Genomic DNA, 254,822 nt, shown 5'->3' with positions numbered 1-254,822 from the left:
TGCAGTCAGACTGCCTGGGTTCAAATCCCAGCTCTGCCTCTTAAACCCTACGATCTTGAAAAGTTATTCCACCTCTCTGAGGTTCCGTTTCCCTGTGTGTGAGACAGCAGTCGTAGCAGTAGTTACCTGTTCCATTGGATTGATGTGCAGATTATGTGACCTCCCAGTAGGAGGTTCAGCACGGTGCCTGGCACGCAATACTCACCAGAAGAAACACTGGGCAACCACTGCCGGTACCCTCATGTCACAGGAGAACCCCGGATGCCGATCACACTGCTGGTCAGTGGGGGAGCCACAGGCAGGTCGGCTGACTCACCACACTGTGCCACCTCTCAGGGGGTGAGGTTGTGCCTTTGTCCCCCAACTCCAGAGATGGCAGAAGCTACCCCATGTCAGTATCCTTGGATAGCCAGTGGGGAGGGAACTTGAAAAGGAGCTCAGAACAGTGGGCTAGGAAAGACTGATTTCTTTTTTTTTTTTTCAGTCTTTTTTAAAATATTTTTTTATTTTGGGAGGAGGTAATTAGGGTTTTTTTTTCAATGGAGGTAGTGTGGATTGAACCCAGGACCTCATGCCTGCTAAGCATGCACTTTTCCACTGAGCTATACCCTCCCCCTAATTTGTTTCTGAAAAATCCCCTCCTTTCAGCTCTGGAAAGCACTGGCTCCCACCTGTTCTCAGGACGTTTGTGGAATTTCATTCATTCACTCGATAAACATTCGTTGAGCACCTACTCTGTTAGGCACCCTATTAAGCAATGGCGACACAACTCTGAGCAAAACAGACCACAGTCCCTGCTCTGACAGCATTTATATTCCAGGGAGACGGAGGATGAGTAAAGTTGCATAAGTCAAGTACGGGTAACATCAGACAGAGTCAGGATGCTCGTCCCCCTCATCCAGGCGAGAAATGACGGTGGCTTGGTCCTGGGGTAACAGTGAAGGTGGTGAGAAGTGGTTGGATTCAGAATGTATCTTGAAGACAGAGTTGAGGTTTGCTGATGGATTGGATGTGGGTGTGATAGAAAGAGAGGGGTCAAGGATGACTGGAGTGGTTGAACCCCAGCAACTAGAAGGATGGAGTTGCCCTCAGAAAGATGGGGAAAGCGGGGGGTGGGCAGGTTGGGCAGGGGGTCCAGACATTCTATTTTGGACCTGTCAGGCGTGAAATGTCTATTGGGCCCCTGGGTAGAGACCAGTAATTACAGGGGACATGCTTCCTCTATATTGGGCACCAGTGGGTGACAAGGAGGAGAGTTCCCTCAGGAATCCCAGGATGGCCCTTCTCAGCCATGCAGTCACTGCACAGAGTGGATGCACAACCAGAACACCCACATCCACAGGTCTGGGGTAGAAGGATGGCAAAGAGAGAGAGGGAGAGAGAGAGAGAGAGAGAGAGAGAGGAGAAACACCCCTTGCCTAGGGGAACTGTCAATCTGATGGGGCAGGAGAGGACACAGTCCCTACCTCCAGAAATGCCCAGCCTGGTCAGGGAGAAGGGAAACATAAAAATGGGATAAACATTTATCTGGTTATTTTTGATTTGGAAGACTTTCCTGGAATGATCTTTCTTACTGCCAATGTACCTGATTACGCATGTTCCTGATCTGCAAAGTTTGTTACACCCAAAGGCACCAAGGCAGAGTCTAGATTTGCCCCATGGATACAGAACCCAGCAAAACAGCATGGGATGCACGATGGTTTCATTTCCACCACCCACACCCCTCTGCATTAACCAGGACCTGAGCCATTTAGTTTATATGTAATGTAATGTGGAGTGTAAAAAGCAGGTTCCTGAAGAGCACATGGGTATGTTCCCATTACAGAAGGATGGATGGATGGATGGATGGATGGATGGATGGATGGATGGACAGATGGATAGGTGAATGAACAGATGAGAAAGAAGGAGGAATGCAGGTTGGTGTATAAACGGCTATCTGCAAAGATGATGATGATAACCATGATGATGATGGCAGTGATGACGATGGTGAAGATGATGTCAAATGATGGTGAGATGCTAGCAAACACATACACAGCCTTCACCATGTATGTACCAGGCACTGTTCTAAGCCCCTTCCATGGATTCACTCATCTAATCCTTACAACAATACTGAGTGACAGGTACCGATTAAACCTAGAATCCCAAGTTCAAACAGACCATAGCCTGGGCGTGCAGAATGTACTCTTTGTGGGCTGTGGGCAGGGCAAGGGCCCTTTTAGGTCATGGTGTCCTAGAAAGAAATATTCTCAGAGCTGGAGGAAAGAAGGAGGAAATAGCAGGGAGTGGGCAGAGAGGCTAAGAGGAACACCAGAGCATCCCCATTTCACAGATGAAGAAATCAAGGCACCAAGAAGTTAGGGTCTGTCACTGGAAAGTGGTCAAGCCAGGATTTGAGCCCTGGCCATCTGATTCTAGCCAGGCTCGTGTTGTGGACTAGATTTCCGGGAGGTAGAATGTCGTGTCCTTTTTACATTCTTCCTCATGCTTCTGTGGCGTGTTGACACAGTTTGTGGCCAAATATTTTTATTGTTGAAAAAAAGAAAGTCTCTCTTGGAGGAAAAAAAATAAGAAGAGTTTCCTGCTCTCGGCCTCCCTGCCCACCCTTGGCAGATTGCAGCCTTCCTCTTTGCTTCGTTTCTGAGAACACCTAAGACACCATGACCTGCCCGGGCCCCTGCCCTGCCCACAACCCGCAAAAGGTACATCCTGCACATCTAGGCTGTGGTCTGTTTGAACTTGGGATTCCAGACCGGACTGGGGAGCAGGGGTGGGGAGGAGCAGGGGTGGGGAGGAGCAGGGATTGGGGAGCTGGAAGACATCCCAGCCCCTCTCCCCTCTGGCACGTAGAACACGGATGGGTGAGCCTCAAACACAGCAGCCATGCAGGGGGAGAGAGCTGCCAGCCACTGGGTGACCATGGGACTCTAGCGTGACTCCAGGATGTCCAGGAACAACCCAGGGAAACTGTAGCTGCGAGAGGTTCTGGGCTGGCGCTACCATGTCCAGATACCTCATTCTCCTCATTCTTCAACAATTTTTTTGAGCACCTACCTTTCACCAGCCATTGTTCTTGGCACTGGGGATGTAGCAGTGAAATAAGACAAACCAAGTCGCTGCCCTCTTGGGGCACAGACAGTAGCCGGGGGGACAGGGAATAGACTGGGAGGCTAGAGACTGGGGTGTCAGGAAGTGATGACGACAGAGCAGGGTAAGGGGCAGAGCAGACGGGGTGCTGTTTTGAGTAGGCTGGTCAGGGAAGGCCCCTCTGAAGAAATGATATTGGGGCAGGTCTGAAAATGAGCCCTTCATGATTTCAAGGCCGCTTCCAACCTCAGATCATCCAGGGTTCCATCCTCCCCACTCATCTCCCTGCTCACAGGTTGCTGAACTAGCTCAGTTTCCAAACTCAGATGACTTCGGGGGTCAGAGGATAACATAAATGTGTGACACTACCAAGTACAAGACCACAGGGAGGAGTGGCAGCTGTGACAAAGGGAAGGCAGCCTGCTTTGGCAGATGCATTAAAATGCAATATTCCTTAAAAACAGAACACCATGGGTCAAGCCAAACTAACTCACTTGGAAGTCAGATCTGACCCTTGGGCCTTTAGTTGGAGACCCCAGCATGGACTATTTATGAATTGGTGGGTAAGCAGGGCGGTGGAGGGAATGACTTTGGTCGGGGGAGTCATTTGATGCCTGTGAGGATAAGCTATCTGGGCCCAGGTGAGTCTTGGCACCATCGGGACATGGAACCCGCCTGCGTCGGGCCTTGTAACCTGTGGGAGTGGCTTCTGGGCTGTCCCCATCATTGCTGACACCAGCTGTGGGCCCTTCCACTCTGGGGGAACACCCCCCCAACATACACACACAGTTAGTGCCTGAGCTTACCTGGGGCAGCCAGGGAGGGAGGGTGGGAGGACCTGCAGAGCTCAGCTCTCTGGACTCTCCGCTGTGGCCTTTCTCCACTGCCTAGCACCCCTGAGCACCACAGGGCCAGTCCCATCTGCTCTCTAGAATCCTGAACTTTAAGCTGGAAGGGTCCCTGGGGGCCATTCATCCAGCCCCTCCACTTTCCAGTTAAGTTAAGTCAGGCTCAGAGAAGAGTAATGACATTTCTGAGATGAAACAGCGATCACACTGAATCCAAGGTTTTCATGCATTCCTTCCTTCATTTCTTCCTTCCTTCCTTCACTGAAAAACAGCTACTGGGCACTTTTTGTATATAGATGCTATTCTAGAAATCAGGGCTTTCACTCCCTGTTGAGTCTTCTCAGCTTCTTACATGGAGTCATCCCCTCCAGGATCTCCCAGGTCACCGCCAAACTCTCCCTGTGCCCCTGACACCCAGAGCAGGATCCTGGACCCCCAAGTGGGTGGGGCCTCGTGGGCTCTGACTCAGCCATCGTGAGGAAGCAGGAGACCCACTGACGCCTGGGGCTAGTGGCTGTAATGGCAGGAAGTAGTGAGGGCCGTGAATCACCCAACTCAATCCACACTGTCCCCTCGGAGTCTGACACCCCAGCCCCGGTCTCCACTGGGCACCAGGGACCTGCAGGAATCACCGACTCCCTCCTCTGCTCTGGGACGGCCAAGGCTCCATGTGGCAATGTCAGCAGAGCTAATGACACCACAGGAGGGGCTGGGCTGGGCACAGTCCAGGCCTGGGGGTGGTTGCGGCCAGGTGGAATCAGCCCCGCCCCCACGGGTGGCCGACTCAGCAGGCTCCTGAGCACATCTCCTCTTTCCCTGCCCTCAGCTGGCTTTTTTCCATCTCAGCAAACAGTGCTGCCTCTACCCCAAGGTGCCCACGCCAGAGACCTAGGCAACCTCTCTGGTCACTCCCAGCACCAAAAGTCACCTCATCTGACCTGTCAGCTCTACCTTCCAAATCTCTCTTGGCCCCACCCTTTCCTCTCTGACCCTACTGTCACCCCCATTGCTGGTCCCAGCCACCACTGACTCTCAGCAGAGATCTGAGCAGCCTCCTGGTCCCCCAGGCCCCAGACTAACCCCATTCCCTGCCACAGGCAGCAGTGATCTGTAGGAAACATGCATCTGATCGTGTCATTCCCTTGAAAAGCCTTCAGCTTCCTACGGTCCCCAGGATAAAGGAAAGTGGGCAAAGCCTAGATTGGGGTGCCGTTCTGTCTGAAGTTCTAGTCTGGGCTCTGACATTTCTTAGATTTCAGCACCCTAGGCAAACGATTTACCTTCTCTGAGGCCGTCTCCTAATTCACAAAAACCTGGAATAATGGAGAAGTTATAAATGACATGCATAAAGTGCCTGGGGTATAGCTGATCCTCAAAAAATAGAAATTCAGTCTAGCATTAAAGATCCTCGGACCAGGCCCCTGATGACCCCTCCTTCACTCAGTACCTGACCCACATTTTGATCATTTACCTCTGGGCTGCCCTCCTGCCCCTACTGGGGGCTTACTCACTGACCTGGGCTTTTCCGTGAACCTCTGCCCATTACCAGCCTTCCTTCCCTCCCCTTCCCTTCCCCACTCTCTTCCTCCAGCACCCACTCCATGGGAAGACTCAACGCTTCTACTTCTTTCATGGATTTACAGCCTGCACTGTAATAACAAAGATTTGAGACAGCTTACAAAATGCAACCTGGAGAAGATTGCTATTTTAAGCGAGAAAATGGAGTCAAACAGCGGGGAAAGAAGGAAAAAGACAGGGAGAGACATCCTGTCTGGTTTGGTAGATTTCACTGTGAGTTTCCTGGTGGCCCAGGAAAAAAGGGAAACATCATCAAGTCCATGAATCATGATGCTCATGAGATAAAACTAAAACAGTTGAGGAAGAGAAGCCCAGCTCTTCAGGCCCTGAGAATTGAGGGAAATACCCCTGCCCCCACCCCTGGGAGAGGCGTTTAATAAATGGGGCAAGGGTGGGATATTAAACTAAGTGATCCACGACATTCTTATGGTTGGGTCTGGCTTGATCCACAGGTAATTGCGGAGGGGACTGTCTATAGAAATATGGGCTTTGTATCCTTCCAACTCTCCTCCATGAGCATTCTTCATTTATTCAAGCCTTTAATTGAATAGGGAGGGAATGGCGGAGGATTTGGGGGTGACCTCTCTGATGGCTCTTCCTGGTGCTGAGAAGGCAGAGATCCAGTATCTTCCAATGTTGGCCAATCTGGCTGCAGTTGACATTCACTGTGAGAATCATCCCGGGTCCAGCACCTTCCACCCACTTACTCAGAAATGGAGAATCATTCGTGGAAAGGGGGTTGGGGAGATGCTTCAAGTCTCAGCAGACCCCTACAGAAAACTTGGTCCACCTGCCTCATCAGACACACACAGACAGAGAGGCCCAGAGAAGAGTAGTGACTTGCCTCAAAACACACAGCCGGGTGGAGGCAATGTGGGGTAAAAGAGGGAGAATCGACCCCAGAGTTAGAACCTTGGATTCTCAGGCCAGCTGATGCCCCACCTACATCTGACCCGTCCAGCTGCTACTCTCACCATCTATGTTACTGATGAAGCATCATCTGCCAAGACCCCCAGTAGAGAAACCATCACACAGAGGGTTCAGCATCTTTCCCCAAATCGCTCACTCATTCAATCAAATATTTCTTGGGCATCTACTGGGGGCCAGTCCATAAGCAGATGAACAAGACCTGGTTTCAACTTGCCTTATAGGAGAGCGTAGTTTATGGAGTACGCGGTCTGTGAACATGCTGTCACTGAGAAGTTTTGTAAGAGCCACAATGGGGATGTTCTGAGGACCAGGAATGCGTGCACGGCGGGGAGGGATGGTAATGCCAGGAGCCAGCGCTGACTGAACACTGACACTGAGCCAGCTCTGCTAAGCGCTTTGCAGGCATTATCTTGTATTCTTGCATCTAACCCAGGAGATGAGCACTGCTGCTGCCTCTGATTGGCAGGGGAGGAAATCTAGTCTCAGAGTTTCAGCAACATGTCCAAGGTGTCCTGCTACTGAGGATGGGAGCAGAGTTGCAACCCCATCCAGGGGACTCAGATTGTGTGTTAATTGCTACGTTCTACTGCCCCCAAGGAGGGTGAAGCCAGGGTAGCTCTTGTGCTGTTGGCACTTATAGGCTTTGGGGGCCACTGGCCTCAGCCTCTCCTGTTGCATCCGTGTACCCCTTACCTACTTCTGCCCTGGGAAGGGTGAGGCTGTCCTGGGTCTGGCCTGCTGGTCCCAGAGCAACCCCTTTTCTGACCCCCACACAGAGGCCTGATGGCAGAAGAACTCAAGAGATACCCAGTTCCCAGCTGCCTCACACCATTAAGGTCCTATGGACATCAGCCTAGGTCACTCCATCACTCTGGAAACCCTTCAGGCCCTGGGGCCTCCCAGGGCAGGGCCAGGACATCCTGTCCCCACTGGCCTTGGCCTGGCCTGAGTCCTGGGGTTGGGGGCTAGCCTGGGCAGAGAGGGCCCTGATGGCTGGAGTAAGGGCGTGGGAACACGTGCCCTCCTAGGAAGTCAGGGCAAGGGGAGGCTTTAGAGATAACCTGGAAGTCCAGGAGGTCACACTGAAAACTGATTAAAGAGTAGACACTCAGGCCCAAGCCGGCTGGGGGCTCAAATCCCACATGATCACCCCTTCCCCCTCCAGCAGTCCCTGAAACCCTACAGCAGGAGCCTGGGGCTCACAGATCCGCTCAGAAAGCTACCTGCCTGATTTGCCACTGGTCGTAAGCCCACAGTGGGCCAGCCACAGACCCGAGGTCACTTGGGGAGGGAGGAAGGGCCCCTAGGGGTGTGTAGGGGGTCAGCAGTTGGGCAGGCAGTACCAACACTGCACAGAGCATGGGTCCAGCCCTGGCCCATCATTCACTGGCCACATGACCATGAGCAGCCACCTGACCCCTCTGGGGCTGCTTTAGCTTCATCTGCCTAAAGGGACTTGTTACGTGCACACCTGGCCCAGGTGCTGGGCTTTACAACAACCCCCCGGACATCTCCCAGGTAGTTCCTTCACCTGCAGTTTCTAAAGCACCTAGCATAGGTCAGGGCCCTGGACATGCTAGGCTCCCTCCTGGTCCCTCATAGACTGCTTCCTCCAGGAAGCCCTTCCAGATGGCTCTGGCTCCCAGGAGTGTTCTGTTCTCTAAGTGACCCCTATAGGCGCTGCCCTGGGAAACTACCTGCTTCAATCCCATGTCACTCTGGCAAAACTGCACATTTCAGAGGACAGAGAGTGGCCATGTCTTTGACTCTGGTGGCGGTGGGGGCAGGGGCTGAGAAAACTGGCTTAAATGAAAAGATCCAGACTCACAGAGGTACAAGAGTTCACGGCCACCCATCCCACAGCCAATCAGCAGCCCCCATGTTCCCCAGGCAGAGGTTCTGGCCATCCCTTGACACAGCTCTTGGGCTGTCTGGCCTTTATCTCCTTGACCCTGGCACTAAGCTGAGCATCCTCAGGGGCCCTGAGGTCACCTGGGAGCAGAGCTGCATCCTTCTCCCTACCCAGCCTGGCCTGGCAGTTCCATGAAGCCAGAGGGCCTCCAGAGAGGAGAGAGAATGGGAAAAGGGGACGGAAAAACAGACAGAAACAGACTGAAAAACAGAGACAGACAAAGAAGGCCCGAAAAGAGAGAACAAAGGGAGAGAGTGAGGAGGAGGAGGGGCACAGAGAAGAGCGGGGACCAAGACAGCAAGATGCATAGAGAGGCTGAGATGGAGACAGAGGGAGGGACCGAAACAGAGAATGAAAGGCACAGAGACACTGAGGGAGGAGCAGGAGGGAGTCCTAGAGCCCACAAGATCCTCTCTCGCCTTCCTGCTTCCCGCGGGGTCTCTTCCCCAAGTCTTCTGCTCCCTGTACCCAGGCATGTGCTGATTACTTACTTTGCCCCTGGCCTGGGAGCTGAGGACAACCCCTCCCCCCGCCACACCTCTCAGGTGGTAGCTGTGTTTATCCCCACTCTGCAGATGAAGAAAATGAGGCTGGGAGCCATAGATGACTCATCTAAATAAACTGCTGCTAGGGTGCTGGCAGGAAGGTCATGGACAGGGAGACTGAGGCCCAGAGATGGGTGGTGACTGGCTCTGGGTAACGAAGCAGCTAGCCACAGAGCCCAGGCTGGAACCCAGCTCGCCTGGCACCTTGCCTGGCTCCAAAGAAAACAGATAAATCTCATGAAGTCTTTGGCAAGGAGGCTCTAGGTTTATCAGAAGGGCTGTGGAAACTGTCACCACCCACCTACCAAGATCCGTCTTGCCCACCCACCTCAAAGATAAGAGGACTGAGGCCTCGAGACGGGAGTTGGTTGGCACATGGCAGGCCGGGAGCAGGGCCCAGGCTAGAACCCAGGCCTCTCGCACCCTGCCCAGCATCCTCTGCCCTCCTCTGCCTGCTATCACACTTCTAAACACACTGCCCCCAGCCTGCCAAGGCCCCACTATCCGCGCACTGATGGGCCATGGATTTCTCTGTGGCCTCGGCCCCCCTTCCATGCCAGACCCATTCGAAAAGCCTCCACTTGGCCCCTTTGCTCCAAGGGTTGGCCTCTGTCCCTCGTCTGGGTCACAGCTTCCCAAGTCCCCTTCAGATGGGAGGGGGAGTCTGGCTTTGCCTGACATGGGATGCACTGACCCCAGGACAGATGAGGAGTTCTAAACTGGACCCAGCTTTGCAGAACATTCATGGGGCCTGACCCTACCCCTGCTCCCCATCCTCCCAGCCATTAACACACAAAACCAGGGCAGAACCCAGGGGACAGGTCAGCGGGTGAGGTTCAGCCAATGGGGCTTGGGGAGTCAAGGAAGTACCTGTAAGCAGGGCTTACTGATTTAAAGACCCAGCCCAGAAAACAAACAAGAGGAAACCTTGCTTTTCACTCTACCTGGGTTCTAAAGAAAGTGTTGATAGATCTTTTGTAAAGAAAATCATGTTAACCTGGGAAGAAGTGGCCTTTCTTTCTTCCTCATTCTAAATGTCCGTCTCATCCCCTAGAGGTGTGCTCTCTGTGAGGACGGGGTCACATCACACGCACCTGGGAACCCCGGTGCCCAGCATAAACAGGGCTTGGCCCATTCGTTACTGATGCTCCCAGAGTGAGCTGATGACAAATGATTTCATTTTCCATGTAGGAGAGAAGATACTCGTAATCCGTACATCTGACAAAGGGCCCCCATCCAGACTTTGTAAGGGGCGTCTGCAAATCAGCGTGAAAAAGAGAAGCCACCAGTCCTGCACGGTAGAGCGGAGCTCACAGGCTGCAGGTATTAAGCAGGAACCTTCCAGGAGATCCTGTGCTCACAGCTGGCTTCCCAGGCTGCGACCCCAGAACCCCTCCAGGGCATGTCTCTGGCTGTGCCTTTACTCAGGGGTAGATATTGGCAAGTGTCAGGTGACGTGTCCTTGGTAAGAGGGCCTGGGAAGTCTCGCAGACAGCGCCCAGACTCTTGCCCAGGTTGTCGGGGCTCAGTGTTAACTGTGGGGTGCGGATAGGGGGCTCCATCCACCCTCAGATGGGAGGCAGTGCTCGGGTTCTGTCTCCCACAAAATAGGCAGGCAGAGTGGAAGGGGCACTGGGCCAGGAGTCGGAGCCTAGGGCTCCATGTCTAATGCCCTGCAGACTGGCAGTGTAAACTTGGGCACCCTCTTCACGATCTGGGTCTTTACATCTGTACAAGGAGAAGACTGGGTGGCTGATCCCAGAGCGCTGACCAGCGTGGACTCAGTGCAACTAGGCGAGGCCCACACCTCCTGGTACCCCCCTACTTCTCCTTCCTAAGAGCATCCCAGTGCCCCCAGCCTCAGTGACCACCCCCCCTCCACTCCAAATAACCCACAGTGACGCCAGTCAGGGTTGGGTTGAGTCTGAGAGCCAACCAGCCCCAGGGCAGGCCTGAGTCACCCAGCCTGACCCTGACCCTCTGCCTGAGCTCTCGGTGCCAGCGTGGCCTGGCAGGGCGGGCACCTCATTCCGAGCCACAGCTCTGCTTTAATCCGTGCTTCCTGCTCCACTTCCCCGAGTCCACGTGTGGCCTCCTTTCTCCCTGACGTCCAGCGCTGGTCCCCAAGGGCCAGCCCCGCGGACAGCAGCTGCCCACAACATGCCTCCTAGGTGCTGGCTTTGACGGAGATGGACAAAGAAGGACAACAGGGGTCCCCAGTCTGAAGGAGGAGGCACAGGCCATGCTCTGCGGAACCTGTTTGACAAATGGAGAAACTGAGGCCCAGAAGGAGAAGTGGCAGGGCCAAGGCCACAGGAAGGCAGGACCAGAGCCCAAGTTTATCTCTGGAGGCAAAGAGGGAAGGAGAGAGGTAGGGAAGAGGGGTGGATGACTAAGGGAGCTGGTTCCCCACTCCCTTGGCCTGGGAGGGCTGGGCAGCCAGCTGGAAGCCCTCTGCCCCACTGCCCCGCAACAGCTGACTCAGGGCTGCCCAGAGCTGACCTTTCTCAAATCTGTTTGGAAAACACTTTATCTGAAGGAGTCCTGCTGCCCTGCCAGGCATTTATGAGCTCAGTTTATTGGTCTGGCCCAGGGAGCCTGGGGCACAGCTCTTGCGTGAGCCAAGGAAAACACCTGCTAGGGTGCAGCCTTGGCCAAGGCCACTTCTCTGAGAGCCATAGCTGGGTGGAGGCTTAAAATCTCCAACGATCAGAGCCAGAGGGACCCCAGGGCTGAGTTGGCCCAACCCCTGCCTTTTACAGAAGGGAACAGTGAGGACCAGAGAAGGGCAATGATTTGCCCAAGGTCACACAGCACATCAGCAGCAGAGCTCGGACCTGCCACTGGCCCCCTGACCCTTGACCAAGGCTCTTGCCAGCACTGGGGCCACGGGGAGCAGCTCTTCATCTCAAGCTGCCCTTGTGGGAATAGCTCAGGGGTCAGAAAGATCTTCTGTACTTGGGGTATTCAAGGATTGCCTTGGGGTTGGACCTGCAACTCCTGGCTCTGCACACCACCCCTCCTTAGCATGCCTTGAGGGGACTGACCCAGGTCCTGGCCATGGTAGGAATTTGCCAAGATAGGGGTTGTGAGGCTTAGAGACTCATATCACCCGCCTGCCCATCGCCACGCGGTCAGCCGGCAGGATCCCCTGCACAGGGGAAAGGCCCTGCTGAGATAGCGGGCAAGGAGCGGTACTTGCTGTGTACTGGGCACCTCCTGTATACGGACCCAGAGAGAGCCCTTGAGCATGACCTCATGCGAGCCTCACACCGTTGTGAGACAGGCACCTTTATGAGAGGAAACAGAGGTTCAAAGATGTTGAGACGCTTTGCCCAAGGTCACGCAGCACCCCCGTGGGGAGCTGGGCTGCCAGCCCAGCTCTGTCTGCCTCCAAAGCCCATGCTTTATTTCCCCATTGTACGCGCAGACTCCGAAAGGGCCCCAGGGGATGCCTGCCTCCTCTGGAAAGTGTCTAGAGCCTTCTGTCAACCTTAGTCTGATGACTTGGTCCTGGGGAGGTGGACTCTCCCCATGGCTCAAAGCTGGCCTTGCTGACCGCCCTCTAGCCATAGACCTGCTCTTGGAGACCCCTAAGCTTCCTGAGGAGGAGCAATAAAGACAGTCAGACCTGGCCTTGGTGTATGAGCGATCCATTGGGATCCCCAGTTCAGCACAGGGCAACATGAGAGGCCCAGGGGCCTAGCTAAAGGAGTTCACCAGCCAGACTCAAACTTGCACAGTCCCAAGACTGGAGTGGGAGGCTTGGGTTCCAGCTGAACTCTGCCATATGCTTGCTGTGTGACCTTGGACATGTTGCTGGCCCTCTCTGAGCCAGAGTTGGTCATTAACATCCTGTGATGCATACTTCTACACATGCCTGGTTAGGTTCAAAGGTTCAGACAGGACCATTGCTTAGTATCAGTCCTTAGAAAGAGAGCCAGGCTAGGAGTGGTTGTGAACTCCTGAGCTGCCCCTCTCTGGTGGGACTCTGTCAAGGTCATCCCTCACTAACTGCAACATCAGTGACTACCAGAGTGGAGGGCGGCTTGCTGGGGCGTCCTTTGCAGGAAGACATGACAGATTTCCAATTCTCATGTTAGAACTCAGAGGTGCGCTAGCAGCTGCCTCTACACGCAGTGATGTCAGATTGGTAGCTTGAAACTGGCCAGAGTGGTATTATTTACACAATAGAAATTGGTAAATGCTACAAATGAGGGGATTTGTGTGTGTGCGTGTGCGTGTGTGTGTGTTTGGTTGGTCTGGAAGGCCAAATGTTAAGCATTTACCAGCACACCACTGGTTGTATGGAAAAGTTACATTTTTCTAGACATTTGTCCAGTTTCCTCTAGGTTTTCACATTTGTTGGTATATATTTTCTTTTCATTTACATTTAATTTTAGCAACTAAAGAAAAAAATAGATAAATTGGACTTCACTTAAATTTAAACCTTTTGTGATCCAAAGGACAAGATCAAGAAAGTGAAAAGACAGTCTGCAGAATGGGAGGCAATGCTTACAAGTCTTATCTGAGGAGGGTCTAATATTCAGAATATATGAAGAGCTCTTACAACTCAACATTAAAAAGACAACCCAATTACAAAATGGACACAGGATTTGAACAGACATTTCTCCAAGAAAGAGGTACCAATGGTCAGCAGCACATGAAAAGATGCTCAACATCATTGGTCAGTAGGGAAATGCAAATCAAAACCACAATGAGGTGCCACTTCAAATCCACCAGGATGGCTACTATCAAAAATTAAAAAAACAGATGATGGCAAGTGTTGGTAAGGATGTGGAGAAACTGGAACTCTCATATGCAGCTGGTAGGGATGTAAAATGGTGTCGCTGCTTGGAAATGCAGCTCGGTGCAGCTTTGTGCTAGTTTGATAGTTCTTTTACCTCTCAGCAAGAGGAGAGTGAGGCAGGAGGTGTAAGAGGAAGGGAATGCTACGCCAGGGGCTTTCTTCTGAGGAAGCAGGCACCTCTCTGGAGGCCTGGAGGCCTGGAGTCCTGCGTATTTGTAAGTAGGAGTGTGAAATTTGGCTTCATAAGCTTGGCTTTCCCCAAAGATCACAGGACACGGATGTCTCCCCTCCTGGGGTCATTCAAAGGCCGGTAGATCTGAGATGGTACCCATTTCTCCACTGCAGGCACCAAGGTGGCTCCCTTGGGTTTCCTATGTACATCTTCATCCTCTCCTGTGAATCTCTCATTAAATCCCTTTATTTATACTTTTCTCTTTCTCCTCAATGAATCTTGTCAGAAGCTTACCAATTTAGCTAATCTTTTCCAAGAACCAATTTTTGGATTTTTTAAAAATCCTATTTCTTTTTACCAACTCCTACTTTTATATTTATCTTTCCTCTCCTTGGGTTAATCTTATTTTTCAAACTTCCCAAGTTGAGTGCTTAATTCATTCATTTCCTGCCTTTCTTGTTTCCTTCCGCAACCATTTAAGATTTGTTCTAAGAGCCATTTCAGCTAAGTCCCTGGGTTTTCATAAGTTGTCTTTTTGCTATTGTTCAGTTCAGAATTTCCATCCCCGTCTCTTTTGATCAGTGAGTTCTTTAAATGACTTTTTAAATTTTTCAGACAAATGGGATTTTCTTATTATCCTGACTGAGTTTTAAGTTAATCGCTTCTGAGTCAGAGGATGTGGTCAGGATGGTCCGATTTATTTCGATTTTGTTGAGACTTGCTTTACGGCCAGGATTCACAGTCAGTTTTTACATATGTTCACAGTGCTTGAGTGGAATGTGTTTGTCCATGGTTGATGCAGGTTGCACCAATGTTGGTTGGATGGAGCTCATTATTGGTGTTTGTCAAATCTTCTACTGACTACTGATTTGGGGGCAGGGGGCTGGTTTATCCATCAGTTTATCCATAATATCTTCCACTCTAAGAGTAGATTTTTCCAGCTCTTAGATGTCAATCCATTTTGGTTGCCTGTATGTTGATATTAGCACTAGCTTCACAAAATGAACTGAGGAAGGACCTCTCCTCTTCTGTTTTCTGGAAGAGATTGTATAGAATTGGTGTTCATTATTCAACAATTTGGTAGGATCCAGTGAAACCATCTGAGCCTGGAAATGTCTTTTTCAGGAATTTCTAAATTGTGAATTCCATGTCTTTAATAGATACAGGGCTATTCAAATTGCCTATTGCATATTGGGTGAATTTCTGTTATTAGTGTTTTTCAAGAAAGTGATCCATTTCATTCAAGTTTTCCAATTTAAGTGTGTGGAGTTGTTTGTGGTGTTCCCTTATCATTCTTTGATGTCTGCAGATCTCGTATCACTGGTTTCATTCCTCATATTGATCATTTGTGTCTTTCTCACTCACTCTCTCTGTCATTTGATCTTTTCAAAGAATCAGGTTTTTGTCTAATTGCTTTTCCCTCTTGTTCTTCTGTTTTCAATTGCTTTGATTTTGCTCCTCTCCTTATTTTTTTTTCCTTCCTTCTGCTTGCTTTGTGGGTTTTGCTTTTTTGTTGTTGTTGTTTTATTTTGTTTTTGTTCTTCTTTTTCTAATTTCTTAAGGTGGGTGCCTAGAATATTGATTTGAGACTTTTTCCCTTTTTTAATGTCAGCATTTAGAGCTATAGATTTCCTTCTCATCATGTATTTTGATATGATGCATTTCCATTTTCATTCAGTTTAATGTATTTTTTAATTTCCCTGAGAGCTCCTCTTTGTCCCATGTATCATTTAGGAGCATATCATTTAATTTCTAAGCATTTGGAGATTTTCCTATTATCTTTCTGTTACTGATTTTTGTGTAGTCAGTTTACAATGTGTCAGTTTCTGGTGTACAGCATAATAGTTCAGTCATACATACATGTACATATATTCGTTTTCATATTCTTTTTCATAATAGGTTACTACAAGATATTGAATATAGTTCCCTGTGCTGTACAGTATAAACTTGTTGTTTATCTATTTTAATCTATCTTATATATGATAGTATCTGCAAATCTCAAACTCCCAATTTATCCTTTCCCAACCCCTTCCCCCAACCCTGCCTCCAGTAATCATAAGTTTGTTCTCTATGTCTGTGAGTCTGTTTCTGTTTTGTAAATAAGTTCATTTGTGTCTTTTTTTTTTTAGATTCCACATATAAGTGATATCATATGGTATTTTTCTTTCACTTTCTGACTTACTTCACTTAGAATGATGATCCCCAGGTCCATCCATGTTGCTGCAAATGGCATTATTTTATTCTTTTTTATGGCCGAGTAGTATTCCATTGTATTTATATACCACAACTTTCTTTTTAAGGAGTTATTTTGCTGGTGCTAGGAGAATGTTGTTCTTTATAGTCGAGCAGGTATTTCTGCTGCTGGGGAGGCCTGTTTGATGTGTAACGCAGATACACACGCACAGTAAAGGGGAGAGGAGGCCAAAAGGCAGAGAAAATTTTTTATATTTAAATTTTTCTTGACTTGCTTTAGAATATGAATTTTTATTTCATCAATACATGTATAATGTATATATACATTATATATGAAATCATGTAATTATTAATTAACCTCATAGTTAATATTAATATACATAATTCTCTATAAGTATATAAATAAATATATTATCAGTAAATATATAATGTACGTTATTAATAAATGTAATAATAAAGGGGTTACTACATAATGTTACAATGTTCAACACATTGGAAAGCTGGAACAATTCTGAACTTGTATGGTTTAACAACGTAAGTTCAAAATATACAAAGCTGAGTTCCCTGAGTTTTCTTTATGACTGTATATCCCAGACTGAGCACTGGAGAAGCCAGCAACCCAGAAACATGAGACCAAAAAGCCCCACAAAACCCTGCACTCTTTGGCCAAGTGACCAGGAAAGGGGTAGCTGAGTAAGACAGGAAACTTTGAGACAATAACCACCTATTCCAGCCAAACAGCATAGAAAAAACTGTGACCCCAGGCTTACCGTGCCAGCAAAGGGTGAGTAGGGGACCTTGACCCCCATCTCTGTCAGACTGTAATAAGGTGCCCCAACGGCTCCGCTGTGCCACTGTCAGAGGAATCAGAGGAGCCAGGACTTGCATTTTCACTGGGAGTTAACGACGTGCCTCCCTGATGCTGCGATACCAGAGGAGACCGTGTGAGGGGGCCTGGTCTCCCAGCACCCGGCAGGAACAGGGGGCTCCTCCTTATGGGGCAGTGTCAGGGGAAGTCTAGAAGAGGGTCAGGACTTCCACTACCATTCAGGGTAATGAGGCCAACCCCCATTCCCAGGGTGTAAGTAGAGACCATATAGGGAGCACCCCTAAACCTCCCAGCCTAGTGAGGAGCCTAAGGTGCCAGTCACACACAGCCAGGTGATCCAGGCCAATATCAATGCTAAGATGTGGTCATCAACGCCATAGAACAGGGCAAGGTCATTGTATTATCCAGGGGCCCAGAAGCCCCTCTAGCAGAGTGACACTTGAGTGGGGACCTGAAGGAAGCGAGGGAACAAGCAATGTGGACATGTGGAGGGTCCAAGTGTCAGGAAGGGGAACAGAATGTGCAAAAGCCCCAAGACAGGAGCTTGGTTGGTATGCTCAGGGACCTGCTGGGAGACCCATGTGGCCAAGGGGTGGGGGGAAGGGGCCAAGGTACTAGGAGATGAGGTCAGAAAAGTACAAGGTAGAATCGTGTTGACCTTGAAGGCCAAAGGAAGGGTCTCACTCATGTGAGTGAGATGAGGCATCATTGGGAGAATTTAAGCAGAGAAGAGTCATGATTTGCTCCACGTTTCAACAGAATTCCTCCGGATGCTTTTCTGACCACAGATTACAGGGAGGCAGCAGTGGAAGCAGAGAGACCAGCTGGAGACAGCGCTAATAATCTCAGCCAGAAACAAGCAGTGGAGCAGGTAAAAAGTGGTCAGCTTGAAACTTTTTTTTGGAGGCAGATCCAACAGAGGTCACCGATGGAGTAAATGTGGGGTATGAGTGAAAGCGAGGAACCAAAGATGACGCCACGTTTGTGATGTAAGCAATCAGCAGCGTGGAGCTGCCGCTGATTGGGATGGGGACTCTAGGGGGAGGCGCAGGGTTGTGGGACTGCAAACCAGGAGGATGGGTTCACAGGAGTTGAGACTGAAGTGCCAATTAGACCCTCAAGAGGTGACACGTGGAGGGGACTGGACGATCCCACTGGAGTTCAGAGATGAGGGCTGGGCCGGAGATACAAATGTGGGAGTTGTAGGGCAGTTTTGAAGCCAGAGTCTGGGTGAGAGTGCTAGGGGCTGTGGACTGGAGAGAGACGAGGCCCAGGGACCACATCCTGGAGTCCTCCAACCATTAGAGGTTGGGGAGAAGGAAGGAGATGAGAAGGAGCAGCCAGGGAGGTAAGAGGAAAACCAAGAAAAGGTGGGCACGACCCAGAAGAGAAAGGGTCCCCAAAAGAGGCATGATCAGCTGCGGAAGGCTGCAGATGAGTCTAAGGAAAGGACTGAAGACAGACCTAACCAAGCCTCCCAGCGTTTTCCATGTGATGGGATACACAGAAAACACCAATATTTGTGTGCCTCCCAGGGAAACAGACAAGGCTGTCAAGGATGCAGGTGACCGACTTGAGACTTCCAGCCACCCCTGGCCCTGCCCAATGCCCCAAGAGCAGAGAGAACCCACATCTGGGCATCTGAGACCCTTCCACACATGGGACTCCAGTTGGAAAACTCTCGACAATTGGGCTTACTAATGTGGAAATTATTGGTACCCTTGACCAGAGCTGAGACAGTAGGTCATGGGAACAAGCACTTCACTGCAGTGTTTTGAGAAAAGAGAGGAGAGGCGAGGTGTGGAGACTATGCATGAAGCCACCTCGGCAGGGCTTTGCTGAAATGGAAGCAGAGAATCGGGCAGTGACTAGAAGCATTTGGACTTACTTCTGCCGTCTTTGTACTTTCTATTATCTTGATCTCCTTTAAAATTTTTCTTTTTTTCATTTCTTTTGGATTGAGTTTTCTCCTCATGCTTTTGTCCCCCTCAGTTTGTTTAAATGTTATATCCTCTATTTCTGTATTTTCAGTAGTTAAAAACCTAAAAGCAGGCATCTGCAAACATTTGCTACAAAGTGCCCAGCAGTAAATGTTTTAGGCTCTGTGAGCCATACTGTCTCTGCGGCAACCACTCATGGAAACAGCCACAGACAATACATAAAGGAATGGGCATGGCTGTGTGCCAATAAAACTTTATTTATAAAAACAAGCACTGGGCCTAATTTAGCCCTAGAGTCATAGTCTGCAGACCTCTGTCCTAAAAAGCATATGTAATAATCACTGCATTCACTCTCCTCCAAAATAATCCAGCAGCCTTAGAAAGCTTTAAATCTGATCACCCCTCTTGACTTAACATGCTATTGCTGCCTGGCATTTTCATTCTCTTGTATTATTTTATGCTCTGAAAAAAGATATTACCATCACTAATTATAGATTTGGTATTTAGTTGGATTTAGCCACATGTTTGGCATGTTTATTATGCACATTTCCATCTGTGTCTCAGACATTCCTTTTAAAATCATTTTCTTTCTTTTTGAAGCACATCCTTTTTGATTTCCTCTCATGTGTCTCCTTTGGAGTTAAACTCTCAGCTTTTCTTGATCCAAAACTGCCTGAAACTCCCACTCACTCCTCAGAGATAGTTTCACTAAGTATCTGGTTCTGGTCAGTAGCTGTTTTCTCAGCACTTTGAAGGTATCATTCTAGTGCCTCTGGCTTGCACTGTCTCCGATGAAATGTCAGTTATCAGCCTAATTGTTATTCCTCTGTAGGTGACCTGACTTTTCTAACTGCTTTTAAAAGTCTTCTCTTCATCCTCGATATCCTGAAATTTCTGTATAACTGTCAAGATGTATTTCTTGTTAGTTTTCCTGGCTGAGTTTCTGAATTTGAGGATTCATCTCTCATTAATTCTGGAAATTTCTCAGCCTTTAGCCTTTTGAAAAATGTTTTCCTTTTATTTTCCCTATGGTCCCTGTCTAGAATTCTGAGTTGGCTTGTTTTAGACCTTTTCGCGTCATTCTCTTAACCTCCTTTCATGATTTCCATCTCTTTGTCTCCCGATGCTGCAATCTGGAGATTTATTCAGCAATCTTTCAGTTCACGAATCCTCTTTTCAGCTGTGTCTAGTCTACTTCTCAACCTATCTCTTGTATTTTCTATTTTGATTTTATATATTTCACCTCCAGAACTTCAGTCTAAGTCTTTTTCAAACTTCCTGATAACCGACTCTTTAGTTTTGAAATTAACTTTACTGAAATATAATTTACTGAGGTGTAATTATATTGCCTAAAATTTGCATACCATAAGTGCATCTGTTTTAAGTGTACAGGTTTGACCAATGTATACACTTAGATAACCACCAATACAATCAAAACATAAAGCATTTCCAGGGGGAGGGATAGATTATGTGTTTGGGATTCGCAGATACAAACTACTATATATAAAACAGACCAACAACGAGGACCTACAGTATAGCACAGGGAACTATATTCAGTTTCTTGTAATGAGCCATAGTGGAAAAAATATGTATGTATGTGTGTGTGTATATGTATAATTGAATCCCTTTGCAATTTACACCTAAAACTAACATTGCAAATAAGCCACACTTCAATAAAAACTAAGAAAAACGAGCATTTCCATTATCCCAGAAAGCTCTCCTGTGTCCTTTTGCCCAATGCCAACCATTAATCTATGTTCTGTCACTATAGCTCAGATTTTGACAGTTCAAAGAGTTCATACAAATTATACAGTTTGTACTCTTTTGTGTCTACCTTCTCTCTCTCTGCATAATGTTTTTGAGATTAATTCAGATAGTTCAAAGTATCCATAGTTCATTCCTTTTTATTGCTAAGTGGAATTCCATTATATACCAAAATTTGTTCCTCCATCTATATGTTGATGGACATTCGTGTCATTTCTAGTTTGGGGGTATTATAAACTGTTACAAACATTCATATACAAATCTTTTCCAAGACATATGCTTTGATCCCTCTTTGGCAAATACCTAGGTGGGGAGTTGCTGGCTCATACAGTAAATAGATGTTTAATTTTATGAGAGTCTGTGCCTGGTTATGTTTAGTAGTTTCCTGATCCGTGTTCATACTTTCGGTACTTCCTTTTATTTGTTGAAATTGTTTAGCACCCTTATTTCCTAATATGAATGCTCTAACTCCAACACCTGAGGTGTTTGCAGGTCTGATTCTGCTGTTTCTTGTTTCTATTAAAACTTGCTCCTGGAATCTTGGGTTTTGTGTGTTTTTTAAATTTTTCATTGTAAGCTCATGATCATTAGGACTCTATCTGGAAATTGTATAAGGCTTTGACTATCATGTTTTCCTCCAAAAAGGATTTTAGTTTGTTTTTCATTGGACACCTGGGAGCATTACTCACTAGAAACTACTTCAAACTAATTCTCAGCCTGAAGTTTCCAGACTAAACAAAAAGTAGAAATTTGGGCTCTGACCTCACCTGAGGGCTAGCTCAGGGAAGAGTTTATTTCCCCTTCCATCCTCAGTCAAAGTCAAGACCAATCATTTTTCTCACCATCTACCTTTGGAAAATAGGTATTTTTCAAGTTTGCCCTTTCTTTAATGATGTTGTCTGCAGAGGTTCTGACTTTACGGGGGAGTCTCAGATCCCACCTTCTGTCCGGTGAGGTCTCGGGTTTTGTCTCCTGCCTCATGCACATCTGTTAAAAGCAAAGGTCTACATGCTGGTCAGGAAGGGGGATGCAAAATGGCACAACCCTTTGGAAAACAGTTTGGCAGATTCTTATAAAGTCAAGCTTGTACTTACTATCCCACCCAATAATCCCACCCCAAACTCTTTACTCAAGTGAAATAAAAACCTGCATTTATACCACTACCTGTACACAAATGTTTTTAACAGCTTTATTCATACTCACTAAAAACTGCAAACAACACAAATGTCCTTCAACAAGCAAATGGTTAATCACCCTGTGGTACATCCATACAGTGGCGTAAACTGCTGACACACACAACACCAAGGAATCTCAAATGCACTATGTTAAGTAAAAAAGAGCCAGACACAAAAGGTGACCTAGTATATGATTCCATGTATATGACATCCTAAAAAAAGGCAAAACTAGAGGCATAGAAAACAGATCAATGTTTGCCAGGGATGAGGAAAGAGATTAGAGGGACATGGGGAGATTTGAGGGCAGATGAAACCATTCTACATCTTGATTGTAGTGAATGGTACACAACTATATGCATTTGTCAAAACTCAAAGAACTTTATACTGAAAAGGGTGAATTTTACTCTGTGTAAAGTTGGCCTTAATTTGAAAACAAGCAAAGCTCTAGTTTACAGGACTCTTATAGGGGAGGTGCCAGTTCAGAGCTCACAGACCTCTCTCGGCTTGTGCACACATTCTTTTCTATTTATAATTTGTTACTGTTTAAAACTTATTTATCTATGTTTTGCTTTGGAGTGCTTCAACTTTCTTGCCAGCTGAATCATGCATTTTAAAACATTCTTTTAGATCTTTGGTCCAGAATACCTGCCCAGTGAGGGAGATACCATCTTTATCCTCAAAGGGCTGCTAGTGCAATGGAGGAAGAGGGAACAGGCCAGCAAGGAAAAGCCTCGTCCCCACATCCATGGAGAGCAGCTTCAGGGCTGTTTCAGGGCTTCCTGGACCTGCGAGATCACATAACTTTTTCATGATGACAGTAATGGCTGTAATTAACTGACATAAAAATGTGACGCACAGCAGACAGCTGGCCTGGCTCACGGGCAGGGAGGCAGCGCTGCATGACTCACATCACTGCCCTGGGTACCAGTGGGGCAGGCCAGAGGGACAGGTGACCCGACCAAGCTCCAGAGAGAGGCCTGGAGAAGGGCAGAAGTCCTCTCGTGCGGGCAGGCATCAAGGTACAGCCTGAGGATGGGCTTGACTCAGTCCCAGTCAGCATCCAGCAGGTTCCCGGGCTCCCTCTGCAGGGGAAATAAGTGCCCACAGCCTCGATTTCACTGGTGACCCTTAGTACTGAGTGCGCACCAGGGCCAGCCGTGGAGACTAGCCCTTCACCAGCAAGACTGTGCGGAATCCCTCTGTGCCTGTTTCAGTAGCACCTGCCACATGCGGTGGCTGTGAGGATCCAGTTGGCTGCATTTGTAAAGCACTTAGCACCAGGGCTGCCGCTTATTGAATACTGGCCTTGTTAGCACCACTCCCATTAAACAGATGGGGTAACTGAGGCCCAGTACTATTAAGGGACTTTCCCATGACCACACAGCTTGCACTGTCCACAGGTTGCAGAGTTGGGTGTTCCTGGCTCTAAAGCCTCCCAGGATGGCCCTCCTGGAGCAAGGTCACACCTAGACAGAAGTTTTCCAGCCTCAGGTGGGGGCGATCGTTAAACTATTCCAAAGAGGGAAAAATGGCTCCCCTGGGCCTTCTCCACCCATCTTCTTTGTATCTCTAACTTATCCTCCCTGTCCACCACCCATACCAGCCCTGCATTTGTTTCCCAGCTCTGAACACCTCCTCCAGGGAGCCTTCCTCGATTCCCCCAACCTTCCTAATCTCAAAGCACAGTATGGATTCTGTACCATTTAATGAGGGTCTATTTGATGCCGGGCACTGCGTGAGGTTCTGGGGATGTGGCAATAAGAGACAGACAAGTTCCCTGCCCTTGTGGAGCTGACATTCTAGTGGAGAGAAGGAATAATAAATTTTAGAACAGAACAGGGAATTGCAGATTGTGATTCAGTCTATGAAGGAATCAAATAAGGAAGTCTGAGAAAACCTTAGACAAGGAAACACTTAAGCTAAAACCTCCAGAATGAGAGGGCCCCAGGCATTGTCAGGAATAGAGTGTTCCAAGCAGCTGGGAAAGCTTGTGCAAAAGCCCTGGGGTAGAAAACAGCCTGGAGGGTTTTAGGAAATTGCAAGGAGACCTCTGTGGCTGGAAAGGTGAGAGACAGAAGGGGTGAGGAAGATAGAAGCCACAGGCAGGGGCCGGGTCATGCCAGAGCCTCTGGCAGCTTTGACTTTGAATGAGACGGGAATCACTGCAAGGTTCTGAGCAGAGGATGCCAGGCAGGGAGTGGAATCTAAGGAGGCAAGACAGGAAGAAGAGGGATGTAGCGATCCAGGTAGGGGAGATGGGGGCCTGGACCAGAGCAGGGTCAATGAGGTGGGGAGAGGTGGGTAGGTTGAGCCCTGAGAACCCAGGGCTTACTCCTCTCTCTCTGCTGACCACTGGTACCACCTATCCCTTCTCTGGATTTATTTCCCAACTGCAAACACCTCTTCCAGGAAGCCCACCCTAATTCTCACACTCCCTCAGCTTGTATCCCAGGGACCCCCTTCTCCATCCATATTGCTGGTTGTTGAGAAGACTATCCTGGAGCCACATGCACCGTCCTCGCCCAGGGCCACCCCATACATCTATGAGGTCAACAGCTTCAGCTCAGGGTGGAGTCCAAGACTGGAGACAGTTCCTGAGGCTGGAAGTTTAGGATGAGCTATCTTCAGAGGGGATCTGCTTTCTCCAAATCCCTCTTAGTACCCTTCTGCTCCAACAGAGGCTGCAGCTTGGATCCAAAGGGCTTTGGAAAGACTTTGCGGAGGACAGAGCCTCCCAGTGCTGGTTGGTTTCATGTTAATGCCCACCCAGCACTTTCCCCTATAGCCACCCCCACCCCTACTGCTGTAGTCCAAACTCTCCCTCCAAAACCTCGCTTACATCTTTGCCCTCCTCATCACCCCCATGCCAGAGCCCTCTCTCCTCATTCTCCCAAGAAACACTTACTGAGCACCTATTGTGTGCCTGGTTCTGGGATCAGAGATAGCCAGGGCATAGCTGTGCCTCGCAGTCTAGGGGAGGCAGATGGGCAGACTGATGATGATGACGATGGTGGTGACGGTGATGACAATGGGGATGATCGGTCCAAATTGTTAAGGGCTCACTGTGTGCCCAGCATGGTGCAAAGCACTTGACATGTGTTAACTCATCTAATCCTCATAACAGCCCTATGAGGTAACAGTAATTATTTTAATAATGGATAACATTTACTACTTACTAAGTGCCAGGCACTGTTCTGAATGCTTTACAAGTGTTAGCCCATTCAAGGCCGTACCATTATTATCTCTATTTTACAGATGAGGAAACTGAGGCACAGAGATGTTTAATAACTTGCCCAAGGTCACATAGCCAGCTATTGGCACAGCAAAATGCATTTGCTACAATGGATGAATGTGTGGGGCACACAGGAGAAAGGAGCCCACTCCTCTTGGGCAGATCAAAGAAGACTTCACAGAGGAGGTGACTTTTAAGTCTTAAGGGATTAGCAGGGGTTTTCCAGGTGGGTGTGAGGGAAAGATCATTCCAGGAGGAAGGTCAGCAGAGCAAAGGCCAGAAGCATGTTGAGGGACACGGCATGGTTCAGCTTGGCTAGGGGGTCAGGTGGGGCTGCTTGGGTCAGAGAGATGGGGAGAGGCCAGGTCACAAAGGGCCCTGGGTAGGGGAGGTCATGCTGAGGGGCTTGGACTGGTCCTGAAGGTCATGGGAGGCTGCAGCCCCCTCATCTCTTCCCTGAACTGCTAAAACTAACTCCCAACCCAGCTTAGTGCAGAAGAGATGATAAACCTTCCTTAAATCAGGCCCACTCAGCGACCTCCACCTGCCCCCAGAAGGCTGTGGGCCCTGCCTCCCACCCTGTTCTTGTGACATCCCCCAAAGTGTCCCTGGCAGCCCTCCGGCCACATCACTGCCACCCCCTAACACTGTCTCCAGGTTCAGTGTATGGATATCACCCCTCCTCCATGCTTCCCTGCACCTCATTCCCCTGCCTGAATGCCCTCCATTCTCCCATCCACCTGTCCACAGCCTGTTCCTCCCCTGGGCAAGGTTGAGGGATACCCCTCCTCCTCCAGAAAGCCCTCCTGGATCACTCTAACCCAGGTGAGTTTCTGTCTTAACTCTTCCCAGTTGCACATCACTTGGGACCCACATCATGGCTGGAACTATGGGCTCTCAGCTTGTTTCTTATCAGTCCATCTCCTTACCTGGAATGTGAGATCCTTAAGAGTCTAAACCCTACCGTATAATTAAGTGTAAGAGGTAGGTGCTGTTTCCTGAATGCTGCACACTGTGCCCGGCAGCGTGACCATATGAGGCTGTGCTCCATCCTCACTGAGTCCTCACAGTCCCCCTGCATCTTGAGGAAACTGAGGCTCAGAGAGATGAAGGGGTTCCTCCCAAGTCACCCTATATTCTGTCTGACTCCAAACCCCACATAAGCAACCGCCTCTCACATCTTACCCACACCCCACTGTCCCAGGTGGAGGCCCCCAGCAGATGCTCAGTAGAGAGTCAGAGACTGATCCAAAGGCTGGTCCAACCCAAGGAGTCACCTTCTGTGCAGGTCCTGCTTCAGCTCTGTTCTTTCAGATGGCATCCTCCTGAAGGGCTCCCTCCCTCCCCGTTACTGCTATGGGAACTGGCCAACAAGAACACTGGGGTCTGGGTGGCCCACAAGTCCCCAGGAGCTGGAGGCTGAGACTCGGAGGTTCCAAGGTCTTCCATCAGATACCGACCTGGACTCATTCTGAAAGGCCATGGGCAGGAATCTGAATCAAGGCCCAAAAGAAACCAGCAGAGTGACAGGTGCAAGCTCTCATCACTTCACCCTGTCAAACTGCAGCCAGCTAACAACGATCCCCGTTGCAGCGACGGGGCACTTACTGTGTGCCAGGCGCTGTGCTAAGCTACTCACAGGCATTTCTCATTTCTCCTCCCAACAACCTTGAGAAGTCAGTACTGTGACCCTCCCCATCGCACAGATGCCAACGCTGCATGCACTTACTCCTCCATCCGGTCACCCATCGAGTCCACAAATATTTATGGAGCACCTACCACATGCCAGGTGTGGAACCTAGACTGGGGGGTACCAAAATGTGCGAGATACACACAGTCCCAGCTCCACAGAGCATACTGTCTGAAGGGCGCCTGGCTTTGGGTCCCAGGCACATCCTGGGAGCAAGGGATGCAAAGACCTCACTGATTACTGAGGATGGGGAGGGGAAATAACTTAGCATCTCCAGAATGGGGCATGAGGAATTGCAGTGAGCATGGAAACCGTGTATCCTGTCGGGCCGCACGGGGGACACCCCAGAGGGAAGGCCCCGCGAGCAGCTGGACACGCACCTGGGAGTTGCTCTCACAGAGGGACATCTGAGTCTTGCAGAGTGTCCCCCCACCCCCTGCACCCTGCCAAGGGTGAGGGAAAGGAGGTGATGGGGCAGCAGGAGGGAAACCAGGAACCTGCCATGTCACTCAACCCAGGAGGGACAGCTGATGAAATCAAAGCTGCTGTGTGCAGTCTAGGACCGACCTTTGGCTTTGGCGGCAAGGACTTCCTCAGAAGGGGGTCTTTTAGCGGGCACTGAGGGCTGAGAAGGAGCGGGGAATGGAACAGGACAGGAACCAGAGGCCGAGGGGACTTCAGGACCACATTTCCCAGACTGAGGGCTCCTATGGGTCAGTGGCCTGAGGCAACTGAGCCACAGAAGGAGAAAGGCTATTCAGGGCTATTCCCCCCATTGGCAGATGCGGAGACTGAGGCCCACAGAGGAGAAGGATGGTCCAGGGCCTCGAAGTGAGTTGGGGAGGGGAGCAGCCTGGGCAGATGGTGGAGCCAGCCACACACCACCCTAGAGGGTAGCTCCTGAGTCACCAGGTCCCACACACCGGGCCGTGTGGCTTCCTCATGAGGCCCCATCACTGTCCTTGTGACTGGCCTCCCAGCCCCCAGGCAGGTACTCACAGGCTTGTTACAGAAACCCGAACAGACAGGGAGGGGCGAGGCAGGAGACACTGGCCTTGACCTTGGCCTCTGGCCGATTCCCTGCTCCAGCTTCTCCCCTTCCTCGGCCCCTTCTCACCACTGTTTCCTCCTTCCTAGGGCCTCTGTTGGCACCCGAGCTCCCCACCGCAGGGAGCAAGGGCCGGGACAGAGTTTCCCTTACTAGATTGCGGTCTCCTCCAAGGCAGGGCCGGTGTTTCTCCAGCCACACCGGGAGCTCCCCTCAGGACTTCCCGCTTCAGACTGGTGGTTCTGCTGGGACAGAGGCTGAGCCTGCCCATCAAACTGCACAGAAGAAGTTTCTCCAGCGTGGACCTGTGTCTCCCCGACGCCCTGGGAACTCCCTGGATCCCCTGCTCAGGAAGCCCTGGTAAAGTTATCTTCTCTGTTTGGGATCAGTAACTAGAATCCGAGAAGTGGCTGTTTGAGGGCAGCTGCTGCAGGGCCTCCTCCTGCTGCTGGCCTCGGGGTCAGGGTCACCCTCCAGACTCACACTGACCTGGGTTTGCGTCCCACACAGCCACCTCCTGGCCCTGGGACCTAAGGCAATTTACTTAACCTCCCTGAGCCTCTGTGGCCTCATCTATAAAACACAGACAGCAACAGCTGCCTGCCTCATGGGGTTGGTGAGAATAAATGACATAATGTTTGTCAAGTGTTTAACGTGGGGCCAGCACACCACCAATGGGTGCTATTATCATCATTGTAAAGAGAATCACGAGCAGCACTAATTATCAGAGAAACGCAAAGCCAAACTCCACCGAGGTACCACCTCGCACCGGTCAGAATGGACTTCATCATTTGTAGACATTAAAAGGTCTACAAATAATAAACGCTGGAGAAGATGTGGAGAAAAGGGAGCCCTCCTACACTCTTGGTGGGAATGTAAATTGGTGCAGCCACTATGGAGGACAGTATGGACATTCCTCAAAAAACTAAAAACAGACTTACCATATGATCCAGCAATCCCACTCCTGGGTATGTATCTGGAAAAGAGGAAAACTCCTATTTGAAAAGGTACATGCACCCCAGTGTTCACAGCAGCACTGTTTACAATAGCCAAGACGTGGAAGCAACCTAAATGCCCACTGACAGATGACTGGGTAAAGAAGATGTGTTGTGTATATATAGAGAACCATATTCAATATCTGGGAGTAACCAATGGTGAAAAAGAATATGAAAATCAATGTATTTATGTTCCTATATGACTGAAGTATTGTGCTGTACACCAGAAACTGACACAACATTGTAAACTGACTGTACTTCAATAAAAATATATATTTTATTTAAATAAAATTGTATTTAAATTAAAAAAATTTAATAAAAAAGTAAAAGTAAATCCTAAGCGTTCTCATTGCAAGGAAAAGGAAGGAAGGAAAGAAGGAAGGAAGGAAGGAAAAGTCATGAGAGATGACCACGCTGCAGAGGTGCCCAGCACACTACAGTTTACAAAGCACTTCCTTCTGTGGTCGCATGGGAGCCTTGAAGGAGCCAGTGTGGTGGCTTGGATGGAAGTTCTCAGCAGAGGTTCCTAAGGTCCAGGCTCCTTGCCTGGAGTCACGGAGCCCATCCTCCTGGCTCTGGCCTCATAATCCTGATCCACCAGTTGACACGTATCTGTACTGCATCTTCATATTTACAAGCTGGTGCCTGGAGCACATTACTTAACCTCTCTGAGCCTCAGTTTTCTCTTTTGTAAAATGGGGACAATGGTAGTGCTTTTCTCATAGACTTGTTTTGAAGAATAAATGATGTTATGCAGGTAAAGGGTACAGAACAGGGTGTGGCAGAGTCAGTGCTATCTATTTAAGTGTTCACTAATATTATTTACTAAGCACCTGCTAGGTGCTGGATATTTCACTTAAAATATTACATTTAACCCTTATAACAGTTTGTTTCAATTTTACAAATTGAGGGAACTGGCTTAGAGTGTGGGTGAGGTTAGGTTCCCTGGAAACAGACTCTGTGATGGAGATCTGCATGCAAGCAGTGACTGAGAAGTGCTCCCAGAGTGGACACCTGGGCGGGGAGTAGGGCGGGAAGCTGGCCAGGGTGAAGGGAGAAGCTGGGCTACGGAACATTCATAACAGGGGCCTCAACTAACCCCTGGGAAGGCTCTGGAGTTGGAATGTCCTTCTGAGATGTCCTACATGGAGGCAAGGGGTGGGGCTTTGCACCCCCACATTGATGAATCACTAGATACGGGCTGCCCCAGGAAAGAGGCATGGCCTTGGCCGAGGGCGGCTCCCTTTGGTTAAGGGCAATTCCTGGAGAGGGATTCATCTGACAGCCGTCAGCCACCAATATTCCCCAAAGCCAGGGCACGTGTACTTCAGGGATTTTCTCTTTTGCTGGGGGCGGGGGAGCATCTGGGCAACACACAGCAACATCTACCACAGAGAGTTTAAATGACTTGCCCTATGTTTCTCAGCTAGAAAGTGGCAAATCTAGAATTTAAACTCGGGACAGATCTTCATTCTTCTACATCACACTGCCTCCCATTAAACAGGGGAAGAAAAAACATTTAAAAATGAATCAACATTGCAGGGCAGGATGATTTCACTAAGTATGAAAGTATGAAAAAGAATGCTGAAAACCATCCATGTGACAGACTGCTAGATGCACCTCCCCCAGATCCACTCTCCCCTTCTTTAAGAGTAAAAGCTTCAATTATCAGAGAAATGCAAATCAAAACTACCATGAGGTATCACCTCACACCAGTCAGAATGGCCATCATTCAAAAGTCCACAAATGACAAATGCTGGACAGGCTGTGGAGAAAAGGGAACCCTCCTACGCTGCTGGTGGGAATGCAGTTTGGTGCAGCCCCTGAGGAAAACAGTATGGAGATTCCTCAAAAGACTAGGAATAGACTTACCATAGGACCCAGGAATCCTGCTCCTGGGCATATATCCAGAAGGAACCCTACTTCAAAATGACACCTGCACCCCAATATTCATAGCAGCACTATTTACAATAGCCAAGACATGGAAACAGCCTAAATTTCCATCAACAGATGACTGGATAAAGAAGAGGTGGTATATTTATACAATGGAATACTATTCAGCCATAAAAACCGACAACATAATGCCATTTGCAGCAACATGGATGTTCCTGGAGAATGTCATTCTAAGTGAAGTAAGCCAGAAAGAGAAAGAAAAATACCATATAAGATCACTCATATGTGGAATCTAAAAACAAAAAAAACAAACAAACAAACAAAGCATAAATACAAAACAGAAACAGACTCATAGACATAGAATACAAACTTGTGGTTGCCAAGGGGGCAGAGGATGGGAAGGGATAGATGGGATTTCAAAATGTAGAACAGATAAACAAGATTGTACTGTATAGCACAGGGAAATATATACAAGATCTTATGGTAGCTCACAGAGAAAAAAATGTGACAATGAATATATATATGTTCATGTATAACTGAAAAATTGTGCTCTACACTGGAATTTGACACAACATTGTAAAATGATTATAAATCAATAAAAAATGTTTAAAAAAAAAAGAGTAAAAGCTTCAGCTGAGCACACAACCGTCTGGCTGAAGACGCCCTTGCAGCTGATGTGATCATGTGACCAAGATAGGTCCAAGTCATGTGATAGGAAGTGATGAGTGCAACTTTTGGATGGTGCCCTTAAAAAACAAAAGAAACAAAGAAGCCTGCCCTCCCTTTCCCCTTTCTCCCTTCTCAGCAGATGGAATACAGATGTAATGGAGGGACCAGGGACAGCCAGATTAGATCATGAGGCAGAAGTCAAGTATTGAAGAAGGCAGAGCAACAAGACAGAAGGAGTCTGGGACCCAACCTGTCAGTCAGCCTCTATATCACTCCTAGACTGTGTGTGTTCTGCCCATGCCTCTCCTCTCTTGTGAAAGCCACTGCTTTTCCGGCCTTTGTTACAGCTACAAAACCCAGGAGCCAACTGACACAAACCAGGGTAGCCCCATCCAAAGGGAATCTGTGTTAACATTTGATGTCTCTCCTTTGATTCTTTTCCCTCATGTATCAATATATACATGAATATTCATCTATGTATGTGGGCACATGTATTTGAATATGCAGTGGGTATGGATTTCCCAGGCTACAAACTCAGGTATACAAGAAATATAACTTTATTTTCCTGCAACTGAATGTAGTTTATGCCTCAAGCTCCTTTCCTGCTAGTAGAAACCTAAACTGGCTAATGGATAACCTTGGTCATTTCAGATTAATCTCAGTTAAGGAGTTGTTTGCCTTGAGCAAATCAGGGTGAGTTCCATCAATTTAGGGTTCTTCCTCCCCATCCCTCACCCCTTCCTCCTTCCTCAGTAGCATTTAAGTCCACTTAATAACTTAAATAGCGCATCAGAATATCACTGACCAGAGTGGGCCATCTGGCATTTGGGCAGAATCAGAGGTGGACATAATGCTATGGAGTTCGTGGCCATTCTAAGTAACCTGCATCCCTGCCTGGTTTCCAGCTGTGGGGTCTCAGCTGCCTTGGCCCAGTGTCATCTTATCACGATCCCACAGCATCACCACACACCTTCCTTGGAAGTTTCACCTGCTCTATACCCTACCTGAGGTCAGAGAACTTAGGCCACTGCTGGGCCATCCCCCAAACCCCCGATCATCACAGCTTCCTGGGTTAAAGAATCATGCCTTCTCTCTTCTGGGATCCCCAAATTTCTGTGGCCTCATCCCCTGCCCTCTGAGCTCCTTTCAAGGAGGTGGCAGCAGGGTACAGTCTGTCAATTTTCTACTGAATCTCTCTGCCTTATACAGACGCAGCTTTTTTGATGCTTTTGCTCTTAATTCCCAGGGCCAACTCTCCTCCCTTGGCCAAAAGAGGCCTCATGTCTAGGACCGAATGCAGGAGGGTCAGGGGTTGAAAGGAAGTACAGTGTAGGACAAGCTCCCTTTTAAGAGATGCTGCCCACCGCACCTCCACACTCCTGCAGGCACAGAGAACACAATCAGGGGAAACATGGTCCCCAGCAAGTATGAGTTGAAAAGTGATTCAGAAAAGTTGGATTCTGAATGTGAAGATGTTTATGGAATATCTTAACTAATACATTTTACTTATATTTTCCTTTTAATATATGTGTAAGACTGATTAATAATAAAGCACATTGCCTGAAAGGGCTCTTTGAGTGAGAATAAAATAAAATCCAAGTGATAAGGAAGCATCACGTCCTAGCTTAAGTGGTAGCCTTTTTTCTTTATTTATAATACATAACATATTGATGTTGGATAATTGAAGGGAGTCTTAGACTTGATGAACTTTGGTTGTTTCTAATGCTCTCCCCATTTTGCAGATGAGGAAACTGAGGCCCAGAGAGGTGAAGTCAAGGTCATGCAGCTAGAAGACAGGGGAGCTGGGACTTGGAACAGAGGCAGTCCGCATTCTAACCATGAGGCATTCTGCCTCTATAGGATGTCCTTCTTTTCCCCCTGTCCAGTTTTGTCCTCATGGTCTTATTTGTTTTTCACGAACATCTCATAAGGAAGGCAAGGACCAAGGCAGAGATGGCCCCTGTTTTACAGTTAGGGGAACTGAGGCCAACTGGAGAAACGTGACTTGGCCCCAGTGATGCAGCTAAGGAAGAGTAGAGCCAGGTCTAGACCCAGGTCTACTCTGGGGAGGGCCCTACCCCTGCCCAGTGATACTCCCAACACTTGCAGACCCTCCCCCGCCACACACACACACACACACACACACACACACACACACACACACACACACACACACAGAGCACACCACACATACCCAAATGTGCAAACACACCCAGACATACATACACACAGAGCAGAACAGGCTTGACCTCCACTCGGTGGCTTCAGCCCAGAACACAAAAATCACGACCCACCACTCGTGTTCTACCTCCCTCTCTGGGTTGCAGTGCCGGATGCCGGCAGGGAAAGTGGAACCACAAAGCTGTGATTAATTCTCCACCCCAATTACCAGCAATAGTTTGGGAAGGGCCTGTTGGCTCCCAGAGCCAGGAAGAACAACATCAAACACAGCTCTTAAGTGCACCAGAAGGAAGTCTGGTGCATCAACCAGTGGGTGGCTACTGGGTGGGGAGGGAAGAGGCCACGGATCTCAGCAGCAAAGGCTGGAGGCTCAGAGTTCAAGTCCAAGCTCCACCAATGTGTAGCACTGGGAACGTCACTACTCACTCAGGCCTGGCTGGGGAGACCCCCCAGCATCACCATCTTTTAATAATAACAACAACTTCTATGCTTGGGCAATTCTGGGTCCTCTGAGTAAGGAATCACATCTGTCTTGCCCATCATTAGCGCCCCAGCACGGGGCCTGGTACATGTTAGGTGCTTAATAAATGACTGTTGAATGATGGGATGGCCACCATTTTCTATTCACACAAACTTTTATAAACTTCCTCTCATTTGATTTCATGATCCAGGGTTAGTATCCACATTTTATAGATGAGGAAACTAAGACTCAGAGAGGCTGAGACAAAGTAGAAGCTTGTGACATTAATCTCTGTGTGCTATTTCTCCTTGGCTTTACCCTACTTGACCTTCATTTTCTCTTCCTCCTAACTGCTTTTTCATTTGAGCACCCCTTCCCGCCTCCCCCACACACGAAAGTCATGGTGTCCATAGGTACAAACATGCCCATTGCCCAGATTGTCACACATAGCAAAGCTGTGTGTCTTTACAAGGGGGGACATGATGATGACTAGGAGGGTGATGCCTTAGCCACCACAGCATCCATTCTCCCTTTCTAATGGGACTCTGAATTTGCCAACCTGATGCTTTGAGAGGAATTAACCCCACCCTCAGCTTCAGAGGCAAGTGCCAATTAACTTAAGTCAGTTAGCATGGCCCATTCTTCTGGCCATAGTTACTGACTGGGAGATAGACAGATGGCCCACAGCAGGTCAACTGAGGCCAACAAGACCCCATTCCAGGCAACTTTCTCTTTTCTACTGCATTTGAATCTAGAAACAGAGAATCACAGAAACTTCTTGAGTCATCTATAAGAACACAAGGGAAGAGTCTGACTGTGAATGGAGCTAATGTTGAGGCTACAGAATTGAGCATGTATGAGCTGCTGGATCAAGCTATGCCTGAAGGTTAACTTACCTCTGGCTTTTCAGTACCATGAGCCAATAAATTCCCTTTATTAGTTGAGCTGGGTTTTCTACACCTTGTAGCTGATGAAGAGTATTCTAACAACTATAAACAGTTTAGTTTAGTCAGTAATATCCCTACAATAAACACAGTGACTGTTTTTATAGGTTCTCATAGCCCCACTTGTTACTAAGGCAGGTTGTAGGAAAGTCAGAAAGTGGGCCCGACTATTCATTCTCCAGCTCCATCCATATTGCCACTTCTTTTTGCACTTTTGCTAAATAATGACCTCAAAGTTATGCCCCCAAATGCAAATCTAGGATGCAGCCTTGGTAGAAAGATCAACTTTCCATGGGCAGCAGTGACATGGGCAGTCCAGTTCCTCCATCCCATCTTTGACATTTCTGTCCTCCATCTAATCATATCTACTGGGCAAGTACCCACTGAGACATCTTAGTTTCATTTGTTTGTTTGGGGGGGAAGTAATTAGGTTTTTTTGTTTGTTTCACATGGCGGTACTGGGGATTGAACCCAGGACCTCGTGCATGCTAAGCATGAGCTCTACAGCTGATCTATATCCCTCCCCGAGACATCTTAGTTTCTAAAAGATTTATTAATTTAGAAATTTCCTGAAACCTTCGAGTGAACCTCATCCAGTCAATAGACATTAGAACCAGAGCAGCAGAAGGACACGGGGAGAGACATCACTGTGGAATTTGGTGCTTGGGGTATGGGGTTTGAAATTCAAGTCTTGGCTCTGCCACTTCTGGGATGTGTGACTTCAGGCAGATCATTTCACCACTCTGTGCGAGGCAAAATAATGCTCCCTCATAGACATCCACATCCTAACCCCCGGAACCTGTGAGGATGGCAAAAGCTACTTTGCAAATGTGATTAAAGTTAAGAATTTTAAGATAATATTATCCTGGATTATCTAGGAGGGCCCAATCTAACCACAAGTCCTTAAAAGTGGAGAACCTTGCCCCAGCTGTGGTCTGAGGGAGATGTGACTACAGAGGAAGAGTCGGAAAGACACAGCATCGCTGACTTTGAAGTTAGAGGAAGGAGTCTGTGAGCCAACAGAAGTGGGCGGCCTCAAGAAGCTGGACAAGACAAGGAAACAGATTCTCCCCTAGAGCCTCCTGAAAGGAATGCAGCCCAGTTGACGCTTTGATTTTAGCCCAGCTCAGGTCGGAATTCTGATCTCCAGAACTCTACGATGATAAACTTGCATTGTTCAGCCACCGAGTCTGTGGTCATTTGCTACGGCAGTTGTAGGAAGCTAATACAGACACAGCTTCGGTTTGCTTATTTGGGAAATAAGTAACTGCACCAACCTCCGCGGATTCCTGGCAGAACTAGAGGTTGAGAGCTCAGCCCTGACATCCCAAAGTCCAGGGTTCCAATCCAGACCTATGTGGGGGTCTCACTCCTCTCTAGCCAAGTGGGGCATCCCTGGGAAGCCTGTCCCCCACCTCAGTGAGGCACCACCCCAACACTCTTAGACCTTGGATCTTGAGCTGCCTCACCTGGCCAGGCCAGAGCAGCAGGATTAAGGGAGAGTCTTGGGAGGGGCCGGAAGAAACAGGGGCAGGGCCCAGGTTCTGGCCCCGATGCCAGGTGCAGCTCTCAGAGCCTCAGTTCCTCCCTCCTTCTATCCCAGCCCATGGCTTTCTCCAGGGAGCAAGCAAAAGAGAACCTCTGACCCCATGTCATTTCAGATCCAGCTTAGATTCCCTTCTCCCCAGTGTCTTCATGGACTGTTTTCCCCAGAGACTTAATAAAGAGGAGACAGGGTCACACAGCGGGGCAGAAAGACAACCAAATCCAAAGTTGGCCACCTACCCGCTGTGGGGACTTGAACCAATGACCTGATCTTTCTGAGCCTCCGCATTTTTCCTCATCAGAAAAATGGCAGTAACTGGAGTACCTACCTCACTCCCATGAATAATCATGTCACATATTTAGCAAGGATTAGAAACACAGTAAGCGTTTAATAAAGGCGATCATTAAATTCCCTTTAAGCACCCCCCCCAAACACGCACACAGATAAAGGCACAATGGCGGGGGCAGCCCAGTCCTGTTGGACAAACGCTTAGTAACGACCTACTGTGGGTAAGACCCAGCAAAACGTGTCCCCTCCTTGGTGGGGGGACTCGGCCTTTGGGAGAAAGGGACGCCGGGCTGCCGTGAAGGTGGGAGGGGATTCACAGCCCCAAGGCACGGGGCTAGGGCCGAGCAGCCTCCCAGGACAGGAGAGCGGACCGCAGCCGGCAGCCGGAGAAGCAGCAAAGGTGGGATGTGGGAGCCCCTCCGTGCTTGGCTGTCATTTACAGAGTCCTTATTCTGTCCCAGGCGGTGTTCAGTTTTTTTAATTTTTAGTTTGTTTAATCCTCACTACATCTCTCTAAGGCACGCTATCCCCATTTTATAGAAGAGGAAATTGCACCCCAGAGTAACCTGTCTTAACTTAGCAGCTGGTAGGAGGCAGACAGGGGTCGGCAGGCAGGTCCTGGCACTCCAGTGTGTCTCAGACTGCACCACGTGCTCGAATCTGCTGGGCATCTTGTGAAAATGTGGTCTGGCTCAGCAGGTCTGGCTGGAGCTTTCTAACAAGCTCCCAGGAGAGGACGGTGCTCCTGGTCCACAGACCATACTCAGAGCTTCCAGGCTCTATAATGCCTCTTAATAAGTGTTCACTATTGTTGTTATTATTAATAATGAGTTTTGCCACAGTCCTGTAAGGAATGTGGGGGCTTGGAGAGCTTAATTTGTCAAGGTCATGGAGCAGGCAAGCAGCAAAGGTGGGATTTGAACCCATGGCCGGGGATCGCACCGGTACACCAGGCTAACAGGAAACGGTAGGATGCCTGGACAAAGGATGCCTGGAACCACTGACAAAGAGGTGCTTCACTTGGGGCCACAAGACCATGCTTTGGGAAGCACAGATACCTGCAGAGTAAGGCTTGACCCGGGGTCTTTGTGGAGCGCCCTCTGCATGCCCCAGGCTCACTCTAGCGAGTCCTGGGGAGATGGAGGCGCCTGGTTTGCCAAATGGCAACGCGGCTGCCACCAGCCATTGGGCTCTGGCATTTCTTCAGCATCTGGGCCTAACGACATCTCCCGTCCTTCAGAGCTCGGATGCCCCAGGCAGTGGCTCAGGCCTCGAACACAGGCTTAGTCACTAATGCGCTTGCTGCCCGTCCTAATCCCTGGCTAATGCCATGCTAAGCCTCACTGCGAGCTCACTCCCAGGCCGGGCTGGGCCGTCATGGGTCAGTGCCTGGCCAGGCGCATCTCTCTCGCCCTGCTCACACCACGCGGTCCACCATTCCCCAACCCCAGCCCCTTAATAGCACCAGACACCCCCCCACCCTCTCAGGGAGATCAGAGGAAGGGCTCCTGCAATTCTGGTCCAGGCCGACATCCCCATATCACAGATGGGAAAACTGAGGCCCAGCAAGAAGGAACTTACCCAGGACCAGCAGAGCTGGACTTCCCTGTGGAATCACTGATCCTCTGACAGTCATTGCCTGTACCTGTGTGGACTAAACTTGTGCCCTAGTGCTTAAGCCAGGTCCTGGCACATAATGGGTGTTGAGTGAAACTGGGTCTTTGAGGTCATCCCAGAACTCCACATTGTACAGGTGCAGAAGACAAGACTGTGGCCCAAAGACTTAGTGGAAGAAGTGAGGAGATGGAATATTCTGGAAGGTGCAGAATAGCAGTAAAATGTGCCTCTTTTATATGTGTATCTGCTAGAAATACCAACACTATTGTCTTTGGAACCAGAATCTGCCCGTTTTTCTTTTGTTTCCACTTTGTAAAATGTGAGCTCCTATTTTCAGTGTCAAGCACTTGCATGTTTCATTTAAACCTTTTAGCTGGAGATGATATTATCTTTGTTTTACAGATGTGGAAACTAAATAGAATCAGAGAGTTCAGGTCACTTGCTCAAGATCACGTAGGTAGAAAGAGAACTGAGATTTAAACCCAGGTCTGTGTTTTTTTTCCAACTAAATTGAACTAAAGTCTGCTGAGGGCTTTCAGACTTGAAATTCTGTGGCTCTGCTGGGATATTTTATATACTTGAATTGATCTTTTTGAAAAGGGCAAAGTCAGCCCTTCTGCAGCCTGGTGCCTGACCCTTTTCCCAGGCTCTCTGCCCAGGTCAGCCCACAGCTGCCGGGAGGAGGCACCACTCTGACTCCCCAGCCTCCTCTGGGGGCTGTTCCTTGGCGGAAAATCTCCCAGGAAATGTGCAAGCGTTTGTGCACCAGACAGCCATTTGTCCAGTTTTAGCAGAGAGAACATGAAACTGAGACTTGGGAAAACTGGGCTTTTAGTCTCATACAAGTCAGTTGCATAGACTTTTCCTGGCGCTGCGTGACAGATACTGTCCTGGGACTGGAGATAGAACCACTAGGAGGCACTCTGACTCTTTGCTCCTCAGTCTCCCCATCTGTGAAATGAGAGCATTTGACTAGGTCAGAAATGGCAAGATACTAGCACACAGGCCACTTTTGCCCCTTCCAACAGTCATGGCAGACATTGCTAATTGATCCCAGCACACTTTCCTGCTGAAACATATCTCAGCCTCAGCTACCTAACTCCCAATAGCCACCAAACACCAAGGATACAAGTGCCAGAGAAGATGAAATATTTTGCCCTCCCAGGACTAAGGCAGCTCAGGTTCTGCCCAGTTCTGCCATTCAGTCAGCATCTTCCAGTTCTCCCAGAGTTCCAGCCCTGTGGTTTCTCTGCTCCTGGAAAGGGTCCTCCGCCATGATGGATGAGACTGTTGGGCCAAGGGCAGAGAGGAAGGAGACTTAGCAGGTCTCCTAAAGACCTACCCCACCTCCAGGGAGCACCTCCTTGCAGGGCTGTTGCCCAGCCTTACCCAAGGAGGCTCAGCACCCCTGCCAACACATCGTCCACCTCCCCTGCTTCAAGAACACACTGGCTCAGGCCAAAGTCAGGAAAGGAAAGAGGTAATGGAAGTTGGGGTGAGACAGAGAAGAATCCCACAGAATTGTCATTTTCCCATATCTACTGTGTTGTTGCATGCCTCCAAGCCTTTGCACATGCAGTTCCCTCTGCTCTGATTGTTCTGTCCCCTTGTCTGTCTGACGAACTCATATTCATTCCTTCAAACCCTATTCAGATGTCACCTCCTTTGGGAAGCTTTCCTTGCTCTCCTTCTAGGCCATTACCCATTTCTTCTTGGGTTTGATGTCTGTGCTTTGTGCACATACTTATTTCTCATAGCCCCTCTAATGATATACATACATGTCTCTCTCTCTGGACTGTAAACTCCTTAAAGGCAGAACTATGTCTTATTCCTTCAGGGCCTTGGCACAGAAAGGGAACTCACTAAATAAATATTTGTGGACCTGTTGATCCAACCCCAAAACCTACCATCTAAAAAGTTTAAAATACCCCAAGCTGATGAACCAGGGACAAGCATCATTATCCCCAATTTGCAAGTGACTCAGCTCAGGCAAAGAGACATGCCAAAAAGTCACCTGCTCACGCCACTAGCTAAGTCAGGGCAAGGATCTGGGTCTCCAAGCTCCCCAGCATTCCATGGAGGGGAAGTGGTCCCACCCTTTGATGCTGCCAAAGAGTTGGCCAACCCTGGGTATTCATGCATGTTTTTTCACTGTTCATATTCCGAGGCTGGAGCACTTAATCCAAATGGTAGGAGCTAGGTACTCACACTACTGTAGCCCAAAGTTTGCACCATTTGTTTCAGGAAGCACCTCTCAAGAAATCAGAAAACAAAGTGCTAATATCCTTAATAAACAAAGAGCTCTTACAAATAAATAAAAATAATAACTCAATACAAAAAATAGGTAAAAGTTACAAAGAGGCAAGCCACATAATTTTAAATCAATTCAATGATTACTCATTGAGCAACTACTGGATGCCAGGCACTGTTCTAGACATTGGAGGTGCACAGTGAGCAAGACAAGGTCCCTGCTTTCTTGAAACGGCCTAGTGAGGGGACGCAGCAGTAATGAACAAATAAACATATATATCTCACATGGCAGCTAATGATAAGTACTATACAGCAAAGTAAAATTGAGCGATATGATAGAGGTGACAGAGCTACTCTAGGTGAGTGGTCAGGAAAGACCTCTCAAGAAGGTGCTGATACAGCACAGGGAACTATATTCAATATCTTGCGGTAACCTATAATGAAAAAGAATATGAAAATGAATACATGTATGTAAATGTATGACTGAAACATTATGCTGTACACCAGAAACTGACACGTTGTAACTGACTATATACTCAATAAAATAAAATAAAAATAAAAATTAAAGAAAGAAGGTGTGATATCCAAATGATAAGAACAGGCCAGCCATTCTCTGGGGAAAGCACTCCAGAGATGGGACCAGCAAGGAAGCACAAGGTCTCTAAGTAGGAATGAGCTCTAATGTTCAAGAAGACAAAAGAAGGCCAGTGTGGCCAGAGAGAAGTGGGCAAGGAGGGGAGTGTGGAGTATGGGAGGGGTCAAACGTGCAGGGCTCTGTAAGCTGGGGAGAGGGCTGAGGTCTGAGTGAGGTGGGAAGCCATCGGAAGGTTTTAAGCAGGAGAATGACATGATGTGGTTGCATTTTTTTAAAGACCTCACTTTGGCTGCTGTGAGTTGACAAAAGTAGGGCCAGAAGGGAAGCAGGGAATTGAGTTAGGAGGTGCGTACATGGGACCAGTGGAGAAGTGATGAGGACTTGAAATGAGGTGAATGCGTCGGGGTGGGGGTGAAGGATTCAGGATGTAAGGGTAGTAACTGACAGGATTTACTAATAATGGACTGGATTTGGGGATGAGTGGAAAAGGGAAGTTAAGGATACTGCATGTATTTTGCCCTGGGTAGATGGCGGTACTTTTTCTTGGATGGGAAAAATGACAGAAGACAGGGTGGGAGGTGGTGGGCAGGAGATGGTTTGGACAGAAGTTTTCAAATAACAGTATAATATGTACAACTGAATCACTTTGCTCTATATCTGAAACTAACATTGTAAATCAACTACACTTCAATTAAGAATAATTAAATAAATAAATAAAATAAAAATAATAAAATAAAATAATAGTATTACCTAACATTTGCTGAGCTTTTCCTCTGTGCCCGGCACGCTTTACATCAGGGGTTTGTGGGGCTGTCTTGAACACTGTAGGATGTTTAGCAACATCCCTGGCCTCTGCCCACTAGATGTCAGTAGCACATGTGTACACACACACACACACACACACACACACACTCAGCTGGACAACCAAAAATGTCTCCAGATATTGCCTAATAGCCTCCTGGGGTAAAATCATTACTGGTTCGGAACACTGCTCTGCATAGGTTCTCTCATATAATCCTCACTAGCACTCTGAGTTCGGCTATCATCCCCAATTTACAGATGAGGAAAACTAAGGCCCAGAGTAGTTAAGTTCTTCTGGGGCCAGATTGGGCTCAAGTGCCTGCTGACCATCCATGGAGAGATACCGAGCAGGCAGGTGTATGGATGTGACTGGGGTTCGGGCAGGCAGTTGGGGTGAAGAGAGAGCCTGCAACTGGGAGTCACTGGTGTCTAGATAGGATTTAGACCGTGGGACTGGGGGAGGTCACCTGAGGAGAAGAAAATGGCCCCTCTCTTCTTTTGAAGGACTTCATTCCTCCTGTTATCTCCACTGTCTCCTGCGTCATCAGTTTCTCTCTCTTTGCTGAATCACCCCCATAAGCAAACACAAGGAGTGTCACCCTTCCTTGGTCTCACTTCCCCCTCCAGTCCTGCCCCAGTTCACAGCAGCATTCCTGAAATAGCTGGGATGGTCCATATCTTCGAAACATCATCTCCCATTCTCCCCTCCACCCACTGTGATTGGGCCACCATCCAACATGCCACGAAGACTGGCCTCTTTGCCAGTAAACCCACTGGTCACTCCTCTGCCCTCATCTTACTGGCTCTCTCAGCAGCCTTGGACACAACTGGCCTCCCTCCTTCTTGAAGCACCTTCTTTCCTTGGCATCCATGATACCATGCTGTCTCAGCTTTCCTCGACTCCTCTGCTCCTCCTCCCAATGTTGAAGGGTCCCAGCATGTGGTCTTGGCCCCCTTCACCTCCTATTTACACAGAAGAAAATATATAGATGGACAGCGCACACAGAAAAATGTGCTCGGCCCCAATTATAGCAAAAGAAATGCCCAAGGAAACAAATGAGATATATATTTAACTTATCACAATGTCAAAAATTCAAAAGATTGATAATGCTCAGTGTTAGTATAGATATGGAGAAACTGGCACTTTCCTTCACTGTTGGTGTGGAAGATAAATGGTATCATCTTTTTTGGAAGGAAATTTGCCAATATCAATAGATACATAAAATAGAATGATCAATCCTCTACTTGTCTTCAAATTTCTCTGTTGATATAATTTCAGATTTACAGAGACGTTGCAAGAATAAAACAAGGAATCTGCAGATGCCCTGCATCTAGGTCACCCAGAGTCCCCAAATAGTAACATCTTACTACATCCGTGTTCTCTCTCTCCCACTGCATATATTTATTTATAGTTTATATATATTTATATACTGTATATTTATTTGTGGTTTATATATTATGTATTTGTCGATTTTCCAAAACTTAGTAGTAAGTTGCAGGCATGATGTCCTTTTACCATAAATACTTAAGTATGTATTTCCTAAAAGCATGGAATTCTCCTACATAACCAGAGCACAGTTAGCCAGACCAGGACATTAACACTGACACAGCACTATGACCTAACCCACGGATCTCACTGGATTTCACCCAATGCGTATCTCTTTCATGCCCTTTACTCTGGAGCAGTTCCTCAGACTTTCTTTGCATTTTGTGACTTTGACATTCTTGAAGAGTCCAGGCAATTTTTTCATAGACTGTCCCTCAGTCTGGGTTTGTCTGATGCTCCCAGGCGACAGCAAACTACAGCTCATGGGCCAAACCTTGTCCACCGCTAATTTTTCTGCAACACCCGAGCTAAGAATGGTTTGAATGTTTTTAACAGGTAGGGGGAGAAAAATCAAAAGAATGTTCCGTGACATGTGAAAATTAAATGAAATTCAGTCCCAATGTCCATAAGTAAAGCTTCGTTGGAACACACTCACGCCCATTCGTTACGTCCTGTCTGTGGCACTTTCGCCCCGCAACGCAGAGTTGAGTAGCTATGACACAGACTTGTCCTCTCACCCCTGTGCGTGGCTGCTCAGAGCATGACAAGCCACAGTGGTACAGCTGTGCCTTGACAGCATGCATATCACCGTAGTGCAAAGTTTTATTCTTTTATTACCTGTGCACATCCATCATGTCAAAACAAGAAAAGTGAACACTGAATGCCACACTTTTTTTTATTGTGGTAAAACACACAATGCATGAAATTTATCATCGTAACCATTTTTAAGTTATGGTTCAGTGGTGTTAAGTACGTTTCCACTGTTGTGCAGCCATCACTCCATCCATCTCCAGAACACTTCACCTTCCAGAACTGAAACTCTGCCCCTATTAAACAGTAACTCCCCATTCCCCCCTCCCCCTAGCCCCTGGCAACTACCATTCTACTTTCTGTCTCTATGCATTTGACAACTCTAAGCCCTTTTTATGACTGGTTTCTTTCACTTAATATTCCCAAGGTCCAACCATGTTATAGCATGTATCAGAATCCCCTTCCTTTTTTAAGACTGAATAATATTCCACTGTATGTATATATCACATTTAGTTTATCAACTTACCGTCAAATGTTGCACTTTTAAGGTACAGTGGAGTGTGTGTTATTTTTTTATCTGATTAGATGGCAAAGCATTGTGCGTATTAGGCAATGACACTATATCTGTGCTAAAAGAATACAAGATATGTCATGGTCCACAGCACCTAAAATATTTACTGTCTGGCCATCTACACAAAGATTGGATGATATCCCCTGTTTGGGTTTTTCCTGGCTTCACAGCACCTTGGGGTTGGACTGTTAGTCTGAATTCATTGCATGTCAATGTTGGCATGGTTCCCGTTTCAAATATAGGCTCAAGTGCTCAAACTTTTATCTGCAGTTTCGTGTGGGCTTCCCACAAATGCACCTGACCCTTTCCTCTTAACTGTGCCAACTCGAGCCCTGCACCTGGCCCAGAACCACCCCCAGCCCCCACCCCAAAGCCCCAGCTGGCCCTGTCCTTTCTTACCCAAACATCAATCATTCTGTAAGTATTTCCTGATTCCTCTTCTGGACCCAGCCCTGGGGAAGTTGACACCTGAGGAAGGCTGGGAGCGGGGAGGGGGTGATGCTTATGTACCAGACCAGTCCCTGCCTTCCCCACCCACACATTTAGCATCTTCCTGAAATTAATCATAGAATCTTCAAATTACAGGATCTGAGACACAAAGGCTTTTCAGCAAGTGTGAATTATAGAACCTCGGAGCTTTTAAGCTCTTGGTTTAATAGAAGTTTAGAACATACAGGACCTTACACTAGTGAAATGTTGGGATGAGGAAATCTTAGGGTGCCAAGTTGTTAAAAATAAAAAACATTAAAATGGTCAAGCCTCAATCACAAGGTCTCCTCTGACCAGCTTGACTGTCCCCTCTCTCCTCACCTCCTACCTCTCCCTGTTGACAGGCAATCCACTCAAGGGTCTCCCCAAATGTCACCTCCACCAGGATGTGCCCCTTTGCTCCCCTGGGCAGAGGTCACAGCCCCCACTCTATCCTCAGGTTCACCTCAAGCCTACAAATCACTTTAATTCTCAGAGTCTCAGTCTCCCATCTGCAAAATGGGAAGAAAAAAAGTGCACCCCTCTCAAAGGATTCTTGTGGAAATGAAATTAGAGAACATAGGAAACATGAGCCCAGTGCCAGACACAGAATATTAGCTGAAGAGCTCAGGGAGGGGCTCTGAATGCAGAGTCCTTGTTCCAGGCACACAGCCTCTATGGGCACATGCAGAACCAATTGAACACGGTGTTGAACCTGAGCCCAGGGAGAAGGGGAGTGCATGCCAGGCAGGGAGGTGCCCAACCGGGAAGACTCCCTAAAAGAGGGTGGATTACCTTTGCCAGGATCCATTTAGATGATGGTGGAAGATGAGGGTCAAATGTGGGGTGAGGCCAGCACCTGATTTGGAGTGAATGACTGCCCAGAGTTGGAGTGAAAGACAGGTCAGGGGGAGGGGCTGGGGAGGAGTGGGGGGACTCCATCATCTAGCCTGGTGGAGGGGTTCAGGTTTCAGCTCTGAGAGAAGTCACCCCAGCAAGCAAGGAAAGGAATGGTGCATTTATTGAGCACTTACTGTGTTGAGCCTTGAGATCAAAAGTGCAGCAGAAGAGCCAGGTGGATCTGGGTCCAAATTCCAGCTCTGAGACTTCCTGGCTGTGTGATGCTGGGCAGATCACATCCTCTCCAAGCCTCAGTTTCCTCATCTGTAACACAGAGACAAAAATATTAGACTAAACTAAATAAATTTGTCAACATCTGACTATTTGGACCTATAAAAATGGCAATTTCATGTGGTTCAGATGAAAATCTACCCTGGCAGGTTGCTGGGAGGATTAAATAAATGAATCCAACTAATGTCGTTGGCCCAGTGTCTGACACATAGTAAATAGTCAATAAACAGTAGCTTGTCTTTTTAATTGTCTTCCTTGTCCTCACGCAGCAGGTGAAAACACTGAAGCTCAGAGAAGTTAAGCAATGTGTCCAAGGCCACACAGTTGGCAGGCTGCAGAAAGAAGATTCAAGCCCAGAGGCAAACCCAGACCCCTCTGGAGCGGGTGGGACAGAGCCATGCCTGAGTCTGTGCAGCTCAAGACGGGCCTTACTTCCACACTGCCAGCTGGAACTGGGGGTACCAGGGGGCTGGAACCCACATTCCATTAACCACCTCCCTCCGGCTCCCTCCCTGCCAGGGCCTGAATCACAACTGGGTGAGAGGCAAGGGACCACTGCAGCCTGGTAGGTGCCCTAGGACAGCATAGGGGTGGGGGATCAGAAGCCCCTCACAGGCAGTGATGGGATGACAGGAGAGTGGGGTCGCGCTCAGAGCCGGCCACAAGCTTTTACTCACACTCAGCCTCCTTCCCAGGCGCAAAGAACCTGCTTTGCGTGGGAGACTAGGAGCGTGAGCGATCGTGTGCGCATACGCACGTGGGTGGGTGGGGGTGGGGCGTGAGCGGGTACACAGCTCGTGGTGATGGAGATGCAAGTTCCTTATGCGTGTTTCCTGTGTGTTTGCCGGTAGCTGTGGCGGTGTGCAGGGTGCACGCGGCTACAACAGGCAGACGAGCAGAGGGTCTCAGCCCGGACTCTGCCACTTGCTACCTGTGCGACTTTGGATAAGCTATGCCAAATCAAATCCAACAGATCCAGACCGAGTAAGGACAGACTTTATTCAAAAGGATTATCGTGGGGGAGGCACTATTGCCAAGGGGGCAAGAGGCGACTGTGGCACCAGGAAGACGTTCTGACTGTAAATTCTGCAAGTATCTCAAGAATTGGGCAAAAGGGAGTTTTCTTTTACGGAAAGGAGGAAACAAGGCTAGAAAGATCTGGTGTGGGAAAGTGGGATGAAAGGGTGGGTGATGGAAAGATAGATCAGAGAATGTTCGATCCTGAGGCCGGCCTGTTCTGGGGATGGCGGAGCTGTCTGCCGGCTCCGGCTGAGGGTGGGCCTGGAGGAAGGAGAGAAACCTAAGTTTGGTTAACAAGCGTTTTTTCTGCGTGATCAGTAAGCACAGGCAGTCCGTTTATCGGGCAAAGGATGGGAGTTGGGAGGGTCTGTGTCTGGCTTTGCCCTGGGGAAGCCAGCCGGGCTTCTGTGAGTCTTAGTTACTAAGGCATCCGGCCCAGGGGGCTCCACGCAGTAAACCATTTTCTGAAACCCAAGGGTTGGGGTGTTTCTTAACCTTCACGGTTTGGCGGGCTCCCAGGGCTCAGGTCATTTCACCATGGTCACCACTTAAGCTCTCTGTGCCTCAGTGTCCTCCTCAGGAACGCAGGGGTAATAGTAGTAGCCACTCCGTAGGCTTCTGGAGAACACTCAGTGAATTCATACCTGTAAAGAGCTTAAAGCGGTGCCGGGCCTGAAGCAGGTGCCCAGGACTTAATCTCGCTGCTTGGTGGGGACAAGGTCTCTGATCTCACCCTCATTTAGTGGTTACTGAGCATTTCTAAGCCCTGAGCCAGACACTGGGGACAAAGAGAAATTGGAGGTCCCTGACCACCAGGAGCTCACCTTCAGGGTGATGTGTGCCCTCCAAGAAGGGGTGCTGAGTCCCGGGGAGGGGTTCAGGGAGGGGCCCAGGAGGCTTCTGGGAGCTGATACTTATGGGGTTAACAGGACTGAGGCAGGGTCAGCTCATGTGTGAGAACTCGGGGTGGGAATGAGAGAGACTGTGTGTGCACGTGTGTGTACGTGTGTGGAGCACACACGTGCCTCTCTGGGCTGGCCTGTGAGGGTCAGCACATCTGTGCACATGGAGTTTGGTTCATGCATGCAGAGGCCGAGGCTGCCACCTCTCACAGGCCTGACCACCCCAGCAGGGAGCCATGCAGCCCAGCCCCATGGGGACCCCAGGACCCAGCCTCAGAGCCCACAATGGCCTGTGAGGGTAGGAGGGTCACCCGCCTGGCCCCAGGAAAGAGCACATTCCTGCAGGCCACACGTGTGACCCCTGTTTTCTCTCTTGGGCACCCAGAGTGGGACTAGCAGCTGACTCAGCCGGTCCACGGGGCCCAGGATGCACCCAGCCCTGCTCTGGGTGGCCATCTCTGGCCTCAGGGTGGTGGAGCAGACGGAATGTCAGGGCTCCTCACCACACCCTGAGGTGTGGAACTCTTGGGAAAAGTCGGACCTGCCCTGTTGCGGCACTCACCCACCACTGGCCCTGGCTCTGCCCACCCAGCCAGCCCAAACTGACACCATTACAGAACCAAACCTGGGTCCCTCGCCTGCATGCAGTAAAGCCAATCTACTGACCCCGGGTTGTGGTGAAGGAAAGTGCCACGTTTATTGCAGGCACCAAGCAAGGAGTCCAGGCAGCTGGTGCTCCAAAGACTCAAACTCTCTGATGCATTTTAGGGAAGGGTTTTTAAAGACACGGTGAGGGGTTGGGGGTTGTGGGGGGCGTGACCAGCTCATGGACACTCTTCTGATTGGCTGGTGGTGAGCTAATCAGGAGTCAACCTCATCAGCCTTCTTGTTCCAACCCTTCCAGGGTCTACTTGCCTGTGGGCAGCATACAGTTAACTTCTTCCACCTCGTGGGGGTTTCAGCACGTGCAAAACAGCTCTAGGATATGGCTCAATATATTATCTATAGCCCATGCGGAGGAACTAAAGGTCCTTGACTTTGTTTTATGGCTAAACTATTATTTTGTCTTGTTTGACTGTTTTCCTTTGTTCCTGCATTTTTCGCATTTCTCTGATCAAATTTGCTCTTTGGAACTCAGGGAAAGCCTAGGAGGCTAACGCTTGTCTACCAACAAGACGCAGGGGACACAGCAGAGTCCTGCTCAGTTACAATGCCTGTCTCAGCTCCTTTATTCACTCATTCATTCATTCAGCACCTTCCATGAGGTGGGTCCTGTGCTGGGACCAAGAGCAGAGCGGTGAAAGACAGAGGGGCTGAGCCCTCCAGGCTCACAGCAGAGTTGAGGGGAGGGTGCAGGACAGGCAGTTCTCAACACAGATAAGTAGGGCTGCCAGATAAACTACAGGACATCCAGCTGAACTTGAATTTTAGATAAACAGTGAATAATTGTCCATGTCCTGAGTAATATTTGGGATCTGGGATAATTATTCATTGTTTATCTGAAATTCAAATGTAACTGGGGATCTTATGTTTTTATTTGTCTACATAAAATGTTTTCAGCTGGTAACAAACAATCTGAGGAAACTAAGCTAGGGTGATTTTTGCAATAGTATGGGGTGGGGGTGGGGGGGCCAGGGGAGCTGAGGCCTGAATAAGGAGGAAGACCCCACCCCAGACACCATCTCTAACCCCACCCACCTCTGATTTCTTCAGGTATATTCTGGCTTCTTAGGATTAGACTCATCATCACTGTAAAAACCTTAGAATTGTCCCCAGGAGCCAGGCAAAAGCAGAGAAATTCAGTTGTGTGTCATTTCAGTGTCTGTAACAGGGAGGGCCCCAGAAGAAGTCTTAGAATCAAGCAGTAAATCCATCAGTTAAACCCAAACCCAAACACAGACAGTTAGCCTCAAATCTGACGTGAGAAGTGGGGGAAGACATAAATGGAATTCACAGGAGCCAGGCTATGTACCCGCGCCCTTTTTACATGGTGGGAAATCCTGTTTGAGTGGAACTTGAAGTGGGACTCATGTCTTATCAAGGTTATGGGGCAAAAACCTACGACTAAGCCTGGGGCGTCTGTGGACATTAAGGAATCTTAGAGGAGATGATTACTCCACAATGGCTTGGGAAGTCAACCCCAAGAATTGGGATGGCAAACCCTTAGTGAGCCCACGTCTCTTAAGCATGATAAGAATTGAGCAAGAAAAAATAAGAGAATCGAACATAGAGTATTTACCTATTTGTGTTAAGAAATAATGGGTGCATGTTTGGAATTTTAAGTGTTTGTAATATTTAAAAGAATATTCTCTATGGGAATAACAGATCAGCCTTGAATTTCTAATTTAAAGTACATAAATGAATCATTGATTGATTTAGACTTGTGATTTTTAAGTCAAAATCTTACTAAATTTATCAACAGTATTAAAATAGTTGTAAGAATTTAAATTCACCATATCTTTTTTCTTAACATTTTTTATTGAGTTATAGTCATTTTATAATGTTGTGTCAAATTCCAGTAGAGCACAATTTTTCAGTTATACATGAACATACATATATTCATTGTCACTTTTTTTTCACTATGAGCTACCAAGATCTTGTACACACTTCCCTGTGCTACACAGTATAATCTTGTTTATCTATTCTACATATGCCTGTCAGTATCTACAAATTTTGAACTCCCAGTCTATCCCTTCCCACCCCCCACCCCCTTGGCAACCACAAGTTTGTATTCTATGTCTATGAGTCTGTTTCTGTTTTACATTTATGTTCTTTTTTTTTTTTTTTTTTAGATTTCACATATGAGCGATCTCATGTGGTATTTTTCTTTCTCTTTCTGGCTTACTTCACTTAGAATGACATTCTCCAGGGACATCCATGTTGCTGCAAATGGCATTATGTTGTCATTTTTATGGCTGAATAGTATTCCATTATATAAATACACCACAGCTTCTTTATCCAGTCATCTGTTGATGGACATTTAGGCTGTCTCCATGTCTTGGCTATTGTAAATAGTGCTGCTATGAACATTGGGGTGCAGGTGTCATCCTGAAGTAGGGTTCCTTCTGGATATATGCCCAGGAGCAGGATTCCTGGGTCCTATGGTAAGTCTATTCCTAGTCTTTTGAGGAATCTCCATACTGTTTTCCACAGTGGCTGCACCAAACTGCATTCCCACCAGCAGTCTAGGAGGGGTCCCTTTTCTTCACAGCCTCTCCCACATTTGTCATTTGTGGACTTTTGAATGATGGCCATTCTGACTGGTGTGAGGTGATACCTCATTGTAGTTTTGATTTGCATTTCTCTGATAATTAGTGATATTGAGCATTTTTTCGTGTGCCTATTGATCATTTGTATTTTTTCCTTGGAGAATTGCTTGTTTAGGTCTTCTGCCCATTTTTGGATTGGACTGTTTGTTTTTTTCTTAATAAGTCCTATGAGCTGCTTATATATTCTGGTGATCAAGCCTTTGTCTGTTTCAGTTGCAAAAGCTTTCTCCCATTCCATAGGTTGTCGTTTTGTTTTACTTCTGGTTTCCTTTGCTGTGCAGAAGTTTGTAAGTTTCATTAGGTCCCATTTGTTTATTCTTGCTTTTATTTCTATTGCTTGGGTAGACTGCCCTAGGAGAACATTTTTGAGATGTATGTCAGATAATGTTTTGCCTATATTTTCTTCTAGGAGGCTTATTGTATCTTGTCTTATATTTAAGTCTTTGATCCACTTTGAGTTTATTTTTGTGTATGGTGTAAGGGAGTGTTCTAGCTTCACTGATTTACATGCTGCTGTCCAGTTTTCCCAGCACCGTTTGCTGAAGAGACTGTCTTTATTCCATTGTATATTAAAATAGTTATAAGAATTCAAATTCACCACATCTTTTTAAAAATTTTTTTGAATTGAAGTATAATTGGTTTAGGCGGTGTTAATTTCTGGTGTACAGCATAGTGTTTCAGTTATACATATATATTCTTTTTCATATTATTTTTCATTATAGGTTATTACAAGATATTGAATATAGTTCCTTGAGCCATATAGTAGAACCTTGTTGTTTATCAATTTTGTATATAGTAGTGTATATCTGCTAATCCCAAACTCCCTATTTATCCCTCCACCCTCCACCCCCTCCCTTTGGGGGAATTCACCATATTTATAAACATAAATTATTAGATTTCTAAGAAGTATTTAAGTTCTTGAGAAAGCTTTGTTTGTCATTAAAGCAAGCAAAGCATTTAAAAAATAAACTGAATATATTAAATTTATAAATGTAGTTTAAAATATTTCAGCATGTTTAATTAACCAACATTAGAAGCATTCATCCAATGTCCCCTTAAAGTTATTTTTTAAATTGCTATATTCATAAAAGAAGATATTTAAGCTTACTCAGACTGAAGTGGGGTTGTTGAATTTATAAATATAATAAACTGAATATCATAAATTAGCAATTTTTGAAAACCAAAGGAGAATCTGAATAATCTCTTCCAGGCGGAAAAGCCACCCAAAAACTCACATTGATGCTCATGTAACAACAGCTGTGGAAATTAAAAGCAGGTCACCCACTCCCACTTTCCCAGTGACTTGAGATCCCCCCAGGGGTCACTGGACTGTCCAGGTGCACTGGGCACCCTCAGACAAGGCCCCGAGTCTCTGGACGGCTCAAGTCACCTTCTCCAGATGACCAGCCCCTTGGTCAGCCTCTTGGCTTCAGCCCTCGTGGGACGTGCCCACCAGTAACAGCAACAGCACCTGCTATGAACCGGGGGCTTTATGTGCTGTAGCTCATTTCATTCTTAGAACAATCATGTGAAGAAGATACTTTCATCACCCGCATTTTACAAGTGGGAACACGGAAAGGTAAAGCAGTACTAGGATTCAAATCCAGAGATCTCCTGGCTGTGTCTTGGCAAGCTCCCCTCCTAAAGCATGGAATCCATCTAATTAACTTGCTCAGAGCAGCCCCTCCTTTCTTCCGGCTTTGAGCTCTAAGAGGCTGAGATCCTTGCTGTCGTTGGCGCCCCCTGCTGGAAGATGGGCATACGGCACAGCCTTTCACAGCCGCTCAGAAAGAACCTCGTCTGAGGCTTCTGCCCTGGGGGAGGGACAGAAAGGGCTCCAAGCTCCGAGATGGGACCGCCACCCACCCCCGGAAGTTTTTTAACCTCCAGTTTGCCTCTAAGGTCAATTCCACTGTCCAGTCTGGGCTTTCATCACTTGCCATTTGGAGCGCAGCCATCCACCTCCTCCTCTAGGGAGTCCTTCCCACCTACCCTCACCTGCAGCAGAGAAAGATCCTGCTTTCCCTGGCTCCCTACTGCCCAAAGAATCCAACCAAAAGGCTCTCTGGCCCAGCACTCAAGGCCTCCGTGGCCTAGCCCCAGACTGTTTTCTTGGCCTTGCCCACACCCCCAGATATTCCGCCCACAACTTACCTGCACTCCCTGAGCTGTCACATTGTCCTCCCTTGGCTGTGCTCTGCCTCCTGCCAGGAACACCCTTCCCCTATCTCTGCGTGTCAAACTCCTACACATCCTTCAAAGGGGAGCTCCAAGTCCCCCTCTTCCATGAGGCCTTCTTTCCTTGGCTTGAATGAACTTTTCCCTTCTCTGCTGAAGTACAGGCTTTGCCTACCAGCCAGACCTCCAGCAGCAACTGGACCTCTGCCTGAAGGCTTTCTCTTTGAGCAGACAACAGACCAGGAGTTCTGGGGAATTACCCCAGCCCCCACCCAGGCACAGCCCTCCCCCGTGATTCAGCTGGAGGATGGAGGATGAACACCCAGCTCCCTCTCCCCTGGCTGGGGTAGCTCTGAGTTAATGCTCCACACTGCCCCCCAGAGACCCCAGTAGGACCCAGCTGCAATTGCCCACCAAGGCAAATCACTTTATACTACTCTCCTTATTAACTCCCTAACCTTAACTGCCTCAGTTTCTCACTCCCTTCCAGGTGTTTCCTGGAACTGACTCTCAAGTAAACAGCTCGTCCTGAATTCCTGCCACAGGATCTGCTTCCAGGGCAACCCTCAATAAGCTGTCAGGGCATTCTCTTCGTGGTACTTGGCTGGTGCCTTTGCCGTAGCACTGGTCAGCAGAGGCCTTGAGGGATGACCATGAAAACCACAGGCAAGATGAATCAAGCACTTTCTATGTGCCTGGCCCTTTATATGCGTCGTCTGGTTTAAACTTCATGACAACCTGGGACATAGGTGCCATGGTTACCCCCATTTCACAGATGAGAACATCAAGACTCAAGTAAAATGACTTGGTCAAGTTCTCAAAAGCCAGCAAGTGTCAGGGCTGGGGGTTTAAATTCGAGAGGACTGCTTCTAAAGCTGGAGAATTTCACCACCTTGTGGGGCGTGGCAGGAATGATTATAGCACCTGTGTCCAGGTGTAAATGCCTAAGAAGAACTCTTATAAAAGGGGATGTGTGCCTACACACGTGTTTGCATAGAGCCATGCACCTCCTCCTGCCCAGCCCAGTGCCTGAGCACTCAGTGGTTGTTTATTAAGTGCTTGTTAGAATGAATCAACAACCCAGGCTCACAGGACCAAGGCACTAAGGCAACAGGGCAGGCATAAAAGATGAAGCTCGAGAGACCTGGCTTTGCTGCCAATAGGCTTGGGCAGGTCACTGCCCTCTTTGGGCCTCACTCCATCTTCTCTGGGCCTCAGTTGCCCCTCTGTCCAGGGAGAGAGTTCCAGTCTAAGGGAGTGGACTTCACAAAGAGTCCCTGAGCCCTGACTCCAACCACCTATTCAGGAGAGAGTCCCAAAAGCTAAAGGAAGGGGCTGAGTGAGGTTGGAAAGAACCAGGAGGCATCCTTGATCTCTCAGTTTCATGCTGGCTCGTTCCTTCTCTCCGGTCAGAAAAACCTCCCTCCTCCCTGCTTCTAAAATGGGGATCTGGCGCCACCTTGTGGTCACCACCTCTTCCATTGTCCACTACGTTTTCTCTTCCTCCTCTCTTCTCGTCATTGACACCGCTGATGGACATTTCTGGAAACTCCAGAGTAATTCCACCCTCTTCACGAAATATGTATTTACTATGCCCAGGCACCAAGGCTCAACCCAAGAGAGACGATCATGAACAAGGTAGCCACAGTTCCTGCCTAACAGTTTAGAAGAATCTGGACAAGCACGTCCAATGGAAATATGATGCAAGCCACAATTGCACACCTCACATGTACTTTTGAATTTTTCAGTAGCCACATTTTTTAAAGTAAAATAAATAGGTGAAATTAATTTGAATAATATTTTTATGTAACCCAATATATCGCAAACATTATCATTTCAACATGTAATCAATATATTTTTAAAAATTGTTTCCCCTTTTTTTGCAAACAAAGTCTTCAAATACCTGTGTATTTACACTCACAGTGCACCTCAATTTGGACTAGCCACATTTCAAGGGCTCAGTAGCTCCAGGGGGCAGCAGCTACCTACCATGCTGGACAGCACAAGGCTAGACAGTCAGGTCAACCTACTCTGGCTCCTTGACAGTTGTTGAGAGATTCAACCCATCCCATCTTCTTCAGGGTCCACATTTGTAGCTTTGCTTTACAGGTGTGGAGGGATTAAGAATCCAAGCTCTGTCCTCCCACTGAGCTGGGACTGAATCTCAGGGTCTAGGGATAGGACCACGGGCAAGTCATGTTACCCTTTGAAATGCAAAATGAGGGGCCCTCTGGGGTTGCAGCAGGAACACCTGGCAAGAAGTGAATACTGCATAAATGGTGACCTCATGTATCAGAGCCATAGCCTCCTTTTGGCACTGTGGTAGTTAATTTTCCACAGCAACATCTCAGCTCTGGCTCCCTGGTTGTTTTAGTGAGACGCCAGACTAGGTGTTGCAGTGAAGTTATTTTTTATTGAGATGTTATTAACATTTAAATCAATAGACTTTGTGTAAAGCATGTCACCCCTCCTGCCCCCACCCCATACTGTGGATGGGCCTCAACCAATCAGTTGAAGGTCTTAAGAGCAAAGACTGAGGTTTCCGGAAGAAAAAGAAATTCTGCCTCAAGACTGCATTATAGAAACCCTGCTTGAGTTTCCAAGCCTGCAGATTTCAGACTCAAGACCGTAGCATCAACTCTTTGTAAATTGCCACCCAGCCTGCTGGTCTACTCTACAAACTTCAAAATTCCCAGCCCCTACAATTGCATGAAGCAGTTCCTTAAATTCCTTTCGGTGATGGTAGCCCCTGGAAGTCTTTGAAGGCTGAGTATAGAGCAGGACACCTGTCCCTCATTCTGAATACCTCTGGTATTAGAGGTTGAATAACTGCCTTGCTCCAGCCACTGCATGAATACAACAATGTAACACCCCAGCCCTGCCCTCCTTCTCAGTGAAATACCTTGCAGGACCAAGGGCTGAATAAGAAGCAGAAGTAATACCCCCTGAAGGGGGAGCAGGACTCTGTGGGCACCCCCAACCCCTGCATCTTATTTATAGAAGAGCTGGCCTCTCCCAGGCCTCCCTGAGTCATAGAAGAGCAGGCGCAGGCAGTTGATCAGGACAAGCCTGCAGGCACTGGGGGATGGCGACAACTCTGACCACCTATCTCAACGATTAACTGAGAGTATTCCTTCATTTCCCTTTAAAACTTTCATGGCTGAACAGAATCTTTGGAGATGGTTTTTGTTTTTTGTTTTTTGTTTTTTTCCAGGGATGCTGGGTCCACCAGATTGCGTGCATTCTGGTTAAAAGCAACATTCTTTTTTTTTGTCGCCAAGGCTGTTGCCTCCAGGAACGTACCCCTGCTCCTCCCTCAACTAGAAACCAGTTTCTCTTATCTAAGTCTCAGGAGGCAGCTGCAAAGAGAAGAAACAAGAACTGGTTAGAACCAACACCTGAGAAGGTGGAGAATTTGACTTCCAGTGGACCTTAGGCCTCAGCATACACTCATTGATTACATGTATTAGTAGCAGGCGAGGTGACACTCCCACCAGCGCCAAGACGTTGACAGTTGCCATGACAACTGGAAAAGCCCATGCAAGGACTGAAGAGCCCCTCCAAGGACTGACTGGCTCCATCACACCCAGAAGGAGGACAGGATGACAGAGATGCCCATCAAAGCCCATGTGACCCAGCCTGGCTGGAGCTGTCTTACCACCCTTCTTGGCTGCCAGCTCCCTGCTCCAGCGGCTCCCCGCCCCGCTCCCCGCTCCCGCTTTCCTTCTCCCTGCTCGACCATTTTCCTTCCTTTTCTTCTTTTGAGAAGTAAAAGCAGTTTTTCCTCTGTCCCTCTGCCTCAGCTGTGAATTCTTTCTGGCCGCCAGGCAGACTCCTGATTTAGGGGTCTTACTGTTGGTTTAACATCACCACTCTGGCTTCCTACCAGACCCTGTTGAATTCAGCTCCACAGGGCAGTCGGAGTGATTTTCCTAAAGCACGCATCATGCCATTGCCATGTTTCAAGGTCCTCCCCAGGCTTTCCTGTGACCTTAAGATAAAGCCAAAATATTTACGAGGCACTGTGTGATGTGGCTATGGCCAGCCCGGCCTCCGCCACCGCCATCCCCCAAATCCTGGCCAGATGTAACTCACCAGGCCCTTGCACATGTACTTCCCTCTGTCTGGAACACTCTTCTCATCCCCCGTCCCGCGCGCAGCCCACCTTCCCGGTCTCACCTTGGACACCTAGGTCTACCCCTTTATTCTGTGTGGCAGCCCTGCTCCCCTCCTCCAGGCCCCCCAAAACCCTGGCTCCATTGCCCCTCCAGAATTTCTGTATCTGAGGATCTTAGATGCAACCATCTGCTTGGGGTGGCTTTGGAGGGGCTGGGAGTGATCACAGGGCACTACCCTGCTCCGGCCCTCCCCTTCCCTCTCCCTCCCACAGCTGTACTGCAACTGCCTGCTTTCACATCTCAGACCGCCTGGTACTTAGTACAGCCTGGCACATAACTGTGCTCACTCCTTGCTCTGGATTCCTCCATTTGCTGTCTGACTGGGTGACTTGCACAAATTCATTCCCCCTAGACTGTTTCCGTAGTGTAGTGGTTATCACGTTCGCCTGACACAAATTCCTTCCCTTCTCTGAGTTTCCTTGTCTAATTAGAACCTGGCTTTGATTTGCAAACTCTGAAATTCTGGACATGAAGGGAGAGGAATGCATGCTTGTGACACACTGCAGACGTTTTTTAAGTGTGTTATCAAATACTACGTACAAGGTGAGGGATATAGCTCAGTGGTAGAGCACATGCTTAGCACGCATGAGGTCTTGGGTTCGATCCCTAGTGCCTCCAATTTAAAAAAAAAAAAGGAGCCAAATAGCAACATACAGTCAGAAGCCTGTTTTTACAAAAACTTAACCATATACACGCGTAGGAAATAATTACCATCTACTAGGACTTGAGTCTGTGCCAGGCCTAAGCACTAAGCACTGTGTCTCATTATTCCTTACAACCCTGTGCGCTGGGCACCGCTAGTATCTCTTATACAGAGAAAGAAACCGAGGTCCAGAGAGGTCCCCAAGCTAGAGAGGGGCTGAGCTGGACTTGACCTCAGGTTTGCCAAGCCCAAAGGCTATGCATGCTCTTCACCGCCAGGCTGGTCAGTGCCTCTGTGCAAATTGGGGATAATAATAGCTCCCACCTCACAGGATTGTTAGGAGGATTAAATGAGCTAAGAGGTGTGAAGCCCTTAGAGCTGCTCTTGGCACAGGTTGAGGGCTCAGTAACTCATTGAGCGCAAGCAGTACCGGACTGCCCCTAAGCAAGCGCTGTGAGATCATACACAGAAATATTAACAGTGGTCGTCTCTAGTCATGGCTCATGAGTGACCTTTTTTAAAAATTATTTTTCCAAAATGATCAAGGATTACTTGTGTATTTCTTTCTTTTTAAATTCTTGCACGTATGAGGCCCAAAGTGAACTTGAGGACAAAGCAGGCCCATGAGATATCCGGGTCACCTCCCAAGGTTCCCCCAAGACCTGGCATAGAGAGAGACACACACACTCCCCCACCCACCCAGGAAAGGATCAGAACAGCTCAGATGAGCTTCTCCCAGGCCAGCTTTTCTGTCCACGTGCTTGACAGGAGCCAGAGCGAGTTGGGGGTGTGGGGTGCGGGTCAGTGCCAGAGCTGGCCTGACCTAAGCCTGCCCTTTGTTGGCATCCCCCGAAAGGCACAATGAGATGTCTCGTGGCTCTTCCAGGCCCCAGGGGAGCAGCCGTCATGCGTGAGACCTCCGGCCCTGAATCCACCAACAGCTGTGACCACTTCAGTTATTTTAAACCCTTGGGCACCCGGAGGCTCCCATCCCACCAACCATGCACTGTGACCCAACACCGCAGGCCCAGAGCCAGGGACAGGAGCCCTGAGTGTAGGTCAGCCAGGTCAGGGTAGGATTTTTTTTTTTAATGGAGGTAATGGGGATAGAATCTAGGGCCTCGTGTATGCTAAGCATGCCATCTACCACTGAGCTATACCCTGAACCCCAGGGGATTTTGTGTGTGTTTGTGTATGTGTGTGTGTGTGTGTGTGTGTGTGTGTGTGTGTGTGTGTTTTAAGAAGAGGGAGTCTGATTTCTTGATCAATCACTATATGTCAGAGACCGTGCTAGTGTCTTCCACACATGGTCTCATCTACTGTCATCCTTACATCTGTGCTGAGAGATCAGCTGATTCACAGATAAGAAAATGAGGCCCCAAAGAGCAGGCAGGGTGAATTGTCCAAGGGTCTACAAAGGCAGGGCTGCACTAGAACTTGGGTTCTGGGACAACATTCCTTCTCTGCTTCTATTTGCTTTGCCCAGCCCCGCCCCTCCCCTTCCCACTGCAGCCATGCAAATTCCTCTCCTGGCTCTGCTGCTCTTAGGAGCTATGAGATCAGAGGCAGGGCAAATTCTTTAACCTTTCTGCATCTCGCTTTCTTCATCTGTAAAGTGGTGGGGTTGGTGGGAGGGTATAATGATCTAACACATGAAAAGTGCCGCTGGGCCAGCGCCTGGCTCACAGAAAGAACACATTAAGGGCCGGCTGTTACTCCTTCTCTGCCGGCAATCACCGCCTTTGTCTGACGTTATCACTCCCTGGCTCCTGTTAAGACCTGCCCAGGCCTCAGTTGCGGGGGGGGGGGGGGGGGGGTGCACCACCCCTCCCCTCACTCTGGACCCCGGTTTCCCAGCAGGTGAAATGAGGGTGCTGTGCACTATGATCCCCATGATAATGGGCACCCTGGCCCACGCCCAGTATCTGCCACATAGTAGGAGCTCAAATGTAGTTTCGGATAAACAACAAGGTCCTGGTGTTGTTTATAGCTCAGGGAATTATATTCAATACCTCGTAATGGCCTATGATGAAAAAGAGTGTGAAAAGGAATATATGCATGTGTAAATGAATTAGCGTGCTGTACACCAGAAATTAACACATCATGAATCGATTATACTTCAATTAAGAAAAGAAAAGGAAAAAAAAGTAATTCTGGTCGAAGGATGCCCAGACAAGAGCCCACATCAGGGGCCTCGAAATCAGCTCCAGGCTGCACAAGTTTTTACCTCTTTGACAGAAGGCCACCTTGCCTCCCAATTACAGGATACACTCAGTGACCACCAGGAGCCTATCAAAAGTTACCAGCATCTCCCTGGGTCTGTGTGTCAGAACACAGGCCTTCCCTCTTCTCCACCCACATTCCTTCCAAGTTCCCACTACCCAGGAGCAGCTGGGCTCTTGGCCATTTCCTAATTTGGGCTGCCTCAAGGAGGCCGCTGGGGTCAGGAGTCTAGGTGTGTCTCAGCTCTGGGCACTTGTGAGCCTCAACCTTCTTACTCAGAGGTGCACCCCGTCCCAGGGCTCTCATCTCCGCAGCAGACCACCTACTACCCAAATATGCATCCCCTCCAGCCTGTCACGTCCTTCTTATAACCTCTGCCTTCTCACACCTCTGTTCCTGTCTCTTCTACCAAGGACAACTCAGTCATACATGCTGAATTATCTGAACAGGCCCTGTCCTGGCTTCAGAGCTGGAAGGGTCTGGAATGGGATAGGGGCTGGCTGCTTCAGGCCCCCACTGGGTGTCATCCTGCACCTCAGCCTCCACAAGCCACAAACTGACCCCTGTGGCGGCACCTTCCTGTGCCCAGTGGCCAAGGCCAACATGGTGCCCCTCATTGTCAATATTTCAGTCCACAAACATTAGTCAGCTCAATCCCTTTCTCTCCAGCGCTCTGGGCAGCCCCAGCAGGGGTCTTCATCCACCCTCCCCAGGGGCACCTCCATCCAATGAGCCAGGATGGCCTCCTTCACTCCCACTCCTGACCACTCCTCACTGAGGCATCCGTGCCAAGGCTCCCATCACCCACCCACCAATGCCTTGCCATTCTGGCCCGGCAGGCAGCCAGGTCCCCCATCCCACTCCCTCAGCATCTTCGCACTGTAATACTGATCCGATTGTTGGGAAGTTGAGATGGATGTCAGGCTGTATCTGGTTTCCCGGTTTGCTCAGGAAGCTCCCTCTCCCCCCTTTTCCCTTGCTTCGAAAACCCCTCCTTTAAGAAGGCTCTGGTCTGGGACCCTGGGCTGGGTTAGGGCACCCACTGGTCCTGGGCTCCCGCCACCTCCCGCCCCCGCCCCTATGATAGCTCCACATTTGTATGATCTGCCCCGCAGGGCTAGGGGTTCCCAGCGGGGAGACGGGCCCCGTGTCCTGGCGCCGGGCAGCTGGGGGCCCACTGAAAGTATGTTGAATGAAAGAACGAGCAAATCAACCATGGAAAGGCGGAAACTGGCAACTCCTGACCTCATCCCGACCACTGGGCGGGGGGCGGAAAATAGCTGGGGGCGTGGCCACGTTTGACGGACTGGCCCACAGCCCACTGCGAGAGGAGGCCGAAGGGCCGCCCCGCCCACCGGCGGCAGGATAAAGGCAGAGCGTGGGGCCGTGGCCTGTGCGGCCAGCGGGGGGGGCTCTTTTGCGGCAGGTGCTTCGGCCGAACCCCGAAGAGCGAGGTCGTGCACGGGACCGGACACAGGGAAGATGCTGCGCGAGCGGACCGTGCGGCTGCAGTACGGGAGCCGCGTCGAGGCGGTGTACGTGCTGGGCACTCACCTCTGGACCGATGTCTACAGGTGAGCCAGGTCGCTGCGCCGCCCTGAGACCCCCTTCGACCCCCTGGGCTTTTCCCGAAATCCGAGCCACAGAAATCCTGAGACCTTCCCCGGATCGGGGACACGCACAGCCCGAGTTGTCCCTCATCTGAGCCCCCGCGCCCAGAAATCCTAAGAACCTCTCCCAGAAATCTGACAGCCCCCAAACCCTGTGTCAGACTCCCGGAAATCCAGAGACCCTCCCAGACACCCTGACACAGCCCCAGCTCCCTCGCTACTCCTTTCTCAGACCCCTGCCCCTTCACCACACTCTTCCGACTGCCTGACCCTCTCCATCCCCTCAGGACGACCTCAGCACCCCAGCAGCTTCCTGGCCATCCTCTCCTCTTTCCCTTCCCCGCTCTCCCCTCAGCACCTGCCTAATGCGGTCCCTTCCCTCAGACCCTACTGGCTCACCACTCACCTCAGCCTAGCCCCTCGCCCCACCCCCCAGATCAGCTGAGCTTTCCTTCAGGACTTGCTGAGGACTGGGGCAGGGCCAGAGGGGAGCTGCCCTGGGGCAGAGCCTGGCCCTGGGGGTTGCTCACTGGCCGTGAGTTCCATGTCCCCAGATGCCTTCCCCGACTTCACCCTGGGGTCAGGGAGGGACCTTGTTACACCAAATGGAGGGTGTGGAGGTAGGGTCTTTTATCAGAAGAGCTCTCTTGATTCAGGACCCTTTCCCACCCACCCTTTTCTCCTGTCCATGAACTTTGGTGGGGTGCAGGATTTCTGGGACAGCAGACATAGGGTGGGGGAATTGAAGTCAGAGCGCCACCACTATCCCCAGCCCCCAGGAAGCAGCCAAGTCTAACGATCCACCTCCCTATGGTGCGGGGGGGGGGGGGGGGGAGAGGCCTGGCAAAGGTGTGGCTTGTGTGAGTGAACAGTTGGAGAGTCCAGGGTGGGATCCTGCAACCCTCTATTCCAAGCATCTGAAATGTTCCCCACTGCCAGCGTGGGAGGGGTCAGTGCTGAGAGGAGGGAGCATGCTTGACTCAAGGGTGGGACCCCATGCTGTTACCTTTGAGCAGGTCCCCTAGACCGCTCTGTGCCTTGAGCTAAGCTGGAGGTGCCAAAGTGGCTTATTGTCCCCAAATCGTTTTGTCATCTGGAGCACCCTGCTCTCCCAGGCCCCCACCAAACCGCATCCCTGTGTCTTCCCATACACCCTCCCCAGCGCATTCTCTCTGTCACCTCCAGCGGCCCTGGCAATCCTGCTAGGCTGGTCCCTTGCCACCTCCTTAGCAGGCACTGGCCTTCCCCGAGAGCAAAGGGTCGGTTACTGTGCAGACCAGGGACCTTCTCCACTCATTGGCTCCTGGCCTCAGTTGTCCACATGTAAACCTCAGGGCTGGTTTCTGAGGGTCATAACACAGAAGAGGAGTGTGGTCCAGGCCTCAGTGGCCCGGGAGAGCTCCCCTCCCTTCCCCACCCCCAGTCCTAGACTGGGCACTGCCAGGAAGTGGGCCAGAAGCCAGGACGGTCAGGTCTCTAAGCCTCAGCTGTCAACATACCCGCCTGTTTGTTCACTGGGGCACTTTTAGTGCAGCCTAAAAGGCTGGCGTGGTGCCTCCAGTAGGGGGTGATGAGTAAAGAAAGGGTTCAGACCCGGGCCCCCTCCCCATCCTCTGTCCTGGCAGAGAGGCCCAGCCCCCGTGGGGGCGGTGTGGACTCATCTCCCCTCTGGCAGGGGCAGAGGTGTGATGATCCATTTCGTCCTTTCTCAGTCACAGTGACCCTCCTGCACCTGCACTTCACTTAAGACTCTCCACCACCCCCAAGAGAAGCAGTGCCTTCTAGACCTACAGGGTCCAGCAGAAATAGAATGCAAGCCACAAATAGAGCCACACGTGTAATTGTTAATTTTCTAGTAGCCACATCTTTAAGGTTAAAATAAACAGGAGAAATTAATTTCAATAATGTATTTTATTTAATCCAATAGAACCCAAATAGTATCATTTCTATATGTAGTGAATATCAGAATTATTAATGAGATCATTTACATCATGTGAAGTGTTTGAAATTCAATGCTGTATATTTATAGCACATCTCTATGTGGACTCACTGCATTTCAGGTGCTCAGTAGCCACAGGTGGCTGGTGGCCACTGTGTGTACTGAACAGCGCAGGTCTGGAGCAGGGCTTCTCAGCCTCGGCACTACCACATTTGAGCCCAGATAAAACTTTGTTATCAGGGACTGTCCTGTGCATCGTAGGATGTTTAGCAGCATCCCTGGCTTCTAACCCCTGGATGCCAGTAACAACCCCCCAGTTGTAACAACCAGAAATGCCTCCAGACAATGCCAGCTGTCCCTGGTAGGACAGATCACCCCCAGTTGAGACCCACTGGGCTAGTGGAAGGAAGCCCCTTCTGGAACTAAGGAGCCGGGGCTCCGCGCTATTGGTACTCCTGACAGCTGTAGTGGGGAGACTCCGGTCAATATTAGCAGCGGGAGGTAACAGCACTTCCAAACCAAGTGCATTGTCTCTTCTCTTCCTCCCACAGACCTTGGAAGTCATCCTAGGAGCCTCCCATTTTGCAGGTGAGGAAAGTGAGGCTCAGAGAGGTGAAACCATTTGCCTGATGTCACATAGGACTCAGGTCCAGTTCTGTCTGACTCAGAACTCATGCTCTTAATCTGTACGATAGCCTGTGAGACCCTAAAACGAGCAGGTTGGACTGGAGGGCCTGTCACCCTCCACCCAGGCCATGAGCCCACTGCCCCCAGAGACCTCACCCACCCCCCATCAACCTTCCGCTTCCCACCGAGACCTTCCCCACCCAGAGGAACTGACTAGTCAGACACACATCCTGACTCATGACCCCATGTGATGCCCCAGGGTCTCCAATCTCCAAGGAGACACCAAGCGACAAGGCCTGGTGGACCCTGGGTCCAGTTAGTAAGGCAGTGGTGTCTTTTTTTTAAATTTATTAATAGCTTTTCTTAAAATTGAAGTGTAGTAATTCTACAATGTTGCATCAACTTGTGGTGTACAGCCTAATGTTTCATTCATATGTATACAAACATATGTTTGTTTTCATATTCTTTTTCATTATAAGTTACTACAAGATATTGAATATAGTTCCCTGTGTATACAGTAGAAGTTTGTTGTATATGTATTTTTAAATAGTAGTTAGTATCTGCAAATCTCAAACTCCCAGTTTATCCCTTCCTACCCTTTTCCCCCGTAGTAACCACAAGTCTGTTTTCTATGTCTGTCAGTCTGTCTCTGTTTTATAAATAAGTTCATTTGTGCCTTTTTTTTTTTAGATTCCACATATAAGTAATATCATATGGTATTTTTCTTTCTCTTTCTGGATTACTTCATTTAGAATAATAATCTCCAGGTCATCCACGTTGTTGCAAATGGCATTATTTTTTTATGGATGAGTAAGTAGTATTCCATTGTATAAATACACCACAACTTCTTTATCCAGTCATCTGTTGATGGACATTTAGATGGTTTCCATGTCTTGGCTATTGTAAATAGCTGCTATGAACATTGGGGTGCATGTGTCTTTTCAAATTAGAGTAGGGGGTGGTATCTTGACCCCTCACTCCTGAGTCACAAAGGTGAACAGATCTCAACACCCACCCCCTTTCCAAGGGCTCTGGGCCCCCTTTCCTGAGATGTACACACGCTTCCTTCCCCTCCAAACACACAGACAGGGCCTTGCCTGCCCCTTCCTCAGCAGGCCCTGTGGGTCACCACCCTCTCCTAGCAAAACTGGCCCTTTGGGGATGGATACCCTGACCCAGCCACACTCTGAGTGCTGGTATCCAGCAAGCTATAAATAGATGCGCAGAAACAAGGAAGTAGGATTTTTTTTTCTAGAGATTTACTTTGTGATAGTTGTTAAGGATACTTGCTTGTTCCTCCCACCTCTCTCCGTGTCCTTATCTTGAATCTGGCACAAGTACATCCTGTCTACACACTCTCCCCCGACGGCCCCTCTAGCTGGCAGCTGCTTCTTCACTAGGGCTGACCTGGGTCCCCATCTGATTCTGGCTTGAAGTTGGAGAGACGGGACGGAATGAGTGGCATCCCATGTTGGTTTCCCCTCCCCACTTACCCCTGCCAGGCACCCCCAGAGCCTGGAGGGATTGGAGGAAGGGCAGCGTTGGAGTAAATTAACGGAGGATCGGACTCTGCCCAGCTCTCCCCCGACCCACAAACAAAGCTGGGCAGACAGCTTCTCCTATCCCTCCCTCGGTTTATGCATCTATCCAGGAGGGTGAAATTTCTCCATTGGGCAGCTCTCCCCTTCTCCCTAGTGGAGAGAGGTCAGGACCAGTATCTTGAAGTCTTCAGGAGCTTCAGGGCAGAGATGATATTAACAACTATCTCTTGCCTCTGCAGAACTTTCTTCTGCTTATGTTTGAATTCGTGATGAGCCCATGAGGTAGGCTGTCGGGGTGATCCCCTGCCCCTTTCTCTGAGATACCCCAACCAGTTAGAAAAGGCTAACCAGCCTTTTCTCCTGGCAGAGCCTTCCCCATCACTCTCTGGCAGAAGACAGGAAAGGGGGTACCAGGGCGGGAGATCCTAGATGTCAGCACAGTAAAGTGCTGGGTAAACAGGGCACAGGACAGTTGTGTATCCTGCCTTGGGGGAGAGCCTGGAGGATCTAAATTCATCCCCACCTCACTCCCAGACTTCCTCTCTCCGACTCATGGTTGGTGTGAGTGTTTTAGAAAGTATCCCTAGGACAAAGGCCAGGGAGGGTCTGCTCACGGCCCAGGTAGAGGGTGGAATGGACACAGGGCCGGTTTGAAGTAATGGGGACTTGGGATGCCATGGTCTCCCCTCCCCATAGGATGCCAGGCCCCGCCTCACTGATCCCATCTCCTGCTGACTCCCCTGCACACCCCAAACTCCAGCCACATTGGTTTTGTGGATGCTTTTGGCCCTTGAGGGCACCAAGCTCATCCCCACCTCAGGGCCTTTGCAGGCGCTGTTCCCTCTGACTGGAGCACTGTTCTCCAGACCTCTGCAAGCCTGGCGTTTCATCCATCAAGTCTCAGCTCACATCACCTCCTCCAAGCAGCTTTCTTGACTCCCCCCATTTCATGGTACCCTACCCCAAGCCCCACCAGGCACTCTCTACCTCATCACTATTGTCTTTTTTTTTTTCAGATCTCATTATTTACTTAATATTACAAGCTAACATTTATTGAATACTTATTCTGTACCAGGCAGCCTTTGGGCACCTTGCACACTCAGCTCGTGTGTATTTAATAATTTACACGTGTTCAAACCTCACAACAACTTTATGAGTTAGGTACTATTATTGGGGAAACTGAGGTAAAGAATGTTTGTCCAAGATGGCACAGCTGGTAGATGGTGGCGGTGCAGAGCCCAGGCCCCTGATCGCTCGGCTGGGCTGCCTTCAGGGACTCGTGTTTTAGGCGTGACCTCCTCCATGCTCGCTGCCTTCCTCGTTCCCATGAACGTCTTGCCCTCAGGTCACTGAAGGGCTCCTTGGTTAGGTGAATGAATGGATGAATGTGGCCAGGGATGCCTGTGGACTGGCCTGTTGTTGGGCTGAGCTCTCCACCCCCAGCCTCAAGGGATGGGTACCACTGGACAGGCCCATGGAAGGTCAAGAGCAGATGGCCGAGCTTGGCCAGAGCAGCACGTATTCTCCAGAGAATGACAGTAAGTGGAATTCAGGGCAGGTCAGGTGGCCCATAAATTAGAACAACACCCAGAGCCTTCAACCCTAAACAGGAGGCCCAGCCAGGAGCCGCTCCAGGGCTCAGGTTTCAGGCTAGTTCCCAGGGCATGGCAGGGTCCAAAGGAACACCCGGCACCCTGTGGCTTGAGCCCACAGCCCCCTGCACAGCTGGGGTCCCTGAGAGCCTTCCTTCCCTACTCACAGAGCCCTGAGTCAGGTGGAACATGGTGGCAGGGGTTCACCCAAGTGCCCACCCCCAGCTGGACAGGCACACCTGTTAAACTTTGGGGGAGGCCAGTTTTCAGAGGCAGCTCTGTCCAGCCCAGCCATGCCAGGCCCTGTGCCCCAGGCTTTGGCTGGCCTAAGCCTGCTTCTCTTGGTCACTCACCCAAAAGCCCAGGGCAGGAAGCCAGCCTTTTGTGTCCCCTCTTTGGCCCTCTGATCCCCACCTGCAAAATAAGTAGGGAACTCTAGAGGTTCCTAGGGGCTTCTCATCTGATCCTCTCCTGAGCCAGGCCTGACACTCCTCCTCACCACCAAGTGTCCCTACCCGGAGGACCTTTAGAGAGGACTGTAACCTCTGGATCCTCTCCCTGGAAGGGAGCAGCCAGGCTGGGAGCTCAGAAAGTTTGAGTTTACCCCACACTCTACCTGTTACAGTCTTTCCCTGAGACTTGGAGCAAGTTCTTGCCCTCTGCGGGCCTCAACATGCTCATCTGCAAAATGGGATAATATTAAATACAGGCCTCATGGGGTTATGGACTGAGATCAGGTGGCCCAAGGACTTGGAACAAAGCCTAGTACATAAGACTGAATAAGTAGTTATAGTATGAATTAGTATTGGGTTTATCATAATAGGATTAAAACAAATAATGAGCTATGGCTTCAAAGCATTTACAATGTTCAGGGGAGAGAAATGTTGGATAAGTGTTGTTTGAGGCACCCACAAAGGGTGAGAGAGAAGAATCCGGGCTGATGGAATCAGGAAAGACTTCTTGGCCGAGGTGGCAACCTAGCTAAGGGATGGACAGGGGTTCTCAGTGTGACCAGGACATGCCATGCAGCAGCACAAGTACTGGCAAGAAAGTTGGGACATGTGGGGGCAGAAAGGGCATAGTTTCCATGGCCTGGAGTGCAAAACTAGAGCACTGATAAGCTTAACCTGGGGCTTTGAATGCCAGGCTCAGGCATTAGACTTTGTTCTGCAGGCAGTGGGGAGTCATTGAAGGTGTTTGGGGAGGGAGTGACAGTGGATTAGATTGTTTCTTCCCTAAGGAGAGGGCCCCTGGGCAGCTGGAAGCACCAATGCCTAGCGAGGGTGGCTGCTGAGCTTACGAGGCTCAGGAGAAGGTGGTCTGAAAACAGACCTCATCGTTTGTCTTCAGTGATCCCTGTCCAGGCCAGTGACCCACCTCAGGGCTCTGGCCACCACAACTCCAGGCAGCTCCTGGAGGGTGCTCGCCATAGGATTGCATGCCAGGTTGGCATCCACGAACCCCCTCAGATTCCTGCAAAGACCCAAGGACAGGATGTCACACCCAGGCTGCCAGGAGCTGAGTTCACTGTGGAGTAAGCCCCACTGGTGTTAATGAGGCCCAGGGCAGTCGGACAAGCAGAGAGAGCCAGATGCCAGCAAGTAGCAGGCACATTGTGCCTTCAAGTCTGGGGCTGAGTGAGTGTCCCAGCCCTGACAAGCCAAGCTGGGGACCCTCCCCACTGACTAAGAGAAGACCAGAGAGGCTGACTTAGTTCCCAGAGGCTACACAGCACTTGTGGGGCTGAGCAGATGTTAGGTCACAATGCCCAGCATTCCCATTCTACATCTGATACTCCTTCTACATCTGATACAATCTTGCTCAAAGTTCCTTTGTTTGACCCCAACCAAGTGGCCATCTCTCTCCATTTCCACGGCCGCCACTGGGTCCCACTCAACCAGCATCGCTCACTTGGACAGCTGCAGCCAACTTCTCCCTGGTTCTCCTTTTCTCACTGTTGCTATCTGGAATCCATTCCCCACCCTGTGCCCTGGGTGATTTGTCTGCAGTGCAAAAATGATCATGTCTCCCTTGCCCAGAGCTTCAGTGCCCTCGGGGGAAAGGCCAGCTCTCGCCTTGACCTGGGTCATCTCCACCCACCACTCTCCCTCCTCCTCGCTTATAAACTCCAGCCACATTAACCTCCTTCCAGTTTCTTGAGCATGCTGGGCTAAGGTCTACCCCAGGCCATTGCCCAAGATGTCCTTGCCGCTTGGAAATCCCTGCTCCTCTTCCCTCCTCGCTTTGTCCAATTCAGTGGTTCCCTGGACCAACAGCCACAGCATCACCTGGGAGCTTGTTAGCAATGCAGTTTCCTCCCACCGTATCTGTATATCAAATCATCATGTTATACACTTTAAATACACACAGTTATATCTGACAGTTGTTCCTCAGTAAAGCTGGGGTGGGGAAAGAAATGCAGTTTCTCAGCACCCACCCCAGATCTGCTGAATCAGAAATTCCGGGGGTAGCCCGACAACCTGTATCTTAAATGGCCTTTCAGGTGACAGTGATGCACACTGGAAGTTAAGAACCACTGGTCTAATTAATTTTCATCTGTCGTTTAGAGTGTAAAATTTAAACCGCAACTCTAATGCCATTTCCTCCAGGAATCCTTTCTTGACCTCCAGGCCAGGGCCTCTTAGCAATCCATACTTCTCCTTTATAGCAATTATCACAGCTGTAATCACACAATTAATTGTGTAATCCATTGAAAGTCTCCCTCTTCCACTAGAATATGTGCTCCATGGGCCACAGGAACATTTTATCTCTTTTGCCCTGCCCCAGCACCTAGTATATGCCTGGCACATAGTAGGTGCTCAATAAATGCATGTTGGGTGAATGAATGACCACATAAGCAAGCCCCCTCTTCCAGCCCTTCCTGCCTTAAGCTATACTCATTGTGTGCCTATGCTAAAGCAGGTGCTAAAACAAAAATAAAATAAAATCTCTACTTTCAAGGAGCTAACTGTCACAAGGGAAGATAAATATGGATGGAGACAAACTGATCTGGTTGGGTCTTCAAAGAGGGATGGGCAGTTGCCAGGCAGAGAAGTCAGGGAACAGTATGCAGGTAAAAGGAACAGCATATGCAAATGAATGGTGAGATGAAGCAACACAGGGAGTTGAGGCAGGGAGGAGATGCAGGAAAGGAGGCCGGAGAGTCGAGTTAAGATGCGGTGGCTGAATTCCACTGGGTGAAGACCAGGCTACAGAGTTGGATTTTATTGTGTGGTAAGCAGTCAGGGGCCACTGAATATTTTCAAGCAGGCAAGTAAGCTGATTTCATTTTGTTAAACCACTCTGGTAATACAGTTTGGGAAACCAAGAAGGGTGGGTTCATTCATTCATTCATTCCCAAATTATATATTGAGCATGGCCATGTCCTGAGCACTGGGCTGCAGTGGAGGGCCGAGCAGACGTGGTCCCAGCCTGTCCTTCTGTTCACATATCTTTAATCTCTTTCCCATAAGCAGGAGACCATGGCCACCACCATCCCTGCTTTATTTCCCTCTATTCCTCCCTGGGCCCCTCCCTGCAGCCTCCAGGAACATTTGAGGTGCCGGCGGCCCCTGGCTCTTCGGTTTCTGTGGGGGGTTCTGAGAGGTTCTTTCTGGGGAGGGAGGCAGCCAGCAGGATCTGCAGGGGACAATGGGTGCCTTTGTTGCTTCAGCCAGGGCCTCTCTAAGAATAGCTGTTTACTCAGCTCAGAGCAGGACTGGTGCTGGGATGGGAGGGTGTGGGGCCCCAGAGCTCCAGTGTGGGCGGGGCATTAGCTAACCCCCATCCTCTGGGGCCTCCTCCAGTTTCTCACTGGCTCAGAGGGATGAAGTTGGCGGGAAGCATCATTTACAACAACTACTGTCAGAGTCGGGGCCTTAAAAGATCATCCTGCCCCATGAATTTATAAAGTTTTTTTTTTTCTAAATAGAGTTGTATGCAGAAACCCAATATATACAAGCGGATGGAATAACAGTGCCTCCCTCCCACCCCTTTGCCCAGGCCTGCCCTCTCTGTGCTCCCCAGACTCCAACCACCTCTGACCTGGTCCCATCCTCTCATTTCACACTTGATGAAACTGAGAGAGGACAAGCACCTTGCCCCAGGCCATCCAGCAGGTTGATGGTCAAAGCCAGGACTTGCACAAGAGGAATGTTTCCCAGACCTGAGCCCATGGTTGTCCAGACTCTCATGATTTTACCAAAACCATATTCCAATATTGACTTAAAATTTTTTAAACCAACTCATATTTTCTTAGAACTTTAAGTGGAGATCTTATAATATTACTGTAAATGGCAAGCCTTTATCCATTGCCATAAAAAGATAACACATTTAATTAATACATAAGTCCAATTTCAATTTGTGCATCCTAAAAGCTAGGCCATGCCCTAGGGGCTTACAATCCAGAGGAGAGCAGACACCCTGTGGCAACACCATGAGGCAAAATGCAGGCACCATCCTGAGGAATGAGAGACAAGGCCTGAGGGTCAGGAGGGATGGACAGTCATCCTGCACCTTATAGGTCAACAAATGGACACTTCAGAGGTGCAAGGGACACACTAAAGTCGCCATCAGTGCGTCAGTGACAGATGAACCCAAACCTTCTGCACATGTGCACCTGATCCAGGCGTTTCTGTCCGGACTCTGTGCCTCTCCTGATGATGGACGTGAACGGAGGGCAGCAGACCACAGCCAACAAGTGTCCAGCCTCAGATCAACCCAGTGTCCCCATGATGGGCTGAGGAGTTAGAAGGGCACAGGCGAGAAACAGAGTGGTGCTGGAGCTTCTTTTACGAGTTCCTTTCCCAGCACTGGCCATGGGCTGCCAGACGCTCGTCCACTCTCTCCTGCCAGTGCCCGAGACCAGTGGTCTTTGCCAGTAACCCCTGAAGCATCCCTGTGGCCTGGATCAGAGGCCCTGCCTGGTGGCCTCTACAAACTCCTACTCAGGGCCTTGGCCATCCCATCCCAGGGCTCTAAGCACCACAGTGCACCCCTGCACATCTAGACCAGTGGTTCTCAAACTGTGGCCCCTGGACCAGCAACACCAACAGTTCCTGGAAGCATGGTAGACATGCAGATTCTCAGGCCCCACTCTAGGCTTGCTGAGTCTGAAACCCTGGGAAGGAACCCAGCCATCCGTGTTTTGACAAGCCCTCTGGGTAATGCTGCTGCTGCCAGTCCTAACTTTGAGAACCGCTGATCTGAAGCTCTCGTTCAGCCCTGGCCACTGCTCACAACTTCAGCGGCCCCAGCCGTGCCTCCGTCATGCCAGCCAAACTCTCCGGGGCTAGGATCCACAAATCTGTAACCCTTAAAAAAAACACCTGAAGATTTAAACAGCACCCCCTGATGATTCTGATGCCCAGAGCCATTCTAGAACCCAAGAGCACCAGGCCTTCAAAATAGCAGGCATGCCTTTGAGGCAGACACTTGTCCCTACAGCTTAGTCCCAAAGCCAATGAGAATCCCACCTAAATCCCTCTGAGCACTCTTCAGCCTTTGGGAATCTTCAGACCAGGGGCTGGAGATCCAGTAAATCTGTCAGCCCTGTCTCCCTGTCCTTCCTGTTACCTCCCCTCAAGCCAGTATCTTTTTTTTTTAATTAGGTTTTTTTTTTATTACTGTCATCATTAGCCTCATTATTATATACAGGGAGATCTAACTTGAGACCATTCACTTGGGATACTGTAGACAAAGAAACATGGTCTCTAATAAAATACGGTATTCTGGCCTACTTTTTAGGGTCTGAGCCACAAAAGCATCACAAAATGTTGAGCTGTGTTTAAATGAAATCTTATTTTAAATTTGCACTTTAAAAACCCTGGAAGGAAAATCTAAGTTGAGATCTCAAACTTGTTACGGAGGGAATTATAAGGCCCTTTTACAATACACTCTAAAGTAAGAACATTAACTTGAAGATGAACCCACAGTGTTAGGTCCTTTTTTTTTTCAATTGAAGTGTAGTTGATTTACAATGTTGTGTTAGTTTCAGGTGTACGGCAAAGTGATTCAGTTTTATTTTATATATATATATATATATATATATATATATATATATGTATGTATGTATGTGTGTATATATTATATATATATTCTTTTTCAGATTCTTTTCCATTATAGGTTATTACAAGATATTTAATACAGTTCCCTGTGCTATACAGTAGGTCCTTGTTTATCTATTTTATATATAGTAGTGTGTTTATGTTAATCCCAAACTCCTAATTTATCTCTGTCCCCTTCCCCTTTGGTAACTATAAGTTTGTTTCCTATGTCTATGAGTCTGTTTCTGTTTTGTAAATAAATTCATTTGTATTATTTTTTAGATTCCACATATAGGTAATATCATATGATATTTGTCTTTCTCTGTCTGACTTACTGTACTTAGTGTGGTAATCTCCAAGTCCATCCATGTTGCTGTAAATGACATTATTTCATCCTTTTTATGGCTGGGTAATATTCCATTGTGTGTGTGTGTGTGTGTGTGTGTGTGTGTGTGTGTGTGTGTGTGTGTGTGTACACCACATCTTCTTTTTCCATTCATCTGTTGATGGACATTTAGGTTGCTTCCATTTCTTGGCTATTGTAAACAGTGCTACTATGAACATTGGGGTGTGTGTATCTTTTCAAATTAGAGTTTTTGCCTTTTCTGGATATATATGCCCAGGGGTAGATCATATGTTAAGTCTATTTTTAGTTTTTAGGGAACCTCCATACTGTCCTCCATAGTGGCTGCACCAATTTACATTCCCACCAACAGTGTAGGAGGGTTTCCTTTTCTCCACAGCCTCTCCGGCATTTATTATTTGTAGACTTTTTGATGATGGCCATTCTGACCAGTGTGAGGTGATACCTCACTGGAGTTTTGATTTGCATTTCTCTAATAATTAGCGATATTCAGCATCTTTTCATGTGCCTGTCGGCCATCTGTATGACTTCTTTAGAGAAATGTCTATTTAGGTCTTCTGCCCCATTTTTCAATTGGTTTGTTTGTTTGCTTGTTTTAACTTTTTTTAATTGAATGTTTACAATGTTTTGTTAATGTCTGCTGTACAGCAGGATTTTTTGGTTTTTTGATATTAAGTTGTATGAGCTGTTTGTATATTTTGGAAATTAATCCCTTGTCAGTCACATCGTTTGTAAATATTTTCTCCCATTCCATAGGCTGTCTTTTTGTTTTGTTTATGATTTCCTTTACTGTGTGAAAGCTTTTACATTTAATTAGGTCCTATTTATTTATTTTTGGTTTTGTTTCCTTTACTTTGGGAGACAGATCCAAAAAAATATTACCGTGATTTGTGTCAAGAGTGTTCTGCCTCTGTTTTCTTCTAGGAGTTTTGTAGTATCTGGTCTTACATTTAAGTCTTTAATCCATTTTGAGTTTATGTTTGTATGTGGTGTTAGAGAATGTGTTTGGGCTTCAGCACCTGAATTTGAGGAGACAGTCAGTCCTTAGCAGCCAGGTCAAACCGGTTAGTTCCCTGCTCTGAAATCTTGATGGCTTTTCAAGAATTCCAAAATTATTTCTTTCAATAGAACACCACTTCCCAAGGAATGACTCTCAGAGGGGAGAATTCCAAGCCATGAAAGCTGTGGCTGAAAAGAGGGGTCTTTATGTGAAAGAGCCAGCCCACCCTTACCCCTTTAAGACACAAGTTCCAGGCTCCATGCTGTATGCATACCCAGTGTTTAATGCCTGCCTCCTCACTGTCCGCTGAATTCTCCTGGCTTCCAGCTCAGACACTGGACAGGGGTTGGGAGACAGGGTTGTAGGCCTAGCACTGTCCTCGGAGCAAATTCATTCCTCTCTCTGGGCCTCAGTCCTCCACCACTACAGAACCATGTGGCTCCAAAGCTGGTTACCCATCAGAAGCACAAAAAAGCTTGTTAAGAATGCAGATTCCCCAGGTCCCACCCTGGAACATTCTGACTCAGTGGGTATAAGATTGGCTGAAGGAATCTGTATTTTTAACATGTGTGCCCTTCACTACCAGGTGATTACAGTACAGTTGGGTCCTTGGGGGCTCCCCTAGACCAGGAGGCCTGGGAGGGTCCTTGCAACATTGCCTCTCCAGGAGTTTCCTCCTGAAGCCCCTTGTCCTGCCTGCCCAGGGACCCCCATGACCTGTGTCCTCTCTCCCTACAGCGCAGCCCCAGCCGGGGCCCAAACTTTCAGCCTGAAGCACTCGCAGCGTGTGCGCGTGGAGGTGGTGCGTGATGGGCAAGCCGAGGAGGTAGCCACCAATGGCAAACAGCGCTGGGCCCTCTCCCCCAGCACCACACTGCGGCTCACCATGAGCCGGGCGAGCACTGAGGCCAGCAGCGACAAGGTACTGTGGCTGGGGACATGTCCCTCTGAGGGCCGTGGGAACCAGGGGCTGTGCATCAAGACAGGCTGGACCACTGCTGCCCAATAGAAGCAGAACTCGAGCCACGTGTGTCATTGTCCGTTTTCTAACAACCACATTAAAAGAGCAAAAAGACAGGTTGACTTAATTTTAATAATATCTTTTGCTTAACTCCATATATCAAAATATTATTTCAACATGACATCAATATAAAAAAAATTGATGAGATAGCTTACATCTTTTTTTCATATCAAGTCTAAATCTGGTGTGAATTTCACACTGTAGAACATCTCAATTCAGACTTGCCACATTTCAAGTGCTCAGTAAACACCTGTAGCCAGTGACTACCATATTAGACAGCCTGGTGTTAGACCCTGGAATGATGGCTTCATGGAAAGTTAAAATCATGGGCCGCTGAATGATGGACTATTAGAATCATTGGAAGTTACAGCCACAGACATCCTCCGTCTTATCGTGTATCAGATGGGATGCTGAGCACCCACACAGCAAAGTGATTAGCCCAAGTGGTGAAGCTGAGACCAGACTCTCTCTTCCCTGGGTTCTCTAATTATAAACTTCACCGCATGCCCCCATGGCAGTGATGGCGCTGGGAATTATCCAAAGAGAACCACCTAAGCCCCCTGGTTGCATATCAGGAGGCAGACATACAGCATGGCTGATGTGGGGGCCCCCTGCAGGCAGCAGAATGCACCTGCGGGCAGGTAGGCAGACAGCACCCTGGATGCACTCAGAGAAGGGAGTCCCCTATCTAGTTGGATAACCTGAGAGAAACAGCCCACCAACCCAGGAGTACTTCCTGGAGGAGAGAATTCAGATGTTTAGAGAGGGTTGGCTTCACAGGCCGTGAGGTGTGAGACAGGGAGGGTGGTCACTGGATCTTCCCGCCTGTGATCTGTGATCTCTGCTCTTCTCTCTCTCCCAATGTGCCCCACCCCCCATCAAGGTCACCGTCAACTACTATGAGGAGGAAGGGTTCATCCCCATCGACCAGGCTGGGCTCTTCCTCACGGCCATTGGTGAGTTGGCATGGCTCTGGCCCAGGTGCCTTTGTTCCCCAAGGGCTGGCGTTGCTGCCCTTCTCAGTGTTTTCAGTGCTACAGTCCTGGCACTCAGAGCTCCCTCTAAATAATGCAGGCCCGAGGAGTGATACCACACGTGCCCAGGTCCTCTGTACTGGGGTGAGGGATGTCCTGCAGAAGGAGGCATGCTTTGGTCCTCCAGCGACTCACCCCAATGTCAGGGTCCCCATCGCAGGCACTGTGGTCCATGGAGGAGAAAGCGCAAAATCTGTTTCTCCCCCTGCCTCTTCCCTGCCACCCACCCAGAGAAGAGCTTGCCTGTCACAGTGAGGGAAATGACCTGTCTACAAAGCCTGTAGTGTCCCTGACAATCTCAGCTACACTCTTTCCCTCCCCAGACCCAGCCTTGGGGGCACAGAGATGCAGCCTGGGTCCTTAACTCACCTGGTCCAAGCCCTTTGATTCACAAGGACACTGAGGCCCAGAGAGGTTAGGAAACTCATTCAAAGTCACACAGCCACTCAGTGGCAGGTTGGGTCCAGAACTCAGGATTCATTTCCTCCTGGGTTCTTTCTATTCCCGTGGCACTCCCCTGCCCTGGGTGCCAGGGCACGTGGGGTGTGGTCTTATGAAGCTTCACTCACTGACTCTTCTGCAGTGGGGGTATTGCTTTTTTTTTTTTTAATTTTAAATCATATAATGTTTAAGCCAGAGGGACATTTCAGAGTGTCATTTTGTCTATCCTGTCTCAGTATAACATTGACAGAGCTACCACTTGGCAGGGGGAGAGAACTTCCAGTTATTAAGAGTCAATCAAGTGCTGAGTGCTTTAAAAATAACAGTGCTGTTGTCTATTTACTGAACACCTGCTCTGTGTCCAGGACTGTATCTGGCACTTTGAGGAGGAAGTGGGGGAAGAGAGTCACTTGACATTTATCGAGCACCTACTTTGTGTGCCAAGACTAGACGTCTTACTCTCATGATCTCAGTACATTCTTACATCTATTCCAAGAATACACACTCTTATTGTCCCCATTTTACGGATGAGAAAACCAAGGCTCCTAAAAAGTCAAACAAATAAATAAAAATTTGCCTGAAGCCACACACCTGGAAAGTGGTTTGTGGGACACCCAGCTGTTTCACTGTCTCACATTCTCTGGGGGTCTTCAGACTGCCCCACAAAACAACTAGTTCCCAAGCCAACCCCTCCGTCTCCAGCCCTGTGCCTTTAGCCACTGAAATAGGCTCAGCATCATGTGCTCTCCCACTTCTGAGCTTGTTCCCAGATGGGCTTAGTGGCTGGTCACCTGCCCTTCTTTCTGCACCGAGGGAGTGAGTGCCCAGCCTAGAGGGCAGGGTTTCCTCAGGACAACCTTGGGGAGCCTTGGGAGGTGATACCGAAGCCTCCCCAGTTACAGCTAAGGACTGGCACGTGTGTGAACCTCACTGGCACACCGTGCCCCCCAGGGGTCTCAGATGACCGTCCCTGGGGAAACCTAATCCCACAGAAGAAGGGACACCTGAGGACATCAGCAGGAAGGGCAGTGGCCGGAGGCCTGGCGAAGGAGGGAGATCCCAGAGGGCTGACTACACCACTAACACAAGCACAGCCTGACCTAGGATGGACAGGCAGATTAGCAGCACTGGAAGGAGACAGGACCGGCCTGCTCGTCTCCACTAGAAGTCTGTAAATCATGTGCTCAGAGGAAGCTTCCGAGGGAGCAGCAGGGCTGAGACCCCAGGAGATGCCAAATATGCGCACGATGAATGGCCAGGCTTATCCTTCTGAGGCTCCGAGGTTGTGGTCTCATTGAGCAGTTATTTCTTTAACTGCCACAAGTTCCAGGTTTTAGGCTCCAGGGGCCAATTAAATGCCCCTCTTCCCCACCCCCCAACCACCTAAAACACAATAAGCCTAACAATTCTGATGCTTGGCCGAAAAGAAAAGACATTAATAATACCATTTGCCAGGTGGGGGTTAGAGCTCAGTGGTAGAGTGCATGCTTGGCATGCACGAGGTCCTGGGTTCAATCACCAATGCCTCCGTTAAGGGGGGGAGTAAAAATAAAACAATTTGCCATTAGCTATTACCGTCATTTTAACATCTAAAAAATAAGCAGGGCGTAATTTCAGAATAAAAGACATTCATTTACATTGTAGAAATAAAGCTTTATAATTTACACTCACCCCATCAAACAAACTGATGTTTCCTGTTCCACCAGAGATCCTGGTAAAAACTGGGTTTCCCTTGGGACTCACTGGTCTGTCTGACCTGCTCCAGGTCCTGTCTTCCCTCAGGAGCCTTTGAGCCCCATGCCCTGAGTAATTATTCAGAAGCAGCACCTCAGAGGCAGAAACTCCCTGAATGCCTCAGGGTGGTGGAGCTGTCCTCCAAGGGTGTATCTGAGTCCATCTCACCCTAGTTTTGTCTAGAGTCCACGATGAGCAAAAAAATCCCTAGCTTCAGAGTGAGCAAAGTTCTGGCCCCGCCTGCTCCAGCCACATTGTGACCACCTTCTGCTGAGCCTCAGTTTCCTCATCTGCAAAATGGGATTCACGGGGCATACTTGCACAGTGCTTATTAAGAGGATTCGCTGGGATAGTGCATCCCGAGGGCCCGGCGTGGACTAGGTGCTCAGGAGATGCTCTTTTCTTTTCTCCCTTCTTCCTGGGGTAGCCCATTTTCTCACTGCTTGGGAGAAACTGGAGAACTTTAGCGTACTTCAGTCTTACTCCTGGGATTTGAGAACAAAACTCTGATGCCCTTGGCCAAATCAGGCTGTGGCCCATTGATCCCTGAGGGCCTCCAAGACCCCAGTTAAGGCTGACCTTGCAAAGCCTTCCTTGTTAAGGGGGAAAGTGGGAGGGGAGGGATGGCGGCAGGAGGAACAGTCTCACCCTCTTTGCTGTGGTCCCGGCAATGAGAACAGTACGTGTACCTGAGCCTTGAGAATTTTTAGCATCAACCTAAGGCCCTCATTCCTGGTGCCCCCTCCCCAGGGCCTAAGATTACTGCCCCAGTTGGCTGTTGGGGAAGAGAGCCCTTCCTCCCCACCGCACCCCAAGCTGGCTGGTTAGGCAAGACGGCCAGGCACCCTGCCACTGTCCACGAGGGCCGGCAGCCCACCAGAACGCTTGTGCCTGTGTGGAAGCCGAGGCCTCCGTGTCTTGATTCTCAGGGCAGGCTGCCTTGAACCCAATCCCAGTGACATTTCCTGTTAACTGCCCCACACCCCAGGTTGGACCTGACACCTTGGGGCTATTCTGGGGAGCTGAGGTAGGATTCAGAGCCTTGAAGAGATGTTGTCTGGAGCCCAGAGGTCCCTAAAACAGATGTCTTCTCCCTCCTACCCCAGGGGAAGACAGAGACTTCCCAGGAGGCCAGAGCTCTGGACAGGCCATGCCTGGTCTGTTCTCCGTCCCCACGGGAATCATCCCATTGGAGTCTAGTTAAGTTGGACATTGGGGGATGTTCTGAAGGGGAGAAGTCCTCAAGGGATGGCTTATAGCTTGAGGGGGTTTCTGAGGAAGGGTGGAGGGGAGAGGAGGCCATTCCAGTTGACTGTGGAGATGGTCATGAGTCATAAAAGAGAAAGTGAGAAGCACCGTAGGACATTGGGAGGTGGGCGACAAGGGAGCCCAACTACATAAAAAGTTTCATAAGGGGAAGTCAACTTACCTGAGTTTAACAAACCAAGAGAGAGTAATAAGCATATTATTTACTATTACAGAGATAGTTTCAGGCAGGTGAGGGGGCAGGCTGGACAGGGAGCTGCTAGGTTTTTTTAAACACTGCTTGGGGGTGGTGGGGGTGTAGCTCAGTGGTAGAGCACATGCTTAGCATGCGCAAGGTCCTGGGTTCAATCCTTAGTACCTCCATTTTAAAAAAGAAGCTGTTTGGATACTATTTGATTTTTTTTTTGCACTTGTGCAAATATTATATTGATAAAAAAATTTTAATTTAAGAAATTCATGATGAAGTAAAGCACCGTAAAGTGCTTCGTAATTTCTCTCCTGTGACCCACTGCTTTCACGGACACACCACAGGAGCCACCTTGCAGCCTGGAGATGAAAACCACACAGCTGCCAGGGTGGGGATAGTGGCCAGGTCCTCTGGGAATGACCTTTAGGAGAGCAAGTCTTGGGTCTTAGAAGGCAGGGTTGGGTTTTGGAAATAGCCCAGGGCGGAGGTCAGCTTGAGTCAGTGGAGAGAAAAGCCAAGGGCAGGGGTCAGGAGTCAGAGACCCAGGTGGGACCCCTCGCTCTGCACTCTCTGGGGACTTTATGGTCACTGCCCTGCTGGGTGCCTCGGTTTCCTCATTTAGAGGCGGGGGTGGCCAAGGGGGTGATTGAGTGTAGAACCTGCATGTAAGTGCTCTGCTGCTGGCAAAGAACTGTCCACACAGAAGAGATCGTTATCTTGAAAAGCAAAGAGTGATTCCTGAAGGAGGCTGGCTCAGCAGCTGGTGCCCAGGGAGGAGCTTCAGGAAGCCAACACTCCCTGAGAGGCAGTGTTCCCTGGGGAATGTTCCACTGGAAAGTTTGTGACAGGTCTGGGAGTCAAAATCAAGTATTGTTCCTCCATCTGAGCCTTCAGCCTCTTTAACAGTAGCTGGTGGTGCCACCTTCTCTGCCTTCTCCCTGGAATCCTCATCCTGCACCAGCCTTCCAGATCATCAGCCCAATTTGCTGATAGGTGACATGTCCAGGTCTGGATTTGCTCACCTGTAAAATGGGAACAATAATATTTCTCTCATAGGACTGGGGGCTTCTTGAGAGCAAGCCCTGCACCCCAGCTGCCTACCACCAGGTCCCCACACCTAGCATGGTGCCTGGGACACACTGGATGCTCAGTGGTGATTTGCTGCAGTGAATGGGCTCAATGTGAGGAGTTTATATAATGATTTCCTACAGTATCGAACTGAGAGTGGGACTACAGAAATTGGGAGTGCATCTCTCCCAAGGACTAGGCAACTTTAAAGCCTCCCCATCTTACCTCCTTCTAGACCCAGAAGAATCACATTCAGGGTTGGGAGGGAATTGGGCTGTGGACAAAGGGAGACCTGAATGTAGTTCCCGGACTTACGAGAAAGGGAGGAGACACATCTGCCAAGCGGTCTGACCAGGGATCCATTCATTCCCACCCAACTCCTACATCGGTCCAAGTCATGCCCAGCACGAGGCCGAGCCCACTGGCCAGTTCTGGGGCCTGGACCCATCTCGTCTCATTCTGTGTGTGGCTTGTGTCACCTTCCCAACAACTCCCTGCCTGCCTGTTAGTCTCTAACTCAGGGGGCCATATCACCCACCAAGGGATTTCTGGCAGTATCTGGAGACATTCTGGTTGTCACAGCTGGGGGATGTGACTGGCATGCAGTGGGTGGAGGCCAGGAATGCTGCTAAACACCCTCCAATGCACAGGACGGCCCCCACAGCGAAGTAGAATCTGGCTTAAAATGTCAGTAGTGCCTGCGATTGCAATTAGTGCAACTCCTCTAACTGGAAAGGGCCCCATTTTTCAGGTATAGAAACTAGGGCTCAGGGAAACTGAAAACCAACCCAAAGTCACACAGCTTGTAAGCAGAGAACCAGAGTTTGAACCCAGCACTGTGTGATGCTAAATCATAGGCTCACTTCCTTGCCCCACACAGTCCCCACAGCAGGCCTAGGGATGGCGAAGGCCCCTTCACCTAGGGAAAGGATAAACAGGGACCCCGCCCTCGGTCCTCTATCTGGCGCCCTGGCCTCTCGGGGACCCTCAGATGGAGAGAGGTGGAAGAATGAGTTTCCCACCCGAAGTAATACCCTCAGTACTTAGAGGCGGGGTCTAGACCACTGTACATTCTGAGAGACACACACACATGCACGTGTGCACAGGACAGGCTGGGAAAGGCTGCAGAAGGTAGTTTTCACAGGAAAACTTTCCTTCAAAAGTTTTCAAAATATGAGCATAAATACAGTGTGTGCTTCAGTTCTGCTAACATGACCTATGTGACCCTGAGCATGTGTGTTGGCCTCTCTGAAAAGAGGCTCACAGATCTGTCCAGTAGGGATTATCTTGCCTACCACTCAGAACTGACCGAGGAACGGTGAAGGGGTGCGAGACCCCCACCTGACAGCACCTTGGTGAGCTGCGCAGTCTGCACGGTGTCTACTTGAGTTTCCAGCCTGCAGTGGGGTGTTGAGGCAGGAGATTGGATAAGATGGCCTCAGCAAGGCCCTCCCCTTCCGGGGACCCAGCCAATGGGTGAGCTGCACCCTAACCCCTCAGGTCTTCTTCCTGCCCCTGCCCCACCCACCCTGCTCAGCATCTCACCCACGTGTCTGTCCCCAGAGATCTCCCTGGATGTGGATGCAGACCGGGATGGCGTGGTGGAGAAGAACAACCCAAGGAAGGTACGCCAATGCCGGGGCAGACTGCCCTGAATGGGGGTGGGCTTCTGGGGCTAGAGCCCCAGGCTGGTCTTGCAGGCAGCCATGGTCCTCCCAGCAAGCTCAGACAACTCCCATTTCACAGATGAGGAGACAGGCTCCAGGACACACACACAACAATGACAGAGGCCACCAAGGAGCAAGCTCCTTGGAGAAAAGCTATGGAGTAGGTTCCCGAGTCTCAGTTTCCCCATGCACAGGATGGGGACACCCAGTTCACAGAGTTGTTGGAAAGAATGCACGTCCTGCTGCAGAGGAAGTGCTGCCAAAGCATTTGCTCTTATTATTTCGCCTTTTTTTGTCGTTGTTGTTTATTTTAAAACTGAGTGGGGGAGACCATCGGGAGCAGAAGATCGTATTCATCACCCACAATTCAAGGCCTGTCGTCTTTCATGGTGCGTGCGCAACCAACCCCGTCCTGTTTTTATTTATTTATTTTTATTTATTCATTCATCATTCATTCATTCATTTGTTCATTCATTCACTTCCTCTTTGATCCTGCCTGCCCCCCTCCCATTCTGCTCCCCTACAAAGGACCGTTTTAGTGGTTTTCTTGGGTCACTCTCTCTTCTTGTGATTCTTGTGAAACATGTGGTGTGGTTGGCGAGCGGGCGAGTATTTTTAACCTGTGCAGATAGCACTGTGTTCTTCTCGTCATTAATTCCTCCTTTTCCCTCAACCCAGTTGTTGAGCTCCTTTGGTTTTGCTCTGTGTATGTCCAAGCTGTTGTTTCTATTTTCCATTTTCTGCCTTTCTTTATCACTCAAAAGTTTTCCATGGGCATATGTTACTTTTATAATAACAATCTAAGGCCTGGTTTAAATTACATGTAGATGGATATTTTAAAAAGCTAAATAAATACAGCCCAGTGAGAAGCCTGGGGCCTAGTAGCCGGCCCCAGACTCTCTGCATGTCTCCAGCGGGTCCTCAGGCCTAGTGGGGAACCTCTTCTCCCAGGTTCATCAAGGGGCTTTGCCCCAGCTCTGTCTTCCCTGCCTTCCCGAGGCCGAGTCAGCCCCGCACATACGTTCTCTGTGTTCATGGCCAAGTGACATGACGGAGGCCTCTAAGGCGTTCGACCTCCCCTGAGGATCTGGGGAATCACACAGTCCCTGTGTGGTCCTGAACTTACTCAGACTTCCTCTTTCTGGGCCAGTGAAGTTTCATATTTTCTTTACTCATTCCGTAAAGATGTGTTGAGCACTTCTTATGTCCCGGGACTAGGTGGAGCCCTGGGGATGTGAGAATGAGAGAAATGCAGCTCCTGCCCTCAGGGAGCCCATAGTCCAGGGGGTAGGGTGGGATCCCACGTTAAATAAATAAATGATGTGGGTGGCTGTTTCATCATAACTGTCCTAAGTGCTCCCCAGAAAGAACGTGTCTGGTGCCATAAGTATAAACCCAGGGAAACCTCTCTGGTCTGAAATGCTGTGACCAGAAGGAGGGGTGGAGTTGGCCAGGGGAAGAGGAACAGGGCAACCTTCCAGGCAGAGTGCTGGAGGGCTTGGAGTCTTCTGGGAGCTGAAAGGTGGCGAACATGGGGTAAGCAGAGAGAGCAACAGGGAAGGCGGAAGGGAACAGATGCAGAGGTGGGCAGGTCTCCCCGGCCTTGAAGGCCACAGTGAGGGGTTGGAACTTTATCCTGAGTCAACAGGGAACCCCCGACAGGGCTTAAAGCAGGAAAGCAACATGATCTGGCTGGAGTTTGCTCTAATATTCCTCTGGCTGCAATGTTGAAAATCAGTCGCCTTGCAGGTCCCATTTGGAGCGCTCGGAGTGTTTTGAAAATGGCTGGGTGTCCGTTCGTCCAGGCAACTCCCCTTGAGCCCCTCTGGGCACTTTTTTTTCCTTCTGGTTTTATTGAGATATAATTGACACACATCACTGCATAAGTTTAATGTGTACAGCATAGTGATTTGACTGACATACATCATGAAATCATTACCACACCAAGTTCAATGAAAAGCCACCTGTCCTCTCATGCAGATGCAAAATTAAAGAAATAGAAAAAAAATAATTTTTCCTTGTGATAAGAACTCTTAAGATTCACTCTCTTAACAGCTTTTGTATATAACATATAGCAGTATTAATTATATTACATTGTATATTACATTCTTCATACATTTTGACTGCCTTCATCCAATTCCCCCTCTCCCCACCCCCACCTCTGGTAACCACAAATCTGATCTGTTTATGTCTGAGTTTGTTTGATTGTTTGTTTTTGAAGTATAATTGACTGACAATACTATGTTCGATCCTGTTACATAACATAATGATTTGATATTTCTATACATTTCAAAATGATCACAATAAGTCTAGTTACTACCTGTCACTGTACAAAGATATTACATAATTATTGACTATATTCCCCACACTGTACATTTCATACCCATGACATTTATTTTGCCATCGTAAGTTTGTGCCTCTTAATCTCCCTCATCTATTTCTCTCCTCCCCTGCACCCAGCTTCCCTCTAGCAACAACCTACCTGTCTGTTCTGTGTATCTATATCTCTGTTTCTATTTTGTTATGTTTGTTCATTTGTTTTGTTTCTTTTAGGCTCCACATATAAGTGAAATCATAGGATATTTGTTTTTCTCTGTCTGACGTATTTCACTTAGCATTATACCCACCACGTCCATCCATGTTGTCGCAAACAGCAAGATTTCATCCTTTTTTATGGTTGAGTAATATTCCAGTGTGTGTGTGTGTGTGTGTGTGTGTGTGTAGAGTCACATTTTATTTATCCAGTCATCTATGTATGGGTGTGTAAGTTGCTTCCATCCCTTGCCTATTGTAAATAATGCTGCAGGAACATACAGTGCATATATCTTTTCTAATTAGTATATTCATTTTCTTCAGATAAATACCCAGGAGTGCAATTGCTGGATCATACAGTAATTCTATTTTTAATTTTTGGAGGAATTTCCATACTGTTTTCCATTGTGGTTGCACCAGTTTACATTCCCACCAACAGTGCACAAGGGTTCCCTTTTCTCCACATCCCCGCCAACACTTGCTATTTGTTGTCTTTTGGTGAATAGCCATTCTGACAGGTAGAAGGTTTTGATTTGTATTTCCCTGGTGATTAATGATGTTGGACGTCTTTTCGTGTGCTTGTTGGCTATTTGTATGTCTTTGGAGAAATGTCTGTTCATCTTCTTTGCACAATTTTTAATCAGGTGGTTTTTGTTTGTTTGTTTGTTTGTTTTTGATGTTGAGTTGTATGAGGTCTTTGTATATTTTGGATATCAACCTTTTATCTGATATATCTGTTACAAATATCTTCTCCTATTCAGTAGGCAGCCTTTTCATTTTGTTGATAGTTTCCTTTGCTGTGCAAAAGCTTTTTAGTTTGTTTTTTCCCATTTGTTTATTTTTGCTTCTGTTGCCCTTGCCTGAGGAGACAAATCTAAAAAATTATTACTAAGACTGACAGTCAAAGAGTGTACTGCCTATGTGTTCTTCTAGAAGTTTTATGGTGTCGAATCTTGCATTTAAGTCTTTAATCCATTTAAAATTTTTTTTTGCATGGTATAAGAAAATAGTCCAGTTTGATTCTTTTGCATGTAGAGGTCCAGTTTTCCCAATCTTATTTATTGAGGAGACTGTCTTTTTGCCATTATATATTCTTGCCTCCCTTGTCATAGATTAGTTGTCCATATAAGTGTGGCTTCATTTCTGGGCTCTCTATTCTGTTCTGTTGATCTGTGTGTCTGTTTTTTGTGCCAGCACCATACTGTTTTGATTACTGTAGCTTTGTAGTATAGCTTGAAACCAGGGCATGTGATACCTTCCCTCTGGATACTTTAGAGCCTGTCCTAGAATGTCTGCCTGTTCATTTCCCTGGCCGCCCTCTGCCTCCCTGCCTCCACCCACCTCCAGACTACAGCACATCAGATGTGAGGCTCATAAATGCCCCAGTCAGCCTTCTGTCCCTGTGTCTCTCTCTGCCACCGTCCCCCTCCTGAACTTACCTCTGATGCTTATACAGACCCTCTCTGGTCATCAGACATAGGACTCACATTTGCCAGCTCACAGCTGCCCCAGTGGGTAGTGGTTGCTCTTGAGTCTCATCCAGGGGCTTCCTCTCTGGTGTCCTGTGGGGTCTGCATGGGGACTGGGAATTTCTAACAGAAGATGGAGAAGACGGCACTGACCTCTCTCCCTGCCAATGCAGGCATCCTGGACCTGGGGCCCTGAGGGCCAGGGGGCTATCCTGCTGGTGAACTGTGACCGAGACACACCCTGGTTGTCCAAGGAGGACTGCAGCGATGAGAAGGTCTACAGCAAGGAAGGTGCCGCAGATCCATACTTGGGGTTGGGGGGCCGGGAAGGGCAGGGGGGACAATGGAAACATGCATGCTAAGCCTTGGGCTGGGCCGAGAATGAGGCAGGAGTGAACTTAGGTCTCCTGAGGATGATGGACTCTTGCTAAAAACAGAAGACAAAGCTATCTATACAGTTCATTTGCAACCATGTTTTTAAAAAGTTGCACTTACGTAGAAAAAGGAGCAAAAGGAAATTCCCAGAAGGTTATAGGAGGCCCTCTGTGTCACTGGAGATGACAACTGGTTTTTAGTCTTTTGTGTAGCTTCCATAATACACGTGTGTGGGGTTGCTTTGTCCTGAGTATAAAAGTAACAGGCATTTCTAAGCTAACATTCCAGCCACAATTCTCCTTTTTTTTTTAGTTGAAGTGTAATTGGCATACAACACCATGTAAGTTGAAGGTATACAGAGTAATGATTTGATGTCCATGCATCATGGAGTGAATATCACAATAAGTTTAGTAAACATCTATCATCTCATATAGGTACAAAATTAAAGAAATGGAAAAAATTTTTTCGTGATAAGAACTCTAAGGATTTGCTCCCTTAACAACTTTCACATGTAACATACAACAGCGTTAATTTATTAATCATGTTGTTCGTTACATCCCTGGCACTTATTTATCTTATAACTGGAAGTTTGTACCTTTGGACCACTCTTATCCAGTTCCCTCTCCCCCCAACCAGTCACAATTCTCTTAATTCTAACCTCCCCGCTCAGACCTCAAGGACATGTCCCAGATGATCCTGCGGACCAAAGGCCCGGATCGCCTCCCCGTCGGATACGAGATTGTCCTCTACATCTCCATATCAGACTCAGACAAAGTGGGCGTGTTCTACGTGGAAAGTAAGTAACCCCAGCCTGGCCCTTGGGAGCCCAGCTCTGCCCTCTAAGGCTCCCCAGACACCGCCCCTTAGCAGTCATGGTCCCCGCAGTTGCAGGTGACTGGAGAGGGCCAGGACTGGCCTCTTGATAATGGTAACCAGGACCGCTGTCGGCCTGTGAAGGCAGGAGGCCCCGTAGGATAGATCTCTCCTCCCTCAAAGGAGTCGGCGGTGATGCTAATTTATGTGGCGCCCAGAGGCCCTTCTACCCTGTGAACCAGGAGAGGAAGGGCATTTGAGATCCATCTATTCCCAGAGTCGCAGCATTTTCATGGTCCTTGAGGCAGGTGCCCTCCCCACCAGGAGTTTTCTGCCCACCACAGACTTTCTGGAGCTGAGAACTGCCTCCGACTTTTACAGAGCCCCTGATGATGCTGTGGGCCCCCTTGAAGAGGGGACCCCTTGCTCCTCTTAGTGGTGACAGGGCATCCTGGGCCCCCAGTGTGTAGGGAGCGTGCTTCCGCCATGGAGCTAATCCTCGCAGCTGCCTGCTCCGTCCCATTCTTTCTGTGAATGTGTGTTGAGCCCCCTCAGTGTCAGGTGCTGATCTGGGCACTGGAATCCCTGGGTGAGCTCTGCCATCACACCCTGGCCTCGGGGAGAAAACAGTCTCCTGAGGGAGACATAATAGTTAACACAATTGGAGGCAAAGACGCAGACCAAGTAATAGAGAATGGCAGGGGTGGGGGTGAGGCACCGCTAGCCTATGGTCTGGAAAGGCCTCTCTAAGCAGGTGACATTTGAGCTGAGACCCAAACCAACAATGAGAAAGAACCAGGCATTCATGAGCTGAGGGAAGAGTGTTCTAAGCAGAGGGAACAGTGCGTACAAAGCAGGAGGAGGGAAGCAGCTTTGGGTGCTGGAGGAGCAGACAGAAGACTGGAGCAGGGGGATGTGTTAGAGGCAAGGTCAGCAAACTGGGCAGGGGCCAGGGCACACAGACAGAGCATGCAGATTTTATTCTAAGTGCAGCGGAAAGCCATTAGACAGTTTTAAGCAAGGGACTGTCAAGGTCTGATTTATGTATTAAAAAGCTCTCTCAGCAAAATAGTTTGCTTTGCAGTTTGCTGTGGTGGTGGTGGGGGGGGGGCTTCCGGCTGTCCAGGGGCCCAGGATCTCCGGCCTAGCTCCAGGACCCACCTCTGCACTGACCCACTAGAACCAGGGCAGTCGCCGTGAGGACGTGGTCATGGTGGCCCTAGACCCTCACCTCAGGGAGTGATTTAGTCAGGACAGCAGTGGACAGCTGTCACCTGAAGCCAGTCCTCCTGATTCACCCTGGGCTCAGGCAGTGACCTCACACAGGTTGGAATGTCCCGAGAGTCAGGCCGGCTCCACTGCCCCAGGGGGCCAGAGATGTTGATATTTACCCCGTCCAGGCCAGGGTTGCCACAGTGGGGGGTGGGGGTGGCTGCCAGCAGGAGGGGTACAGGCAGGACCTGGGCATCTCAACCAGGGCATTGAATTGTGATGACTGCCCTGTTGCTAACAGTGGCACTTGGACATTCTCTAGAGGGTCTTTTTGTTGACTGGCATTGGATTGAGGTCTGGCCCGTAATCACATCCCTTCTGCTCACTGACACCTGAGATGGGTCCTGAGCAGACAAGAAAAAAAGGAACCACTACTGTGAGTGCTTAGAGATACTGTTTCCCACTCTGTCTTCTCTGGGCTGCCATCCTGCAGGGGAAGGCGTTACTGACGCAGCGACAATCCCAGGATAGCCAGTTTCACACAAAATTGGAATCCTGGATAAATACTTAGTACCACACTAAAGAACAGGATGAAAAATAACCCATCTGTGGCACAGTTTCCTTTTTCTTCCTTTTCTTCCATGCAGGCATCTTGGGGTTTTGTCAAAATCCAAGTACACCTGTCAATGAGAATGTGTTGTGTCACATGAACGTCATGTCATCTGTGTCCCCTAAGGGCAGGGGCTGGGCTGGAGACCAAGCCCAGGAGGTTCAAATCCTGGTTCTGGGCACAGTCTACTCACCAGACCATGCCTTGGGCTCCTCATCTGTGATGTGATGTAGGGCTACTGAGAGGCCTGGCTGTCCCTGCTGATGACAGGGATTAAACAAGGAACATGTATTAGGCACTCAGTACAGTAGCCGGCCCATGGAACGTTCTCTATAGAGGGCACTTGTTGCTTGGGGAGGATTATTATGATTATTAATTATAATCATTGAAGTGGACAGGAGTCTCCAGTCCTCCAGGAAAACCCAGGTGTCTGTGCTCCAGCTTCACATCCTGCCCACGATCTCAAAGTTGGGGCCTGACAGTCTTCCTGCAAGGATACAGTGACCAGCTTGTCCCCGTTTGCCCAGAACCAGAACTTTTGGTTTTAGCACTGAAAAGCCCGCATTTCAGGGAAACCCCTCAATACCAGGTAATCCAGGATGTTTGGTCACACTTCTAAAGAGTCTCATTGGGAGGTGGAATGGCTCCAAAGTGACCAGAAGGGTTATGCCAAACCATTCCATGTGCCAGCCTGCAGGGGCGATGCCTGGGGCTAAAGAGAGGTCAGGGTGGCTAACAGGGCCCAGTCCCAAGGCACGTGGGCTGCTCAATAGAGGGACATTGTTGGTTCCTGCAGGGAGAGCCGGCCACACTCAGGCAGGCCTGCACCCAGCTGGGGCCCGGGGATGGGGGAAGGAGGTTCCTCGGGACAGTGGCTGCATTGTCCCCACCAAGTAATCAATCCGCCTGGAGCTGGCCCAAGGCACCAGAAAGATAGGCACATGTAAATTGTAGGCCACAGGAAGGAGAAAACTGCTTCCAGATGGGCAAGAACGTGTACTTCCACCTGGTCTTGCTCCCCTGCCAACACACACACACACACACACACACACACACACACACACACACACACACACACACACTCTCTCTCTCTCTCTCTCTCTCTCTCTCTCTCTCTCTCTCTCTCTCTCTCTCTCTCTCTCTCTCTCTCTCTCTCTCTCTCTCTCCCTCCCTCCCTCCCTCCCCAGGCTGCCCAGAGCCCTGGGAAAGTTTTGGAGCTTTCTGCAAAGACAAGTCAGCTTCTAGGCCTCGGATATCTTTCCTGAGCATCAGTTCAAGTGCTACCTGGGACATGTGGACAGGGAAGGACCTGGTGCCTGGGGGAGAATTTTTTAAATTATGCAGATCCATCTGGATCGACTCAGTGACTGGGACACAGGGCACGTGCTGTCTTTTCTGAGTGAGGAGGACTTCATCTTTATGTCGGGCTGTGATGAGTTCCTTGGAACAACCAGTGCTTCTTTTCTTGGGCCCACCCAAGGAAAGGTGAAGTGAGGTATTTTTCTTTGCCTTCTGGTCCTAAAATGATCAGTGAACATGTTGCGAGTTGTACAATAAAGTGTGTGCCGATTCATTCATGGGCTCTCACAGTAGCAACACCAGCAGTTCCCAGCTGTGTTACCGATGGTTACTCTCGGTTGCCAAGCTTACTTCAGTTCCTGATACTGTGTCATTTTATCTTGCAAGGACCCAGTAGCATAGGTATTATTATCCCCCATTTAACAGATAAGTAAACTGAGGCTCAAGGAGGTTAAGTGAATTCCCCGAGGTTTCGCAGCTCATAAGCCTGAGCGGTTCTTGAACCCACATCTCCCTGACTCTGGAGGTCACAACCACTAAAGTGACCCGCCCTCAGTGAAATGCATAACCGGGGTCTAGTTGAGCACATTGTCATCCTGAGCCTGGGCTTCACTGGTTCCTATGTTCATTTTGCAAATTTGAATCAAGCATCCTGTTTATGCCAGGACTGTTCTAATTGCATGTCCTAGCCCTTGGGTGACTGGTCGTTAATCGTTACCATTGTTGTCGACAACAATACTAAGCTGAGCCTGATTCTGCCCTTCCAGCTCTGCAGGGCAGAAAGAAACTCCTCCGGGGAACTCCGTAGGGTCCTACCTCCATGCCTTTGGCAATGCAAGTATCTCCTCTCCTCACTGTACCCCACCTCTGCTGCCCCGAAGGGCCTCTCAAAGGCTGCCTTTCTCTGCTCACACTTCCCAGCCCGCCTCCTGTCCCCTGCCCTCCACACCCCACCCCACTATCCCCACGGGCTCTCTCACCCTGTAGCTCTGTTATGCTTCCCACATCTGCACTAGCTTATTGTCACCTGAGCGCTGCTCTTAGACACACAGAAATGCTGCATCTTGACCATCTCTGTCTCCCCCAATGCGCCTTGCTCATGCAGGTCACAGAGGAGTAATTCATTATTTGTGCTCTGAATCAGCCTGAAAATTCTCCTGTAGGGAGTGGTGGGTGAGCCATTGGTTTGTTCAGTAGACATTTATTAAACACAACCTGCTCTGGGCCCGGCCGGGCCTGTCTGCCCCCACGCAGGTGACAGTCTCTCAGGGCCAGCAACTAATTTACTGAGATCATATCCATGTAAAGGCTGTGATAGGGAAGAATAGGGGCTGCGGAAGCTCCAGACGGAGTCCCTGGCCTGGTCTCTGGTGGATCTGGCACAATTCCCAGAAGTGATACAAAGTAAGGCTTGAAAGGAGGAGGGAGACAACTGTCCCAAGCGGGAGGGGACAGCACTGTGAAGGGCTGGCGATTTCAGGGGGGCAGGGAGAAGCTTGCCTTTCTTCCCACCTGCAGAAGTGTGTAGCCTGAGACCCAGGTGCCAACATGGCTTCCATTACATGAAGGGGAATTTTTGGCACAAATGGGTGCATTAGTGTTTTATTTATATAAAGGGGAGGGAGGTTGAGGTTCAGAATCGGGCTTGGTGGGGAGATGGATGTAGCTCAGCTGGAGGGGAACAGTATAGCTCAGTGGTAGAGTGCATGCTTAGCCTGCACACGGTCCTGGATTCCATCCCCAGTACCTCTATTAAAAAAAAAAGAAAAAAGAATTAGACATGGATTTGAGTCCCAGCTCAGACACTTACTGGCTACGTGACTCCGAACAAATCACTTGTCCTTTCTGATACTTGGTCTCCGCCTCTGTATAATAGGACCAATAATTCCCTTCCTCGACACCACTGTCTGCCCAGTCCTCACCTGCTACCATTGCATACGTGCCCTTCCTGGGAGAACGAGCTCACTTTATAGACGAGGAAGCCAGAAGCCAGGGAGGGTGTCTGTGCCCCACGGCTAGGGCACAGCAGTGCTGGGACAATGACCGGGCCGCGGCCCTCCTGGTGGCTTTTTCTGCTTGTGCTTTTCTCTCTGTTTCTAGGGGACAAGTTACTCTGCCATCTCGTCCCCCATCGGTGACCCCGCCCCACTGGCAGGATCCTGGCTGGGGGCGGGGCCTGACTCTGGTCCTTCTCCCTCTAGACCCGTTTTTCGGCCAGCGTTATATCCACATCCTGGGCCGGCGGAAGCTCTACCACGTGGTCAAGTACACAGGTGGCTCCGCGGAGCTGCTGTTCTTCGTGGAAGGCCTCCGTTTTCCTGATGAGGGCTTCTCGGGCCTGGTCTCCATCCACGTCAGCCTGCTGGAGTATATGGCAGAGGTGAGGGTTCCAGGTCTCCACCCTGGGGGCCTGGTGGGGTCCTTCTGGAAGGGCCACTCCCAGGAGTCCCGGCTGTGCTCCACTCCCTTCAAAGCTCCAAGGGTAGGGGTGTCCAGTCTTGGAGACCGAGATGCCCCCACCACCCACACATGTCTGCCGGGGCCTCAGAGCTGTGCTCTGGGGATCCTCTTTGCTGTACCTATTCCCCAGGAGTCTCTGCGGGTGACTTTTTCTGACATCAAGCCCGTCCCCTGGTCTGCCCTCCCTACAGAGGGCAGGCCTAGTTCTGAGGCCCAGAGCCCCAATGGTTAGCACAAGGAACAAACGAAGCCACACACGTGAGGCTTACTGACTGCCTGTGTGCCCTGTTTGTCCCTCCCTGACTGACCCCTCACCCTAGCTGTGGGCTCTGCTGACTCTGACCACAGGCTGAACCCCAAATCCCAGTCCCAGGCCATGTCCCCTCCCTGGGGCCGGACATCTCACCCACTTTCGTTCTTGGTTTTGGGAAACTGGATGAAAAAGAGAGCCCCACTAGAGAAGAAGCCCCATTAGCTTAGGGTGTGTCCTGCCCACAAGGACCTCTCATCAAAGACTGCAGCCCCAGATCCCCACCTCTCAGGCACCCCCGCTTTGCTCAATATAGGGAGTAACCTGGCTGCCCTCTCAGACGCAGGGGCTCCTCCCCACGTTTCCCCCCAGACCACTTTGGGGCAGGATGCAATGGGCTCTGTAGAAGGTGAGCGGGGTCTGGCTTACATTGAAGAGAAGGGGCTCTGGAGTCACACTGCCCAGGTTCGAGTCCAGGAGACCTTGGGCAAGTGAACTTTCCCCCTGTGCCTTAGATTCTCCATCCGTAAAACAGAACCAACCAACACTTCTGCTTCCTAGGATGGTTTTGAGCATCCAAACTTGTGAGAGCTCATTCGCAAAGCACCCTCAAGTCCCTGGGAAGAGGGAAAGGCAGAAAAAGCAGAGCTAACAGGATGGGGTAGGGAGGGGGCTTCTCCTGCTCCCACTGGTGCCTGGAGCACCCTAGCCATCAGGGTGTCTCAGACTGGCCCCTCCAGCAGACACCAGCAGAGACTGGAAAGGCAGACCCATACAGGAAAGGCCAGCCTGCCCTAATCTCACCCCCATCCTCCCCACCAAGGGCAGGGGCGGGTTTCCTCTCTTTCCAAAGCCAGCCATGCAAAGAAATCATATCCCATCTTCCCTGAGATTTCAGGTGAATTTCCCGAACCTTCTCTTAAAGAATGATCTGGACATAGCAAAATACTCCCCAATAACATTAAGATGCTCGCACATAGGAAAGGGCAAAGTGCCCAGAGCCAAAACAGAGGAAGGCCGGGGCTGGCTCAGCCATCATGTGAGCCAGTTTCAGGAAGAGAAGTTTGATAAGGCAAGATCCAACAGTGGTCAAGAGTGCAGGGCTCAGCAACCAGGCCTCCTGGGTTTAATACAGGCCGTACCACCTACTAACCATGTGCACCTGGCCGGCTGTGTGACCGTTCTGGGACTCTGAGGTCTGTGACTCGGTTTCCCCATCTGTAAAACAAGGATTAAAATAGCATCTCCCCCAAGGGTTGTTGTGAGGCAGAAATGATATCTCATTCTAAGCGAAGTAAGCCAGAAAGAGAAAGAAAAATACCATATGGTATCACTCATATGTGGAATCTAAAAAAAAAAAAATTGCGCAAATGAACTTATTTACAAAACAGAGACAGACTGACAGACATAGAAAACAGACTTGTGGTTACCAGGGGGATAGGGGGTGGAAAGGGATAAATTGGGAAGTTCGAGATTTACAGATACTAACTACTATATATAAAATAGATATACAAAAAAATGTTAAACTTTAAAAAAAATAGTAAAATAAAATAGATATACAAGTTTCTACTGTAGAGCACAGGGAACTATATTCAATATCTTGTAGTAACCTATAGTGAAAAAGAATATGAAACGAATATAAGTATGTGTATGTATGACCAAAACACCAGAAATTGACACAACGTTGTAAACTGACTATACTTCAATTTTTTAAAAAAATTGTTAAAGGGGGAAGGGTATATAGCTCAGTGGTAGAGTGCATGCTTAGCATGCGTGAGGTCCTGGGTTCAATCCCCAGTAGCCTCATTTAAGTAAATAAATAAATAAACCTAATTACCTCCCTCCCAAAAAAAAAGAAAAAAATTTTTTAATCATTAATAATTAAAAAAAAAAGAAAAATAGGACCTGGCACACAGTAAGTGCCCAATAAGGTACTATTGTTACCAGTTTCACCCACCTTGGAAGGCAGGAGTGAAAAGCACCCTGACAAGACTCTTTGACCCCCTTCCCTTCTCCCCCACACCCAGGCGATTCCCCTGACCCCCATCTTCACGGACACTGTGACCTTCCGGATTGCTCCGTGGATCATGACCCCCAACATCCTGCCTCCTGTGTCGGTGTTTGTGTGCTGGTAAGCAGTAGCCACAGCGCAGAGGGTGGCAAAGGCAGAGTGGCTGAAGCCGGGGCTTCTGGGGCTCTGTCACTTACTAGCTGTGTGGCCTTGAGCAACTCACTTGGCCTCTCTGTGCCTCTGTTTCTCTGAGATGCAGATATCGCAGAGTTACTGTGGGGATTAAATAAGATGAAGCAGGCAAAGTATTTATCCAAGGTCCTAGCACAGTTTGTTTTTGTGCTCTGAAAATAATAATTCCCGCTTCTTTCCTGTATCTTCTTGGCCTGTGCCGTGTAGTTGGGAATCTCCTGTACAATGGATATCTAGCTCAGCTTATCCATGCAGCAGTTTTTGATTGAGCATCTATTACATGCTAGGCAGCCAAAGCCAGATGAGAAGCAGGGGGAAGAAGTGCCTGCCCGTAGATGCTGGTCACACCAAAAGGGACCCCTGGGACGGGGGTCCAGCCGCCGCCTCCGTGCTAGGCACAGCACTTCTTTGGAAATTTGGGGGGATCAGAGATGCTTTGGGGCAGGTAGGGGTGAGAGTTCCCCTCCTCATTGTATTTATTCATGACCTTGGCAAACACCGTGTGAGGAGGTGAGTTTGCTGGGCCTTTGCAAAGGAGCCTGTGAACACAGATGTGGCCACATCTGCCCAGTGCAGTGCAGAGGTGCCAGCTGCTATTGCCACCTCCATGGGCTGGCCCTCATCCCTCCTTACCCCTCCTCCTGGCCTCCCCTTCTCCCCTAAACTTCTTAGCATGAAGGACAATTACCTGTTCCTGAAAGAGGTAAAGAACCTGGTGGAGAAAACCAACTGTGAACTGAAGGTCTGCTTCCAGTACATGAACCGGGGCGACCGCTGGATCCAGGTGAGGAACCCCAGGCCGGGAAGGACGTGGCCCTGGGCTCAGGCAAGAAGGGTGGCTTAACATCCATACCCTGGCACCCAACAGCGCCACATATGGGAGTTCTGCCATCAGATCACACATGCACTTGTGCATAGGGACAGAAATGTCTAAGGCAACTCACTGCAGTAGCAAAAGACTGTAAAACAACCTAAATGTCCATCCACAGGGGACAGGGTGACCCTATGATAGGACAGCCTTACCATGGAGTACTATATAGCAGATAAAAAGAAGTCAATCTATAAATACAGAACACACTTCAAGTTAAGATGTTACTTGCAGGAAAACATATGCAGGAGGTTACCAATTATGTTTTTAAAATGAAGTCAGTATATATACAAAACATGCTTGGGATGTACAGAGACTGTCTGAGGAAGGATATGTAAGAAACCAGTGCTGTCACGTGCTGGGGAGGAGAATGAGGAGGCTGGCTGGTATTCACTGGTGGCCCCCTGGGCTCATCTAATGGCTCTTCCTGGTGTCTCCGCAGGATGAAATTGAGTTTGGCTACATCGAGGCCCCCCACAAAGGCTTCCCTGTGGTGCTGGACTCCCCCAGAGATGGAAACCTGAAGGACTTCCCGGTGAAGCAGCTCCTGGTGAGATACTGAGGGCCACATTGGGGGTGGGGGGAGGGCCCAATCCTAAGGACTCTTACAGGACAGAGCGGTCGGGAGGCCCTGGGCACCCTTGGCTAATTAGTCTGTTGCAAATTAGGCTGTTGCCTCTGTCTCCTCATCTGCAAAATGGGTCAGGTGGGATAGCGACCTCTAACATCCTTTCCTGCTTTGATAACTGGTGGTTTTCCAAAACATGGAGGGTTTTCTCATTAGGAAATGGTTGCTATGGGAGATAGAGGCCTAACTCCTGCCACAACCCCACCTCCAACTTGCAGCAAAATAAGTTTCAAAGAGGAAAATTATAGTTAAGCAATTGTTGAAAAGGACTGTTCCAACATCAAAGCTCATGAAAGCTGTGGTTTTCAGGTCATGTGTTTTTTCAAAGCAATCTGACCCCACCCCCAAATCTAGAGGTCATTACCACTCCCCTTTTATGCCCTCAACAACCAACTGCATGAAGACAGAAGCCAAATCAATCTTCTTCGTCCTCACCTTCCACCTTGAACAGACAGGGGGAGGCTTGGACAGAGCACAGAGCAGAGGCTGGGGTATGTCCAGGGGCTTTCCCACGGTCACATGCAGGGCAGCCTCCTGGGAGACATCAGGGCTGCTCAGAGGCAACCCTTTGCCAGGTCCACATCTACTTCTTGAGAACATCCACTAACCTGGTCCCTCATCATGGGAGAGGGTACAGCCCCATGGTGTGAACACCAAGCTCTGGATGTCAGTCGGACCTGGCCTTGAGTCCCGGTTCCATCTCTTAGCACAATTTGACCTTGGGCAAGCAACTTAAGCTCCTCAAGCCTCACTTTGCTCATCTGTAAAATGGGGATAGAAACAGTATTCATCTCACAGGCTTGCTATGAAGATTGAAGGCATTATATCAGGCATCTGGGCTGCACCTGATACAATGACTATTATTAGATGTTGTTCTGGTCATTTCACAGCCCTGGACACGGTCCTCAGTGAGGACTATTCACTTCCTCCAACACTGTGAGGGGTAGTCAAACCAGCCAGCCATTGCCGCAGGCTTGAGAACCAAGGCCTCTCACATCCTGCCCTTACTCTTTCTTCCTGGGTCACCACCTACCTTCAGTGTCCCAGGCTGGCCAGGTTCCAAGAGCCCCAGGCTGCATTGTTCCTGGAGGACTGGGCCAAGCCCAGCTTTGTGTTGCGTGCCTGTCTGCCTGTGTGAGGCCATAAATCTTCAGCTGCCCCAGCCTTTGGCAAATCGCACCTGGCCATCTGGGACTCCCAGGCGAGAAAGCGCTAAGCTGCAGCCATCCACCCACTGGCATGGCTGTCCCTTGAGCTTCTCGGCCCAGCTAGGATAAGCCACATCTTCTCACTCTATGGTTTTTATTAACAAGGATTTTTGCCAGACAAGCTTAGTCCCAGCCCCAGTGCAAGCTCCCAAGCAAGACCTCAACTTTTTAACCAAAAAAATCATGGAAGGAAACTTAAAATTCAGGGGATCCCTGGGGTTATATCATATAACTTCAATCTGTTGGAGCTCTGTGCTAAGAAGGATTCTGAAACTACATCTCAGTAAACAAATATGGTTGGTTGGGAACTTGTTGGGATGATATGTATGTTATATATCTACCATTCCTGTGTGTATTGGTCAGCTTTCACTAGGTAAGGCTGCAGTAACAAACAGCCCCCACATCTCAATAGATGACAGCAGCAAAGGTCCATTTCTTGCTCGCACTCCACGTTGACTGCTGGTTGGTTGTCTGCAGCTCTGCTTCCTCGTCCCTTCCTCATCCTAGAGCCCAAGATGCAGGAGCAGCCCCAGTCTGGGAAATGCCATTCTCCTAGCACAAGGAGAAAATAAAGGGATTTGACAAGCATACACAGTGAGCTCATGGCTTGTGTTCTGAGCTGGCATGTATCACTTCTGCTCACATTTCATTGGCCAAAGCAAATCACATGACCAATTCTGATGCTGGGCAGGAAGTATATTCCTGCCACAGGGAGCTACCAGAAGTTACACAGCAATGGCATGGGATGCAAAACCCTTACTGTGAGTAGCAAGTCTTTAGGAATAAGAATACAATCTACCACCCTGCCCCAGGTCACATGATCTGATGCCACTTTTCCAGATGGGGAAACAGAGGGTGAGAGAAATTGAGAGATGAGCAGGGACATCAGTAGCACAAAATGAGGACCAGTCATGAAATAACCAATGCATCTCTGTGTTTGGGAAGCAGGCACGTGCAGAGACCCAGATGTGCCTGCATACACACACGTGCACACTCAAACACACTCATACACTCACATTCATCCCGCACTCACACCAGTGTAATCACAAACTCAGCCTCCCCGTGCCAGGGCCCTGCTCTTCAGTGGGAGTAAGAAGACCATGGTTGATCCCCCTAGATCTCAAGTGCCCACAGTGCCAGTCCAAAGGTGGTGAAAAGTGGTCATTAGAGGGCAGCTGGGTTGGGGCTAAGGGCTCCTGGCCGCAGGAGACTAATGACGGGTGTATGCCCTCTGCCTAGGGCCCAGATTTTGGCTATGTGACCCGGGAGCCCCTCTTTGAGCCTGTCACCAGCCTTGATTCCTTTGGGAACCTGGAGGTCAGTCCCCCAGTGACCGTGAACGGCAAGACGTACCCCCTGGGCCGGATCCTCATCGGGAGCAGCTTTCCGCTGTAAGAGAAGCCAGGGAGGGGCTGGGGCAGAAGGGGAAGGTGGGGGTTGGGGGTGATGAGCGTCCCGGGTGGCTTAGGCATGGAGTGATTGGCTGAGAGAATTACCCTCTCCCGCGACTCTCTTACAAGATACAGACACTCTTGGAAAGAAAGTTAGCCTCTACATCTTAATATGAATTAGAATCTAATATAAAACTAAATAAATAACCCTCTTCCCCAAATGGGAGGGTATATAAAGAGATTATAAGCCAGGTGGGGAAGGGATGAAGGAGTCCAGAGAAGGAACACTGAAAGATGAGTGGGAACACACCAACCAATCATCAAGGGTGCCTATACACAAAGACACATGAGAAGACATGGCCCTGCCCAGTCCCTGGCTCCCTGGCCTGTCCACAACACCCTCACTCCCTCCCCGGGTGACCCACCAGTCAATGAAAAGGCAAATTCTTCCTTGGTCAGGGCATTTGCTGGGGAAAGAATGAGTACTGTGGACCCTCAGTTCACAAAAGGGCTGCCAGGAACCTGCACATATGGGATCAGCCAGGATTTGGACACCAAGTCCTTCTGAGCCACATGAGATACTCTGCTTTCTGGAGGAAGGCCACTGGCACTGGCAGTGACCATTTGCCCACCCTACCCTCCTTCTCCCTCCACTCAGTAGTCACTGATCCATTCAGCAGCTATTTCTCAAGCATCAGCCAAATGCTAAGCCCTGTGTCAGGCGTGGGGTTCCAAACAAGAAGCCCAGCCCATACCTTCAAGGAGATGGTGGAGACCACAGACATGAAATAGGGAATATGTACAGTGATAGAATGGAAGAGAGCCAAGGAAACCCAAGGAGGGGTCCCTAACCCTCTTGGGGAATTTAGGGGGAGCTTCTTAGAGACAAAGATCTAATAAGAGTTCTCTCTGTGCCAGGCTTTATTCTAGGCTCTGGGGAGACAGCAATGAACAAAACAGACAAAATCCCAGGTCTCAGGGAATTTTCAGATAAGGGCCAGGGAGTGTCGAAAATAAACATGGAAGCAAGCAAGTAAATAAGATACTTCTGGGTGCTGAGCAGTGCAATGAAGAAGATAAAATAGGGTACATGATAAACAGTGACAGGGTGGGGGCACTTTAGCCCTTTTGCGGTTTTGAGGAAGTGATTTTGGAATTGAGGCTTGGATGATGAGAAAGAAGCAGCCATGGGAAGGTCAAAGGGGAAGAGCATTCCAAATAGAAGGAACAGCATGAGCAAAACCTTGAAGTGATAACAAGCTTAGCACGTGGCTGGAGCAAACAGAACAAGGAGGAAGGGAGGAATGAGGTAGGAGAGCCAGGCAGGAGCCAGATCAGAGAGGAATTTTTTGGCCACTGTAAGGGCCTTGGGTTCTATTCTAAAGGTAATGGGGAGATTGAAGGCCTCAGTGAGTGTAGAAGTCAAAAAGGGCTTCCTGGAAGAGGTGTCACTTGAATTGATTGAAGATTGAAATTGAGAAGTTAATAAGCAAAGAGATACATGAGCTGGGGAGGATTTTGGAAGCATGCCTGTGCCCTAGCCCTCTCCAGCAGTCCAGGAAGGATCCCTGAGCTCAGAAGCTGGCTTCCTTACACCCACAGACACCCTCAGGGGCTGATGGCTGGGCTTAATGCCCTTTGCACAGGCCATGGCTACAGCTAACTCCTTCTTTCCCCTTGGGCTCAAATGCCTTTCTGCCTGTGCCAGGGTCTCTACAACTGAGGCTCCTTCCTGTGACTTTTCTGCTGATCCCACACTGGGTCCAGGCTGGGTTCTAGAGGCTGAACGCCTCCTGCAGGCCCTCTGGTGAGGCAGGCACAGTGGGCATGTTCTGAAGAGCTGCCTCCTCTCCATCCCCACCCTAGGTCCGGTGGTCGGAGGATGACAAAGGTGGTGAGGGACTTCCTGAAGGCCCAGCAGGTGCAGGCGCCTGTGGAGCTCTACTCGGACTGGCTGACCGTGGGCCACGTGGACGAGTTCATGACCTTCGTCCCCATCCCAGGCACAAAGGTGAGCTGGCCCCTGAAGCTGGAGTGAATAGAATCTCAGAGAACCCCGTCCTATCAGGTCTTGTCATCCAAGAGGGTTACCTAAAGGAAGTGGACCACATAGAGGAAGAAGGAAGTAGGCTGGAGCTAGTTTGTATGTTGTTGCTGTGGCAGGTAAATGTTTAACCCAGTATATCCCAAATATTAGCATTTCAGCATGTAATGATTATAAAAATTATTGACGAGATTTTATGTTCTATTTTTCATACTAAGTCATCAAAATCTGATATGTATTTTACTCTTAGCACATCTCGACTTGACTAGCCACGATTCAAGTGTCCAGTAATCCCACAGGGATAGGGGCTACTGTACTGGCTGCAATGCCCTGGAGAGCAATGGGGTATGAGCCTGGGGCTCTGGAAAAAATTCTTCATTTTCTGAAGTTAAAGAAACTGGGCGTGCCCTGGAAATTTTGTGCAAATGGCCTGGCCTCTCGACAACTTGGAGAAGCTCTTTCTCTCTATCCAAAGCCACCTTTATCCCTGAGCTTTGACTCAATGGTGTAGCTAAAGTGGAGGAATTGCTGTAGCAGGAGGGGTGAGAAATATTCCTCTGAAACAGAGAAAACCCTGCCAGGCAGCCTTTGCCACTTAGCCTGGGGGCGGCTTGAGACACAGACAGATAGGGCCCCGGGTCCTCAAGGCAGGGGCTCCCTCATGCTGCTTGGCCACTTCCTCTCTGCTGACACCATCCTTCTGACGGTCTCTCACAGAAATTCCGGATGCTCATGGCCAGCACCTCGGCCTGCTACAAGCTCTTCCGAGAGAAGCAGAAAGAGGGCCATGGGGAGGCCATCATGTTCAAAGGTGAGTGCCCACAGGGCCTTGGCAGGGAGCAGGGAGTTGAGCCCCCAGAGGGACCCTCAGAGAAGACTACCTGCCAATCAACAGATGCTCCACGAGTGTTAAATGTTACCAATCAAGCCAGAAACCACATGGGCCATCATGGTGGGAGAGGAGGCAAAAGTAGACACAGACCAGGGCAGAGGCCAAGTATGAGGCAGTTCTGGAAAACAGGAAGGGTGACACCTCTGGGCATCCTGCTTCTGCCACACTCACTCGGGTCAGCTGCTCATCCTTAGCAGCAGGCTCCAGGTGGGAGACCCAGGTGGCTACTGGGCCACCTGATCCTCTGGTCAGAGAGAGAGCAAAGCAGCTTCCACCTATTCCCTGGCCCAGGTGACACAGGCTACTGTGGAGAGCATAGTGTGTGCTGCCCTCCCAGGCAGAGGGGGCTTGGCTTCCCCTGAGGTTGCCCTCCTGTGCCCCAGCCTGTCCCAGCCCCATCTCCCTCATCCTACAGTTATCCCAGAGGCTGGGGGACCTTGGCAAAGGGGAGCACTCAGGCTGGGTACCTAAGGCTGGACTGTCCCCTGTCCTTTGACCCCCCCTCCAGGCTTGGGCGGGATGAGCAGCAAGCGAATCACCATCAACAAGATTCTGTCCAATGAGAGTCTCGTGCAGGAGAACCAGTACTTCCAGGTGAGGTGGGGCAGGGACCTGTGGGTGGGATGAGGCTGTGACCAATGACACCTCTCACATCATCAGGGTTTCCATAGCCAAGGGTTCAGGGCACATGGCAGAGGGGACAGCCCCAACAAGCATTCGGTCCAGCCTTCCTGCTCTACTCCTGTGCTAAAGCTGGAGGCTGAACGGAATGACAAAGGCGGAAGGAACAGGTCAGCGGAAGCTAGAAGCAGACAGGAGCCCTGGGAAGGAAGGCGTATCAGGCAATACTAAGGAGCCAAGGGCTCTGTAAGGCAAGAACTCACAACATTTGGAGGAGACACGCATTCACTAAAATATGATGAAACTGCAGACTTGTTCTCCAGAAAAATACACGTATGAATATATGCTCTGAATTTTAATTTGTTTTAGGGGATCAGAGACCCCTGAAGTTTTCTATCTATGGATAAATCCCACCTTCTGAGTACCTAAGTATCAAAGATTGTCTCCAGAAGTAGAAACCAGTCAGCAGGGTCATATTTACTTGAATTAGTTCTGTCTTTATTTGCATGGGCATATTGAAAGTATCAAGTTTTTTAAAAACTCAAACTGATTTAAACAAAAAGGCATGGTTGGCTCCTATAAGTGGAAAGTTCAGCAGTGGTATGGATTTCAGGTGCAGGTTGATCAGGGCTCCCACTCTATTTCTCTGTACTTCTTCAGTTCTGCAGATTAGCTGCAACAGTTCAAGGTCTCGCATCTACCCAGCACACCATCCACAAAGAGAGAGGTTTTATATGCCTCCAACAATTAAACAAAAGCCTTGCATTTCAATCTGATCGTGCCAACCTGAACAAGTAACTGTAGCCAAGGAAATTCCATACACTGATTGCCTTAAACCTGGCTTACTGCCCATCCTTGAACCGATCACTGGAGCAAAGAGGGAAGGGCAAGAGTCCACTAATTAACTCTCACCAGACGGTAGGGTGTGTTCCATTCAGTCCAACCGCATGCTTCTACATTTCAGGGCAGCAGGTGGAGTGGCTGCTGGAGAAGTAACTGTAAGGTTTCCCAAAGTTCACAGAACGCCTCACTGGCTATTTGAAAGTTGACTTTACTATAACTCCCCTCAAATGGTCATTTTTTGGCATCAGGTGGGTCTGGAGTCAAATCATGGCCCCCCACTTTTGGCAGTAGGATCTTGAGCAACCCACTAAGGACTCCATGTCTTGGGTTCCCTCATCTCTAATAAGGGAATAATAATAGTGTCTACCTCATGAGGTTGAGGCTTAAATAAGTAATACATGTAAAGCACTGAGAACGGTACACTTAAGGTACATATTAACTTTTATTATTGTTAATCAAAATCATTGTCACTGTTACTCTTACATCAAAGGGTGGCCTGAGGATTCAGGGAGACACCACTTAGCAAGCACTTAGCCCAGGGTCTGGCTCATAGTAGGTGCTCAGTAAATGAGACCTTAGTAGTGTCTTTATTACTGGCATGACTGAGCCCTGGCGGAGGAGCGGGAGGGGCGGGAGGGGCCCTGGAAGTCTCCCTGGAGTGCCAGGGCCCCGGGGCTGGTGCAATGACGAAGGTGGCAAGGGTCTCCCCTCACTCGCCTGCCCTCTCTCCTTCCCCTTCGCTCAGCGCTGCCTGGACTGGAACCGTGACATCCTCAAGAAGGAGCTGGGACTGACAGAACAGGACATCATCGACCTGCCTGCCTTGTTCAAGATGGACGAGGACCGCCAGGCCAGAGCCTTCTTCCCAAACATGGTGAGGCGCTCCGGACCCCAAACCTCATCCGGGCCAATCAGGGACAGCCAGATCCAGAGGAACCCTTCAGCTGAGGCTGTCCAGCCGGGAGGCCCAGGTCCCAGTCCAGGCTGAGCTGCTTTGTGGCCTCCTACCCACCCCAGGCATGCGCCCTCTCTGGGCCTCATTCCCTCCTGGGGTCATATGCTTATCCTAGTGGCCTCACTGGGGTCCTGGGGGATCCTTGACCTTCACAGATTGGAAAGTGCTTTGGAAATTGAAAAGGCCTTTATGGACAGGAAGGATCCTTGTTATCACAGAGGAGAGGCTTCTATGAGATAGAGAAGTTAGAACACATACACACCTACACACAGATACATATATACACACGTGTACATGCATGAAAACACACATTCGCATGCATGCAATGCACACGCTGATGCAGACATACATCGCTGCATGCACATGCGTGGACATACACGTACACATGGACAGGTTGGCTGGTTATCCCCTTCAGCTCTGCCATGGATGAGTTGCTTAGCCCCCTCTGAACCTCAGTTTCCTCACCTGGTGGGGATAAGGTGGGGATAGTCACAATCCCTACTTCACAGGGTTGTTGGGAGGGTTCAGAGAGCTGAGAACAGGGCCAGGTGTAGTAGATGCTCACTAAACAGAGCTGTTGCCCCGCCCCCATCACAGGTGAACATGATTGTGCTGGACAAGGACCTGGGCATCCCCAAGCCGTTCGGGCCCCAGGTTGAGGAGGTGTGCTGCCTGGAGACGCATGTGCGCTCCCTGCTGGAGCCCCTGGGCCTCTGCTGCACCTTCGTCGACGACATCTCCGCCTACCACAAGTTCCTGGGGGAGGTGCACTGCGGCACCAACGTGCGCAGGAAGCCCTTCACCTTCAAGTGGTGGCACATGGTGCCCTGACCTGCAGGGGGGCTGTTGTGTGCCAGTGTGATGGCTGGACCAGCCCTCGTGGTTCTCTTATTACGATTGCAAGATGCCCTTTAGCAATAATTATCTGGACACTTGGGGAAAAAAACAGAGCGTATTACTTACAGGACCTGGAAATTACCTGGCACACCTGGGGCCACACAGTGAGGTCATGGGAAGAGAGAGAATTCATAGGATTGGGGTTCTGCTTTTTGTGGGGGTTGAGGGGAGATGCCTAGAGTTTTGAGGGCTCTCCCATTATTAGTGAATTTAAAACGTAAGAGTGGGAATTTAAAGCGAGGTGAGAGAAAAAAAAACAAGTGGCCCAAATGGTCAGTTATCAAAATCAACCAAGATCTCTAAAAGAAAGGAGATTCCACGGTGGGAGGCAGCCTGGCTCTTTTTCTAGTCGTGTGGCTGCAATACATTTACCTGAGATAGCCGTCTCTGAAGTGGTAGCCTCAGCCATCAAAGCTGAGTCAGGCACTTGTATTACAAACAGGAGAAAACCCACCTGTTGGGGCTTACACGACAGGGAGCTTGGCACCTCCCTTCTTCCCCAAGTCCTCCAGACTCTTCATAACCCCCAGAGCTTCCCCCCTGCCTGACATGGACTGGAGGGCCCCATTAAGAGAGCTTTAGGAAGTGGGAAAGGATTTGGGGTATCCGTGCCTTGCCCTCCCTTGGAAGGGCCTCAGCATCCACCAAAGTCACCTCCAGTGAGCCTCAACTCTGTCCTTCCTGAAAATAGCTGAACATTTGGCCAACATCTGTATAGCCCTGACATGAAAAACAAAATGAAACAAAAACCCATGTACCCAAGCCATTCCTCAGAGAATCCTTAGCCTCCTGAACAAAATCAAATGAGGGGAGAAGGGAAGGAGGTTCTGGGATGATCAGTTCTCTTGGTAACCATACCTGAAGGTCAAGGTAGATTGCGTGGAAAGGGACTCCGGAACCTCCAGATATACCTTGAACTGCCATCATCATTTTAAACCCTTGAAGTGTCCAGGTGCCACCCCCAATTATTCATTCCTTACCAGCCTCCTTCAGATCCCCTTGGCTTTCTCTCTGCAGTGTAGACACCATTGGCTAGCCTCCCCATTCCCTAAGGGTCCAATAATTGAGCTTAGAACCTTCCCTGGAAGCAGATTTTATCAAAGCAGCCTTCTCCGTTTTCGAGATGCCTCTACGCCTCATTTTCTCATGGACCCAGGCTCTCCCAGATGCTTGGAGGTTTCTCCCCAAACCAGCATCCTTGTGGCCTGAGAGTTCGGTGTGTAAAAATGCCGCAGGGTGAGCCTTATCCATCTTCTCTTGCCAGGTTCTTGAGTCTCTGGCCAGTCCCTGAGCTCCCTCCTCTCACGGCCTCCACTTCCTATTCCGATGCCATCTCTCCAGGCAGCTAGACAAGGACTTCTTCCCCACCAGCCAGGCTCAGACCAGCCCCCAGGACATAATCCAAGACCCACCCCTCCTCTCCAGACATCAGCCCCCACACACAAAGATCGTGTCCTAGCTCCCAGCCAGAACAGCCAGTTCTGGGCCAGCTGCTGGCCTTAGAAATAGGCTGATTATCTCATTGAAGTTCACCGGTGCATTTGCTGAAGACCTCATTTGGGCATAATCACATTAATTCTTTAGCTCCAACTGAAATGACTCAGTTTCAACCAAAAAAAGTTCCTTTAGGGCCAGCCGATTCTGGAGAATAAGTGAGTTATAATTCCCTTTTGAGAGTTAAAAAAGAACTGATTTATAACCAATGAAAAGTTTATAAATTTGTATTCTTGGAGAAGGCAGTTTTCTTCTTGGATTATTCACTCATTCAACAAACATGTTGTATGCCTACTAAGTACCAGACAGAGTGGGCTCTGAGGATACAGTGTTTAGTAACAAACTGGGTTTGGTCCCTGCTTCATGGGGCTGGTCAGTTCCCAACCTATGGCACCCACATTTAAATGGCCAGCATTTGTTCTTTCAGTGTAGGGTCTTTAGAAATACCAATCTGCTACATTCAGGAAATGCACAGGACACAGATCTTCCAGAAAGTACTATCTCAGTGAAATGAGAGGGGTGGGTCTTCTTTAAACAGGCCTCCTTCCCATTCAGCTGGGCCAGTACCACCCAACAGATCAGACCCCAGAGACTTCAGAAGCTGTTGTCCCCCCTTTGGGGACAGTGGTTCCTGCCTTTGGGGGCCAAACCCCCAGATCTCTCCAACCCCAGAGCTGAAGACACCAAGTGCCTATTTGTGGGTGTTTATCTGGAAACTTAGAGTTTGTCATGTGCGTGTGTGTTTGGTTCATTTGGGGTTTTGGGCTTTCTTTCATTTTTTTCTAGTCTACCTTAAAGGGAAGTGAGTGCTTCCCACATGGAGACAGCATGTTTTTATAGATTTTTCTAAGGCTCTCCCCATCAATAAGTCAGTAATTTCTAATGATTCTGGAGACCCCAGGATTCAGACACCCATTCCCATCTTGCTTGCCCACTCGTGTGACTACCTTTGACATGGATGTCCCCCCAGCCGCCTTGGATTTGTTGCTCTCCCCCGCCCACCACTTTCTATAAATGTAGGCCAAGAATACACTTCTGTGTTGCAAAACTCAGCTAAGTTCCTGTTTCAGTCATTATTTTGAAATATTTGCCTATAAAGAGGGCAGGTGGTGTCGTGAAGATGGCAAGAAGCAGGCCACTGTTTCAACTTTCTGGACAAGAGGCCATGATGGAGATCAAAAGATGTTTGGGGAAGAGCCTGATTAAACAGCAATAAATAAAATTTTTAAAAATAAAATAAATAGAGGGGAAATCATGTATGTGGCTGTTGGTGCGACATTCATCACTGTTTCGTGGACACTGCCTGGAGTGAGGCAGGCCACACAGGGCCCTCTCCTGGTCCTGCAGCTCTTCTGGGCGTGGGGTCAGGCATTCAGAAAGGATATCTCAAGGGTTTAGAATCCCACACACACTGAGTGGATGTGTATTACATGGCCACCACCCAAGGTCAAGACCAACACCCACAATAAAGTCTGACTTTTCTGGTGAGGTTCCCCAGAAGCAGGCCTTGAGAAGAACATTTGGTAGCAAGTGATTTATTAAGGAAATGCCTCCAGGAGAAACCAGAAAGGGAGTGGAGGGAGCAGGACGAGGAAAGGGAAGAAGCCAAACAAGGGTGTGATTTCAGGCGGAGCCTTGGCCTCATCACTGGAGAGTTCTGGAGAATGTGTGGCAGCTTAGAGTCGTTCCAACTGGAGGCAGAGTTTCATGCCCCTGCACCAGTCAATCATTGGCTGTGGGGACTTTGGCCCTCTGAACAGGCAAGGGGGCGGCAGTAGCCCACAGGCAATCACCTAAAGAGGATCACAGCTATAGGTGTTCACAGCAAAGTCACAGAAGCTGGGGAATGGTGTCCACCAGTGGAGTCCACTGCTCTGGGTAATATGTTCTCATCATATGGAATTGTTATATGTAGGTAATTGTGATTTGACCCATGGTATAAAAATCCACACAACATAGCCATGATCTAACAGGGGCTTTGTGAACAAACTCCTGAGTCCCTAAAATAAAGCCATCTAGTTTGTTGCTGAGCCTCAAAGCCACCTCCAAGCTTCTTACCCCTCAGCCCCAGCTTGGGCTTCTGGACTGATGTTTGGTGCAGCTATTTTAAAGGACCACTGCAAAATGAAAATCACTAGTTCTCTTACTCCCGGACTTAACCCATGGGCCCAGCCCTCTGAGGTCACGCTTCCCTTTTATACCCAGCTAAGGTGGCCCAAGCCACAGCCAGGACAACCTTTAATGGCAGTTTCCTGACCCACCCATTTCTGAGACCCCCCAGGGGATGCTGGTGTGTTAAATCCAACCTGCTGGAGTTTTCACATTTTGGCCGCTCACCCAGCCCAGGATTGCTGAAAATCACCCCGAGACGTCTAGAACAGCACCTTTTAATAGAAATATAACACAAGCCATACGTGAAATTTTACATTTCCTAGTAGCCACATTTTAAAAAGTAAAAAAACAGGTGAAGTTAACTTAATAATATGGTTTTTTTATCCCAACATATCCAAATTATTATCATTTTGATATATAATCAAAATTTGAAAATATTGACAAAATATTTATGTTCTCTTTTTTGGTAGTAAGTCTTTAAAAGCTGATGTGTGTTTTTTATACCTACGTCACATCTCTGTTCAGACTAGCCACATTTTAAGTGTTCAAAAGCCACGAGTGGCTACCATTTCGGAAGGCACAGTTGTAGAATCTTTGCTATCAGGCTGAGTCTCAATTATAGAAATAGGTACACTCCTTAAATCCCCAGAGTCCAGTCAGTCTGACTGCAATGGCTAGCAAAGGTTGATTGTTATAATACCAAAAAGAGAAACACAAGGTAGACATTGGCCCTCCTTAGCCCTGGAGTGCAGAACCTTGCCCCTCCAAAAGGTCCTCTTGCTGAACCGTGGCTGCTGCCATGTAACCAGGACTGGCCTCTGTCTCAGCAAGGGGAGTGCCTTTGGCCAGGTCCCTGCTGCCCATGGTCAAGATGAGAAACCACATCAGCCTCGTTTAAAGGAAAAGCATCACTCCCTCACCTCTGGCCTCCTTCCCCTCACCCTTCCCTGGGACACAACTTGTTTTTGCATTTTAATAAGGTAATCTTCGGTTCCCAGTGAGGGGAGTTGAGGTCCCCATTTTTCCAGCCTCTTCATTCCAGGTGGGACCTGATCCATACCCTGGCATAGCTAAAAGCCAATGGAAGTGGGGTCCCTCCCCCTCCAAACAAAAGAGCATCCAGGGATAAACTCTGCCTTCCCAGAGGGACTTATCCACTGGGATCCTCACCCAAGTGGCATCAAAGTGACATCAGGTCCAGGGGGCTGATGGCAATGTTATTGGTAACTAAATACAGTGGGTGATACCAAATGACAGCACATGGAACCTCTTCTCCAGCTGGACAACCAGAAAAAGGACATGTCCAGGCAGGAAATTCAGCTCTGCAGCCTTCTTTCAAGCCTGGCTGATGTCAGAAATCTGATTTTTCATCTGTGCCTCACCATCCCCCACCCCGCCCCAGCCAGCCAGCCAGCTCCTGTTCAGCCCTGATCCCTGAGAAAGCAAAGATCTGGTCTTCTTTAGCTGGTCTCCAAGCAAACTGTCAGGTTCAAGTCAAGCCTGCCTTTGCCTCAGCCCCTCACATTCTGCAAGCTAAGGCCCACTTTATCACAATCGTGGGTAAACACCAAGGTGACTCTTTAAGGACAGTCTCTGACTGGCATTCTAAGGCCCTTTTCACATATTCCACTGCCACTGAAGTATTGGGAGCTACCTTTAAAAGGATTGCTTTGTTTTCCTCCTTTTGGCAATTGCTGACGCACAGTGCTCAGAAAATATGTTTTGAATGAAAGAATGAAACACCTGTTCAGTCGGGCAGAAATATCAGCAGAAATATCAGCCCAACGAGATGCGGTAATAAAAACCACCATTTCTTAAACACTGACTACCTGCCAGGCTGAATAAGACGAAATGCCGTTTGAAAGGTCAAAATGGTCAGAGAGAGATGATTTCATATGGTTCAGCCCAGTAGTTTACACTCATCATCTCACCTAATTCTCACAACAAAGCTGTGAGGTTCTTATCCCCATTTTATAGAGGAGGAAACTGAGGCTCAGAGGAAGTGATTTGCTCAAGTTTACACAGCAGGAAGCAGCAGAACCCAGATTCTCACCCAGGTGGTCTGACTCCAGAGCACTCCCGCTGAACTCTTGTCTACTTCGTCTTAGGAATGACTTCCTAACCCCAAGTTCAATGAGTTGTCATTCTTTTACTGATAAACATTGTACCAGTCATTTTTTAACACGCTAGATGTCCTATTTGAATCTTAGAACAAGAACACGCACTACCTGCAAGCAACATGTCTGGAGATCAGAGGAATTCCTACCAACCCTTCAAAGGCAATAGAGCCCACATCGAGATGACCTCTACATAACACAGTATGTGCTCTCTAGCCTTCAGCTTGGAGTAAGAGGGCATCTCAAAATCATGAAAAGCAAATTAAAGTCATTCATCCACTCATTCATTCTTTTTTTCCGTTAACATTTACTAAAAAGCAGCTTTTGTGTGTAAAACTAGAGTGATCATATAATTCTTCATCTAAACCAGAGTGAAAGGGAACACTACCAATAATTCCACCAGTTTAACAGGTGAAAACTGGAACCATGCTGAGCAAACCAGGATGTCTGTTCTCTTCCTGGAAAACCCTGGTATGAGACATGATCTCATCCCTCAAGGAACTGAGAGCAGAGTCAGAGAGACAGATGGGAGAGCAAAGAGGTGGACTGATGGAATAGATACTTGACAAACATTTGCTGAATGGAAGAATGAAAAAGTACAAAAGCTGTGGAATCATACATATATATACACACACACAATTATTTCCAGCTGGAAGAGTGACCAAGGGTGGCCTCAGTGCTCATTTGAACTGGGATGAGTGACTGTTGAAAGGATGTAGGAACGCGTGACTGGGCAGAGAAGGGAGGAAGGGCTGCCAAGCTGAGTAGAAGTGCAAAGGGATGTGAGTGTATGTTTGAGAAATAGCAATCAAGGAACGTGGCTAAGATTTGGACTGAAGTCATGCTGGAAATATTAGAGTTTGAGCAGTGGGATGCCCCCGCCGAAGTTTCGCAACAGCCACAGTCACACGACCAATCCTGCATTTTAGAAAGAGGACGGTAACATGTATTTCTTTGCTGCTATTAAGAAACTACCTGAGAAATAATCAAACTATGGTACATCCCTACATTTGTATATTTTACAGCACGTAAGATGAAACCCATCTATGTGTACTGATACAGAAAGAGCTCCAAGATAGAGCGCTTAATGTTGGTGTTAAAAAAAAAATGTCAAGCCAGGTTGTGGATTTCTGTAGAAACATACATATGTATATACATGCAAAGAAAAAGATATGGAAGCAATCCCATGAGACTGACAACAGTAATCACCTCTGGGGGAAAAAGTGTGACTGAGGGGATTTAAACTTTATCTGTGTTGCTTGAAATTTTTACATTGTGAGAATTTAATTACATATGTATTTTTAAGGCAGCCTGAAACCCTTGGTATCTTATTTATGCTGAAGTCTTCCCATCCTGATTAGCATAATCTCTTTCCCCTAATAATTCACATTCTCTTTTACCTATTTTCTTCCCCCAGCTGGGCTTCCCATCACCAGTTTAAGATTGATAGCTCTTTATAGATGCTAATTCATTTACTTCTCCTCCCTGTACAGTGACTATGATTCTTTTTCTCCATTTTACACAATAGGAAACTAATGCACAGAGAGGTTAAGTGACTTGCTAAAGGTAGCACAGTAAATGGCTGATACTAGCAGGATTTGAACCCAAAGGCCTGCATACTTAACCATTCCACCTACCTGCCTCTCTAGAAGGTAGACTTGCTTTTAACATTTTACATCCCTCTGATTGTCTTGCTTTCGATGAGCCAATATCTAAACAAGTGAATATTTACTACTATTCTCTTTTTGCATTTTATTTACGTGGTTCTGTCTCTGATAGAAAGGGGTACTCAAAATTCAGATTCAGCTGGAAAGAGTCTTATCATACACTGCGTTTACAAAGCACTCACCCACACACACCCAGAGGACCAGATTAACTGCTAATTTGAGAGTATGCTGGTGATGTGGCAGACAGATGAGAGTGAGACAGAGGTTAGCAAAGTGGGTAAGCTCTAATTTTGCGTGTGTGTGTGTGTGTGTGTAGGTGTGATGCTATAGGGCCCAGAAACGTGACAGTCCCCAGAAGGCCTTGGGCCACTTGCTAAGTCCCAGCAGCTGAGCTGACATCAGCTGCGTGAAACGCAGCCCCATCTGGAGTTGGGGCGGCTTGTGACTTTTGCTCCGGGAGTTCCATAGAGACTGCTCATGAAATTGGAGAAGTCTGTAGCATATGATTGTCCCCATCCCACTCAGAGAGAATATTTTGAGAGTCTAATTATATGGTGAGGTTTGGAGGGAACGAGGTTTAGATAAGCCCTTTCTAAGGGCAGATTGGAAAGGGCTGTTAGGGAGCCCTGGGCAGTTCCATGAGGCAGGGGCACCCTCTGCTGGTGGACTAGAGGGGCTGCAACCACTGTGTTCCCACGAGCCTTGGATACATGTCCAGCCATGCATAGCCATGTATAGCCCAGCCATCTCCCTAGCAGAAGATGCTGACCTCCTAGCTGTGTGACTTAGGGTGAGCTGTTGACCCTCTCTTACGCTCAGTTGCCTCAACTGTAAATGAAGGACAAAAATCCCTACCTCGTGAAGTCGCTGTATTGATTAGAGAGAGAAAACGTCCCCGCACTGCCCTGAAGAAGGCCTGGTACGCAGTAAGTCCTCCGAACATGGCAGCTACAGCCAGCAGCAGCCACAGCAGGAGCAGCCCCATCATCGCTGTCGCTGGCATGTTGAACAATAGTAAAGATGACCACCGAGCGACCTAGCCAAGGGAGAAGGGTTTCTCTGAGAGCAAGCCCAGGCAGGGCTGGGGCAGGGGCTGGAGGAGATCAGGACCAGGTGGCCTGATAGCATTTGGATTTGCTAACGATGTCTGTTCCAACACTAGGAGATTGTTTTCACCTCCCCTTCTCCCTAGAACCCCACAGTGCCAAATTATGCTGCTCCCTGGAAGAAAAATACGGCAGGCAGAGAGCTGGGATATACTTGGAGGAGCCCAGATGTTTGCAAATCTCCCAGTGGTGGTGGGCCTGCCAGCATGGACCCACAGAAGGGAGTCCTTCCACAGCTGAGGGAAAGGAAGGCAACTCTGTCTCCTGCTGTGACTCGGCGCCTAGTCTCTCTGAAAGGTCTCCTGCTCCCCCCAATCCCACCCATCCCTTTGCTGTAGATCAGAGGGCTGGACCAGGTAGAGGCCAGGGCTGTGATCACCATCATCCCCTTCCTCCTCCATCCCTGCCCTCACTCCTTCCTTCACTCTGGTCCCTGAAAAAGCACCCAACCCCTTTGATGTATCCTAAAAGTTCTCCCGTGCCAACAACAGGGAAACAAACAAGGGTTAGCAAGACTAAGATAAGATGGAGAAGTTTCTGCAAATAGTAAAGGAAGGACAGAAAGGAACCAGGATGATTGCTCCCAGTTCCCTTGACTGACTCAGTTCTCTGGTTTTTCTCAGAGAATACTGCCTTTACCTAAAATTTTGATGTTTCATTCATCACGATTTTTTTGCATTTTGAATAGTGCATCAAAATATTATTTATCTTAATGACCAAGTTTTTTGACCATCTGAAATTCCATGCACTCACCTTGCCCTAGTCTTGACCCGGAGATTAAAGCTGCCTGGGTCTCCACTGGGCTCCCTCCTCCCCTAATCATCCCCCTACCCCCAATCTCTCCTTTCACCTTCTACAAGGGACAGGGACAGCTCATCCTCTGTTTTTATTTACCCCTTCATTCAATCAACATTGACTACATACCTACTATGTGCTAGTTCCCAAGCCAGTCACTTTGGAAACAAAGATGAATTTGTTCATTCATTAAATATTTATTGGTCACCTACTGTGTGTCAGTCACTGTGCCAGGCTCTGGGGACACAACAGTGAACAGGACAGGCATAGTTCTTGACTGCTGGCATGATAAATTTTAAGGATAAATATATTCATAGGGAATTAAAGCCAAACTTGCAAATAGCAATAAGTTCTACAAAGACAATAAGGTGAATGGGCTATGCCCTCCAAATGCTCACAGTTTGGGGAAATGGACATTTAAATGGGTAGTTGTTGACCCAGATGCTGATGCAGAGGATGTTTTGATGGGGGTGGTCAAGGGGTGATTTCCAAGGAAGGAGACAGTTGGAGCTGAACCTGAAATGGTGAAGAATTGGCCACGTAGAAAAGGAGGAAAGGGCACCTCAGATGCCAACATGGAAGCGAGCAAAGACTCGGAGGTGAGGAGCAGGGAGGGGAGAAAAGCGGGTGTTATCACAGGGAGAGATGAGACTGGAGGGGCCGGTGAGTGGGCCAGTCTTGGAGGCCCCTGGGACACCCGGGTGGAGATGCTCAGGAGACAGCTGGACAACGGGAGAGGGTCAGCCAGAGAGGTGGGAGAGGACAATGGTCCATGGGTGGAAGGCAAATGAAATCCTGAATTTTGGATGTGAAGGCCCCTGAGTCCCACCACAGGGATCTATTGGGGTGAGGTAGGTTTTTCTCGGAAGCAAATAAATCTCCCAGGCTATAAAATCATCAGCTATTCCGCCCCTGCTTAGCCCTCTGGCTGGGGGGACTCCTGCGAGGTTGCCCTAAATCACAAGACACTAGATATATAGTTGGTTGTACAAATGACAGTTGACTCTATGCTTTTTGGTTTTAAATTTTTTTGATTTCCAGCCCTCAGAGAAGAAAGAGGTCCTAAAGCAAGAGTCCCACCCAGGATTGCTCAGCTTGCTCATTATCCAAAGACGAAGAAAGTCTGTAAAATGGAGACAGGCATTCCAACCCAAAAGGGTTGTTATGAGGACCAAAGGAGACTGTTTATGTAAACACATTTGTAAGTGATGAGGTTGTGAATAAACATAAAGTATCTAGCTGACTGGTGAGAAGCACTACTTCACTAGCTAGACAAATGGAGACAAACAAAAGCACTTTGGGTCTTATCACAAAGACACCTTGGGAAGCTATGTCAGGAGCAGGCCGTGAAAATCTCTAAGTCCTCGTGCAGCTGTGCCTTTCTGGAATCCCAAAGTTCAGGGCGGAGGTACAGCCGCCCAGGAATTTATTTCTCCATAAATTTGAGCTCCCCAAATCCCCATGAAGCCCAGGAATGATGTGACTGCAGGGCGCGTGGGCCCATTGGCACCAAGAACCCCTCCATAAATCAAGGTCTCACTCCTGCGGGCCTCAGACTGCTTTTTCCAAGGTGACCTGGGCAAAGTAAAAGGGGAGTTGCTAACCTCAGAGTCGCAACTGCCTTTGAGATGAGAGAACCCTGAAAATGCCAATAGGATGAATTGTCTAGAAACACGTTCCTTGAAGGGAGAGGTCACTCTTCATCTCAGAAGGTAATTCAGCCAAGAGGACTTAGAGGGAGAGTGACATTCTTCCATGAGTTCATCCAACTTGGGTGGCCCCTTGTGGCAGCCTTAGGAGAGCCCTATTCCAGTGGTGGGTCAGCCCCAGTGAAAAGTCAAGGTGACCTCAGCCCTGTCAGCAGTTACCCCTAAGGTAGCCCCCCAGGGCAGCAATGTGAATCACAGAAAAATTTTTTTTTATTCTTTTCTTTCTTTTTTTTTTAATTGAAGTATAGTCAGTTTACAATGTTGTGTCAATTTCTGGTGTACAGCATACTGTTTCAGTCATACATATACATACATATATTCCTTTTCATAATAAGTTACTACTATAGGATACTGAATACAGTTTCCTGTGCTATACAGTAGAAACTTATTTTTTTAATCTATTTTATATAGTAGTTAGTATCTGCAAATTTCAAACTCCCAATTTATCCCTTCTCAACCTCTTTCCCCTCTGGTAAACACAAGTCTGTTTTCTATGTCTGTGAGTCTGTTTCTGTTTTGTAAATAAATTCATTTGTGTCTTTTTTCCCCCCAGATTCCACATATGAATGATATCATATGGTATTTTTCTTTCTCTTTCTGGCTTACTTCACTTAGAATGATGACCTCCAGGTCCATCCATGTTGCTGCAAACAGCATTATTTTATTCTCTTTTATGGATGAGTAGTATTCCATTGTATAAATATACCACAATTTCTTTATCCAGTCATCTGTTGATGGACATTTAGGTTGATTCCATGTCTTGGCTACTGTATATAGTACTGCTATGAACATTGGGGTGCATGTATCTTTTTGAATTAGAGTTCCCTCTGGATATGCCCAGGAATGAGATTGCTGGTGAATCACAGAATCTTAGATCAGCTGGCCCAACACCCTGATGATACAGGCAAGGAAACTATAGGCCAGAGATGGGGAGGGACTAGTCCAAGGTCACACAGCATCAAGGGAAAAGTCAAGGTTAGATCCAGGGGTCCTGACTGTTTCTTGTGGCCTCACTACATACCTCCTCTAATGAGTCCACACAGAAGGTCTAGCGCAGGACTTCAGAAACTAAGCCCCATCCACCAATTCATCTGGCCATCTTGATTTCTCCAGTAGCATCTAAGTGATGTGAGTGTGGAAACCAAAGACTGTAAAAAGGTGTCTTTCATAAGGGTAGGGGATTAAGAGATACAAACTACTATGTAAAATAAATAAGCTACAAGGACATAGTACAACACACGGAATATACTCAATATTTTATAAGTGGAACATAACCTTTAAAATTTGTGCATACTATGTTGTACCTCAACTATAACCTCAATTTTTTTTAAAAAAGAGGCCTTTCACATGTCAAAAACAAGTGGGTAGTCAAGAAAAAACATTGTCCTGGGAAACAGGACAGTACCTGCAAAGTTAGCTAACTACGTAAACTGCCTGAGGTGACTGAAGAGACTTGGAGAACTGAGGCTACTGCCACCAAGGTAATCAAGCCCCCAAAGTAAGGCAAGCTCTGAGATGACCCAGGCAGGGGTCTGGAAAAAACAGCTGAGATGACTGAAACAGAGATTTAAAACACACACACACACACACACACACACACACACACACACACACACAACTCTCTCATAAGACTGTTGTGAGGATTAAGTAAGATGATGGATCTTAATGTTTGGCACACAGTGGATGTTCAAGAAATGGTTCCTGATGCTAACTGACTAAACCACCAAGGATTGGGTTCCCTTCTGGTCCTTCTTTTGCAGAACAGAGCTTACTATATTGCAATTGTCTGGTTGCATTCCGATTAGAGAGTAATTTCAGTGAGGTTGGCAACTGCACCTGGCTTGCTCACTCGTTGTACCACTGTTGGCACCTCCGAACCCTGCTTACTGAATTCAGACTTGAGGACAGAGTTTTGGATGAAGTAGAAAAGGCAGCTTTACTTCTTTGCCAGGCAAAAGAGGTCACAGTGGGCTAATGCCTCTAGGACTGTGAGACTCCTGGGGAGAGAAGGCAGGAGGGGTTATAGTAGAAGTTCAGAAGTTCCAGGGGTGGGGTTAGTTTCCATAGAGATCATATACAGGGTAACCAATTCTTGCAAAGTTGTTCTTGTTTTTGCAGATGCAGTGGTCCTCTTCCCTCTGCTGGATATAAAGTTCACCTCTGGCTTTGGGACTCTGAATATTCCTGTACCTTGAACAAAGGATGCATAGGAAGGGGCTCCGTGGAAAAATGCTCTAGAGAAAACTTGTCCAGTTTAAAGTCAGGCTGATAAATGATTTTAGCCTTTTAAGCAGGCCAAAGCCTGGTACTTCCTGCTGCAGGCTGAGGCCTACAGCTCAAATAACAGAATACAAGGAAATCACAAGGGGTCAAAAACAGCTGCAGACATGCACAGTTATGAACAATAAGATACACAAAACACCCAACTGCTCTTTCTGAGGTGCCAGGGTCAAGAGGAGGGCACTGGAGGCAAAAGCAGGGCACTGAGCCCCATCCTCTCCAACCTAAACCTGGTCAGCAAAAGCATGAGAAAAACCCTTTAAACCATCATACGGTTAGGTAGTTACAAACACCATTACAGATATCAGAGGTCACAATGACAATAAGGTCCTGCTCTGTTACACTGCCCCAGCACATAGGAGATGCTCCATATGTATTTTTGAATGTATGAATGAATGAATGACATCTTTGCCCCATCAGCTTTAAAGTCCTCTCAGTTCATTCACCAACCCTCCTGATTTACCTGGGACTGATGGGGTTCCTCCAGACAGGGGACTGATAAAACCTCTACAGTCTCTGACACACTGTGACAGAAATGACTCGGGGACAGAGTTGAGCGACTTGATAAATTTTCAGGAAGAAAGGGGTTAAAATTGGGTTAGGGCTCAGACCAGATGGCCCCCCTCGTGCTCTTAGCCCCACCCCTTTCCACCGCCTTCCCTTTCAGACTCCGCCCCCTCCCTCTGGGAAGGTCACCTTCGAGGGCGGGAGGCCAAGTGGGCATGCGCTGGGCCTACCGCAACTGCGCGCGCTCTTGTTCACTGTCTCCGCCTTTCCTCCGCCCACTGAGGAACCGGAAGCCACCTCCCACTCGGTGGCTCCTGCGCGGCTAGCAGGTCCTCGGTGGATGCTAGCTAGGCGCCGCGGTGCTCGGCGGGACGCCGGCGGAGAGCGACCTCAGGGTTAAGGGGTGGGGCTCGACGTCAGGAGCCAAGATGGCGGCGGTGGTCGCGTTCTCCTTGAGGCGCCGGTTCCCGGCCACAACCCTCGGCGGGGCCTGCCTGCAGGTGAGCTCCGGCGCCGGGGGTCGAGTGCAGGCATGAAGGCCACAGAGACGGCTTGCACCTGAGGGGGCGGCGGAGGAGGCTGAGGGAGCACAGAACCGGGCCTCAAGGGGAAGGACGACCCGCTCCCACCTGCTTAGTGCTCGGATTTTGGCCGGGAGCATCTCTGAGGTCTTTCTGCACCTCCTCGCAGCATGTGTATTGGTCAGGGCGCAGAGGATTTTTTGGACAAAAGTAAAAAAGGAGTTCAGAGAGGGGCCTTGAATTGCCCAAGGTCACATGACGAGCTAGTGACTGGCTGGTGGAAGCAGAATTCGAATACAGATTTGGACTCCAAGCCTTTTTTTGCCAACACACAATCGCCTCTGGGAAAACCAGACCTGCCAGAGCGTGAAGGATAGGGCTGGGAGGCGAAGTCACTCCTCCCGGGTGCGAAATTGAGAGCTCAGTAAAGAGGGACTGGATCCGGGGTTGGTTAGGAAAAGGGCGGGTGAATTGTCCGAGACAGGGGAAGGGAGAATGGGAGGGAAATCCACTTAGCCTGAGGATCTGGATTCCTTAAAGTAGTGTCATCCTCTCAGTGTCCCTGCCTGTAAACGGTGGATCACAATACCGACCTCATTGAGTTTGGGCGTGGATTACATAGGTACAGAGCTTGGCGCTGCTCTTATTTATATTATTCAGGGTGCACTGATAGGTTTCCCCCCACCCCCTGCATTGTCAGGAAACTGCAGACTCCTGTTCTGCATTCTAAATGGGAACTTGTCAAAGAGAAAGGGAAATTGCTGTTGCAGTTTGTGTACGTAAGAGACTAAGGATGTTTAAATCCCTTTCAAATCTTACTCTTCTTCTGGGCTCCTGAAAAAACCCTGTAAGGTGGGCGAGCAGGGATTCTAGCCTCCTTTTTAGAGATTAGAAAACTGAGGCCCAGGGTAGGAGGGTATAGCTCAGGTGGAAGAACGCATGCTTAGCACGCACCAGGTCTTGGGCTCAATTCCCCAGCACCTCCTCTAAAAATAAATACATAAACCTAATTAAGAAAAGAAAGGGAAACAGTCCCAGAGAGAAAATTTTTTTACTTGCTCACAGTATCACAAGAACTGATTGATCCAGGATCTAAACCCAGTGTTTTGAGTATAATATGTGGCAAAACTCCTAGCACAGATCTGGGCATATGGTAGGTGTACGATAAACATTAATTCCTCTCCTCTTCTTGCATTCCCATGAGAATGTCTCATTTCTAAGTACCTGCTGTGGCTGCATAACACAGTGCATATGGACTGTCTTCTAATGCTAGGTCTTTCCAATATGCTGTACGCAAACTTGGAGAAGTCATTTCACAGTCTTTCTCAGAAGGGGAGACAGGGGAAGAGGACTGCCTCTCAAGCTGGTGCCCTCTGACCATTAAACTGATGATTGATAATGACCTTATCAGTTCTTTTATGGTTGCTGAGCAAGCAGTTAAGTTGTGAGAGCCCCACCAGTGAGAGTGAGCTCTAAAGCTGAGGTCTCTCTTCCAGGAATAAGTCATAGAGAAAGCTAATTTCATAGGTCAGTGTTGTAAGGTGAGGCCATTGTAGGGCTTTCTGAGGGCAGAGAAAATAGAAGATTCACCTCCCCCCTCCATACACACACACAAAAACACATACACACAACCTTGTAGGAATATGCATTCGTACCCACAAAAGCCACCTAAAAAAAAAAAAAAAAAAGGAGTCCAGTAATTAGCTTGGTGTATTACCTTACCTCTGGGCATATTCAAGTTCCTAGGAGTCTGGGGCATAGTAGGATTTCTCTTCTGAATTCTTTTTATGCATTACCTTCCACCACTGAACCACAGTTCTGCCGGTTAAGTATTTAACTGTACTGTATTAGCTGTTTGTATTGCCTCAATACTTCATCTGGACTATGTACTCCTTGAGGGCAAGTGCCACCTACTTTCTGCTGTGTATCTGATAGCTCCTCGCAAGGTCAGGGCTTAGGATTCCTGCCTGCCAATCAGAATAATACAAGAATTAATACTGTTATCCACATGGAAAAGCGGAAATTATTTTCTGAGCAACGCTAGAAGCCTGGCCCTTCAGTTAATCTTATGAGGTGGATTTTTAATACTTCCTACTTTCTTACAAAAGAGGAAATAAAATCAGGTTAAGTAATTTGCCAGAGTACATCCAGCTACTAAGCGTAAGAGCTTGGATTTGAACCAGTGCCGCTCACACATTTCAGAAACCAGCCTGCACCTTGTGTTTTACTTAGGTTTACACAGACCTCCCTGCCTTTCTCCTCTCCGGTTCCACACTTTTCTCTCCCACCTCCAAGCCTAAATCTGCTCTGTCTAGCCCCAAGCCTGCTCCTTAAGGGAGCATTCCTAGAGAAGTAACAGGCTGCCTTCCACACAAGCCAGAATTCACCCTTCTCATCCTCAGTCTGGTTTCAGTCCAGTCGTTGATTATCTTGCTTCTTCCCTTAAATTATAAACTATGAATTTAATCTTATGCAAGATGTTCTACAAAGGTATGCTCAGCTTTGAATGCACATTAGCTTTGTAGGTTGAGATAGAAATGCTCTTGAAGGACCCCTTCCATCGTAGATTTATAGGATAAATTTATGCATAGGCTACCAAAACCCTCAAATTTTTGCCCACCTTCCCCCTTCAGCCTGTATTCTCTCCTTTTCTGCTTGTTACTGTGGGGAACTGGCAGCACTCTGTGGCTGCCCTTCACGGCTCTGTGTCCCGTCGCTTATTCAGAGCTTGCTCTCCAGCAATTCTCCCCTCACCCCTGCGTTACAAGTTTTTTCTTCTCTATCAGATCAGCAGCAGCAGCAGCAGCAGCATTCAAACATGGTGTAATTTCTCCCATCTTGAAAAAAAAAAGCCATTATCTAACTATCACCCCATTTCTCTACTCATTTTTATAGAAAAATTTCTCAAAAGGCCTCTAAACTCACTGACCAAAATTCATCTCCCCTCCCCACCATTTTCTCACAAACCTATTCCAGACTTCTCACCCGTACCACTTCACAGAAAGCACTTGGGTCAGGGTCACCAGTGACCCTGACTTTGTTAAATCATTTCTCAGTTCTCATGGTACTTTGCCCTCTGAAGCATTCATCACTCTTGTTCACTCCCTCCTCAGAACACTTTTTGGTCTGACCTCCAGGATCTCCCAGTCTCCAGGCTTTCCTCCTCCCACGCTGACAGTTCTTTCTGTCTCCCTTTGCTGATTTCTCCTCATTTGCCCAAACTCTAAATACAGGGCTCGGTCCTTAGGCCTTGTCATTATAGACACTCCCTTGGGCTTTAGATGCCACTTACCATGTATGCTGGGAACTCCTAAATTCATGTCTGCAGCCCAGACCTCACCCTGGATCTTCAGATTGGCTTGGCCACCTAACTTCATTTTCAAGATTTCCATGTGGATATTTAGTAATTAATACATTTAATAAATTTTGCTTGCCCTAAACCAAAATCCTGGCACTCCACTTGCCACACACACACACCAACTTTCTTTTCCCACTTTACTCAGTTGATGCAGCTCCATCCTTCGCATGACTTGGGCCAAAAGCTTTGGAGTCATCCTTGTTCTTTGCCCCACATCCCTTCTGTAAGCAAATTTAAAAACTAACCACTGCTCACCATTTCCACAGCCACCAGCCTGGTTCAGGCCTTCATCAGCTCTCAGCCGGTTATTGCAGCCACTTCCTACCTGGTTTTCTCATGTTCATCTTTGCAGCTCTACAGTTAATTCTCAAAACAGAAGACAGTATGATCCTTTCAAAACTTGTCTGACTTGGTCACTTCTCTGCTCAGAACCTCACAGTAATTTCCCATCTTACTCGGGGTAAAAGCAGAAACCCCTCCAAAGCCCTCCGTGATCTGCCTCTCCTGTTAATGTCCTGACTTCCTCTCCTGTCCCTGTCCCTGTCCCCTCACACACTCCATTCTCAGCTGCCACTGGTGCCTCGTTGCTCCTCAGACACATTCCCACCTCATGATCTTTACGCTCAGTGTTCCCTCTGCCTGGTTTGCTCTTCCTCTAGATTCTGTGTGGCTTCCTTACTCACCTCCTTCAGGTCTTTGCTCAATAGTCACCTTATCGGTGGAGTCTTCCCTGGCCGCCTGGTTTAGAATTGTAGCCAGGATCCCTGTTCCCTGCCTCTCTCTCCCACTTCACGGCGTTTCTCACTGCCTGACAGACTGTAGATTTTATTTGTGTGTTTTCCCTCCAATCACAATCCACCAGGACCAGAATGTATGTCTGTTTTGTCCTTGATCCCCCAAAGCCTAGAACTGTCCCTGGGGCATAGTAACTGCCCCGTAATTATTTATCGAACAAATAAGTGAATGAGTGTATCTAGACCACCCACCACCTGAAAACCTTGCTGATTGTGTGAGCAAAGTAACAATTTCTCTTGTTCCTTGGATCTTTGGGGGGAAAGGAATTATCTTTTTGTGCTGTTCTATTTTGAATTTGCATTTTCACCACTGTACGGTGGCTAAAAGGTTGAGCTTTGGAGTCAGATGACCTGTGTTTGAATCCTGGCTCTTTTTTTGTTTGCTCATTTTTTAATTGTGAATAATTAAACTTCCCTTATAGAGATGTTGTAAAGGTTAGAGATAATTTAGTGCAACATCTGGCACGTGGTAAGGGTTCAGTGAATAAAAGCTATTTACTTCTACTACGAACACCTGCAGAACAAATTTTTAGACTTCTCTATTTGGGAATTTTATTATCATAATCCTGTGGATTAACTCCTAGTGCAGCCCTCAAGATGAGCAGAGCTCATCACTTTTAGAACCACAACCTGCTCTGATCATTCTGATTTCAGTATCTTCTCCCCTCATTCCTGTTAGCACCCCCTTCCCCACTAAGTGTTGTATTACGTACATTTTTAACTCACAGTGAAATTAAATAAGCTGTTTTGAAAAAAAAATGAGTGACACTTTGGCGTACCCTGAAACTTATGTTGGGACTTATCACTTTATGATACCTCGTTGTGATAAATCCTTGCATTGCTTTTGCCTTGCATCATTTTTATGATAAGCCTTTTTTTTTTTTTTTTAATGCTTTCTAAATGAGCCCAGTCCCTTTTGGGAAGATCTGCATGATCAAGTTTAGACCTTTGTGTCTTTGTACAGTGGATAGAAAGCAGATATATTAGGTATTAGAAAGAGCTGTTAAAGCGAGGACTCATTGCAGATAACCACGGTCATCTTTGACAGGTCTTTTTGGAGTGAAACTGAGCTTGATAGAGCTGGGGGCCTGATGCCCACTGACAATACTGTCAAGTCAGGCTTTAGAACCAAGAAGTGATAGCTGACAACCCCAAACCCCAGGTTCTGTTTAAACTCCAAGTGTTACTGATGTTTTGGTTAAAAAAAAAGAAGAAGATGTTACATATTTTTTAAGGCATTTTATCCCTCTCTCCCTACCACCTACCTCAGGCACAGCAGCCACCCACTCTAGGAAAGTTTAAGCTGCCATTTCTTAAAAAGTTAAACATGTAACTACCATACAGCCCAGCAGTTACATTCCTGGGCGTTTATCCCAGAGAAATGAAGACTTCTGTTCATACCAGAACTTACCCACAAATGTTCATTACAACTTCATTCATAATAGCCCAGAACTTGGAAACAGCCTGCAGATCCTTCAGTGGATGAACAGCTTAACAGACTGGTGCATCATACCGTGGAACACTCCTCAGTAATAGAAAGAAGCGACTATTGAGGCACACAGCAGCTTGGCTGAATCTCCAGAGAATTATGCTGAATGGGGAAAACCCCAATTCCCTAAAGTTACATACCAGATGATTGCATTAGATAACATTCTTCAAATGTGGCAGATTAGTGATTGCTGTGAGTTCAGGAATAGGGATGGGAAGCACGAGGGACATGGTTGTGACTATAAAAGAGCAGATCTTGTGGTGATAGAAATTATGTTCTGTGTCTTGTCCCTATCAGTGTCAATATTCTGGTTGTGATACTGTGCTGTAGTTTTGAGCGTTGTTCCCACTGGAGGAAACTGAGTAAAGGGTACATGGGAACTCAGTATTATTTCTTAACAGATGTGTATGGTTCTACTGTTATTTCCAAATTAAAAGTGTAATTTAAAAAAACTCTGGATATATGCAACAACATGGATGAATCTCAGAAGCATGATGTTGAGTGAAAGAAGCTAGACACAACATGTGCTGTCTCATTGCATTTATGAAATTCCATAAAAGGCACATTTGCAGTGGTAGAGAGCCAATCAGGTGCCAGGGAGAGGGAGAGGGCACTGATTGTAAACAAACACTGGAGAACTTTTTGAATGGAAATACTGTCATAATTGTGATAGTAAATATACAACTTTATCAAAACTCATCAAATTATACACTTAAAATTGGTGAGTTTTATTGTAATGAATTATACCTCATTAAATCTAACAGAAACAAAAAAGAAAGGGGGATGTATTAAGCAAGCAAAGGCTGCTGGAGCTGCTGTCTTAGGAATCTTTTCACTTTTTCCTAAGTACCACAAGGTGGCGCCAGCCAGATGTTCCTGTCAATTCACAAAATGGAGTCACTAGTGGAAAATGTTCCTATGCAGAAATGGCTTTCCTTTTATTAATGATCTTAGCCAGCTAGATGATAAGATAAAATACAGCTTTCATCCTCACCTTCACTTTCATTTTCTTCATCTGTTTTCTTCTTTCGTACTGACAGCTGATTTTCTATTTCCAGCTTCATTTAATTTGGGGTGCTTTTTGCCAGCAAGGTAACAAATGCCATTGCCTTTCCGGTAATTACTCAGTTAACTTTAAGAGTTTTTACTTTCTTTAACAGTTTATAAGAGTATTAGCTGGCCTGGAATATAGTCTGAATTTTTCTCTCCACAAATTGAGGGTCAAGTTATAAGTGCCACTCGGACTGGCAGGCCCCTGCCCTCCTCATCACCATAGTAGAAGCTCAGCGGGCACTGGTATGGTCTCTGCCTTGTTTCATCTGCCTAAATAGAAAAGGGCTTCAAGGACAATGGGATGGGGACAGCTGGCTGCCAACTTAGTTATTGGTAAATGCCATATACAGAGGGGTATTTTTGTTTTATTTGTTAATGGCTTGATGTCGGTTGCACTATTCAGCATTTTAAAGTGCATTTAAAGTAAACCACATGTGTGCAATGGTCTAATGCTCAGTTTTTGCTCTTCAGTCTTTCATAACCATGGATTGAACTGCTGAATAGAGGCCACGACCAGGCACGCTAGAGATGTAAATATAACCTGGTCCGTTCTGTTATATGTTACGTGTCCAGGTTGTCACTGGGCCCAGATTGTTGGTCAAATGTCACTCTGGGTGTTTCAGTGAGGGTGTTTTTGGATGAGTTTAACATTTAAATTGATAGACTGAGTAGTGCAGATTGCCCCCCTAACATGGGTACACCTCTTCCAGTCAGTTAGAGGCCTGAATAGAAGCACAGGCTGACCCTCCTCCGAATAAGAGGAAGTTCCTCCTGCCTGCCTGCTTTCAAACTGGGATGTCAGGTTTCCTCCTGCCTTTGGACTTGGAACATCGACTCTTCCTGAGTTTTGAGCCTGCGGGCCTTTGGGCTGGCACTGCATCATCAGCTGTCCTGATTCACGGGCCTTCAGGCTTGGACTGGATTTACAGCCCTGGCTCTCGTGGGTCTCCAGCTTGCCAGCTGGAGATCTTGGGATTTGTTATCCCCTATAATCACATGAACCAGTTCCTTATAATAAATCTCTTCATATATGTGTATATATGTACACCCCATTGGTTCTCGGTCTCTGGAGAACCCTGACTAAACACATGCCCTCAAGGAATTATGACATAAAGAGAAGAAAACAGCACCAAGAAGAGACCTGAGAATATTTTCAAATAAGTCAGACAGTACAGTGTTTAGGAACATATTTTGGAGCCAGACAGACAGACGTGGGTTCCAAATCCTGGCTCCACTCAGTTGCTCTGTAATCATGGGCTCAATCACTTGATCTCTGAGCTTTAAAAATGAGTATAAATGTAAATATAAATTTTCTTTTGAGCAACAGCACCGTTTTTTTGCAAATACAGTCTTATCAGGAGGCGGTTGTGGGTGAAGGAGGGAGGGAAGTCAGGCCCACCATCTTACCCTGATCCTCTCACAGCAGCCCTGGCTGGCGCTGCAGGACTCCTTGGCTCGCTGTGTGAAACCCACTGGCAGAGACTGTAAGGGCCCAGGAGATGTAAGAGAATCATCAGAGAGAGCAGGACTCAGCTGTTAGTTCACCCAATTTGTCCTGCTTTCAGATACAGTGTTCTTTATCTTGTTTCCTGCTGCAGTGCTGTGGACGGGCATGTTTATGTTCCTCCCAGATTCCTGTGTGGAAGCCTTAATCCCCAGTGTGATGGTATTTGAAGATGGAGCCTTTGAGGGGGAATTAGGGTTAGATTAGGTTGTGGGGGTAGGGCCCATATGATAGGATTAACGCCTTTATATAAAAAAGGAAGAGACATGAGGTCTCTCTCCAACATGTGAGGATACAGCAGGAAGGCGGCTGTCTACAAACCAAGATCTCCCTAAACACCAAGTCTGACACCTTGATCTTGGACTTCTGGCCTCCATCCAGAACCGAGAGAAGTAAATGTTGTTTAAGCCACTCTGTCTTTGGTATTTTGTGACCATGCTGCAGAATGAGATGCCTAATCTAAAAACACCAGTATCTCATTTTGACAACTGCGGTAGCTTTCTAACTGGTTTCCCCAGATGTCAGCAGACAATTCTTCCTTTGTAAACCAGTAATGTTCTTCTCAAAAATAAAAATGATTATGTCACCCACCTAATAAGTTCCTGTTAGCTTCTCATTGCTGTTAGGATAAAATCAAAACTTATAAGTCTTTCTTGACTTCCTCAAATCTGCCACTCTTCCACCCCTGCTAAGTCCCCTGCTTCACACTGGGCTTTCCTCAGTTCCTCACAGATGTCTGTGCTCTCCCCCATCCCGGCCTCTACACAAGTTGTTCCCTCAGCCTATAACACCCCTTCCTCCTGCCTTAATCCCTCCCTGTTCATCAAACCTCAGCTTAAATATCATTTATGGAGCCTTCCCTGACCACTTACTCTGCTTACAGTAAGTCTCTGCCGTATTCTTCCCTCTCTGCACTTTATTGTGAATATTTCATTTCTCTCTTGCTGACTGCAAAGTAGATTCTATGAGAGCAAAAAAGCTTTGTCTGTTTTATTAAGGGCCATTTCACCAGTCCCCAGCACCATGTGTGGCATATTATAGGTGCTTAGTGCTGTGTGTTGGATTTTGGATGACTGCTTTTCCCAAGACTGTGTTTCAGTAAAGTGTGGATTTGTATCTAGTGTTGCTGTTTATAAGTGCCAGCTAAATAGAAGGATTTACTTGCATTTTCAATAATTTAAATTTTTTCTTCTTGTGAACTTGTTCAATTTCAGGCTTGCCGCAGGGCCCAGACAGCTGCAGCCACAGCTCCCCGAATCAAGAAATTTGCCATCTACCGATGGGACCCAGACAAGACTGGAGATAAACCTCATATGCAAACTTACGAAATTGATTTGAATAAGTGAGTATCTCTGTGAAAGCTAGATATTTGAAAAATGAAGGTGAGCTTTTGATCTGATTCAGGGACTTGCTTTTCCCATCCTTGGAAGGTTTAAAAACAGATTATCCATGGCTCTGGAATTTATCATCGCTTTTTAAAACAAGAGTGAGGTAGGTACCTGATTCAAAAAGATAGTACCAAGAAGAATAACTTTTACAAAATTCCTTTCCTCCCTGCACATCAGAGTGTAATGACTTCTAGTAATACTGGTAGAGTTGGCTTTCTGCATAGTATTTGAAGTCATTTAACACATTACAATTTTAAAATATTCGATGTTTTCATGTTAATTTTATGTGTCTGGACCTATGTATTATATAATAGTGATGCATACTGTAATCTTGCCCAGAATGGTGATAGGACGAGATAGGGATATAGTTAAAATATTAAAAATGATCCATACATTAGCTTTCTATTTTTGTCATAACAAACTGCCACAAACTTAGTGGCTTAAAACAACAAAGATTTATTATCTTATAGGTTAAAATTCTGGTAAAGGTCTCACGACTAAAATCAAGGTGTCAGCAGGCTGTGTTCCTTTCCAGAGACTAAGGGAAAATCTTTTCTGTTCATTTGAGCTGTTGGCAGAATTCAGTTGCTTATTAAGACCAAGTTCCCTATTTTCTTGTCAGCTGTAAGCTGAGGGCCACTGGCAGCTTTTAGAGGCTGCTGCATCCCTTGGCTAATAGTCCCCACCTTCAGAGCCAGCAGCAGCAGGTTGAGCCCGTCACATTACATCTCTCTGCACCACTCCTCTTCCATCATCTTCCACTTTAAAGGATCACCCCAGGCAGCCAGAGGAAGACCTGGTGAGCTGGGCTCTAGCTTCGCGCTGCTCCACACCTCCCTCTCCCCTGTGTAACCAGACTGTCCTGTTTTATGATCTGCTTTATTTGTAAATGAGTAAGTGTTTTATTTCTTTTGAACAAAAGCTTCCATGGCATCAAAAAAATTATTTGAAACTACTAATACTCTAAAAGTCTTTTTTACTCTCTTTATCAATACATAACTCTGTTACTGAAATAGAGTTAACTGATATATAATCTTCTCAAGCAGACAAAAGTATCAGATACTCAGCAACCAAAAATTATTAGTAAAATTCAAAGAAAAGAAAATTGTACAGGCCACATTTGCTGACCATAATACAATAAAACAAAAATTCTTATTAAAAACAAAAAACCCAAATTACTTAGAAATTAAAAAGCACTCTTTTAAATAACTACTTGATTAAGGAATAAATAAAATATTATCAGATACTTAGAAAATAAAAACATTGCAAATTAAAACTTATAGAATGTGATTTAAACTGAAAGAGTTAAATTAATCATTATTTTTTGATGGTAAAAAATTTTAAGTGATTGCATTTACATCCAGTAATGGCAGAATAGCTTTCATCAGACTAGCCCTCCCACAAATAATAACTATTCACTCTGGTTTATAAGATAAATATAAGAAGCAGCAACCTGAAGGCACAGGAGAGTGACCAAAGCAGGCCGACACTGGAAGGGAGACGACACTTGGAAGAATAGAATGTTACTTGGGTAAATAAACTGTTCTTGCATGTTTTTTTTTACCTGAGGGCAAGCCCCAGTTGATGTGAGGGTGCAAGGGCTAAAGCTTGATTTAAAAAAAAAAAAAAAAACACAGTCTTACAAGCTTGAACAACCAGAAAATGAGGGGGAAATCCTGGAAAGAAGCACAGAGAGGGAGCCCCAAACTCTCTGCCCCAGTCTTGAGTTCAGCAATACTAATTGTTGCTTTAAAAAAAAATAAAATCAGCACTCTTCTGAGAAATACACAGTCCAAGGTACTACAACATGTTACAAGGTCCGGCATACAATCCAGAATTACTAATCTTACAAAGAAACACTGAAACATGACACGTGCTCAAGTGAAAAGACCGTCAGTGGAGACCAGCCTGAAGCAACCCATTTATTGGAATTAGCAGACAAGGATTTTAAGCGATGATAATTGTGCTTATAGATAAAGGAAGATACACTCACAATGAGATGTGAAGTCTTAGCAGGGAGGTAGAAACTATTTAAAAAGAACCAGTGGAAAATCTGGACTGAAAAATACAATATCTGAAATAGAAAATTGACTGGATAGGCTTAACAGTAGATTGGAAGTGACGGTGGGAAAATTCAGTGAAACTGAAAATGATTACTAGCAATTATCTGTTCTTAAGACAAAAAAGAAACAAAGATTTTTATAAAAGGAGAGAAACTTGTTTATCTATGGAACAGTATCAGAAGATCTAACATATGTGTAATTGTAGTCCCAGAAGGAGTGGAGTTGGAGAATAAGCAAAAAATATATTTAAGAAGTGATGGCCAAGAATTTCTCAAGCTTGTGAAAAACAGTTTACATACTCAAGAAGCTTAGTGAACCCCAAGCAGGGTAAGTACACAGAAAACCATTCAAGCACATCATAATCAAATTACTGAAGATCAAAAATAGAGGAAAAATCTTGAAAGCCATGAGAGAAAAACAATACATACAGGGAAACAATGTGAATGATTATCTACTACTCATCAGAAATTAGAGAAGCCGAAAGCCAATGGAATGACTTCTCTAAATTACCAAACGAAAAAACACTGTCAACTAGAATTCTGGATTCAACAAAAAGATTGTTCAAGAGGAAGATAATCTTAAGACATTTTCAAGTGGGGAGGGTATAGCTCAGTGGTAGAGTGCATGCGTAGCATGCATGAGATCCTGGGTTCAATTCCCAGGACTTCCATTAAATAAACAAACAAACAAACCTAATTACTTCCCCCCATTAAAAAAAAACTATAAAAAAAATTTTTTTAAGATATTTTCAGATAATAGAAAGTAAAAGAATTCATAGCCTGAAACCACATGAAAGAGGAAGTTTTTCAGGCTGAAGTAAAAATAATACCACGTAGAAACTCAGCTGTTAGGAAAGTAACAGAAAGCACCAGATGTGTTAAATATAAAACCATTTTTTCCTCTTAATTGTATTCAAGTAGATACAACTGTTTAAAGCAAAATTATAGTATTGCATTACGTAAAATATATCTTACATAGATGTAATGCATATGATAACTGTATCTTGAGAGCTGGGAGCAAGTTGACCTACAAGGTTGGAAGGTTCTTACATTACATGAAGTGATGCAATACTAACTCTAAATAGACTGAAAACTTAAGGACTTATTCCAGAGTAACCATTTTTTAAATACAGAGATAGATATATAGATATATATATATATATATATATATATATATATATATATATATATATATATATATATATGGAATTTTTATATATATATATGGAATTTTTATATATATATATATAAAATGGAATTTAAAAATATTTACTTAATCTAAAAATACTACTTAAAAGAAGGAAGGAAAGAACAGGGGAGAAAAATGTTGGAACAAATAGTAAAATGATAGACCCAATCCAACCATATCAGTAAGTACATCAAGTATAAAGGGACTAAACACTCCAATTCAAAGGCAGAGATTGTCAGAATAGATAAAGAAGCAAAGCCCAATCACATGCTATTTACCAAAAAAAAAATGCACTTTAAATATAAAGATGCAGGTTGAAAGTGAAAGAATAGAAAGCAATATTTATGCAAACTTCATTAAGCATAAGAAAGATAGAGTGGCTGTGGTAACGTCAGATAGAGCAGACTACAAGGCAAAAAATACTACCAGAAGTAGGAGGGGATGTTTCCTAAAGATAAGGGTACCATTTTATCAGAAGACATAGCAATCATAAATGTGTATGCAGGCATAACAGAGCTCAAAATTGACAGAATTAAAGGACTTAAGGAATTTAAGGAACACATAACCATCAGCAGTTATTTCAGCAACTGATACAACTAAATTTAAAAGTAAAGACTAGATAATCTGAACATTATCACCACCTCGATTTAATTGATATTTTTGAGACAGTACACCAACAGTTGTGAAATATGCATTCTTTTCAATTGCACGTGCTACATTCACTAAGACACTGGGCCATAAAGCAAATTTCAGTAAATTTCAAAAAGTAGGAATCTTACAGAGTATATTCTCTGGCCACAATGGAATTAAAATTTAAAGCAGTAACAGTAAGATAATTCATGCATCAAAGCAGAAACCACAAGGGAAATCAGAAACTATATTGAACTAAATGTTAATGAAAATACAGCATTTTAAAATATGCAAGATGCATCTAAAGCAATGCTTAGAGGGAAATTTATAGCTTCAAATGCATATATTAAAAAAAGAAAGGTTTAAAATCAGTGATCTAAAATTCTACTTTAAGGAGGTAGAAAAAGAAGAGGGAAGTAAGCTAAAGCAGGTAAAAAGAAGGAAATAATAAAAATAAAAACAAATAGAATGGGGGGAGACAGCTGATAGAAGAAATAAATGAAACCAAAAGTTATGTTTTTGGAAATAACAGATTTGATCGTCTTCTAGCCAATCTGGTCAAAAATGAGAGAAAACAAAATCCCAATATCAAGATAGAAGGGTTATCAAAACAGATCCTATGGATACGAAAATAATGCCGAGTGTGTTATGTATAACTTCATAAGAAATTCAATAATGTGATGAAATGGACAAATTCCTTGGAAAAGCATAACTTACCAGACTGCTATAACATGAAATAGAAAATATAAATAGTTCTATGTCTGTTATAGAAATTGAATGTGTTACCAAAAACACTTTCACACAGAAAACTCCAGGCCCAGATGGCTTCACTGGTGAATCATACCACACATTTAAGAAAAATCTAACACCAGTGTTCTTTCAGAAAATAAACAGGAATAATCATTTCCTGGTTCATTTTATGAGATCATCATAACCTGATACCAAAATCTAACAAAGACATTACAGAAGGGAAAATTACAGATTGGTATCTTTCACGAACATAGACACAAAAATCCTCAAGAAATCTTAGCTGATCTTTGAATATGTGTAACTGTCCTTTATGATTGGATTACCACATTCTGTTGATTCTTAGTATGTGGTTGGCCTTATTCCTTTAATAACTATGTAAGGTTAAAAAGCTAAAGCTCTAATCTGTTCTTAGAAACAATGATCAGTACATGTATGGAAACTAAAAAAAAAAAATATGTGCAGTATACTGTATATATGTATTCACATGCAATATAATGCACATGTGCAGTCAAACTGTAATAATTACCTAATAAAACTGAAAAAGGAAAAAAAAAAGAAAGAAATTTTAGCAGATCAAATCTAGCAGTCTGTAAAAAGGAATAATGCCTTAATGACCAAGTTTCAGTTTATCCCAGGAATATGAAGTTGGCTTAACATTGGAAAATCAGTCATTGTAATTCACCACATAAAGGATAAAGGAGAAAAACCATAATTGCGAATTAGGAAAAGAAGGGAACTTCCTCAACCAGATAAAAAGTACGGAAAAAACCTAACACAGCATACTTAATTGTGAATATTGAATACTTTACCCATAAGACCGGAACAAAGCAAAGATATCCACTCTCCATTTCTATTCAGCATTCTAGTGGACAGTCTTACCAGTGAGTAAAGGCAGGTAAAAGAAATAAAAGACATGATGATTGAAAGGGAGAAAATAAAATCATCTCTAGTCACAAATTACATGATTGTTTACACAGAAAATTCCACGGAATCTACAGAACTACAAGAACACAGTAAATTTAACAGGTTGCAGGACACAAGGTCAGTGTGCAAAAATAATTTTTTTATACCAGCATCAGCTGTTCAGAATTTTACTGGAGGTTTTCACCAGGGAAATAAGGCAAGGAAAAGAAATAAAAGGAAATTGGAAAGGAAGAAGGAAACCGTTTCTCTTCACAGATGACATGACCTTATATATAGAAAATCCTAACAAATTCACACCAAAAAGTTACTAGAATTAATAAATTAGTTCAGCAAAGTTGTAGGATACAAGGTAAGTATATAAAAATCAATTTTATTTCTATACCAGCAATGAACAATCCTAAAATTAGAAAATGATTCTATTTACAACAACATCAAAAAGAATAAAATACTTAGGAACAAACTTGGCAAACAACATGCAAGACTGAAAATTATAAAACATTGCTGAAAGAAATTAACAAATACCTAAACAAAAGGACAGACATTTCATGTTTCTGGGTTGGAAGACTTAGTATTTTTAAGGTGGCAGTGCGCCCCCAAATTGATTTACAGACTCAACAGAATCACTCTCAAACCCTACCAGCCTTTTTTTTTTTTTTTCTCTTTTTTTTTTTTTTCTCTCTTTTTTTTTTTTTCCCAGAAATTGACAAGCTGATCCTAAAATTCACATGGAAATGCAAGGGACAAAGAATAGCCAAAACAAGCTTGATATCTATGTACAAAAATGTTATTTGCAGCATTGTGTATTAACAGAGAAGGAGTTTAAGCAACCTAAGTGTTCTTCCATAGGAAAATGGCTAGTTAATTACAGTCCTTTGGTGGAGTCGTGAATGAAAAAAGCAAGATGCTATTATATATATATATATATATTGCACTTTTTTTTAAGTCTGAGAAAACTGATACCAAATTCTTAATAGTGCCTACCTATTATGAAATTTATCATGAGACAGTTGAAAGGAAGGGCTTTGGCTTTTTAACTAATTATATTTGAAATTTTTATAAGATGCAGATATTAGCTTTTGTAACTTAAAAAAATGAGTAAGTAGAATTGATGTACATAATTTAAAACATGCAGGACAAGAAAAGATAGGTCATTAGAATAAAAAAAGAGTCCCAAAGTGGACTTCACTATATATAAGATGCTAGTATAGAATGGGTTAGGTGGAGGGGGAATATCACAAATCAGAGGCAAAAGAAGGTTTAGTTAGTCATTGATCTGGGATAATTGACTAGCCATTTTTGCAGTTTTGGGGGAATAATTTTAAAATGTAAAAACTAGAAGAAAATTCAAAATATTCATCAGACCTCAGGAAGAGGTGTAGTCTTTTTAGACTTAAAAAGGGATAGTATCGTAAGGGGTAAAATGGTCAGCTTTTAACAATGTAAACACTTAGATTTTATGTGTGTTTTATAAATTCTGTTAACCAGAATTGGAAGTCACATAGCCAGTTGCGGGTTGAGGGCAGGGGCAGGATCAGCAATAGGTGTAATAGATGTGTGATGCTGTGCTATATGTTTGGTCTTATCCGGGATTTCCAGCTTCCAAAACCCTTGTAATCCTAAAGAATAAACGCTGTAGGGTTATCTTTTGTTATATTTCGTTTTTGTTCTCAGTTCCTGAAATAACTTCAGATAAATAGTAAAGGTGAAATGAGTATCTTTTGTTATTCATAACAAGGCCCTTTGAACCACACCTGAGTTTATATTAATGAGGTGATTCATTAAAAGCCTAGGTGACCACTGGTTGGGGGCTGGTTGCTAGGGGATCCAGCCATGCGATTAAAGGGCTGGAACTTTCAGCTCCCTCCCTGACCTCCTGGGAGAGGAGAGGGGCTAGAGGTTGAACCACTCACAGATGGCCAATGATGTGATCAACCAACCGTGTGTAATTAAAGCCTCTATAAAAATCCTTGAGGGACAGGGTGTTCAGAGCTTGGGCTGGTAGACTCCAAGAGGTGCTGGGAGAGGGGCCTGCAGAGGAGGAAATGGAAGCTCTCCTCCCCTTCCCACATACTTTCCTTCCCCTGTGCGTCTCTTCCATTTGATTGTTCCAGAGTTGTGTCTTTTTATAATAAACCAGTTAAATATTTGAATTGTGAGCCACCATAGCAAACCGAAGGAGGGGGTCATGAGAACCTCCGATAGATGGTGTCAGAACTGAGTTACATTGTGGGACACCCACTTGGTGTTGCAGAATTGCTTAGTGTGGGAAAAAGACCCACACATTTGATGACCAGAGGTCAAATACTGGGATGAGTAGTAGTGGAGTAGTGAAAAACAGAAGAGGTTTTCCTTTACAAGATGATAGGCTCAAATCTTTAATTTGGAGGAGGGGGAACCCAAGATTTCAGTAAACAAAGAGGCAAAGAACGTGGACAGGCTGAATTTATAGAATTAGGCCACTTAGAATAAACACTCTTTGCAGGCAGAAATTTTCATCTGTTTTGTCCTCTGGTGTATCTTTAGCACCTATAACAGAACCTGGTACAGAGCAGGCTTTTAATAAATAATTGGTGAAGATAGTTGAATTAATTTATGACAATTATTTGACCACTGTAGTATTCAAAGATCCCAAATTAAAATGCTGACAATAATAACATTTCTCCATTCTCAGAATAGCAGAGGTTTTTAAAGGTTACAATTCCCAGTGTTAGCAGAGATACAGTGAAAAGGGTGTGGCATGTTGATAGAAATGTGTACAGATAATGTAGATGTGTTAACTAACCTTAATATGGTAATCATTTCACTATATATATGTATCAGATTATCCCATTGTGCACCTTAAATTTATACAATATTATTTGTCAAAAATGATCTCAAAGCTGAGGGAAAAAGGAAATGGGGGGCATGCTTTTTAAAATCTAGAAAAATGCTAAGAGGAGTAGAGGGATGGCAACCAGGAAATAAATTTGCTAAGCACTTATCTGGGCCAGGTTCTATGAAAATCACATGTTTTTATTTAAACTTCATAATAATCCTGTGATATAAATGTTAATTCCATTTTAGAGATAAAGGCCTTCAAAGAGAAGGCCTTTCCATAGAATCATGGTCTCTGCGTGATGATAGTCACAGTTACACTGAATGTATATGAGCTAAAAAAAAAAAGGACACAAACGAACTTATCTACAAAACAGAAACAGACTCACAGACATAGAGAACAGACTTACGGTTACCAGAGATTAAAGGTGGTGGGAAGGGATAAATTGGGAATTCAAGAATTGCACCTCTTGAGGAGTGATGGAAATGTTAGCTATCTTGATTGTGGTGGTGGTTTCATTGGTGTATACATCTATCAAAATTCATCAGAGTGTACGTCTAAAGTATGTGTGGTTTACTGTACAGGAACCATACCACAATAAAGGGGTTTAAAAATGAAAATAAAAAAATAATAAATAAATAAACTGAATGTATGTGGCAGACTCTCCTCTGAGTGTTTCATTTTCCTGAGTGTAAATTCACCTGCAACAGTCCTATGAGACATAGGCGTTGCTCTCTGTGCTTTATAGATGGGAAGCTATTAACTAACCATCTAAAGCTACTTACTGGCTGCATCCAAAAAACAAAACTAAAATTTGGAATAAATTATTTGGGAAAACTTTTCAGGGAGCTTTAGAAGGAAAAACAAAAACTGCCAGTATGTGGAAATTGTTTCCTAACCTAAATACTTATCTACTTCTTCAGCTTTCCATTTCCTAGAGATGTGGGTGCAGTGTGGTCATCAGAACAGAACTCTGCAGTACTTAAAATGTGTAAGAATGTACAAAAATAAAATTATCAAAAAAAATTTCTGAATGTGACCTGAGAAAGCCAATATACACAGGTGTCTCAGAGCATATTATGATAAAAGTGTAGGGAGATTCAGCTTAACATACATACAACTGGGTCAGTCTGTTTGTTTTTTACTTTTGTGGATTTTTTTCTTTTTTGGTCAGCTGTGGCCCTATGGTATTGGATGCTTTAATCAAGATTAAGAATGAAATTGATTCTACCTTGACCTTCCGAAGATCGTGCAGAGAAGGTAAGCGTTTCCTTCCCCGTTAGGCTCGGACACTTTTGCTCTGGTTCCCAAAGGAGGCCTGGGCTGGCCAGAACTGAGGGGGGTACCTGGAGGGCAGCTGCAGCGCTCTGCCAGGTGACCTTGCCACCAGTCATAGTTTCTTTTCTTGGACAGAAGTGTCGGAAATTTGAACTGTGTTACGAGTTCTGGTTTCTGAGTTTGCTTCCCTTCAGGAGTTTTCACTTGCATATTCACTGCATCTGGCGGTCCCTGTGAGCCACTGTACCCTTAAAGGACCAGCACGGATATGCTGGCTGACCACCACGGAGCTCATTATTAGAGGGGCAGTGGGGGATTTCCAGCTGGTGCTTGTCACACTTGACTCTTGTCCAACAGCGGGACGTGTGTTCCCCTCCAGCTCCCAGCATTACATGTGCACAGAGCGGGTGGTCAGTGGGTATGTTCTGGGTGGGAACAGCAGTCCCTGCAGTGTGCTGCTGATGCCACAGGGGCTGATTCCAGGCAGTGTGCAGACCAGCATTTTTTACTTTAATAGCTATGCATTTATTTTATGTACTAGAAAAATATAGTTACTAATGATAGTGTAACTGATAAAAATGATTTTTAAAATACGAATTTAAGTTAAAATGAGTTGATTTAAAGAAAATTCCTAATCATTCAAATGGTACTCAGGTGTGGGGAAAGTCACACAGGGTGCTATGAAGGCTGACTGATCTGACGGCTGTGGAGCACAGACTATGTGCAGGCTCCATCCATGGACTTTACAGAGTGAGATGGACAGGTGCTATGGTTATTTACACTCAGTGTACACATGAAGGAACTGAGGCCCAGGGAGACTTCCAGAAAGACACATAGATAGATGGTGAGCCAGGAGTCAGCCAGAGTTGTCAGATTCCAGAATTGCACTCCCAGGCAGTATACTCCACTGGCCAGGCTTGGAAAACCTGGGATAAAACCAAAACAGGGCAGCTGGGGCCAAGACCAATGGCTGTAATCGAACTTTCTCCCTCAAATAACCTTCCATAAAAAAAAAGTCATTACAGCTATTGGCCCGTTGCTTTTTATCTTTGTTCTGCTGTGCATTTCAAGCATTTAAAGTCCTACTTCTAAGACATCTGTTTTGATTCAGCTAATCTTACAGGATTGGACTTCATGTAGCAAATGCTGACAGATAATGATAGTGTGGCTGGATCCTGCTATTCAAGGAACATTCTGCTGTAGTTAAATACCAACCTTCCCCACATAAGTCCTGGCAACACAGGAAATAAAGATGCTTTTCAGTAACTTTTCCCCGTAAAACTCTTTCATAGCCAAGAACATAAGGTGTGGCGCATATGAACTAAAAAGAATGAGGCAGAATGATATTAATTGCAACTACTTTTGTTTCCATTGTTTGTGAAGAGAAATTTCCAAGGAAGCCTTTTTAAGAGAGGTTTCATTGAATTTGTTTTTCTTTTTCTTTCTTTCTTTCTTTTTTTTTTTTTTTTTTTTTTTGTATACCATTTCTTATGAAAGAGTACTGCTCTAGTCGAATGCCAGGCATACGTAAATATATTGATAATACTCAATCTCTTGGGGAACTGTAGGAGTATTTGCATAAGACAGATCTGTATCATCTCTTTATTAACAGGAGAGGAGAGAACATAGTCCTATGGAAGTGACAGCTCTGTAAGTTTCACAGGTAGTCACATTCCTCTGGGCTGCTGTCTTCAAAGAACAGCTTCAGAGAAGTGGTAGCAGGGCTATAGGTTGCAGAGTCATTTTTAACACTGAAAAACCTAGGAAATTCCATACACAGGAAATGAGTCCGGGCTAAGAAAATTCTCATTTCTGGGTCTTTGGTCAGCACCTTATTTTTGCTTGCTGTGGTTTGCTTTGGTTTGGTTTCACATGAGTTCATTCTTCTTAAAAAGTCAGTGCTACGGCAGCTCATGTGGGTTTCACATCCCCAGTGCAGCCACTGCACTGCTCTGGGGAGACGGGAGAATGAGAGCTGTCTCTGGATAATCTGCATACAGCCCTCAACTTTAAGATGATCGAGACTGTTGATTTGCTTTGGGGTGTTGTATCTGTTAAAAGCTTGAGTTCAAATTACAGTGGCTTCAAAAAAAAAACAAACCAAAGGCTGATTTATCTCTCAAAACACATGAAGCAAGGAGCTAGGGTGGTGGGGGCACTCCACGATGCCAGCAGCGCCCCCAGGCTCCTTCTGTGCTCCAGGACCACCCTTAGCAGGCAGCTTCCAACCGCAGGGTTGCCTCGTGGTTTCACAGGATGGTTTTTGTAACTACAGTTGTTAAGTCTACATTCTGGGCAGCAGGAAGAAGGAAAAGGAAAAAAAAGCAGCAGGCACCTCTGCACAGGTATGTCCCACGTCAGCGCTGCCCCTGATGGTAGGGCAATGACAATGCAGGGGGAAGAATTTGAGGCTGGACTGACTGCACTTGGGGAGGGCGGCGTTGACTGTGTTTTCTCGCAGGTATCTGCGGCTCTTGTGCGATGAACATCAACGGAGGCAACACTCTAGCTTGCACCCGAAGAATTGACACCAACCTCAACAAAGTTTCAAAAATCTACCCTCTCCCACATATGTATGTGATAAAGGATCTTGTGCCTGTGAGTTTCTGCCCGTTTGCCTCTCTCTCTCCACTCCCCCCCAACTTTTTTTTTTTTTTGAGAAGGAGGGCAGAGGTACATGTGTTATGCTATAGATCTTTAGGGCAAGCCTTTTCCCTGCCTGACTTTAGTTAAGGAATTTGAATGGCAGAAGATAAGTGGCCTAGAAGATCCTCCAGCAGCTCGTCTCATGAGGATTGTTTGGGAATAACAGGGCACAGAAGTTTTTTGAACTTGAAACATTTTCAGAAATGAAAAATCTGGCCATAACTACAAAGAATTCATGTGGAAAATGCCAACTGGGAGAGCAGCCGTTGTTACATGTTTTAATTTATACCTCATCTGTTTGACCACCTTCCATTTTTCTGACTGAATGTTTTAAAGGACAGTGGCGAGACAGGACTGTGGGATTGGAAAGTTTCCCAAGTGGGCAAAGAGGAGATTTCCTAATCATGCTTACATTGTGACCGTTTCTCCTTTGGTGACCTTTGCAAGTATCAATGCCAAAGGAAGAGAGTGTCACAGGGCAGAAAAGTAGGCAGTGTCCAAGAAATGGGGTAAATAGGAAAGCTAAGGGGGTGGTGGTGGAATCTGACGCATTTCTTCTTCCTCTTTATCTCAGGATTTGAGCAACTTCTACGCTCAGTACAAATCCATTGAGCCTTACCTAAAGAAGAAGGACGAGTCCCAGGAAGGCAAGCAGCAGTACCTGCAGTCCATAGAAGATCGGGAGAAACTGGTCATTAGTCCCAATTTATTTTCTTGATTTGAGGAATTTTGTTGCAAAGATGTTTGCTGGGAAGTGTGACTTGAGGGCTGAGGGAGGGGCGGTGGCAGCATGAGATGATACAGACCATTTAGTGTCTTCTGGAAGGGAACTTCAAAACTGTCTGTCCAGGGTTGGATATCCATCCTCTTGGGGCCGGGTGGGTAATGCGAACCCATGCAGGGACCAGTGATCTACTGATTGTTGTGTGAGGCTGTGAACAGGCCTTCTCACTCTTAGACTTGCTCCTTCTTTGTACAGCCTGTAAAGTCACTGAAAGCGAAGGACTTACCGAGTTTTTAGTCTCTTGCACACTCCTCTAAGAAGTCTCTGATTTGCACACTCACTCCCAGCATACTCAGTGTCCTTTGGAGAGGAAGAGTTGGGAAGGGGACCATAGGTCCCAACAACGTGCCTGCACAAGGCCAAGGAACATGTGCTATCTCAGGGTCACCACTTCACTCATTTACATGACAACCCTTTAGCAGAACGAGCACACCTCAAGGGCAGGGGCTGGGTCTTACCCCTTTCTGGATTCCAGGATCCTGGTATGTGCTTTTTATCAGTAAATATTAGTTGTGTGAATGAACAAATGGATTCTCCCCTTTAGGTCTTGGGGAATACTTAACCCCTCTCCTTTTCCCCATAAAACATTAGGAAAGGAAAGTGCTGGTAAGAATGCCAAGCTCTGTCATCATGGAGATGACGAGGGCCGATGCAGTGATGTTGTAAGTCAGAGTAAGCAGCTGACTTCTCTTTCAAGAGTTTCTTGTTCTCAGGATGTAGCTCTGCCCCCAGTTTCCAACTCGCAGGGAGCCTGACGCATCCCAGGGTCCAGGTTGGAACTGGCCTCTCTGGCCCAGCGGGCTGTCTCGCGTTCCTCGGGTCGGCAGGCTTGTAGCTAGTAAACGCCTCCTCCGTGTGGTGGTACTAGGGAGAGGAGGTTCCCCTGAGCGTGTGCTCTAGTCAGAATTTACTCATTTAAATTCTAAACTGTGCTTATTCGGCCTTTTTCTCTTCTGTAAATTAATATGCTGAACCTAGCTTTTTCCCCATGATTTTAAATAAGCCATTATGCTCATAATGGATAATTGGAAAATACAGAGAACTAACTTTTAAATAATTTATAATTTTACCACCCAAAGATAAATCTCTGTCGACAACTACCTTTTTATAAGTGGACTAAAGAATATGATGGTCATTAAAGCTCTTAATCGTGTGACCTTATGCTTTCTAGACCAGTGGGGCCAGTTTACACTCCCACCAGCTTCCTGAACAGAACATAGGTTTTGTTGAAGACTTGTGGTTACAGTCGTAACCATCGACTGTCATCTGTTTTCAGCTGTCATTTCAGATGTCAGTGTGCCTTTCTGTTTTACCACTTTGAATCAGCTTCTGTTGTTCCCCAAATCAGAAAGTCCAGTTTATTAGAACTGGTTGGGCAGATTGAGTCAGTGTGGCAGTGTTAGGGTAGGGATTCCAGAGTCAGGCTGCCTGGGGGCCCATCCCAGCTCTGGCATTTGCAGCTGTGGGACCCTCAGCAAATGACCTACCCTCTCTGGACCTCGTGCCTTACCTGTAAATGGGAATCCGATAGCACTCACCCCAGGATTATTGTGACAATCAAATGAAGTAAAGTCAGTAAAGCACAAGGTGCTCAGTGTGGGTTGGCTGTTTAGGACGATGTTGGTGTTCCCACTGAAAACCTGAAGTGAGGTCTCTGTTGAGCCAGGGCAGAGAGGCTGGTGTAGACTCCACATGCCTCGCACCCAGGGCCTTTTTAATTTCTGTTAGATTGCATTGGGGGTGGTAAGGTTTTTTCATGTTTTCTTTAATTTTTTTTTTAAATAAATGGGGTAATTTATTAAAGAATAAGTACACTCAACTTAGACTTAAGAACTCTGGGCTGTAATTCAGCAAATTTCTAAATTTCAATTCCAAGATCTTTTTTATGAGTCGGATAAATCTCTGCAAACCACTCCTAGGATTTTGCCAAGAACGCTCACGGGCAAGTGGGCGCTTTGTTCACGCACTGACCCCAGACCTCACATTTAATCCGCTAAGGACACAGCCATGCCTCGGTCGCGGCCCCTGACTGCCCTGTCCTCCCCGCGCAGGACGGGCTGTACGAGTGCATCCTGTGCGCCTGCTGCAGCACCAGCTGCCCCAGCTACTGGTGGAACGGCGACAAGTACCTGGGACCCGCGGTGCTCATGCAGGTGAGGTGCTCCTGCCTGACTTTAAGAGAAACTGAAACTCAAGCATCCAGAAATCCAAAAGGACAGTGTATTGTTGGAAACCAGGTGTTTGAGGCGCAGCGGCTTCCTTCCTTGGCATTCGTTAGAGAGAAGTTACATGGCCTTTTAGTCAGTCTGGGGCTTCCTCTGCAAAATGCCTTCACGTCAGTGTGGGGAGGGTCGTGCCCGGGGTGGTGGCTGCGGGGTGGCAGCCGTGTCTTGCAGATGTTTACAGCGTTCTCCTGTGCAGCTGGCTCTTCCCTGCCCACTTGCCTGCTTTCACCAGACTGCATCTGCCAGAAGGCTCCCCATCTCCTTCCATTTTTAATGTGCAAGCAGGAGAGAAAGACATTTTGTTGAGGGGCAATTACCCGGGTGTCAGGTTGGCAGTAGTTTCCAGGCCAGTGAAAGCCTGGAACGCCGGGTTCAGGGCTTGCGTGGGGAGAGAGTGGTACCACATTTCCTTGCCGTCCACTCTGGGTGCAGCTCACTGCAGGGCCCCGTCTGCCTTCTCGCGAAGCTTACACTTTTTACATTTATAGTCAGTGCTTTTCACACTCTTAAGCAACTCAAAAATAACTTCTTGTTTCTCATTGTCCCACAAAAAGAGAAGTTCTGTGGTTGTGTGACAGTTAGCAGTACTGATTCCTGGCCAAATTAAAGACCGAACAATGAGGTGCACCCACAGCTGGCGCTTGTCCCAATGATCTGAGTCGCTGGGAAATGTGAAGGTCCTCTCAGGAACACGGCCAGGGCAGGCCCAGTGATCAGAAGCTTAATCAGTGTTCAGCTGGCTGGGCTCAGGCTTCTGGGATGGATATGCTAATTAAAAGAATATATATATATATAAGTAGAACAAATATTATCTCTTCAGAAGTCTGTTGAGTCATCAGTTTACTCAGAGACAATGGGTAGTGCTGTGAAGACAGATAAAGAGAGTCGTGTGACACAGGCCCTGCCTTCGCTCGTTCATAATCTGGGAGGAAGCTGATGAGCAACATGAAATCATTTGAAGACGATGCCTAGTTGTATATAATTAAGCACCAGGGTCCAGATGCGTGTGGTTCAAAGGTTTGTGGGGATCATTAATCAAGATGATTAAAAGGTGTTACAGAAGAGTTAGGAGACTTTCTTTGAAAAATGGCAAGAGCTAGAGTGTGGGGACAAGGCATCTAAGCTGAGAGTCCCCTTTCCTCTGCACGCCTAGAGCTTTGAGCTGAACCAGAGGGCTGCTCTGGCCACTTAGGGTAACAGCTCAGCTAACCAGTCCCTGGCTTCCCAGGCCTATCGCTGGATGATCGACTCCCGGGACGACTTCACAGAGGAGCGCCTGGCCAAGCTGCAGGACCCGTTCTCTCTGTACCGCTGCCACACCATCATGAACTGCACGAAGACCTGTCCCAAGGTGCGTGGGGCCGTGGCCCTCGGCTCTGCTGCGGAGCTGGCGTGTGCTGGTGGGGAGCAGACTGCACGCGTCGTGTCGGCGTGAGCCGCAGGCTGTCGGCACTTTGTTGCACGGAGCAGACTCTCCAGGCCCCTTGAGAACGATTTTTAAGTCAGGTTCACGGGGGATTGGTGGAAGTCAGGGATGCCACGGGGGCCCGTGAACAGGAGCCTGTGTTCAGCCCGACTGGGTAGGAGCCACAGGAGGAGAGCCGTCAGCACACAGGCAGCTGCAGGGGCCAGGTTCCCTCTCCCTGCCCCAAGGTCTGTCGTGACATCACTGCCGGTCTGCTCTGCTCCCTGGCAGCGGGCCTGCGCTTTCTCTCTTCTCTGTCTTTTCTCAGCCTCAGAGCTCCTGCTTACTTAGCCTCCACTCCCTCTTCTGTTCATACTTCCTGCTTCCGGGGCCCACCCTGACCTGTGGTTTCAGCGTGTGCCCGTCTTCCCTCAGTCTTTCTGGGCTCACGTTCCTCAGAGGGCATCTCAGTGGCCCAGCTCAGCTTTCCCCGGCAGCCCCGCATCAGAGCTGGCTAGGCCAGCTGTGGTCGGGCACCAGCCCTGGTCCAGTCAGGGCAGGGAGCAGCCAGGGCTGCCCTTTGAGCAGAGACTGTGGGCAGAGCAATTCCATTTTAAAGGTGCAATGAGCAGACAGCAAGATGGAAAGCTCTAGGACAACCAGATCGCAGTTAAAAAAAAAAAAGGCAGCATATCTTAACTAACATGAAACCCAGAAAGGGTAATTCCGCTGTGTTTCAAGGGGCCCCACCCTCCGCCTCTGTGCTTCTCACGTGGGTTCTCACGTGGGAGATCGGCTGTGAGGCCTGGTGGGGTCCCGACCAGCGGGAGAGCAAGGTTCTGGTGTCCCGCTGCCTACGTTTCCACCGAGGGTCTGCCCAGCGAGCTGTGTGACTTCTGAGGCAAGTCATGCCACTAAAGTGCTTAAAACAGTGCCTGGCACATGGTGAGCACTCCATAAACGGGACCTTCTGTTACTTCAAAAAACAAGTGGGTGCTTGGCCCCTTGTAGCTGGTTGGTCAGAAGACAGCATCTCCAAGGCTGGGGCCTGGCTTCTGTACTTCTTCCAAAGCTCCGCAGAGGATCCTGAGGGGCGTGCCTGGGCATGAACCTTTACATCGCAGAAGGCAGCAGACGGACGGAGGCTCTGTGGGACTGTCTCCGTGTCCCGCCCTCCCCTTCAGTAAAGCGGGGTGGACGCTGGGGCTGTGAGGCCAGACCAGACACAGGCCCAGATTGTTTGAGCTAGAAGGGATCTTGAAAATCATCAGGTGCAACCCTTTTACAGCTGGCAAAGCTGAGCCCAGGAGCAGGGGTGGAGAGGGGAGCAGCTTGCCAAGGTCACTGTCAGGTTGTGGGCAGGGCAAGGGCTAGACGCAGGCCACCTGCCTCCAAGGCCAGTGCCTGCCTTCCTGCACTGGGACTGGGTGTCATCTTGTTACCGACGGCCTAAGTCTAATACCCTTTCGATGAACAGGTGGGGCAGGGGTAGTCATGGTTCAGTGTTCAGAGGGTACGCTGTGCAGGGTCTTCCCCCCGCCCGGCAGCAGTGCTGTTACCAGACTCCTGTGTGCCCTCCCAGAGATACCTGATGCTACGCGCAAGTGTTGCCTGTGTCGTTTGTCACGGTCATCTTCCTTTTTCACTTAATGTCTCAGAGATGATTCCCTGTCAGTCTTCTGAAGTGTCTTCTCTGTCCCTTTTCTCTCTCTCCAAAGATCCTTTTTCTCTTTCTTTCTTTCTACACACTTTATTTCCAGAGTTAGAGTTGTCCTAAAATAAGGGGACCTTGCATTGACCCGAGATGAGTGTCTAATTTTACCGAATACTTGGTTATCTCCCTTCCTACTTCTACGAGGCTGGCGTTCACTGGGTTTAATTACTGTGTGTCCTGCAGAACAGATGTTTTGGCTGCAGGGTCACACTGTAGCTAAGGCCAGTGTTTTCGGCCAGTTGACTCATACTGGTGCTTCTGAAGGGTTGACAGAGGGTCATTTCTGACACGTGCCTTTGAGAGCTTGTGGGTGCTGATTTAATCATAATGATGTGACTGATGTGGGACCTTAAGAGACGTCTGGCTGGTTGTGACACGCAGTCATAGAAGAGATGGCTCTTCCCCGGCTTGTTTACCTGCTACAGTAGCCTCACCAGCAGAAATCCAATGAGACAGGGCTCTTGACAGAGAGAGCTGGCCGCTTTTCAGATATCTAAAAGCGGAAACAGAGGAGAGCTCTTAGGCCAGGTCTCCGGTATTAAAGGACTTGATCTGCAGTCACCGTGCCCTGAGCCTGCTTCCCCCAAGGTCGTGGGACGCTTCCATTCGGTTTCACTTACCGTTTGGTATTGATTCTCTTCTCTTTTTTCAAGGGGCTGAATCCAGGGAAAGCTATTGCTGAAATCAAGAAAATGATGGCCACCTATAAGGAGAAGAAAGCCTCAGCTTAACTGTTCCCATGCCAGACAAGACTGTAACCAGCTCAGCTGAACATAATTTATATCTAATTTGAGTTCCATCACCAGTCTTGATTGTCCACAAATACAGCATGTATAATAAACATTTTAAGAAATAAATAAATGTTATTCTACTTTGTTAACAACAACAACAACAAAGCAAGCCTGTTCCTTGTACTTGCTGCAGAGGGATGTGAAGTTTCCAGAAGGAGGAGTCCTTGTCCTTGAGGAGGGGGCCGGGGCTTTACAGTGGGTGCAGGCAAAGTTGGTGTCACACAGGACCTGGGGCTTGTCCCCAGCTTTGCCATTCAGCGCTGGACAACCTCGGGCAGATCCCTTCTCTTTGCTGCTCCGTTTGCCCGTCTGTGCAGTGGTGCCGTAGCTGTGCCAGCCTCACCCCCTTGGTGCGAGAATGCCCACAGTTACTCCAGTGCTCAGTAACAGGGATCCGTTACTGTACAGACAGAGCAGCCCGGCTTCTACAGCTCCCAGTATTAGAATTACTTAAAACCAGACCCTGGTAAGTCTGTCTGTCTCATTGAGGCAAGGTTACAGATTCCTGCAGCTCAGCTGTGAACTCCAGTTAGTTCCACAAATGACCTCCAGAGCCCTCCCAGGGAAAGCATGAATTCCCACCACCGCTGCCTTGGCTGGGATGCTTACTACAAAAGTGGTAACTGAAAAAACAGTGCAAAAGTGTGTCAAGTTAAAAGTGGAAACTGAAGCTCCCCAAGTTTCACATCCCCTGTTGACAGTTCACATTATTTCCTTCTGGACCTTCATGTCATCACAAGTGTGTGCATATATAAAATTTCTTCCCCTCAAAAATAAGATGTGAAATAATTGGTTAGCAATTTTCTGTTTTTTTCCTTTTTTTTTTTAATTATGGTAAAATACACATGAAGTTTACCACCTCAGCCATTTTTCAGTGTGCAGTTCAGTGGTATTAAATACATTCACATTGTTGTACACCCATCACTACCGTCCATCTCCAGAACTCTTTTCATCTTGCCAAACTCAGGTTCTACCCTTTAAACAGCAGCTCCCCATTTCTCCTCCCCCAGCCCCTAGCCACCATCCTTCCACCTTTTTCTGTCACTTTCTACCTCATACAAGTGGAGTTATATGGTATTTGTCTTTTTGTAACACATTTCACGTAGCATAAAGTTCTCAAGGTTCATCCATGTTGCAGCATGTGTCAGAATTCCTTTTTAAGGCAGAATAATACTCCTTTGTATGTATGTATCAGATTTTGTTTATCCATTTAATCCATTGATGGACACTTCAGTTGCTTCCATGTTTTAGCTATTGTGAATAACAGTAGCTTTCTATTTTTACCCCACAATATTGTAAGGGCCTGTTCAGTGCTAATAAAGATCTACCAGTGTATGTCAAATTTGTTTTCAACCTTAGCCTTTCTAACCACTGGTTACATGCTCTGTGGTGTAGATGTGTTGTAACTTATTTACCCATTTCCTCTGCGAATGCACTTTTGGGCGGACCTTATTTTCACTCTTAGGAATACTCCAAGGCTGTTTTTAAGTTGTAGCAGTGAGATCATCCTGAAAACAAAGGCTTCTTGTATCAGGGGGCTAAGAAAAATGTTTGACTCACTGAGAATGAAGCTTAGTGAGCATTTCTCACTTTAAAAGGGAACGATTCAAAAGCACTAGACGAGGCATTTTAAGAGGTGAGGTGCTGGGGGCAAGGATGGACAAAGTTCCCTCCCACCTAGCTGTCCGGTTTACCAAGGAAAAAGTAGCCAACATAAATCATTAGAAACTGAGAGAACAGTGTCTTTGCCCTTAAGTTGCCATCTCAAAAAAAAAATTTTTTTTAAATCATCTCAAAATTCTTGACCATCTTAGTAAGACCACACAGTACCCAGTCCTCAGCTCTTGTGCTTCAAATTTGGCAGCAAGAACTGGGGAAACAGGCAGGCCCCCACACCCACGGGGGGAGGGCAGGAGGGCAAACTGCCTTCCAGGTCTGTTCATGCCCAGCTGATTTACGTCAGCCCTGGGGAAGGTCACATTCCTTGGATTCATGGATAATATGATTTTGCTTCTAATCCCTAGACCTGCAGGGAAAGATGGGGTTTTCTCACGACAAATTTAATGGCTTGTAAAGATGAGTTTTGCACCTCCAGCTACTGATAAGAAACTGAGGCATTGCCACTTCAAATCAGCTTCACTGGCTATCACGCTTGCAACTGTAGGTCACTCTCATCCATTTAAACTCAAGCCAAATTAGAATGTTATCAACTGATAGCTTAATTTTCTGCGTATTTAATCTTTCGTTGGATTGCAGGCAATTGTTCCATTTCAAGTCACAGAGACTTCTCTAAGAAAACTGCAGACTTGAGCAGAGAAAGACAGTCTTTCGTCCTTTATGCTACTTCTGTGCCCTGATTGTGTCCAGCCGATGTGCTTTCATTCACAAAAACCATACTGTGGAATGGCTCTCTAGGACTGAAGCCAGCCGTCAATTCTCACCCAGTCCTTGGGCAAGCTGTTGAACCTCTTACTGCAGAAGAATAGGGCACAAGACCTGGTCGTGTCCCAGATCTCAGTCCCTGACATGTGTCCCAGGTCCCAGGTCCCAGGTTGAGTTCCTGGGACGTGCCCCACCAAGTGAGGGTCCTTGGCTTTGAGCAGGAAAGACTTCAAGAGTGAGCCATAGTTGAGTGAAGGTAGATTTATTCAGAGAGATGTACACTCAGACAGAGCGCAGGCTCTCTCTCCAAAAGCAAGAGAGCAAGAAAGGCCTTGGGGTGAGGCAAGGCAGTTAGTTTTTAGTTTTTATGGGCTCAGCAATTTCATATACTAACAAATGGGAGGATTATTCCAACTACTTTAGGCAAGGGGCAAGGATTCCCAGGAATTGGGACACCATCCACTTTTTAGACATTTTATGGTTAGACTCTGAACTGCCATGGCACCTGTGGGAGTGCATTTAGCATGCTAATATATTACAATGAGCATATAACGAAGCTCAAGATCTACTGGAAGTCATATCTCCGGGCCGTATTGGGCCTCAAAGTCTCCTGGGAGTTGAATCTTCCGCCATCTTGGTGCTAATTGCTGTGTCAACCTTGAATGGTTGTGCCCTGCCCCCTTCTCTCCTGTCTTACTCTGAACCTCTATTTTCCTATCTGTAAAATGGGAATTAAGAACATTCACCCCCTCAAAAAAAAACATTCACCTCTCAGAATTGTGGGTAAAGTCTACATAAGAATAAATGTGAGTTCTCGCCCAAAAATAAATAAATAAACACGTATGTGACATGTGGATGTGTTAATTAACTTGATGAGCAGAAATCCCTTCACAGTGTATAGGTACGTCAAATCATCACATCATACACTTTAAATACCTCACAATGTTGTCAATACATCAATTAAGCTGAAAAAAAAAACATTAAAAATTAAAACATATACTCATTTAAAATAACAATGATACATGCAAAACACATTTAGCCTACAGTTGAGCAAATGCTCCAAAAATTCAGTTTAATTGATTTGCCTCAAATACCTACTGTGTGGAAGGCCTTCTGCTGAATACTGCAGGGACTTCAAAGGTGATTTATTCCCAGCCCTCTGGACTGGACAGTTGGGTGTATTTGTGACATGACTGGCCAAAGTTAGAGACCTCCTGTTGGGAGGGTGGTTTCTCTGTGCAAGACTCATAATGCTCGTTTCTCATCTGTGAGGTCACACGGGCTGCTCGGGGCCGGGAGGGCGTGCCGCTGACTCCCAGCTCAAATTCTCTTCCAGTCTCCTCCTTGCCCGGGAAACTACAAGACAAACTGCTGAAGCTCCACTTTATTATGTGTCTAGACAGCCATAATCTTGTCATGGGGTTTGTCACTAGGTGAGAAAATCCTTTTTATTGCAAAAATCTAGTGAAACTAGAGAAATTGAGAAGTGAGGCAATACTGTAGAATAAACTGGTCCAAATTAAGTGACTTCTCAAGGCTTTTGCTACTCAGACTGTTACCCCAAAACCGGGTTTGCCTCTTGGTGTGTGTGGAACCGAAAGACACAACCAAGCTAAAGGTAGGGAGAAGGAGGGATTTATTACTTGCAGTAAGAACACCAGGGATTTTTCCCAAAGCAGTGTCTTCCCGAACAGCAAAATTGTGGAAGTTTTAAGCTAAGCTTTATGCATATTCATGAAGGGGCTTCAGAGGCAGGCAAAGTCCAAGCTTTAGTTGAAGTCACGAGGGTCAGAAAAGGTCAACATCATCAGCTTTAGGTTCCAGCTGATATGGGGATTGACAGCTTCAGAGTAATCCTTACCATTGAAAGAGACCTGGGAGTCTTTACAACTGATATAGTACCTTTGCTATTGTTAATTCTTCTCTTGCCTGGTAAATCTTTTGTTCTTTTGTTCCCTGAAGATCGTTAATTACTGACATCTGTTCAAGGGCAAGGATGGTGGCCAGGCTTAGATCACAAAATGGCTTAGGCCAAAAGTGGCTTCTCTTATGCCAAGAAAACCCTGCCTGGTTCTCCTTCTCCAGGAACCCCCTCCTCTGTCTGTTTACAGGACCAGGCATATTATGTCCTTCCTGTGGGCCCCCAAGGGAGGAGCAATCCCAAGAGGGAAACTCCTCCCTGGGTCGTGGCCCACAGAAGACTGCATCCCAGGCCACAGACCTCCCAGACAACCACAGCGAAAGCCGCTTCCTCTAAGGTAACCCCAGGCCTTCCACATCCTCCGTGGTTTGGAAGGGAGCTTCCTTTGGCCTCCTGCCCCGTGAAGACCATGGAGCAAGCGGCAGGTTCGGCTCCTTCCCAGACGGCTCCAGAGGATGGAGTCCCTTAAATGCCAAGTTGCTCATACGAAAAATGAGGGACAGATACTGCAGTGCAGTCCCCAAGCCCCCTCTTTTATGAAGCTTCTAGCCCATGCCATAGTCTCAAGAAAGCAACTGGCTTCTACCAAGCCCCCACCCCCTCATCTCATCCTCCCAACAGCTTTCATTTTTCAGATGAGGAGAGAGGCTTAGGGAAGGAAAGGGATTTTTTTTTTTTTTTTTTTTTTTTTTTTTCAGTGGAGGAGGAACTGCGGGCTCTGAGAAGTAGGCTGCCTCCACTGGGGCATCTGCAGAGGAAACAGGTCTTCTCACCTGAACTGAGGGAAGGTAGCCCCATCCAGCAAGTGGTCAACCTGCTCCACCAGCAGCTGCCCCATCTCAGCAAATAGCTCCACTGCCCCCAACTGCTCAGACTAAAATCCTGGGGGGCATCTTTGATTCCATTCCTGCACCTCCATATCCCATCCATCAGAGAGTTCTGTCAATATTCACTCCTTTATCAGATGTATATATGGAGTTCTTGGTAGGTAGCAGGTGCTGTTAAGGGCTTCCCTTCCTCTGGAGTCTCTCCCTCACCATTACTCCCTGTCACACCTCTGTCTCCTTCCAGCCCTTTCCACGACAGGTTACCACTGGAGTTCTCTGCTTGCCTTTGACTGTTCCCCACGTCTGCTTGTTCACCCTCATGTTCCCAGCTCCTAGAAACAGTGCTGGCCATGGCAGAAATTCATACTGGATTGGGAGAAGTGGTAGAGCGCAGGCTTAGCATGCATGAGGTCTTGGGTTCAATCCCCAGTACCTCCTCTAAAAAACAAATAAATAAGCCTACCCTTACCCACCCCCCCCCGAAAAAAGAATGAATTCATACTGGATAAACGATGATGGATCAGGCCCAGTCTTATCCTTGGCCCTAATGTGATCTTTCCCTGGTTTGACCCAGAGCCCACAGTCTCTAATCCTTTGGAGGATTAGAGAAGCCACCGACCCCAGGGTCAAGGGACACTGGATCTGTACCTGTCACTATAGGGCAACATGACAATGCTGCATACAAGCATGAAGTCTCCAGTGACTCTCAGGAGCCTTCTTGCTTCCCACCTGGGCAGGCGTGTCTGTGGTCATGCTGAGAGGCTTCTGAGATCCAGATTATGCCTCAGCTATCTCTCTGGCATTTTAGAGGTCTTCTGTGCATCACTGCGGAGCCTCCTTGTGTCCACACACATCTCTGTGGGACGCATCTGACCATGAGAGTCTTTGGGCAGGTGTGTCTTCCTTCTCGGACATTTATTGAGCAGCGCCAGGCACTGTCCCAAGTGCTTTACATGCTTTTGTTCATGTGAACCTCACAAAAATCCATTAAGCGGGTATTGCTAATGTCATTGTCATCCTACAGGTTAAGAAATGGGGCCCAGAGAGGTTAAGTGACTTGCCCAAGGTCACAGAGCCTAGAAGACATGGAGGCCAGCCTGAACTAGCATGTGACATCCTTAACCACTATAGTATGGAGCTCGGGTTGACTCCAGTGTAGAATGTGTGGCAGGGAGTGGGGGGGGGGGTGTTGTGTTTCTAAGTGTCACACTACTGGGTATGTGTACGCTGTCTCTAAGTACCACTTCCGGGTGTCAATCTGTGTGTTGTGTCTGCGTCTTGGGAATTTGGCCTCTGTGTATGTATCTATATGTGTGTCTGCGGTTGTTGTGTACCTGTGTGTTTTGTACCAAGGCTGTCCTGTTTCCCTGAGTATCCTGCCTCTGTGTGTGTCTGAGAATTATTGTGTCTGTATCTCCGTGTCACAACTCTGTATGTGAATCTGTGTAGGGTGGGAGGGGTGTTGTGTACTTGTGTTTGTGCATCTGAGGGCTATTTCTCTGAGTGTGTGTCTGTGCGCTCATGTGTCTGAGCGTTGTCCTGTCGCATTCCCTGAGTGTCGCCCCTCTGGGTGTGTCTGCCTGTCCGAGGTCTGTCTGTCTATCCCTCAGACCCCCACACCCGCACTCGCGCGTTGGCGGCGGGCTCGGACTACAAATCCCGGCAGCCCCGGCGGCGCGCGGACGGACGTGGCGCCGCAGGAGGCGGGGCGGGGCTTGGCCGCACTGAGCTGGGCGGCGCACAGAGCCCGACTGCAGCACCTTCGCCGCGGCACCAGGCGCTGGGTCCCGCAGGTGCCTCGGGCCGCCCAGCCCCGCAGCGCCCCGCGCCCTCGGCCTTCCGTCTCGACCCCCACCGCGGGGCATCACGACGTCCGGGCCCGGCGATGAGCGCGAGGAGCCGCGATGAGCGCAGGTGAGCGCGCAGCCCTGGCCGACGGAAACCGGGCGCGGTCCCCGTCTGCCCGTCGTCTCACCTGTCTTGGGGAGACACCCCCACTGCGGGGTCGCGGGCCCCTGGGGGATCTCTGCTCCCGCGCTCTTCCCCTTCCCAGAGAGGCCAGGAGCCCGGGGATGGCGCCGCGCAGAGCCATCGCCTCCGCGCCTTCCTACAGCCCCGGGAGAGGAAGCGCCTTGTGCGGTGCAAACCGGCAACCCCTTGGCCGCGGTAACGAGGCGCGGGGAGATATCCCCCTCCTACTGGACTCCCTCCCGTAGTGACGGATGTCCAGGTGAGGGAAGAGGCGTGGAGGCCGCTGCATCCGGGGCCTCTGAGCAGTTGTTCGTCTTGATTGAATGAATGAATAGGGTTGGAGGAGCCAAGGCCTCTGAGTACCTGCATCAGAGTGCCCTGGGGCACAAATACCAGTCCTGATCTACTGCCTCAGCCCCCCAGGAAACCTGTCAGCATCCAGGTCCAAGGACCACACCCTCCATGTTATCGGTAGGTCCCAGGCCGTGCTTCTGGAGGCCACACTTCCCCGAGTCTAATTTAAGTCCCACCTGCTGCAGATGGAGCCGGTAAACCTCTCCTATACAGAAGGATCTCATTTCCATGTGAGTCACTCAGAGCCCAGACCTCAGCCAAGGGCCACCAATGCTTGAGCATCCTCTCTGCACCTGCGGACCCTTCAGTTCAGGTCTCTCCCTCCCCATCTCCCACCTTACTCCCCACCACCCGAAGTCTAGGGCACACCAGGGTGAAGGAGGGAGAAAGGCTGAAGAAAGATGGCCTCTTGACTCCAGATCAGGGTTCTCCTGGTAGACTGTCCCTCACGCTCCTAGCCCTGCCAAGGAGAGGAGCTCCTGGCCACAGGAGAAGCGCAGCAGCAGAGGAGGCAGCACTGCTGCCCTGGGCTGCTGCCAGGTCACCAGCAGGAAACCAGTGCTTCCATGCTCGCTTCGGCAGCACATATACTAAAACTGGAAACCGGTGCTTCCGCAGGAAACAAGAGGTTCCCAAATGGCTTTGACTCAAGCCCCTCTGCTCTGCAGTGCCCCAGGGCCGTGGTATCAGGCTAGGTTCAAGTTTAGTCTTGACCCCTCAAGCTGTGTGACCTTGGACATGTCAATCAACCTCTCTGTGCCTCATTTTAAATGGGGATCCTAATCCACAGTTTTCGAGAGGTGACTGTGAGGATGAACTAAGAGGAATGTCTTCATTCAGACCCACTGATTTCCAGCTTCTCCCCTTTCAAACTGAATGACCCGGGGCAAAGGACTTTGAAGCTGTGTTCCTCAGTTTCCTCACCTGTAAAATGGGATAATCGTCCTTCCCTCCGAGGGTTACATGTGAAGATCAGTCACTGTTATTCAGAAGAGCAATGCAGTCATTGTGAAAGTATTCACATCCCAAGAAGCCTGCCTGCGCCTGCTCTGGGCTGGCCTGAGCTGGTGGTACCAGAAGAAATCAGACACTGCCCTGTCCTTCCTGTGCCATCCCTGTGGGGACCGAGATTGAACAGAGATAAACCAGCATTTCCAAGTGTTTTGACAGGTTTTTTTCAAGAACATGCCCTGGGCTTGACCCTGCCGAGAAACTATAGAGGGTACCACAGATGTGACTTCCTCCTTCAAGCTCCCTTCCTTTTTCCCCAGGTTGGCTGGGAGAGTGTCCTCATGAAATGGTGGGTGTGTGATAGGCACCAGGAGGAACTTCCCAGAGGGGACATTGTTTAGATCCTGGGGAAAATGAGCAGCGAGGGGAGCTCAAGATGGCCTTTGGCGGAGCCCCTCAAGAAGAGGCTCGTACCTCTGACCTCACAGCTGACCCAGAGGCAGGAGATGCACTTAGTGACTCTAGGCACTATCACTTCCACACTCTTTTTGTCAGTGAGGTGTGCAGGCCTTCATCATTCATTCATTCAGTGAATGATTTGTGAGTCCCAGCCACATGCCAGGCACTGTGAGCAGGAGGGCCACGACACCTGTGCAAGCCTGATGTTGTGATGGTGTTGGTGGATGTGGGTGAGGTGGGCAGAGAGGACGTTGGAGTGAGGCCCTTTCCAGCTGCAAGATAAGTTGGTGGGCAGACTCTGAGGCTCAGTTTTCTCATCTGTAAAATGGGATAAGTTGAATGAGTGTTGCAGGAGGATATCAGATCAGCGGGAGCAAAGTGACCCACCCAGGGCCAGCCCAGCTGCTGGCCTGAGGGTTTTAAGGCACAGGGAGGAGCTGTTGACCGCACCCAGGGGAGCAGTGGCACAGCTGTGGGTTTTAGAACAGGGTGATGGGAACATAGCCTGAGAAAAATGGGGCAGAGCAGAAGCCACACCTCCTTGACAGGGAAGCCAGCAACCACCCACCTGCACAGGCCGACGCTTCAGGAACTTCAAACACCCCGTGTGCCAGCTGCTTTGGGGGTTATAATCCTAGAGATGGGAAATGAAAGCCCAGAGAGGTTAAGCCGCTTGTAAGAGGGCCAGGAGCACAATTACTGATGGAGACGACAGCGATGGTGGTGGTAGTGCTGTGGTTAAGAGTGTGGACCCTGCAGCTACACTGCCTGGTTCCACATCCCACCACTTGCTGGCTGTGTGGCCTTTGGGCAACTTGCTTCACCTCTCTGGGCCTCAGTTTCCTAATCTCTAAATAGGGATAAAAGTAGTACCCACTTCACAGGGTTGTGGTGAGGAATAAATGAATTAATGTAAGTAAAGCCCTTGAACAATGCCTGGCCAGTGTCAGCCCCTGATAACCCCGAGGTGCTCTTTTCCCTTACACCCCAGAAACATCTCAAGAACAGCCCTCAAGAGTGTGAAACCACTCATGCCGCCCCACTCAGGGAGCAGGTCCCCCAGGCTGGTGCGGGGCTCTGACAAGGAGGACAGCTGGGACTCTGGTAGCAACTGGACTGTGGCCTTTTGAAGGGGGCAAGGAAAAGGCTGGGGCTTGTTGATGGCCAGGGACCTGAGACCCCAGGTTGCTAGACTGGGTCAGTTGTCCTGAATGCTTGTTGCTCTGCCCCCAGGCCAGGATCCAGGGCAAGTCCCCCCAACCACCCCCCACCCACTGCCACTCCCTGCACCAGAGAGCAGAGAGGCCTCAGCTGTTTGTCGTCTGCGGGCTGTTGGCAGGAAGAGGAGGAAATGATGCCCTGACAAGCCTTACTCACAAGCTGGACTGGGCCAGGACAAGAGAGTGAAAAGGACCACTCCAGGGGACCCAGGCTGGGGTCCTATGAGCCCCGGGGCAGAAGGCTGACCAGGCCTCCTCCTCTGGATTTGAGACTTTCCTGCTGGCCAGACACCTGGGTGATTGAGGGCTATAGGCTGAGGGAGAGGGAGAGAGAGAGAGAGAGAGAGAGAGAGAGAGTGTGTGTGTGTGTGTGTGTGTGTGTGTGTGTGTGTGTGTGTGTGTGTGTGTGTGTGTGTGTGTGTGTTTTCCCCAGAGACCAGGCTCTTCCTGGAGCTGATGGCTTCATATATTTTCTGAGTCATCCAGTGGTCGGGGCGGGATTGGCCGTGGGTGGGGCTTAGATTAATTTGGGTTTTGAGTCATCTCTCTGAGAGAGGCCTAGGAGGCACAGGCCATGTGCCCAGTTCTCTGAAAGTGCCCACTTTCGTCCCCAAAACACAGCATCTGGGCTCTGACTTCCAGGCTCCACCGTTTACTCAGGGGTCTTTGTGCCTCTGAGCCTCAGTTCCCTCATTTGTACAGATGGGAAAAGTAAGGGTCCCTCATGGTGTTGCTGGAGAGTGAAATGAGCTGATTTGTGTGGAGGCTTAGAGCAGCTCTTGTCACCTGGGAAGTGCTTAATGAACGTTGGCTGCTCTTATTATGGTCCTTACTGTAGTAATTATTACCACCATAGTTATGAGGTGATACGGGGGGCTGGGATGGGCGAAAACAGACTCTCTGCCTGGTCTCATGGGGACACATGGCCCCGATCCTCAGGGTGTTCCCGGGTGGTATGGCAGAGGGACTAAAATCCACTCTGAAGTCAGCCTTTCTGGGCTTGCATGCTGGCACTACCGGGTACTCAGCTGTGTGATCTAGGGCAAGTTACTTAACCTCTCCGAGCCTAATTTTCTTCTATAAAAAGGGGATAATTATTGTGCTTACACGGCAGGTAACTTGTGTTAACCGTGTGAAAAGGATCAGGAGCAGAGCCCGCACACAGTAGGCCCACGGGGAATGTTGACTGTCAGGGCTGCTTTGGGTTTGGGGAAGTTGTGGAAACCCAAGTATTGGGGGACAGAGCAGCTGAGGGGCTGGGGATGTTGTGCCAGGGGCAGCTGCCTGGGACACCCTGGGCTTGTTGGGTGGAACTTTTAGATCAGGTCTCTGCTGGGCTCTAGTTGGGGAAGAGGAGGGGAGGGAGGCCAGGAAGTCAGCAGGCTGCCCCCCAGCATGTGTAGCTTTCCCATCCCCCCAGCAAACTTTTCTGGGGGCTCCTGGGGAGCATGCAGATGCCCAGCACCACTGCTGTTGCTCCAGAAGGCCTGGGGAGGGGCCCAGGCATCTTCATGTCTTAACAGGTGCTTTAAGAGGTTGAGGGACACATTTAAAGAAACCCTGGCAGAGGCTGCCTGAGGGTTAGAGCTGTGAGCCCCACCCTTTCTGGGGGCCCAGAACACCTGCTGTCTGCCAGTGCTGCTCTACAGTAGGGGAGGCAGGAGAAAAAAAGAATTTCTGCAGTAGAGCCGTCTGGTGCGCTTCTCTGAGCCTCAGTTTACCTATCTGTAAAATGGGGGTGATAGTGGGAAGGAACCTGTTAACTGTTCACCTGGGCTCTGGTACATCAGGCCTTGGGGGCTCACTCAGCACAGCCCTCCTGTCTGGCCCACCCCCAACAGCTAGATTCTTCCCTCCCCTTGCCCCCACTTCACCTTTGGAGTGAGGGTGCCCCTTTCCCAGCTGCCCTCAGACAGGCCTGACGTTTTATCAGTCCAGCTTCAACTTCTCAGCATCTCTTCACTGCCAGGCTTGTGCTGGGCATGAGGCTTGAACAAGGATAAGCAGCCCTGTCCCTGCCCTCAGCGTGGAGGCTGGATGGAATGTGAGACACAGAGCTCCCAGGAAGCTAATAGCTGGATGTTTGGGTGCTGGGGCAGCTTGGGGTGCCCACCAGGCCTTGGCCCCCAACCCTGGCCCCCACACCCAGTCAGAAATCACCAGATGCACAAGAAAATAAGACACTATGAGTGCGAACCCGAGGAACGGCCAGATAACAGACCCATGAAGACGCGAGTTATTAGACCAGCTTTATAAAATGACTAGGCTCGTGTTATGTTTAAAGAAAGAAGGAGGAGCCTTCCCACCAAATGACATTTCCTCTTTCTGCCCACAGACAGCAGCCCCCTCGTGGGCAGCACGCCCACCGGTTATGGGACCCTGACGATAGAGACATCTATAGATCCCCTCAGCTCCTCAGTTTCATCCGTGGTACGTGGACAGGGGAGGGGTGAGGGAGCCCTGGGTGGGAACCCGGATACCTCGGCCTCCCGCCCCGCCCCCCCCCCCACTTTGGCCTCCTCTCGCCCATGTCCCCAGAGGCTCAGCGGCTACTGTGGCAGTCCGTGGAGAGTCATAGGCTATCACGTCGTGGTCTGGATGATGGCAGGGATCCCTTTGCTGCTATTCCGATGGAAGCCCGTGTGGGGGGTGCGGCTGCGGCTCCAGCCGTGCAACCTGGCCTGCGCCGAAACACTCGTTATCGAAATAAGAGACAAAGAGGTGAGAGGCAGGCGGAACAGGGGCAAGCCTGGAGCCGGAGATGGGTGGCGGTGGGTCGGGGACGGTGGTGGGTGGAGGATGCTTGGGCTCTCAGCCCAGCCTGGCTGCTGACTTTCTGTGGGACCTTACACAGGTTGTTGTCCTCCTGGGACCTCAGCTTTCCCATCTGAGCAGTGGGCAGAAGGGGTGGGTTGTGTGGTTCCTGAGGGCACCTCTATCCTTGCTCCCAGCCTCCTCCAGCAGGAACCACTGGGCCATGGGGTAGGGCCTGGGAGAGGACAGGTTTCTTGCAGGACTGAGTCCACACTTCTGTGTTCCAGGATAGTTCATGGCAGCTCTATACTGTCCAGGTGCAGACTGAGGCCATCAGCGAAGGCAGGTGAGGCAGCCCCGTGGCCCATTCCCAGAAGCCTCTGCTTCCCCTGCCCTCCTCCCGCAAAGGTGCTGATCCTGGTATCTCCCATCCCAAGGAGGGAAGATGGCTCCATGGGGATGGGGAGGTGCTGGGGCAGCCCCCAGGGCTCCACAGTGACTCCCTCACCCGCCTCCCCAGCCTGCAGCTGCCCCCACAGGCCCAGGCGGAGGACGGCCGGAGCCAGGTGGCTGTGGGGGCAGTACTGGAGGATACTTGGAAGGACACCACCCAGCTCCACAGGAACGAGGAGGCGGTAAGTGGACAGCTGGGTTCTGGACAAGTCCTTGGCCGTCTCTGTGCCTCCTTTTCACACCCTGTATGGTGGGGAGCTGGACTCCATTGTTCTCCAGACACCTCTGGTTTTGTTGTCCCACACGTCCAGGATGCTGGCTGACCACGTTTACATGTCCAAGCCTCTCCCGCCTCTTCCCTGTGCCGCTGGTCCCTGCCCCTCCCTGCCACGTGCTCACCCCTCCTGGGGCCGCCTCCAGCCCAGCCCCTCCTCTCTCCCACCCAGCAGCGGACACTGCGGTACTACCTCTTCCAGGGTCAGCGCTATGTCTGGATCGAGACCCATCAGGCCTTCTGCCAAGTCAGGTAAGGAGTCAGGGCCGGTGCTGCTCACGCCGCCTCCCCAAGCGGTGCTGGGTTGGGCCGGGGAGGTGGCATGAAGGTGGCCTGGCCTGGGCTTCTCTCTCAGCTGTGTGCCTCGGCCCCCTCGACCAGGGGCAAGTCGCTGAGCCTCTCTGGGACTCAGAGTCTCTTGTCTATAAAGATCACGCAGAGAATCCTGGCCTCCTGGGGCTATTTTGAGAGTAAAGTACACACGCTTCATGTAGGACTTGATACAGCCTCTGGCCCAAGGTGGCGACGCTGCTGTGGGTCAGATCACAGGCTCTGGACCGGGGCCTTCTGTGCCTGTTCTGCTGCCTACTAAGTGCTTGATAAATGTGAGCTCACTTTATGTCTTAGCTGAACCCCAAGAAACAGACCCCAAGACAGGGATGCACATGCAGGGAACCTGTTTGGAAGGTGATCCCAGCAGACACAGAGGAAGTGGGCCAGGGCAGGGAAGGTAGCCAGTGAAGGGGGCTTGTCATGGGCACCTGGAGCTTAGGCCCCTCAGGAGCTCTTTGAGCCAATGTAGAGCCCACACCTTGGGGTGCCCTCACCCAAGGAGTGAGAAACCACAGGTACACACCCGTCACCTCCCTACCGTTATGGGTTACGGGCCATTCCCGAGGATGTGAACTCTTCCGTGATTTCGACCTTCCTGGATCATGGGCTGAGGGTGTCCACACAGCCAGGAGAAGCCCTTAAGCAAAGGCAGGTGTTTGCAGTAAGAGGCTGCAACGTGCAAAGGTGAGTGCCAAAGGCATGTAGGGATGGCACCAACAGCCTCTGCTACACAAGAAGATGTGTTTGTTACTTAGTAAGTACCAGGCACTGTCCAAGCACTCTGCAAAAGTTACCTTGTTCAGTCCACCCGGTAGCCCTAAGAGGTAGGTGCCGACACTGTCCCCATTTTGCAGATGAGAAATCTGAGGCCCAGAGAGGTTAAGTGACTTACCTAAGGGGGCATCATTGTAAAGAATGCTCTAAATATCACTAAATTATAGCTGTGCTATGGTCACTATTGAGTATTATCACCTCTCATTGTTCTTCCTGGATGAGATGGTTTGGGGCCCAATCAGAGAAACGAAAGGAGAAAGTTAAGCCCAGAGTTAGTGAGGGACCTGCTTTCTCCAGGGAGCTCAGTGCGGCAGAAGTAGGCCAGAAGGGGTGGGCGGTGCAGAGCTCAGGCCCCGCCACCCACACAAGTGCCCCCTCTCTGTCTTCCCAGCCTGCTGGACAATGGCCGCACCTGTGACGACATCCACCACTCCTGCACTGGCCTCAGCCTCCAGGACCAAACCGTGAAGTGGGTGCTGCCCTGAGAGCTGGGGGCCCCTACTTTGCCCCCGCGGGTGTGGCCTTCTTCCAGGTCCCTGCCTTCTCTGGGCCTCAGTTTGCCCACTTGTAAAAAAGTGGGGGAGGTGGGAGTTGGGCTCAGTGGTAGAGCACATGCTTAGCATGCATGAGATCCTGGGTTCAATCCCCAACACCTCCATCAAAAGAAAAAGAAAAAAAAAAAAAGAAAGTCCCATCGCCCCCAGAGGGTTCAGCTGCCACAGCCCCTCCATCTGATGGTTCTGCTGCTTCTCCTTTTACAGGAAGACCATCTACGGCCCCAATGTGATCAATGTACCGGTCAAGTCCTATCCCCAGCTGCTGGTGGATGAGGTAGGGCTGTCCCTGGGCCTCGCCTCAGCTCTGGCCTGAGCTGGCTGTGTGACCTTGGCCAGGGACATGCCCTCTCTGGGCCATTATACAGTAGCAGACCAGACCAGTTTCCCTTCTTCTCCATAGTGGAGAACCATCTCAGACCCAGCCTCAGTTTGCTCAGGGCAAGGCTGGGGCTGGGGATTAGAGGCCAAGAGACAAACACACAGCCTGGAATCCCACTGTGCTGACAGCCAGGCTCCAGAGTCCAGGACCATTCCGGGCATTGTCCACTTTTCATGCTCCAACAGCCTCAGGGTAGGAACTGGGAACAGGGACACTCCGTTCACCCCTGAAGAACCCAAGCTTCAGAGCAGGGACGTGGCATGGTCAGGGTCACACGGGGACAAAGGGAAGCCACTGACCCAGACAGATCTAGAGTACACTGCTAACGTCCCGGCCCTCTGAGCCAGGGCTGGACGCCTGTGAGAGGGAGAGGAGGCCTTGGAGTCTGGCCTGATGTAAACCTCAGTCTGCCACTTGGGAGCTGTGTGGTTTCAGGCAAGTGATTTACCCTTTCTGTGCCTCAGCTTCCTCAGCTGTAAAATGAAGCTGATGGTAGCATCCGCCTTGTGGAATTGTCATCACAGTCGTGTGACACTTAGATGACGTGCTTAGCAGGGACCTGGAATGCCTGTGTCCTCTTTAGAGCAAAGAAGCTGGGGGCTCGAGGGATGTCTGGATGGGACTGACCAGGAGACAGGCCTGGCTTTAGTCCTTTGGCAGCTGCCAGGCCCTCTGCTCCTGTGGGCACAGGAGGCCCGGCCTGGGGCTGGGCTGCCCTGGGGGACGCGGGCCCTGACGCTGCCTCCCCACCCCGCCCCTCACCAGGCACTGAACCCCTACTATGGGTTCCAGGCCTTCAGCATCGGGCTGTGGCTGGCCGACCACTACTACTGGTACGCCGTGTGCATCTTCTGCATCTCCGCCTTCTCCATCTGCCTGTCGATCTACAGGACCAGAAAGGTGGGTGTTGCGAGGTGGACAGGACAGGGTAGGCGGTCCCCGAGCAGGCTCCACCCACCCACTCTCCTCTTGTTCTCCGTGCTCACAGCAAAGCGAGACCCTGAGGGACATGGTCAAGCTGTCTGTACAGGTGTGCGTGTGCCGACCTGGGGGAGGTAAGCTGGGGGAGGGAGGGAGGCTGGGGAGGGAGGTGGGGAGGGGTCCAGACTGTTCTGAGATGCCCCCACTTGCCTGCAGTGGAGGAATGGGTGGACTCCAGTGAGCTGGTGCCAGGAGACTGCCTGGTGCTGCCCCAGGAGGGCGGGCTGATGCCCTGCGATGCTGCCTTGGTGGCTGGCGAGTGCATGGTCAACGAGAGCTCTCTGACAGGTCAGCCCCAGCCCCCTGCACGGAGCCTCCCACCCCTCCTTCCAGGACACCAGCACACCGAGCCCTGCTGCTGCATCTTGCATCGGAACTTTTTGATTGAGTTCTCTTTCCCTTTTGCCCTCATGTAACGTGCTCACCCTCCCCCCTCAGTGAGGCACTCAGTGAAGGATCGCCACTCTGCCCGGCAGAGAGCTAAGGGCTTTACAGGTGTTTAGCCCCCTCGTGTCAATCTCTGTATTGATCTGAATTATAAAAGTGACACAGCTTGTTACAAAATAATTCCAACAGAAGGCAAAAAACGCTCTCCCCGACCCCTGCCCCCGACTCTGTGCACGCGTGTGCTCCCACACTTTCTGGCTCCGGAGAGATGCTTCCTGGAAACTGGCTGGCACACATCGTTCCCCGACTGTCTCGCTGCATCTGGGTCTTTTGCCCTTTCTGAGTCTTAGTGCACCTCTCTGTAAAATGGGGCCAGTGGTGTCTTCACACATGGTTACAAGAGTTAAATGAGACCCAGGGCTTATGTCACAATTCTGTGCATAACTTTGGGTCTTGGTGGGAGGGAGCGGCATGGAGGCCCTCATGGCCTCACACCACGTCCCTCCCAGGGGAGAGCATTCCAGTGCTGAAGACAGCCCTGCCAGAGGGACCGGTGCCCTACGTCCCAGAGACCCACCGGCGGCACACGCTCTTCTGCGGGACCCTCATCTTGCAGACCCGGGCCTTTGTAGGATCCCGTGTCCTGGCGGTGGTGACCCAGACAGGTAGGGATGCTCAGCCCAGCACCTAGAGGAGAGGTAACACGAAGCAGCATGGGACCCATCTCTGCCACTGCCCTGTTGTGGGACTCGGGCAAGTCCCACCCCAACTTGGGGTTGGCTGGAGGGGGCAGGGACACGGCAAAAAGGAAGGAGCCCACCCCGTAGGGAAAGAGCAGGGCTGTACACCTCCAGCAGGCTCCTGCTATGTGGGAACGGGGCCCGTTGTCACCAGGTCTGACTTTTCTCAGCAAAAGCTGCCTATCTGGATTTTAAGTGAAACCACCCAGTTTGTAGACACTATCCACTAATTCCTTGTTTACTGAGCCCCAGAGGACTGGGTAAGGCCTGTGGGGCTCTGGGTGTGACCCCCAGCTGGGTGGTTGCTGACCCCAGGAGCATCCTGCCTTACAACCGCAGAGGCACAGGTTGGGTGGAGTGTGGGAGAGGCTCATCCTGACCCTCAGCTTCCCCTGCCCCACTTTCCACATCTCCTCCCAGGGTTCTGCACGGCCAAAGGGGGCCTGATGAGCTCCATCCTGCATCCCCGGCCCATCCACTTCAAGTTCCACACACAGAGCATGAAGTTTGTGGCGGCCCTCTCTGTCCTGGGTGAGTGGCCCCCCACACCCTACTCTGCCAGTGGCCCCCCGGAGCCCCACCCCAAATCCCACTGAGTCCCCTCCTGTCTTCCCAGCTCTCCTTGGCACCGTCTACAGCATCTTCATCCTCTACCGCAACGAGGTGAGCTTTAGGGGCTGGGTGGGGGCTGCCAGTGATGGCCCCAGGCCCACCTGGTCTGGCCCTTGGCATTCACAGTGCCTCCTGCCAGGTGCCTGTGAAGGAGATTGTGATCCGGGCTCTGGACCTGGTGACAGTGGTGGTGCCGCCAGCCCTGCCGGCTGCCATGACCGTGTGCACGCTCTATGCCCAGAGCCGCCTGCGGAGCCAGGGCATCTACTGCATCCATCCACTGCGCATCAACCTGGGTGGCAAGCTCCAGCTGGTGTGTTTTGACAAGGTGGGGGCTGCAGGGAGGGGCTGACATGGGGCAGGGGACACCTGCATTCTTCATTCAACACTGACTGAGGGCCTGCTAAACCCAGAACCCCACCACCCACGGAGCCCCTGCCCTGAGCTCTGGCACCACCTGGTCCTGTGCTTGGACGGAAACATTCAGAGGCAACACTCCCCCTGCCCTGCTGCCCCAGCTCCCACCTATGTGCAGCTCACAGTCTGGCAGATGAAATGTCCAAAATCACTTAATTTGTTTGACAGCCATGGAGGGCCTCATGGGTGCTGGGTGCTGTCGTGAACACTGGGGATCCAACAGTGACCTACACAGAGATGTTCCCCACCAAATGAGTGCACTGGAGGACACAGAGAGCTGCAGATGGTGATGGGTTCTAGGAAGGAAGCAAATGGGGCACATGATGGGTGGTATGTGGGGGTCAGTCCCTTAGAGGAGGGGCAGACAAGGAAGGCTCCTCTGGTCCCTTGGTGACCTCTGAGGCCACAGCAAGAAAAGAGAAGGCCAGCAGGGTGGAAGGGAACAAACAGCGTGACTCATGGCTCCTTGGAGGAACAGACCATGTCCCTGGGGCACAGGGACAGGGAAGGGGGGAGGCAAGGATGAGGCGAGCAGAGTCCTGATGGGGCAGAGGCTTACAACCCCAGAGGAGAATCCTGGTGAGGAGTTTGGATGTCATTTAAACTGCAAGGGTGGAGCACGATCAGATTCACAGAGCTCCCAGGCTGCCAAAGGGGCCAGCTGTGTAACTGAGCAGTTGGAATACGGTATGGGAAATGCAGGCATCTGTTCACTCCCTCCCTCACTCCTTCATTCATTCATTCATTCATTCAGTAATTACAGTGAGAGTTGTCCATGGCCAGGCTCTCTCCCTGGTACCACTGTGAACAAATGATGGGGTGGTACAGATGCCAGGGGTGGGATTCCAGAGCAAGGACCACCTGACCCAACTGTAAGGTTAAGGAAGAAATCTTCCTGGAGGAAGTGATGCCAGATGGAGAAACCTGGGGGTTGGGGAGGGTGACCCGGCAGAGGGACCTGCATGAGCAAAGGTCTAGAAGCAAGAGGACCTCTTCTGATGCCTGGGGTTCCCACAGGCCCCACTGGTAGGGGATATGGATGCCCACCTCAGCAGGGCACAGCTCACCCCAGGACTCATCACTGGCCCGCGTGCTTGCCTCCTACAGACAGGCACCCTCACTGAGGATGGCTTGAACGTGAAGGGTGTGGTGCCCCTGGAGGGACAGAAGTTCCTGTCGCTCGTCTCAGAGCCCCGCTGCCTGCCCATGGGGCCCCTGCTCCGGGCACTGGCCACTTGCCACACTCTCAGCTGGCTCCAGAACACCTTAGTGGGCGACCCCATGGACCTCAAGATGGTGGAATCTACTGGCTGGGTGAGGAAGCTGAGCAGGTCCACCCCCTGCCTTGGGGCAGCCAGACCCTAACTAAGCCCACCTGGTCTTCATTCTAGGACTTCCAGGGGCAGTCTCTTATGGTGCCCACTGTCGAGAATAACAGTGGTCAAGGCCACATGCTGAGCACCTACTGTGTGCCAGGACTGCTGCACAAGCCTGTCTCATGTACTCCTCCCCGTAGCCCCAGGAAGGGAGCTTCAAACCTGGAGGTTTTCACAGGGAGGACACCAATGCTGAGGGAGATTTGGAATTACTTGTCCAAGGTCACCCAGCAGCTTGTAAATGGCAAAGCCAGAGTTTGAACTTGGGTCCACCTTACTCCAAAGGCCCACATTCTTGACTTTGGTTCTGTCTAGTTTCCCATGGGGGAAGTCTTCCATGAGTAACTTCAGTCTCTCCTACTGCCCCTCCATGGCCAAGGACTGGCTGCCCTAGGCCTCCCCTTGACGCCACCTTCTCTGCCTGCTTCCCAGGTCCTGGAGGAGGGACCAGCTGAACACTCGACATTTGGGACCCACGTTTTGGCTGTGATGAAGCCCCCGCTTCAGGAGCCCCAACTGCAGGGCTCGGTGGGCTGAGGGAGTGCCTGTGGGGTGTGGTCTGGGAGTTGGGCTCCACAGGCCAGCCCCTCAGCTGCCCCTCCAACCCTGCAGGAGGAGCCTCTGGTGCCAGTCAGCATCCTCAGCCGCTTCCCGTTCTCGTCGGCCCTGCAGCGCATGAGTGTGGTGGTGGCGTGGCCAGGGGGCCACTCAGCCTGAGGTTTATGTCAAGGGTTCCCCTGAGCTGGTGGCAGGCCTCAGTGACCCCGAGACAGGTGAATGGAGGGCCCCCAAGTCCACTGATTGGCTTTGGCACCGAGTGGGGTGGACACCCAGCCTCCATCTCTGCCTCCACCTCCTTGTCCCAGTGACACCTGCCTCTTTCTGACAGTGCCCACCAACTTTGCCCAGACACTACAGAGCTACACAGCCGCTGGCTACCGCGTCGTGGCCCTTGCCAGGAAGCCACTGCCCATTGCACCCAGCCTGGAGGCAGCTCAGCAACTGACGAGGTGCGCCCTGGGGACTGGGCTTCAGGCCCTGCACGGGCAGAGGAAGGCCCTTGTGCTGTCAGGGCCCAGGGATGAGGCTGCCTGCCCTGGTGCCTGGGGGAGGGGTCATGGCCACTGCCTGACCTCTGACCCAGGTCTGCCCACCCTCCAGAGACGCTGTGGAGTGGAAGCTGAGTTTCCTGGGGCTACTGGTCATGCAGAATCTGCTAAAGCCACAGACAACACGCGTCATACAGACTCTGCGGGGGAACTGCATCCGCACCGTCATGGTGACAGGTACCAGCAGGGGCCAGGTTAGGAGGGCAGAATCTGCCCCATCCTGGGCAAAGAGAATGGTACCCAGTGTCCCCTCCCAGGGCATCTCTTTGGGCCCCTGCTTCGGGTCAGATCCTTTTCACATATTTCAAGTATCTTCACAGTCTCCCTCCCAAGTGGTAATTGTCACCCCATTTGACAGATGAGACAGGTGAGGCTCAGAGGAGTAGAGTGACTTCCAAAGAGCCCAGGGCTGGTCTTGGACAGCCTGGGTTCCAGCTTGGCTACTTACCTGCTAGATGATCCCTCCCCAAGTTCCAGTTTCCACCTCTGAGAAACAGGGGAAGTTATGTCAGGCTTAAAGGTTGTGACAGGAACTCAGGGCCCCGGTTTCTCTTAAGTCTTTGATGCCTAGTTATGAGAGGTTCAGAGATGTCAATAACCTGCCTGAGCTCACTCAGCCAGTTGTGGCAAATGGATTCTGTCCTGGCTTCAATTTTCCCATCTATATGTGTCAGGGTGAGGATGGTCCCCCTCAACAGCAGCTGGACCCTGACCTTGCCCCCATACCCCTCAGGGGACAACCTGCAGACGGCAGTCACTGTGGCCCAGGCCTGTGGCATGGTGGACCCCCAGGAGCGTCTGGTCATCATCCACGCCACCCCTCCTGAGCAGGGCCAGCCTGCCTCCCTCCAGCTCCTGCCAGTGGAGTCCTCCACAGCCATGAACGGGGCCCAGGTGAGTCTGACCCAGAGTTCCAGCCACACACCCCACCCTGTCATCTGACCCGGGCCCCAGCTCTTGGGGTGGGCAAGGGGAGCTAAGCTGAGCTTCCTGGGCCCCCAGGATCCTGACCAGGCTGCAAGCTACACCATGGATCCAGACCCCCGATCCAGTCACCTGGCCCTCAGCGGGTCCACCTTTGGTGTCCTTCTGAAGCACTTCCCCAAGCTGCTGCCCAAGGTAGGGCTGACCCTGGGCCTCCCTGTTCACCCCATACCTCGCTGTTCTGCGCTCCCTCCTCTTCTTAGCTGCCTCAGCCCCTCCTCGTCTCCCTGGGCTCCCAGGTCCTGGTCCAGGGCACCGTCTTTGCCCGCATGTCTCCTGAGCAGAAGACAGAGCTGGTGTGTGAGCTGCAGAAGCTGCAGTGAGTAGCTGTGCGTGAGGGGCCTGCGGGCGGCCGAGCTGGTCCATGGGTCCCTGCCTCCCACCTCAGGCATCAGGGAGCCATCAGCCTCAGAGAACCCGGCGGCCTCTCCCGGGTCTGCCGTGCTAAAAGTAGTGCATCAGCCCTTGGTATCTGCGGGGGTTGGTCTCAGGAGTCCCTGCACAGCCACAACCCAGAGATGCTCAACTCCCTTACATAGAAAGTACAGTTGGCCTTCCATATTTGTGGATGCAGAACCTGTGGATGTAGAGGGCAACCTGTATTTGCACCTAGTTACCGAGCACCTACCGGGTACCATTTACTGGGTATGTACCAGGCAGTATGCGGGCAGCAGGGATCCAGCATCCCCATGAGGAGGTTCTGCCAGCAAGCCTGTGAGGTGGGTGGGTCATTCCACAGATGAGGAGGCCCCTCCCAGGACTCCTAGCTGGCAGGTGAATCCAGGCCACGCCTGCCCTCCCCTCTCTGTCAGGTACTGTGTGGGCATGTGCGGGGACGGCGCCAATGACTGCGGGGCCCTGAAGGCAGCTGACGTGGGCATCTCGCTCTCCCAGGCGGAGGCCTCAGTGGTCTCGCCCTTCACCTCGAGCGTGGCCAACATTGAGTGTGTGCCCATGATCATCAGGTGAGGCGAGCAGGGGGCTGGCGGGTGGGGACTCGGCAGGGCTCATCCACTGGCCTGGGCCTCCTAATGCCCGTACCCCGCTACCCAGGGAAGGTCGCTGTTCCCTGGACACGTCGTTCAGCGTCTTCAAGTACATGGCCCTGTACAGCCTGACCCAGTTCATCTCTGTCCTGATCCTCTACACGGTGAGTATCTGCAGGGCCTGCTGCCTACAGCCATACCCGAGAGCCCAGGGCCAGGACTGCAGCAGCATGGGGAGGAGCCCGGTAGGGTTCTGGAGTAGACAGTGGGGCCCCAAATCCTGCTCCAGCCTTGTGGCTTGGGCAGCTCCTAAGGCTCATATAAGGTGATGAAAGCACTTAGCACCTGGTGCACAGTAGGTGCTCAGAAACAGGAGCAGCTGTCCTGTGCTAATGTTTCATCCCTGTCATCTGGGAGCTCCAGTCTGCAGGGGAGACTGAGGCAGAGTCCAGGCAGGGGCGAAGGAGGCGGAGGCAGGAGTCGGGTAGAGCCAAGGCCTCTGCCTGTTTCCCTGCTCACCCTGGCCCAAACCTTGGCTGTGCCTCCCTAGTTCTGCTTAGAGGGTATCCCTCACCCTCTGCTCTGAGCATGCGTTGCTAGCTCCCACAGAAAGCAGGTGATGTCATGGGGCAATGCAGACTTTATAGCGGCTTCTGTCCCTGTGTCCACTTTAAACCTGAGGGCAGGAACCGTGTGTCCTCCAGTAACCTACGGGCTCCACAAGGCAGAGCCTAAGCCTCTGCCTCAGGCTGGGAGTTCCCTGCGGGTAACAGGAACCTGCCCCATCAGATTTAGGCCCCCCCAAGGTCAGCAGGGGTGCCTTCTCCCTCAGATTGGGAGAGGGGCTCCCTGAAGGCAGGGCAGTGTCTCCTCCATCAGACTGGGAGTTCCCAGCAGCAGGAGGGTGCTGCCTCCCCATAAGATTGCCTGGCAGAAGCACAGCTTCCCCATCAGACTCCTTGAGGGCAGGGCTGCTGCCTCCCCCATCAGGCTAAGAGCTCTCTTTCCTTCTCCCCCCGCCCCTGCTGGCAGGTCAATACCAACCTGGGCGACATGCAGTTCCTGGTCATCGACCTGGTCATCACCACCACAGTGGCAGTGCTCATGAGCCACACGGGGCCGGCGCTGGAGCTGGGGCGGGCGCGGCCGCCGGGGGCCCTGCTGAGCGTGCCCGTGCTCAGCAGCCTGCTGCTGCAGGTGGTCCTGGTGGCCGGCATGCAGCTGGGGGGCTACTTCTCGACTGTGACCCAGCCCTGGTGAGTAGTAGGGAGCTCACCCCTGCCCCGTCCTCCTCACACGTATTCCCTGACCCCTGGTCCCTGTGTCCCCAGGTTTGTGCCTCTGAACAGGACGGTTCCTGCACCAGACAACCTGCCCAACTACGAGAACACGGTGGTCTTCTTTGTGTCCAGCTTCCAGTACCTCATCTTGGCCACGGCCATGTCCAAGGGGGCGCCCTTCCGCAGGCCACTCTACACCAATGGTGTGATGGAGGGAGGGGCTGGGGGGGACTAGGGGGCACCCTTCGGGCCGTGTGTGAGTGTGTGGGGGCTCCCTGGCCTGACTGGCTCCTTCACCTGCAGTGCCCTTCCTGGTGGCCCTGTTGTTCTTGGGCTCCGTCCTGGTGGGCCTCCTCCTGGACCCCGGCCCCCTGCAGGGGCTGCTGCAGCTGAAGAACATGACTGACACCTGCTTCAAGCTGCTGCTGCTGGGCCTGGTTGCCCTCAACCTTGTGGGAGCCTTCATGCTGGAGGTGGGGCCTGCCCCAAACTGGGGGTGGATGGGGGCTCTGGGGGTGGGACTCAGCCACAGCTGCCCCTCTGCCCCATCCCTGTCCCCGGCAGAGTGTGCTGGACCAGTTCCTCCCAGGCTGCCTGAAGTGGCTCCGGCCCAAACGGGCCTCCAAGAAGCGTTTCAAGCAGCTGGAGCAGGAGCTGGCTGAGCAGCCCTGGCCGCCGCCCACTGAGCCCGTGAGGTAGCGCAGGCCCCGGCTGGCACCCTGGACACTGGATCTCCCTGCCTCTGAGCCACCCACTGGGACCCATCTCCAGAGACACCACCACCATCACTCCTGCAGCCCTGAGGTTGGCAGTTGTCACCCTCATGCCTCAAGTCTTCCTGGCCCAGCCTTCCCTGCCCCCACCTGGGGAAATGCTAACTCTCGATGTCCCCTTTCAGATGTCCCATGTAGTGACGGCAGCCACCACCCCCACTCAGAGCCGCTGTCAGTGTAGCAAATAAAGTCATAATATTTTCCTGGCTTGGCCCTGCCTGTCTCCTGCCTGATGCCACTGACCCAGGTGCCCGGCTGGCAGCCCCTGGCACGTGTCTGATCCCAGCATCCCCAGATTTTTCAGGTCACATTGGACAGCTCTCCTCTCTGAGCCTATGTTTCCTCATCCGACAGTAATATTTCTGGATTGAGCATGTGCCTGGTGCTCTGTTCAGCATTTTATATGCATCGTCATTTAATCGTCACGACAGCTGTGGCGTACTGTACCCCTCTTACAGACATGGAGACTGAGGCTTAGAGGTCATGCAGGTAGTCCGAGGTGGGGCCAGAGAGCTTTGAATCCAGAATCTGCGCTCTTAACCTTCCTACCCTCCTGCAGAGGCAGGAAGAGAATTGCTTGCCTCAGACAAGTGCCAGTGCCTACCAGGTATTTAACTGGGGCAGTTCCCGCTCTCCCCCAACATCCTGGGACATGTTTATCATCTAGTTCTTCCCTCAGATAAAAATCCAGGCTCTGAGCCCACGTCTCCCAGCCCAAACCACGTGCCCTGTACCCCAGGGAAGGGTGGGTGCTTCTGACCTCATCCCACCAATGGGACACTGGCCAAGCCCTGCTCTGGAGATACAGCTTGATCATCTGGTCCATCTGTGCTGGGCAGGGAGAACAGGAAAGAAAAGCCCCCGCCATTCTCATTACTGAAATTTCTGGTGCCATCTCCAGCCTCCCCTAGTGGGAGCCCAGTGAAAGTTGAATCAAACTGAGGACAAGAGATGTGGGGCATGAAAAGATAACTTGTACGCCAAGCGCATCCACAGACCTTCTGTACTGGCCACTGAGTCATCAAGCAGCAACAATTCAGGGTAGCAGATGCTGGGGAGGCCGGAGGACCCAGGGCAAGGCTGTGGGTTTGAATCCCTCCTCTACCCCATCTGATTAGTCATACATTTGCTCGGCAGTCATGTGCCAAGCACAGGAGCTACAGAGGTGAACAAAAAACAAAAAAAATGACCTCTGCCTGTGTGCAGCTTATAATGTGTGAGAGGCAAGCAGGGAAGGAACAAGTCTCCAAGAATATTGGGGAAGAGAGCTGTCACCCACTCCCTCCTACCCGACCAGCTGCCACCTCTGCTTGGGTCCTTAGGGCCAGGAGAGTGGGCGGAAGCAGCAGAAGCAGCAGAGAGGATCTAGGAGCCAGGACACTAGCGGTGGCAGCTTTGGGGCTTCAGTGCCCCCATTTTATCAAGTTCTGGGGGGCAGCATTTATGCCAGGCAGTCTCTTCTACCCTAGTGGGATTGCACCTGGCAGTAGGGAAGGACTAAAGGAGGGCAAGGAGGGCTGGGCTGGCCCCCAGGGAGCATTGTACCCCAGGTGACAAAAGTCCCTGCTATTCTGCCATAGACACTGGAGAGGGGATAGGCAGATAGTCACTCATTCATTCACTTGACAAACCAGCACTGGGAAACAAAGTGCATGGGACATAGTCCCTGCCTAATTCAGATTCAGAATCTAAGGGATCCACAGCTGTGGGGGTCGTGACTGCAGACAAGGAGATCTGAAGGCGAGGGCCTGAATCAAGGAGCATCTGGATCCTTCTCCCAGCTGAGCCCTGGTCTTAGGCCTAGACTCCTGTGACCAGGCAGCGCTGAGGACTGCCCTGGAGGCAGGGGTCCTCCAACCCCCACACCCACCAGTCTCTCCCAGGAGAATCCACTGTACATGGGTTTATTCATTCCACAAATGTTTACTAAACAGCTGCTCTGAGCCTGGCATGGTGCCTAATGGGCAAAAACTGAGGATAAGCAAAAGCAGACCTTATCCCTGTCTTCCTGGGGCTGACAGGTTCACTGGGGAGAGAGGCAAGGTCACATGGTCACAGACATAGGGCACCAGCTGTGAGCAGTAAAACAGAAGCTGCTTAAGAGCTTGTAACAGGGAGAAAGGGAAGGCTTCTCTGAAGAAGGGAGGATTTGATCTATGACCTGAAGGAGGAAGACCTCACCAGTGTTCCAGGAGGAAGAAACAGCTTGAGCAAGGGCCCTGTGGCAGCTGGAGGAAGGGGTTCAATGAGAAACTGCCAAAAGGCCACTGAGGCTGTTGGGAGACTAGGCAGAAGGAATGAGGAGGCAGAGCGAGGCTGCGATGAAAGGTAGGGGCTTTGGGGGCCCTTCAGGAGTTTAGCCTTGTTCCCAGGTACCATGGGAAACCAACAAGAGGCTTTAAGTAGAAGTCCCCCTACCCCAACCCTGTCTGAGGTGAGTGGGGGAGGGCAGGGCCCATTTGGGAAGGCCTAGATTGGAGGTTATTACAGAGTCAGAAATAGTGGTGGGAGTTTGATTGCCTGCAGAGGCTGAGGGCAGGGGAGTTAGCCTGGGTAATGGAAGGATGGTGGGCTCAGGTCCTGAATGGGAACATCTTTGAGGGCCAGGTCTGGGGAGGGTCGAGGGGCTGTGATTTTATGGATCCTTGTTGGATTGGCTGTGCCTTGGGAACATTTGTGGGATCAGGCCCGGTATCCTTAGCCCATGGGTTCAAAGAAATACTGGTTATGGAAGCCAGCTGTGGCCAGGAGCTGGCCAAGGAGACCCAGAAGGCACAGCCAGGGAGGGCGTTCTGGAAACTGGAGGGCAAGGCTTATTTCTCCCTGAATGACGGTAGGTGAATCGCCTTTACGAGCCTTGGTTTCGTCCTCTGTAACATGCCCACCTCGCCCACCTCACCATGTTGACAGCGGGCCAGATGTGATGAGGCGCTGAGGAGAAAGCGTTTTGCACAGTGTGAAATGCTGATCAGACGTGACGCTGGCTTAGCGGGGCGCCTCCTCCCCGCGGGGCCGCCCTCAGAAGAGGGTTTAAGACCCGAGGGCGCGGCGTGGCGGCCCCAGCGGCGGCGCTCGCGTTAGGACCCAGCGGATCCGGGCTGGAGGGCGGGCGCCGGCCCCGTCGGGGGCCCGGAGGGGAGCTCGGAGCGGGCAAAGGGGCGGCTCCGGCGGGCGGACTCGGAGCGGGCGGCGGAGTGACCCGGCCAGGTAGGCGCGGGCCTGGCGGCCCGACCGGGGTGGGGGCGCTCCACGGGCCGAGGTCGCGGGCCAGGACGTCGGAGGGCCTCCAGGTGCTAGGGGTGCGGGGCTCCGCGGGTCCCCGATGCTAGGGGCGGCTGCCAGGGTCCCTGAACCCGGGGCCGTCTGAGCAGATGCTAAGAGGGCACTTGGAAAGTTTGGGATCGTTCTGAGGGGAGGACGCGAGTTGGGGAGGGAGGGGAACCCGTTTGCTGGGAGCCAGAAGTGGGGGCGTCGGGGATGGGGCCGCTTTTGTTCTCCCAGGGAGGTTGGAATGTGGCGAGTGGGGTGGGGGTGTCCGGCGGGAGCCGCCGGGACAGAGACGCGGAGAGACAAAGAGAGATCAGAGACGGGAGAGCGCGAGGGAGCGCGCTCGAGCAAGTTTCCGTGGCTGATTGTTCCCAGCTGTGCGGCGCCTGCAACATCTGGTTTTCTCCAGCCGGACCCCAGCCCGGCCTCTGGAACAGACAGAGCCTCCCGCAGAGTGAGTCAGTCAGCGTGGGGGCAGGGGGCTCAGAGTAGGCCCCGCTAGTCCCCCTCCTTCTCAGGCACAGAGGGTAGGGGACGTCCCAGCTGTCGAAGGGGCCAGGGTGGGGAACAGGCCTTCTAGGCAGTCCTGGCCTCCACACACCCAGCAATCCATAGTCTAGAAGTGCCTGGAGATGTGGTCCCTTGGAGGGATCCCTTACTCCCACAGGACTCTCCTCCTTACCGCCCCACCCCTTGCCCTGGGGCCCCTTTCCCAATAAGCCTGGGCCTGGGTGCCCAACCTTCTAGGGGAGGAAAAGACTCCATGCAGGGGGCTGAGAGACCTAGGAGGGACTTTGGGGACAGACAGAGTCACCTTCCCCCAGCCTCTTAAGGCCCCAACTTGGGGCCTTCTGAGTAGTGACAGCTCCATCTAACCTGGCTGCCACCAGCCTGGGGGCCAAGCAGGGGATAGTGAGGCCTTGTGGGGAGTTGCCAGGAAGGCACTCCAGGCTGTTAAGTCCCCTTACTATGAGGAGGCCAAAGGTTTTCAGAATGGGGATGTGGGAGCCAGGTGTCCCCTGCCTGTGGGGCAGCTTGTCATGAGTCCCATCTCCTCGCCCTCACCTGGATTTCCTCACCCACTTCATCTGATTGCAGTAAGGGTGGAGAAAAAGAGTGAGAAGCTGAATGCATGAGATGGGCCAGGGGCCATATAGTCTCAGAATCGGGCAGGAGGGAAAGATGCCCATGTTTCTGCCCCTCTCCCTAAATTCCCTGGGTAGGCTGGGGGGAATGCAGCAAAATTAAGTTTCCAGTTAGCTGTCTGGAAGAACACCTTTTGTTGTGGTGGGGAGGGGGCTTTCCTGGATGGATGAGCCCATGGACTTCCTCCCAGCAGAATGCTGAGAGTCTTGAGGCTGCCCGCCACTGAGCTGAGACTGGACATGAGGACCTGTAAATTCTACCAAGTCCACTATGTGGCCAAAGACTGGAGGCTGGACTCGACCAGTTCTTGAAGTTCAAGAGCTTGGTGAAGGCTATGGACCACTGCCCTCTCCCCAAAAAACTACACACATAACACTTGTCATACAATGTGGGGGGTTCAGAACCCCTGGGCTGGGTGACAGCACGGTCTCCTTCAGCGCTGTCCTTTTAGGATCCAGAGAAACCCTCCTCAAACTCCACCCTAACTGCTTCCCGCTGCAGCAGACAAATAGACCTCAGTCTCGTGAGTGTGTGATGAAGTCAGCCAGGTCTTAGGAGGCCTGGAGGCCTGGCAGGAGAAGAATCTTCTCAGGGTGGGAGCCCTGCCCAGGCCTGGCTGCCCCAGGGGCCCCTGAGGCCCGTACACACATGTGGTTTCCTGCTGAGCAGGATGTTCAGGGCCCAGGGGCTAACTGGGAGCAGGCAGTGGGTTTGGCAGACTGCTGAGTCTGGGCTGTGATGTTGGCTGCGCAGGGTTGGGGTCCCAAGGATGGGCCTGGGGTCAGGGATCCGTGTGATCAGTGCGTTAGACACCCGGGGAAGTGCTGGACCAGAGGGTGGGCATGGGTGTGTGGGCAGGGTCAGGGCTGATAGGGGATTAGAATCCTCCATTCAGTGAGGAGGGCAGGGTAGGGTCTGTTTGTCAGGATCAGTCCTGAAGACAGGCTGGAGGCTGTGTCCCTTGGAACCTGAACACCCAGTAGGTCATCAGGAACCAATGTCCCTCCAGAGTAGTCCCCTTCCCCCTGGGCCCAGACTCCGTGACCCTCCATATGCCTGGCTTCTTTTCCTGGGCTCTCCTTCTCCCGGGTGAATTCAGGGGATCAGAAGTGGGCTCTGAAGTCCTGGGGTAGTGGCCCGGGATGCAGCTTGCCCCTCCTCTTCCTCCAGCTGTCCCCTGACACCAGCCCAGCCCACCTCACTGTGTAGCCATGAGAGCTGCCTACCTCTTCCTGGTATTTCTGCCTGGTAAGTGGCTTCTGGGGCTGGTGGGGCTCCCCTTATGTGGGTGGAAGTGGGGTTTGTGAGGGGAGGGAGCTGGCAGTGAGCTTTTGTTATGCCCTGTGGCCAGAACTCAGCTCCCTGGCTCCCAGGGCCTCCTACCTCCTGGACCACAGACTGGGCCAGCCAACCCCTCCCAAAGTCTGGAGGCGTCTCCTGGACCCTCCCCCCAACCCTCCACAGCAGCAGACTGGAAGGATTCTGGGGAGTGGGCACACACCCAGGCACCAGGATCCACACTTTTTCTTTTCCTTACTGACCCTCCCGGGAGCTGATGTGTAGTAACAGGGGGCGTCCAAGGCAGTCTGAAGGCCTGGGTTCTAGATCCCTTTGGGACCCAACTACCCTATGCAGTCTTGACCTTGAGAAGTTATCAGTGGGGATCACAGAGGCTGTGCAGGTCTAACAGTCTTTCATTTAATAGATATTTGTGGAGCTCCTAGTATGTGCCAGGCAGTGGGCTAGGCCCTGGGGATACAGTGATGAATCAGGCAGACAAATCCCTGTCCTTGTGGTGTTGCCTGCCAGTCTAGAGAAGGGAGGCTGATGTTATCAAGTAGATGTAATAAATGTCAGATTGAGTTGACTGCTACGGAAATAACTGGGAGGATGAGATGGAGAGGGTTGTGGGCCAGCAAGGGCCCCTTAGCAGAGCTGATATTTCAGTTGAGATGAGACTTGAAGGAGGAGAAGCTAACCAAGATCAGAGGTCCAGAAAGAGTCAAGTGCAAAGGCCCTGGGGCAGGCAGAAGCAGGCCCAGTTCCAGGAACAGCGAGAGGCCAGCATGGGGGAGAGGGTAGGATAAGGTCAGCGAGGTGACACAGGACCAGGGAGTATAAGGGCCTTCAGAGTGAAGGAAGGAGTTTGCATCCTGTGGGTCTAAGAGTCTGTTGTAGGATCTTCAGGTCTTATAGGCCTACCCTGGGGACCTCTACCTCCCCTCCCTAGAAGTGCCGTGGGGCCTTTGCTGTCCTTCCGTGCCAGGCACCACCTCAGCTTTGCCTTTTCCTCACAGCAGGCCTGCTGGCTCAGGGCCAGTATGACCTGGACCCGCTGCCTCCATTCCCAGACCATGTCCAGTACACCCACTATAGCGACCAGATTGGTAAGGCCTTACCACCCCCAGGCCTCCCCCATCCCTGCTCCCCAGATGCGCATGGCTCAGCCAGGGACCAGGTCGGGTAGCACAATGGCAATCTTGGGGTGTGGCCCCTGGCTCACTTGTGACCTGGGGCTGGGGACTAGTCTGACCCCCACCAATTACACTTTCATCTTTATTTTCAGACAACCCTGACTACTATGATTATCAAGGTAAAGGACGGGGGCAGGATAGGATGGGTGGGCAGCTGGGTGGGGAGCCCATGGAGACCTGCAGGGGGGTGTGGAGGAGGGAGCAGACCCCCCTATCATCTCCCATTGCAGAGGTGACTCCTCGGCCCCCCGAGGAGCAGTTCCAGTTCCAGTCCCAGCAGCAAGTACAGCAGGAAGTAATCCCAGCCCCCACCTTAGGTAAGCCACAAGCTCCAGCCAAACCCGGGAGTGGGTGGGGTGGTCTGTGCTGGGGCTGGGAGAGGGGACCTCTCCTGCTCTGAACAGACCCCTCCCAATGATCTCTGCCTGCCTCTCCCCCTGCACCAGAACCAGGAAATGTAGAGACGGAGCCCACGGAGCCTGGGCCTCTGGGTAAGAGCCTTCCTGACAACTGGAGAGACAGAGGCATGGTCCCGGAAGTTAGGGGGCAGTGGGGCATGGCACTGGGAGGACGGAGACAGCATGGGTAGATGGTGGGGTGAGGGGCTTGTAGATGTGCCCCTGCAACTCCAGGGCCCCCAAGGTGGCTCCAGGAGATCCCTCTGCTCCCTGGGCCTGGCTGGAGGCGGAGCTGGCTGCAGCCTTAGGAGGGGCCCTCTGCTCCCAGACACTGGGGTGGGGCGGGAGCATGCTGGGGGCTTACTGCCAGCAGGATGGGGTGGTGCTCATGGCAGCCGAGGTGAGGATGGGGCAGAAAGCCCAGGCTGGCTCAGCGGGCCTGCCCCAGCCAAGAGCCTGAGAGAGCCAGCCTGTGTGTGAGGGACCCTGTCTCACAGCTCAGTGTGTGAGTGTGTGCAGACCTCTCGTGAGGTTGCTGTGGACTGTTGTGACTGTATGTGGGTGTAGATTTGTGTTTGAACTTGTGTGTTTCAATATATGCTTCTAAGCGTGGCTGTGAATTTGTGTGTGTGTAAATACACTGGGTAACATCGGGCAGCCTGGGAAGGGCCAGCAGTGTGGTGTGTGCATGTGTTGGGGTGTGTGTCTAGGCTTGGCCTGAGGGTGCAGGGGTCCCCAGGCCCGGAGAGCCAGTCTCCACGGGTGAGGTGCTCTGAGCCTCAAGCTGCAGCCCCCAGTCTGACCCCACCTGTCACTCAGACTGCCGCGAGGAGCAGTACCCGTGTACCCGCCTCTACTCCATACATAAGCCTTGCAAACAGTGTCTCAACGAGGTCTGCTTCTACAGGTGAGCACGGGCTGGCAGGTGGGTGGCGGAGGGGGGATGACAGCTCGCTTCAGCGGCCAAGGTGTGATTGTGGGGAGAGATTGCCAGTCCTAAAGTTGAGCTCAGCTCTGGTTAAGCTCAGGCCTGGGGGCCATGACTTGGGCTCCAATGCCAGGTCCCTTCTGGGCTCGCCCAGTAGCGCTGGGTGAGGGTGGGGCTGACACCTGTGCCGGCCCCATCCCCTCAGCCTCCGCCGCGTGTATGTGGTCAACAAGGAGATCTGTGTCCGCACAGTCTGTGCCCACGAGGAGCTCCTGCGAGGTAGGAAGGCCTCCACCCCCGCCCTCCCCCAACCCCTACTTGTTGTCCAGCCATGTGTCCACCGACCTGATGTTTATGAAACATGGGTCATATGCTGGGGCCACTTCCAGGGGTTCCTGGGCTCCCCTCCTGGCTGCTTTTTATCTCCAGAATATCTCCTGTCACCAGGGATGGGGAGGGGGTGGCAGTTCCCATCACCTACCCTCACTCTGACCCCAAATCCTTCCTGCCCCCTCAACAGCTGACCTATGTCGTGACAAGTTCTCCAAATGTGGCGTGATGGCCAGCAGCGGCCTATGCCAGTCCGTGGCCATTGCCTGTGCTAGGAGCTGCGGGGGCTGCTAGGGTGGAGCTGGCACCCCAAGCCCTGGCCCCTCCTCGGATCTGGGGCCCTTCGGCTCTACCTGACCTGGTGCTTTTCTCCCCAGCCCAACATTCCTTTTATTCTGTAAAAAGTTAGTGGACTGTAGCCCTGGGGGGTTGCCTCAGGCCCCTCCCCAGCCTGTGGCCACCCCTGGGGCACAAGGGGGTGCTCCCCAATGCCCAGTCTCGCCCCCAGGTGGGGGACATCCCAGGCCTCTCTATGGGGTCTGGGCCCCTGACGTGCCTTCTCAGTCCCTCTGAGGACAGTCCCCCACTCCAGGCCCACCTCCCCCCAAGGTAGGCTCTGACCCTCACCCCAGCTGGTCTGCTTGGATTTCCTACAGCCCCTGGGCATAGATCACCTTTGTTTTATACAAAATTAAAAACAGGTTTTTACAAAAGATTCAGAGTCACTTTTTCAGGCGGGAGCACAGAGGAGATGGCCTGCGGCCTCCAACACTGCTCGTCCGCACCGAGAGGCTACCCGGCCGCTTCAGGAGAAGGCCATGTTCCAGCGACCCATGGCCTTGCCTCTGCACTCCCAGCCCTGCCTCCTCACCAACCCGCTTCAGCTCTGACCTGCCCAGAAAGATAGGCCATGACACCTGCCCCCTAGGGGTGTGTGTGTGTGTGTGTTGCAGAGGGTTGTATCAAAAAATAGAAGGTTCAGGAATACAGTTTTCTCATTGTCAGGGCTGCTTGGTGAGGCTGTGAATCCCCCATCATCGGAGGGGGTGCCAGGCAAGATGGGAGGCCACCCGTGTGGAAGGGTGTGTATAGAGTGTAAGGCCAGAGGTCAAGGTTGGTGGACTCTGATATCAGGGGCTTTTGCAGGGAGGGAAGGCTGGTGCAGTTCAGAGAATAGAAACAGGGAAGCCATTATAACACCTCCCTCTGACCAGCAATGTATGAAGGCTCAGCACATCATCTTATTTAACTCTCCAAACAGGCCTACTTGTTGGCTACACTTAATGTTCCCATTTTACAGACAGGCAAACTAAGCCTAGAGGCATTACGTAACCCACCCATGGGTCCACAGCGATGTGGTGGGGCTGGGGCAGAGCCTGACCCCACTGGACTCCATGAGATGAGACTGCTCCTTGGAAACACAGACTGAGCCCCTGGTTCCTTGTGTACTTCCTCACAGCCACCCTGGGAAGCAGACTCCCATTTTACAGATGAGCAAACTGAAGCTCTGACCTGTTAAGCAGCTTTGTGCAGGATCACCCAGAGGAGCCAAGGCAAGACCGCACGTCCACTCCCAGGTCTGCACTTGTTCACCACGTTACCTGGGAGGCCTGTCACTGTCCAGAGGGTGGGCCCTGTCCTCAGGAGGGGCCAGAGAAGAGGGTAGAAAGCTTCAGCTGCAAAGAGTTGAGCCATGGAGTTTGGGTCCCACCCCCAAGCCTCCAAAGTCCCATCTGTTCAAGGGGGTGGGTGGCGCAGGACCCCAGAGGCCTCCCCACCCTGATATCCTGGGGGGTTAGGAACAGGCCTTTCTGGGGGGTTCAACACAGGCGTTTCTGAAGCCTCCCCCATCCCCCTGAGCACCCCTCACCAGGGGACACCATCTCTCTTGCCCCAGACCCCTCCTGTTCCCCTCCTATCTTCTGGGTGGAGACATATTAATAAAGGGACACATCTGTACAAACCATTTTAAAAAATGGGGTTGTCTTGTTACAAAAAACAGAACAGTTCTGAACAATTAACATTGTAAAAAGGTACAAAAATACAGGGACTCTGAATTCTCTGAGGAATTCCCTGACAAACACTCTGAACTAAGGCGGAGACCTCTGGGAAGCCAGAGGAGGGCTTGGGTCTCTGGCCCCTGCCCCAGGCCTGGACACCCCTCCTCTTCCCTGTGAGCCTGTGCTCCAGGCCCAGCCAGAGACAAGGGGGTCTCTCTCCAACCCCTGGCTTTGGCTCTGTCACTCTCGGGGAGGATCACATACAATCTGCACTGGCTCATCCCAGGGGCGAGGGGCTGGACTGAGGGGGCCCACAGAGAGTGGGTGGCTCTGATGAGGCTGGGAGACCGCTGCTGGGTCTGGCTTGGTGCTGGAGTCCCCATCCCGCAGCACTGCCATCCCTGCTCCTCCTCACCCCTAGCTGTGCTCTGGGGGCCCAGGCCCTGGGTAGACGGTGCTGAGACGAGGCCCCTGTCCTGCCCTGGCCATGGGGTGGCTCTTCAGGACACCAGCCAGGAAGATGCTCACTTCTCTGGGGGGCCGGAGGAGGGAGAGAAGGATGCTGAGCTCCTTCGAAGCTCCTGGTGCAACTGTCCCTTCAGTGTGGACACCTGGAGAAGAGAGGAGGTAAGGCCAACCCAGGACCCCCACCTGGTTTCAGAGAAGTGGGAGGTTACTAACAGATGGACCCTAAGCTGCAGCTGGGACTGGAAGGGACCTAGTGCTGCCTGTTTCAGGAGAAACCAGGTCTCATTAAAAGCCAGGGTATGTCCACCCTTTCTTATTTTGCTCTGTGCAGCAGTTGGGTGTCTGTTGACTGCTCAGCATCTCTTTAGGGGCCACCCATCCCCTCTCTCACCACTAGGATAGGCCTGGCACCAGCCCGACTCCAGGGGTGGACCTGTGAGCCAGGCCAGGCCTGCCAGAGCAGCCTTGCCCTGCAGACATGATCAGGGCAGAGATGGTGACGAGGGGGCCTGCAATCTCAGTTGGCCAGTGAGGATCATCGTTGGGGCTGTTGCTGTTGCTCTCAGGAAGAAGGGTCCCTCTCTCCTCTGGGGTCAAGGGTGATTAGGATAATCTGAGGCTGGAGCTGCTGAGGCCACCTGTGCCACCCAGGGAGACCGCCTGCCCAGCACGGAGCCATGGCAAGGGGACTGAGTTCCAGTGACATCACTTGAGCCCCTGTGTTCAGCCATGGCTGACAGTAGCATAGATCCCCCTGGACCACTTCAGCTATGGGTGCCATCGACCCCTTATACCTAAGAGGTTAACTCCAGCCCCCTCTCCCTCTCCCACTTCCAGCTCCAAACTTCCACCCCAGCCCAGATTCCTGAAGGGGGAGTCCTGCTGGTACTGCATCCCCCTGGGGAGGGGCCGGAGCCCACCAGGCCTGAGTACCTGCTCTTCCAGCCCACGAACCCTCTGCCGGTGGGCCCGCTCCCGCGCCTCCAGGGTGCGCTCTGTCTGCACCTGGGCACTGCGTAGACGCTCCACTTCCTGCTGCAGCTCCAGCTGCTGCTCATCCACCTCCAGCCGGGCTGGGCTATGGTTCTGCTCCAGCGCCACCACCTGGGCCTGCGGGAGGGGCGGCTAGTCAGGCCTCTGGCTGTGTGTGTGTGTCTCTGTGTGTGTGTCTGTGTGTGTGTGTGTGTGTCTGTGTGTGTGTGTGTGTGTGTGTGTGTCTCTGTGTGTGTGTGTGTCTCTGTGTGTGTGTGTGTGTGTGTGTGTGTGTGTGTGAAGGGGTGTCAGGCACCTCCCCGGGGTGGCGGGGAAGCCTAAGGGTCCCTTGGGGCCAAGCATGGGATGCAGAAGAGATTCCTGTTTGTCTTCCACCCCCAGCCCTCCTGGCCTGCAAATCCTGGGTCAGGGTACTTAGTGATCCCAACACGCATACCTATTCAAACAGAGAAGCCCATGTACATATGGCCATAAAAGCAAGCATGTAAATGTGTGTGTTTACACAAATGCATGCATAAAAGTGCAGTACTTTTACATCTAAATACATGAAGACATCTATCTGCACCCAAAGGTACAGACTCCTAATTCACAGGCCCCTAAGACTTAGATCTGCCACATCCATCCATGCACAAGGTTCTCCCAGGTACACTCAGAGCTCTTCATGTCCACAACACACATGAACACACAGCCTTCTGTGCGGACAGGTCTTTAGCATCTCTTTTCTCTCCACTTTGGGGAGGACCCCTTGCTTGGGACGCGGCCCTGAGCTGCCCCCTCTTAAGGGTCTGGGCTCGTGGGTTGTCGGGGTTGAGAGCTCTAGGCTGACTGAGCCATCAGCTCCTCATGGGACGGCCTGGCACTCAGGCTGGGGGTGAGGTTGGGTCCAGGCCAAGGAGAGACGGTATCCAGGGCTGGGTGGGCGGGGGCTAGACCTCCAACAGCTGGATCTGCCTCTGGGCCTCGGCCAGCTCGAGCTCAGCCCCCGTGAGTGTGCGGTCCAGGCGGCCCTTCTCTGCACTCAGCCGCACCGTGTCCTCGTGACTGCGAAGCTTCTCCCGTTCCACCTAGGTGGGAGAGCAGGAGGGGATCAGGGTGCCCAAGAAAGGAGGGAGGTCCCAGGAAGAGAGAGAGGCTCAGAGAGGGATGTCAGATTAGAGGCAGCAGGATCATTTGAGGCCCCCTGACCCTAGGGACATACAGCTGGGACCAACCATGGCTAGAGCCCAAAGGAAGAGAAGGGAGGGCTCTGGGGGCACAGCTCACCTTGTCCAGCGTCCTCTTGAGGGCCACCCGGTCCTTCTCCAGCCGCAGGGCTGACCGCTCCACCTCCCGCTTCTCAGCCTCCAGCTGAGCCAGGGCGTGCTGCAGGCTGCCCAGGCGCTCCTGCAGCAGCCGCCGCTCGTCCTGCAGCTTCTGGACCGTGTGCAGGGCCGCAGCCTCACCCTCTTGCCGTTGCCGCAGCACCTGCAGCAGAAGCCAGTGAGTCCCTCATCCATCTGGGCCCCAGGGTTGCATCCAAGGCTTGGGGATGATGAGGCCAGCCTGCTGTGCCCCTTCGCTAGGCAAGGCGACTGTGAGGCCTACATCGGGGAACTGTCGCCTGAGGCCGGACGGTTCTCTCCCGGCCTCAGCTTCTCCATCTGTATAATGGGGATAGGGGCTGAGTGAATTATGCTCCCTCACAGGAGGCTGGGCCTGGGTTTGGGATGAGGTTGTGGTAGGTGGGAAGGTCCTGACCTTGTCCCAAGGGCCTCGTGGTCCCGGGGACGGAAGAGCCTGCCCTGACCCTCACCTCCTGCAGCTGTTGCAGCTGGCCCTCGGCCTCTGCCCGCTGCAGCTCCAGGTCTGCAAGCTCGCCCCGCATTGTCTGCACCTGCTCGCCCAGGGAGCTGCTCTGCTTCCGAGCCTCGGATAATGCCTGCCGAGCGGCCTCCAGCCGTTCCTGGGGGACAAGGGCTGATGGTGCCAGGCTGGCCTGGGAGCCCTGAGGCAAAGAGCTCCCCTCTACTAGGTACCTCCAAGCCAGGCTCACAGCCCACAAAACAGGTAGTCCTCTCACCTGGAGAGTGAGCCAGACAGTAGGCCTTGCCCACGGCCTATCCACTGACCTGTTCAAGGTGGGGACACCGCAGACCCCAACTCTCCCCCATTAGCCTGCCCCCTGGGTCCCTCAGCCCATCCTACTAGGTAGGCTTGGGCCCACCTCCCCCCAGAGCCTCCTCTCATTGGCCAATGCTCTTATTGGGTGCACCCCCCTCCCTCAAAGCCAGCTCTCATTGGCTCCTGGGTTCCCAGCCCACTGCCCTAGGGACTGGCTCTCCACCAGGGCCTCCAAGCCTGCCTTGGAGGCTAACTCTCTCACTGGGCCCACCCACAGCCAGACCCTGGAACCCCCATACTTGGAGCACTTGGCGGTCATGTTCACAGGCGGTCAGGGCCTTCTGCAGTTGTAGGTTCTTGTCCTGGGTGCTGGTGAGGCTGGCGCTGCTCTGGGCCAAAGCCTCTGTCAGGCCCTGCACCTTGTCCCGCAGGGTCCCCTCGCTCTCTTCCACCTTGGTCAGGGCCCCGCTCAGCCGCTCCACCGTCAGCTGCAGAGTCCCCGCCTTCACCTCACTGTCTGCCACCTGGAAAGAGGACAGACAGGATGGTCCAGTGACTCTGTTCCGTTTGTGTCAGGTGTGCCTAACCTAAGCCCTGCCCACCTCTCTTTGTCACTGATGCTTATTGTTCCTTTGCACTGCCTCTGGCTCCACTGGCTGCAACTTGGGCCCGGTCGCACTGCCAGTTCACCAGCACACGGGTGCCATCAACCTGGTAGTCCCAGTCCCTGTGGTCTCCTCTTTGTTCTCATTCCCCTCGCTCTCCCTGCTATGGAGGAAAAAGGGTAACCACCACAACCCTGATATTTTCTGTCTTCTTAACTTTGGTGACTGACAGTGTAGGGCTAGCAGAGTTACTGAACTCCAGTGAGAGCTGAGCTTCCTGGCAGCCAAGGCAAAAAATGAAAATGAGTGAAATCTATGTCTCTAACTTGTCCCATATGCTCCTTTGAGTACAGACTCCGTCATCAGACAGTCCTAAATTCTAATTTTGAGTCTGCTTCTTATTACCCATGTGATCTTGGGCAATGACATGACCTCTGTGAACCTCCATCTGTCCATCTGTGAAATGGGGTGATGATACTTGCCTCACCGGGTTGTTGGGAGGATCACATAGTCCCTGTAGTGTACTTGGCACAGGGCACGCAGATGGGGAGCCTGCAGCTGGGGAAGGGGACCCACCTGTCTCTGCAAGGAGTCCACCCGCTCCTGGAGAGCCTGGGCATGGGCCTCCCGGTCGCTCAGGCCCAGGCGGCTGCGCTGCAGTTCCCCCTCGAGTGAGCGCCGCTGCAGCTCCAGCTTTATGGTGCGGCTCTCGGAAGCGTCCAGCACCTCCTTCAGACGCCGCTTGTCACTCTCCAGCTTTCCCTCATTGGCCTTCATCTTGCTGATCTTTTCCTGTGGGGCGGGGAGGGCTCAGGCCCCATTTCTGCAGTACCCCCTCCACCTCCCGCATCCCTCAGGAGAAAGTGGGGAGCAGCCTCAAAGGGGCTGGTCCAGCCACTCGCTGTGTGATCCAGTGCTGGTCCCTGACACTTCCTGGGGCCTCAGCCTCCCCATATGTTCACAGGATGGGTTGACTTGAGGATCCCAGAGGACTTTCTAGTTTTGCCCGTCACAGAGGCTGTGTGACCCAGTATCAACTCTCCCTCCCTGCTCTCTGGCCCTATTTCACACTGTATGGTGGGGGGACTGGATTGGTCCAGGGATACCACAACCTGGGTATTTACAAAGCCCTGGGAGTTGGGTATAAAAATGCAGATTCCAGGGCCTCCCTCTCAGAGGCCGGCCCAGAGCTGCCTGCGGGACTTGAGCTGAGTCAGGCAGGAGCCTTGGGCCCTACCGGGTTTTAAGGGATGATAATCCTCCCTTCGCCTCGTGGGGTCAGCCAGTGAAGGAGACTTGGGGCATGAGGATGGGGCAGGAGGACAGACTGGGGTCCTTCTCTTCCTTTTACCATCCGAGAGACAGGCAGGTCAAGGGGGTGTTATTACAACAGCCCCCCAGGCCTGGGCTCTCTTCCACCCTGCTCAGAGCCCCAACCCTGCGATGTCTGGGCCCAGCAGCCCCACTCTGGCTCCTACCCAGCTTTGTTCCCGGCCTCCTCCCGCGGCCCCTGCGGCTGGGCCCAAGGCCAGACCTGAAGCCGCAGACACAACAATCCAGCTCAAGCTTGGCCTAGAGCCAAAGGCAGGGGGTGGGCTGTAGGGGCAGTCATGGAGGGCCAGGGGAGGAAAGGGGAGGGAAGGGGGCGGATCTGTGGCTGTAAGAAGGGCTCAAGGCTTCAGCAGCCTGGACCATCACCACCAGGGCCTGTGCTTCTTGCCCCAGACATGCACACGCACACACAGATGTCTCCCAAACCCACATAAAACCCCCAGAACACCACGTGTGCCTATATAGAGATGAAGGAAGCAGAGGTCCCTTGAGCACCATCTATGTGTCAAGAGTGTAGGTGCAGTCTCTGGGAGATAATTATTGGTCTCCCCATTCTGTAGAAGATGAAAATGAGAATCACACAGCAGGGCAAGGACTTGAACCCAGATCTGTTAGCCTCCAATGCCTGGGCTCTTTCTTCTATAGCCTAATGACCTCAATATGGAACAAGATGATGAAATCTGAATGTGCTTTTGGAGAGTCACAGGCTGGTCACTTCAGTGGCTGCTGAGAGCCCCAGGCAGATGAACAGGGATGCACACAGGAGGACTTACTGACATCCATTCAGGGACACACAGATCTGCCCCACCCCCTCCCCTTGGCCCTCAGCTCCTGCCCACCTGGCTGGCCCGAAGCTCACTCTCGGTGGCCTGCAGGCTCCTCTCCAGGGAGGCCACCTGGTCCAGCACTGCCCGGTGCTCCCGCTCACTGCGCCGCATGCTCTCCTCTTGCAGTGCCAGCTCAGCCTGGGCCCCACTCAGCCGCGCATCCACGCTGCGCCGGGCTGCGGCCCCCACCCAGCCCCGTCAGGCCTGGCCAGTCACAGCCCTGAGACCTGAACCAGGCCTGCCCTCCTCCTACCCCAGGGCCTGCCTCTACGAGGGTCTGTGGGTCTGGACATCGGGTGGGATTGGCCAGGGAGGGTCCCCCAGGGGAGGCAGCCCCTGACTCAGGCCATGGTGGCCAGGGCAGGAATGCAGCAGCAGCTCAGGCCAGTCTAGCAGCCTCCCATCTCAGCTGCTAAGAGAACAAGAGAGCAAGGACCCAGGTAGTCAGACCCACCTTCCTCACTCTCGGCCACAGCCTTCTGCAGCTGCCTTGCCCGTGAGCTTGTACTGTCCCTCTCAGCCTCCATCTCAGCCAGCTGGCGACTCAGGGTGCTCATCTGGGCCCGGAGCTCATCCTACAGCCCCAGTGTCGGTGAGGAAGGAAACATCCCTGCTCTGACGACCTGCAGCCCCTCACGGGGCCCTTAGCCACCCGGTTTCCTCTCCAGCCACTCACACCCCACCATACCCGTTCCCTCTGGGCACTCCGCAGCTCCTGCAGGAACTCCCGGAGGGCCCCCCGCACTGCTTCCGGGTCCAGGTCTGGAGATGCTGGGGAGGTGGCAGGTCCTGGAGATGGTGGCTCGGACCCAGGGCTGCGTTCCAAGGGGCTGGAGCTGCTGAGCCCTTCCCCACTTCCTGGAAAAGGAGATATGCTCAGGGATGCAGGAGGCACTGGCCTCTCCTGCTTGGATGGCGCCTGCAGGCTCCTAATGCATCTCATCCACCCCTGCTGTGGCCGGCAGCCCACGTGAGCTTCCCACAGCACAAACTGGGTCGCTTCACCCACTTGCTTAACCCTTCACCAGCCCCCACAACCCTCAGAATCAAGCCCAACTTCCCTGTCACCACCTGCTGCTCACTCCGGCATCACCCTCTCTCCCTTTACGAGCTGGCTACTTCACATCACCCACAGCTCCCACGTTCTAGAACACCCCCTCTTATAAAAGCACTAGGGCCTTTGTACATGCTGAACCCCTCTCTCCCTGTGGCTTCTCTTTGCCTGGCCCATTCCTTTAGGCTTAAATGTAAAGATCACTTCCCAGAGGCCTCCCTGACCCCAGGCTGGGTTTGGGTGAGCTCATCCCCTTACAGGGGTCTGATGTCTGCTTCCCTACCCAGACCCCAAGCGCCATGAAGGCTGCATCCCCAGGGCCCAGTCCAAGGACGGACACTCCATCACCTCTACGCCTCCCTGTACTGAGTGCTTACTGTGTGCCGGGCATGGGCCAATGCCTGCCCTACATCACCTCATTTCATCCTCACAGTAATTCCCTGAGACGTAAGGACCAATTTCCCCCTTCACAGGCTGGGAGAGCTCAAAGCAGTTAAATGATTTGCTTGGTCTCAAAGATGGGAAGATCCTGAGCCAGGAATTGAACCCAGGTGCCCCTATTTCCCAGCTGAAAAAAAGAGCTCTCCTTGGGAGATGATGGGCTAGGAAGGGGTGGGAGGGGGCGGGGTGGACAGAGACAGGACGGCACCTGGAGGTCAACACAGGAACTGCAGGCTAGAGGGTCCGCGTGCCCTTCGCATCCTCCTGCCTCTGCCAAGAGACACCCAAACTGCCCCACAGCTCTGTCAACACCCAAAGGACCCAGAGCAGGACGTCTACCCACTGCCTTCATCCCCTCAGAGTAAAGCCAGCACCCTCGTGGTGGCCTGCAAGGACTATGGGAGCAGGCCCTGTGCCTATGAACCCTGTGCCTCCCCTCTTACACCGTTCCACCTTGCTTGCTACACTCCGGCTGCTCTCGGGCCCTTGCTGTCCACAGGACAGGGGTCCTCCCACACAAGACCTTTCCACGGTCCTCAGTCTCTTCTCCCAATCTCCCCTTAGCTACCACCTCCTCAGGGAGGCTCTCCCTGCCTCCCACACAACATCCGAGCCCCGCCCTTGTCTTCTCCTTAAAAAATCTTTTATTGTGATAAGGTATATACAACAAAATATGACTTTTTGACCACCTTTACGTGTATACTTTAATTATATTCACGCTGCAATGTGAACATCACCACTGTTTCTAAATCCTGTCCATCACTCCTATTATGAGTTGAATTGTAACACCTCAGCATGTGACCTGATTTGGAAATCAAGGTGTGCTAGATGTCATTAGTTAAAATGAGGTCATAAGTAGGGTGGACCTTAATCCAGTATGATTGATGTCCTTATAGAAAGGGGAGATCTGGACACATCCTCGAGGAGAACTCTGTATAGACTGAGGTTAAGCTGCTATGAGTCAGGGAACTACCAGAAGCTAGGAAACCTGGAACAAATTCTCTTCTAATGCCTTCAGTAGGAAGGCCCTGCTGACAACCTGACCTTGGACTTCTGGCCTCCAGGCCCTTGAGGCACAAATTTCTGTTGTTTAAGCCACAAAGCCGCTCAGTTTGCGGTACTTTGCAATAAGTAGTCCTGGGAGACTAATACAACCCCAAACTCTAAACTGGTAAGAAACAACTCCTAATGTTCCCCTCCCCACAACCCCTGGTAACCTTTAATTTCTGTCCCAGTGAACGTCCATTCTAGGTATTTCATATAAGTAGAATCATACTGTATTTGCCCTTTTGTGACTAGCTTATTTCACTTAGCCTAATTTCAGAGTTTATCCATGCTGTAGCAGATATGAGAATGCCATTTCTTTTGAAGGCTGAATAATATTCCATTTACACAGATAGCACATTTTGTTTGTCCATTCACCCGCTGATGCACACTTTAACTGCTTCCACCTTTTGGCTATTGTGAATAGTGCTATGATGAACACTGGAGCACAATTTCTAGGCAAGCGTCTATTTTCAATGCTTTTGGGTATATGCCTAAGGGGTGGAATTTTTGGGTCATATGGAAACTCTAAGTTTTTGTTTTTTTTGAGGAACTGCCAAACTGTTTTCCACAGTGGCTGCACCATTTTTTATTCTCACCAGCAATGTTCCTTATTTTTTTCTTACCTATTTTCCAGCTCTTACCACCACCCATTAAATAATTCTATATTTAACTTACACATCACATTTACTGTGTGGTACTCCCACACCCAGACCGCAAGCTCCATAAAGGCAGAAATGTTTGTCAGTTTTCTTTTCTGCTCCATCCCCAGTGCTTACACTGTATGTGGCTTAATAAATAGAGTAGCTAAATGGACAAATTCAGCTAAATGGGCTTAATATGTCCTGAAGAGGCAAGGACTCAATGTCTCATAGTGCATTTCCCACAGTTCCGAAAGTCCACAGGTTTTCTAGGCCTAGGAATCAAGGTGAGATTGGGGTCAGGCTGAGACAAGATGAATGCTCCCAAAAAGGCTACCTGCACCCCCTGAAGCACCCTCCCAGCATCATCCACTGGGTCTTGGGAGCAGGTGGGGCTGGGAGGATCTGTTCCTGGAAGGGATTTCAGGCTGAGTGTGTATCTGTCTGGGAGAAGTATCGGGTTCATAGGCCTGGTATGAAGGGGTGTGGAGCCAGCGACAGAAGAATGCACAAGATAAGGTGCTGATGGAGAGAGGCAGGGGTCACGGAAGATGGAGGCATAAAGACTCAGAGGAGTTAGGAGCACTAAGAAGTGGAACCCTAATGGAAGGAAAAGGGAACCCTCCTACACTGTTGGTGGGAATGTAAACTGATGCATCCATTATGGAAAACAGTACGGAAATTCCTTAAAAAGACTAAAAGTAGACTTACCATATGTTCCAACAATCCCCGTCCTGGGCATGTGTCCGGAGAAAACTTTCATCCGAAAAAATACTTGCACCCCTATTTCATACCCGCACTATTTACAATAGCCAAGACTTGGAAGCAATGTAAATGTTCATCGACAGACGAGTGGATAAAAAAGATGTGGTAAATATACACAGTGGAATACTACTCAGGCCAAAAAAAGAGTAAAATAATGCCATTTTTAGCAACATGGATGGACCTAGAGATTGTCATACTAAGTGAAGCAAGCCAGAGAGAAAGAAAAATACCATATGACATTACTTATTTGTGGAATCTAAAAAAATGACACAAACATTTACAAAAGAGAAATAGACTCAGACATAGAAAACAAACTTATGGTAACGCGGGGAAAGGGGGTTGTGTGGAGGGATAAATTGGGAGTTTGGGGTTTGCAGATACTAACTACTATATGTAACAGAAAAATGGCAAGGTCCTACTGTATAGCAGAGGGAACTATAGTCAATATCTTGTAATAACCTACACTGAAAAAGAATATGAAAAAGTATATACATAAATGTATAAGTGAATCACTATGCTGCACACTAGAAACACAACATTGTAAATCAACAACACGCGAATTAAAAAAAAAGATGCGGCACCACCTACTTACTCCCTTTAAAGAGGAATCTACAGTGCGCAGCCTCAGTGAGGGGCGGGGCTGAGGCTAGGCTCAGGAGGGACGTGGCCCAGCCAATGTCCCCAGTGATCTAAGGGGCGGGGCCCAGGTGGGAGGGCCTCAGCAGGGAGATGAGACTAGCCGAGGGGGCGGGGTTTGAGGCTGGTCATCAAAAAAAGGGCCGAAAGGGCAGGCATGGCCAAGGGCAGCCCAGTAGGCGGGGCAGAACTAGACAGAGGCATCCAACGCTGGGGGCGGGGACTCTTCGACTGACTCTCCCTTTCTCCGAGGAGCTTGCTTACCTCCAGCAGGCGCACTCCGACTTGGGGAACTGGGCGCCGGCCGCTGGGGCTGGGCCGGGCGGGGCGCACCGCCAAGGCCCAGGCCCCGGCGCAGGGCAGAGCGCAGGCCGGCCAGCTGTGTCTCGGCCGCGCGCCGCTGTGTCTCCACGCGGGCCAGCTCGGTCTCCAGGCCTTGCGCCCGGCCCTCTGCCGCGCTCAGTCTCAGCCCCAGCTCCGCGGTCTCGGCCCGGGCGGCCTCCAGCTTCAGTTCCAGACTGTGGGCATGGTCCAGCTGCTGCTTCTGGGCGCCGCGCACCTCCTCCAGGGAGCCCAGCAGGCTTCGCTCACGGGTCCGGAACTCGCCCTCTTGCTCCTGCAGCTTCCGCTGGGCTCCCTGGAGCTGGGGCGGGGGCAAGGCCAGGAGGTGGGGGTCTGCAAGGCTGCCCCCTAACCCGACACCCTGCCTCGGGCCCACGGGCCCAAAAGTGGCGTGCGCAACACCTGTTCCATTAGTGGTCTCCACCCGAGCAGAAGATGCAAGATCATGGGAGTATGGTGGAAACCACTAGAAATTTTTTTTTTAATCTCTTCTTTCTATATATATGCCTTGCAATGTATACTGTTTATTAGTAATAAACTGACAGCTAATGCTTACATAGGTAGAACTTAGTGCCAGGCACTTAGTACTTTCTCCCCCAAAATCAACTCTAATTACCACTATGAATCATCTCTGTTTCACAGATGAGGAAACTGAGACACAAGGCAGTTAAGCAACTTGCCTAAGGCCACACAACTAGGAAAATTCGAGCTGGGATCCAAAGCCAGGCACCCTGGCTCCAGAGTCTGTTCTCTTAATCACTAAGCCACACTGCCTTTCAGTGCACATAACTTATCAATAAATCACACAGTGAGGGGAGGGGCTATAAAATTATTTACAGATAAAGTGCATGATCACACGTACACTCACACACACTTCTCTGGTCCAGAGAATGAGTCAACGTCTCACGGTCATCAGTTCCACTAGAAACCTCCTATAGAGTACCACCTGGATGCCAAGACCTGCACCAGGGCCTAGTATACATCTGTGCTGTGTCAGCCCCTAGCCCACGAATGCTCTAAAGCACAGAGAGGTTGAGTGGCATAGTTAAGGTCACATAGTAGAGTCACTGTAGTGAAACAACCAGTAAAAGCAGAGGGGAAAGAGTGCAGGCTTTGGAATCAGACAGACCTAGGTGGCTGTGTGGCCCTGGGTAGATCCCTTGACTTCTCTGAGCCTCAGTGTCTGGTTCTCTGTAAAGCTGGGGCTAACAGTACCTACCTCATGAGGCTGCCGGGAGACTCAGACAAGGTTCTGTCTACCAAGCTCCCGCCACCCCTGCTACAGTTCTTGCAGCTGTTGTTATTGTTATTATTATACCTGGGGGAGAAGCTCAAGGAATGGGGAAGACCGACAAGTCCTGGGCAGTGATCTCTCAGGGTGACTCCAGCATTGAGCACCACCACCTTCTCACTGGAGAAGGCACAGGGCATCCTGACTGCCTCCGAGGACCCTCCCCCTCCAGGCAGCCCACCCACCATCTAGTTACCTCCTGCCGCATGGCCTCCAGGCTGGCCTCGCCCTTCAGGAGCTTCTGTCTGAGGCCCAGGGCCTCCCGTCTGCCCTCCTTTTCTGCCCGTTCGCCCAGTGCCAAGCGGCCCTGCAGCTCCACCAGCTCCCGGCCCAGCCTGGCGTTCTCACTGTCCAGCATCTTCATCTGGGAGAGAAAGCAGACACAGACAGGACCTAGGACCCATTCTCAGCATCCACAGCCCCTCTGAGCCCAGGGTGTTGGTGAGCGCCCACAGGCTCCCACAGCAGCCTGTTCAGCTCTGCCCCATACCCTGCCTAGTCCAGACCTGGCACAGAGGGCACTCAGGACCCACTGCTCTAGGGACACATACATTGAACACCATTCCAATCCACTGGGAGCCTGCCCCTGATAACTCCACAGAGGTCAAGCCATGCCAGGCACCTGGGCACCAATGACCTCTGTGTACCACCTAATCACAACTACCTGTCATGCGGAGGCAGGAAGGGAGTGCTGAACCCCTAGGAGTTCTGCAGGGCAGGAACCACAGCTCTCTGCATCACCTTTCACTTCTACAATAATGCCTAGCTTTTATGGAGTACTTATCATGCATCCAGCCCTGTTCTAAGCACCGCACTTGAATTAAATCATTTAACCTTCACACAACTCTGTGTGGGGTAGGTACTAACATTACCCTACTTAACAGATAAGAAAACTAAAGCTCAGAGATGTGAAGTGACTTGCCCAAAGTCACACAGCCCATAGGCAGGAGACTGGGATTTGACCTCAGACAAGTGGAATCAAAGGAATGTTCTAGGCCCCCTATTTCCCCAGAGGAGCAGGTGGGGGGGTGAGGCCTACCTACCTCACTGTGCTGTAAGGAAGGGAACAGGAGAACACGCTATAGCACGTAAAACACCCAGCAAGAGCCTGGCACACAGACATGAGTTCCTTTCAGGGACTCTTGTGGCTTCCCAGGACATCAGTCCCAACAGGAAGGGGCCTGGGTAGAGGGGTGAACTGGTGGGAGGTGAACAGGGTTTCTCCTTCAGGCTGTGACATCTCTGGGGGAGGAAGGGCCTGGGCGCCAAATGGGGCTGTTTCCTGTTCTGCCGGCTTTCTAGAGTGGGAATGCCTGAGCCCTCAGTGTCCAGGGCAGTGCCCAGTATACAGCAGGCACTTGTTAAATGCTTGCTGTTGTTGATGAGCTTGGAGATCATCTAGTTCAGGGCTCAGCAAACTGTAGGCCAATCTCTGCAGGCCAAATTCCACCAGTCATCTGCTTCTGTAAAGGCCTTGGGCTAAGGATAGTTTGTACATTTTGAAACAGTTGAAAATGCCTTTTTTTTTTTTTTTTTAGTGGCAGTACTGGGGATTGAACCCAGGACCTCATGCATGCTAAGCATGAGCTCTACCACTGAGCTATAGTCATCCCTTAAAATGGCTCATTTTTAAATGGGTGAAAGAAAATCAAAAGAAGGACAGTATTTTTGACACATGAAAATTATATGAAATTCACATTTCAGTGTCCATCAACAAAGTTTTAATGGAACACACTCCTACTCATGTTGGTACCATCTAGGCCTGCCTTCTCCCCACAATGGCCGAGTTGAGTGGATGTGATAGAGACTGTAAGGCCCATAAGGCTCGAAATATTTACCATTGGGCGCCTTACAAAAACTTTTGCCAGTTCCTAATCTAGTCCATGGGGTCTGCACCTCTTTGTTGTTCACAGGTTCCTTTGAGAATTAGACAAGAGCCCCACATCCAGTCTTCAGAGAAATGTGAATGGGGAATGAGCGTGTACACAAACGTAGACACACACAAACACATGGTTTCAGGGTCTGAGGGCTCCTCAAAGCCCATCCATTCATACTAAGGTTAGGTGAGAAGCCTTGCTATAGTTCAAGCCCCTGGTTTTACATATGAGGGACTTTGGCTCCGGAAAGGGGGTACTGTCGGCCTAGGGACACACAGCAAAGTGCCCAGGGAAGGCGTGGAACTGGGGAGGGTACCTGCCGCCGAAGCTCCTGCAGCTCCCTCCGGGCCTCCAGTCGTGAGCGCTCCACCTCCTGCAGCCCGGCCCGCAGCTCCCCAGCCTCCTTGCCCACGGCCACCCGCGCCTCCTCCAGGAGTGCCAGCTTCTGCTCCTTGTCCTCATTGGCAAGCTTCAGGCTGGAGGAGAGCAGAGGCAGATGTCAGAGGCAGCCCCAGGTCCTGGCAAGAATACAGTGTGTGGCCCTACATGAAAGTCCCTTCCCCTGATTCCTGGAATGGTCTGGCAGGGTCCTGGCCGGGAGGTGCCCCATGTCCTCGCCTGAGCTGAGCCCTCAAGGGCTGGGGGCCTTGGCTGGGAGAGGTGAACCAGCAACTCAGGGTCAGGGGTGCACACTAATCTCCAGGCTGATGCCAGCAGATGGGGTCAGAGTCGGGGCCCAACCCTGCCTGGGGCCACCGTTCCCCTTCCCTCAGATAGAAAAATCACCTAAAGTGACCCAAGTCCAGGCTTGGTTCCAGGGCAGAGACTCCCCATCTGCACTATGTACCCAGAACCCTGGGGGTGAAGTTAGGTTCCAGGGATGAGATTCCGTGGGAAGAAAGGACACGGCTCGGTGAAGGGCTAGGGGCTGGGCACCCGGTCACCCCACCTGATACGCTCGCTCTCCGCCTTCTTTACAGCAGCCCGCAGCTCCTCGTTGGACCGCCGCAGGGCCTCCAGCTCCTTGGCCCCCTCGCTCAGGCTGCGCCGCAGCTCGCCCACCTCCTGGCGCTGGGCCTCGCGGCCGTCCTGGCTCTCGCGCACCTTGCGCTGGGCCTCCAGCAGCTCCCGCCGCAGCCCGTCGCGGGCGTCCTCCAGCAGGCGCAGCTGAGTCCTCAGCTCTTCTGCCTGTGATGACAGGATGGGGCTCAGGCCCCACTCAAGCTGGGCCTTGGCGGCAACCAGTCCATCCCCATATCCCTGGCCATGGGGCACCTGGCCACGGGGGATCTGCCTCATCCCTCTGGAGTGATTCAGACTGCAGGTGTGAGTTATGATTTCCAGCAAAACATGCTTGAGTCAGCAGTGTTTTGGCCTGAAATAATCATCAATCAGGATTATCCCGTGGCTGGACCTCAAGAGGCAGGGACCCCACCAGCCTCTCCTTGATAGCCCAAGCCCCACGCGTGTGTACACAGCAGGTACTTAATAAATGCTTGCTGCCTCCTTTCTTTCATTCATTCATTTGTTCTTGAATGCAGGGACAAACCTGGCACCTTTCTGGGCCCCCAGAGGCATTGAGGGTGCGTTGTGGGAAAAGGAAGAGGGCGGGCGGGCAGCTCACCTCGCGCAGGCAGGACTCCCGCTGCCTGCCCAGGTCTCGGGCCTGCTCCTGCAGCCGCTTCACCTCCTGGGTGTGGGCTGCAGCCCCCTCCTCAAGCTGGGCCCGCAGGTCCCGCAGCTCAGAGGTCAGGGTGTTCACAGTGCTCTAGGACGGATGGGCTCTTCAGGCTTGGTGCTTGGGCATCCCCCTCCCCTGGCTGATCCCAACTGGGCCAGCTGACTGTCCACTTCCTGCTCCCAACACAGCTGCTTCCACTGGCCTACCAGGCCCTCTGCTGACCCCTTAATGCCTAGAGTAGCTGGCCTAGCCCTCAGACTAGAGGCTGCCCCAGGGCAGAGCCATGCCTCCCCCTCAGGCAGGAGCCTCCTCCAAGGCTGTGTCTCAGATGGAGGCCTGCCTGCACCTCACCTCTGCCCCCCAGCTGCCCTACCCGGTCCTGCTCCTGGCGGCTCTGGGCATCTCGCTTCTGTCGCTCCATCTCCAGGGAGATGGCAGCCAGGCTGTGCCGTGTCCCCATCAACTTCTCTGACAGCGCCGTCTTCTCAGACTCTTTCAGGGACAGGGCCTGGGCAAGAGGCAGGGAGCAAAGGGCTCGGGCCCTACCCCCACCCTGCCCTGGGAAATGTGCTCCCTGGGGGCTTGGGGACCTGACTGGGCCCCCACAGGTAGAGCCATGGCAGAGGTGCAGGCTCACCCATCTGCAGCCCCAGGAAAGGGTACAATAGCCGTAACAATAACCTGGACATGGACACAACTTAGAGATTTCACTAACTTGCCACAACAATCCTGAAGCAAGGCGCTTCATTATTCCCATTTTACAGATGAAGTTGTTGAGGCTCAAAGAGGTAAAGTGACTTGCCCAGGGTGACACAGCGGGTGAGGAGAGGACATGGATGCAGCCTGCCCTGACTGTCTCCATGACATTATGGGAAAGTCAGAAGTTAGTTTTTTCTGAGGAGGGTCAGCTGATGCATGTGGGCTTCACAGGGACTGCTCAGAGGCGGTCATGGGGACGCCATGCCCAGCCTGGGGTGGGAGGATCAGCTTTTCCGGAACAACGCTCATTGTGTCACGACTGTGGCTGCCACAGTGGCTGTAAGCGTCCACTGTGTGCCAGACATGGCTCGCTGACTAGGGGTCTCAGTGATGCCTTGCAAACACCCCTCAAATCCCCCCATCCTACAGGTGAGGAAACTGAGGCCCAGAAAAGGACTAGCTCTGAGCTGCTGGGTGGCTGAGCAGAGACCAGCCCCAGAACAGGGGCCCCTTGGGCAGCAGTGGACGCCACAGCAGGGCTCACAAACCTGCTGCTTCTCACTCTCAGCCAGGAGGAGGCCCTCGTCACGCTCCTGCTGCAGGGCTGCGATCTCCTCACTCAGCTCCTCCTTCTCGGCCTCCAGCCGGGCCAGCAGCTCCTCCCGCTCCTGCTGCAGCTGACTCTGCAGCTGGGCCCGCTCGGACTCCAGCTCCCGCCATGCTGCCTCCTGGGGGCCAGGCCCAGACACATGTGACCCACGAGGCTGGGCCCAGGCAGCCCCTCACCAACCTCAGGGCAGCAGGGGCCACAGGGCAGGTAACCAGGTGACCACAAGGACTGTGATGGGGACACACCAGGGCAGTGTGAGCCCCAAGGAGCAGCAGCAGCCTGGCCTGGGGGAGGGGGAGTGTCAGAGAACATTTCCTGGAGGAAACAAGCAGCAGTCAGCCGGGTAGAGAGAGAAGAAAAAGAACCCCAGGGCAGAGTCCAGCCCTGGAGACGCCCGGAAGAAAGAAGAAACGTGATGTATGGGGAAACCACAGTATTTAAGGTCACTGGAGCTGGGACCATGAGGGGGACATGGTGAAGGATCAGACCAGAGCCACAGGCAGCAGCCAGGCCAGACTAGGCCACTGGGCTGCAGGGAGTGGTGGTCTGATTCTGAGGATGGTCGGGGCCACAGAGAGCCTCAATCAAGCCAGGGTGACAAGGAGCAATCTGCATTTTCAAATAGCAGATTTTTCAGAGCTTGTGGAAGAGGGACCGGGAGGGGGGCTGGGGTGGAGAAGAGTGAGCAGTAAATGGGCTTGGGTCTGGGGGTGGCAGAGTGGCTGGAGAGAAGGGTACAGATCTAGTGACATTAAGAGGCTGTCAGGGGGAGTGAGGAAGGGCACAGAAGTTTGTTTCCCTGGGGACTGGGTGGGTGGGGACAACCCACCGGCAAAGCCCACCTGGGGTCTAAGCCTGGCCCCAGCACTAGTCCCCAGCAGCTGTGTGAAAACAGAGGTGCCCCCGCTTCGAGTGCTCTGCCGCCACCTGCTGGAGACGTGTGGTACTACCCACCCAAATCCAGGACTACAGGGTGAATGGCGCTCCCTGGAGTCTGTCAGAGGCAGCCCGGCCCAAGACTTGCTCTGAAGAGTACCGTAAATACATAATTATAATTACCAGCATTCATGGCAGAGGGTATAGCTCAAGTGGCAGAGTGCATGCTTAGCATACACAAGGTCCTGGGTTCAATCCCCAGTACATTCTCCAAAAATAAATAAATAAACCTCATTACCCCCCAACTAAAAATAAAATCAACCTGCATTTATGGAGCATTTACAAAGCGCCAGTCTCTTCACTAAGCCCTTTTTATAGATTATCCCACTTCATCCTCATAATAACACTATCATTACCCCCACTGAGGAGACAGAGGAGACAGAGACAGTGGTTCAGAGCCCTTCGCCTGCCCCAACCCAGCTGCTTGAACCTTCTCTCGCTGAAGTCGCTGTAAGTCCTCCTCGTGGGCTGCCCGCTGCTCCCGCAGAGAGGCCTGGGCCTCCCGCTCAGCCTGCACCAGTTTCTGGGCCATCAGCTCCTTGTCCAGAGCCACTTTCTCCTCTGTAGTTGTCATCTGCTGCCGCAGGCCTGCCAACTCCCCTGCACAGGAGGGAGGGGAAGGAGGGTCAGGCTTTGGTTGGAACCTCCCAGTGGGCCAGCAGACTCAGGCCAGGTGGATCACATGGGCAAAATCCCAGAGGGAAGAGGGCCCACCTAGTATCTAGGCTGAGTTCCCTTGGAGAAGGTTCTCACCCTCTTCGGGCCTCAGTTTCTCTATCTGCTGCCCATTGACCCTGTCCTCCTCCCTATCTGCTGCCCACTGACCCTGTCCTCCTCCCTCCCTACCTGAAATGGCATCAAAGGGATGAAATGACTGATGAGGAGGACCCCCAAATGGGAAGGAGAGCAAAAATGTAACAGTTCACATCACTTAAGTGTTTACTATGGGCGGGCCCCTGGCTGAGCTCTTGACAGATCTAGCGGCATCGTAGTTTCACAACATGCCTAAGTAACTTATCTCATCCCCAATTTACACATGAGTACACGGAGGCTCAGAGGAGACAGGTAACTTTCCAAGGCTGCACAGCTTTCCTAAGGCATCTCCTTTAATGACTGATTGCCCTAAGCACACTTGGGGGACTGTCAGCACTAGTGAAGGGGACCATGGGGAGGGTGACCCCCCAGTGTGGACAATCTATAAACCATCCTCCAAGTTGGAAGCCCACCAGAGACTGTCAGCATTTCCCTTCCTGGTTCTGTCTGTCTCAGGTGTACGTGGGTGGGAAAATTAACTTTCATGATCCAAGTAGGTGCTCAGTAAACATTTACTGAGCAAGGAAAACCCCTGAGTTCAGAGACTGAGTCGTTGGAAAAGCTGCCAATGTCTCCGCAGAAACTCAGAACTCTCTACATGCCCCAATGACGGTAAACAACAGCCACCGTTGGCTGAGCCAGGCCCTGTGCCAAGGCCAGGCTTTTCTCACCTCATCCTGGCAAAGCCTCAGAAGGTGGGCATTATCAGAGAGGGAAGGGGCTGGCTTGGGAAAGTGGCAGGATTGGTTCCCAGGTCAGCTACATTCCAAAGCCAGTGATCCCAGCTTTGATGAGATCTCAGAACTCAACAGCTTACAGTCAGGCTGGAGCCTGGTGGTCCCTGCCATGCACCCCGGGCCCCCATACCAGTCAGGGTCTCCTTGGCCAGCAGCAGGGCCTGCCCATCTGCTTCCAGCTGCTCTCGCCGGGCCTCGAGCTGGACCAGCTGCCGCTGCACCTCAAACAGGCTGCTCTCCAGGGCTTCCTTCTCCAAGCTGCAGCATGCACGATCCCTAAGGCTTTGGGACTCAGCTTCCCGGGCCCCAGGAAACTGTGGATCCCAGGGCGTGGCCAGCCACAGGCCAGGTGCCAGCCTACCTGCCCAGCCGGGCCCACACTCCCTGGGGAGGCCTAAGCCCTCGCTAGATGAGTTGGCAAGCCGGCTCCTAAGTAACTGCCCCTGTGGGGTGATGCCAGGTGTGGCTGGTCATGGCGTGGCCCCAAGCAGACCCCCCAGGGTGGGGTGGGCAGTGCCCAAGGCCTTACCGCAGGCGGGTGGCCTCCTCCGACAGGGTCCGGCCTTCACGCTCAGCTGCCGCCAGCTGCACTGCCAGGCCGGCCCGCTCCTTGGCCAGTGCCTCCTTCTCCCTGGACGCCCGCTCCAGTGCCTCCACCTGCCTCTGCGTATCCCGCCGTGCCTGCTCCAGCTCCTGCTCCCGCCCGCTCAGCTGCCGGGAGAGCTGGCCCCCACCCCAGACACTGTGAGCCCCACCCTAGAACCCCCCATCCTGCTTATCATGCAGCACCTCAAATCCAGGCCTGACGTGGCCCTGGCAGGCAGGAGACCAGGTTCAAGCTCAGGCTCTACTCTGATGTGCTGTGTGCACTTGTACAAATCACAGCCTTCTCTGGATCTGCAGCGCACACACATTCAAAAATCAGGGTCCTCACTTAGTTTGGGTAGTAATCCAATCCTTTCTGTTCCCCAGAACATCCAGAGAAGCTGAATATATAAAAGAGACCGAAGGAGAGCTGCTCTGCAGGCTTCAAGAGTGGGACCTGGAGCCCAGCTCCCTGTCCCGCATGGTCTGTTCCCTAGAGGCCCCTCCCAGGAAGCCAGGACCTCCAGGACACACACCATATAAAGGCCTCTGGATCCCTGGAAATCTAGGGTCCCTTCCAGCTATGATTTCCCAAGTTTAAGATTCCAATTCTAAAATTCTCTGCCTATTATCATATCAGTAATGTGTACTGAGTGGTGATTCATCTCTGCTAAGTGCTCACTTACACGGTATACTCTTCAGAACAACCCTTTGTGATAAGAACTATTAGCCCCATGTTACAGATGGGGTCATTGAGGCACGGGGAGGTTGGGGAGCCTGCCCAAGGGCCCCAAGCTAGCAGAGGTGGGGCTGTATTTCAGCCCAGATCAGGCCCCTGAGCCTGAGACTTCTCCCAGGACAGAATGCTAGGAGCCCAGAACCCCTGCCTCACCTGCTCCCCATCCCCCACACACACCCACCTGGGCCAGCTGCTCCTGCAGCCGGCAGCGCTCCTGGTGCAGCGTGGGGAGCTGGTGCTCCAGGGCATCCCGGGCGTGCTCTGCCACCCGCAGGGAGCCCTCCAGGCCCTGCCGCTCCACCTCCTGCTCCAGCCGCAGCTGGTCCAGCCGCTCCTGCTCCTCCCGCGCCGAGATGGCCTCCTGCTCCACTTGCCGCTGCCGGCCCTGCAGGGCTGCCTTTTCCTCTTCTAGCTGAGGGGGCCAGGTGGAGGCGAGTGAGATCAGCCCAGCCCCTCATCCCAGGAAGAGGACCCACCTGGGATGCACCCACCTATCACGGCCAGCCCAGGGAAGGCTCCCTGGGGGGAAGGGGTGGTGCCCTAGGGTATGTGGACACTGGGGAGGAGGAGAAGGAAGGAAGGGCCTCTGGTGTCTCAGACCATGAGAGAGAAGACAGACAGACGAAGTCAGAGACAGCACAGAGACAGAAAGAGGCAAGGACCAAGACAGAGGGACAGAGGTATACAGGGAGATGTGGGGGTGCGGGCTGAGGTTGGGGTGCCTCCGTGGGGTCTCTGAGTGGGGGGACAGGTGAGCAAGGCAGGAGGGCCCACTGGCACACAGCATACCTGGGCGACAAGGCGATTCAGACCCAGCTTGTCCTGGGCGAGACTCTCGTTCAGGGCGCTCAGCTTGGACAAGGAGTCCCGCAGAGAGGCCTCCTCCACCCTCAGCTTGGTCATTGAGAGCTCGAGCTCCACGCGGCCAGCCTCAGCCTGCAGGACGGGGACCGGGGCGGCCAGAGACGGTCAGGCCGGGAGAGATGGAGAGAGATGGGAAAAGGTGTGCAGAGACGTAGAGAGACAGGAGGGAAGAGGCAGGAGTCATGGAGCACAGGGCCCACAGAGCAGGGTAGGGGAGACAAGGAGGGAGATACAACACGAGACAGAAAAAAATCACGGCAGGATGGCCTGCTGCCAATGAAGCCACGAGCCCAGAGCTGTGCAAGAACAAATGAGGTCAGCTCTAGCCAGCGGTCAGAGGGTGCCCCAGAGCAGGATCTCGGGCAGCACTGCTCAGGGCCCAGACCATAGGGATTGGTGCCGTCACTGACCAAGGGCTGTGCCCCTAATTCTCCCAGCCCCCAGGACCTATGTCCAGAGATGGGACTGGATGACCTGACCTAAGGGCACTGTCCCAGGAGCATCTGGAAAAGCTATGGCTAGTCATAAAGGTCAGTCACTTATGGCTGGGATCAGAGGTCAGTCTGTGGCCTGGGTCAAAGGTCAGCCTGAGTCCTGAAGGAAGGGATCAATCTGTGACCAGGGTTAAGAGGGTTCGTCTGTGGCTGGAGCGGGAAGGCCTAGGGTCTAGGGTAGAGGTGGGTGGGTGGTGGTGTGGCAAATGGGGACCCACCTTGGTCAGCGCCTCGGCCACCTCGGCCTTCTCAGCCTGCAGCATGTCCCGCTGCAGTGTGGCACAGCTCAGCGCCTCCCTCACCTCCACCAGCTCCTTTGCCAGCCCAGAGCGCTTCACTTCCAGCTGCTCCAGTTGCCTATGGCTGTGGGACAGAGGGTGAGGAGTCCCATGTCACTTCCTTGCCCTGAGTCTCCCACAGCCAGACATGCAGCCAGGGGGTAGATCCGAGGCAGGAGCCTCCCCTACAAGAATAGCCAAACCCACTGTGACCCTGGACCTCAGTTTTCACATCTGCAAAATGGGGCAACACCCACCTCATGAAGTTGTTATAAGGCTATGTGACCTTAGCCTATATGAAGTGCTTACAATAATGCCTGACATAACTCCCCACGGGCCTTAGGAAACAAGAATACTCTCCACTACCACGGTGTACTAAACACCACTGTTACTTATGCCTCAGAGAAGTGAACATCAAAGTGGTTAAGAAGGCACAATGACTGGGTTCAAATCCTGGCTCTTCCACTAACTAGCTGTGTGACCTTGGGTAAGTTACATGACCTCTCTGTGCCTCAGTTTCATCATCCATAAAATGAAGATACTAATAGCTCCTACACCGTAGAGTTATTGTGGAGGTTAAATAAGAGACTCTAAATGCTTAAAACGGTGTCCAGCACCCAGTAATATTAGTGTCATTATTGTAACGTTAAGTTCAGAAAATAGTATTCACGTTACTACTGTTACTTCAGTTATTGTCGTTATCATCATCCATATTCTACCTCCTACCAGTTCTCCGATCTCAGGTAAATGACTATACCTCCCTGAGCCTCAGTTTCCTGAAATGGGACTGGTTGAAGACCCTACATCAGAGGGGTGCCCTGAGGACTCCTTGAGACAGCAGGAAGCCCAGGACACAGGAGGTGTTCCCGAGCCCCCAGGGACACAGTCTGTAGCCCCATGGCCCACACAAGTGGCCTTGGCAGGGAGCCAGAAGCTGCTCACCTGCGCTCGAGCTCCCTGCGAGTCCACGCACTGTCCTGCGCTGTGTCCTCCCGCTCTTCCTCCAGCTGGTCCCGCTGGCGCCGCAACTCCTCCTGGGTCACCTGCATCTTCTCCCGCTCCTGCCGTAGCTCCTCAGCCTGCTGCTGGGCCGCCTGCAGGCTGTGGGCCAGGCTGTCCTTCTCCCTGCAGGACAAGGGGATGGGGAGCTGAAGGGGATGCTGGGGCCGCTCCCACCAGGGAAGATGGCCATGCTGCTGTCTTAGCCAAGAGCCATATCTCCCATCTTCCAAGGCACCTGCCTCTAGGAAGCCTTCCCTGACCCTAAGTATGGCCCCTTCATTTCATCCACATCTCCCTGGAGCTGACTCTTCCCAGCAGAGGGAACCCAGCTTTCCTTTTCCCCTCAACCAGCCCAATGGGAGGCCCAGTGGAACTGGGCACTGGCATTATCTCCAAATACCCCACCAGGCGACGATGCCAGGCTAGGCTCCTGTGACATTTGAGCAATGTTGCTGCCAGTTCTGCTAGCCTGTATGACTAGGAAATGCCCCTTACAGCACCCCATGCCCCTCAGTTCTGGGAGGCCCAATAGAGCTGGGTCTGTCCAGATTCCACAATTGCCTGCTGCACAGGCCAGCAGCATGTGGCAGCCAGGGCAGGGGAGGGAGCAGGCGCCTTCCAAGCCAGGGGTTTCCAGCCCAGGATTAGGGCTGACTGTGGTCATATCATCCACTGCCATCCCCTTCACTCAAAGTGACAACCAGCCAATACACTAGATGTGAAGGCTGGCAGTAGGTGGGAGAAAACATACAACATGAAATTAAGAAAAAGAATAGTAGAATGCAAGATGAAGTGTTCACTGGGAACACAACTACATAAAAAACCTTTCTCCTTCCAAGCCTTGGGAAGCAGAGCCAGTGCATCAACAGCGGTTAGGTTGGGCAGGGGAGGCTGTGAGGAGGTCCTGCCTTTTTATTTCCCCTCCATTTCATCAAACTTTTTATTATGCAGTTACATTTATGAAGAGAAAACCCCAAAAACAAGAACAAAAAATCAGAAACAACCAGGCAGCTAAGAGTGGATAATTCTTGTCTCCAAAACCTCCAAGAAACAGAGTCTGGAACAGCACTGTCAACAGAACTCTTGGAGATGATGGAAATGTCTTCTAGTCACATGTGCTACTGAGCCCTCGAAATGTGCCTAGTGCAACTGAGGGGATGAATTTTTACTTCCATAAATGTTTAATTAATCTAAAATTGTGACACATGTGGCTAGTTGCCACCATATTAGTGCAAATCCACATGCTCACAGGCTCGGGTTGGCGATAGGCCCAGAAACTGATTTATTCTCCCTCCCGGCACCTGCTCAGGAGGTCAATGGCACTGCGCAGGCGCTGGGCCTCGCGCTGCGCATCCTCTTGGGCCTGGGTGGCCCCGTCGCTCTTGTCCCGTAGGCGCCGCAGCTGTTCCTCTAGGGCATGGCGCTCACCCTCGCTGTCGCTAAGCTGCTTCCGCAGGGTGCCCAGGAGGTCCTGGCTGGCCTCATAGCGCCCACGCATGTCCTGTGGGAATCACTGAGTCTGGAGGAGCCCTGGAAAGCTCCCCCTCTGCTCTCTGCAGGATGTAGACCAGCCTACTCTGCGGCCCAGGCCCATGTCCAGGCCTGGGGCATGGGAGTGCAGCTAAGAGCCCAGAGTGGGTTTCCACTCCCCTTCGCTGTGCTTCACCCTTCTAAGACCTCTGCCAGGGCTCTGAGCCTCCATCTCCCTGGGGTCCCCAGCAAGTCTGACCTGGGTCCCCAGGGTGCCAGACAAAGCACAAAGCACAATCCTTCCTCTTCCTGCTTCTGACTCCCCCAAGGCTTCCTTGCTCAGGGTGGTAACCTCATCTCCCTTTCTATACCAGGACTGTAGCTCCACCCAGGCTCCGCCCCCAGGTGCTTAAGCCCCTCCCACTCTAGGCTCAGATTCCAAGGCAGAGCTCTCAGCCACCTCCGTGGGTTGTCCTTTCTCAGGGCTCTGGCTCTAGCGTAGGATGCCCGGGCTCCTCCCCTACGACCCTAGCTCCGCCCCTAGGCTGCCCATGTCCCTCCCCCTGGACTCTAGCCCGGGACACTCAGGCCCCTTCCTACCTGGACCTGCAGCTGGCGCTTGTGCAGAGCCGAGTGGATCAGGGCTAGCGTGGAGGAGTCAGAGCAGGCTGGGGACGGGCCTCGGCGTGGGGAGCGGCCGCGGCCAGGCGAGGAGCGCCTCGGTGGGGACGGGGTCCGGGCCCCTGAGAGCCCCCGCAGGCTGCCGTCCGATGCGTCGGCTGTCCGCTCAGAGCCACTTAACTGGACGCCGCTCTCCATGTCCGATAAGACGGCCTGAGGGTGCGTTAGTGAGGCAGAAAGAAGAGGGGAGCTAAGGGGTTAGTCGGGCAAAGAAGCCTAGGGAGGCTGCTGGGGACCAGGTGTCCAGTTTCATCCCAAACCCTGCAGCACATTCTAAGCTCCCTTCCCACAGGAAGTCTCCCTGGTTCCACCACCACCAGCTCCCAGTCCTCAGCCCACCAGATAAGGAAGGCCCCACTTATTTCAAAGACATGATTCAGCGTTTCTCACAGATGGGCTGGGAACAAGCGGTGCCTTTCCTCAGAAAGGGAGCTCCCCCAGGGGGCAGAGTTTGGGTTGAGCTCGCCGGGGTGTTAAACAGCTGCCTAGGTCTCCAGGGCCCCCACCCACTTGCAGTTCAGCTCGAGGCCACCAGAGGATGTGGTGGCCCAGGACTGCCTGGCCTCCCCCTGCTCAGGGCTCCCACCCCTTCTGGCTTCTCCCGGCTCCCTCCCATCTCAGACCTGTGCCAGGTCCCTCAGGGTCTGCTGCAGCCCCTCTCCATCCTCTGTCTCCAGGGCTGCCTGCTGCTGGAGCCGCAGGGATTCCTGGAGTGGTGTTGGGAAGACAAAGACCAGGCATGAATCCAAGTCCTGACTCCCCAGCTTACTGGCTCTGAGGCTCTGGACAGGTATTTCGCCTTGGGCCTTGGGGTCCTTATGTGTATAATGGGGACCACGCTACAGGGCTGCTGAGAGGATGAAATGGGATAAAGGGGGTGAGTGTGCTTACCACTAAGGCTGGCTCACACTAGGTGCTCAATTAATGAGAGGGTACAACTGAGTCTGAGTGGGATGCTCAGGGGTGGCCCAAGCAACCCAGCCCTGTGTCCATGGATCTGGTTGGTTCCCCCGTCTCCTCCTGCATCTCACCAGGGCCTCGAGCTTCTCCGTGAGGGCCTTGTTGAGCTGATCCTTCTCCAGATTCTGGTTCTGAAGGCGCTCCACTGTCAGGGCCAGCTCTGTCACTCTGGAGGAGGGGGAGCAACACAGGTGAATGGGAGACCCACCCAGCACGTCTCCTCAAAGCCACCAGCTCTGTGTTCTGCCTGCTTCCCAAAACCTGCGGCAGGGACCCTAGGACTCGCCTCCCTTGCTGTGGGACTTGGAGCAAGTCCGTCTCCTTCCTGAGCCTCAGGCTTCTCATCTATAAATGAGAATGAAGCAGCCATCCACTTTATCTCATGGGAAAGCACGCGGGGACTTGTCCAGACCACAGGAGCAGAGGTTGAACTGCTCATGATGTGCCCTGGGCAGGGGACCTCTGAACCTCCTTCTCCCCCTCAGGCACACGGGTGCCTGGGAAGACCAGCTGAGCTCACTGCAGGGGAAGGACCCGTCCCCAGTGGAGAGACACCCCCTCCTCCCCGCATCTCCAGGGGCACACTCTACAGGGAGGCCTGCCAGGCACCCACCTGGCACTGAGGTCGGCCTTGTCCAGGTTGGTTTGCACTTGCAGCTGGGCCAGGTCCTTCTCCTGGAGCACCTTGTCCCGCAGCTGCTCCTCCAGCTGGGCCTGAAGCAGGGCCTGCTTCTCCAGGGCTGCCTCGGCCCGGCTCTCGGCCAGTCGCCAGCCTGTGCTCAGCCCCAGGCCCGCCTCCTGGACGGCTCGTGAGGTCCGGGCCAGCTCCCCTCCCAGCTGCAGTAGGTCCCTGGTGGAGAGAACACAGCATGGGGATGGGATGGGGAGGTGGGCTCCTAAGCGTAAATTAAAACTACAGTGGGATGCTATTTGTCACTCTCAGACTGGGAACAAAAAGTCACATAATGCACAGTGTAGGTGAGGCTGCGGGGAAACGGGCCCTTCCCTACACTGCTGGCAGGAGGGCGCATTTAACCACACAGAGGGCAACCAGGAAGAGCTCTGAAAACCATAACTGAATAGGCTCTATGTCCCACCAACTCCACCTCTCAGAATTTACTCTACAGATATGTCCCAACACAAGGAAAATGACCCATGTATAGGGTGACCCCACACCCGCTTATACAGGACATACTGGTGGCAACCTAAATACCTATTGAAAGGGAGCTGCTGTTAAATAAATCATGATACTTCCATTCAGTGGGTTACTATGGAGCCAAGAAAAGTGAATGGGGAAGCTCTTTAGAGCCGGAGATGGAGCCACCTCCCAGTTACAACTATTAGCTGAACAAAGCATCTTCAAGAACCACAAAGATGAAAGTCTACTAGGAGTATATTTTTAAAAGCAGGGGAGGGGGGAGGGTATAGCTCAGTGGTAGAGCGCGTGCTTAGCATGCACGAGGTCCTGGGTTCAATCCCCAGTACCGCCATTAAAAATAAACAAATAAATAAAAACCTAATTACCGCCCCTCCCCCCCAAAAAATAAAATAAAATAAAAAGCAGGGGAGAGACGGGATGTGTATGATCTGCTGTATTTGCTTGTGCCAAATAAGCCTGAGTGTCTGGGCCAAAGGTGGGAGGGAGACTTTTTCAAATTTGAAATTTGAACCTTGTGAATATGTGAGTTATTCCAAAAAAAAAATGTTAAAATTTTAAATGCTAACTAAAAATAAAACATGGTTTATATACATCAAATAGGTTAAACCCTCCCCTGTCCCAAATGAGCTGCATCATTGGGTATCTCATGGTAAGGAGGGGAATTGCCTCATTATAGAAGAATTCTTGTCAATACAGGAAGAAGTGACAGAATAAGACAATCATGATTTTGCAACCTCTGAAGAGTGTCTAGACCTTGGCACTGAGCATCCAAGGGCTGCCAGTGAACAAAAAGAGAGGCTCCTGATGGCAGAGCACATAGCACTTAGGAAGAAGTCTTGTCAAAACACAACAAAACAGGGGGGTAGGTTATAGCTCAGTGATACAGTGTGTGCTTAGCATCCACGAGATCCTAGGTTCAATCCCCCATACTTCCACTTAAAATACATACATACATACATACACACACAATACCATAAAACACAACCTGAACCTGGATCTGATCAAGTCTTAAATCCAACATCCAATTTACAGGGACTACAGGGGACAAAGGTGTTAAACAATATCACGGAATCCAGACTGAGAATCTCTAAGGACAATTGTCCCAGTTTCCTGAACAAACATTATGAGACTTAAAAAGACCAATCAGCCAATCACATTTTGTGACTGTCTCTGGATCCTGATTTGAACAACTGTAAAGACAAAAAGTGAAGCAAAACTATCTGGGACACTGACAAGTCAACTGGAAATTCAGACAATGAGTGAATACAAGATGATTTTAACAAAAGATCATCAATTAGACAAATGTTTATGGTACCAAACAAAACAAATTGGTCCACCCGCCTCTGGGATCTCCCCGCAGCATCACCTGCTCAGAGATCCAGCAGGACCAAGTCCCCTGCTGCAGGGGGCCTTGGAGGCTCTTTTCCAACCTGACCTTCTTTCACTTGCTTTCTGCCTCAACCCCACTGGCTCCATTTCCTCCCACCTCTGTCTTTGCTCCTGCTGCTCTCTGCCTCAAGTGCCCCCAGCTCTGCCAGTTAAAAGCCACCCATCCCTTGAGGTCAGTGCAAATTCCACCTCCTCTGGGAAGCATTTTCTGACCTCCCCACCCCTCCCATCCTTCTGAGCATTCGGGACATCCCCCCTGTTCCCCATTCATGTCACTGACCACTCACTTCCTCGGTCAAAATTTTTTTTGGAAAAAGGTGTCTATATCTTTTCCTCACTAGAGCTTGTGAGGTCCTTGGTAGCAGAAGCTGAATATTCCAGTGGATTAAAAGCAGAAGCTGAGAATCCTGACTCAGCCACTTACTGCTGTGTAACCTTGGGAAAGTCACTTCACCTCTCTGAGCCTCAGTGGCCTCATCTGTAAAATGGGGATCATTACAGTTCTTACCTCACAGGGACACTATGGATGAGATAAAATAAAATGTACAAAGAGCTTAGCTCAGAGTAAACAGTATTTAGTATTTAGTCTTAGTCATTTAGTTATAAATAGTCGACTTAGCAAATACATTAGGTAAATATTAAATGACTGCCATGATCTTGGTAAGAGTTAATTATTACTAGTTGCCTCTGCATCTCCGGAGGGCCTGGCCCCCAGTAGGAATGTTGGCTTAGACCAAAGTTCAACTGAACTGAGTTGAACTCAACTTGAAAAGCAGGGTTGTCTCCGGGCTATGCAGCATCTCCCCGAGCCGCCGCCTCTGCCAGCCAGGCCTCACCTCTCAGTGGACATCTTCACCTCGCTGACCAGCCGTCGGACCCCCACAACCTGCCTCCAGAGAAGGAGCAGGCGGCTGTGCTCGTGGCTGAAGTAGGCGTTGAAAGACTGGAAAGCAGACAGGCTGAGTGAGGGGCTGGAGGGAGTGCCGCCTGCTTCCTCCCCCAGCTCTGACCATCCTGTAGGCACCGTGGCCCAGGGAACAGGTCTTCCTGTGGGCCAGCTCTGGGCCTGTGTGAGATCACCACCCCAAGCCTCCTGCTGGCACAGGGAACTGGATTTCAGTGCCTCCACCTGCTGCGAGAAGCAGCAAGGAAGGGCAGAAAGTGCCAGGGACCCAGGTTTGCATCCCTGCTGTGCAGCTGCATGCCTGGTCAGGCTACTTAACTTCTCTTTAGACGGAGGACAGCCTCTACCACATATAGATATGATGAGAGATGCAGGAGAAAACGCACTCCCTGCACGTGGTACGTGCGAATCAAGGCCAGCTGTTGTTATAACAGCTAGTTACCTCTTCTAAAGGGCTCACCTGAGCAGCAGGGCCCTCCCTCCCCATCTCCTGATGTCTTTGCTACTCTACAAAGGCCCTTTCCTTTGGGTTAGGCTGGACCCTCCAGGCCCCACTGGGCTCGTCGCTCCCCCATCAACACCCACCTCTCCCTCGCGCCTCCATGCTGCTTCCCGCTGCTCCAGCTCCTGGCGGCTGCGGGTCCAGTCACTGGTCACCTTGCGGATGTCCTCACTCAGAGCCTGGTTGGCCGAGTTGGCCTGGTCTAGCTGCTCTCGGAGCATTGCGTTCACCTGGGCCAGGCTGGTGCTTCTGGGCGGGGGTGGAGAAGGGACCAGTGGGTGGGTGGCCAGAGAGGACAGCCCTGCTAGCCATGAGCCCTCTCTGCTGCACCCCACCTCTGCTGTTCCTCCTCCAGGCGGATGAGGGCGCTCTCCAGGTCTTGGCTGTGCACTGTGTCCTGGGTGGGAGAAGTAGGGGCATCAGGCTGGGCACATGGAGGGAAGGATCTGCTCTGCTCCACCCTGGCACCCACCCTGAGCCGCTGCTGCTCCAGCTCCGTGGCTCTCTCCAGCAGCTGCTGCTCCAGCTCTGAGCACTTCTTCTTATACTGGAGAATCTGGGGATGGGTGGCGAGTGACTGGTTAGCCCCCGGGGGGGATGGGGGCAGGGCAAAGTGAGCGCATGAGCGGGCAGGAGCAGGAGTGGGTGGCCCTGACCTTGGCCTGCAGCCGCTGCACAAGCTGGGCCTGCCTCTGCTGGCCCTCCTGGTAGGCCTGCAGCTTGCGCCGGTAGGAGGCCTGCTCCTCCTGCAGCTGCCTCCGCAGCTCCACGCTCTGCCGGGCCAGCCCCCTGGGCTCCTGTGTTTCCAGCTCCCCAGACTCCAGCCGCACTGCCTGCTCCAGCTGCAGGGAAGGGCCCTGGGATAGAGTCCTGGGCCTCCCGGGAAGGCAGGCACAGTCCTCTGCAGGGGGCGCCAGCTTGGGCCCTGACCCACAACACCTTGCAGGCACATGTGGGCAAGCCCGATATGCAATGCACATGTGCAGGGGCTAATGCAGCCATGCATGGACACACAGACTGGGCGTGCAGGGACACACAAACAGGGTGTGCATGGACACATGCAGGTGGGCCCACAAACATGTGCATGCAAAACACAAAGATGCACCTTAGAGGCCCTGGGTACGCTGTGAACCTCTCCTCCAAAACACCCAACTCCCCTGTGGTGCATAATTATTAGATCTGTGCCCCTGTCTCTCCACCCCCACCCTAAGTGAGCTCTGGAAAGCCTGGATTTTGGTCCCCATTGTATTTTAGAACAGTGGCAGTAACATGCTAATGAATTAAAGCATGAGCACACGTGAATACATTCAGAGGCATCAATACACATACGCGTATATGAGCTTACAGACAAACACACACATTCGCACACGGCCGTCTCAAACATCCCCAAGGCGACATAGATGAATGCCCCATCCCGCCCCCACTCCCCACCTACACAGCTCTCAGATTTGTAAGGGGTGTGCACAGATGTCCTAACACACAGTGCGGCTTATTCATGCCCTCTCGGCCCACCTGGCCTCAGGCCCCCACCTCTCCGTCACCTCATGGGAAGCCTCTGCGGTTACTGTCATTCCCTCACCCCCAGGCAGCTCCTAGCTCCTTCATTATCAGACCCTGAGGGCACAGGCAGGATGTGGGGGGCTCTGACTGCCCCCACTAGCCATGGAATCCCCTAACTCCCTTAGGCACCTGCTAGTCCCAAGGGAACCCTCAGCCTCCTCCAGCTGTTTGTAGAAGGGAGTGGGGAGGGTACAGCTGAGGATGAGGGGGACTAACGGAGGTATGACAGTGCCCAGAGAAAATCAACAGAACGAGAGCCCAGGCAGGGTATTCCCACGCTCACCCACATCCGGTCCAAGGGAAGCCAAGGGCAAGGGCGACGACTTTCACTCACCCACGCTAATAACGGGTCCAGGCCAGGTCAGCCCTCCAGGCCTGTGTTAACTCAGTATGATGTCGGGAGCAGTTCAGTGAACCAGCAACCTGGGAACAACCTCATCTCCACCTCTCCCAACCCCTCCACTGCAGGGCAGTGCCCACTGAGGCTGCTTGGGAGCTTAAGCTTGTGATGGGGGACCCCGGTCTGAGGGGGTGGGAGAAGGGGTGGTATGCCAGGGGTCTCTGCCTGGAGGTGGGCTGCAGGCCCATAGCCAGCACCTGCATGATGTCCCCCTAAGTCAGGTGGAGGGCAGAGCATCCACCTCTGTGCTTGGTGGCGGTGGCACCGAGATGCTGTGTGCTGTGCATCGATGTGGTGCTTCCTGGGGTGGGGGTGGGGTGTGTTTTGTCATTTATCTCCACATGTCCCCCTTCCTGTGTCTGGACCTTCAGAGGGACCTGGGTGAGGTGGCATCTGCGGTCCAAGGTCTACGTTGTGGTGCAGGCGATGGGTGTGTCTGCATGTGTACCCATGTGTCCACGTGTTTGTACGTCTATGTGTCTAACCATTAAGTGGTGGGTCTGGGGAGTGTGGCTGGGCTCTGCGTGCATCTGTGGTGTGCATGTCGGCGACTGTGTGCTGTGTGCACCTGTGCATACCTTTGTCTGGCCGTATGTGTCCAGGGAATGTGACACAACATTGTGTGGTCTGCGGGGTGGGTGTATCATGGCGGTGTGACCATGCGCTTGGCTGGGATCGTGTGGTGTCTGGCTGTGGGTGCAGATTCACATCTGAGTGTATCCCCATGGTGGGTTTGTGTTTGTGTGATGTGTTTTGTGCATCTGGGTGTATGGGAGGGGTCTGATGGCAGCCTGTGTCGTGTTGTGTCTTGCATCTGTGTGAATCAGGTGCTGTCTGCTTCTCTGATTTAGAGGGGTTCTGGCATCACCGGATACTCCACCGCTTCCCTGGTGCTCACTGCCAGACCTCAGCCACTCCCGGGCACACTTCACCCCTTTCCACAAACTTTGCCCCTCACAAAACAGGCTTTCAGTTTTCCTTGTAATTCAAAAGGGAAGGAGGCTGCCATCAAGCCAAGGATGAAAGAAGTTTACTGTCTCCCCTAGCAACAGCTGCCCTAGCCCCCGCCGTTCCATTCACTCCATCCAGGTTGCCATGGACACTAGGGGAGCCCAGGGGCCTGGCCGGTGGAGCCGACCCCCTCCTTCCGATCCCAGCTGCCTTGCCCAGCACCTGCTCTTCCAGGACAGGAAGAAGGGGGGCCTCCGCAGGGACCTTGAGGTTCTCCCTCTGACCTGGGAGGTGGCCACTGGGAGCCCCTGCCTCAGTTTCCCTAATGCAGTCAACAGAACACAGATCCTGACCTCACCTCCACTGCCCTTTCCCAGGGATGTTGTGGGGTTTAAAGGGTCAGAACAACCTCACTGACTGCCCCTCAAGCCAGCCCACATGCAGCAGTTATGGCCACAAGGGCAGGCCCCGCCACCTGCAGCCGGGGACAAGTGGGCAGCAGGAAGAGACAGTGCCTCAGGACTACAGAGCCCTGGACCAGGGGTCTCATCCCAGCTCCACCACTGACCTTGGCCCTGTCATGCTCCCTCCCTGGGCCTGTTCCCCCACCTCTAATAAGGTAATCTCCAGGCTCTGATGTTCTCTGTGGACCCAGCCCCCTCCCCCCACCCCTCCAAAGGCCTCAAGGTCATTCTTATCCAACCCCGGCCTCCAGGTGGGGCTGCACTCGCCCGTCTCAGACAGAGGGCAGTCACACACCAGGCTCCCTCCACATGTGATCCAGGGGCCTCCCCAGCCACACCAGGAAACTTCCTACACTAATGCAGCTCCCGGTCCAGCTCCAGTAGCTGTGTCCTAGCAGAAAAGGCACCTGCTGCCTCCACCTCTTCTTCCCTTCCCCTGCCAGCCTGGAGCAGGGATGGTGCAGGCTTCATTGTCAGTCAGAAGTTGGCATTTAAGATGTAGCCCCTGGGGGCCTGACACTGTGCCAGGAGCTCAAAGATGACAGGCCTAAACTGGTAGGGGGCTGGCTCAGGGCCCACCACTAACAACGCAGACTCGACCCAGCCCGCCCTCCACACCCCCTGCAAACCCTGGGAAAACTAGCTCTGTCCTGTCCCCAGTGCTGGCGGCCACTGCGGGCCCCCTACCCAGCTCCTCTACAAGTCCCAACAAGTCAGGGGCTTGTCCAGGCGGGCGGATGCCAGGACACCAGCCTGCCCCGCAACCACACACAGAAACCACTACCACCCAGGGGACCCTAGGCCAGCTTCAGCCTCGGCTTCAGTCTTCCTTTTGTAACATCAGGGGCTCACATCTGAGGTCTTTTCAGCTTTCCTGGGGCCGGCAGCCCCCTGGAATCCTAGCCCAGTTGTCTCTTCCCACACCCAGGAAACAAAACTGCAATGCACAGCCCTTGGCTGTGTGACCCCCAAGCACAGTGCTTTCCCTCTCTGAGCCTCTGTCATCTCTGTTAAATGAGCATCATACTGGTCCCGACTTTGGTGCATTAAACATAAAGTACCCAGCACATGCTTGGCACACAGTAGGCACCGAATAATCATTAGCTACTATTATGATTGTTGTTACCACCCACACATCTCCCATGGGCACACACCCTCCCTCGTGCAACTCTCTCACCAACTCTCAGCCTCCATCAGTTCCCCAGGGCCACCTCCCATGAGCCTGAAGGCCTAAAGGAGACAATGCACTCAGAACAACTGGCTCACACTGACCTCCTGTCCCAGGCCCTGCAGGACCAGTCCCCACGGGATGTGAATCCTGTCTGAACTTGGGGGCCGGCCTGGCTTCTCCTTCCTTAGCTGGCTGGGACTCGCCCCCACGGGGAGCAGGGCAGGTCTGTGGCTGCCTGTGCCTACCCCAGCATCCCCTAAGACCCAGGTAAATGGGAGCACAGGGAGACGATGACCCGAGACTCAAGGGGTGGCAGGGGCCTCTAGGGGGCTTGTTCTCCGTGTCCTACACCCCAAGCAGGCCCAGGACAGACAGGAATGAAATAACCCCCATGCCAGGCACTTGATTTCATCGCTCATTGATGCCTCAGGACTGCACGTCATGTCAGCATCCCCACTACAGAAAGCAGACTCACAGATCGCAGTGATCTGCTCAAGGCCATTCAAGATGGCAGAGGCCACAATGGAGGCAGCCTGACTCCAGGGGCCACATTTTGCCCCATGTACGGGCCTGCCCTGGCTGTCGCCCTGCCCTCACTGCAGGGGACCCCTAGCCCAGTTCTCAGCCCCTAGTAGCACCCACCCTCTCGCTGACCGCATTGAACTTGATGGCCAGCTCATCGCGCTCGGCTCGGCTCTGAGCCAGCAGGTCCTCCACGCGGGACAGCTCCTGCTGCAGCAGCTGGTTCTCCTCCTGCAGCGACAGCATCGATGCCATCTCGGTGGTGGGCAGCAGGGCTGGAGAGGGACAGCGGGCACATGATTGGCTTCCACCTGTATCCAGAGGAACCGCCTCCCCCTACAGGTGCCCTACCCATCCCTGGAGGCAGGGAAGTGGACCAGGACCCAGGAGGAGCTGCAACTGAGGGGGCCCTTTCCAGACTCTCAAACCACATATGAGGTTGTGGGTGCCACCCTCCAGAAGGAGCAGGGTCCCATCAGCCCTCCTGCCCGGGGGAGAACAGACATTCCCACCCCCTTGGACTCCTGCAAAGCCCTGAGCTAAACTGAGCTTCCCTCCCCCTGTAATCTTGGGTTCATCCAGCTCACACCTTCCCCGGGAGAGAATGTGGGGTTTAAGTCTTTGCAGCAGGCTGCCTGCAAGCAAGGAGGAGATGCTCAGCCCTGCCTTCTAGCAGCATCACATGGGGAGCAAGTCTGGGCAAATTACACCTCCATACCTCCATGTTGTCATCTGAAAAACGGGACCCTCCATCACAGGCTTGTGCCTGCTTCACAGTGATTATTCAAGAAATGGAAGCTGTAATCACTACTGTCATTACGGCTGCTGAGGAGGGGGATGTGAGAAGAGGTGAGATGTTGGCAGTGTGTGCGGTACCTGGGCTCTCAGGCTGGGAGAAGTTGCGAGTGACAATCTCCCTGATGCGGGCAGGCAGGCAGGTGGGCTGAGAGTCCTGGGCCGGGTCCTGCACATTCAGGCCCTTCTCCTGGCCCGGCCCCAGGATGCTGCTCTCCAGGGTCTGTGAGGAAAGAGGGAGGGGCTTCGGGAGACCTGGGACCGTGGGCTCCCTGGTGTGGGTGAGAGAGAAACAAAGTCCTGCCGTTCAAGATGGGGGTGCCCAGGAGACCCTCTGGAAATCCCCAAATGGAAGGAAGCCTGGGAGTTAGAATCACAAACAGCTCCGTGGGAGGACACTCTGTGCCTCCCGCCTGGGGAAGGAGGCCCCTCAAGGGCCAGGAAGCAAACTAAACCCCATGGTCCACTCACAAGCCCATCGGGACAGCACGGAGTGTTGGGGGCTCCAATCCAGCTCCCTCCCTAGATGAGCGAGGATCCCACTTTGCCAGCAGAGGTCACCCCAACCCTAAAATCTGGAAGAAGGAACTCCCCCTTCCCTGGAAGGGCACTGGATAAGGGAGCCACAGAGTTGAGCCCTGGGCACCCCTCAAACCTAAGTCTTGCCAGGAGCTGTAAGCTGGGGCCCCTGGGGCCCGCCACCACACTTCTCCCACCCCTGGACCCCAAAGATATGCCCACTCCTCACCCACTCCTGCTAGGCCCATGCTCCCCTGTCCTGGACAGGATGGGTACAGCCCCTAAGACCCACCTGGATAACGGCCTCCAATGCCAGCTGGACCTCCAATGACCCTTCCAGCCCCAAGCTCATGGGGGTAGGCTGAGGGCACCCCTCTCCAAGCCCTTCTCCAGGGCCCTGGAGACCAACAAAGCCCGCCCACCCCTCAGCCAGACTGCTGTGTTGAGCACTGGGCAGATTAGGCTTAAATCCAGCGGCATCCCCACGTGATCACAGAGGGGGCGGGGCTGATGGAGGGGGAGGGGTGGAAAAGGAGAGGAGGGGAGGGAAAAGCCAGGCTGAGGGGAACAGACAGAAGGGAAGGATGCTGAGAGGGAGGAGAGGAGAGAGGGGAGGAGGTGGGGGAGAAGGGAAGGAATGGAAAGAAGAGGGAAAGGATGGAGAAGAGGGAAAGGATGGAGAAGAGGGAAAGGATGGAGGAGAAGAGGGAAAGGATGGAGGGAAAGAGGGGGTGGGAGGGTTAGGGTTAGACCTGGAAGTGAGGACACACACACACACACACACACACACACACACTCCACCCTCTCCAGCTGCAGGGTCCGAGAGCCCTCCAAGCCCAGGGGGAGTGACCAGCAACCAGGAGGCCGGAAAGGCCAGTCTTTGAGACTTTTTTTCCTGATCCAGAACAGGAGTCACACAGTTTGCTAAGAACGTCTTTACTGGGTGCTGATGGCGTTTTCCCACATCAGGTGCAGGGCAAAGAACTCATGCTGTGGAATCGCCCAGACCAGGTAAGGAACTGAATCCCCTTTCCTCCCGCTCCCACCACCCCTCCCGTCACTGGCTGTGTGCCCCAGAGAAATCAACTTTGCCTCTCTGAGCCTCAGTGTCTTCATGTAAGAAGCAAATATGGGCACCCATCTCATGGAGTCGTCTGGGGGCAGAGAGTGTGACTCGGCACTGGGCTGGGAGTGAGCATGTGATCAATACTGATTTCCTTCATCCGCAAATCTGAAATGCACAGTCCCTGTACCCCAGGGCCCTGGGGCTCCAAGGTCCACCCCCTGCCTCCTGTCATTCCCTCCCTAAGGCAAGGAGGCTGTGTGGGGTCGTGGTTAGGCCGGAACTCTGGGATCAGGGTCAGATCTGGGATCACTGAGCTGGGGTTTGTAAAGACGGCAGCTGCTGTTCCTATGTCATTAGCATCATGTATCTGGGCTCCTGCTACCTCTTGGCCCTCAGCCTCAGGGTGCCCTCTGCTCTAAGTGCCGTGTCCCATAGGAGGCACATTAGAGTTATGTCATTAAATTCTCACCTCAAGCCATTTCCAGATGAGAAAACCGGGACACAGAAAGGTTGGGGCCCTTACTTATTCAAAGTGGTGCCACTGCAGGGGAGTGGTGAGAGGCCAGGCAGCCTCCCAGTAAGTGCCTCAAGGGCAAGGCCAGGGCATTTGCACCCCAAGGCTCTACCACTGGGTCTAGGTCAGACCCAGGAATGCAGCAGGTGCTGCATAAATGCACATCAGTCCAAGCTGAGCCTGGAACCCTCACCCCCAACTAGGGAATCAGCTCTGGAAATGGAAAACCAGGAAACAAGGCACACCAGGACAAAAAAAAAAAAAAAAAAAAAAAAGTGCCACCAAGCTGCTATGGCAACCAAGGCCAGATTTAGGCAAAACTAATCTCAGCCAGAGGCAGTGAGCTGTCACTACAAAACCCTGGGACCCCATGTTCCTACATCCAGAAATCCTCTCCATGGGCTGCACACATGTAACCAGAGCAGGGGGAGGCCACAGACACCCCTAGGCCAGGCTCTTCACCCCTGCTTGCCCAGCTGGGCGAGAGGGTGCCCCAGATGTGCTTGGTGAGCGGAACTGAATTATTCTGCGCCTTCCCCCAGCCAGTGCCCTAAGGGATGGAGGGGAGCAGGATGCCAGAACCCTTTGCACTGGGCAATTCCAACTCCTGGCTCTGCCCACAGAGTTCTCCCCCTAGAGTCCTACTGTGTCTGTAGAGCCCGAGAAACCACATCTAAGCCCTGTGTGTAAGTACATGTCTCTCGCGTCTGCAGCTCCCATCCAATCCTCAAAATAACAAGTGGATTCCTCATAGTGAAGGTCTGGATGTTATAGCTTCAGCGTCTAACTGTTGGAACTCCAACCGGGCTATGCCTCCCCCTACCAGTTGTGTAAACCTGGGCCAATGACTTTGCCTCTCTGAGGCTCAGTTTCCTTACCTGTAAAACAGGATAATAACCATTTCCGATTCTTCTTAGGAAAATGGCTATAAGTCATTTCCCAGATTTCCTTGCCATCAGATACGACCATGTGATCAAGTTCAGGCCAGAAGAATTAAGGCAGAAAGAATGTGTGACACTTCAGACCTGGCCCATAAAAACCTCCCAGGAGGCTTATCTCCTTCCCTGTCCACCAGCTGCAAGGCAGTAACACTGAGCTCCTAGGTGGTCCAAGTCCGTGGGTCACCACGTAGAAAGCCACCTGCCAAACACTCAACAGGACTTTTCATGAGTAAGAAATGAACTTCTGTTGTGCTAAGCCACTGAGATTTCAGGGTTTCACTACCACACCAGCTAGAATTACCTTAATTATTGCACACTGTTACATAGTGAATACACGCTGGCTGTTACTAGTGTTATCAGCACTGTCACTGGTATCATTGGCTCCTCCTGGCACCCAGTCTAGAACCCTGTGCCTGGTACACGGTAGATGTTCATGTGTCTCCTCTGCATTTCTTTGCCCAACAATGGCTGCGGGTCTACCTGTGATGCTGGTACAGTTCTACCTGCTTGACAGATGACAACAACACTAAGCCTGGGTGACGTTAAATAACCTGCTCAGCATCACCCAGCCCTGAAGAGCTGAAGCCACAATGAGGCCCAGGTACGCCTGGTTCCAGTTTTAAACAATAACAGCAATGGCTACCCTTATGTAGCGCTTACTGTGTACCAGGCTCCACCCTAGGACTCTGATGTGTGTTATATAAGCCACTGCCATCTTTTGCCTGGACTGCCACTTCTCCCTACTTCCCCTTTTGTCCCCCCCCCCACCCCATCTATTCTCACACATTCCTCTTCTGTTCAACCTCCATACTGGCTACTATCACACTCAAAATAAAATTCAAAGTCCTACCGCAGGAAGCAAGGCCTGCCCGATGCAGCCTGGTCCGCCTCTCCACCTCATCTCCTTCCCTCACCCCCAGTTCATTCCACTCTAGCCAAGCTGGCCTTCCTCAAAGAAAGCACACTCCCACCTCAGGGCCTTTGCACCTGTCACTTCTCTCCCTGGAATGCCTTTCCCCCTTCCTTTCATGGCTGACTCCTGCTAGTCAACCAGACCTAGGCCAAAACTATTACCTTCTGAGAGTGTGAACACTGACCTCCCAGCCAAAGCGTTCCGGTCAGTAGTCAGTTCACTGTTTTCTCCAAAATGCATGTTGTCTGTCTGCTTCAAGGGCAGGGACCAAGTTAGCCTTGTTCACTGCTATCTCCACAGGGCCTAAGGCCCAAAGCACCATGAACATGTCAAGTGAGTGAATGAATGCTAGGAGACAAGTAGTAATATAGGAAACTAAACAAAAAAAAATAGAAAGGAAAAACAAAGTTCCCCTGGGTTTGGCAGGGGTCACACAGAGCAAGTCTTGGCCATAGATGATGTTACCCACAAACGAGGATCCCAAATGGACCCCAGAGAACACATATCCAACACCAGCCACATCCCAGGAGTTCAGGGTAAAAACTGTGCAGTGACTCCTGGGTGGGAGGGGTACCTAGTCTCCAAGGGCTGATTCCCATCCCTAAGGCTTGAGAGAAAAATAAGAGGGAAGGAGCTAAATCAAGGACACTCCCAAGATCCAGGAGTTCTGACTCCTGAGGTCTTTCCTGACAGAGGAGCCTGGCCTGGCCTTGGCCTCTGGTCTGATCCTGCCACAGGATTTTTTACTAAGCACCTGATATGAGTTCAGCTAAGGAAAACGGAATCTCAGATGAAAACAGACAGAAGGTACCCTCATAGCTCCCTCCCTCAACATCCCAATCCCCCAGCAGATCTGGGGACACTAGCCACCAAGGAGGCAAGACACTGGCCCAGAGCACTGTCCTCTTAGGTTTGCATAAAACGAGGGAGCGCGTTCAAAATGGCAACCCCAGAGACTGGCATAGCGGGGGAGGGGGGTTAGGCCCCATTTTGAGTAACCCAAGGAGGATGCAAGGCTTGTGCCAACTTGAGCAACTCAACTGACCACTCTGGGTGGGCCTTAGTTTCCTCATGGTAAAATGCAGTTATTTGAGACTCTAGATTGCACTGAAACAACATTCTACGCGAGGAAGACAGGCACCGTGTCTGGCCCATCGGAAGCCGCAGTAAAGGATTAGCTGTTGGTGGTGACAGTAGGGAAAGGCCTCCCACCGCAGCTAAGAGCGAGGGGACCCCCGGGGCGGAGAGACGCTTGTCTGCAGGCCGCTGCGCCCGGGCAGGCCACCCCCACGCCCGCCTCGTCCCGCCCACCCCAGCCCGCGGGAATCCGGGCAGGATTTGGAGCAGGACAGCCGGCAGGATGTCCGCAGGGGCCCTGGGCGCACTCTGCAAGAGGCCCGGCCGGGTAGCGGCGGGGATGCGGCGCGTGCGCCCTGAGCGCCCCCAGGGCCCGGGACGCCGGCTCCAGCCCGCTCCCTGGCGCGCGCCCGCTTTCCCGCCCTCCGCGCGCGCCGCAATCTCAGCCCCGCGGCCTCCTCTCGCCCTCGCGCGTCCTGCGCGCCCGAGTCCCTGGCCCGCGGGAGCGCGCGCCGCCGGCCTCCTACCTTCGCGCGCTGTTGCCGCCGCCGCCGCCGCCGCCGCCGCCGAGGTCGAGCGGGCCGGGAGGGGCCAGAAGGCGGAGCCCGCGCCAGACCCGCCCGCGTTCCCGCGTCGCCTGGGGTGGAGGGCGCGCCCCGGTCCGGGGCGGGGCCGGCCGCAGAGTGCGTGCGGCGGGATCCGTCTACCAGCGCTTGCTCGGGACCCGCACTGGACTGAGGGCTTTTCATACACGATCAGATTATTAGCTCTTTTTGCATAAACGGGAATTTGAAGATTACGCCAATTGCTCAAGGTCTCGCAGCTGCAAGGTGGCAGAGCAGAATCGGAGCGCAGACCCAGCTGCAGAGTCTCACTGTGGCCTAGGCTTTGTGTTCCCTGGCTTTGACCCCTCGACGAACCAGACAGGGGTCATGCCTGCCCACCCCTTCGGGGCCCACAGTAGCAATGTGAGGCTTCAATCACTTGACCTGTGGGGAATGTCTGTTTTCCTGATTGTCCTGCAACCTTGGATGGGACACTTTAGCCTCAGTTTGTTCATCTGTAAAATGGTGGAGCCCTATGTGCTGCCCATTCCTTCTCACAAGCTCAGGTCCTTCCCCAGATGTGATGGGGATAAACCCACAGAGGAAATCATGCTTTTGAAACTAAAGTGTGTCCTTTCTATTCTAACAATAGGTTAGGTTCCATCCTCTCACTGGCCTTCAACTTCTCTCTGCTCTAGGATCCATTTCAAAAGGGGAGGCTGGGCTGAATCTCTAGGGCTGAGGGAGGGGTGTTTTATTTGAAAAAGCATGTTTAATTTTATGGTTTTACATTTGGAAAACAGTAAACACCCAGAAAGAAAAGCAGCAGGACTACAGCTGATGGTTCTGCATTTCCCCACTGTCGGAGAGGATGAGTGGGAGTTTTATCTTTGTCAAAGAGGACCGACCCCGTTTTTTACATCTGAGAAATCGCACTAGGAGCTGCCAGTGTGCCTTCAGGCTCTGACACCTGGGGATGGCAGAGGCAAGGCTGTGGCCTGGGCCAGAGCTGACAGCTGTTGGTCAAAGGAGATTTGAGCCTATCCCTGGGGTCTGGGATGAGGAGGGGTGCGAGGTTGGGAGGAGAAAGGCACAATTTCCCTGAGGTGTCCCTGGCTCAGCCCAGGGAGGATTGACCGACCTCTGTCAGTAAGTAGATGGGCATGGCCCAGGTCTGTGTCACCTTGTCTGGAGTCCCCAGACATGCTGGATCCCTACCCAGGACCTGACAGGCTCATGGGCTCTCCAGTTCACTTCTGATCCTGCTTGTCCCTGCAGAGCCCTCACTCCAGAATGCTCCTCACAGCACCAGGGTCTGTGCTCAGGCCCCCATTCTTGCCCTCCTCCCTCCAGCGGACCTGCCCCGGCCCCTCTCCACCAGGTGTCCCTTGGTTACCAGTACCTGCACCTTACAGGAAGCCTACACTGGCTGCGCACCAGAGTGCTGGCTGGTCCCTCTTATGTTTTCTCATTCTGTCCTCAGTTCCCCCCCTTTTATTTATTTATTGTTTGTTTGTTTTTGATGGAGGTACTGGGGCTGGGGATTGAAGCCAGGACCCTGTGCATGCTAGGCACACACTACCACTGAGCTACAACCTCCCCCACCTTCAGTCCCCTTTGAACTCTTCTGTGAAAGAGAAGAGTAGGCCACAGGTTCTAGAATTACTTCCATTTTACAGATGAGGAGACCTGAGACAGAAAGGACACACAAGTTCAGTGGCTTCTCCCATGCTCTTTCCTCTACACCATACTGCCTCATGTGAGACTTTGGGAGGGACAGAAAACACAGCTCCTCTCCCTGACCTTACCCCCGGGACCCACTGTTGCAGGGAGGTATGTGACACCAGCCCTCCTGGGGAGGCCTTAAGCCCCTCTCTCTGTGAAGAGGCTGGGTCCCCTACCATGCTGACTCAGTGGCTCTCATCAGCTCAGCCTGGCCTGTGGTCACCTGAATCCCCAGGGCTGCTGCTCACTGGTCATGCTGCCCCAACCCAACATCCCCAGGACCAGCCACCAGAAGGGAGTTGGGACAGGTGCTCACCTGCTCACTGCAGAGGGTTCTAAATCTGCCAACTCAGGTAACTGGGAAACAAGTGACTGGGAGTTACCACCCCTAGGTTGCTAGGGCCAAGTGCCAGCCAAACCCAGGTGCTAGGCTGGGTTGGACTCTGCCTGCCATCAGCAAAACCACATTAACCAGGAGGCTTAGAGGACAGGTGTTCCGGTTAGCTGGATTTGCTGGGTATCTTAAGGCTAGGTGGCAAGGTCTTTTTAAAATGCCTGACTTTAGTAGCAAAAAATTAGAAAGACCAAAATGTCCAGCAATAGGGGACTTGCATATATGAGTTGTTCATTTAAGGGAATGCTATGAAGCCATTCCAAATATTACAGAAAAACATTCAGTGACTGGAGAAATTGTTACACGATATTAAGTGAAAGGTTTCAGAACAGTAGGACAGAATTAACTCATATTTGTAAAAGAGAAATATTTCCTATGTATAGATATAATAGGAAAAAGACGAGAAGACACTAAAATGTTAACCATGTGCTCTATCTTTGGGTGTTAAGATGGCAGATCACCTTTTAGACGTAATTTTTTTTTAACTAATTTTTCTTTCTTTGAAAAAATGGTACATTTATATGGTCTGAAATCAAATAGTACAGATAAATCAAATAAAGTAAAAGTGTCTCTCCCATGCCTGTCTCCCAGTCACCCAGTCTTACCCTGCAGCAACCTGTGGGGTGCTGTTCCCTGCATATCTTCCCAGAGATATTTTATGCACATAAATGACATATTTTTCCCTTCCTATTTTTTATGCAAAAGAGAGCATATATCCACCTTATTCTGTACCCCAACACTTAGCAGATTAACACGTTTATTGTCTCACAGCTGAGCTGGGTCCTCTGTCTCCACATCTCTCACAGGCTGCAGTCCAGGTGTCAGAAAATAAATGTGTTAAGCTGATAAGTTTTGGGGTGATTGTTACACAGCAACAGACAATATAGACATCTAGGCTGTTTCCAGTCTTTCACTATATTACAGATGGTGTAAAATATTCTTTGTGTTTTTCTGTTTTCATATTGCATTACCCATCCATAATCAGGTCCACTCTGCCCACAGAGGGTATCTTCCTGTCACTCCCTGCTCAGAGAAATCAACAGCTATTGAGCACCTACTGTGTGCCCATGATACATCACAGTGGCTTCCAATCACCTATGGAATAAAGCCCCACCCCTTGGCCTGTCATTCAATATTCACCTGCCACATTCGGGCTTTCTTAATCCGCATGGAGGCAATGGGAATTTCTGTGTATTAGGCAGGTCTTCGGTGGAGCCCTGTCGGCAGCACTGCTCAAGGTCATCAACCTGATCAGAAGCGTGGATGCTAGAGTCAGGCTGCCTGGGTTCCAATCCCAGCTCTGCCACTTAGCAACTACATGACTTTGGGCAAATCACATCATCTCACTGTGCTCAGTCTCATCATTTGTAAACCAGGGACGAGTACCTATCTCACAGGGCTGTTGTGACGATGAAATGAATTTTACGTTGTTAAGCGCACAGAACAGTGCCTGGCACAGAGTAAGCATCACACAAGTAGCAGCTGCTGTCAACATAAAGGGAAAGCGAGGCCCAAAGGAGCAGGATAAATGACCTCCCAAGGCCATTCTGTCATTTAAGTCTGTCCAGATTCTTTTCTCACACTGACTCCCACCTCCAATGCCCTTCACTCACCTCTTGTATTAGTTATCTACTGCTGCCTAAGGATGTTACCACAAACTCGGCAGATTCAAACAACACATTTACTAATTCAGTTTCTACTGGTCAGGGGTCTGGGCGCAGCTCGCCTGGGTTCTCTGCAAGGCTGCAATCAAAGTGCTGGCCAGGGCAGGGCTCATCCGAGGATCAGCTGGGGGAGGATGTGCTCCCCAGCCCAGGTGGTTCTGGCAGCACCTGGCTCCTTGCAGACTGCTGGCCTAAGAGCTTCAGCTTGTTGACTGCTCCTGCCGCCTTGACACTGTGACCCTGACTAGGGCAACTCACACAACACGACAGCTAGCTTCTTTAGGGCCAGCCAGCCAGATTCGCGATACAACGTAACATAATGATGGAAAACATCTTGTAGTCTGTCTGCCACCTCTCGGTGTATCCAAGTCCTCCTGCTGTACCCACAGCACCTCAGGTCTCACAAGCCCGGATCCCAGCAGCCATCTCCTACCACCCATCTTAGCCAAACCCCACCCCACCAACTTGGAGCTCCAGTCAGGGGTATCACTGAAGAGATGCCTGGCCTGGTATTGGGGGTTTTCCTGGGGACCCTGGTCCCGTAGCTGGGATTCCAGTTGGTGAAGAGCACCAAACTGTCCCTTGCCCCTCCCACCACAGACTCCTCAAGGTGCTTTTGAGATTAGATTTTTTGACCTCCGTTTCTTCATCAGCTGCCTTAACACCATTATGACTAATGGTTTTGGGTACCCGATTCTAGGTCAAGATTATTAAGGTCAAACTATAGGATGGGGACCTCCTAGTGCTTTATATGCCTCATCTAAGTGACACTAGGTTAAGGAAGGAGCCTGTGGTCACATATACACAGAGACAACCTAGACCCAAAGCCCAGGTCTGTCTCCAGAACCCACGTGCTTACCTTCGATGGTAAATGCTTCCAGTTAAGGGTCTCCTCTAAGTCTAAGCTTCCTCTTTTCCAGCCTCTAAGCCTTAGAAAACGGGAAGTAATGGGAAACAGACACAAAAAAATTTGCTATTCATGAGAATCCCATGACGCAATTTCCTTTTCCTTATTCAGAGGACACGAGGAGCCTCAATTCGTTTTCTTTGTCCTCCCTTACACTGTTTTACTAGCCAGAGTGCCCATTTCTGTAACCAACAATAAAAATGCATTTTTCTTACAGAACCCACAGGGGTGAAAAGCTCAGTGCCCTTTATCTTGTTTCTGGCCTGTGTGTGTCTGTACACTCTTACTATTTAGGGAGATGCTTCCATGGGGAGGTCTTGGTAAGAGGCAGGGCTCCCCCTTCCCACTTCAGAAGGCAAGGAGCCCAGAATGTCCCAGAATGGCAGAAAGACTGTACTCTTCTAGGTAGACGGAAGAGAAATTACTGGTTGCCTTAGGGCAGCAGGGCTAAATTCTCTTATTTTGGTCAGTCTGACACCTCTGGCCCCAGACTTTAAGTCCAGACACGTGATGAGTGGTGAGAGGTGGCTGCGAGTTTAGCTGTGACATCCAGGAGGGTTTAGCAGCCTTGCCGCCAAAAATATGTTCATCTTTGACATACACTGACAGAGTAAAAATATTTATTTATTTTTTACCTTAGAAATCTGGTCCCACAGAAAGGCCAACCCTTTTTTCAGTTCATCATCATGACCCTTCAAACAGGAAATCTTTCAATTAAGAGGTAACTTACATATGTCAATAAAAGCAATCTTAGAGGTGTGCTCAGATAAAATTCTTATAAACCAGTAATACAGGCAACCCTAAACTTCCAGTTGCTTCAGAACTCCTTCTGTCTGTCTGTCATGGACAGTCCCTGAAGGAGAAAAGAAAGTTAAGAGGCTGTCTGCAGATAAGGCACTTCAGAAACCAAGGAGAAAACCCAAGCCCGCGAGGAACTGTGCCGTGAGCCCTGAGCCCAGAGAGCTGCCAGCTGATGGGAAGGCCGAACCTCCCACCTCCAGGAGAGGAGCTACCGGTTTCTGGCTCAAACACGGACTGTCCCACCTGGCTCCCAGCGCCTGCTCGGCCCTGCACTGCCCACCTGGCCTGGCAAACATGGAAACCGGGCCACATGGCCGAGATGAACACAGCTTTCTGAAGCTTAGAGCAGCAGCTTCTGTGGCTGATGGTGAGGAATGTTTTCAGGGGCCCCTGCTGGGGCACACCGTGGGAACAGTCCCTTTTGCAAAGACCACGCGTTAGTGCAGATCAACACGTTAGCAAAGCAAGTATTATAAAAAAAAATGTTTTAAAGCTGGTTAATACTCTTGATTTCCCTCCTGGTTGTCTGTTCAAGCTGCAGCCTATAAACCTGCTTGAAATCAAGAAGGAATCCCTCCTCTAGAGGAGACTTGACTGTGAGTGGCTACATCCAATGGGAGTGCGGAAAGCCCCCTTCCAGGCAGTGATCACGTGACACATGTGACCCCCACCCCCACCCCGCAAAGGGCTGATGTGAATCCTGGCGGCACATTCAACCCTTCCTTTTGCTCTAGGGGCTTGTGTTTAATACGGGCCATTGTGACAGAGCAGTAGTCAGAGTCTCTCTCGTGTCAAGAGGACAGACAGGGGTAGGGATCCTGGAACTTTTCTTCGGTGTTCTGGCTGCATACTCGAATCCCAGGGAACAGTGTAATGTGGTGCCAATTTACTGCCTAACGTGTGCAGTCTGTCAAGAGAGTCCAGGCCAGGAAGAGAGGAGAGAGTCATGCTCCAAAATGAGGCTGGCCAGGGAGCGCGGCATCCCCCTTCCTTCGGCCCACGTGAGGTGGCTCCTTTCCAGAAGTTGTACGAAGAAAAAGAGTTGGGCTCAGGTCAGAACTGGACCCAGCCTGTGCCTGGCTGAGTCTGGCTGGAGGTCGACCTGTAAAGGTTAGATAGGGAAGGGTGGGAGATCTCAAATGTTTGAAAATACAAAGGAGATAAAATGTGACTTCTCTCTGGGCAGAAACAGCTTCCAGAAGCCAGTCCCCCAACGTTCTAGAGTGGGGGCCAGCAAACTACAGCACAGGACTAGACCAAATCTAGTCCCTGCCTGTTTTTATAAATGAAGTTTTATCGTTTCATAGCCACGCTCATTCATCTATATACTGTCTGAGGTACTTCTGAGCTACAAGAGCAGTACTGAGTAGCTGGGACAGAGACCACAGCACCTGCAAAGTCTAAGCCGTTTGCTTTCTGGTCCTTTATAGAAAACGTGTGCTGACTCCTGTCTGAGAACTTAGTCCATGTAAGTAACGGTGAGGTTGGTACTGAGCACCTTTTCACCTTGACCCCAAGGCTTGAAATTTTATGGAAGCAGAAAAGGCCAGAGACCTTGCCTCAGAGGATGGGCCAAGGCCAGAGCCCAGGTTAACTCTCAGGCCAGTGTTCTAGGGTAGTTGGCAGGGAGGAGCAGGGGAAGAGGGAGGTACTGGGAACAAGCCAAAGCACTTGGTGAGATGATTTAAAGACCAGAAAGAGTTGCAGATGGTGGCTCCAGGCCACCCAATAGCAGAGAGCAGCAAAAAGCCTTCACGGAGAGAAATGGGCACTCTGGGACTCTGTCCTCTGGCTGGCCTGAAAATGTCCAAATCAGAGCTGCTGCTCCCAATGTCAGAAGGCACCTGGGGCACCCCCAGGTCTTCAGAGAAATGGCCCTGGCCCCAGTCCCACCACAGACGTGACCCTCCTCACCCCGTGGATTTGGTAAAGTCTCCCCAGATGTCAGCGGTGGCAGTAGTGGCAGGCTTGGGCTGCGGCCAGGACACAGTGGCACCTCCTATTGATGTCCCCAAGTCCGAAGGGAAGGGAAAGAAGAGAAGGAGACAGAGGAGTCAGAGACCTCTGTTTCTGGTTGTCTCGGTGACCCTAAACTCAGACTCACGAGCCCAGATGGCTGAGAAAGACACCCACACAGATGTGCTCTGGGCAACAAAACGCCATCCAGCAGCTGCGTTCCCACCACCCTCTCACGAGGCCTGGAGGCTCCTGGAGAAAGAGCAGAAGGCCACATTCCAGGTGGAGGGGACGAATGCCAGCGAGGGCAAGGGGCACGCCATCTATCACTTGTACCTGAAGCTGACCTTGTTTCAACTGTTTTGTTGGAAACTGTTTAAAATTTACTATCTCCTGCCCAGACATCTTGGATGGAGAATGCCCACCAAAACTGCAAGGTCACCTTCGTATAAAGCCCTCAGTCCAGAGCCTAGATGAACCAGCTGAGAAAATTGTGTGCCAGACGTGCGCCAAGTCCTGGGAGCCAAACTGGTTAGGGGTTGGGGAGTGCCTTCCAGAAGAGCTAACAGAGAAGCTGACTTCTGTGTGTATCTCTTCACTGGGGTGGGTGGCATGATGGGACGGCAGCGTCCGCTTTTGTGTTTTTTGTGTTTTTTCTGGCACCACTCCCAGTGCTGCCAACTGTCTCTTCTGAAGGCCTTGTGCCTGCCACCTCTGTCTTCCCCCCAATTTGCTACTTCTAATCTGCTCTGGGCTGGGAAACCAGATAAAACTAGGGCCTTCAACAGTTTAGTTTTGCAGTTCACTGACTGCCTAACGGGTATTATCTCATTTGAACCTTGCCACAGTCCCTGGGGGAAGATAGGCCAGAACTTTATGCAGGAAAGTCTCAGTTTCCTTATCTCTGAAATGGAGACAGTAACTACTTCATAGGACTGACTGGTCTGAGGATTAAATAAGTTAATACATGTGGAATGCTTAGAACAGGCCCAGTACCTAGTGATAATGACAGTATTAATAAAATGACTACGAACATTCAGTGAGGACTTACAATGTTCCAGGTATTGCTCTAAGTGTTGTACATGGATTAGCTCATTTGATCCTCACAAGAAACCCATATTGTAGGTGTCGTTACTACCCCCATCCTACAGGTAAGAAAACTGAGGCACAAAGCAGTAGGCAATTTTCTGAATGTCATACAACTGGTAAGCTTGAATCTGAACTCAGCCAGTCTGGTTTTGGAGCACATATTAAGTGCTCAATAAATATTAGCTATTCCTGACTCTTACTACCTGACACCATTTTATTTGTAGACATACTCATTGTCTGTCTTGCACATTAAAACGTAAGGCTTTGAGAGCAGGGACTTGGGGCTGTACCTGCAGTATTGCCAGGGCCTAAAATGCTACCTGGCACATAGCAAGGACTCCATACAGGCCATTCAAAATGCACTAGCAATGGAGGGAAGGCCTAAGACAGTGGCTCTCAGACCCAGCGAGCATACGAATAACGTTAAGTACGCAGATTCCTGCCCCATCCCTGGTGATGCCAAGGCAAATGGTCCTATGATCTCACCCTGAGAATAAATCCGGGGGCCAGGGTAGGGGCCCTCCCTGACGACTCCTCCTGCCACTCTGCTAGGCTGAGGTATTCCCCATGGGGCTGAGGTTTGAAGCCTGACCTCCAGATAGGGGAGCCAATGCCTACACCCCTTAAAAGGGAAAGAAAGCAGGCTCCCTGTCTGGATCCTTCCCCCCAGTCCTGGATCCTGGTGAGAGCCGAGTGGAGAAAGTCAGCTGGGGAAGGCTAGGAGCACCAAGCTGGGCCAGGCAGGCAGGGTGGGGATGTCGAGGGACTGGGCTGGCATCCCAGCACTATCAGAGGCTGGCATTAGGCACTAACTTTTGGAATCCTGGCGTCTCCAAAAGGCAGTCCTTACACCCTGAACAAGCACCAGCGCGGCTTGCTGGGGGAGATGCCTCTCAGCTTTCCAACGCCTGACAGCCTCACTGAGGAGCTTGCTCCAAACTAAATCTTCAATTTTATTTCCTACCACTCACCTAGGCACTCTTATGCTGCATCTACCTCCCTGAATACACCAAGTGTTTAAACGTCTGAGCCTTCTTCATGCTCTTCTCCCTGTCTGGAATGCCAAGTGTCCCTTGCCCCAGTCTCCCTTTAAGGCCCATTCAATGCCACCTCTTCCATGAAGCCTCTCCAGGTCATGCCAGCAGGCAGTGAATCTGGTCTTTGTGCTCATGACTTCTCTCTCCTACTGGAGTGAGCTCCCTGTGAGCAGAGACCGTGTCCTCATGACTCACTCACTCAGTGAGCAGCCTCTGAGAACCAGGAACCCACACGCAGATGACTTCACAGCAACAAATGAGTTGCAGCCCCCGCCCATCGGGGAGGACAGACGCCCTGAGTGGGTAAGCGGTGGGAAGGGAAGCAGCCCTCACCCAGTGTGGGAAGGGCCAGCTCTGTGGTGCCCACCTTCCAGTTTGTCACACACAGGTACTAAGTGACGGACCACTGTGAGTGAAGGAGGGAAAGCCACGGGGCCCCCGCTGCCAGGGAGGAAGCGGAACCCAGAGGTGCAGGTTTAGCAGCAAGTACAGTCACCCTCGAGCACTGACCTGAACTGGGAGTACCTGCTGGCGGGACGATGGACCCCCCTACAGACGACTGCTCCCCAGGGGGCGGGATCAGGGTGGAGGTTTTCCCCCCTGGGGGAGGGGGAAGCAGGCTCAGTCCTCCTGTGCTGGCAGGCCGGGCTCGGGGAGATCCAGCTGTTCCTTCCTTCTTCTTCATATTCTAAAGAGAGGAAAGGAATGCAAACCAGTCAGTTCTGCTGGAGTCCCACTGCTACTGGAAAACTTGAGGAGGACCAAGGTGACCACCAGGCCCCAAACGACTGTACAACTGAAACACGGTCAAGAACCATCCATCCAGCATTCTTGTTGTTATGAGCTGTATTCAATGCATCACAATTCTAAAACTATCACAAATACATTTAATTTAAAAACATAGCACCGACTTCATTAATCATCAGGGAAATGCAAATCAAACTACAATGATATACCATACACACCTACCAGAACCGCTCAGACGTAGCATGTCAACACTGACAAGGGTATGGAGCAACCAGAACCCTCACACACTGCTGGTGGAAGTGTAAACTGGGAACACTCCTTGGAAAAACTGTTTGAAAGAATCTTTAAAGCTGAACATATGAACTGATGCCCCTGCCATTTCACTCCTAGATACAGACCCGACAGAGGTGCATACGTGTGTGTGCCAAGGGACGCATGCTTGAACGTTCAGAGCAGCACTACCTGTAGTAACGCCAGACTGGAGAGTACCCAACGTCCACCATCAGCAACAGGCAGATGATGGATACACCCTCCTAATGGAGTGCACCGCCCCGGAGAGAACAGGCGATCTACGTGCAGCGATGCTCTTACAGATTCTGCACTGAGTACAGGAGTCATTCACAAAAGAGTATGAAGTGCATGATTCAACTAATAAAACATAAAAATAAAATCTAGGGTGTTCACAGTCAGGATAGCGGTCGTGGAAGAGAGCCGGAGAGGGGCTTCCGGAGTGCTGATAATCGTCAGCTTCTTGATCTGGGGGCTAGTTTGTATGAGCAAAATTGGTTTTTAAAAACTCACTGAGTTCTGCATTTATAACGTGTGCCCTTTTCTGTATGTGTATTATACCTCAACAAAACATTAAAAAAAGAAAAACAAAAACTAAGGTGAACCACAAACCAGAGCAGCTACAAAGATGAAGACGATGTGGTTCCTACCTTGTAAGGAGAGGAGCAGCTTAATCAAATGCTAAGACCACAGTCTTGAAGCCAAAAGCCCTCAAAGACCTCAGTGTGAGTCCCTGTGCCGGTTACTTCTAGCTCTATGACCCTAGGCAAGTCCCTCACCCTCTCTAGACCTCCACTTGCCCACCTATAGAAGGGAGAATGTTTAATTCATATGCAAAGTACCTAAAAACACTACCTGGCACACAGCTGATGCTCATTAAATGTTAGTTTCCTCCCAGCAAGATACAGATTCATATCCCAACCAGTCCACTGGACATGCCCTGGATTTTCTCTTACGGGCCAGTTGGCCAACTTCAAGGGTCCCAAATCATCACCAGCATGAAGCAGAAAAGAGGAGAAAGAGATAGTAAAGAAGAAAAGCATTATGTAGGGTTACAAAGCTTCTTCAGAAAACAAATCCATTGGGTCCTTGGTTCCCCCCAGATCACTCCAACCCCACCCCCACAGCCAGGTAAAGGCCAAGTCTTAGCAGTCCAGCGCAGCCCAACCTTCCTATCCTCACCAGGAGCTAATGGGGAAAGCAGGAGGCAGGGTAGCTCAAGACAAAGACACAGGGAGCCAAGACAACATGGTGTGTCCAGCCCAGCAGAAGCTGCCCATGGCTCCCAGTGCCCGCCCTTTCCTGCCCAGAGTGCTCCCGAATCTTCCTTTCTCCAGGGACAAACCAAGACACAGCTTGGGATAAGCACACTGACCCCTGCTCTAAGAGCCAGGACAGAGACACCAGCCCTGGCAGCAAGTGACTGACGTTCCTTCTCAACTCAGAGGCTTTGTACATGCTGTTTCTTTTCCTTGAACCACCCTTCGACTCCTCTTCCCTTCTTTAAAGATCACTTTTTCCAGGAAGCCTTCCTTGGTTCCCCCTAACTCCGGGCTGCACACCCCTCCTCTAGGAGCTCACAGCACTGAGGACATCCCTAGGTGGTAGAACCTCTCCTGTCATGTTGTAATCCCATCTTGACTCCCCCATCTCAGCTCAGCTCTGGGCTCTACGACAGCAGAGTCCTCTCATTTGTCCCCAGAACAGTACCTGGCACAGGGCAGCTGCTCAGTAAATGTGCTGAACTGTGAGAAAAGAGTGGTGGGCTCTGGGCTGGGCTTGGTGTGGTGGCCAACACGGCCAAGCAGCGGTGGGACTCACCGCAATGTTGAGCTTGATGGTCTGGCCCTCCTTGAAGCCTAGGTCCAACTTGGGGCCTTGATCTGGGTTCTGGGCTTGTTTTGCAAATTCACACTGCTGTTTCACCCACCTGGGGAGAGAACAGGAAGGAAGAGGTGAGGAAGAGGCGAGCTGCCCTGCATTCATGCACTCACTTCATTCCTACCTGCCATCAGTCCAGGATGAGGCTTTTACTGCAGCAGGGTGGTAGGAATGGAGAGCAGCTTGGGAGTTAGGCCTGAATTCAAATCCTGGCTCTGACACGTAAGCAGCTGCATGCACATCAGTTTCCTCATCAGCAAAATGGGACAATTCTCTAAGCCTTAAAGACTGCTGTGGAAATTCCACGAGATCACTTACATAGAGGATCCTAATAATGGTCTTCAGGAAATCTGAGAACCTGGCCCTCTCCTCCTCAGCACGTGGTATGAAAACTGAGACAAGGTCTCCACATACCTCCCAAGGGCTTATAAAGTAGTTGGTGAGGCAACACAGACACCCAGGAAGTACAGAGCAACAAAAAGGTCCCCCACCCTCCACACAGCACCCCTCCAGCAGCCACGCGGAGCAGAGAAGAGCCAGAGGCACCCATGAGAACAGCTGCACACTCCCCAGTTGCTGGCAGCCAGCGGTGGAGGCCTGCAGATGGCAGGGGAACAGAATTTCCTGCCCTTTTAGCTTCAGAAAGGACCACCAAGGTGTGTGCTGGGTGGCCTGGGAATCCAAGCAACCCTTATCACATTGTGGAGGAACAGGCCCAGAAAGGCCAAAGGAGCCTGGCAAGGACACTGGCTGCTCAGGGGCCTGGCGGGTGAAGAGATGTGACACCTCAAAGGCTGGGCCAGCTGACTGAGGCAGCAGAGACGGGCCTCAGGAAAAGGAGATGACTTCAAAGCAGAGATGAGGACTGGCGGAGTGCAGAGAGGGCAATGTGCCCCGCAGGAGAAGTGAGTTTTCCTGAGGCTCTGCTAGCAGATAGATCACACACAACCACCTGGGTATCCTAACCTGGGAGATCATTGTCTGGGGAAAGGGGGGAGGCATTAGCACGGGTCTCCTGGAACCACTCACTTGAAATGGTCCTGCAAGGCAACATTGAAGTCAAAGGCATCACCTCGGTCCCCGAAGCCAATTCCAATAAACGCCCGGCGCCCTGGGGGACAACACACGATCAATCCCACTTTCCAGAGGCAGAGAAAACCCTTCTCAGAAGAGGAGGTGCCAAGTCCTGTGCGTACCGTTTCCATCTTCGATGCGGATAACGAAGTACCTGCTGGAATCCGTCACACTCTCCACAGCTGTGCCAGGAAACTGATCCACTGGGGCCTGAGCAAAGAGCTCCCCTGAAAGCATAAGGGAGGGTGAGCCTTGAGCCCCCAGCAATCTGTTTCCATCACGCTACCAGGGCCTTCATCCTGGGAGGCAGATGGGCAAACCTTACTCTGGGATTCAAGTCAAATCCATTTTGGCCAAAGGGAAAACTCAGGAATATAACCCAGGGAAAGTTTAAGTCAGAGGCGGTTAGCTTACAGGTCAGATCCAGCTCACAGTTTTAGTATTTTTAACTTAACATTTCAAAATCAAATTACCTGTAAAATAATCCAGATTTCTGGCTTCTCCTAGCCAGAGAAGCTGAGCAACCCAGGCCTCCATTTCCACATAAGAATGATGGGTTGGAGCTGTGGCCACCCATTCCATCTGCCTCATCCATTAACATCAATGGCCTGCACCCTGGGAGCCCTGGTCCAGGTAGATCACACCTTTAAAAAAGGCCTGGTCTCCAAGGAAGGACTCTAGAGGGCAGGTGAACCCACTGGAAAGGAGGAGGGTTTTTGCACTCAGAGAAGAATGTGAAGCAGGCAGATTTAACCTAATCTCAGCACAAAAGGGTGACTGCTTTTAAAAGGAGCCCTTGTGCTCACTAGATCCCAATCTTAGGAGCTGGATCATGGACTCAAATCATAATGTGGATAGGATACGGAGGATGAATTAATTACAAGGATTCATGGACCGGGATCAGATCATCTGGAACACGGATGTGGATTCCTGACCCAACCGAAGTGCACTCGTGTGGGTTTTTATTTTTAGTTCAACTTAATTGGCTATTCCAAAGGTTTTTTTGTTTTTGTTTTCCCTATTTTGGACAATTGGAGCCCTTAAGTTGCACGATGGAACTGTGTTTCACATTTTTTGATAAAAGGTGCAAAGTGAGGACCTGGAGATATATGCTAGAGCAATCTCCTTGGAATGATTCAGCACGAATAGATGGTAAACATTTAAAGGGGAAAAAGGGGGGGTTTGTTTAAAATAGTAAATCAGTAAGTCACTTCTAAATTTGAAGAAAGTAAAACTGGAGTTGAAAAATAAGCAGATTTCCAACTGGCTATTACTGTTTTTCTTTGGGGAAAAAACAAAACAAAACAAAACATTTAAAACAAAAAAAAAGACCCCTTGTGAAATGCATACTCTTATCAACTACAGCTCTCCAGGGCGCAGCACAACACACACCTGTGAGCATTTATGACTGGCGTCATTTTGGTGGGTGCTGATCTCTGTTGATGTTTTAAGTATTTAACCCAACAGTTTCTACTGAATTCTATGGTTCAGAGGTGCCTGTGCAATCAAGGCTGAACTGAATCAAAATCAGCGGCCCTAGAGTTTGTAGCTTCTTGTTAATCTCTCTGCCCCTCTCTAGTTTGGTACCTAGGGATCTTGGATTCAGCTGGATGCCTTCAGCCTAGAGCAGTGGTTCTCAACCATGGGTTATTTGTGCCCTCCCTCCCCCCAAGGGACATCTGGCAACATCTGGACACATTTTTGATCGCCACAACTTGGGGGATGCTATTGGCATCAAGTAGGTAGAGGCCAGGGATGTTGCTAAGTATCTTAAATTTGACTTAGACCACAATACTCAGCTGGCCCAAATGTCATTAGTGCTGAGGCTGAGACACTCTGGCCTAGAGTGATTGGAAGGTGAGAGACAAACACGACCCAGTGGGCATGACCCCAAACTAAGAGCATCTTGGGGTGGGTCCTGCAGGTGAGGCTCAACTTTGAGCAGTGGCTGTCACACTAGGTGGTCATCTTAAGCCAGTTCCCAAGGTCCATACAGAATAGGTGTTGCAGTTTCCTTGTGACACCCCCTGGGACATCCCAGCAAACCTCACAGCCAGAGTTCTCTGGTCTTGCCATGGCAACTGTCCCTTCAAACTCCTCTGCTGCCAATGCTCAATCACACTCATAACAAATTAATGCTTTGGGTCACCCTGCAGTTCACAAAGTGGATAAATATGTGTTCACTTTGTATTTCCAACAACCTTGTGAAGTAGGAGCTAATGTGATCTCCATTTCAATAAAAAGGAGGACAAGGTACCAGAGGTCATGTGGCTTGCCTGAGGTTCCACAGCTCAGATGCAACTGATGCAGATCTGAGAAAAGGCAGCCAGTTGCGCCTATGAATCTTTGTGCTTTATTTGCCCCACAAAGCAAAACCTCCACGTTAGAAAAAATAAATGACCAAACACCGGGGCACCTGACTGAGCACGCAATGCACCCGATCCCTGCTCTGGCTGCGGGGGTTGGGATGATTCCAGGCCGTGTCGCAGTCCACAGCTCACCCAGAGGCACTGGTGGTGCAGGGCTTCTGGAGCGATTTCGCCAAAGGTGACAACTGCCAGCTGACCCTGGCACAGCCCAGCGTGGCTTGTCCTCTCACCACAAAAAGAGCTGAGAAGGGCAGTTTCCAGCTCTTTCGGAATGGGTGTGGTCAGTCTGGGAAGTTACCATTTAGTCGATAAGCAGAATTCCTGAGACCGGGAGCTCCGCAGCAGAGGGCTGTGCGTCTTCACCCAGCCTGTCTTCCAGGCAAGCTCTGGGGCTTCCTACTGGGGACCAGCCTGCAGGTTTCTCTTTCCTGGGCTCCAAAATTCGTATTTTCTTAAGGACCCACAAAGAAGAGGTGCTTGACAGGAAACACTCCCTCTTAAACTAAAGCTTGGGGGAATGGAGACGGCTTCTAGGTATACTTGGGCCTCTGATTTCCAGGACAGGTTCCCACAATCCCTGAGCGTCCTGGCCAGGCCCGGGCTGCCTCGCCCTGCACAGGTGGGTGGTATGGTACCTCAGCCCCATGCCGGCCTCCCATGCGTTTACCTGACATCCTGTCCTCCAGCTTGATGTAGGCCACCTGCCCTTTTGCAGTGATCCGCAGCCGGCCACTCCATGATGGCTGGTCCAGCTGCCACTCCGCAGCCCTAAGGGGACAAAAACCATTGTGCCTCTGCCAGAGGCTCCTGCTCCATTCCCCCAAGGCAGGGGATGGGAATGGGAAGGGCACGTGGGCTGCCTGCTCTAGACCAGGGGTAGGCAAACTTTTCTGAGAAGGGCCATACGACCTCTATCCCAACTGCCTGCTCTGCTCCTGCAGAGAGCAAGCAGTCACGGTACATGAGCAGGCTGGTGCTTTAAGTATTTTAACCAAATATTTTCTACTGAGCATGGCTTGTTCCAGTGAAACTTTAAGGACAATTTAGACTTCACATAATTTTCACATTGTGAAATATTATTCTTTAAAATTTTCCTAACCACTTAAAAGTGTAAAAACTGTTCTTAACTTATGAGCCAGACAAAAACATAGTGGGCCGCAGTTTGCCAACCCCAGTTCTAGATTATAGAGAACCTCTCTGAAGTATGATTCCGGTTTCTCTCTGTAGAGGAAGCAGCTACTGAGGCCCATGGTCTGTTAAAAATCCTGCTAGGCTCAGGTCATCAAAGTGATCATTTGGGACCACTGAGGCCATCTTGGAGAAAAAGGAGAGAGGGGAGCAACCACCAGCGAAAAGGGAAAAGGAGAGCAACAGGACATGTGAGAAGAGTGAAAGAGTGTTCAAGAAATATATTCTCAAAGGTATCCTAAGCAGAATTGAACCCAGGAAACCATGGACCTATCACAATGGCCTCTTCTAAAGCATTAACTTCACATTTTAGTTCTAAGAAGCAGCTCAGTAAAACCCCCAAAGAGCAAAAACCTTGGGTGTTTCCAAGAGGCTTTTCTTGGAAGTCCCTAAGCATATGCCGTAACTGTGGACGCAGGCTGTTTTGAAGTTCACACAAAGTGCAGACTCTCAATTCACAAGTCAGCCGACTCAGTTTCCGTTCCTCTTCCTGGAGCAAGAGGCCTTAGACTCAAGCTAAGACAGCCCTGAGGATGAAGTACCAGAGTTGGCAGTTTCCTCTGTGCCAACCTAGCCAGCCCTGACACTTGGTAATCGCACTCTGAGAGACCAAGAGACACCAAACTCATCCTACAGAAACGGATGGGGGTAGACGAGCATCCCTAGTTTGGTGGCCCATCTCCAGTTGGATGATAGAAAGAAATGTGTTTTTGTTATGTTATTACCATTGCCTTCATACTATTTTAAAATTATGTCACCGACGTAGCAGGTGTTCAACAAAATACTTGTCCACTAGAAAAGCAGCTATGAGCCCTGTTAACACAACTGGAAAGGAACAAAAGGCCAGACATGTGGACACTCTATCATTCTTGTTGTGCAGGCCAATCTTGTATTTCCAAATCACTTGGACAAACACTACCTTCAAGAGCCCTCCCCACCCTCCTATGGTGGCACAAAATAGCCATAGGCCAGGTTGTCTATATCAAGTACATCTTTTTCTCTTTTTAATATTTTTCTTCTTGTGATACATGGTAACAAAATGCAAACAGTACAAAAAGATATACAGCGAAAGGAAATCTCCTTCCAACCCCCTTTTTCCACCGGTCCGGCAGTTTCCGGTGTTCCCTTCGAGATAGTCTACATCTACAAATCTATGCGTATTTATTCGTCCCAGGTGAACGTTTCACTAGAGAAGTGCGGATTGATTCCTTCCAACTGCCACAGCCTGTGAGAAGGGCTGGAGTTCGTGCGGTAACAGATGAGCCAAGGAAGGGTCCCTGGGTTTTTAACATCAGCTCAAAAATTCTCGGGATGGGTCCTGTTGACCGATTCTGGACTCCCTTCCTTCCTTCCTTTTCCTAGGGGATTTCTGGCTGTGACAGGGCCCCTCCCCCTTCAAGCTTTTCAAGGATCCCTTCAAAGCCATTAATTAGGGATGAAAAATACAGGTCTGTGACACCACTGCTCCTGACCACGTTGAGGGTCCCCAACGACTCACCGGAGCCCCCAAGCGCTAGATACGGCTTTAACGCCTTCCCCGCCGCCGGGAGCCCCATGCGTCGCACTGAGACAACCGAAAGTCTGGGTCCCCCTCTCTGCCCTAGCCTCGAACTGGAAGAAGCCACAGCATTACCTCCCCCCTCGCTCCTGGCCCTTGGCCCCTCAACGGGCCGGGAAGGGAGGTGTTCTCGGCTCCCACAGTGGCCGTGTCGGGGCGGCAGGGAAGCAGGGAAGGGGTTAGGTCGGGCTCTAGCCTGGCTCAACAGCGGGTGCTCACCTGTAACCACGGTTCGTGGCCCTCGGCGGGATGCGGTAGACGTGGACCTCTGGCTTGACACAGAGGACCGACTCGTACTCTCCCTCCTCCATCTCGACGCCCAGAGCCTGCCGGACTTCCGCCTCCTTCCCCACAGCGGGGGCGGCAGCTGCGCGACTCTATGACCCGCGTCAGGCTAGAGCGGCAGCTCACGGGCCTTGTCCGCTCATCGCCCGCGCGCCCCCTGCTGGAGGCCTGGCTCAAGACAGGAGGCGGACGGATCCAGAACTGACTTGATGAGGAATAGGGTCGTCTGGAGGCTTCCGCTTACAGGGCCACAGAGAAAACTGTAATCTGTTGTGTGGTTGTGGGTCAGCCCCATCGCTTCAACACTCAACCTGGTGTCCAACTGGCTGAGATTCAAAGCTGTAGATACCTAGACAGCTCACCCTGATGCCTTTTTCTTCTCCAGCCTTTGCTCCCTCTGCAGTTCCTGAATGTCCTCGCATTTTCTGATTCTGTAAGACTCCACTGAGGCTTTTCCTCCTAGAGAAATCCTTACCTGACCCACCAGTTAAGTGCGATGTCCCTAACCTGCCACCCTTTTGCTAACCCACCATGTGCCCAGAGGCCCCTGTGGCCTAGATTCAACAAAAGGTATTTAAAGAAGCAAAGTTTATTAATAACACAGGTAATTTTAAAAGCATCCAGTATTAACTTGAATTTCTCAGAGAATGTTATAGGAGTTACATCTAACCATAGTCACATTCTCAAAATCCCTTCTTCTCTGCCATTTTTGAAGGAGAAATAATAAAATGGCCACACTTAGGCTAATTCTTGGCTTTATGCTTACTGCTTGCTTTTAGAAAGATCAGCAAACCTGACTGTCCAGACACTGCTCCCAGCCTGAGGCCCGTTGTTAAAGCTGAAGTTACTGATTTCCCTATTTGTTTTACCTTACTCTGGCAATTGAAATTTAAAATCATGTTTGGATTCTGAGTCATTCCCCCAGGAAGGGAGTCACAGGACATTGCTCTTGGGAGAATGACCAGACCCTCCGAAGTTCCTCCTGGCACCTGATGAGTCTGATCAGATAAAAAAGGTCACAGATTGATGACCCTCCAGACCACTGAGTGGTCCCACGATGCTGGACAGGCTCGCTGGGATTTAGGAGGAAGCTTCACCAGAGACTCTTGATGATTATATCACCTTTTACATCCCAATTTGTTCACTGTGTAATCACTAAGCCCCAATCCTAAGACGGGTTTACAGTTTTGAAGGCACTAGTCTGCTGTGAGTCCCCTTTGCCTGGCAAAGCAATAAAGCTGCCTCTTTTATTCTGCACTCTAAGACCCTGTCTCTGTGTTATTTGGGTTATAAGGGACGGGGGCCAATCTTTCTGCAACATTCTCTCATTCATTACACAGATATTTAATTAAGTGCTTACAATATGGCAGGTCCTATATAGGGCACCGCTGATTCCAAATCTCTGATTCGCCAATTTCTCCCAAACTTTCTCCATCTCCTCTTCTCCTTCTTCTCTCTCTCTTTTCACTCACTGTATAAGCTCTTTATTATAGTGTTGATCTACCCTCTTAAATCAAAAAATTTTTTATTATGGTAAAACACACATAACATAAACTTTACCATTTTAACCATTTGAAGTGTACAATTTACTGAAATTAAATACATTCAGAATGTTGTATAACTATCACCACTATCTATTTCCAGAAATTTTCATCATCCCAGGCAGAAACTCTATACCCATTAAGCAATAACACCCCATTTCCCACTACCCCCAGCCCCTCGTAACCTCTGTTCTACTTTCTGTATATGAATTTGCCTATTCTGGGTACCTCATCTAAGTGGAATCGTATAGGTATTGTCTTTGTGTCTGCTTATTTCACTTGGTATAATGTTTTCAAGGTTTATCCACGCCATAGCCTGTATCAGAATTTCATTCCTTCTAATGGCTGAATGATATCCTATTATATGGTGTAAAAAAAATTGACAAACTGAAACCTCAATTAAATAGTCAGGAGACCAGAATTGGGAGCTGTCACATCCTGGGACCGTAGCAGAGCCCAACAGGAAAAAGAACGACTCCTCTTCTTTCCTGGCAAGTACTCAAGCAATGAAAAGCCATGGACCCCTTGTTTACTGTGGCCCTCCCAACTGCCTTTTCCCCACTGTCAAAGAGTTCTGCTTCCCCTGCCCTGAGGGAACTTGCACATGGCTGGCATGGTTGCAGTACTTGAGTTACAATTCTCTGCTGATTTCGAGTAAACCCATCTTTGCTGGAGAAATTCTGGCAGTCTATTTATGTCAGGTCAGCGATGGACACACCACATGTTGTTTATTCATTCATCCGCTGAGGGACATTTGGGCTGTTTCCACCTTTCAGCTATTGTGAATCACATTGCTGTGAACACTGGTGTACAAATTCCAGTTCAAGTCCTTGTTTTCAATTCTCTTGAGTATATATCCAGAGGTGGACCTGCTGGCCCATATGGGAATTCTATGTGTTGCTTTTTGAGGAACTGCTGAACTGTTTTCCATAGCAGCTGCATTGTATGTTTCCACCAGCAAAAATTGGAGAAAGGGTTCCAATTTTTCCACATCTTTGCCCATTCTTAATTTCCGTTTCCTTCGATAATAGCCATCTTGGTGGGTCTGAAGTTAACTTTTCTTTATGTGAATTGATTTAACCTCTAATTTCAACTTTGCTCATTACCCTGATTCTGCACAACAATGAAGAAACTGAGAAGTGACTCAGAAAATGAGATTTCTTCCTCCTAGTTCTTTGGTCCTGTCTCGTTTTCCTAAAGTCCTGCAGTGGCAAAGACAGAGCTCCCCTTAGAAGCTGGAGCAGAGAGATACTGAGATGGGAAGGGAGGGCACATGCCCACAGTGACAATCTTATACCCTTACTTCTCATCATTCTGTTTACATGTCTGCTCTCCCACCAGACTACAAGCTTCTTGAATGTGGGACCCTGTCCCTGCCACCTGTGGACCCCTGTATTCAGCAGCACAGGGTCTGGCACAGACTAAGTGCTCAGTTAGTAAATTAGTAAAGGAGTGTTTGTGTGTGTGTGCATGTTCCATTGGCTTCATCTCAAAGCCAAGAGGCAATTTCGGGATGGGCCACCATGTTTTCTTTTTCACACTCTGACTCTTAGCATCAGTATGTGCTGAACAACAGGGGGAAGTAGGGTATCCCAGGAATAAAGCACCTGGACCCACTTAGTTGGGGAAACTTCCAGCTGGGAGAGCATCTAGGACCAGCTCTTAAGAGCTAAACTTTGGGACACCCTCCACCATCAGCACCGAGTTCTATCACTTCCTCTCTGGAAGCCAAGCAGCAAGAAGTTGGCCTATGGTGACTGTTTTGGGCCTCCCCCTGTGGCTGCTGCTGGTAGGACACCTTCCTTTCATGAACCTGGAAGGGAATTCTCACTCCATATGGGGGCTGAGAGTGGGGGTGGGGGGATGGAGAGCAGCCAGATCTTACAATGTGTTCAGAGCACTTCCGGTTCTGGAAAGATGGACATTGAGCACCTGCTATAAAGCAGGTGCTGAGTGCTGGGGCCACATAGGTTAGGCCCACTCAACTCCTGCTTTCATGGATCCAACAGAGTGGAGGAGACAGAAAGAAAAAGTCATTTAATTTACAATGCATATGGAAAACGGCTATGATGTTGGAAACTCACAGGAGCGTGTGAGAGCCAAGTCTGGGGGCAGTCAAGGAAGACTCTCTGAAAGAGGTTACCTTGACACAATAATCCCTGTGATGTAGGCGAGGCAAGGATTGTTATCCTTACTGTGTAATCGAGCCACTGAAACAGTGACCAGCCCAGGGAAACTACACTGCGCTCTAGCTGTGAAAGGTCAGTCTTATTCCCAAACCGCAACCACAGGGCACGACCTGCCTGAAATGCATTTCTAAACCTTTGCTGCTGAGAATAATTGGGCCGACTGGCTATTTCCAGGTTAACTACATTATTTACCCAACGAATTCCGTTCAACCCAACAAGCAGAGTGTAGGCTCAGATAGAGCCCATGTCTCATATGTGAGGAGGTGACAGGGATGCAAATCTCGCCGTGATTCATCGAGCTGCATTCTGGTAGGTCCAGGGCCAAGGTGGGGGTTTGATGTGAGCAGCTTTCCTTGGTGGCTTCCAGAAGTGTATATGATAGATCACTTATCATCTTTCCCTGCTATATTTTCCTGCCATCATAGACATTTCTAAGAGAAGTTCCCCCATTTCTCACATGGGGAAACCACTTATAAAAGGACACTAGATAACAAGACAATCTTGAAAAAGAACGAAATTGGTGGACTCACACTTCGCTATTCAATACTTACTGCAAAGCTACAGTAATCAAGACAGTATAATACTGGTATAAGGATAGACGATAGATCAGTGGAATAGAATTGAGAATCCAGAGATAAACCTTCACATTTACAGCCAGTTGACTTTCCATGAGTGTGCCAAGACAACTCAGTTGAGAAAGGGTAGAAATGAGAAAGAATTTTCAACAAATGGCACTAGGACGAGACATTTACATTCCATGTGCAAAAGAATGATGCTGGACCCCTATCTCACACCATATACAAAATGTCATTCAAGATGGATCATAGACCTAAATGTATGAGCTCAGACTGTACAACTCTTAGAAGAAAACACAGACATAAATCTTTATGACCTTGGATTTATGGCATAATAAGATGAATCTAACAGATTCTTAGATGTGACACTAAAAGCCCAAGCAATAAAAGAAAACATAGACAATTGGGACGTTAACAAAATTAAAAAACTTTTGTGCTTCGAAGGACAAAAACAGTGAAAGTACAATTTATATAATTTGAGCAAAAATTTGCAAATTACTTATCTGACAAGAAACTTGCATCTAGAATATATAGAGTTCTTACCATTGAATAATAAAAAGACAAATAACCCAATTTATAAATGGACAATGAACCTGAACAGACATTTTTTTCCAAAGAAAATACACAAGTAGCCAATAAGCACATGAAGAGCTGCCCATCGTCACTAGCCATCAGAGAAATGCAAACCAAAGCCACAAGGAGATACCACTTTATACTTACACCTGCTACCATAGCCAGAATTAAAAAAAAAAAAAAGACAGATAATAAGTGTTGGTGAGGAGGCAGAAAATTAGAACCCTCATACATTGCTGTAGTAAGTATTGAAAGGCCCTTCCGTCTCCCCTGCGCCAGGCTACTGCTGGTGGGAATGTAAAAACGATGCAGCCACTTAGGAAAACAGTATGGCAGTCACTCAAGGGGCTAAACAAAGAGTTACCACATGACCCAGCAATTCCACTCCTCGGTACACACCCAAGAGAAATGAAAACATACCCACACACAAGAATTTGTACACAAATGTTCGTGGCAGAGTTACTCATAACAGCCAAGAAGTGGAAACAGCCCAAGTGTCTATCAACTGAGGAATGGAAATACAAAACATAGTATATTGGCTATAAAAAGGAACGAAGGGCTAATTCAAGCTACAACACGGATGAACCTTGAAAACATTTGCTAAGTGAAAGAAGCCAGTCACCAAGGAACACATACTGTATGATTCCATTTAAATGAAATGTCCAGAATAGGCAAATTTATAGAGACAGAAAGTAGATTAGTGGGTGCCTAGGGCTGAGGGTGGGGTGGGAGGATTGAGGTGATGGCTAAGGGGTGTGGGGTTTCTTTCTGGGGTGATGAAAATGTTCTAAAATTGGAGTGAGGATTGCATAATTCTTGAAATATATTAAAAGCCATTGAGGGAGGTGGGTATAGCTCAGTGGTAGAGTGGTGCATGCTTAGCATGCAGGAGGTCCTGGGTGCAGTCCTCAGTATGTGCATTAAATAAATAAATAAATAAAAGCCACTGACTTGTCCACTTTAAGTGGATGAGTTGTGTGATACATGAGTTAAATCTCAGAGAAGCTTTGAGCAAGAAAGTGCTTTGAAAGGAGGATATAGCCTTTATTTGCCTCCCACCCCACCCCCACTTCTGTCCTCAGATTCCATGCCCTTCTGCTGCTGGGGTTGGGGTCTTCCCCTTCTTGTCCAGACTCTCACGGAGGTTGTAAGCTCCAGGTGGGGACAGAGAAGGGGCCGGATCCCATCTGGAGCCTCTGGCCCCCTCAGCTTGTGGAACACTGGGGCCTGAGAATTCTGAGGCTGAGAGAGCGCTTGCTGAGGTGGAGGCAGGGGACAATGGGGGGTGTGTTTGAGAGGTGGGAGAGGTTTCTGGCAGATGGGTCATCTACCCCTGGGGCAGGAAGGCTCAGAGGAAAGGGGAATGCTTAGGGAGCCCTAAAGGGAAAGAAGCAGGGAGAAGGGAGCAACTCCACTGGAAGAGAGAGGGGCGTGGTCACAGCACTGACTTCTCTGTGCCAAGTGAGAGCTTGAGTCCTTCGGGAAGATGGAGCTGCAGCCAGGGTGGGGAGCGGAGGTCTTATTGGCAGTGCAGGGGTGCAGGCCTGGAGGGTAGGACGGCAGGGTAGGCAAGGTTGGGGCAAAGGACAAGGGAGAGGGGATCGGGGTCAGCAGCTGTTAGGGGTATGTCCCCTGTGCCCCTGGTAAACTGCAAGAGCCGTCAGGGCACCCAGTGTCCCCCCAAGGCCTGACACGGTGCCCCGCAGTGTCACATGCAATTGTTGATTGCATGGGTAAATGAATGAGTGACAAGCTTCTTTGGAAACAGGATAATATGTTGAGATAACCAGTCTTGGGAGTCAACCAGGCCTGGGTTTGAAGGCAGTGCCTCTGCCGACTTGCTGTGTGGTATTGGACAAGACATTGGGCCACTCTGAGCCTCAGTTTCCATATCTTTAAAACAGGGCTGAACCCACTGACCTCAAGGACAGGAAGGTTAGAATATCGTTTTGCAAACATGCCCAGCAAATAGAAGGTTCCCCTGTGGATGTTGGCTGGTCTGTCATGATTTAGAGTGAAAGAAGCACCATCAAGTCCCTCAAGGTCCTGTGGTCTCACTGCGGGGTAGGATTTAATCCTAGGAACTAATTAACAGTGAGAAGAGGTCGGTGGAGTCCCTGTAGAAATGTTGGTGTTGCCTCAAAGGAATTCAGAGGCTGGAGAGAGGGCTGAGGTGGTTGGAAGCTTGGAGAAGAGGTGGGAGCTTGAAGGATGAGGTGGGGGGTGTTGAAGAGACAGAGAAGTGGGGAGCGGGCACAGAGGTTGGAGGGGGGCAGTCTGTGGGATTGGGATCGAGGAGTCTGCCCAGATTCTACTGTAGAGCACAGGGCACTATATTCAATACTTTGTAATAGCCTATAATGAAA

The 254,822-nt window shown here is 50.3% G+C and overlaps 6 protein-coding genes across 21 annotated transcripts; 4 read left to right on the top strand and 2 right to left on the bottom strand.

Annotated features, from left to right (window-relative positions):
* Positions 1-62,031: 62,031 nt before the first annotated feature.
* Positions 62,032-109,900, top strand: PADI2 (peptidyl arginine deiminase 2). Its single transcript, XM_014562260.2, has 16 exons — positions 62,032-62,223; positions 76,105-76,288; positions 77,271-77,343; positions 83,681-83,742; positions 87,959-88,076; positions 88,831-88,956; positions 94,296-94,474; positions 96,832-96,935; positions 97,680-97,791; positions 98,318-98,425; positions 100,951-101,102; positions 102,969-103,113; positions 103,864-103,957; positions 104,547-104,632; positions 106,248-106,376; positions 107,055-109,900. Exons 1-16 carry the CDS (start codon positions 62,132-62,134, stop codon positions 107,286-107,288), a joined length of 1,998 nt encoding a protein of 665 aa, XP_014417746.1. The 5' UTR covers positions 62,032-62,131; the 3' UTR covers positions 107,289-109,900.
* Positions 109,901-121,314: 11,414 nt separating this feature from the next.
* SDHB (succinate dehydrogenase complex iron sulfur subunit B) lies at positions 121,315-150,559 on the top strand. The gene is made up of 8 exons (XM_006188258.3): positions 121,315-121,641; positions 131,075-131,202; positions 140,793-140,878; positions 143,358-143,494; positions 144,117-144,233; positions 146,378-146,479; positions 147,780-147,902; positions 150,324-150,559. The coding sequence occupies exons 1-8, from the start codon at positions 121,570-121,572 to the stop codon at positions 150,399-150,401; spliced, it is 843 nt and encodes a 280-aa protein (XP_006188320.1). The 5' UTR covers positions 121,315-121,569; the 3' UTR covers positions 150,402-150,559.
* A 6,749-nt stretch (positions 150,560-157,308) lies between these two features.
* Positions 157,309-175,926, top strand: ATP13A2 (ATPase cation transporting 13A2). The gene is given in 31 exon segments (XM_032495273.1): positions 157,309-157,505; positions 157,645-157,821; positions 162,882-162,976; positions 163,085-163,267; positions 163,588-163,646; positions 163,821-163,935; positions 164,200-164,279; positions 165,526-165,603; positions 165,896-165,965; positions 166,836-166,970; positions 167,059-167,125; positions 167,208-167,339; positions 167,948-168,103; positions 168,599-168,709; positions 168,795-168,841; positions 168,930-169,118; positions 170,315-170,521; positions 171,016-171,111; positions 171,196-171,282; positions 171,284-171,356; positions 171,473-171,593; positions 171,745-171,869; positions 172,426-172,586; positions 172,695-172,811; positions 172,916-172,995; positions 173,489-173,641; positions 173,730-173,826; positions 174,695-174,918; positions 174,994-175,145; positions 175,246-175,415; positions 175,507-175,926. Coding segments are annotated over 31 exon segments (3,702 nt in total). The 5' UTR covers positions 157,309-157,495; the 3' UTR covers positions 175,642-175,926.
* Positions 175,927-178,734: 2,808 nt separating this feature from the next.
* MFAP2 (microfibril associated protein 2) lies at positions 178,735-184,971 on the top strand. Of its 7 annotated transcripts, none has more exons than XM_032495290.1 (10): positions 178,739-178,922; positions 179,358-179,436; positions 181,299-181,376; positions 182,429-182,515; positions 182,695-182,721; positions 182,833-182,919; positions 183,049-183,093; positions 183,820-183,907; positions 184,134-184,207; positions 184,449-184,971. In XM_032495290.1, the coding sequence occupies exons 3-10, from the start codon at positions 181,340-181,342 to the stop codon at positions 184,550-184,552; spliced, it is 549 nt and encodes a 182-aa protein (XP_032351181.1). In that variant the 5' UTR covers positions 178,739-178,922; positions 179,358-179,436; positions 181,299-181,339; the 3' UTR covers positions 184,553-184,971. The 7 variants fall into 7 exon arrangements, with proteins under 7 accessions (XP_032351184.1, XP_032351183.1, XP_032351182.1 ...); XM_032495287.1 differs by having other exon boundaries at positions 178,744-178,922; positions 182,426-182,515; XM_032495288.1 differs by lacking the exon at positions 178,739-178,922 and adding an exon at positions 178,981-179,005 and having other exon boundaries at positions 182,426-182,515.
* Positions 184,972-186,219: 1,248 nt separating this feature from the next.
* On the bottom strand, positions 186,220-233,367 carry CROCC (ciliary rootlet coiled-coil, rootletin). Of its 9 annotated transcripts, none has more exons than XM_032495270.1 (37): positions 233,258-233,367; positions 223,122-223,263; positions 222,366-222,520; positions 217,834-218,019; positions 217,650-217,733; positions 217,513-217,574; positions 217,261-217,426; positions 216,608-216,714; positions 213,837-214,073; positions 213,295-213,391; positions 212,887-212,970; positions 212,183-212,416; positions 211,414-211,613; positions 210,053-210,235; positions 209,051-209,195; positions 208,264-208,410; positions 207,656-207,886; positions 206,680-206,873; positions 206,281-206,408; positions 205,031-205,200; positions 203,603-203,782; positions 202,729-202,863; positions 202,299-202,442; positions 201,624-201,862; positions 200,991-201,150; positions 198,994-199,161; positions 197,429-197,807; positions 193,272-193,441; positions 193,038-193,158; positions 192,596-192,759; positions 191,001-191,216; positions 190,119-190,343; positions 189,512-189,661; positions 188,983-189,183; positions 188,652-188,783; positions 187,660-187,836; positions 186,220-186,869 (listed from the first exon to the last, which is right to left on the bottom strand). In XM_032495270.1, exons 3-37 carry the CDS (start codon positions 222,498-222,500, stop codon positions 186,783-186,785), a joined length of 5,838 nt encoding a protein of 1,945 aa, XP_032351161.1. In that variant the 5' UTR covers positions 222,501-222,520; positions 223,122-223,263; positions 233,258-233,367; the 3' UTR covers positions 186,220-186,782. The 9 variants fall into 9 exon arrangements, with proteins under 9 accessions (XP_032351161.1, XP_032351155.1, XP_032351156.1 ...); XM_032495264.1 differs by lacking the exon at positions 233,258-233,367 and adding an exon at positions 228,598-228,834; XM_032495265.1 differs by lacking the exon at positions 233,258-233,367 and adding an exon at positions 228,598-228,834 and having other exon boundaries at positions 222,378-222,520.
* A 541-nt stretch (positions 233,368-233,908) lies between these two features.
* Positions 233,909-247,669, bottom strand: NECAP2 (NECAP endocytosis associated 2). Of its 2 annotated transcripts, XM_006188254.3 has the most exons (8): positions 247,513-247,669; positions 245,215-245,315; positions 242,301-242,405; positions 242,134-242,215; positions 241,045-241,153; positions 238,699-238,876; positions 236,021-236,105; positions 233,909-235,208 (listed from the first exon to the last, which is right to left on the bottom strand). In XM_006188254.3, the coding sequence occupies exons 1-8, from the start codon at positions 247,602-247,604 to the stop codon at positions 235,160-235,162; spliced, it is 801 nt and encodes a 266-aa protein (XP_006188316.1). In that variant the 5' UTR covers positions 247,605-247,669; the 3' UTR covers positions 233,909-235,159. The 2 variants fall into 2 exon arrangements, with proteins under 2 accessions (XP_006188316.1, XP_014417750.1); XM_014562264.2 differs by lacking the exon at positions 236,021-236,105.
* Between the last annotated feature and the right edge of the window lie 7,153 nt (positions 247,670-254,822).

The sequence above is a fragment of the Camelus ferus genome, chromosome 13 (assembly GCF_009834535.1).
Source record: "Camelus ferus isolate YT-003-E chromosome 13, BCGSAC_Cfer_1.0, whole genome shotgun sequence".
Taxonomy (NCBI): domain Eukaryota; kingdom Metazoa; phylum Chordata; class Mammalia; order Artiodactyla; family Camelidae; genus Camelus; species Camelus ferus.
Note: the sequence above shows the minus strand (reverse complement) of the source record. Positions and strands in the feature narration are given on the sequence as shown.

Coding starts and splice junctions, on each gene's coding strand:
- PADI2 (XM_014562260.2), top strand. CDS start 62,132: ATGCTGCGCGAGCGGACCGTGCGGCTGCAGTACGGGAGCCGCGTCGAG. Junction 103,114..103,863: donor TCCCCATCCCAGGCACAAAG/GTGAGCTGGCCC, acceptor GGTCTCTCACAG/AAATTCCGGATGCTCATGGC. Junction 106,377..107,054: donor GAGCCTTCTTCCCAAACATG/GTGAGGCGCTCC, acceptor CCCCCATCACAG/GTGAACATGATTGTGCTGGA.
- SDHB (XM_006188258.3), top strand. CDS start 121,570: ATGGCGGCGGTGGTCGCGTTCTCCTTGAGGCGCCGGTTCCCGGCCACA. Junction 144,234..146,377: donor TAGAAGATCGGGAGAAACTG/GTCATTAGTCCC, acceptor CTCCCCGCGCAG/GACGGGCTGTACGAGTGCAT. Junction 146,480..147,779: donor GACCCGCGGTGCTCATGCAG/GTGAGGTGCTCC, acceptor CTGGCTTCCCAG/GCCTATCGCTGGATGATCGA.
- MFAP2 (XM_032495289.1), top strand. CDS start 181,340: ATGAGAGCTGCCTACCTCTTCCTGGTATTTCTGCCTG. Junction 181,377..182,425: donor CTTCCTGGTATTTCTGCCTG/GTAAGTGGCTTC, acceptor TTTTCCTCACAG/CAGGCCTGCTGGCTCAGGGC. Junction 184,208..184,448: donor CCACGAGGAGCTCCTGCGAG/GTAGGAAGGCCT, acceptor CCCCCTCAACAG/CTGACCTATGTCGTGACAAG.
- CROCC (XM_032495264.1), bottom strand. CDS start 228,819: ATGAAAAGCCCTCAGTCCAGTGCGGGTCCCGAGCAAGCGCTGGTAGAC. Junction 206,874..207,655: donor TGCAGGAGCAGCTGGCCCAG/GTGGGTGTGTGT, acceptor GGTGGGGGCCAG/CTCTCCCGGCAGCTGAGCGG. Junction 192,760..193,037: donor TGTGGCCGAGAGTGAGGAAG/GTGGGTCTGACT, acceptor TGGGGGCCGCAG/CCCGGCGCAGCGTGGATGCG.
- NECAP2 (XM_014562264.2), bottom strand. CDS start 247,604: ATGGAGGAGGGAGAGTACGAGTCGGTCCTCTGTGTCAAGCCAGAGGTC. Junction 241,154..242,133: donor GCCTTGCAGGACCATTTCAA/GTGAGTGGTTCC, acceptor TTCTCTCCCCAG/GTGGGTGAAACAGCAGTGTG. Junction 235,209..238,698: donor AGCAGGTACTCCCAGTTCAG/GTCAGTGCTCGA, acceptor TAACCTTTACAG/GTCGACCTCCAGCCAGACTC.